The following is a 226,563-nucleotide window of genomic DNA, read 5'->3' as shown; positions in this document are numbered from 1 at the left end:
GAGTGACATTCAGCCCATGGATGCCCACAGATAGGACAACCAGGTTTGTTGTCCTTGGAAAAGTGGCTCACCCAGGACAGCTGACCAGTAACCACCAGTACACAGCCCAACAGAACACCAGGGTTGCAACCCGCAGGCGGTAAAGGGCAGCTCCCCATCCATCTCCAACACAGCAGGCTGTGTTAGGGACCAGCAGCTGAGATGCTGCATCCAGTGGGTTCCCACACCACTGAGGCTATGAACGCATTGCAGGAGCAAGTTTGTGTTGGCACTGCTCTGAATGTTCCCCGCAGTCACCTTGTTCTGGAGCAGATGGCCAAGTTTCATCACCATCTCTGTTATTTCACTGCTGTATTTCCCACAGACTTCCCAAGCCTTATGCCTTTTAGAGAAGAATCCTGCTCCCTCAACCTGATGTCCATGAAGCAGAAAATGCCACAGCGAATGCAGTTACCACTAGGGTAACTTGAGAGATCCGCACAGAAAGAAGCTTATTCAGCATCCATCTGTAGAAACTTATTTAACTTACCAGAACTTGCAGAAATCACCCAACAAATATGAAAAACTACTGGGGCAAGGAAGTTAGGTCAGGCAGTTTCACAGGTTTTGAGCAGAATCCCAGTATGGTTGGGTTGGACAGGATGCCAAAGCCCCCCAGCTCCGCCCCTGCTGTGGGCTGCCTGCCCCCCAGCTCAGGCTGCCCAGGGCTCATCCATGGCCTGGGGCACCTGAAAGGATTGGGCACCCACAGCTCTGGGCAGCAGTGCCAGCACCTCACTGCCCTCCGAGTGAAGAATTTCTTCCTTTTAGGAAGAAAGAAAATAAAATAAAGGCCAGCTAGGATCATTTGCTGGGAGAGTGGCACAAGATGTAGCCTTGCTGGGTTTGCAGAGTGGGACCTACAAGGACAGCTGGGAATGGAACATGTGCCTTGTAGGGGTTGTGGTCTGGCACAGAGTCCTCACAGCATCCCAAGAGGGGTGGATGCAAACCAGATCACCTGCTGCAAGCAGGGATCCTGCAGACCTCATGCTCGGGAAGCACCCAGAAACCATCACCAACCATCAGCTAGGAGCTCACTAGCTGGAACTGTCATTCACTTTCCAAGTCCCCATTCCCCCCGGGTACATTGTCATCATCCTCCCCGGGTGCAGAGTTGTTCCCAGGTAACCAGATCCCAGCAGCTACAAAGCCCCTACTGTACTTACCCCGATGCTATCAGCTGGGGCTGGCCCAGCGCACACGGCCAGGCAGCACCTAAGCTCGGGTGGCCTGGGGCTGTGGGGTGAAACAGGACCCTTACCCTTGACACACAGTGGCTTTGAGGATGTGACAGGGAGGGTTAAAACCACAACATCCTTGCTGCTTACCAATAGGTTTGGGAAGATCTTTCTATCAGCTCCAGCCCTGTCCAATGGACTCTCCACTCCCATCGATCTGGCTGCAGAAGCCAGCACAGCCACAAGCATTTGTCAGCTCCTCCTGAGCTCCTGGCTGGAGGTGAGCTGGTTGTACCAACAGCAGATTTGTGTTTTGAGGAAAGGAGAAATTAAGCAAGTTGTGGAGACAGCTGTTAAACTGCAGGAATAATCAATTAAGAGGCAATTTCACCATCTTGATGAAGCTTGTTTGCACTTAAAAACCTTCTGAAGCAAGTGATTAGCCTCTAATTTATGGGACATGTAAAGCCCAGGGAAGAGACAAAGCAGCTCAGATTTTACAGCCATTTCTGGGGTGCCATAAGGGCACTGAGTCTCACCACTGCTGCCCTCGAGCACAGCTCCCACCTTTGGGCTTTGCAGGTCTAGCTCCTTGCCAGACCAATGCATTTCTCTGGATTCAGTGTCCCCTCCTGGCAGCACCGGGATGTCACCGCTCCTTCCTCACTCCCTCCACCTACTCCAGGAGGAGACCAAGCAGCCAGCAGGCAGTTATATCTTCTGGCACGTTCCAGCTGATCCTTTTGGAAGAGTTTCTCTGGTCTCCTCTCCCCACACTCCTCAGGGGCTCTCCAGTTACTTCCCACATACCTACATGTTCCTGACTGCACAGCCAAACCCTCCAACTCCCGGACACCAGCACTGAGTTGTCAGGACAACATAATCAGCCACCCAAGGCACAGGCGTTACGCTACATCTTCAGTTCCATGACCTCATGCTGTATTTTCCACACGATCCATGCCTCACTCAGCAAACAGTTGGGTTTTCAGTATTTTCCATATCCTCCTCCTGTGCACAGCCTCAGGACCCACCATGCTCACATGTTATTGAGCCTGTGTTGAGCACAGTCTTGTTTCCTAACAGATGCTCTTGGGAAAGCACTGAGAAACCGGTGGATACCTCCCTTCACAGCCCCTCCTCTCTGAAGCAGATACTATTGCAAGAAACAGAGCACAAGTAGAGTTAGAACTGATGGGGGCCAGGTTGTTTCATCCATCTGAGCTGCCAAAGCTTGGCTCTTCAGAGCACCGAGCCTGCCTGGACTCTCTCATAGTCCTAAAGAGGATTGGTCAGTATGGGGTCATAGGCTCTTCACTCACTTGAAGCCACCAAGCTGGTAAGGATGCAAGGATGTTGCCCACTGGGGTTTACCACCAGCTTCCCATCTGTGGCAGGGGGGCTTGCTGCCCATCCCTGTGCTCTGGCAGGGATTCACACCGCCCCAAGCCTGTGATCCAACCCACCAAGCATCCTCTGAATGAGCCCCCTGTTCTTGGGGTCAGGCCGAAACCTGAGCTTCCCTCTGAAGCAGCAGCACAGAGGGCCTGAGGCAGTGGGAATCTGCTGTTCTTCACCGAAAGTGCTGTCAGTATTTAATCAGTTGGAGTGTTTTGACATGGTTTGCAGTTGGATACGCTCGTCCTCAGCCTGTGAACTTATACATGTCAACCAGGCTAGTGCACGTCAGCCTCCACGTTGGTGTCTAGGAGGTCTACAGCTGACAGGATAACCTTTCCATGACCAACACGTTGCCACTTGGAGGAATGGAGACAAGAATTCAGTCTGATCTCCAACTAGATAAGAAACTACTATTCACCTTTTTACACCTAAAAAGCTCCTTGCCCTTTTCCTGCCTTTTCTTTGCAAGTCTTTGCCGTTTCACACAAGCTTCTTTAAGGGAACTTTCCTTGTGGCTAAGCAGTGGAAGAAAATGACTTTTAGCAAATGCAAGTCTCAGATCTGGACAGCTGGTGTTACCTAGGATCTTGCTCACAGACCTACCATAAGGCCAAGGCACTCGTCCTCAGTGGTTTGAGCCATATCATGTGTCACAAGACACAAGCATTTTCTAATGACGGGTGACATTTTATGCCCAGAACAGCACTGGTTTAGGTATCAGACATCTGGCAAATGATTTCACTCTGGAAAGGTGTCAGGAACAACCAGAGCCTTTTCTTTTCCCACCAGGAAAGCACCATTTGCCACCTCCCGTGTCTGATGGCAGGGAAAGACCTTGCCTGTGCCTTCCCTGGGCAGATTTCCGAGACAGCCTCTGCTACCAAGGTCACGCTCTTCCAGGAAGGCTGCTTGCTCCAGCTCCATGTCTGCACATACCTAGAAATGCCACCACAGTTAAAATCTCTGAATGCAAACGCAACCAGTACTGGCCAAGACTATTTTGAATTCCTTCCCAGCCTGCCTCTGCCCCAAGATCCTATACCATCCATTCACAAAGAGAGAGTTAATTAACATAGTATCACTCAGCTTGCTTTCGCCTATCGGTATCATCTAATCAGTGTCCTCAACTGAAAGGCAATCTCTGGCTTGATCTTGGCCACTGAGCAGTTCCTGAACAGAGAAGGCTTTGTTCACCAAGTCACTGGGGACGCGAAGGTCGGCTCCCAACCTCATGCTGCTGTTGCCCTTGCCTTGGAGAGTGAGGTAGAGCCTGTTTTCATGACCTTGTTCTTTTCTTCCTGGGCTTGACAAGTAGCTGCCATTCACCCCGGGGAGCTGCTCTGTGGGCTGGGAGCTGGCCCAGGCATGGAGCAGTGCATGGCAGCACAGCACCACAATAGTCCACCCAATGGGGCCAGCCCAAGGTGCAACAAACCCACCGCCCACCAACACCCCAGCAGCCCTGACCAGAAGTCATCTGTGACTCCTGCTTTCAACACTGTGACTAAATCTCCTCAGAAGATAAAGTCCAGATGGTTTTCCTTGTCAAGAGCAGTCCACATCCCAAAATAAAGCACACCAGAGCATCACATCCGGGTGGACAGGAGGATGCGTGCACTACTGGATTGTACCCTTACAAGACAGACTGTGTCAAGCACAAACCAATTGGCAGAAAAAGGGTAGGTTTAAGACCACAAACTCTGCCAGATGACATTCTAACCCCTTCCACAACACTGATCCTTCCCAAACAAATACATGTGCACACTACATATATAATAATTCTACCCACGTATATGCACATACCTTGAGATACTGTTATTATATTGCCACTACATTTTTGTAAGATTTTGAAAGAAGTAGGCAAGCTGTCTGTGTGACATGGATTTTATGGGGGGGTTATTTTGGGGGAAGTAATTTCATAAGTATAAATTGATAGTTGGGCTGACAGAAAGGCAGACTGATGTAGGTGAGCGTTTTTCAAATAGGAGATAGCTGTGGGTGGGGAAGGCAAACCTTTCATCTTTAAAGCATTTTTTTTTTCTTAAAAATTTGTAAAATGCAATGTCTTAAGAAACATCCAAGTGAGGCAATTTTTAAGGCAATTTTAATAATCAGGAGTGGAAACATCCATTTTTCTGCTGCAAGTCTGCGTGGTGTTAACCCAGCCGTTATCTACACCTGGATCCTGCAAATCAGGATCATGTTGGCTTCATGGCAGCTCCTCCATACCACACATCCTCCATCCTTCCTAAAAGGCCCTTTCCCACAAGCAGACAACATCTTCACTTTTATCCCACAGTGAATATCACCTCACCCAGACCCCCTCCACCCCTCCCAGCTCCAGACAGCATTCCCCCAAGACCACTAAGTCAAGTGGCAGAGGAATCCCAAGCAGTAGTTACCCATCCTGTTCATACCAAGAAATTCCAGCCATTTTCCTGTGCCTGGTTGATGGAGTAGCCCCCATCCCCATGGGTTGTGGTTGCTGATGAAAGATGCGTCACTTCTAGAGCCACTCACCTCTATTCCTTGGCTGCAGAGACCCTCAAGGTTCAGCACAGCCCCAGGACAGACGATATTTGATCATGGAACCATGGAATATCTCAAGTTGGAAGGGACCATAGGGATCATGGAGTCCAACTCCTGGCAAAACTCCACCCAAAACTCAGACCATATGATCAAGAACGTTGTCCAAACGCTCATTGAACTCTGGCAGCTCTGTGCCATGACGACTGCCCTGTCCCCATAGCCCTCTGGTGAAGAGCCTTTACTTGATATCCAAAATGACCCTCCCCTGATATTTAATACCCAATGAGAAGAAGCAATACCCAACTACTTGCTGACTTGGGAGATTATCCAAACCCTTCCCTCCTGAGTCAACAGGACACCCCACACAAGAAGAGACCAGGCATGGCTGTTGGGTTGTTTTTTTTCAGGATTTTGTTGTTTTTTAATTTCACTTTGCTACGTGATTCCCGACAGAATGTCCACATCTCCTGCCGGGTCAGCCACCTCCAGACCCTGCTACATTCAGTGTCAAATCAAGCTGTGCCAATGAACCAGTGTTCTGAGCCTCGCAGCCATTCCTTGCATGTCTTTACATCATTTGGGAACAGCAGCACAAAAGGACACAACGCATGAAAACGAGACGGGGATGAGGCGATGGTCGGCTGAAAGCTCGACCTGGAGAACTTGCAGAGATGGACCCATGCGTAGGGTGGGAGATGCAGGGCTCCTTTCTTCTGGCGTCATGGGCTGGTGCCTCACGAAGCCAGGACATCATTTCATACCACCCCATCACCCACCTCTGGGTATGGGATGGGTCTGTGCTGAAGGAGAGAGGCGGGGATGTCTCCAGCTCCAGCACCAAGCAGCAGCCAGGCTGAGTGATGAGGACAGGATGCCGTCACTTTGTTGTCCCCACTGCCCTTCTGGTGAGGAGCCTGCTGCAGAGTTCACCTCAAAACAAGTGGGGTAACCTGAGAGCACCAAAAAGAACCAACCTCAAAACCCAGACCTACCTCCTGAAACAAACAGATGTTCCTTCCCTGCCGCTGGGCTTTCGCAACCTAAACATAATGTTTATAAAAAGTAAATCATTTCATCTTATAACTTAAGTGCATTGAGTATTTCCTTAAATATGGTTCACGCTGAAAATAAAGTTACTTTCGCTGTACAGTAAATTTCTGATAGACTTAGAAATAAACTTTGTGGATACAATCTGGCGGGACATCCCTGCGCACAGCCGCATGGCTCTGCACACACGTGTGCCACACATGTACACCCAGCCCCACATCCTGGGGAGAAGTCTCCAGGCTTCTACATCTGCACGGCAACCTGAATCCAACCCGCCAGCTGCCCAACCTGGCCCTAACCCTAGGATCCTAAGAGAAACATGAAACTATGCAATGCAAAACTCGTTGGGTCCCTGGGCATCCCGAGCTACAATATGTCACAGGACAATGTCCCGTTGCAGGGCCCCGCCACGCTCAGGAGGTGAAGTAGGAGCTCTGCATGGAGTACAGGTGGTCGATGGGGTTCCCCGCCCGTGTTTGCAGTGGCCCCGTGTCTGCTGTGGTGAGGAAGCAGTCACCCAGGTTGCTCAGTGAGGTATCATCGCTGTCCATGTCATGGAAGAGGGGCTCAGCACCTTGGGGAGAAAGGAAGGAGCAGTGCTGGAGGGATGCTGCATGCTGCTGCAGCTTCCAACCCCTGCAGCCAGCTCCTATTGGGACACCGGAGCCTGCTGAGATGATCTGGGGGTGTTGTCCCATGCCAGGGTGCTAAACCTGTATGGGTTAGCATTGTCAGAGAGGTGCTGGCACTGTTGGAGATGCTGGGATGGCATCAGTAGAGAGATGGTGGAACTGTTACGAAGGAGGCAACACCACCAGGGAGCAGATGGCACTCATAAACTTCCTACCAGGGCTTCCTGCTTTCTGCTCCCCATGGCTTTGAGTCCAGCTGCTCAGTGGGGTGCCATGATGGTGCTGGCCACATTGGTGCCTCCTGTTTTGCACTGAGGTGGTTTAAGGCAGCAGAGATTGCTACCTTCCCATAACTTGCTTCACCCCTGTCATGCAGCTCACCCTTTGACACTGTGAGGACAAGCAAGAGTGCAAATCCAGGGGATTTGTGCCCCTCCACCCCACCCCACCCCACCAGCCTTACCATAGGGGTGCATATGGTCTCCAGGCATCTGCGGGGGGGTGAGCCCTTGCCGGAAGGGGTCGGAGCTGTAGACCTGCTCCATGCCCAGGAGTTGCTGTGGGGGTTGCAGAGCAGTGTAGGGGTTCATAAGCCCCTCCAGCCCCCCAGGGCCACTGCTGTTTGGCTGGGCTGCAAGGCAAGAGAGAGCTGCTGGTGTGGTGGGGATGTGGTTTTTTGGTGGGGAGGCTTGGAAGGCACTGAGAGGGCATTTTGGGGTGGGAAATGGGAAGGTCTGGGTACCTGAGCTCAAGCGTTGCGTGTTCTGCTGGTCCTGCTGCTGCTGCTGCTGCCTCCTGGCCAGCTTCTTCATCTGGGTAAAAAGAAGGGGAAAGAGCAGGGGGTCATGACATGGCTGCAAGGGAGGGCAGGAAGGGAGTCCTATACCCACCTTTGCTCTCTGGTTCTGGAACCAGACCTGCACCACACGCACACTCAGCCCTGTCTCAGCTGCCAGTGTCTCCCGCACCTGGAGGAGGAACATCTCAGTGGGACTCACACAAGGTTTGGGGGATCCAGGAGGGGGCAGAACTATTGCCCATCCCCTGGGACACCCCCAGTGTCCCCATACCTTCCTGCAGGGCTTGGAGGAGACCTCAAAGGATGCTTTGAAGGCCCTGCGCTGTTGTGTGGTCAGAATGGTGCGTGGGCGCTTGGGCCGCTTGTGGTCCTTCCCCTCCTCAGCTCCCTTTGCTGAGGCTGGGCCCATTTTGCAGACACTGTCTTCATCATCACTTTTACCTGGGAATGGATACAAAAAACAAAGAGGGACCAAGATTCAGGTCCCTCTGTGAGGTTGTATGGCTGTGCCATCCTCATCTTCACCCACTTTGACATCACTGTCTCCATGTCCTTGGCCCCAAGGTGCAACACAGGCTGGCCAACACATGCCCTTCCCCCTCGTGAGCTGTAAATCACTTGCAGCCTTTTCCAGCAAAGTCACTATTTGTTAATTCCTAACAAAGTTGGGTTTCTTGTTAGAAATCACACAGTGCTCAACAGGCTGCAAGGAGTTGCCTGGCCCAAGTCCCACTGTGGCACTGCGGTGTCTCTGGGATACATGGGGCATATGCAAGTCTGATGCCAACAGCAGGAGGACACAGGGTGAGGATGATCCCCACTCACTCCTGCTTTGTGGGATGCCTTCTGTGCTCGTTACCTTGGGACACCTTCCCCATGCAACACAGCACCAGTAGTCCTCAAAGGCACCAGAGCAGTGGTTCCCAGGAAGAGGGATGCTGTGCCCATGGCCAAACCAATCAACCAACTCCCAGTAGGTGTTTCAGTGTTTGTTTGGGAGCTGGATGTGAGGTTTCACCACTGAGTTTACTTTTGGTGGTGGGGAAGAGGTTTAACAAACACTGGGATTTGAGACCTGCACTGATGGAGACACTGAGATGCCTTTGCACCCAGCAAGGGGTGCCTGCCCCAGAGTCCCTAGTCTAGGAGGGGATGAGCTCAGCACGCAGTGCTCAGGCCCATGGTGCCGTGCTCTGGGAAGGGGAGAAACCCACTCCGATCCCTACCTCCCTTTCCATTCCCCCAGCACCTGCTCCCCAAATCCCTCCATGTGTCAAAGGAGAAGCGGAGCCGGATTTGGCTGGGTATTACTTTTAATTAACTCTCCCTTTCAAGCCTTTCCCCAACGAGGGGAGAAATTAATGACTGTCTGGGGCTGCCCCTGACGTCACCTGGGAAGGGGCCAGGGCGGGGGACATTGTGCATGCCCCCAGCCTGACTCGCCGGCACGGGGGGGCCAGTGTGGCCACAGCAGGGCCGGGACATTCCTCGCCTGGGAGGATTTAGGGAGAGGAGAACAGTTAGGACGCTTTTAATTGGAAACCAGGGTCCTCTTTCAGAGGGGCTTGTTTGCTTAGGCTCGGCCGGGGTGGGCTTGGAGGAGGCAGTAATTGAAGTGAGGGTTGGGGAGATTATGGGCAACATATGGCTCGCTTTTTATCTGCACTTTCTCATAAAGTGGCCTTTGCTGCACGGAAAATGGGGGGGCTGGAGGGGCTGGCAGCCCTGTGGGGACACTTAGCTGCATCCCTCGAGGAGGGATCTGGGGGTGCTGGGGGTTCAGGATGGGCATCCACCATCTGAGGGGTGCGTGGCACTGGTGTGCCCCACGCTGTCCCCCTGCATCCCTCCACTGGGACTTTTCCACTGAAAGTAGTGTGTTCCTGGGGAATTTCTGCAACGCAAAGCCCTCATCTTGGCCAGCAGCTGGGAGCGGGGCCTGCCACGGGCTGATGAGCCACGAGGGAGAAAAGCTCCCCAACCTTTCCCAAAGTGCCCTTTTCCCCCAGTCGGAACAAACCCAAACTGTTGTGGGATCAGCGGCTGATTCTGTTCTTTTCCTGCCTGACATTTCCTCCTCAGTTCCTATTTTAACCAAAGGCGTTTGCATCCCCCATAGAGCAGAACTCACTGTGCTGCAGCCATCAGGACATCCCCAGTGCACTTTCCCAGGATTCCAGCATAGTGGTCCACCCTTGCTACCCTCCTTCACTTTTTGTTACCATCGCTGCTATCTGAGTAGAGAGTTGTGGGTGGTTTTGGTTTGTTTTTTTTGGGGGGGTTGGGGTTGGGAGGTTGGGTGAGTTTAATGTTAAAGAGCTGTTGTAATTCTTGCTTAACCCCCCCCACACACTCATGTCTCATCCATGCAAAGGTAAATCTTTCCCTCCCACAAAGCAGATTTCCCTACAGTGATCTTATTTTAATGTGATTTGGGAAGCACCAATGCTTTTATGAGGGACACTATTAACTCAATGCATTCTGCTCACAGTTCATTTCCAATTTTGCTGGGTTTCTCCATAAATTTGTCATCCTGGGAATCACGCAGACATGAGTCCCATAAACTACATATTCAGGTCTAAATATTGATCTCAATATCCCCCCACTGGTGCCACCCCCTGCCCTATTCCTGCAGCATCCCACCTCAGCTCTGCAATGGAACTCTTCCCCCAGTGAAGTAACCACAGGGCAGGAGCAGTGGGTCAGGGCAATGCTGTGCCAGGCGGCCCCTTACCGGAATCCGAAAGAGCCGGGCTCACCAAGCTCAGCAGCTCGCGCTCCTTCTCGTAGTCGCCCTTACAGAGCAGCTGCCCTTCCTTCAGCACAAACTCGTCGCCCTTCTGCAGGCGCCGCTCGCAGACGCAGCAGCAGAAGCAGCGCAGGTGGTAGACGCTCTGCTGGGCACGCATCACCAGCTCGCTGGGCGCGATGCTCTCCAGGCACCCGGCGCACTTCACTGCAAACAACCTGTGGGAGCAAGGTGAGACCCCATGGGGTGCACCCCGGGGAGATGTGGTGGGGTTGGTGGGCATCAATACAACTGTAACCCATGGCTCAAGCTGGCAGCAGGGCTCTGCAATGGCCCCACCTTGGCTACTGGGTGCATTCGGGATGCCCAAAATTCTCCAGAGCAGTGAGGTTAGCAGCAGCAATTCTGAAGACTCAGAATCACAGAATCATGGAATCATTATCACTGGAAAAGACCACAGAGATCATCCAGTCCAACCATAGACCCATCCCCACCATGCCCACTCACCATGTCCCTCAGTGCCTCGTCTCCACCGTTCATGATGGTCTTGATGACTTGTTGACCAAAAGGCAAAGAAGCTCAGATTGTCCCTTGACATTGATTGTGACAGTAGTTGCAACACCCTTAAATGTACAGTCCCTAATAATAACAATGATAGCAATAACCTATAGTTTTAAGCAGAGCTCGTTGCCCTTCACTTTCAATGCCCTGATCAAGAAGCTCAGCAACACTATCAGTGATTTACAGCTGGGGAACATGAGCATGGAGCCAAACCTGGGCTGAGGGCTCAGTGCAAAATTTGGAGGTACCAAACCAGAACCTCCCCCCTACCCAAGTCATCTGTGCTTTTGGCTGGGATACCATAAAAAAAACTCTCACTGCTTACTCAGACTCATCTTAAATATCTGTGGGAACAGGACATCAGTATTCTCTGTTTGACTTTGACCCAGAAAGAGGCAGAAGTCAGCACGCATCCTGAGGTTATCTACGAGCGTCCCCGGTGCCCTGAATGTGTCCCCAGGCAGGACCTGCATGGGAACACCACTGCTTCTCCTCAGCTGTTCAGACCCCCAGTTCACTGCTGAATTACTAGTTTTTAACTTTAAAAGATCACTGAGCTCTGAACATTTCCAGCAGCACTGGGTTCTGGTTCCTCTGCCCATCTCCCTCGCCCCTGCGTGGTCCCTAGGAATGGAGCTGCCTGCCCAGAGCCACCAAGCACCATGTTTTTAGCCCTTATTTTGTGGGGGCACTTACAAAAAAAAACACCTCGGGAATGCAAAGTGCCGAGTCAGCCCTGTTGCTAACAGGAGAAGATTTTGATAAACCCATCAAAAAACTGGGGAAAAAAAAAAAAGAAAGGTCTTCCTCTCCCCTTCTCATTTCCTCACTCAACAGTGTCTCAGTATCTCTTGGCTGTGCAAGCCTGAGGGGACAAGCAGGCAGCAGCTGGTGGCACCTGTGCCCACCTTGATGACCAGCAGTGCCCCCTGGAACAAGCCCCAGGAAGGGACTGCCCCCCACCGCTAGCTGTGTGCACAGCTTGAAGGAGGGCTCCCACCCTTGTTGAGTGCTGAGGGCTCAAGGGATAGGGCACAGAGTCCCTAGAGGTACCTGTTGTGTTTTTCAGCTGTTCCAGCCCCGAGGAAGGCAGCCCAGTGTCAGCACTGCGCTCATTCTGTCTGTCATTACATCTCTCTTATGTCAAAGGGAGGCAATTTGTACCTGCAAGGTAATGCATCCTTGTCCTGTTTAAATGGAGTGCAAGCTGTACCTGTTGGGATTGCTGCTTTCTCAGTGATAAACTACTGATAAGTTGCTAAGATGGTGCTAGCAGATCTTCATGAATGAACCACAGAATGGTTTGGGCTGAAAGGGACCCTTAAAAGCCATCTGGTCCAACCCCCCTGCACTGAACAGGGTCACCTACAGCTCCATCAGGTGCTCAGAGACCCATTGAAAGCCTCAGCAAAACCCTGAAGGAGGGTATTTATTAATACTGCGTTCCTCATCCTCACAGCATCACTGAAATCTGCCAGCTTCTGCATGTGGCTGAAGCCCAAAGCTATCAATGCGGCAGCACATCCTGTGTCCTGCATCCCTCATCATACATCCCACATCATACATCCTACATCCCACATCCCTGACCCACACTTTCCCATGGGGCCGTCGCAGTGTACTCCTTTATGTACTCCTTTATGCAGAGGTGATGCTTTGAAAGGGGCTGTGATTGACAGGCGCTTTCCGGCTGCTGTCTGTCTCCAGCTGCCTGCATGCGCCGCATACAAACGGGAGCCCCTCCGGGTTGAGAACAGCAATATTCAATGCTGACAGACAAATCCCAAACACCACTGAGGTTGGTTTCAGTATTGCTCTGCTGGGTGGGTTCACACCCCCCTGGGATGTGCCTTACAGCATCCACGCTCCCTTCCCTGGTCAGCCCCAGCCACAGGGGCCATCCTTAGGGCAGGGAAAGTCATAGGGCATGGCTTCTTCCAGCAGGTATGATGGTTCATTCACCCCAAGAGGACAGATTCATGGGAACAGCGAGGGGCACGGGGAGGGGGGCTCAGTGCCACCGAATTGAGATGTCCTGGCACTCAGCCACCTCCTCACTTGTGGGACAGGGGACAGTGGCAGTGGGGCCGTGAAGAAACACTGATCGCTGTCAACCCCACACCCAGCACTGGGGTTGGGATGCGGCTCATTCCAGGCAACCCATCCCCATAAGTCCCCAAAGTGGGGAACCAGGGAGCAGCAGTGGTGCTCTCCCAGCCCATGCCCCGGGCTGTCCCCTGACCCCTCTGTCTCCCCGCTGCCCCCTCCTCCCCCCGAGGCGGACAAGTGTTCCCTTTACTGCCTGGCAACGGCGCCTGGGCTAAGCTTGCTAAAATATGAGTGGTTTTTGGCCGCAGTACCAGAAGGCTGCAGTCCTACAGAGAGAAAAAAATTGAGCACTCCATGCCATGGCTCCAGAAAGGGGGAGAATTAGATTTCACACCGAGCAGGCTGGACCATGGCATTCTTTAGTTAATGCTTAACAAACGCCCAAACAAAAGCAGCCAACTTAGCTGCATGTTTGTAAAATGTATTCTCAGCAGATTCAGGTTTATTGGGGAATTCACTCGCTTTGCAGCAAGTGCCGTTTCCCTTTTTTTGTTGTTGTTGTTGTTTAATTTCCCTTCTCCTCCCCCCCCAACCCAGCTCCATCCCACTGGCTGGATACATCCCAGAACCATGAGGGATGAAGCAACCGCTCTTCCCAATAATCCCCCCTTGCTGCTGGGCACGGGGACCCCAAGAAGCACTTTGCCAAACTCACACCCCAGTTCCTGCCCTGTAGTGCAAACCCCATCTCAGCTCCACACCCAGCCAAAAGCATGGGCAGAAAGCAAGCTCTTGGGCAAAGACAAAGAGCACTGTATTTTGGGGACCCCCATCCATAATATCCTGCACCACTGGGAAGTGCAACAGCTCCATGTAACACCACTGAGCACCTCCATTCAGGAAGGACATGGGGAGCACAGTGCATCTCAGCCACCTCCCATCACCACCACCACTGTGCCCCCAAGAAAAGAGGGATAATTGAAACCCCACAATATCACCGCTCCGATTTAATATCGAGAGGAGCGCACGGGAGCCAGAGGTCAGAATTAATTACACCCCACCATATTTCAGCGCTCGGCCGCCGCTCCGCATCCTTTCCTAGGGGAGAGGCGCTTCCACGGAGAGGTCGACAGCCATTATTAGAAAGGGCTGATTTCAACGGACCCCCAGGAGCTTTTCAGAGCCTTTGTTTGTGCCGAGATTAATGGGGAGGCAAACGATGGAACAGCAAAGCCACCACCAGCAGGAGGATGCGCTGTGGCCACCAGCAACCCAATGCGGCTCCGAGCAGGGCATCGGTGGAAAGAGAAATGTTGTTGGTGCCATTCATTTTTTGGCAGATTAAAAAGTGATTCTTTTAAAATCTTTTTTTTTTTCTTTTCTTTTTTCTTTTTTTCGTTTTTTTTTTTTTTTCTTTTTTTCTTTTCCCTTGCTTTCCAGAAAGCAGGAATGCTGGATGACCCCTCAGCGGGCTCATTTTCCTGCCCCATAGGGTGCTGGTGGCGCACTGGGTTGCTGGTGGGGGGGGAAGAAGAGTGATTTCCATACCCTTCCTCAGGCTGAAGAATGAAAACAAACTAACAAATAAATAAATGAAAAGTGAATTTCCCTGCAGAATTTCAAAAGGAAGATTAATAAAATAGAGAAGGAAAAGGAGGGGGGGGGGAAAAGGACTTCCAACCCTGCAGGGATTGTAGGCGCAGGCACAGTGTAGCCAATATCCTGCGGTGCTGCAGGGTGCTTCCTGGTGCTCCGGCGGCTGTAAAAACCACTGGGCTGGATGAAACCTAAACAGAGACAGAGCAGCCTGAAATAGAAGCCAGCTGCTCAGAACCAGCATGGCAAACTGCATCTCGTTGGGCTGTGTCCTGCATCTCCATGGGCTCAGCCTTGGGGCAGCTGCTGTTGGAACAGGGTTTTGCATGAGCTCTGAATGAATGGAAATATTCATCTGAAACAACACTGCATTTAAGCCGTCTTTCCCCCAGCTCAGGCTCATCTCACGTTGCAGCCCTCTCCCGTGTGTGCTCCCAAGGGTAACGAACCCTTGGCATCCCACAGCACTGAGCATCCTCAGGAGCGCAGCCCCACAGCTACCAGTAACCAGAAAAATGTGGTGCTGAGCCTTCAATACTCACACTCTGGTTGATGCCTGCGAGTGCAAAGCAGCCTCAGGCTCTGACACAAGTGTTAAGAGTCAGCGCCCATTGCAGGGACGACACTCAGGAATCCTACAAGTGCTCAGCACTGAGGCTCACTCTGCGCTTCCCCATGAACTCAGCTCCCTTCCTTTACTTGCACATGATACGCCATACAATATTTAATCACATATACAGATAATTATTATCTCTATAACGTATACTTGTATATATTTATATAATAGAATAAAATAATTACATTGGACTGGAAAAGCAAACACGCGTTCTCCAGGAGACAGGTTCCTACCTCCTGCTCACACGGGGTTATCACAGCCCTTCCCCACAGCCCCCGGCGAGGCAGGATATTACTTTGTTGCTTATTCATTTTATTGCTTCTCCTTTCTAAATATTTGCTTGGCAGGGGAAGGATTCCCTTTACACCGTATCTGTTTTTTACAGGTCAATTGGATTTCTGGCTCTTGCAATCCCTCTTCCCCTCCAATCGCGTTTGCAAAACAAATATTAGTTGTACCAATTAGCAGAGGCAGCTCAGCGCCATCGGCCCCACACCAGGAGGCTCTCCTGCCCCCAAAACAGTGTTGTGGAAGCTCATGAGGGGTTTTGAGGGCCCCCCGGGAGACATCAGCCAAAAGGACATCACACAGCACTGCAGAGAGGCAAAACCTTTGCAGGGCATCGACTCTGCTGGGGTGCCTGCTGTTCATTCAGAAACCTAATGACTGCAACCAACAACAGATACCACCGACAACACAAACTGACATGGCCAGGTAGATAGGATCCATCAACCCCAAAAGTCACCTACCCATATCAGAGCATCAGAATCCACATTTCTTTCACTGAAAGACTGGACACAGAGCTTGGCTGAGGCAGGCATGGGGTAGGCCACCACAGATCCCATTACTCAGCGCGGGCGGAGGTGACAGGGTGGCTGCGTGCATTGGGAGCACACTGCTAAATATGTCCATCCCATGCCAAAAGTCACAGCCCCAGGCAAAGGTTGGGGGGGGGGGGGGGAAGGGACAGAGGGCACATGCCTGGTACCCAGCACTGCATCCATGTAGGGCAGCAAGAGCTGCATCACCCCCCCTCACATCGAGAGCACCCCTTTCTCCCAGTGACATCCTGCCATGTCACCCCTGTCCCTCAGCCTACTAAAGGTCATCCCCAGCAGCATGCCCACCACATATGGTGATTGGTTTGCCATGGGTCCGGCCGTCCCTTCACTGCAGCTGGGCGAACAATTCACAGGGCATAAATTTATCCGGCAGATTTCAGCCCACGTGCTGTTTGCTAAGAGTCAGTGCAGAGGCTGTATTTTATCCCTTTGGGTTTCTTTGGCATGCAGTCAAGCTCCCGACCCTGATCTACTTGCAATCGGTCAAGAGCCACGTTTTACCCCCCTGCCTGCATCACATGGTCCCACATCATACTGCAGCCCCTGTGCCTCAGTTGTACCCCCAGACGTGGGCTCCCCGAGTTTCACTGTCTCTTTGCCCCCCTATTTATAGCTGTGTGTGTGGGGAGGTGACCGAGCTGCTGGGCGCGTGATGGCAAATGCTACTCCTGGACGTCACCGAGTCCTCCTGCCCGTGTTCTGCCCTTTGGGATCAACCAGAAAACCCCTCTAGGTGACACCAGCATTGCAGACCTGTCCCTGGAGGCTTTGTGAGCCACATCTGGGAGAGCCTTTACTGGAGGAGGAAAGAGGAGAGGATCCCGTTGTAAAGCAAGCACATAGAATAATGTCAGCAATGGGGAAAGAAGGCAGAGAAGAGCAATAGAGAAGGCAGAGAAAGAGCAAAGAGCAATATGAAGGATCGGGTCTAGCATCAGGCCTTTATCTGACATCTTCATTGGTGATCGCAACAAGGGACTTAATTAGCATGTTAATAACATTAGCAGGAGATAATAAGCTGGAGAAGATGGGAAGGAGGCCCTGGAGAGAGATCACAGAATAACAAAGGACAAGAAATGCCAAGTATGCTCCCATAAGCTGAGCACACAAGTTGGCTAAATACTACCTTGTCCCTAAAATACACCTGTGCCAGCCTTGTCACTGTGTGCCCACCATGACACCAATGTCACAGCATCCCAGGCCTTCCCCTGCTCCTCTGGAGGGTCTAACAGTGCAACCAAGCCAAGGAGAAGTCGATTCCTCCCACCGGAGCTAGGACCGGTGCTAGAGCAGACATAAATTTGGGAGGCTCTTGGCCATGCAGCAGCCGTGCATCAGGAAAGGGCAGGAGTTTTATCACCCAAATGGGGATTAGAAGTGGTTCCTCATGCACGAGTAGCTGGAAGCAGAAAGGGAGGAGGGAGATGTTCTGCAGTGATTTGTGGGTTGTTCCTGGGCTGTCCTCACTGCCAGGTCTTGGGCAATGGGATGACTTTTGTTGCAAACTGGAAGAACGGGAGACATATGTGAAGGAGGAAACTCGCATTCCTCTCTCATAAGAAATCCCTTCTCACTTTCCCCCAAATCGCTCGTACACCCAGAGCTCAGCCTCTACAGGCTGCCTTGGACACCGTCCCCCTCCCACGCCCAGATGACCTACTCGTCCAGAAATGGCTGGGGCGGGATGCTCTCCTCCTCCCTGCCCGCAGCTAGCAAGCCGAGAGGACTGTGCATCCTCATCTATGGAGTGGAGATATAGAAAGTATTGGATACATCCAGCTTATGAGGTCCTGAGACTCTGAAACTTGTTATTGGCTTCACTGGGGCTGTGGGTAGTGCGGACTCCTCCTGCAGGGATGGGATTTCTCTTGGTTGTGATGCTCTCCCCATTCCCCAGCCCAGCATCGTGCGGGGGAGATGCGGGTGCTCTCATGCAAAGTAAAAGCCTTCCCAAGAGCTTGGCAAATAAATACCTGAGAGCAAACAGTCTGAATCAAAGCACCATGGAGCCCCCCAGGCTTCGGAGCCCACCACTGTCACCCCCTGGGCAATCCTGCTGCCTCCCACAGAGTGTTAACTCTGAAACATACTGACTACTGCACAACCTGATGAACGCCTTCCAAGATAACACCACCTGGGCTGGGTAAGGAAAAGGGACCCCCACGTCACTGCACAAACTGATGCTGCACCCTCCCAGGGCACCCAGTCACCAGCTGGACTTGCTTTTTCAAGCCTCAGTTCCTCAGGCAAGCAGGAAGGCTGTTGTTAGGGCTCAAGGCAGACCGGTGGCTGCCTTTTCCACCCATCAGCACCGCCCCATCAAACAACGTGCAATTCCCAATACAGCACCTCTCACTGCATAGATATTGGATTTGGGAAATACTCTCTGCCACAGGTGGAGCACTTTTCCCCCTCCCCATGACACCCCTTTCAAATGACAGAAGCTGGAGGCAGCATCCCAGTGTGCGTTGGATATAATAGGACCCTTCATCTCTCCCCTCCAGCCTTCCTTACAGTGCTGTGTGAATCCAGCCCAGCAGCCACACCACTAATCTCGTTTTCCAGGTTGTAAAACCCCTCCTTGGTTGCTGGGACAGAGCCTAACCTCGCCATGCTCCTAATAGCCTCGAGGTCCTCAACGGGGAATCGCGCCCAGTTTCTGCAAACTATTATCTCACCTAATTCCCTCCATCCCATCACTTAAGGATTTACAACACAACCTCCTCTGAAATGGTTTCTGGTAAATTCTTTGAAAGCCCTTCTGGTGCTTGCATCATCGTCAGGGTCAGCAGTGCATTAATGGCAGAGCATTTACGCGCCGGGTAACTCATCCCCTGGCAAGTGCGTTTGTTTGTGCTTTTTAAATTCAGGAAGCAATTAATAGTTGCCACAAAAGCAACATGCTTCTCTTGGGCGAGGGCCATAAAGCCCTGCCTCACTCTGGGGAGTTCGGATGCTGCTGTGATCCTCCAGGAGGAGGTCATGGATAGGGCTTCTTCTTGGGCTTCTTACACACCTGTAACCCTGAGAGCTGGGACTCCTGAGCCAGTTTGAGGGGAGCGTTTTGGGAAACAGCACAGATGACACTGACATGAGATCTGAGCATCTTCCAGACCAGCCTGGAGCCAGAAATGCTCCCATTGAGAGACAGGGGAGGACTTTATTAAAGCTCCTTATTGCGGCACCTGGAGCTTTTAAAAACAACAGGACAACAAGGATAAGGCTATTTTGAAGCCAAGCTCCTGGCAGCACCTGTAGACTTGCTAGGCATCCTGCAGGAAGCTGAAATATTGCTCCCATGGAGCTCAGCTTGGTTGGCTCACCATAAAAACCCCATCACTGGAGCCCAACATCCTTTACTCACCCCCAAAAATCCTACCCCCTGGAGTCCAACTTGGTTGGCTCAGCCCAAGAACTCCCATATCTGGAGTCCTATTTTGTTGGCTCACCCTAAAAACGGCATCCCTGGAGATCAGCATCCCCTACTCACCCCCCAAGCCTAGCATCATTGGCTCACCTCTGAAGTCCCCATCCCTGGAGCCCAGCATTCCCAATTTAGCCCCCAGATCCCTACCAATGGAGCCCAGTTTGATTGGCTCAGCCCCAGATCCTCACCCCTGGAGTCCATCAACCTGCTCACAACAACAACAAAAAAAAAAAAGGCAGGACAAGGAAAGCAGAGGTAGAAGAATATTTCCAATAGAGCTTTCTCCTTTCTGACCAACACAGCCTCCCTACCAAAACCACCCTCTGGGTGCTGATCTCCCCAGCTTCCAGGAGACACCCTCCCTCCCCATGTCGGCCCCTCACAGCCATCAGCAAGCAATGATTTCCAGCTATACCCTTTGCACAAGACTTCCAGCAGCTGCAGCCCGACCCATGCACATCCTCTCCCTAATCCTTCCTGCTCCAGTCCCTGGCTTCTATTATTTTCTGGCAGGAGCGAGCACTGCATTAACCCTCCTGCACAGCTCAAGCATCTCTCAGCACATCCCAACCTGGATCAAAATTATAAATGAAACGTTCTTGTAAAAAGAGAACTTGTGAGGGCCAATTGTCCATTAGTATTATAAACCCACACTAATTCTTATTTAACAAGACACCCAAAGAGCACTTCATAATGGCTTTATACAACCTAAACCAGTTGTTACCAAGAGGGATTGCCTCTTCCCAGAGAAGAACCAGCAAATGCTGTCCAGCATGATTTCCTCAGCTTTTGGGGAAGTCCTGAAGTCAGGGAAAGTTTTCTGCGTGCCACATGTGATATACATATATGGGATCAGCACAGTGCAGGTACCCAACAGCACGAAACAGCCCTGGTCTTCAGGCTCCCAAAAAGGGGCCAGGAAGAGCCCCAGTACCTAAGCTCCCTGCTGACCTTGAAGCACAGGGCTGAGATGGTTGGCATCATATGACACGTCCCAATGCACAGCAGGCTCTGCTCAGCGAGGACATGCTGTCGGACGAATTTAACACCCGAGAGCATTCCCGATCCCACTGGAGGAATTCCTGGCAGGGGCTCAGGAATCACCCACCAGTGCAAGCAGCCGAGTGTGATTGCACCGGTTGGGCTCCAGATGACCAACTTGGCCCCTACTGGCTGGTGGGCTGGCAGTACATGTGACAAGAGGTTCCCATCAATGCTGCTCTCATATGCCATTATTTGTTTGAGAAAGGTCTTTTAAATAAGCCTACAGCTAATGGGTTGCATGGAAGGAGGTCCATGTGGACGCCCCATCTCTAGAGGTGCCCAAGGCCAGGCTGGTGGGGCCCTGGGCAGCCTGATCTGGCAGGGGACATCCTTGCCCATGGCAGGGGATGAAGCTGGGGAGGTTTGAGGCCCCTTCCAACCCAACCATTCTGTGATTCTTGAGGAGCACAGCATGCCAGCAGATACTGCAAGAACAACAATCTGGAATGGAGACATCCCCCAAGGAACAACACGGAAAGAGCTGATCCTCGGAGGCCAACTCCTTGGAGTTTCCCAAGCCATATGAGATGCTTGATGCTGGGAGCCTCCCTTCCCACTACACCCGAGGGCCTCCAGAGCCAGGCTGGCATTTTTGGAGAGGCCTGAAGAGCACCTCTATCACAGGGCTGGTCCCAGGACAGAGCAAGCCAGACCCTGCCCTTCCTCTTCTTCCTTTCATCCCTTTTTGCTGGCCCCAGGTTCTGGAGCACAAAGAATCAGATCTGCCCACACTACTGCAGGGCCATGAGCCAGCTCTGACCATAACCTCGAGATGAAAACATCGCCTCTGAAACACAGCAACAGGGAAAACAGACAGGACTCGTGTGCACAGCCAAGGACTCCCGTGATGGGCAGTGCTCCTACATCAGAAGTGGGACAATGGGTGATCTGGGACACCTGCTCTGACCTATGGGTTTCAGGGGATGCAGCACTAATTTGGGCAAGCTCCCAGCAAGTGGGGTGAGCAGGGGATTACCTTCTAGCCCCACAAACCCAAGAGGAGCTGTTGGTGGGATTTGACAGCACTGGTCCAACCACATCCCCTGTGATGCTGGTGGAAGTCAGGTGGGGACACCTGGAGGGGACACAGCAGGGTCATGCCATGGGTGTCCCAGCACCTGAAGCAAAGAAAAGAGCAGGTGAGGAGTGTGGAGGTAATGGGGCCAGACCAGAGCAGGCACGAGAAGCCAGAAAGCGTGGTCAGCTATTTTTATCTGCAGCGCCCAACACTTAATACTTTCCTATCTCCCACAAAATGTCACTCGAGTGCCGGACGAAAGTTTACACCGCTCACAGACAAGGGCTGAAACCTGAGCATCTAATCCCTGCCCCAGTCAGAAATTTTAGTGGGATTCACAGTGTCTAGATGGGAAAAGATGAGGGGAAAAAAAAGAGAAAAAGCTTTTTCCAACCTGAGGAATTGTAGCTGGGGCAAGGAAAGCTGGGACAGGCAGCACAACGGGTCACCTGTCCCATCTGCAGGACACGAGCATTTCTGCCCCTCAAACTGAGAACGTCTAATGACTCCAAATGCCACCTCCTCCTTCCCTCACAGGCTCCCTTGCCTCCATAAAGGCACAGCAGAGCCCGGCCATTGTTATGGTCACATCTTGCACCCTCTGCACCAATTGTCTGCAGCTCAACGTGAGCAAACAATGGGGAAAAGCCACTCTGTTGGATCCAGAAATCATCTCCTGCAGAAAGGAGCGGGGTGAGAGCCCCCGGGAACCCACGGCCGAGGCAGAAACCCGCATTCCTAGGATGGCCGAGAAATGACCACATCTATCTCTCTCCATCTCCGGTTTCTGAAGCATCGCCGTCCAAGAAACTCCGGTGGATTGGCTGCAGTTAAACAGAGGCACGCAAAAACCATAGTGCTGCAACTCCAACAACTCCACAAACATCTCACATTCTTTTAAGGATGTTTCCCCCCACACACTCCCCCCTTCCCCTTTTTGTGAATTTATTAAAAATAAAATAAAATAAATGCCTCGAGGGATAAAGTCATTTAGAACTACTTAAGGAACACAAAGCATTAAAAAAAAATAAAAAAATAAAAAGTCTGTAATTATTTCTCTGCCAAGGGCTTGTCAGTTTGAAAATCCCCGCTCTTGAACCACTAATCCTCATGGAAAAGAAAAAGCCACGCAGCTCCGGCAGGATGTGCTGGCGGTTGCCTTTCGCTGCCTTTTTCCAGGAGGCTGCAGGGGAAGGCGTGGGCTCGGCTCTCGTTTCGTTAGCACCTTTCACCCACAGCGCTTTCCCCGATGGATAGAGCTGGACATGACGCGCGAGGCTCCACCGGCGCCGGGATGGGGAGGGAAGGACCAGGGCTGGTGTTTTGGAGGCAGGAGTGCCTGAAACAGGCGAAATAAATCAGCTCGGGGTGGGGGCAGGTTGAGTCAAAAAGCCAAGGGTTCAGGGAGTTGCTGGGATTGTTATTGTGCCGTTGGAAATAGTAAAAAGAGACGTTATTGGCAGCAAAACTGTGCTTTCTCTGGAGGAAGGGGTGGGCCATCCCGGCAGAGCCGGGTGGATCTGGGCTCTCCACATTCATACTAGGCTCGCCGTGTGACTTCCTATGGGATGGGTGGCACCAATTCATCGTGCACCAATGTGCCATGGGGTCCTTTGGTGGCCATGGAGAAGCAGCCTCATGAAAACAGCCAAATCCCCAGCTGCATCGTACTCACAGTGTAGATGTTTCCTTCCCGCTTGCTTAAAGGACCTAAAAATCACCTCAAAGTTCATCCCTCACTCACACAGACCTACAATGACACCGTGAAGGGCCCTTCACCCATCTTGGATATCCTCTCCCATCACTCTCTCCCAACCCATCTCCTATCCGCATAGGTTTGCATATCCTCAAGGCATTGCATGCAGGAAACCTCTCTTCCCTTCAGTTTCACCTCACACCAAAGCTGAAGCACGCTCAGGCTCTAACCTGGAAGACTTTAAGCATCATTAAACTTTTAAGCCAGCCCACTGGGGCTCACTCTTTTGTAATTATGGATGCAAAAGGAAGGAGCAACATTCACCTGAGCAGGCATCAAGAAGATTCAAACACTTAATGGCTTTCCTAACCAAGCTCCTGTGCCCACAGTGCTGTTTAAGAGGATGATGCTCGATAGCACTCCAGTGCTCTGCCCGGTAGATATACATAATTAAGCACTGCACTTCTCCATTGCCAACCCGGTTGGCCATGAGTGAGTCAGAGCCATCCCATCACACCAGAGACCACCAGTGCCCAGCCATGAGGGCCTCCACCCATGTCTTTGGCCAAGAGACCATCAGTACTTCATACACTCTTTTGCAGAATTAAATACCTTTAACAGAGCTGACAAGCTGAGCAGAAATGTCAACAATCAGAACACCTCTATGTATTCAGGATAGGAGCATCTAGAAGGACAAAAATGACAACCCTGCCTCTCTGTAATAAAAATGTGCTGTGGCTGAGTGCTGTTGTCAAGCTATCCATCTCCTCTTTCCAAAATTTTCATCCCAAACACTTCCCTGAGCTTTCAATAGCAAAGACAACACTCCATCATCCCTATTCCTGCTCAGCTGCTCCAGGGTCAGGAGCTCTCAGTGTACACAGAGTCTGGCAGCCATGCCCAGAGGGGTTTGGGGCCAGGAGGCAGTGGTTCCCTGCAGGGATTTTCCATGGTGGTGGCGGAGGCGGAGGCTGGGAAGAGGACAATGGGCAGAGGAGAGATGGCCGCGTGAAAAAGCATTTGTTCCGCTGTCAAGGACAGAAAGCTCTCCCCAGGAGTGGTGCTCGGAAATGGAGCCCACGAGGGAAGGAGAGGGGAAGGAAGTGGCAAGAGATGGTGCAGCAGAGGATGGATGCAGTGGGACAGAAGCAGTGTTGGCTCTGTATGGCACAGAATACCTGCATGGATGGCACTGCCCTTACTGGGGGCTTTCCCAGTCCCTATCCATCCCCACGGTTCACTTACCTCAGAAGTTATAGTCTATACGACACCGCCCTGGGTCAACTTTGTGTAAAGGTAGAAAACCCATCAGCATGCACAACACAAAAACCAGGACAGCTCCAGAGAATGGCTGAAAAGCCATGCCTGAGGAAGGTACTCAAATAACTCCAACACTCACTGGATCTTTCCTAGATAAATTCACCTAAAAGTGCCTGGGAGACCTCTTTCATTTCCACATCCTTCCAGCCTCCTTTTCCTCAAGCATCCTCAGCACTAAGAGTGTCCGGAACGCATTCCCTTGGCACCCACCACAAGTGGACAACACTCATTCCAGACACCTAGTTCACAAAGATTGGAAGCAATTCTATCATCTATGGACACCCTATAGAGTTGCCACCGCTGCATGCGTTCCAGCAAAAAAGGAAGGGTGGTGAGGAGCTTTGGCATGTGAGGTTGTTGCTCCTTTCGGGGATTGTTAGACATGATGTTAATTGTAAGTCACAAACTGAAATATGGGCAAGGACGAGGTACCAAAGACATTCTTATGGGGCCAAGGCTGAATTCAAAGTGGGGTTTGCTGCAGAAGAAAGGGTAAGTGGGAACAGAAAGTAGCAAGGAAGGATGGGAAGGGTCAGAAGAGAGAATGGAGAGCAGTGAGAGTGCAGGCAGGACCCCAGCTTAGGATCTCACCCCTTCAGGCACCTGCAGCTGAGGAAAAGCCCTCCCACAGGCTGTGCACCCCAGCGCACCCTTCCCAAACAAATGCACTGGGCATGATTTTTCCAACACAGATTTACAGGTTTAATTTGCAGGCATTTTCTTTAACACGCATGGCCAGGAGGGGATTTTCTTTACCATCACGTTTCTACACATGGAGGCACCCACAAGACCCCAAGAGCAGAGGACCTGGGACTCGCACCTCTCCGCAGATGCTGGCAGCAGCACAGAGCCATCACGCGGTGCACAGACAGCCCCGGCGTCACACAACTGCCTGCCCCGGCCGGGGAGTGCAGTGCTGCAGCGGCGGGGACCCACATGCCAGCCTGCTCCGAGCCGTGCTGGCCATCTGCTCCCGCCCGCCGTGGCTGGGGATGTGCCAAGCCGGCACTCCGTCGCCACGCTCCCCAGCTGCACCCCTCGGCATGGCCGCTGCCGCTCATGAGCACAGGAGCTTCCAGAGCCCAACCTCACCTCCTGCATCACCCTGCAGTGGGGCTGTCCCCATGGCGTCACCCCCAGGGTGAAGCCTGAACCTCATCATCCTCAGATAGATCAGATTTGGCCAAGCGCCGGCATTCGAGATGTTCTGTAACAAATGTCCTCTGTCCCAGATTTGCATTGTCCTAAGCACATAGGTCAAGAAAACTCCCCCATAATAGCTCTGCACAGACTGTATAGAATGGGGGGCACTGGCCCCCAGCTCCCCGCAAGGCCACTCCAGCTCCTTGAGGAATGCCCCAAGGAGACACTGAGACCCGGCCAAGCGTCCCCAGTCTTTAATCCATCTCTCTGCAGGTCCTCGACCCCTTCACGAAAGATAAAGAAATGCAAAACATCTGGTTTAATAAATGATTCATCAATTTTGAGCGTCCAGCAAATCAGCCTCTTGCTTAAAACCGCTCTGCAACACTTTCCACGGGTGTATTTATAACTGAACACATAGCTCGGCAGTCCCATGCTTGGCCGTTAACCCTCCACAGCCTTGGAACGGATGGAATGAGGAGACGTAGGAAAATATCACACCTATTATTTTGGTACAATGCCCCAGTGTTGTGCAATACTGCATTTACTGCTATTCAGTAGAACATCCCAATGACAAAAAACACCGCATGTGTCCCTTTGATAAAACATCCCAATGTCAAAACGATTGCACCTATTGCTCTTCAGCAAAGCATCCCAACAGCCAACAACCCTGCTTTCAATTAAGTAATAACAAACCACAGCACATCCCAAGGGGGATCCTTGCACCCATGGCTGAAGCTGCACTAATTCCCAGCTTGCATGGAGCATTGGGTGCTGCTGCTGTTCATCAGCCCCAGCAGCTCTTCCAACACCATCGCCATCAATGCTCTGGCAATAAGGAAAGCCCAGCCAGAAGAGAACAGGCACTTCAGGCAAAAAACATATTATATAAACATAATATATACACAAGGCCACAGCACTCCATGGGGTTCTGCCCCATGTCCTTGATGTCCCCATCCTGCCCAGTAGGAGCAGCCACAATGCAGCCGGGAAGCACCCCGAGAAAGCACGACGCTACCCGAGCACATAAATAGTTATGATTGTTCCCTTTTCCACTCATTCTCATCCAACCCTATGGCACCAGGTGCTCTGCTGGGTGAGGGGCACAGAGAAAGGGAATTTCTTTCATGGCCGAAGAGATACAGGAGGAGGTTTTTGGGTTGCAGCCCCCAGCATAGGGACACGCGGCAGCAAAACATGAGCATGCTGTAAGCTGTAAGGTTTTTTTTGCAGCAGCATTTCACCCCTTTTCCCTCTACGTGCTCCAAGCCGAGGTACAGTTAGAGAAGAAAACGTAGTAAATTGCATTGGAAACCCAGGAGAACTGATAGCCGAATTTCTACAGCCAAGCAAGCAGCACACACAAGCTCTGCAAAATTTTTGCCTAAAACACAGCGCTCTCCTTTTCACCCCACGGCAGCTCGTTCTTCCGCTCCTCCATAAACACTCGAAAACAAGGCCGTGTGCACAAATTCTGCTTTCAATTTTCCTTGTATCCATAGCAATTAAATCTGCCCCGCAATACAGGACTGAGGGAACGGGAGGCAGGCACCGAGCAGGGCCGGTCCCAGCACTGAGCTGAAGAAGTTTTTCTCCTCCTGGAGTGAAATCACAGCACTCCAGTGTGTGCTGCCATAGTGAGGAGCCCAGCCCGCGTATGGCTGCCTCGGGAAACAACCAGTAACTAGCCCAGAGGCACATCCAGAAGCCCCAAAGCTGGCCAGGAGAACCAAGAGAGTAGAGAGGGATGCGTGGCCCAATGCTGAGTTCTGTTGGGCAAGCAGCCCCTGATCCCATGGCATGGATGTGGGGGGCTCCGGTGGGGCTCCCAGCAGAATATCGTGGAGCAGTTGTGACAGCAGGAGCAGGATGCGGGATAGAAAGCAGCTACAGGAGAGGGAATCTCAGCAGCCTTCTCCCTGTCCTCACTGGCTTTTCTTAATAAATATATATATATATTTTAATTAAAAAATTTAAATACGTATATTAAACAAAATTCCCATCCTCATTCCTCACGCACACAAAGCCCCCTCCAGCCCCACACTTTCCAAAGGAGAAGCTTTGGACGCCTACATCCAATTTCCTGCTCTGGTGCAGTGGAAGGCTGCAGCGCACAGCAGCGAGCACTGAGCCCAGCCCTGTGCCTCGGCGTCCCCATCCGAGCTGAGGGAGCCAGTGTGTCACCTCGCCTGGAGGGCGCTGGGGAAACCGCCTCACGAGGAACGGGGGTTGGAGAGATCGTAACATTCCTCCTCTGGACGCTCAGAGGAAAATAACATGAAGAAAGAGGATTTTTTTCCGCTTATTCAGTGTTTTTTGCTCCACGGCTTTGGTCTCACCAACACCCGACAAAAGGTTCCTAAATTACCAAAAGCAACGAAACTAGGGGACTAACCCCAAAGGAGGTGGGTGCTGCTGTGCTTTGAGGGAGAACCAAAACCAACCGCACGTCACAGCTATGCCAACACCTTTGGGACGCAGTGAGCAGGGATGGGAGCACGGGACCACTGGGCGCTTTCCAGGTGGGAACAGAATGGGGTCAAAGGGAAGAGGACAAGGGGACGACACTCACTTCTCGTAGTCCAGCTTGCAGTAGAGCTTCTTGTCTCGGTAGAAGCAGGTGGTGTGCAGGGGCTCCTTGCACGACGTGCACTGCACGCAGCGCTCGTGCCACAGGCTGTCGTTGAGGCGCAGGAGGAAGCGGTCGGCGATGACCCGCTGGCACCCCTCGCACACGGAGCGGGGCGTCGCGGCTCTGCCTGCGGGATGGGGCCGGTGGCAGCGCCGGGCGGACGGGAACGGACCGAAGGAGCCGCCGCCTCCGCGTCCCCGAGGGTCGGAGAGGGACTGGGGGTCCCAGGTGGGCCGCGAGGGGGAGAGGACAGTGCGAGGCGCTGCTCCCGGCTGCGGGGGTGGGCCCGTGCTTTAGGGGAGCTACGAGGGAGGGAATCGGCCCCGATTTCGTTCCGTTTGGAAAGGCGGCTGCGGAGCCGCGGCTCGGAGAGATGGCGGTTGTTTGGCAGCGGGGTGAAAACGAAAAAAAAATATAAAGCGAAGGGACGAAGGGAAAGCTTTCGTTTCGGTTGCAGAGGGGGGCACACGGCTTCGTGGAACCGCGAAACGAAGCGATCGCCGGGGGCTCTCCGCGGCCGAAGGCAGCGGCGCCGGGCCGGGGCGAACCGGGAGCGGAGCAGCTCCACGGACTCCCCTCTACCGGGGTCCTCCCACCGTGCTCCAGTCCCCAGGGCTCCCCGACTTACCCAGCAGCGAGGAGAAGGGGGCGGCGGGGTCCAGGGCGCTCTGCAAAGTCTCCTCCATCTTCAAGCCGTCCAGCATGGTGAGGAGCCGGGCCGGGCGAGGGGCCGCACCGCCCGCCTGCCGACACAGCCCGGACACGCGGCGCTCAGCTCCGGCAGCCCCAGGGCACCTCGTTTCCCCGAACCCTCCTCCCGCGTCCTCCCCACCATCGCCGGGTTTTGGGGTTCGGAGGACGCGGAACTGCCGTCGGGGGTTCGGCCGCTTACCTTGGGCGGCCCCGGTGGGGAGGCCTCGGGAACGGAGGAGAGGCAGCCTCTCGACTTCAACCACCGCCCCGGGGGGGCTCAGTCGCGGCCCCCGGCGGCCCCGCGTTCACCGCGGGTTGGGGCTGCGGACGGGGGGGAGACGCCGAGCCCCGGGCGGCTGTAGAGAGAAATGCGGCGACCTGCGGGGAAGCGCCCGTCCGACTGCTGCCAAGACACATTTCCCGGAGCTGATACCTCCCTGCCCGACCCCCACCCCCTGCCCTCCCCTCTCCACCCCACTCGAAAGAAGTTTCCTCCCCGCTCTCCTGCCCGCCCGCCCGCAGCAGCGGCGGCCCCGCCACGCCTCGAGGGGCCGGAGTGCTGCCCGGCTGCGGGGGGCACGAACGGGCTGCCCCGGCCCCTCCCCGGCTATGTGTGAGCTTTCGAAGAAAGCAACACACAAGGAAGAAAAGACAAAAAAAAAAAAAAAAAAAGCGATAATAATAATAGAGTGGAGGGCGGCGCGTCTCTGCCGGTAGTGAAAAAAGGCTGAAATCCTCTCCTCGTTGGAGGAGAAGCTCGAGATGAGGGTTTGGGAAAGCGGCCGGGGCAGTGCTTAAGGCGAAAGAACGATAGAAGAGAGGGAGAGAGGAATCCCACGGGCGGAGGGATGCCCCGGCACCGCACCGACTGCGCTCCGAGTTCGGAGAGGGGAACCCCCCTGGGGGTGGAGGACCCACCAGGAACGGGAAGCCGAAATTCGGAGCCTTCCCGCTGCTACGGCGCTGTCCCATCGCTGAGCCCGTCCCGGCCGCCTTCCCCCGTTCTGCCGCCCGGGGGAAGCTACGGAGCTGCTATGAGTTCGTGAAGGTTTTAGGGGACCCGCACCTCCCGTGGCCACCGATTAGCTTGGCAGTGGGACATCCTCGTCACCTCATGTGATGTGGGTAACAAAGTCACATCCTTGGGGAGCTGAAGACAAGGAGAGGCCACAGGTGAGCACGGGTGGCTCAGTGCCCTTCGGGTACCAGCACAAACCCAGTGTGTCCCAACACTACCACAGCACAAAGGCATTGGTACCCACAAACAAGTCAGCAGGAAGTAGTTGTGAGCTGAGCAGCAACAGAGCAGTGCTGGGCTCTGACACATCCATCTTTGTCTCTCCAGAAGGTCTCAGAGCATCTCCCACCAACTCTACAAGTAGCCATATGCCATCAGGCTCCAGGTGCCACTCCTCAGCCTGTGCAGCCACCCCACAGAGCTCAGCCCCTTGTGCTTCCATGTCAGAAAATAAAAAGGAAAGAAGCTGCCCTCCAAATATTGTCACCCTACAGATTTACCCTTCCCATCTCCAAGTGAAAAGAGCACTGGGTGCTGCTGTACCGTGCAGGTCCTGTACACAGTTGCTGGCTCAGTCCATGCAGGACCAGGAACATACCCAGTAAGTATCACCAAGGGTCTACAGCAGGGTCTTATGGTTTGCACCATCAGCAGCCTGATAGTCCCCTCCTCCTTTTCCAGGGCAAAAGCCCAGCACGGAGGCAGAGACATGCATGGACACAGCAAAACCAGCTTAGTTCTCCCACCCTCTCCCTTCAGGGAGCAGAAAGCCAAAGTGTAAGCACCCCATGTTGCAGATGGGCTCAGAGGACCCAAGCTGCCCCTATTCCAAGGGACCTGAAGGGTGTTGTTCTGGGGTCAGTGAAAGCAGCTCCCTCTACCATGCAAAGAGTGGTGAAGCAGTAAAAACATAAGATAAATGTTCCAGCTCTCCCCCTCCCCCCCCCCCACTGTTAGCATTCAAAGCGTCACCTGGCAATTCTCCTCCCACACACACCCTCACCTCCTGCAATGTCCCTATAGCAGATGGAGTACTTCAGCCTTCTCTCTACATCCCATAAGGGTCAGGGGGTTGGTGGCTGAAGTCACCTGGGATCTACAGGATGAGACCTTGGCCCTCCGCATTCAGCACAAAACCCAGAGCTGAACTGAATGCACATCAGCTCAGATCTTTATGGCTCGGGCTCTATTTACCTTTATTCACAAGGCAGAACTGCTGTTTCTCATTTTTGCTGACTTTTGGCAGTAAATGAAGAAGCTGCACCAGAACCCAAGCAGACAGGGCAGGAAAACCCTCAGGCTTCATTATTGGGTGAGAAACAAACCCAGCTTAGACAAAGCAATGGAGTTGAGGCATGGTTTGTTTTCCTTTCCGTGTGTCATCACTCTGAGCGGCTCAACCCACTATTTTTTTTAACTCCTCCTCCATGGAGCTCTACAGAGGGAACAGATGAGAGTCAATCAATGCTTTGAAATGTTTGGCACGTGGGCTAAAACAAAAGCTCACCCGTGGTGTGGGGGGGATGCTGCTAACTCTGAAAGCTCACGAGATGTGTTGTGCGGTGGGAAAGAGAATGCAACACTTTGCCTTGCACCTGCCATTACCAGAGCACGGCTCATTTGGGAAAGGGAAAATACACTAGAGCTTAATCAGAGGCCGCAGGGAAACAGTGATTGGAGGTTCAAAGTGGTGGCTGGGATTTGGGAAGAGTAAAATTTGCAGGAGATAGGAGTCAGGTGAGCAGGTAGGGAAGGCAGCTGGGCCTCGTTATGCTGGTTCCTTGTGCCTGGGCTTTGAGGGCACCACTGCCACACGTGTGCAAGGACAAACACTCACATTTAAGGGGCTCAAGTGTTGGTCTTCCTCTGTTTCTTGAGTTCTTTGACATGCTGCTTTAAAGCTACACAAGTTATAAAGCTACACAAGCTGTGCAAGGGAGGAAGTTTTATTTGACTTACCTGTGATGGTGTTTGTTGCTACTTTACATAGACTAGTTTTTTGCAGGGCTTCAGATTCAACAGACTCTAGCCATGCCACACTGATGTCCTCCTGCAGGAACTTGAGGTCCACCAGCCTCAATGCAGATTGCCAAGAGCACGGGTGCCCAGGAGTCACTCTGAGACTTTCTGCCCCAGCCTTAGCCATCATCCTCTATAAACTCCAGCTTCAAAAGGCACTGTTCGCACCACAGGCAGCAATCTGGATTTCCTCACAGACAGTGGACCCAGCTCAGCATGAGGCCAGCCAAGGTAAATAGCCCATAGGACTTGGCAAGCTATGAAGCCCTCTCTGGTACCACGTGCTGAGCCTCGCTGCAGCCTGAATTGCTTATTATAGAGGGGCTTATGTTGCAGGGGACCTTAAAGATCATCCAGCTTCAACCCCATACTGTGAGAAGGGTTGCCCTGCAGCAGCTCAGGCTGCCCGGGGCCCATCCATGGCCTGTGGCACCTGAAAGGATGGGACACCCATAGCTCTGGGCAGCAGTGCCAGCGCCTCACTGCTCCGAGCAAAGAATTTCTTCCTAACATCTTGTACTTTTCTCCTGTTCTTTCGGTTCTCTCTCCTCTTCCCAGCAAAACACCAGAGAACAAATCACACCCCTGTGTGGGAGCTTTATCAAACTGTTTGCTTTGCATCCCTCTTTCTTCCCCTCCATCCCTCCCTCCTTCCCCCGATGCTCCCCGTGCTGCAGCGTGGCAATCTGTCAGGCGGACAGACGCAGCCCGGCTGCAGCTCAGCGCACAGCGATGCAGGGGTCAGAGGGAGCAGATCACTTAACACTACACCTGTTTTATGAATAATAGTGCAAGGCAGCTTTGCTGGGTTCCTGGGAGGACGTTTTCCCATCAGGATAAACCCCACGTATCAAACAAATTCACATCTTTAACTCGTTTAGCTCTGGTGATGGGCAGCTCTGGCAGTGCCATGCAGGCTGGGGGAAGCATAGGTGGAGTTTGGGAGTGGTTTGTGCACTGTAAGCTTTGCTTAAGGATGAGTGTGATTATAGATTTGGGTTTGAATAGCAACTGTTAAGTACGAAAAGCAGGAAAACAAAAGAAACCAGGAAACAAAACTCTTGAGAACAGGATCCATCAAATCTCAGAAAATTAAAACCCAAGCTAATGTTGTAACTGCCTCCAAAACAGTTTGTAAACCAGCCTGGTGCTCTCTAAGAGCAGCCAAAGTTGAATTTATGAGCCTGTTTGAAATGTTGTCCACCTCTCCATCCCTGGGTTACTTCCCCCTTCAGCTGCACTGCTGCATCCCTGTGGGCTCTGCATCCCATGGGGCACTCAGCACTGCCTCCCCAGAAGCACGACCATAACAAAGCAGGACATCGCTCTGCGGGCTCCAACCAGCGTCTCTCACATATTATGTTTTTGTCAGCTTTTATTGAGAGTGAAAAAATAATTTAAAGCAATTATCTGTACAGGGAGGTGTGTGGTTAGATGGGCAGAGGGTCTGCAACCCCACCGGGGAGGGTTAGAGGGGATGATTTACAGCTGTACAAAGACACAACAATCCCACCAAGGAGGAGCAGAGGGTGGAGGGCAGCTCTTGCAGCCTGGAGAGGAGGGGTGGGAGCTGTGTGGGGATATGGTGGGGGGGACTGGACCCTCAAGTGACCTGCAGGGGTGTCTCCAGCATCTCCATGAGGAAGGTGTCGATGGGGGTGTCTCCGATCAGCTTGAAGAAGAAGAGGTGCTCCAGGCACTTCAGCCCGATGGACCGTAGTGCAGGCAGGCGCAGGAGGAGTTTGGCAAACCTGGAAGGGGGAGAGCAGGCAGAGGAGTGAGGGAGGCACTGGCTGCGCACTGCCAGCTGTGTCTGAGCCTGAGCTGGGGAGGGCAGAGCTCAGATCCTCCCGTTGCCTCGGGGAGTCACCCATCTTACAACTCAGGGCATGATAATGTGGGAGGGGAGGGAAAAAGAAAAGAGGAAAGGGGGGGAGGAATTTGGTTTCTATAAGTTTCAAAGATTAAAAAAATAATAATAATAAAGTAAAGCCCGGCTTCTCCCTAAAGCAAAGGCTCGAAACGATGACTTGCATCTCCTTTCTGCCATTGCAACCATTCATGGAACACCCCTCCCACTGGTTCAGGGCTGCCCTCTCGTCTCGCTTCGCATCTCCGAGGATGCTGCGGCTGCACCCGGCGGCCCCGGGTCCGGAGCGCGGCATTGCGGCACGGCAGCCAGCAGAGGGTGAGCTTGCACCGGGATGGGAGGGATCAGCCGCCATCCCAAAGGCAGCGGTCCGGCAGCGGGGTTTGCTTTTGGATTGCAGACCTTTCTCGCTGGGATGGACCCAGCCCCAGGAGGGGACACTCACCGCCCCGGCTGCTCGGGGTACTTCTGCTTCGTGTAGGCTTCCAGTGTGGCGTAGACCTTCTCCCGCAGCGACTCCACTTCGGAGGGGCTGGACAGGCCCTTGGCGTCTGGAAAAGAGTCACTGGCAGGCACCCAGCGGCATGCAGGGGAGAGGTGGTGATGCTGCGAGACAGCTCCGCAGCTTACCTGGGTTGAAGAGGACGATGGCTCGCAGGCAGCCCAGCTCCGACTTATCCATCTGCATGTCCTTCATTTTGGACACCAGCTCTGTCAAAACTCTGCTTGTGGGGGACACAAGTGGGCAGACAGTCAGAAATGGAGGCTGAAATCATCTGGGATGGGCACTGAGAATCCCCCCCAACTCCTCTTTGAAGGGAGAGGTGTCTGTAAGGGGCAGCCGTGCCACACGCTGCTTTTTTCTATGAGCACCAGCAGCACCCAGGGGCAGAAGCATTAAGTTTACTTCCATTCTTGCTCTGGTTTGCACAAGGGCTCTGTGCTCTGCTGGAATTGTGAAGAACAGTTTGTGTTTGAGGAAAACCACATGGGTGTTCCTCCACGCTGCACTCTGCATGCCCCTTCTGTAAGGGTGGCAACACCACATCCTGCTGGGCTGGGAGTAGACGTGGCACTGACAGTACAAATGTGGCTGTTGCATGAGCAGGAACTGCAAGCTGGGGCTTAAGGCTCTGCTAGCTAAAGCTCTGCTGATCAGTATTAGCTCTAGATCCAGTTATGGCAAAAGCTTCAAAGGGAGGGCAGAGAAGCAGCCTCCCCCTGTACAAACACCCACCCACAGAGATGCTTCTACAGCTACAAATCCCTTTCAAGGTGTTTTCATCACATGCTGTTGTGTTTTTCCTAAGCCAGTCAAACGTCACCTAATTTTGCCCCAAATTATCATGGGTTTGCTTTAGTTCCCAATACAACAATAGAATATCCCAAGCTGGAAGGGCTCGTTGATTCCCTTTCAGTGAGGACAGAGCTGCCCAGGCCCTGCTGCTGGGGATGACAAACTGGCCACATACCTGTCAAAGATGGAGCCCACGCCCGCACTGTGAGCACTGCTGCGGTGCACGTGCAAGCCTGTGGCCAGCAGAATGCCATCCTGCACTGACACAGAGCGATGGGAGAAGGACGCAATGAGCAGCTCGTTCCAACCTGTGAGTGGAAGGTGTGTGGGATAAAGAGGGCAGCCGGCAGCCAAGCATCATTCCCATACAGAGCAGGGAACTGATTCCTGCTCTCTGATTTGACATCAGATTCCCAGCATCCCATCTACACCCTCTGCCAAGCACTTGTCTTGGCTTGGGACAAACCAGCCCCAACAGCAGGGACGGACCAGCTCAGGGTGTCCTGTTCCCCACAAACACACAACCCAGAGAAGGGATGGGGATAGCAGAAAAAGGCCGCAGGTTGGGGACATTACCTGCCCGCAGGAGAATGACTTGGTCCTCCAGGGTCAGGTCGGAGAAGTGTGGGATGCGCTTGGCCCACTCAACAAGGGTGAAGAGCTGCTTGTCAGCAGCGTGGCAGATGTTGGTGACAGGGTCATTTGTCTATAGGAACAGCAATATTGGGTGGAACAGGGGAGAATTCATCAATGTAAAATCAATGATAGTCCCCACCCGCTCTGCACACAGCATCAAATCACATTAGCAGTACCCAGGGCCACAGACAAAGTGATCACACAGCCACTTATCTCAGCTGTGCATTTTTGGGAAGAGGAAATTTTTGTTATTATTACTATTTCTCCTCAGCCAAATTGGCCTTAAGTTGCACCAGAGGAGATGCAGATTGGATAAGAGGAGATGTGGCACTGAGGGATGTGGTGGGAGTGGGTTGGGGTTGGACTTGGTGATCTTACATCCCCACATCAGCTCTGGTTGCTATGGGGTGAACAATCTGTGCCTGGAGACGCGCAGCCCCAGCACACATAGGGTTTGCCCCTTCTAACCACATCTCGAACGCTCTCATCCCAAGCTGTGTGACATTACTGACACCACACAGAGCCCCTTACTGAGCTTTCTGTGTTCACATCACTGTATGCCTCAGTCTTGGGTTCGACTGCCAGCTCAGCTTCCAGGATCCTCTCCACAGGCATGTCCTCACTGCCACCACTCGTGGACTCAGCTTCATTCTCACTGCGCTCCCTGCTCCGCTGCCTCTCCTCCTGCACAGCTAAGAGACAAAGAAGCAGCTCTTTACACCCAGGCAGCACTCAGCTGCTTGCTGAGCATCTCCTTTCCTCTTGGTTGAGGAACTCTCTTGGTAGGGAGAAAATAAATAGACACTTCTGATGTAGGTCCAACCAAAGCGCAATCACCACCCTGCCCTCATCACTCTCCAATAACTTCGGGGTTGCTGCAGACTGGTGGTCTCCAAACTTGAGGAAAAGTGCTGACCTCCAAACTCCAGCAGAGAGGAAGGAGGAGGTAATGCCTCCAGGTGGCAGCCTGGGCTCGGTGGTCACCAGCTGCTAGAGAGACCACATCTCCCAGCCACAAAGGTTTGCTGCATACCTGATTCCTAAGCCAGTCTGGGGCCCCCACATCTATAATGGCATTGAATCGATGCAAGGAGCTCCTCCCGCTGCAAGCTTGGAGCTCTCCCACTCTTCTACCATTTCCCAAGATATCTGCTGATGGGTGAAATATCAGTTATTCAGCCCCAGGGCTGCTGGGTGTGTGGAGGACAGGTCAGTGTAGGATGTGTACGCACAGCATGCCAAGTCTTATGCCCATAGCAGGTCCTGGGTGCACAGTTTTGTATTGGCAATCCCATAAAGAAATCCTGCTTTAGGAGAAAGGTAAGGCAAGTGACCAGCAGGTGTCACATCAGTTTAGCTGGTTGCTGGGAGAAGAGTCCCAAAAGAGCAGAGCAGTCCTGCTAGCCAGCATCACTGCCCCAGTATGACCACATAGCATCATCTAGGGCACCAGAATGCAGAGTAAGCCCTGAAGGAAAGGTGGGGGGATGGGTTGTCATGGGAAGTGAGCTGTAGGCATTTATACACATGAAGTGAGAAAGGTTCACTGGGGAGAAGTTGGATGAAAAGCCGGCCCGTTATGCAAACATTGGGGTTTTTTGTTGAACAACTTAATGACTTCCCCCCCCTTGAGCAGTCAGCAGCTGGAGGAGTGGGGAAGGCATTTCCATGAAAACAAGGGCATTAAAGTCCCATGGGAGAAGGACAGAGGATGCTGAAGAAGGGACCAGCTCTGCAAGCCTCCAACAAGCCCTAAGGCTGCCCGAGAGCTCCATCCTCACTTTCTCAGTTAGATAACTGCTGCTGGGAGGAGGATGTTATACCCCCCCAGCACAGGTTTGTCCTCTCACTGCCCACCAGCAGCCTGGGGTTTGCATTTTCATGCTCCGTGAAGGGAAGCTGTACTGACTCCGTGGTCCTCCAAACCACTTTGCACCTGGCAGGAAGGGAGAGCTGTGCTTGAGATTGGGTTTTTTGAATCAAACCTGGTCTGACACAATGCCCAGAGCACACACATAAAGAAGTCTCCAAGCCCGTTGTGTACCTTCCCTCTTCATCCCCATGGCGAGGCACTTCTGATAGCGGCAGTACTGGCAGCGGTTGCGTTGGCGCTTGTCGATGAGGCAGTCCTTGTTGTCACGGCAGGTGTAGATCAGGTCCTTCCGGATGGTCCTCTTAAAGAAGCCCTTGCAGCCCTCACAGCTGTACACCCCGTAGTGCTTCCCTAGGGAGGTGAGGGCAGGCTGTCAGTGTGGGCGAGCTCAGACCAACCCCAGAGGTGAAGGAAGAGCCTGCAGGGAGTCACCTTAACAGGGCTGGCTTGTCAAGGAGGATAGGGTGCTGTTGTGCTACCACTTTCTCATTATAAGGAGGGAACATATCCGTCTGCATCCCAGCAGAGGGATGTGGAGCCATGATTGGGGTGGTGCACTGACATGATGGGGTTTGCCAGGCTTGGCGAGGTTGCAGGACTCTGGGTAGGAGCAATAACCTAGGCACAGCTACAGAGCAGCTAACACAGAGCACAGGTAAACATGGTGATTTTCATGTTTTCCCTTTGTTAAAGGGGGACAAGGTACAAAATGAGATGACACCTAGAGAAGAGTCTGCATGTAGGTAAGCCAGACCCAGCCATGAACCCCGTGATACTGACACAACCTCAGCCATAACATTCACTGCTGTGCAAGCCTTCAGGGCGTCAGGGCAGCTGTCATTGCACAAAGCCCTCTCTGAGGAAGGAAGCCTCCTACCTGAGGACCTGTCCCCACAGATGGCACAGATGTGTTTGGCTAAAGAACCTGGGCTTGTGGATGGATAATTCATGTTGCCGATCCCCGGCAGACCTGGCAAGGGCTTGATGTCCTCTGAGCTGCTGACATTGCTGAGAACATTGAGCTGCAGGAGGAGAAGACAAAGAGATGGCTTAGCTCTGTATTCCAGAGAAACCATCCCCAAATTGATTCGAGTGTTTCCTCATTGCCCAGACTGGACTCATTCCAAAGCTCACCCTTAGCCCATGGGCAGACCGACATCCTCTAGTGAATCCAGCTGGAGGGATTAAAGCAGAAGCTGGGTAGCAGAAATCAACCCCTATCCCACCCTGATGTTGTAAGCAAGAGGCAGGGCTAAGCAGAGCTGGAAAAGGGTGGGCAGCAAGCCTCAGCTGCTCAGTTACAGCCCCTGAACAAAAGCACTTGTGGGATCCTGCCTCCTTCACTGGGGAATGCTGGTCACCAGCTGCCTGTGGCTTACGAGGTACAAATCTGCATGAAAACATGGCAATCCCAGTCCCTCCCTGGGACTCAAGTTTCCAAACTCAGTCACAAGCTGGAGAATGGAGCAGATTTGGCGTTACCAGATTTGAGAAGGGAGCAAACAGGACATCTAAAACGAGCTGCACTGAGATGCAGTCCAACAGCTCAGAGCTCCCAGCTGAGATCCCCAGGAGCTGCTCTCGACTGCTGCAAGTTACAGGTTGCAAATTGACATAGATCAGAGACCAAAGGCTGACGCTGCCCAGGGCTTCCTTTGATAACTGTTTGCTTTAGAGCTGCTGTCAGCAGGGCACTGAGGATGAAGGGCCATTGAGCAGCTCTTGTCTCAAGCTGCCTGGACAGAACAACATCTCTCCAAAACCACCATCAGTTCACCCTTCCCACCACCAGCTCAGCTCCTTCCTTCCCTTCAAGCATGCAGCCTCCTTTGGTACTTCGCAAACTTCTTGCCAAGATGCTGAGCCAGGAGGAACTTTCTGTGGTTTAAAATGTTACCCAGAGCTCAGTTATCACCTTTCTTTTCTCTCTGCTGCACTTGCAGACAATAACAGCATACACACAGGCGGAGAAGTGGGACAGTTTTAGCCATCAGTGTCTAGGAGCTTTGGCTCCTGCAGGTTAAGTGCAATCATGTATGATATTTGGGACAACTGCTTGAACCCAAGTCCATTAGCAGCCTCCCTGCCAAATCCCCAAAGCCCAGCTGTCTCCTTGCATTAGAGACAAAGTGAGTAAAACACTCCTCAGAGCTGGTAACGTGGGGAAACTCCTGGACTAGGGAAAACTGCTTCCTGGAGCATCCCCAGACCCAAAGGAAAAGGTTTTCGTGCAGCCAGCACTGCCACCAGCTCCACCACCATCAAGCACCTGCCTGGCATGCCATGGACAACGGGAACTGTCTGGTCGATGGGAAACAGCTGGGTGGTGTGAGGGTCCTTGCCCTGCACAAGCACCCTAAGAGCCCCCAACCTACCCCTGGGGGGACATAGACTCCAGCCCCAGGGATTCCCCTTTGCCTGGATAGGAACCTCAGCCTTGAGTGAGCTCAGGCAGTAAGGATGGGAGCATTTCATTTTTCTTTAGGCAAAGTCTACATGCAGCACAGAGTATGTGGCTGGCATTTAGCATTAACATTTGTCTCCCTAGAAGGTCTGCATCCTTTCCATATAATGAAACATAGCAGATACCCTTTTACTGGAGGAATGGGAACGACTATTTCCTATTGTACTGTACATGTATTTCAATAATTACCCATATGGCCATAGATGCAGCAGAGGGGATTGCCTCTATAGTAAGATAAGATGTGGGAATCATCTCCTCCCCCCTCCCCACTGACAGGTATCTTCTGTGTCAAGCTGATTTAATCAGGAAGATTCACATGCTGGCAATTGTTCTTTACATCAAATCTACAAAACACACCAAGGCTCCCCACCAGCCAGCTCACACCCTTCAGTTTCAGTCTTCACCCAGCCTCTGAGCACCAGGAACTGGGGATGAAGCCAGCATGCCCATCTACCTACCTGTGGGCTGTGGGTCACAAAGTTCATGCCTGGGGCTGAGGAGGACAGAGCAACAGGATGCGAGCCAATGGAGGATGCAATGACCCTGTAGGGTGAGCCCAATGCGTTCACTGGAGACCCGATGGTGTTCATGGGGGATGGCAGCGCCCGGGAGGCGTTTGTGGGGGCCTCGAGGTAGTTGTGGTGTCCGTCCACTGTGCTCCCCACAGACAGGCTGGATGATGGGCTCACAGACGTGGAGCTGGCGTGAACAGGGGAATCTACAGGGAGAGATGAGATATAGTTGGATGCGCCTGCCTGTATAACGGGTCTGCTGCCCTGCCTTGTTTGTGTCAGCTTAGATGCTGGCCAAGCAAACATGCCTTATTGTATAAATGGAAAGAGCAAAACATTGTTTATGGTACAGGAAATAAGGTTACCTACAGCAACAAAACATATTATGAAGATAATGTTTAATAATCAAATCTTCTCGCGTTGCGTTGGTGCCTTAGCTGACTTGGAAGAAGACACTGCTGCTTGCCTGCCTCAGGCTGACTTTCTATTCCCTGAGGTCTCACATTTGCTGTTCAAACCAGCTGTGGAGACAGAGCATTTTTGAAGCCAAGAAATCCCCAACAGCCAGGCACCCCCTGCAATCTCTCTGTGCTTTGCAACAAGCTTTCGCTTCCCATGATGGCTCATCTTCCTCTCCCAGTTCCAATTCAAGATGTGTGAGTCAAGAAACTCAGCTCCACGAGATCCATCTTCCATCTTCAGAGATGGTTTTGACACCAAATACCAATCTCAAAGGGTCCAGCTGCATTTCAAGGATATACACACAACCTTTTTCCCTCTTTCCCTAGAATTTAGCAACCCTAGTAAGCAATAGCTTTCATTAACATTTCAATGAGCCATTGTTTCTCTACTGGCTTTTCAACACAGGAGACCATTCCCTAGAGCAGCAAAGGAAAGGTGTTGTGTGGCAATGTCACATAGTTGGTTTTCCATTGCTGGCAAAGAGGATGCTTGTTCCCATTGCAGCTGCAGTAAGGCAGAGGTTTGGTGTTGAGTTGCTGTTGGGTTTTTTTTTTCCTCCCCATCCTTTTTAACATTATTGCAAAGTTATTTACGTGACAGTGTTTGTTATTTTACCTGAAGTAACAATCAAATCTGATTCAAAGGGAAGATGCACAATAAAGACGGGAAAAGGTCAGCTTGCTGAATAACATTAAAGACATTTGTCAGAGTCAAGGAGGACTCGATCTGCTGTTATCAACCCACTTCAGACTTAATTCTGCAGAGGGTGGGGGAGAAAAGGTCTTTGTCAATTCTTGCTTTGACTTTTTGGATCAATTCTCCCAGTGGAAAGCAATGTGCAGCAAGAAGCAGCCAGCATGACAACAGCAGCATAAGCCCTCGAAGCAGTGCCCGGGCACAGGGCTCCATCTTACTGCTGGAGGGCCCTTCCCAGCATCGATATACAAGCTTATAAATAAATTGCTTTTCACATTGCTTTAAACAGCAAGATACTTTTCAGAACTCTTCAGCTTAGGAAATCAGACACTACAAGAGAGATGGGGCCGAGGTCTTCCACACCAGAATAGTTAAGGAGAAGAGGGACGATTCACCATCCTTTTTCATAACATGGAAAAGGGCATTTTCAAGGTATCATGTATAAAATGTAAGCCATTAAGAAAAGACTGACAGGAAAGATATTTTTACCTGTTCATGTTTACACCAGACCTAAGAGAAACACTGACCTTTATTAGAAAGGCTCCAAGCTGTAAGAAGATGGAAAGGAAGGCTTTCAGTTAAAGAAGAAGACTGCTTTCCAGAGCCAGCCCCATGGCATGCTTGTGTCCATGGCAAGAGTGCCATGGCCAGGGACACCCCCAAATGCAATGCATTTGTTCCCACACCGGCCACACTGTCCCACTGAAGCTGGGGCAAATACATTGGCCAGAACCATCAGTTTCCAGATACAAATATTTGCATCTGACCATAATACATTGCAATACAAATCCTACTCAAAAATCAAAGCAGTGGTCTGGGATTTTCTTTGACTTCCAGTTCTTCCACAGGACCCAGGCTGGCTTGGAGAGCATAAACAGGAATCACAGGCCTAGTTAATTTGGCCTGAATATGGTTTGGAAAGATTAAATGAAGTGATCCTGGGGAAAATACTATTTGTGTCACGCATCTCCCAGCTGAAACTAACTCAGAAGTCTTGCAAGGACCTCCCTTGAGATATTCTCTCCCAACACATGGGGGTGAACAGAAGTATCCATGCTGCAGTGGTTCTGGGGAGGTGCTGCTCCACAGGATGCAGCTGTGGGGCGACGCAGAGGGGGCCACAGAGCCAGGAGCTGGCCCAGAGTGCCAGTCATGGCTGCTTCCGTGGCAGCATCCAGCCCAGGTGACATTTACACAGGCCACGGTGGGCCTGCAGCCTGCCCATCAGGTAATGCAAGGTGACATGCAGTGCCAGGGACTCAGCTGGCTGTGGTGGGGCCCTGAGGAGCAGACAGCAGCCCTGCATCGGGGGAGAGAAGATAAGCAAGGACACTGCTCAGCTTTGATTCCTTACTTCTTCCACCACTGCAAAATCCTGGCTAGAGTGGATAGAGAACACAGACTAGAAACATCCAAGCCTTACACACTAGCTCGTAGTCACTGCAGCAGTTGTAAGTTTGCAGTGATTAAAGCCTCTTTAGCTCTAACGTCCAGCAAAGCTAGTAGAAAGGTGCCCATGTTAATTAGAGAAAGATCACTGTGTTTATGGTCTAGAATCATAGACTCCTCAAGACTGGAAAAGACCTCCAAGATTATCAAGTCCAATCACAGACCTACCAGTGCCATGCCTACTAAGCCATAAAAGGAAGGCAGCCTGGCAGGAGGATCGTCCTTGGGGACAACATTCACATACCTGCGAGAAATACTCCTGAAATGAAATGCAGATATGTAACAAGGACTCTCTGTTAGCGGGAATCGAAGCTTTGCTGCTACGATTGCCTATTTATTTAAAGTATGAAAGTTAATACAAAAAAATACTCCATTTCTGGTGATATTTATAACTGTCCAAGCATGTTTCCCCATGCTAATATCCTGCATAAAGGTTACTGGCTTTCTCTGGCTTTTAAGGTTCAGTAACCTTTGTGCTGCCATCTTTTCCTTCCGCTCTGCGAGTCAATAAATAATGCAGCCTTCCCCTGACAGCCAACATCACAGAGGTACACAGAGTTTTGGAGGTAGGTAGAGAGACCTGCAGCAGGGATGTGCAGAAGGCTGGAGAGGAACACGCAAGATTTTCCCTCTGCATGTTGGGTGGTGGAAAGAGCTGCCACCAACAGCCCTGGTTGTAAGCTGTATTGCTCCTCTGCTGCTTTGCAAGCCAAGGCCACCTAAAAACTGGCCTCCAAGGATCAGTTGGCTGGAAGCACACAAGGCTTGCACCCGGTTTGTTGGGTTGATAGTTGGACTAGATGATCTTCCAACCTCTATGATTCTATAGCTTGGCAGACTCCGCATCAGGTGCCACTTTAAGATCTTGGTCTGATTTGATTGAAATTGAACGGTGTGTTCACAGTTCAAGATGCCCAAGGACATTTAGACAACACACACCTGTGGTGTAATCACATGTTCTTCTTCTCCTCGAGAAACCAAGCCAGGGGAAGGAGGGAGCACAACCCACAGATGCCAACACAAGTTTTGCCATGACTTTGATGGGAACCTCTCATTGCAGGGTATCTCTATGCTATGGGGATCTTCCCAGCCAAAAAGAGCCCCTTAGCAACTGCTTGTCAGGTATTTCAAATAAAGATTGCAAGCCTCACTCACCCTAACAAGATATCACATCCCCCAGGTGACAATGGTAGTGCATGAGTGATATAAAAGTCTTCCATACCCAAAGAAATAGAAGTCATTGAATTTGAGGCTTGGAGTTCTTTATGTGATGGTCTGATCAGATTTCCCACCTGACCAAAGGGATCTCCAGCACAGATTCCACCAAGGAAAAAGTATGCACATGAATTCCTGCAGTGGTCCTTGAGCACCTGGAGAAGATGCAAGTCCCCATCAGAAAGCATCTCAAGGACTGCAGGGTCTGTGGCTCTGTGAAGGCAACTGAGGATGGGTTTTTCCCACTTTCACAACTAAAACCTCTGCATTGGGCTGCAGGAGTTTTCCCAATCACTGGATTTTCTCACACGTTTTCCCATTGGGTCAGAGACCCCTTTGCCACACTCACATAAGGTCTTGAAGGTTCAGACACGGCAAGCTGTGGCACCTAAAGGAAAAGCAGTCCAGAGGTCCCAAAACCTAGGTCTATCAAGGGTGTCAACCAAATGGGCAGCCCACAGCATGGGTTTTCCTCTACAGCTCTCCCAAGCCACCAAGCAACCCGGTCTAACCCTGCTTTGCCTGGGAGAGCTGACAAGATTGCAGCCAGAGGTGGTGTGGCTGCAGGCCAAGTTACATGAGTACTCATAAAAGAGACTTTGTGGAGGAGCCAAGTTAGTTCTTGTCCCTAACCAACTGTGCCAGAGTGCTCTGAGAGGGGACAAATCAGCACAGCATCTTTGCATGCCCTTGGAATGGGGCACCGGATGAAATGCATCTTTCTGGGGGGAAAGACCACATTTTGAAGCACTTTATATGTTCCTAAAACCCAGGTTGAGAAGGCAAACCCAACTGCTTAGTGCACTTCTCCCACTTCGGATGTGTGAGTGTGACTAACCCAAACTAGCACTGCTACTCTGCTCTCCTCTGCAGTACTACACAGTCAGAGTGTGCTCTTCCTCATCGCAAATTACATGCTTATGAGCAATGTGCGCACATCCATTCTCTGACTCAGATTTGGTCTTTCTAAAGCTAAAATATCAGTTAAATGCACTTTTAAATGAAAGGTAATGTCTTGGTATATCAAACTGCGGCTGCGATGCTGGCTTGGTGCCTTTTTCTCCATTGGTGGAGCAGAAACGCCTCTTACTCCCACGTTCCTCACCCAGCAGCCTCCCAAATGCTCTGCAGAGCACTGTGACCCCTATCCCTACAGGGATCTGTGCCTGATTCCTACAAAGAGCAGTTTGAATGTCTCCTCGTAAATTCGTAATACTCAAGGAATTAAGCACAAATAACACTCCCATTGTTTCACTCCTATTGCAGCAATAGGAGTTTGGCTTTGCTCTTCTTGTTCTTTAAGAACAACAGTGAGATCTCTCCAACAAGAAATCTGTTTCCTGCAGCAACGGGCTAAAAATGCACTTTAGGAGTCATCGTCCCAACAGGTATTTAAAAGGTGTGTAGATGTGGTGCTTAGAGACAGGACTTAGTGGTAGATTTGGCTATGCTACTATACCAGCAGTTAGGCAAGACAACCTTAGAGACCTTTTCCAACCTGAATGATTCTATACCTGTGACTTCTCAGCACATGGAGGTTAACTGGAGGTGAGCATGGCAGGACAGAGAACTATACATAGTGGGAACAACCCACGTGTAAACCAGCCCCTGCCCAAACCTCATCTTCAGCAGAGAAACATCACCCAGCAACACCCAACAGCCCTTCAAACTAATCCCTCTCCACTCCCCATAAGTTAGGATAAGGGAAATCACTTCAGATAAAGTTAATAAGTGAGCTCTGGGACTGCAGAGCCTTTTGCCTAAGAGCAGTTCTGGTTTCTGCAGTAGGGTCTCGCTGGTGTGGAGGGGATCAATGCTGCTTCCAGCCCTGCAGGTGGGCAGAGCCCTGTTGTGTTCGCAGCCTCATTTGGTTGACTTAACACAGCTCCATGAGGGTAGGGCAGCGAGCAGGCACTGGGCACAGAAAGAACCCTCTGTAGGTTGCCTTGGGCCAGGATAGGGGCTGTTTTATGTCTAAAAGAGCGTTGGGTGTTTCTTTTCCTCCAGTAACCCATGAATAAAAATGCAATTGGAAAGATGCTTCCTCAGTTAGATCCCGTCCTCTCAATCAATAGGTTCAGCTCATCACACAGACACATCCACTCCAGCGAACCACAGGACAACTTGAACCAGCAGCACGCAGGCTCTGGAGGTTACAGCCACACACAAGAGAGGTTAAACACATTTCTAAACTCCCTTTATCCCCGTGCTCCCACCGAGGGATCAGTTTCTCCATCTCATCCCGCAGGCACCGGTTGCAAACGCAAGGAAAATACTCACTGCCAAAGCCCGCAGGAAACTTAATGAAGTGAGGATAATTCCCATACATGTTTAATCTTCAGTTCATCTCTCGTCTTTCACAACACGACCGTCTCCTCTCACTTCAAAGCTGCCCGGAGCGCGGTGCTGCCCGTCCGGGTCGGGGCACGGCTCTGCGGGGGCTCTCGGAGGGCTGCGGGGCAGCTGCCTCCTCCCTCGGCCCCATCCTTGCTTTGCACAGCTGTCGGCCGGGATGAGACGCGCTCCGGTTCCCAGCAGCTCAGGGACGGCTCCTGCCTTCAGTTAGCAGAGCTCCCTGCGAATTCACGGCGGAGCGTCCCGGTAGCATAACCGCTCGGCTAAGACGCAATCGGATGCATGCTGGCTCTGGTACAGATCAGAAATTGGGAGGTGGAGGGGAGGTTAAGTTGTTTAGGGGAGGAGCATCGTGAAGAAGGAGGGGGCTGTTCTGCTTTCCCACCAGTGAAGGCTCGATGCAGACTATTAGTTATGCCGGCCCCAGCCATGTGGAGGTGTTTTCCTGCCACGCAACGAGGATGCTGTCCGAGTGCTTTGGGAACAGGGTTATGCAGGCACGGAGCATCGTGCTCCTGCCCCGTGTGAAGCTTCACTCCATCTGCACTCTCAGCATCCAGCTGCAGAGTGCTGGACTGCAGCCACCCCAGGAAACATAGGATGGAGATGGAAGGAACAAAATAACTAAAAAGAAAAGCTCATGTGCACTGCATAAAGCATCACATGCAATCATCAGCTTCCCTGCCACACCATTGCACAGGGCACTAACACAGGCAGTGCTGTGTCCTGCCCTGCAGGGATGCTCCCAGCCCTGTATGTGAGACCCAGAAAGCTGAGGAGCAGTGGGCTACAAGGTGGCTTCTTTCCATCTCCAGATGGAAAATTGGATTTCTCAGCAGGGAAATCTTTCCCCCACCACCCTGCAACAAGTCTGAGAAACATTTTTTCAATCAAAATAAAACCCACCAACAGTCTGCTTCATAAATGCATTCTTTTTTGTTTGCCCAGGGAAACCCAAGGGCTGTGCCCTCACTGCACAGGATGGATCTAGTTGCTCTGGGTCTGGGAGGTGTGAGCAACAAAGCTGCTTTGCACTTTAAGCACAACAGCGTGCTGAGTTTAGCTGCAGCAGTTCTTACCCACGGCACGGGATCTCAGCAGCTTTAATTCCGTGCTAATGACATTTTAGTAGGGAATTATTTTTATTGATCTGCCCAGAGCAAAGAGCCTGAGCGCAGCTCAGCTCAGCCAGCACCCCATCCCCTTTTCCTCCCTTTTTCCTTCCTTCCAGTCTATAAGAAATGAGAAAGAAGACAAAACAGCCCCGAGCTCCTTAAAAAGGCCGCAGTCCCAGGCTGTAAGTGGATTACCTTATTGATTTTTATCAGATCTGGGTTAGCGAGTGCTTAGTGCTGCAGAACACATGCACACAGAGCACCTCCAAAACAAAACCCTCCTCAAGATAAGCAAGCATCAAGCAATTCACTCTGGGGAAACGCATGGGTTTGGGGTAGGGTGAGGCTCCAGCCCCTGTACACAGCTCAGTCTATGACAGGCCCCAAGAACCAGCTCATCCTCTCCTGACAAAGGCAGTGGGATCTCAGCTTCTGCAAGACACAGCAGAAGTCACCATTCGTGCTCCTGAAGGTTTGCTGGTTTTCCCCACTTATTATGTAAAAGAATACATTACGATTGCCATGAAGGACTCAGCGCTCCCATTGCTCAGAGCAGGATTCCCAGCAGAGTACTGGTTCCTACCAGCTGAGATGTTACACGGCACCAGGACCTGCTTTGCTCAGATGCCCATCAGTTTCCTGCACCGTACTGCAGCATGTTGGGACAGCATCTAGAAGATTTAGCACAGCTCCACCCAGCCTTTGAGTCTCTGGAGGCAGCCCCTAAACAGTGGAGGTCCAAAGTGCAATAATCTTATCCCACTCTGTCTCAGAACCAGGAAAGAAGAGATTAAATATGATTACCATTCTCCAAACACTGGACTGAGACAGGAAACCCTCAGACATGACCAAGAATCCCATCACTCCCCCATCCCATTTCTGTTTAAAGGAGAAGACAAACCATGGTCACACTTACAGCAACAGCAGATGTAAATAAAAAGGCTGCAGCCCTACTAACTCTACAGCTGCACATGAAGCTCTCTCCCATCACAATGCTTTGGAGCTGTAGGCATTCAAAGAAAAGCCACTGCTCACAGATGTGGGTGGCAGAGGTGAGGGCTCCTCAGACAGCAGCCAATGTGCAGCAGGACTACAAGGCTGGGTGTCCCATGAGCCCTCCCCACACAACTCTTGGGGAGGATGCACAGATGCATCCCCCAGGCCAGAACAGGGACTTGAAGTAGAGTTTCTCTAGGCTTATCAATGGAGTGGCCCAGTCTCACCTCCCTGCACCATACTAGTTGGCACTGACACAGAGATAAAGGTTGGAAAGGATTGCTAAGACCATCTAGTCCAACCATCAACCCATCGCAGAGATATGCATAAGTCAATTCAACCAGGATAAACCTCAGAGAGGCAGGGAGCTTCTGCATCAGCCCTTCCTCTCCCAGCCCTGCCCTCTCACCGCTCCCTCTTGCAAAGCAATAACCGCAGACACCAAGCTAATGAAATTAGCCCTGGAGCCCCACCAGGCTAATGCAATTACCAGCAGCAGCACAGTCCAGCCACAGCACCACCTCACCTGCGGCCACACAGCCCGCCCTCTCCTCCTCCCCAGCTGCCTCCTGCCATGCATCCCCTGCCCACAGGCCAGCACCTGCTGCAGCACAGGGTCCAGAGCACAGCAGGCATCATCCTCAACACCATGCAGGGTACAGCCTACCTTGCAGGAAGCCGCGTCCCATACAGCATCCGAGGGCAGATAATTCCCAGTCTGTTTTAACCTCGAGAGTCATTCAATTACCAGCACCATAATGAGGCCCTCAATGCTAATCAGTGGTGTCACCGAATCCTCTTAGAGCTGCCTAAGCACCTCCAGCAGCTTTGTTGGTGTGGGTCCCAGCTGCCCACTCCTCCCAGGAATTACCTCCCCACATGGGTGCTGTTGGACACGGTTGCAGGTGAGATGATCTCAGACTTTGGTGCCAGAAGGCAGGGTGACAGAGGCACCTGAAGAAGGTTTTGCCCAACCCAGAGGGCACCCAGAGCTAAACCTGCACTGGAGTGGGGAAATGTACAGAAATCAGTTTTAAAAAGTGCAATAAACACACAGGTTTCCATCTAACCATCGAGCCAAAAAGCATTCCCTAAGATGCTCCAAGCAACATTTTGGCTCCTAAAAGCAGCTGGAGAGGACCCCACCATGCTCTGCTCCTCTGCCCTGGCTCTCCTTTGCAGGGTGACACGCAGCTCTCCGCACACATCCGCTCTGACTCAGGCCTTCTGCTCCAACAATGCACTTTTTAATATCATGCGAGGAGCAAAAACAACAGGTCCACTATAATGCCAAGATATCCTGAGGCAGAAAATCCATTCGGAGCCCAGCAAGAGAGAGTCGAGTCAATTAGACACTTTCTAGGGCGTCAAGCTGCCAACAATCCCAGCCTTTGTATGGGGAAGAATCACTGCCTATGTGCTTCCCAACTACCCCCCTTGCTGGAGCAGAAAGGTCAGTGGTGGAGCGTCATGGAAAAGCATGCAGCAAAATATTCCTAGGAAGGTGGATGCAAAGAAATCGCCACGTGGATTTTTGCTGTCAAAAGCATCCATTGCTCCAGGGTTGGGGTTGTGGGGGAATCAGTGAGTAAGCATTACATGAAGGGGAACTTCATACCTTTCTGACACTGCCCTGCAAGAAAACTTTGTTATCAGATTGCTACAGTACTTAGAAATCATTGTCTACATGCAAGCCCCGCTTTAGCCCTCCTCTACACTTGATGTGAAGTTGGGGAGGTTTTGAGGCACTCTTGCCCTGCATGAGGCCACGAAGGGTTCCCACCTGCATCCCCTGGGGCACACATCACAGCCCCAGTGCAGCCAGGGGCTTTGTTTGTTGTTCTCACTCCATGCATCCCCACATCCGTGCTTTTACATTTCCTCCTGCCTCAGCAAGTGCAAAACTCCAGAGACAACCTGTCAATCTCCATCACATCTGGCTGCCTCACATGGTCTATTTATACCAGCCAGGCAAACGTGGATCTTTGAGTTCAAGGTAACAGGGGTTATTTCTGCTCTGAGCAGCTACTTTCTCAGGGAAGGAAGGGTTGGAGGCAACCAAGAGGAACAGCATCATGTTAGGGGCTGGCAGCCATACCTCTCTGGCTGAGGGCACAGTAGCCATCACCCACCACAGCCTCATTCCCAAGGACCCAGCCACAACAGAGTGGTCTGAAGGTTAACAGAGTGGTCTGAAGGTTAACATCTATCATAGGACTCCCCGTCCCATGCCCTTACGCATCATGCCACAGAGAGGGGAGGCCAACACATCCCATTCTAACCCACACTCTCTCCAAGGCCACAGCACCAGGCTTGCTCACACAGGGTCTATATATTGAGCACCGCTCCTTAACTCTTCTCCAGCAGACCCAGCCTGTTCTTTGAGGAGAAAATCAAATACCACCAGCTTATAAATGAGCCTGCATGAAAGAAGGAAGAGGTTTCTCAGTACTTTACTGTCTTCCCTAGCGCATAAAGATCTCACTATTTCTATTATCTCACATTATTTCTTTGACAGGGTCTTCCTGGAGACGGTTTCCCTGAGCTTTGCTATATTTCAGGCAAACCTTGGAATGACTTTGCTGCAAGCACTCTGATCCAGCACTGCTGGCCCAGCACTACCAGTATGGCCATCTTGAACACTGCAAGCCCCTCAGGTTACCCTACAATGCCTTTGGGCCACCAAGAAAACAGAAGATAGCTGCAATTTTGCCCCACAGCACACCAGCCAACATCAGCCTGATCCCACCAGCCTGCTGTTTGATATTCAGAACACTGAGCTTTGCTTCGCCCTGGCAGATGCACACATCTCTTCTCTGCAGGCCCTTCCCCTGGGACCCCACATTCTGCGGCAGCCAGAGGGAGACAAGCACAGCACAGAGCTCAGCCAGAACAGCCCCATGAGATCTGCTCCCCTCAGCAATTCCCCGCTTGCACAGCCAAAGGGCAGGTAAGGAGCCAGCAGCACTGAGCATCCTTTTCCTTATCAACAGCCTCCATCACCTTTCAAACATAATTTTCCTCCTGAAAGCCACACGTTCCCCCTCAAATAGAAAATCCACTGCTGTTTAAAGACTGTAACTCCCCATGCCTCAAAGAAAGGAGCAGCCCTGGATCAAGGCGAGCACAGACCACGCCATGCAGAGAGCCCAGACAGCACAGCAGCAAAGAGCAAATGTGTGAAGAGTTGGCAGGGACGTGTGCTGATCTTTGCTGGCACCATCCAATAGCTTCTCTCTGCCCCAGTAGAAAAGGAGAGAAGGAAGCAGTGAGTGCCTGCCCACAGTCGCATGTTTTGGCCCCATCCATTTGAGCAGAAGGAGAAGAGAAGGGGAATGAGCTCCCACGGGCACAACCATGCACTCCTGGGTACTTGCACTGCATCCATGTGCACTGACTTTGTGAAACATCCAGCTTGAGTATTAAAGCAAGCTCTGAGGATGACAGAGCAGCTTCTCCAACACAGAGCCATCTCTGGTAGCCCAGCGCACCCCAGCTGCGAAAGCCAGAGATTTTCAACTTTGCAGAGAGTTTTGTTAGTGCCCTGGGTTCTTTGCCACAACTGTTTCCAGCAGATCTAAAGACTGCATCCCTACCAGTGAGCTCACTATCTACACAGCATGGGGTCTGTCCTGCTGGCAGAAAGCACAGACGTTCCGTCATGCCATTCCCAAGTGCAGGCTGGGAGTCAGCACTGGGCAAGAGCTGTTTTCACAAAGGAATTTTGACAGCTTTTAAGAGCCAAGCTGTGCCCACACAGAGCAGGCTGCCCTCACGGCCTACCCTGTTTTATTTCACCAGCAGAGCCCTTAAATCACAGCCATCTACACACGTAACCTCTAACCCAGGAAGACACAGCAGCAAGGGAGGATGTCGACAAACCCTTAGCCAGGTGAAATGGAAGATGGACGCAGCTCTCCTACAAACATATCTCCCATCAGCAGTAGCCCAGAGCTGCACTCATACCTCTTTCTGGATTAAAAAGCAGCAAAGGATGTTCTGGCTCCCAGGAATACAAGCAGAGCCCAAACTAGCTCCTTTGCCAGGGCTCCACACCCCTGCTTCTCCTCTAGGAAGCTGCACCTCTCTGTGCATCCCCATCACCTCCAGGCAAGTGATTCCCAAAGCCTTCTCCACCAGCTGCAGCCCACCTTGGGGGGTGGCTTTGCTCGCATCTCTGCTGAGTACCTCATGCAGCATTTTGGCCTGATGAGGACAGCAGTGAGGAGCAGAGACCTTTGCTTGACATGGAGATGCGATGTGACTGCTCCCTGCCCTCCCAGGCTCCAAAGGGCACCTGGCTCCCCATCCCTGGCTGAGCACGCACAGCTGCCCCAAGGCACCCACGGCCCTGTGCGTGCCGAGACAGCCGGCACATCACCCTCCATGAGATCACCCTGCCCAGCTCCTGCTCAAGCTGTCAGAGCAGGGATTGTGGCTTGGTACAGACACAGGGCTGAGCTTTTCCCAGCTGCCCCGCACCACTGAACAGCACACGCATGTTGCCAAGGCAAGGCTGCAGAGCTGAGTGGCCAAAGGGTGATACAGCTGTGGAAGAGCCCAGAACAGTTCCTCCAGCTGCATCTGCTTCTCCTTCAGCAGCTTCTCTTTTGCACCCCCAAGAGCACATGGAAGGGGACAAAGTCCCCTGCTCCAGGGTCACCCTTTGCTTCTGCGGCCTAAAGGGAGCTCATCGCAAAGGACGAGGTGGCCCAGTTTGTTTGCAGAACAATTTTCTCCCAACACAAAGCCAGCCAACTTCATTTGCAAACCCACCCCAAACACAGCACCAAGTGCCCTGCTTTCCTGGCTGCCGTCCCTCTTCACCCTGCATATGCCTGTAGCAGTTTGCTGAGTTACCCATTGCAGCTAAAGCAACAAAGCTGCAAAAGGAAAAAAACAAAAGCAAAAAAAAAAAAAAGGGCCAAACAAACATGATATTCTGCAGCAATTAGGGCTAAATAGGGAAAAGGGGTGTGGGGAATGAATGGACAATGAGGAGAGCAGGCACACAGCGGGCTGTGCACAAACTGTTCTTGGGCAGCCAGGTCCGAGCCAGGCAGCCAGGCTGCACGTAAGTGCAGGCAGATGAAAAGGGCTATTTCAAGAGGCGTAGGGCAGCTCCCACAGGGCCTCCCTGTCTGCTGGGCTCATCACAGAGCACCCAGCATGGAGCAGCTCCTGTGCACCTCCTCACTGAGTCCTTTTGGGTGGCAGGAGGATGCTGGCAAGCAGCAGTGGGGTCCACTCAGAAGGAAGGAATCCATTAATCTCCCTGGTAATTACTGCCACATATGGATTTGCACAATTACACTCTGTTAATTGGTTATTACAGGCAAGGCAGGCTGATTGGGCAGAACGACTGTGCTTTAACCCCTTCACTACTGTCAGCACTGCTCTATCCTCCTGTAACCTTGTTGGCTCCCATGACAAGGTACATACAGCCATAGTGAGATGACCTATACCAGGCAGTAAAGGTAAAGTCTGCATAAAACCCCAAGATTTCTGTTGCCATATCTCCCCCTCTGCCGGGGCTACCTCTCCACCCCTTCATAGGGCACCAGAAGCTGTGTGAAAGTCAGATATTGCTTAGCACAATCAAGAAACGTAGGGGAAAAGTAGAGCCAGGCATCACACAATGCACACAGTGACAACTTGCATCTCAGCCTTTAAACAGCCCCAGCTAGCAGCTGCAGTAGGAGCAAAGGCAGAAGCAAAGCAGGACCACAGCAAGGGAAACAGGAGTCCAAAACAACTTCTGGCCTTCTCTGAGTGAAAAAAGGACTTGAGAGACCTTTCTGAGTTATCATCTGGAATGGATTAAGAGGATACTCAAAACACCTGCAACAAACCCTCAGCAAGGCACACACCCCTTTCCATACCACGAGTATTGCGGTATCACACAAAGTGCAGCATAGGAGGAACCTCTTCCCATCAGAACATGATCTCCTGGCTCCCTGACTTCAGTGCAGAAATTTCTCCCTTGTGCAAAAGCCAACTCCAAGTTTCACCTGCTGGAGGACCACCCCATCCACCAAAAAGGCAGCATCCCTCACAGATGGTCACAAGCATGAGTGAGCTCAGCTCTGAGGAAGGGAAAGGCAGGTGAGCCCACAGCCATGGAATGCTGCTGATCCCTGCCATAAGCCAGTTTGTGCTGCAAAGTTCAGAGTGAGTCTTCAGAGCTGTCAAAGGGAAGATGGGGCAGAACCCAGAGCCACGCTGAAAAAGGTCAGCTGGGAAAAGTCAGCAAGGGAAAGCTGCTTGTGTTATTGACAGATGCGGAGAGGAAGGGGCGAACCCAGGAGTACCTGCCAGGTGGCTTTGGCAGCGCACGCTAGGCTTCAACTCTGGGCAGCTGCAGCCAGCAATGAGCCCTTTGTGGGTCACCTCCTGACAGGAGGCTGGGGACAAGGCCTGGAACTGGCACCAGGCAGCATTTCTTTGTCCCAGGGGATGAGAGCGGGCCAGTGGGATGGAAACCCTTCTGGATCTTGCAGCTCACATCAGCTCTTCAGGACTCCAAGCCTCAGATATCTTTCTCTGTCCTCCATGGCCGTGCATACCTATTTATGCAAGTTTCTTTAAGAAATGGAATTATCCCCATAATACTGGGCTGAAATGATGCATCCACTGACTGCTGCAGCCATAATTAACTGCCAGGAAAATCGATTCCAGCACTGGTTTACCTGATATACAGGAATCAGCCCAACAATGTATCATCAGATGCTAATCACATTTAATATTGATATAGGATGATTGAGGTTGGAAAAAGGCCACTAAGATCATCAAGTCCAACCATCAACCTATCACCAACGTGCCCAACATGTGACATATATTTACTGAGGAGGCAACAAGAGCAGTTGCCATCTTTAATCACGTGTGACTTATAAATATGGGTATGGGTCAGTTCAAAACCCAAACCAGGTTCAAACAGATCTGAGATGAATTGGATCGCTTCAGCAGTTTTCAGTGGAATTCTGTCCCACCACACACATGTACATGTAAGCACATGCATCTGTGCACGCACACAGTGAATGCTTGTGACAAGAAATCAATATTTATCCAGTAAGAACTTCAGATATGCCGCTCCATTAAAAGAATATATAGAAATATCTTGACTATGTGTAACCCAGTCATGAGCCAATCCCCAGAATTCCTTTAGTATGACCCATTGCATCGCTCACCCCTAAGCACAGTCCCCTTTCCAATCCCATGCCCATGGGGCTGAGCAACCACTACATCTCTTGGTGTCCCACCACCCCTCTGGTATATGTACCCAGTGCACCGTAGTCTCATGTGGGAACAAAACAAGGACTTACAGAAGTGTGGGAAGGAGCCCATCTCCAGGGAGTAAGGAGCCTGCATGCCCGGCTGCATTTCCAACCCACGTCCTGTCTCTTCGGAAGACTCAACCATGAAGGGAGCTTTGGGATCAGCACTCCCATCCACGCCAGGCTTCTGAAGAAGGAGAGGATCAGAGAGAAAGGAGTGCTTGTTCATTACACAGCAGCATCCTCACCATCTGCCCCAAGTTACAAATTTACTTCCCAGACCTTGACCAGGGCTGGGGTTTCCTGTGTTTGCTCTTTGGGCTCCTGTCCTTTCGAGGTGTTGCAATGCTGGGGGGAGGGCTGGCTGCATGGACTAGATGATTGTAGAGGTCTTTTACAACCTTAATGATTCTAACCCTGGCTCCTGATGGAACCAAACCACGCAAAACAGCAGTCACCCCGTCACAAACACCCTCAGCTCAGCTTTCCTGCTCCTCTCTTGCTTTCTCTCTGCTAGCTGGCCTTTTTCATCTTGTCTGTGAACATACCTGCTCTACAGCAACACTTGCCACTAGGAAGGACACAGTGTTAGCTATATCCTTGCTGGACTCCAATGGAGACCAAGCAGAGCTGGCTTTGGCCTCAGTGAAGCTGCCTTGGTGCCGCAGGGGCAGGTGACGAGGAGAAACATGCTTGTCTGTATATGGGTGACCTGGACAGACCCTTGTCTTCAGTAGGCTTTCAGAAGGCAGCCAGCCTGTGCTACAATCCATTTGTCTTGTGCTGCAGTCAGACCCCCTGGCTTTGTCCCTGTGCCTGCTTATCTCCATTACACTCAGACCATGCGTGGGTGTCCACTGGCATCTCCCCTCTGTGTTTGGATTTTGCCAGCCCCGATGGAGAGGAGCTACAAGCAAACAACATTCCTCTCCCTGTCTACACTGATAATCTCAGGAACTCATCTCCTTGCACTCCACTTCAGCCTGTGTCAACATCACTGGGGTTGGGGAGGGCAAGACTGCACTGCCTGCTGTCCCATCCTGTACTCCATGTGCTACCCAGCCCTGCACCAGCAGGGATCCTCTGGGGATGAGTCAGACCCACGAGGGGTTTCTGAACATCTCCTTCTCCTGAGTTGCTCCATGTTTAAGGCAACAAAACATGCAGGTCCTGGAGTGCAAAGTGATCTCAAGACTTATCCTGCTAGATGCCTTCGGGAACTGAAGCCTCTCCATCACTGCCAGGCCCTCAGATCATCAAATAGAACCTTGCTGGTTCAATGCACCTCAGATTTGATTCTCCATATCCCACAACCTGTGTGACTTCAGTGCCCTAAGCAGCAGTGCTCAGATCCCTCCCGCACTCCCTTCTCCCTTTCTCAGACCAAACTTATCACAGCAGATGCCAAGGCATGAAGCAGCTCCAGAAATTAGGCTGCACTGTTAGGTGGCACAGCTTTACTTACATGGTTGGAGACAGCAGAAAGGCTATGAAACACTGCTCCTCCAAAAACTGAAACCTTTGCTCCGAGAGCTCTGAGCAGAAGCAGCAGGACACGAACTCTGCCAGCTCACAAAGGAGCTGAATCGATGTCCTGTTGCTACAGCCCAGCGAAATAAGCTAATGATGGACAGGAGTGCAGGTTTTCATATGGGAGGGAAGGATTTACAGTGATACCAGAGGAATTATTTCAGCCCCACAGTGACAATACCCACCCGCTTCCTTATTATATTTTATTGATCTTGCCCTAAATACACGTGGCTGGAGGAAATGATGCATAAATTACTAACGAGTTAATTTCTTGCTCTGACACAGGCTCACGACAGCCCTTTGAAGGGGAACCAGGAAAGACAATGTGTGAAAGGATAAAGGCAATGAGACAAGCTTGGATGTAATAATCCCATGTGAATGATTATTGCTGCAACTAATGTAATCTAATAATGAAGAATTTATGCCAGATGTCCCCCGGAATATGCCAGGCAGACTCAGGATTCAGCAGTGGATCCATTTCTAAGGAAACCTTGTTAGGAGGAAAAAAAATGCTGTTGTTTGTTCGTCAACCGAGAGCCTGTAGACCTTAATAGACAGATTTGCAGTAAGAGTATGCCTTGCAAAGCTTCCTGAAAGCACATCCCCTAGGCTTGATTTCAAACTGGTCTTCAGGTGTAGTTTAGGATGTTGGGTTTGTGGTCAGCCCGTTTCAAATCCCAGCCCTTCTCCCAAGCCAGAGCCACCACCTGCACATCTCCCAAGGGTGCAGATGGAGGTGCTGGGAGGGCAGGTGAATGAAGAGAGGAAAATTGCCTCCCTCTGTTTATTTTCACTATGCACCCTTCCTGCTTCCACCAGGATACCAGACTGGAGCTCCATCCCCGTCCTGGGGCACAACACACCCCATACACTCCTTCCTTTGCACAAGCTACGGTACATGGGGACACTATAGCAAGCAAAACACTGGTTGCTACAACATAGGTACAAAAGACATGACCCGGACCAAAATTATTACCCATACTGTAGACTAGAGCTGGGAGGGTTTGCTATTTCAGATCAGCATCTAAAGGATGATCTTCTACACTGTGGATAGGCAGAGCTGGCATATCAAGATGTGAGGACAGCATTGCCAATGGGAACTGATTTCCAAGGCAGCATATGCTAAGCAATCACAGCCAGACCAGAGACCTGACATCAATGCTTCCTCTTCATTCAAAAATACACAGGTTAATGTAAAACAAACAAACAGGCACAAGCCACACTTTTCACACTCTCTCTTTCCTTGTCTTTGCTTATTCATCCACTTTTTGAAGATACTTCATACCATAATTCCAAGCACCTGTTCCAGTCACGTGTGGTTTGAGCTGTCCTTCATAGTTGTTCCTTTTAACTACTGTTTTTTAAGTAGCTTCAATAGGAAGGGAAGCTTCAGCAAGATCCAGATCCACTCAAACTCAAAACACTCCATCCAACTTTCAAAGATTTGTTTAAGCCCCATTAACTCAAATGGGACATCACATCTTGTTCATTGGTTGCTTTTGCAGGGAACCCAAAGGACTCCACAGCAAACCTGTCTGACTCCTGTACTGAGTCATAGCCCCATGTGAGCACGGTTGGATTGTGTCAACGTCGGTGCCTTGGTGCTTGTCCCGTGATCCTCCTTTGTCAGCCCATCTGATAGCACGGGCTGCTCATCTGTGTCGAAATCTGTTTGACAGGGGCTCTTTGATCTGCCCATACGCTGCTTTTTCATTCTCACAGGCCCACGGCAGCAGCCCCAAAGGACTCGGCAAACAATAACACAAACATAGCTGCACTTAGGACTTGCAAACTCTGATTTTAGCCCCTTTGTATGTCAGATGCCACCGGGCCCAGAGACAATTTACAAACAGGACCTAAGATCAGGCCTAATTTTAGTAAGCCCTTGGGCTCCAGGTCCCCTGACTGTGCTTGCTTTGATGAAACATGATCCTAGGATGAAAGAAAGCAAAAACCCAGCTGGCACCTGCTGGGAGGGCAGGGAGATGGAATCTGGCAGACAGGAGGTTCCTACAGAGATTGCCAACACTACTACATGTCTGTTTTGCTTTTTGAACAGCACGGCAATTCCAAAGGTGATAAACATTTGGCTTGGCTGGCCAGACAAGATGTGCCCACATCAGATATTGCATTCTCCCTCCTCTCTCGCTAGCATCTCTGCACCTCTCAGGCAGCCCCTTCTGCTGTGCTCCAGGTCTCCGAGTTGCAGAGATCATCCAGGCTCTGCTGGAGTGAAGCACATTGGTAGGAAGAGCTGCTCCCTTGCTAAGTGTGGGCTAGCTGGCTGGGCTGCATCTGGACAACTGATTTCAAATATCAGTCTGGAGCAAAATGCAAAGATTTTCACCACAGGACACGTCTGAACCCCAGGCAACCCTGACATTACTGTAGCCTTTTTAGGAAGGCAGCTTTTACAATTAATTGTTGTGAAAAGACAAATCTTTTCCATTAAGAGTGTTGGTTTCTTCCCCCCCCCCCCAGACAATTCCAATGTGGAAGAATGATTCTTTAAAGCAAGACTTGTTATTACCTGAGCAACAAAAGAGGTTAGGAAAGTCTATTGACACTCCTCAGTGTTCTGCAGTCCTGAGGAACCCCCTACAACCCAGTTATGCTCTTCAAGTGAAGAGCATTTAGAAAGTTCCCTGCAATCTCTTCCTATAAACCCCTATTGGCTTCACTCTGCTATCAAGTGTGCAGGTGAGCTGGCTCAACCCACTTATCAGCCAGCCACCTGCAGGCGGGTTGACTTGTTGTCCCCGCAGCAGCAATCAGCATCCTCTGATGCAGAGTGGGCAGGCAGATCAAAACACTCCTTTCCTACCTCATCTCTCACCCCTACCTCAGTCTCCTCAGAAAAGCCTACAGCATCTCTATGGCAGCACACCTTAGGCGTGAGCTACTGGCTAGGTTTTACGGAGGTGATCTGGGCAGCTGGTCACTTCTAGGAAGGAAGGGGCTGCTGATAGCATTACTGCATCTGCACTCTGTCACAGACCGTGCTTGCCTGCACCGGATACAACACGCAAGGCAAACATGCAGACCTTGGTGGAAGCTATAGCAATTAGGTTAATGAAGAGCTGGGGCTGTCCCATATGTTTTCTGATCTGTTGTTCTTCGAGTGCCATACTGCACCTGTTCCCACAGCATCCAAAGGCCTCAAAGGCACAGATTTGCCTGCACCAGACACAGGAGCAGAAGGACAACTGATACAGATTGCTGGCATAATGCAGAGGCAGAAGTTGCTCAGATTTAGCCATCAGTGATGCTGGGAAATAAAACTAGTGTTCATCCCTCCAAGCCAACGCAGCTAATAGCCCTAGCTTGGGATTTCTGAAGGAGCTGGAGTTTCAGGCACCAAACTGCTCAAGCCACCCAGGAGCCATGGATCCAGACCCCTGGAACTCCTTGGAGCATCCCTACAGCTGCCCAGGTCCCACACAGAAAGCCCCTGATTTTTGCACAGGGTTGCAATGCACAGTGTCTGCTTTCACCTGCAGCGCCATTACTCTCAGTCAGGGACGGGGCTTAGGAGTAGGTGACTTCTCAAAGCCTCTCAAATCTTATTTCTTAGGATGCTCTGGCAAGTTCTTTTCCCACTGCCAACCTTTGAATGAGGTCTGGGAAGGGGTAGATCCCGGCTCCAGCCCTTCTGGTCACTCATTGCATACCTGAGCTCCCCTGGGTTGGCCCTGCCTTCCCACCAGGTGCTCAACCACTGCTTCAAGCCCTGACTCAGCGTTGTGCTACACTGGGCATGGTGGGGATGTGTTGATGGTTGGACTAGGTGGTCTGTTCCACCTTCATGATTCTACAACTTCCCAGAGGCAGATCACTTTCTGGAGCTAGGCTTCAATGCTGACATGAAAGCAGAGAGTATCTGCCATTGGCAACCATTCCCACACGGATAAAGTCCTTTAAAAGTCACCAGTTTCCATGAACAAAAGGCTGACCCTCAAGGCAACACACAGGGAAGGATGCTGTGACGGGTTGTTCACCATTTAAAGAGCCAAAATCTGCGAGGAAACAGGAAGCAAAGGTGACAAAAGAGAAGCACGGGCCAGCCTGCCGTTCGTGTGCACACAGGAACATTTGCACGTTATGAGCTTCCTCTGGCAGCATCTGAAACACTCATCAGCACTGAAAGGAACCGCCCGTGGCCTCAGTGCAGCCAAACTGAGCCAACGCTGCCTGCAGTCTGGGTAAAGCAGTGCTCTCTGCACTCCAAGTGGCTTCCAGGAGCGAGGTGCTTGTTTCTTAGTGATTGCAGTTGCTGCACAAGAAACTTCTTACCTCCGGTGTGCTTTAAAATCTGGATTTTAAAGTCAGTGTCAGGGAAGACGTGGAGTTTTTAACCTTCTGGCATGTCAGGTGGGATTTTACACCACTCCGAGCAAAACTTACACCCTCTGCTCCAACTGGGCAACCAAGTGGTGCCGAATACTCGTGAAGAAAAGCTAACAGAGGGAAAAGAAAATGAAGCAGATTGATCCGTACTGACCCCAGCAGTGATGTCTACCTGCCCTAGCACAAAGGAGCAGCGTGATAAATGCATTCAGGTGAACAGCTGGCCTGGCTCTGGTGCGAATGAACCACCAACCTGAGTATACTCTGCATGAGGAGGATGTCTGAGCAGTGCATGCAAAATGCACTGTGGCTTTGCCAATTACCCGTGGAATGCAAACTGCTGCTGTCCCTCCAAAGGAACACAGTGAGGGTCTCAGCTCTGCTCAGGCCCTACCCCCACCAAACCTGCAGGCATTCTATAGGTTTGATAATGCGGCCTTTGCCCAGAGGTGAAAATGGTATCAATGTGTTCCCTCGGGTTGCTTCCAACAATTGTGCCTTGGTCAAAAGAGAGTCAATGTAAAGTGGCGAGGGTTTACTCTGTTCTCCCACTGCAGCCACCCTGGCACCAGCTGCAGCAAGGAATGGGAAAGGAGCACACTGAGGATGGGACAGGGCCGTGTCTATCTTAGGACAGGACTTTCTAGAACTACGCTTGCTGACATTTTGGCTAAAGCAGTATCATTTCCCCGTGGCACATTTCATTACCCAAGTGAACCCAGCATGTCACCATGTCTGATTTGTATGTCATCTGAGTTGTTTGCGCTGATATGAGATAAGATGAAGGGGGGGACGTCACTGTTTTGTGCAGCGTTGGCTGCGCTCTCTTTCCCTCTTGGTGTAGGTCAGGCTGGGCTCGATTTCCCAAGATCCCAAAGAGAAAACATCCTGCCTGATTGCAGCCCCTCCTTTCCCAGAAATCGAGCTGTGGAATAAGCCCTGAACGCAGCAGCGTTTCCTGCCTTCACTTTAACCCTTTACCTTCCACCCAAGTGCTCCATGACACAAGCCTGCTCCAGCAGGCATAGATTCAGTCTGCTCCCTCCTCCTGCCCACTCAAAGGCTGTCAGAAGCCCAAAATGACAGCACTGGAGTGCCAGAAGCAAGCAAGTCACCTGCAATTTCACACCTGCCTTCGCTGCCTTTGTGGCAGCTGGTGAGGCGAGAAGCTGATGAAGGTCCCACTTGGCCTAGGCTGAAAGTCAAAGCAACTGTTGGGCCTTTCAAGGAACGTCCTTTCCTGAAGTGGGAAGGCAGGTAGAAAACCTGCTGGCAGCTGCCTGGGGGCATCTGCTGCTTTGCTAAGGAGGCTTTTTTTTTGCCCTGTTCTTGGCAGTATTCCTGAGCTGGAGAAAGCATTGGCCATCATCAGCTGTGCAAGCACTTTCTGGGCAGTGGATTTCTTTCTCATCATTGCAGCCACAGCTCAACTGTGCTGGCCAGGTCTGCCTCTCTCCTAAGAAAGACTTAACAGCACCAGGTGAGCAGCAATAATGACCTACATATTTTGACTCCACTGGCCAAATTTAACCTGCAATTTTCATTGTTTCACCCTGGAGGCATGGATGTGAGAGGCCATAGACCGAGATAGGGAGACCCATAATATGACTGTGCAAATGTTAGAGGTTGGACTGTAATGCCTGTGTCTGTTCTACCCTCTGCTAAGCTTTTTTCTGCCTAATACTAACAGGAGGTTGGCCTGCCAGCCTGTGGATATGGCTCTCAAGGAACAATAGTCTTGTATCCTTGCCTGTCCCTAACCAACAGCTCCAGCAGTCACCATAGCACCCTACTCCTCTGGGCTGAAGACCCCTCACAGGGTACTCAGCAGCAGCTGCACATTAGCAGCGGGCTCAGGCCAGGAAGCAGCAGCCAGTCTCCCTGCAAGAACTGGGGGAATGCAAACAGGAGCAAGACTTGGGACAGAAAACAGACCCACAAAGGGCTCGAACACATCACATAGCACAGACATTGCATGTGGCAGTCTGGCATCCCGGTCCTAATACCCTGTGACAGCTCCCAGAGCAGGAGCTGGGCAGGTTAGTGATTTGATCATGACTCCAACTCCTGCAGGAGCTTCAGAGTTTCTGCTGCCAGTCCTCTGCAAAGCACGCGAGGAGCTGCAAAGACTGGCAGCCTCCAGAGCCTGTAGCAGTGACCTACCTTTGTGAGCTAAGAACTGCTGGCCAAATGCTGGGTCCAGTCCAGCCCTTGTAAACCGGAGCTGTGGAAGGCAGCTTCAGCCAGGTCCTAGTAAATGACTGCTTGTTTGATGGCTAATTGCTTATGAAAATACAAGGCACAATCCCAATGTGGGCAGGGATTATACTGCCATGGGCCCAACTGAGAACCGAGGAATTTAAGGGAAATAGAACAACAGGAGACAAGGAAAGTTCCTCCAGCAAAGAATACGTGGAGCTTTGGTGGTCTCATAGCGATATGAGCAATATAACAGAGGTATTTAGTGAGCATCTTAACAGCAAATATTCCCACAGCCTCTCTGGTCAGAGCAGGGTCCAAACAGACATCAAACAACAGAAGAGCTGCACTCATGGTCACCACGACACAGATGTGTTCATTACACTCTCTGAAGATCTTATAGGCCTGGACATGTCGTAACATCACAGTTGGTAATTTCATAGGATCATTCAGGTTGGAAAAGGCCACTAAGATCGTCTAGCCCTAACACCACGCCATCACCACCATGCCCACAAAACCACATCCCACTTGTGTCCTGAAGCAGGAGAAAACAGAACCAGTCCCAAAAGATCCCAGGAGAAGTGAAGAAAAGCTGTTAGCAGCACCAGCTCCAGTCAGCTCCCGGGAGAGAAGCTGGGCTGCCCTGATTGAATGGCAGGAGCCATACTGGCCTGAGCAGCTGCCTCCAGAGGATGCTACAGGACTGAGCATGTAGAGGACAACAACAAGGACAGGCTGGGAGACCCATGTGGTGGTTTAGCTCTCAAAACAGCTCCTGCAGGGATTCAGAGCAGGGCGTTTCGGGCTAATCTCTACATCCCCTCAGGGAACCTGAAGGATTACTGCTCTACATCTGCTCACACGGTTGGGCCCCACCTTGTCAAGGCGGGGGGGAAGCGCTGGCAGCCACTCTCAGCTTCTTAATCTGTTTGGGATAAACAGCAATGGACCCTGTTCATCTTGGTGCAGCAACTTCTGACTACCTTTGCTAGCTGGACTGATGGCTTCTCTTGAGCCTTGCCTAGGGCTGGAGCACACCTCAACAGAGGCAGCTGCTGCAGCCAAAGTGCAGCTTCCTTGGATGTGTCAAGGGCTGGGGAAGGGCAGCCACAGCGAAGGCAGTGTTTGTTATAGCCCAAGACAGAATGGGAGTGGAAGCCCCTGGAAATCAGTCACCACAGGTCCCCAGAGCTGTGCTTTCACCTGCTAGTCCATGCTCTCCCAGCCCTTTGCTAACTTCCCAGCAGAATAGGCTTCAAAAGGGCTGTATGAGCTAAGTGGCTTGTGCAGTTAACTGTGCACCAAGGTCACCCACTTGCTTTTCCTTCTGCTCTGCTCCCCCTCCTTAGCATGCACACCTCGAAGCTCACTGCTGGTCCAAGCACCTTCTTTATGGGATGCAATGCTGCGCCTTCTTCCTTTCGGGACCAGAAATGCTGGCTTTGAGTGCAGCTATGGCTGTGCTGGCCCTCAGGTAGTCAGTGCCATCTGCCGGCTGCTCTTTCCTTGACTGCTATGAAAACACGGAAAGCTAAGTGTAAGCTTCCAGCCTTACAATTTAACCATCTTCCCCCACACCCTGACTTTCTGCTGCTGAAGCCATATCCACAGGCACGTTTAAAAGATGGGAAGGGAGCATTCTGTTGGAAACATTTTATTAAATATTGCTACAAATAGGACAATACACATAGATTCTAAGTCTAGCAGAAATGATTGATTTATAACTTAAACATAATTTAAGACTCTCATTCGAGGTCCTTTAACAGTACAATAAGTCATACTTGTCACATATATAAAAATCTGAGGCTCCTATTGTATTTGTAAATTATGTTCATACGATTACATGCCTGCATATTTCTGACTTATATTAAAATGTCCTGGTCCCAGATCAGGAACAGGTGTTTTAAATATATTTGCCGTTAACAGCACAGAAACATCCTCAGTAAAAATTACACAACAAATTAAATATTTACATTCACACATCTGTATTACGGTGCACAATCCCATGGGGATGAGAACTTCCCATCTACTTGCTGCTGCATTCAGAAACCAGAGTACCTAGTTCAAGCACTACCATTCCCAGTGCCATCAACAAAAATAAAGTCCAAAGGCTTTCTTGAACATGCAGAAGAAACCCAGATAATTGCCTATATCATTTCAGGCATATGGGAACATCTTAAAATAAAATGACTTCAACAGCAAGCCAGATCAATGGCTTCAAAGCAATTCAGAGAATGTTTTTAACCCCAATTATTTTGTTTCTGCAAGCATAACCCATATGTCTCCAGAGGAGACATCTCCAGCAGTGTAATAAGTGATGTGAAATAATGCATGTCTTCACCTCACCTAGGTACCTCACCTAGTAGACCAGAGGAGAAACCAGCCTCCTCCTTAGGCAGCAGCTTACTATTTGCTCACCATCTGGCCAAGACATGGCAAGCTCCCAGTTATGATAACTACATGACTGAATGTAGACAGTGTTTTGCCAGAAGGCCAGAGTTTTGCTCTCTGCTTGTTAGTCTTCTATGGAAATACCAGACAGCTTGAGTTCAAAATTCGAGCAATACACGAGGTGAATCATCTTGTCAGCAAGAGGTAAAAACATCTGGTCAGCTGCTGATCTGCATGCAGTTTCATTTCCTGAAAATCTCTGAGACATGAGCAAAGATGGCTTCAATTCCTGCAGAGAGAAGAGCATTCCTCTATAAATTGGAAAAGTTGGCACAGATTTGTACTCGCTGTCACGTCAGAAGAATTTTGCATGCAGCAGGAAGCAAAAATGTACCAAAGCGTTCCTAATATTATATACAGCTAGACAGACAGCATAGCACAATAATCCCTTCGGAGCTGAAAGACCATTTCTAAATCAATAAATCTATCTGTTTCCTTAGGAACTTTGGTGCAATGGCAAAAAGCATGCTAGGTACCACAGAGCATAGATATTGCTATGTGTGCAAGTGCGTAGCAATTAGTAGGCTCTGATTACTTCTGTGATTAGAAGGAAGAGAATTTGAGAATGCAGCTATCTCGTGTGCTTACCTGAAACACCCGGAGTTAGACATTCTGGCATTCAGTAGTGAGGTACTGACAGCTGCTATAAGAACAGAAAAGTACTTTAGTGACAACTGTTCTATACCGAGTGGGTTTTAGCAAAGGGATTGCAACACTTTTCATGCTGCTTTTTGAGACACAACTTACATGGCAGGAGTGAATTTCTTTGCTGCAAGAAGAAGAAGAAAAAATAATGTTAGCATTTCAAGATGAAAGCCCACTCTTGAAAACTTATTTTCCTATTGAAAACTCTTATCTGAATACTTAATATAAAGCCATTCATCTAGCAACAGAAATCTCACAGCTAGTTATTACTGTATTGTCATCAGCCCCAGCTCAAACTCCCATTCACTATCCCTGGCAGGAATTACTGATGAATAACCATTGGCTTTTTCACCTCTTGTTTTAACTCTTTCAGATTTTTAAATGTTTATCCTAGAACCAAACATGTCACACATGCAGGTTTCCTGAAAGTAACGATGGAATTTGTTTAGATGAATATTTTCACTTTTTCAAAAGGAAAATGTTTGGGGTCTGGAGGTTTTTCCTCCCTACTAAACAAATTTCAGGAAGGTAAATAACATTAATGGAAACAGTCCAATTGCTCACCTTTTCTCCGTAACCGTTTTGCAAGCCAGAAGAGGAATGATGCTGTAGCAAGCAGAGAGGTAGCGGTGGCTGCTATGCCTACAGTGACATAGCCAACTTGTTCAGAAGCTGAAAAGAGAAAGACAGCTACAGTGAGATCAAGAGGCATGTGGTTTCCTTCTCTTTGAGAGTCCGACTGAAACCAATGAAATTATTCAAGGATCTGAATTCTGCCCAGATAGAATGGGGCTGAGCTCTTGAGATCTACTGCAAAGGCACATCAGGTGAGCCAATCATGCTCCTACTGTGGGTAGGGAAAGAGCTCTTACTGCCTTGGATGGAAAGGGAGATTTTCGCCCTGTAAGTTTACAGCCTTTCACAGAAAAGCTCAGAGAGGAGCTCACTCAACAAGCTGTCACATCAGATTTATAAACCTACAAACTTCTTTCACTGAGAAGCAGACTGATCAATGCAAATTTTTCTATAATCTTCTATCTCTTTAGAAAAACTTTTTTTTAGCATGGAAATAGCTCAGCATGAGAAATATTTTAGTTAAGATGACACAAAAAACAATCCCATCTAAAGTCAGGTTGAGGCTTCTGGTTTTGATAGGAAATCAAGGCTTCCCATCAAGACCCATCAGGAATGTTCCCTCTTGTTTTCAAGGATCGTTTTCAGAGATTTCATTAGGTTTCTTCCTTTGTGAGCTGCACCACAACTTCTAACTCACTGCTTGCTGTTATCCACTCCACCCTTCCATACCTCCTACTTTGGCCAGGAACCTACTGACATCTTTTTCTGGCTAGTGACAGATAGAATACCTTCACATGTGGGCAGACTGGCACTCCAGTTTCCTGAATGGCTGCAGTCAAGAATACGAGATCCAACGAGATTCCATCCTTCTAGGCAGCTGAAGTGGCAGGCTGTGCTATATGTGAAGTTCCCAGCAGCATGTATGCAATCCATAGAGCCTTTCTCAGGAGACGTCAGCGGTTCACACTGTACAACTGAAACACAGGAAAAAAAATGGTTGAGTCATAAAGGCCTTTCCTGTCTTTGACCCTAATGTTTGCACTAGGAAATGTACATTGTATGTTCAAAATCTTTTGGATTTGAGGTGAGAGGAGTTCAGAAAGCCATGAGCAGGCATTCAGAAAGCAGGGCAGGTCACAGCTGAAAGCATAACAGATAGCATAGACATTAACTTGGAGCAGGTCACAATAATATACTCCTCTTTTAGCTAACAAGAATGAATAGCTAACTATGAATCCTGCCAAGAGCTAACCTCTGTTGAGGCCATGATATTACCTTGTACACTGAATCAGTGCATATTGATTGACTTGAACCTGGACTCTCAGGAAAAGGATTTCAGAGTATTGCACAGTGACAAGAAAACATTTTCCAACCCAACAAATCTCACCTTTGCATTTTGGGAATGGCTCTGACCACTGCCCCTGTGCCATGCACTTAATGCTGGATGGGCCCTCCAGAACGTAGCCTTCTCGGCAATGGAAATCACAATGTGAGCCATAGGTGAGATCTGCAGAAGCACAGCTCACAGAACCTTCTTCTGGCCAGGTTACAGCTTCACACCTCACAGCTGCAACACACAGATCACAACAGAAGTCAGCACAGAGGTCTCAGGAATTCAACATGCCAATCAATGCTCATAGCCACAAGGGCTCAGGTGGGCATGGAAAAAACATACCTGCACAGGATGGCTGCTGCTTGTCCCAGGCCCCAGAAGATCCACACTGCAGCGTGGATGGTCCTGTCAGAGCAAATCCTTCCTCACAGGTGAACTCACAGGTGGTACCCCAGGTAAGCTCCCCAGAGGGATGGGAGCACTTCATAGAGCCATGAGCAGGCATTTCTAAGGCAGGGCAGGTCACAGCTGAAAGCATAAAAAACAGCACAGACATTAGCTTGGAGTAGGTCAGAATAAATTCTCCTCTTTCAGATGACAAGAGGATGTGTCCAGCCTGGAGCTTTCCCCTACAGGGCCATAGTACTGCCCTTCACCTCTAACAGTGTCTCAGGAAACAGGAATTACAGCATGCTGCACTGTGGAGCCAGAACTCTTAAATATATATTTAAAGCATACAAACTGTTCCTAATACTGGCTCCAGATTATGAGATCCATTTTTGGGGTGTAAACTCCCATCTGAAGATGAAGAGTTCCTGCCAGAACACTCCACTTCAACAGTCTGTTACCACTTCTGCTGGGAGTACAGCACTCAAGTGTAGTTTCTCAACATGCATTGCTATTTCCACTTTAATACAACAGGATATGTGAGCTTTGTCTAGAAACCACTTTAAGAGAAATATTATAAACGTATCAGGGATGATTGTTGATGTTTGACAATACTTGAATTATTCAGCCTTTTCAGACTATTTGAGCTAGTGTTAAACTTAACAGATGATTTCTAACCCAGTAAGTCTCACCTTTGCATTTTGGGAATGGCTCTGACCACTGCCCCTGTGCCATGCACTTAATGCTGGATGGGCCCTCCAGAACGTAGCCTTCTCGGCAATGGAAATCACAATGTGAGCCGTAGGTGAGATCTGCAGAAGCACAGCTCACAGAACCTTCTTCTGGCCAGGTTACAGCTTCACACCTCACAGCTGCAACACACAGATCACAACAGAAGTCAGCACAGAGGCCTCAGGAATTCAACATGCCAATCAATGCTCATAGCCACAAGGGCTCGGGTGGGCATAGAAAAACATACCTGCACAGGATGGCTGCTGCTTGTCCCAGGCCCCAGAAGATCCACACTGCAGCGTGGATGGTCCTGTCAGAGCAAATCCTTCCTCACAGGTGAACTCACAGGTGGTACCCCAGGTAAGCTCCCCAGAGGGTTGGGAGCACTTCATAGAGCCATGAGCAGGCATTTCTAAGGCAGGGCAGGTCACAGCTGAAAGCACAAAAAACAACACAGACATTAGCTTGGGATAAACTTAAAAAAAAACACTTTTTTTTTTCCCCCTGAAACTTAGAAACATATCTAATTCATGGAAACAGCTTTAGATTTAGGCCAGAATCTCAGTTTGTATTGATTAATAATGTTCCATAGACTTCAGTGCTGCTATGTATAATGCAGAAATCTCATTTACCATTGCTTGGCAAGCTTACCTTTGCATGATGCAAGTGTGCCAGACCAGTTTCCATCGGACATACAGCTTACTGACTCCATTCCATTCAGCTCATAGCCTTCTTCGCACTGAACTGTGCATGACGAGTTGTAGCTGAAGTCCTTCAATGGATGGTTGCACTCGAGGCTTCCATGATCAGGTTTCTCTAGTGGACCACAAGTCACAACTTCAAAGAAACACAAGAAGGCACACAGTCAGTCTCCTTGGTTAAGCAGGCAAATCAAGCCAAACAAACAGAACTAAGCTAGCGTGACCATCTCTGTGGTTGGAAAAAAGGAGGTAGTAACCTTACCAAATTCACAATCAGGCCCATAGAAACCAGGGTTACAATGGCAGGTGTGATTGTTAATAGTCTCTATGCATTCTCCATGGCCACTGCAGAGAGATGGGTTGCAAGAAGCTGTAAAAAAAAAAAGAGAAAGGAGTCCATCAAATAAAAGAATCAGCAATGGCAATTAAATCAGCTTTGTGCTTCATTTATCTTCCTGTCACTAAAGAAGCAGTTTGTGAAGCAAAAGGAATGCAGGAAATTTTGGTATATTAGTCTCAACTCTGCCATTTTACAGACGCATTTCAGAAACCAATGCCTTTGGCAGGCTAGCTCACAGTGAAAGGATTCCAAGGGAAACTCTACAACCACTTGTTCTCAGGTAGATATTAGTCGTATTTAAAATGCAAAAGGAACACTGTATGTGAGGTAGGTAGAAGATCTCAGCAGAGGGATTCTTCCTTACCTCAGCTCTGAATTGGAGGATATTTTACTTAGATTTTTATTATTTTTTTTTAAACCTAGCCTTAGTAATCTCTATGTAGAGCATATAATATATATACCTAGAGTGTTAGATTTAACCCAGCGCTCTATAGTCAGCAGAGACAGACACCCCCAAAAGGGCAATTCTTATCTAGCTCAGACTTCAGAGTGAGATGAAAGCCAACTTCTGAAAGAGCCATTTTCTGTCCAATGATTATAAAGACCTGATGGTTTGCTTAGAAAAGATGTATAATACTCTGTGGGCTAAAAGGTAAGTGAGATCAATCCAGCACTTAGAACAAGAGCAATCTCAGCCCCGTGAGTAAGGATAAGCGTAGGATGTTTACAGAGTCAGGTAGCCAGCATGTAAAACTAGGTTAAACAACCCATCCCACTATCCCATCTCCACAGGGGTTCACTGAAATGGACTTTATGATACTATACCTGTATAGCACAAGGCAACCTTTTTTTTCTCACACTTCTCATCATTCCATTTGCCGTCATCCTTCCCTCTTTTGATGTAGATTTCAACGCAGTCCTCATTGTTCCCTTTGCCATTTGGTTCACCTGAAGCCCAGTTTTCTGCTTCATCTGTCAGCACTTTGTTTGTTCCAACCCAGGTCCACGTACCATTAATTTTTCTGATTCCAATCCAGTAGTAACCCGGATTGAAGGGTAAGAAGGCATTAAGATGGTTGATTTCATCCTTATTTTGAATGGCAACCATGTTGGTATACCTCTCTTTGCACCATAACTCTGCCTCTTTGTAGGTCATGTTAGTGTCTGAATAATGGTATGTCCAACCATTCACCACCTCTAGTATTGTAAGCCCTAGAATGAAAAGATGGCAAAAAGTTGGCGTTGGATATTTCCCCCCACTCTTTCTCTAGAAAAGGATACATAAAACTTTATAAGCATTGCACATTTGTCAATATCTGAAATGGCACTAAAATTTAGTAGCAATAACTTTACGAGTAATTAACCAACAAGCTACAAAACAGGCAAATCACCATCAAGTATAGCAACTTCAGCCTGTCAAACTTTGTCCATTCATACAAAGATCTGCAGATTTCCTCTCACATCATAGCAGCCAATTACACTTTTGTCAGGCTATCAGGGTAAAGTGCCACTGCAGCTACAGCTTTTTCTCTATGTGAATCTAGCCTCCAGCTTATTAGGTCAGATTCAAAAAATATCTGTATGATTCCAGACTCAAAACTAAGCACACTAACTTTACTACTCAAATAGTTTTCTGCAGACTTACCATAAGCAAGAAGAGATAGGAACCACAGGCAATTCATTTCTCTCAGAGTTTTCTCTTCTCTTTATCGTTTAAGCAGATGGCTATGGAAGATCAAAGGAACATATTTATACAGAAAATACACCACGTTGTTTTTTTTTACTATCCAATATAAAATCCTGCCTGTGTAATCTTTTCTGCATACCTTTAAAGAATCATTCTAAAGAATTAAGTAAGATTTTCATGCTTGCAAGATCGATCATTTAAAACAGTTCTTAATGTCAAGATGGCTTTTAAATTTAAATAGCTCTTAAAAAAAATATATTAGCACAGAATTCTCTTCAGTTTTCCTCTCGCTGAGACATACAACATAATAAAACAGCCCATTTATACTCACAGGTTGCAGTTGTATTATTCAGGTGCTGTAGAAGTCCTCTGTAATATTTCTCAGCGACTGCTCTCTATTGCTGAGCTGCTGAGCACAGGCTTGAAGATAAAGCTCAGTTCAGAGAGTCTGGACTGTGTCTCCCCTGCCTTTACTACAGCCTTTTATTCTCTCAGCCAGCCCGTTATTCATAGTACGGGAAATTCCACGTGGAAAAAATTTCTTGGAAAACCCCAGGATCACATCCTCACACATGAAGCTTGATGCTTCCCCTGGCTAATCAGCCCTCCCATGCTGTGCTGCCAAGCTGCCAAGTGGTAGATTACAGCTTTACTGACGGAAGCACACAATTCCAGGATATCAGAAAGGAGTGAGAAAGTTTAAGAGTTTGTTGTATAAGTAGATTCCAACTTTTCTCCTAGGAGAATGCTTTGCACCAAGCTGCTACCGGTTCTTTTGGCATCTCAGTAAGAAAGGCATTGACCATTAAAAGCTGGTTAACTAGTTTATTGACTAAAAGATTAAAATTGCAGCATTGGTCAATCTCTTCCTTGTGGGACACAGCATATTGTGCGGAATGTGGACTTGGCTTTCACCTTGGACAATACATTCCAATATCCTCATCTCAATAGTTACAGTTCCTAACCAGGTACATACAACATTTCAGGTGGACAAAACTATACTAGTCGTAGACTGAGTACACACACATTGACTGAGTATACACTGATTAATTATACCACTGCTTAGTGCAGTCACACAGTGTCAATGGTATGAAGGCACGCACCTGAGTAATAATGGACACTGTGCTATAGATGGTAGGAGAGGGGTTATGGGATATCTATACATCTATGTATCCTTCTGGATACACAGTATGTACTGCTGAGGGCTGTATGTAGGCGAACATGCTTGGTTCTCCACCTGATGCAAAGGCATGAAACGTAAGACATGTTGCAAGGTCCACGTTACACATCAGTCCCAACCCTGGTCAACTGAAGGTGGCCTGACCAGTAGAATCACCTCAGCCCTTGTTCCACAGCCACTTAGGCAACAACCATGAAATCTCCAGCACACGGTTCAGTTGCTAAATTAGTATTCCAAGCACAAAGACTCACCATTACAGATAAGGTTTAGTGAGGCTCATCAATGAAAGGAGGACTTCAGCACTTTCAGATCTGTAGAACAGTTATAGTTCATACAGTACATGTTGAAAGACATATTTTGGAGGCTCAGCCTGTCCTTCCAGGACAGCTCTTGAATCCCAAGCTAAGATCTTAGTTGATGTCATTTCCCCAATAAGTACTAAGTGGAGGCTCATGTTGGCTATCAGGAACAGGTTCTTCACCAAAAGGGTGGTCAGGCACTGAAATAGGCTCCCCAGGGAAGGGGCTTGCAGAAGTTGAAGTGTTTGGACAATACCCTCAGTCATGTGGTCTGATATTTATTTGGGTGGTTCTGCATGGAGCCAGGAGTTGGGCTCAGTGGCCCTTATGGGTCCCTTCCAAATCGGGATATTTTATGATTCTATGTAGATCCATGCCCACGATCAACATCATCCTGGTACACACTGTATTGCACTTCATGATGCTGGCATCCTAGCAGCAATTGATAAGCAGTATGGAGTTTGAACATGGACTTTTTGTCCAGGACAGCAGCTGCATGGCTTCACATTGTAAATCAGTTTCTCAGCATGTCTGAGTGAAGGAGAACTTTCACTTGGTCTTTCAAAAGCATTACTCCTTTCTACTAACCCATCCCCTCAGGGATGGTGAGGGATATGACAGATCCAATGCACATCAGTCTTGACAGCACATTGCCACACCATATGATGCAGAAAATGGGATCCATTATCTGATGGATGCACGTAGGCTATCTATAGGGTATCTCTCCTAGGGTAGACACACGTAGGGTATACTCATAGTAGGCATAAGGAATATACTTACTTCAGCAGATTTTTTCCTCAAAACTGGGACAAGGCATAGTACACTCTCTTTGAATTCAGCATAACAAGTGCCTAAGAATGGAAATACATCAACCTATTTCTAAGCTAAGTTACTGTGTTAACATATTCCTTTCAATATCAGCTGACAGCTTGACAGCTTAAGCTATCACCATTCTATTCCACCTGGAGCTGCTGCTGATAAACATTACAGCAGAACAGGTAGACCGGGTAAAGGCATAAAGCAGTTTCAAGGACTACCTTTTACTTTATTCAAACAAGTAGAACATTTGTGAGAATCCGTAGCTTGATAAATCTCTATCTATTAAGGGAAGCCATCAAAGGAAAGAGAATACAGTAAGTAGTATACAGTAAGCTGGTACTATCAAAATCGACTTTCCTAGAAGCTGCAATGAAGTCCTTGAAAGCTTGTCAAAATCAGTTAATATTAAGAATGAGAATTAAAACCTTACACTGAATATTTGCAGGGAGGGGTGTACTTTCTAGCAGGTGTGATCCAGCAAAGCTAGACTCACAGACAAACCACTGTCTGCCAGTCTGTCTGTCAGTGCCTGTCTCCTAACAAAGTGGGACCTATAAGGTATTTGTATGGCCCATCACAGAGCAGGGCAAAATTTCATGGGGTTTGTTAAGCGTTGAACTAATACAAAAGATGCATTGAGAGGGTAGTCAGTTACTTTTCTTAAAATATCGATCAGCTGTTATAATTGTAGGCAGAGAGGAATTATAAGCAATTTCAGAACAGTTTATATCCTCTCCAGATCCAGGAGGAGAAAAAATCCTTCACGCATTCCTGGAGATTCACTGCTTCAAATTGTGTTATGAGCTTCCTACTGGTAAAAGCTCATTCTTCTCTCAGCAGAAGCTCTGAAGTTGAGTGGAGGAAACTATATCAGAATTGTTTTCACCAGCGGAATCTCCAGGGGAAGGAAGAGTGTGTTTCACAGTTTACAATAGCCTTCCTTTACAAGGACTGTTCGAGACCTCTTGTCTGCAGTAGATAAAAAAACCACATAAAAAAACCCTAAAAAACACCACTCAAGCCCCAGAGCAATATGTCTGTAAAGACTCTCACCTAAAATAGAATGCCTCTTTTTGTTGGCAGCATTCCCCTGTGCATCACCAACATGGGGCTCTTTTTTTTGTTGTTGTTTTTTCCCAGGGAATTGTTTAATCCAAGGATAATATTACCTCATTTTGATGTAATGGAATACAAATACAAATGTTAAAGTTTCACACACACATACACAAAAAATAATTAAAAAATCATGAGAAGTGTTTTTAAAAGCACAAACCTCAGAGGTTAAAGTCTCATTAAAGTTAAAGGCACTTAAAACCTTCAACTCCTGCGTTGTTCAGGAAGACTGGGATTCTCGTGAGTGAAAGCTCACGTTGAACTGTAAGCTTTATGGATATTATAGGAAAAAATGTATAGCTGATGCAGGTATGTCTTTTGAATTGCAGGTGCTCAAGCCAGAAATACCATCCAGCCTGCCTCTCATTTCATTGTTGTTTCCCATTTGCACTCTTTCTTCCTTGAGCAATTGATTTGGGGACATAACAAAGAACATCATTTCTTGCACTGCTCTGAGCTGAGTGCAGTTGTTTGCTCTCTACGTAAATGCAGACATATTCCATTAAACTAATCCAATTCCTCTGTCAAAAAAATAAAAATAAAATATAAAATGGGAGAGTATATCTAAATGAAGACAAGCTTTTAGAAATGTTCAACACTTTTTGCTCTTATGGGCACCAGGCCTTCATTTCTACCAGTTAAAACCTAGCTTTTTCCAAATGAATACTCCAAACTACCTCTTTTCCATTGCAGATATAGATGCCTATTAAGGATTACCTAATAGAAACTAATTTTCTATTTGGACAGTTCAACTGATAACACACTACATGAAATAACAGGCAAACAAAAGCTATATAAGCATACTAGGAGTAAGAATAAGTAAAACCACTCAGGTCCGCTATTCAGATAGGGACTGCCATTGACAGAGGACATGTCAAATGTAATTTCTTTCTGTATAAAGAAAAGTTAGCAGATACTCACTACAAGAGTGTTACGCACTGGGAAAAGAGGACAGGTCAGAGTATGGCAAGACTGAGGTAAAGGTTGCTCTGTTTGTTAAATATGATCAAATTAGCATTTAACGATCCAACCACATTATCTCCTGATAATTACTTTTCAGAGCATGTGTCAGAGGGCTGGTGAAAAGCAAGTACTGTCTCTCTACACCTAGAAAGAGTTAAGAGAAAGGTAATTAGAAGCCAAGTTCTCCACAGATGTACCTAGAACGATACTTGAGCTGTAAGGAAAAATACTAAGGAAAACAAGTGAAAAATCCACAGACAAATAGTAAGATCTGCCAGTAGTAAGTCAAGTTTTTGCCAGTTATGTCTTTGTCTGTAGTTCAAGGCTGAGTTGCAAAGACAGAATAGTGTGCTGCAGATTGCCATTATCAAAGCCTACCGTTCCATGAGACTTTCTTATAAGCAAACAAGTGAAACATGGGTAGTTGAAATTGTCTTAAAACGAACACATTTCACCAGTACTTGAAGAGCAGTTGTTTAAAGATCTGTCAGTCTCAGGACTGTACAAATGAGCCCAGTAAGGGTTTATACTGAACTGGCTTGAGCTAACTGAACTGCAAAACACCTAAAATGCTCAGAAAACATCCAGACACCAATTTTTGAGGAATAGCAAGGATTCCAAAAGAGCAATACGACATTTAGAATGGTTTTAACTAATTAGAGACAGAATCTGAAAGAAATGAAGAAACTTGGAAAACAGTGCAATGGCCTTCATCCAAACAAACAATCAACAAAAACATGGAAGCAAACCAGATAATATGCAATAAAATCCTGAGCGACACAGTCAATACATTATTGAGAGCTGGAGCAAAGTTCTATTTATTCTTTTTTGATTTTCGAAGAACTGGGGACCACCTCATACTCCTGACAACCTGAACTATTTTTAAATGAGAAATTAAAGTTTTATTTCTTACAGACACCCCCATTTTGTTTGCCCAACCTGCAAGCATATTGCAAGTTATCTAATCTTAACTACCAGTTCTTGATGCATTGCAGTTCCAGCAATGTGTGTCCAGAAAATAGAGCCTATGTACAAACAGCGAATATCTATAACTGTTTTAATGACTCCTCCAGCCAGAAAAGAATGACAGACAACAGAAATCTACTCGATCTTCTAAAATTTATAAGGTGTGTTAGAGTACTTAGGAGGACTTCAATGAATGTTTCTGTATGCCCACTTGGTGTATAATTAAAAGTGGTTGGATTGATAGGTCGTGATAGAATTGTAAAGGACATTTTTCTGGATGCTGAAGCCTTAGCATTGCTAGAACAGAAGTTCTTCATGGAGACTTTCCTTCTTCTGGAGATCTAAGTCTTGGCTTGGAAAAAATTAGTCAATGTCTTTATCAGGAGCTTATGGAAATAGGCAGATAAAATTATTTTAAATGATTGAAAGTCTTAATTGGATTTGCTATTACCACAAAAATAAGACAGATCCAAGATACTTTAGGTTCCCAGAAAACCTGAGTATATACATGTAAATACAGACATAAACTCAGACTTTTTTGGTCATGTCTTAAAAGAATGGCTCGTTGCCTGTAAGGTTTCACCTGCATTTAAATAATTTCTAAGTTAGCCTTCCTCTTAAAGCATGTTAACTATGCTTTTATGTCAAGACAAAATAGAGAATGAAATAACTGTGAGCAACACAGTTACACTACTTACATAGTAGGCATGTTTGTCATTCAAATAAGAAAATATTTCAAATGTATTTATGTCAAAATAGTTTGTATGGTAGACATTTCTCCCATGGCAATGAGCTGTAAAACTAGACAAAATTTTTAAGTCCTGGAAAAAAACTCCATTCTTCCTCTTCGTTCCATAGAAGAGGAAAGCTGTAGCCAGCCTTGAGGGGAAAAGGAGTTCTGGTGCCAGTAGTGAAGGTGTTTCCTGTTTAGACAGGAGCTTGAAACACTAATTATTTAGAAATTCAGAGACAAAGGGGAGAATGTACATGTTTTCCCTGAGGTCTTGATGGGAAGAAAAGATTATTTCTGAAGGCATACTCATCCCTCAGCCTCCATCTCATTAAGTGTGAATAGAGTAGGTAATACAACTGCTGCTACAAAAGAAGTTGGAATTCCTGAGGATGCCTAAGACAGTCTCCATTCTGTCTGGAGCAAATTCCCAGGAGACAAAAAGCTTATCTCTTCTTCTTATTTCGGGAACTCTCTGATGTGACTCATAATGCTCAATTTCCTCTGAGCCAGCCAAAATTCACATTCATTAATCTAACTAGAGGCCAATCATCACTTGCACTGGCAAGGTGTGATTCAGCCCATTGAAATAGAAAGCTGAGTGCAGGAGCAGAGGAAACAACTTGGTAAGTGACAGAGCACCTCACACCTTCAGTTAGGATAAAAGTGAGGCTGCCTTAACATCTAGATCTTTGCTGCTTGTGGCTACAGGTGGAGCTGAACACAATAATCTGCTGGATCCTATGGCTTGGAGCCTTCCCACCCTCCATACATAGGGCAATGTTAATTTTACTGCCTGGGTCCATTCCATACTCTCATGCTCTCAGTAGGGGAGATGCCTGAGCGTATGATAATGGAAGGGATAACGGTTGTGAGGAGAACAGCTAAACTTTTGGCAAATGACAAGAGTAAAAAAGTTGTTCCAGGATTAAGAGATCAAGTAGACAGCTGGTTCTTGTAAAAGTGGTCTTTGTGTGAAATGTTTTCTCTGCGTTTCTCCCAGAGAGATTGCAGGAATGGTCAGAAAAGTAATGAGTCTTTTCAAGCCTTCCGATTTCCTCAGTTCCCAGAAAATACCGTTTTATTAGATTGCAGATGAACTATCAACAGCACTGGAATATCGATGCAACTTTCCATTCTCAGTCTGCAGCATTATGAAGGAGAAACATCAAAAATGGATGAGAGCAGTGCCTTCACTTCCTCACTTAACACATCCCACCACTGATTTAAGATGCTCAAACTTCAGGTCTGTTCATTTCAGTGCTTATATCAGTTTTAGGTAAATTTCCATACACCTGTGGACACGATATTTAATGTGTTTCAGTCCATGGCTAAATCACTGTTAGATAATACTTCAATACCGTAACTTCTCAGGTTTCTCCAGATCTGAGTTCTACTGCTTTAGGAAGAAATATCTGCTAAATGAGCTTCAGATAGGGCCTGTACAGATACTTCAGATCTTCTTTCTTTTAATAGGAAACAAGCAGTAAATAAACTCAGCAATTGTTATCTGCAGAAAATTATAGCCAAATTTTTAAAGAAGTTTTGGATTCCATACCCTAAATATGCTTTGGGTGATGCTGGCCTCCATATTTAAAGCTCTACATTTTGACACTATCATTAAAATGCCGTTTATAAAACCAAGCAGCAGAAAGAACTGTCACCCAAGCTACAGACATACTGCCAAATGAGATCTTACCACTTAGTATCTGAAACCTTTGAAGCAGTGCTCTTTGCAGTTGCAAGGAACAACTGAGCAGCAACGAGAACCTGACCCAGGATCAGCTGGCAAAGGTAGACCATTCCTTGTAGTCATGACTTTCCTCAGATCACTAGATAAAAGAACACCTTGAGCTAAGTACTCATTCAGGAGCACTCTATCCACTTCACCACAAGGTTGCTGTCACTATAACATCTGTGTGTTATTTGAAGAAAGAAGCAGAGGTCCGCTAGCTAGATAAGTATATTAAACCAATGTTTAACATAAGGTGACTAGTGGAGGATAACTTGAAGCATATAGCCTTTGTTTCAAGAATAAAGAAGTTCACTGCTAACACTGAAAACAACGGTATTAAGTTCCATGCTCTTACTGTTTCCTGCACAAATAACAGTGCCACAAAGCTTTTTAAAGTTCCTGTTAGCTGGTATTAAGGTCACTCAAACATTGTTTATTTAGTGTGCCAGAAAACAATACTTCAACTTTCCAGAGAGGTGTTTGCTCTTCCACCACTTCTAGATTTCTTGACTCATCAGGAAACGTGGGTGTCATCTACCCTGAAGCTGTTCCACTTCATGGAAATGCAAAAGAGTATTGACTAGACTCAAGTTTTTGTTCTGCTTTTTATGCTCCAGTTTAAAGAGCAATGCACACAAAGACATTTTTCCTCAAATAAAAGCAAGAATGGATCCTCATTCCGTCATCCTCAATGTAAATTTAGCCTTCTTGGTGCAAGTTATTTGATGTTTTTTTTCCCTTTTGTGGTAAATGATATCAATAGGCATTTATTAATCTTTTATAATCACATATGATTGTGATTGGTAGCAGAGTCTGGTTCTTTATAATCAGCTTGGATTACTTTCATAATAGGTATTGGATCAACGGGAAGTGAAGGGATTATTACTTATCTATAAAATAACACCAGACCTGAAAGAAATGTTCTTACCTGAAGCAGGGATGAGTTCAGCTTAGTGGTACTTCTTCTAAGTGACACAATCTGTGTTAGACTGTATAAGCTACAGAAGTGAAGCTACCCTATTGTCAAAACAGAAGGTTTAAGTAAGTAAGTTGGGACTGCGGTTGCTCTGTGTTCTATAGAGTCAAAGACATAGGGTTATCTGAAGGTTAAGCCAAAGGAGATCTGTACTCTCTTCATTAATAAAAATGAGAGCAAACACACTGGCTTTTTCCCAATCAATCCATACCCAGAATTCTGCAAGTCAGTCTTCACACAATTACTTTCTCATTCATCTTCCTCATTCTCTTTTTTTATCTGTGATCTGGGAACTTGTATGCACAAGGCCATGACTACAAGGCCATTGACACTACTGTGTCTCCCTGCAGCAGTGTCTTTCCAGGTGCCTAGCAGATGATGGTGTTTAAGACCAGGGAAGCAGCAGCAGCTAGAAAAGCTCACAAAATATGATGGACTCTTTATAAGTGCCAGGTAAGCAAGGAGCTGATTGTAAGTCTTTTGTACACAAATGGATAAAGTTGGTACAAAGCCCACATGGATACAAACCATCTGTGAGCAAATGAAAATTGAACATTAGGGATGAAATTTCCAGCCAGCAGAGCAACGAGGTTAAAGAAAAGAGCAGAAACAAACAAACAAACAAACAAATAAATAAATAAAAAGGGATGGTTTTGATACAGATATCATTTAGTTTCTGAAAGGGATTGTATGAGAGCATTATCCAGAAAAGTCAAATATAAAGGATCCTGCAGACACCCTGTACAATCCTGCATCCAGGAGGTTGCCTTGCATTCTTCCATGAACAGACCAAGCCTCTGGCTTATGAACAGCCAACATATACACAGATCCAGATGATTATATGCAGACAGATAATGTTATTACCTTGTATTTGATCTGGCTTTCAGTGCTAATCTGAGGAGCTGGTAACCAACGGTTGTTGAAGAAAAATCTTCATTAAAAGCCTATTAAAATGAGTGGGCCACGCAGCAAAGCAGGCCTGTGGCCCTAGTTGTCTACAACATGTATAGGGTACAACAGTATTTCATTTGCATGAGATAAAGAATTTGTGAGAACAGCTGAAGGTTAACCCTCATTTTATTTTCTCTTGTATGAGAGTGATGGAAATCACCTACTTCAAAAATATGTTCTTAATGCTTTCCTGTAATACAAAAACAGATGAAACACGTACTTACATCGTGTGCACTACTGTCACGGAACTCAATAAAAGGAAAAATTTATAATGCTGAACTTCAAATAGATTGTTTCCCTTTTCCTGATTCTAATAACCTGGATAGGTCTAATGGCATGAGAGAATCCCATGATGAGCTCCTTAGCTGTGCTGCAACACAGTGTGCACTTTACACAGTTGTTTAACACTAACATTTATTTTCCAGTACTCTTGTAAAAGGAGATTTGGTGTCGGGTTAGTTTGGTTGTATTTTTTGTTTTGTTTTGTTGTTTTTTGGAGGGTGTTTTCTTTTTTTCCTGTTGAAATGAAATGTTACATTTGATATTAAAACACAAGTCAGCATCCTTCTTTTATGATGTTATGCAAGTTAACTAGGACGGTCTGAGCACTGAAAACAAGCTAGAAATAACAGGTTTGAGACCCACACCATAGAAAACAAATCTTCTTTATGGCAGGATAAACCAACTCAATGTTTCTGCAGGCAGGCAGGTACCTCAGCTTGTTCCATTACAACTGAAGAACAACCACATCTTCCCTTCCCCCATCCCTCATGGCAATCCACATAGACAAAGAAAGTGACAGTTGTCTACAAGTTAACAGCAGCCTCTCAAAAGCTCTACTGAAGGCCAGATTATCTTTCAATTACAGACATAATACCATAAATCTTCATGCACAAGTTACCCAGTTCAACTTTCTACCAAGGCTTTTGCAGTAAGCAAAATAGGTTACTCAAGAAAGGAAGCCAATGTGTTTTCTCTGTAATCAGCAGCTATTGGGTACTTAACTTTACGGCTTAGTAAGTTAGTCGAAGACTGAATAAACACAGAACAAAGAAATGCAAGAGAAGGCAGACATCTCAGACACTCAACCTCCGAATGGCGCAATCTGAGGCAAAATGAGATTTAGTCTCAGAGATGGACTCTTGACACTCAACCCCGGCCAAGAGTTGAAATGCTGCACATAGTGTTTTGCCTGAGCTTTAAAAGAACATTCATGTCTCTATTCCAACTGAAAAATGCTGCTGCTGACTATGCAGAATTGAACTGGACTAATAACAGCAGGAACTCTGAACCTTTTTTTTCTGTGGAGATGCTCTTTTATGAGCACCTAATCTTTGCATGCACAAGAACATTTAAATGGGAGGTCCATTTATGCAGCCACTGGAACACAAACCAAAAGTAAAAAACAAAAACCCAGCAACAAACAGATAGGCAAACAGTTATTTCTCAGTAATTCTGAGGCTTAAATTTGCCCTGCTTTGTACACATACTACTTTTTTTCAGTGACATTCAAGGGCAGGGTTAGTAAGAGATTCAACCCTTCTGCTTTTATAAATAAAAGTTTTAGGAATCCAGATAGCAGATCTTAAATAGCCATTTCATGTATCGTTATAGCAAAGGAAAAGAGAAGGTGCAAGCCAAACAAAGGAAAGGGATAGTGGGTTCCTATGCACTAGCTCAATCAGTAACTTGATTTGGATGTGGACTGTGCCAGTTTCAGTCTGATAACAGCTAACCACATAAGCTTTTACACTCAAACAGCATTAAGCCCAACAGCTCAATACGCTGAAAAATACACTGCAATACTGGCACAAACCAAGCCAATGTATGAATAGGGGAATTTTACAAGGCTTGTAGTGGATAGGAAATGCATACACTGTGACACTTTATAGCCATCTGGGTCCAATCCAAAGCCTGCAAATCATTATGGAAAGCAAGCCCAACGTGTAACACAGAAGAGGAAAAAAATGTATTGGAACATTTACTCTTATGGTCTGGATACAACTAAAACCGAAAAATATCCAGTACCTTCTTTCAATCATCACCCCATCCATCCTCTGCTATTTAGTTTAAGATATTTATTGTACTTTTCCTCAGAACAGTGGTTTTAGGACAACTCAGTAACGACACAATATGTCACCTGGCCAAACAAAGAAGAAAATTTTCATGTTTCAGAGAGTACTGCTGAAAACCTGCCACAATTAGATATGAGTAAGCCCATTACAAAAGGAAAGTCCCTTTCTGCAGGAGTCGTCGGCCTGTCTCTGGTTTGAGACCCCTGCTGCCCTATGCCATCCTCTTTGCACTCCTGAGGCCCACAAAGTGACGCAGTAGGAATTACCAACAGCGGGGGTTTTGTCTTTGACCTTGAATCCAGCAGGAAACTCCTATACCCCAACATGGCATAGGAAACTAATCTTGGCTAAGGTGTGTGCTTAAGAAGACAAAAGCATTAAGAGGAACATAATAAAGTACAGCTTTGCTTGTTTCTACTCAAACTCAACTCAGGTCAAGGCCAGACACCTGCTCCTGTTATTAAGCACAAATCGCTTTAAAGCTTAGCCTGTTCAAAGTGTGCCATACGGATTTCTACTGCCACCTCTACCCTTGCGTTACTATTGTTTGTTGCTAGCTCTTTCTGTGTATCACAACCAATGCAAGGCAACATGTTTTTCCAAAGCCAAGATTGCACAACACACTTCTATGCTCAAGGGAAGGAAATACCCCATTCCAGTTAAAAATAATGAGTTCTTTTTTCAAACAAGCAATTCTTACAAAGCCTTCTAAGCACTAACTTCAACAAGAGAAACATGAGATCATCAAATATCACATCAGATCAGTAGTCAAAACAACTAACAAACAAGCTACGTACACAGAAACTATCTAAATAAAAATATGCCCTTTAGATTGAATGACACAAACTCAAAAGGCTACCACTACCATAAGACAGCAAATCTTACTACTGGACTGGACAAATCTGAACAAAGCAAGCTTAAGCAGCCACCATCTCAGCTACATAATTTTCTCTCCCATTTCCCAGGGGAATAGTGATAGGATAAGAGGTAACGGGCTGCACCTGGGGAGGTTCACAGGTTTTTAAGACCACAGTGCTGGTGCAGACTGGTTTACATTCTGGTTCTTACTACAGTGTTTCTGTTGTCTCTGCATAAGTGCTGTATCTTGCAGGTGTCACACTACTGGTTTGTGTAATTTTGTTTTATGTCTGTGTGTCAAGTCCCCCCCTTTTCTTCCTACCCTAGCAAATTCCTTTGCTATACAATTCCATTCTGTTCTAGGGTCTTAGCAAAGTATTTACCTTCCTCCACTCAATGCCACGGTCAATGCCTATTCCATACTTCATAGCTATTCCCAGTTTGCCTGTGTGCTCACATAAGACATTTCAACACGAGGCAGACTATCAGACACACAAAAATCAGAGCCAAGAGGATCACGGACAGCTGTTTGATCCAGGCTGGGCTTGGCAACAAGGAAATTAGTTTCTCCTGTAGCTTGGAGAGCACATTACCCCAGGATGTGTCATCTTGAGTGAACAAATGTAGGATTTTCACATGAGCCCACATTTTTCTGATGTTAGCTACCACTTTCTTGTGCTCATCAATATAGGTGCAACAACTGGTATTGATTAGGCTGCAAGCTCCCTCCCCCTGTGTGAGTGGTTAATATGACTAATGCCACCCTATTCTGGAGGACTACTTCCTTTAATGAATTAAATAAGCCTGCAAGTGCTTCAGCCATTGCATTTGCAGTTATTTCCATTTCTGCCCAAAGATTTACAATAGGTCTCTCTGGCTGGGCTACCCCCAGAGTAGTGATCAAAGCCCTTATAAAACTATGATGTCCAGCATTATATCTTACCAAAGGGTTATCAACCCCTGAGGTGCTTTAAAAATCCCATCTTGCGGAGCCAGATAGTCTCCCATGCAATGGGAGGTAATGATCAGGTAAAGACTTTCTGTCCCTACCATCCCCACACAGCCACCAGTCTCCTGGTCCCAGTTTGCACTGACTGTGAAGCTATGGCAATTGGGATCTTTCCCTTCAAAAAGAGGACTGAAAAAGTTCCCTGATCAGAGGATACTGTTGCAGGAACCCTAACCATTGGAGTTACTTGCTGCAGCAACACCTTTGTTATTCCTTCGGCTTCACTGGTCCTGCAGGGGAATGCTTCTGGCCACCCTAAAAAGGTATCAGTTAGTACTAGCATATAATGAAAGCCCCATTTTCTTGGCATTTCCAAAAATCAACTGCCTGGAAGGTTCCCTTTCCCAATAGGCCCCACTTGTACCCTGTTTCTGGTACCAGAATCATACAATTGCTTTGTTTAAATATTTATGAGTGTCTGTTTCCCCAGTATGTTTTATTATGTCCCCTTAGAATCACTAATGGGTACAACAAGATGTCTATCTGGGTATGCACCCATCTGTCAGCTTGCTCCCTTCTCTTCTAAATCATTAATTAGATTCCTATCCTCTCCAGAATACTTTACAGGTTCTGACTCAGGTTAAGAGATTTAAAGTTTACTGTTCAAGCCAGTTCACCAATTTCTTCCCCTTCAGCTGCCTGTTTTGCCATCTGATCCACCATCTTATTTCCAGTTTCCTGTGTAGTGTTACCTTTCTGATGTCCTCTACAATGTACAATAGCCATGCTCTTTGGTAGATTTACATCATGCTGAATTTGTTTTCCATGTGTGTGAGCAATCCTTGCTCTTTCCAGATGGTACCATGAGTGTGTACCACCCCAAATGCATATTTAGCATCTGTCCACATATTTAAGGCTCTTGTCAAGGCAATTATTTCAGCCTTCTGAGCAGAAGTCCCCACAGGTAATGGTTTTGTCCTTGTCTCACAGAACTACTTCCATTAGTGAATCAAGGAATCATCAGCATTGTTCAGTGGTTCCTCCTGTAGGTCTGGTTGACTGGCACAGACAGTCTATGAGCAGCCATGCACTGCTGGCTCTGAAGTAGGTCCATGTTGGTGCTGTGGGCATTTGGCAAATTGATTCCTTTCTTGGAATCCATTTGCAGAAAGATGGCTTTCTGTTGAGGAACTTGGTAACCATTTAAGCCAAGAAAATCAGCAAACTCACAGTCCATTGTACACAGTCCTGGCCTCTGCTGGGGTTTTCCTACTCAAAGGCAAATAACTTTAAACTTTCCTTGACAAAACAAGGCAGAAAAAGGCATCCTTAAAACCCAGAAGGTAAACCCCACCTACTCATTCCTTAGTTTGGTAAATAAAGTGTAAGGATTTGCCACAACTAGTGCATATCTTCAACGATTCTATTAACTGACCTCAAATCTTGCACCAAATTAGAGCTCCTGCTGTCTGATTTTCACTGGCAAGACTAGGGTGTCATATTTGGATTCACATTCAATTAATAATCTGAACTCCAAAAAGTTTTCTATTACTTCTTTTATCCTTCTACAGTCTTGTATCCTCAAAGGGTCATTGCTTTACCCTGACTGGGCTGGCTCCCATTTTTAACTTCTATTGGGCATGCATTTTTGGCTCTGCTGGGTATACCTGATTCAAGATTTCTGTAACTTCTGTGAATACAACATTGTTTTTTGTTTTGTTTGTTTTTCCCAGTTTATGCTAAAGCCAGACTTAAAATGTTCAATCAATTGGTCTGCCCTAGCTGCAATTTAACCAGTTTAACTCTAGCAGTGGGTCTACTAGGGTCAACTTCCTGGGTCCCATCATTTAGCTTTTGTGATCAGAGATGGTTCCCTTCCCCCTCAGCCTGGAACAACTTTTCCACCAACATCCCATTTCCCTGTTATTCGCACACTGCTTTCAGTGCAGTGGAGGCAGAACCGTCCCTGGGTCCTTCCAGGCACCCCGTACCTCTTTCCAGAGGGAATCTCTGTGTTCTCAGGCCCTGATGTAGAGTAGCAACAGTAGCAGCTGCTATTGTTCTTCCCAGTCTCCTTCTTTCATTAGTATCCCTGTTCCTCATTCAGTTTTTCCAGATCCCTCACCTCCCTTCTCAGTCCTGACATCCCTGTTACACCTTGCTCATCTTTGCTTTCCACAACCTGTGGAAAATCCAAATTTTTTTTTCCTTTTATTATTATTTTTTCCTCTCCTTTTTTTCCCACTTTCCAAACTTAAATAATTACAAACACTACCAACATATTTCAGTTTCACCTTTATCCCCTTCCCATTTGCAAGTAACACAATGTCTACAGCAGGAGTCTTTTGCTGTAGCGATGTTCACATGCCGGCACCTACCTGCCTTGGCTTACTTTATTTACGTTCCTCATTTCTTACTCAATATTCCCTGTTCTTCTACACCTCCTGTAGGGCATCTCCTCATGACTTACAGGTTTCCCTCCAATCTAAACCTACCTGGTCCACTGATAGCTCTTGTCTGTCCCTACAGTAATCAGGTGAGGGGAGGGAGTACTTCTGAGGTATCTTGGGGTGCGCCAGTGGGGTCCCCTCCCTCCAGCTGGTCCCACAGCCAGAGTTCCTCCTGCCTGGCTCACTGAAGCATGGAATCAAACTCTATAACCCATGCAAGGACATAAAGCAGGTATGTTTATTACAGCACCAGGTGCTAGGGGGATGCTCCTCCTAACAGGCATACCAAACCCCTAATTAGTCACCTGTTTAATACACAAAATCATACACATACATAGGGTTACACAAAAGCTGGGTTGGGCTTAATTAAACAGTCCAAAGAACTCATCATAATATTTCAGTTAGTTCGGGGAAATCATTATACTATGTCCCACCTCTGTGCACATGCGTGCTGCTCTCTGGTCATCCTGAGTAGGGATCTCCTCCAAGTCTTCCTCATGAAGGCTTCCTGATGTACTTCTCATCTTTGGCTCTCTTGGTCGTTTTTAAGACCACAGTGCCAGTGCAGACTGGTTTACATTTGGTTCTTACTACAAGGTTCCTGTTGTCTCTGCATAAGTGCTATGATCTTGTAGGTGTTGGACCAATGCCCATGGATGGGCCCTGGGCAGCCTGAGCTGGGGGCAGCCAGCCCATGGCAGGGGTGTGTGTGTCCCTCCCAACCTGAGCCACTTTGTGGTTCTATGGTTCCCTCTACTTCGCTAATGGTTTTGTTTGCTTGTGATATGCGTCAAGTTTATAGATATGCCGCTATCGTGTCATTAAAGCACACCAGCTTCCGAAACTCATGTCAAGAATGACGCGCTGCATTAGAGGAGCCGCTGGGCGGTGCTATGCGCGGCCGCCCCGCCCGCCGGGGCCTGCTGCGTTAACTCCCGGGTTGTGGGGGTGCCGTGGCGGCCGTGCGGGACGTGGAGATCGATCCTGATGGCACATTTAAGTACATTCTGGTGCGGCTACAGCGGCCTGGCGGCGGGGAACAGCGTGACATCGTGCGCGGCACCAAAGCGGCCGAGTTCCACAGTGCGTGCCGGGCGGGAGCGGGGCTCTGAGGCGGGGAGCGCCGTGCGTCCCGCTCCTCTCACACCCGCCATTTCCAAGCCCCACAAACCGCTTTTAGCCCACAGCCTTAATCACTGCTCGTGCCCATCTCACGGAAGAAAACCCCCTTCGCCTTGGAGGGAAAATTGGTTGCAAATAGCTGTCAGCTGTAGAGTCCTGACGGCTGTGTTCTCTTTGTGCAGATCACATCTTTGAGAAAGTAAATCCTGAGATGGAGAAGCTGGGATACGAGTGCAAGTGCCTTGGAGGAGGGAAAATTGATCATAATAGCAAAGAGAAGAAAATTAGGGTGTTTGGGCTGTCTACAGTAAGTGCCTCTTGTATTCCTTTCCATCTATGCCATTCCGGGGGTTTTGTTTTATAATAAGTGTATGCTAACAAATGGGAGTGTAAATGATCCAGGCAAGCTTCCCAGGGAATCCTTGTGGAGGAAAACAGTGCTTTAAAAGGCAGGAGACCAAAGCAAAAGGATCAGATAACGTGTAATGGTAACTATGAAGAAGACTATAAGTGGAAATTAGCATTTCCTGGCTCTCAGTCTTAGTGCTGGAGCAGGAATAGCCTCTTTATAGCTGCAGGGTCACAATCCACCTGGAGTGAGATCTTTGAGTCTGATTTTGTGTTGCTCTGTGATGGAAGTACAGCTACTTCTGTAGTAATGCTGTCAGCAAAGGTTCTTCCTTTTAATGTAGACGAGAACAAAATAATTATCACTTTGCATTAAAAAGGATTCAGTTGATTTAATAGAAATATTTCAAACCTTAACCTAATGAGCAATAGGGACTAGGTCTTGAATGCGTTGAATTCAAAGCTTTGTGGTCCCTTCCAACACAAACGATTCCATGGTTCTCTGATTCTAGTATCTCTGGCTCTTCCATCCTAGCTGCTTCTATGACTCTTGCCACCTGGAGTCGCGTGAGAAAACCCACCACCTTAGGATTTGTGCTAGGGAGAGAAGACATTGGATAATGCTTGCTCTACTCAAGTCTCTTGATTGTGGATGCCCATTATAATTGCATTAGTAGATGAGGCTTTGGCACCTGTGTTAACTAATTTAGCTGCCAATTTAGTGTTAGAAGCAGCAGCCAGCTCCTGAAAAACAATGCCTATGAAAAATGCATTTTTTTTTTAATTCCTTTTGGTACCTTGAAACTTGCAGACGAGCACAAGGTGAAAGCAGAGTTTTACTGCCAGGAGGGCTTCTGTTGAGTAGAGACCTGGAGATCTGAAAGACTTCAGCTGTAGGTCAGAAGTTGGCATATAAATCATTTTGATGCTTTTCTTCACTTGGAGATTTGCTGTCAGACTCTAAAAGAAGATTGTATCCTTGTTGGTTTTTTTCTGAGGTTGTTTTATTTTAAATGAAAACCAGAGAAACAGATTTCTTTTGAAGTAGATGCTGTGCTGTTATTTGCAAAGCTGAATGGGGGGGTCTTCAAAGCAGCTGCCGAAGCAAGAGTGATCTGTAGAATCGTGATTTAAAATGAAAAGTATAAACCAGCAGTATTTTTTAGTATAGCTCCATTATCTGGTATTGAGTTTGATGCATTTCCTAATGCTTCAATTCCACCTGTGCAGCTTAAACACTAGTTTACTTAAGCTGTTCCTTCTGAGATAGAGCAAGTGATGAATTAATGTGATTGGTATTAATTGCTCAAGCGATCTTGAGCTTTTTTTTCAGTCTCCTGAGTTAACTCTGTTTTATTGAATGTTACTGGAAAAGGGCAGTAAGGTGGAAATAACGGGTTTTTATCAGTAGACTGAAGTCTTTGATAGGGGACAAACTTATAGTTCTGAAGTAAGAAATCAAGATAAGCGACTTCAGGCAGTCAGAACAGTGGAAGTGAACCTTATATCACAACTCTTAAATTTCAGGGAAAGACTGAAACTGTGATCAATGATTCAAGGAGAGTTAAAAATGAGATAAGTCATCTGATGGTGCTTTAATTTGGAGTTGTAGTGGCTGATGATTATTTGTGTATGAAATTATGCCAGAGAGACAGTGAATGAAGAGTGAGTTCTTTGGTGACTAGAATAGTACCCAGATGTTCACACATGGCTTCCTGTTCTGTTTTCCTTCAGCTGAGCTACGTCAGATGCTTGTATGCTCATACATTGATGTGGATCAATATAGAATATAGTCTTAAAAGAACATTCAGTACATACAGCAGCTGAGGGATTCAGGAGTGTTTTAAAATAAGCTTTTTGTTAGAGAAATTGTGGTGTATAAAATGCATCCTGTTACTGGAGATGGACTTGTTTATTTTCTGCAGATTGGGTTGGGGGAAATTGGAGATGATAATAGAAAAACAAAGAGCTATACTACGAGAACAACTCTCTTATTTAGAACGTGTGTTTATTTCTGATTTCTATTTGAACTACTTGCAGTATCAAACTGTAACTGGATAACTTGTGTTGACAACAGCAGTTAAATGGTCCTGTGGAGCTGCTTTCTGCACTTGTCTGATGAACTCTTGCTCTTTCTTGCAGGGCTATGGAAAAGCAGATCATTCGGTGACTGTGGAGATACTGAAAAAAGTGTACACAGATTATGAAATTACATGGTCAGATGACAAGAAATAAATTGGCTACTTATGAATGTGACAAGCAGTTCAAATCTGGAAACTTCCAGTGATTCGTGCTTCAATAAATATAATTGAGTGTATGCATGTTATCATGAACTCTGTACTGGACTCTGCTTTAATGTATAGTACAGTTAAGTAATTCTCAGGTATCTCTTACTCTGCTTATTGTTGCTTTGTGCAAAACTTTGACTTCAGAAAGTGGTTGTACGCCTGTACCTAGTAACCAAGAATAGCATGCAAGGCACTAATCTGCAGCTTGAGCACTTCCTACTTCTATTTTCCTCTGGGCTTTTTTTCCCCCCAACATTCAGTGCAATAACTGTAACGGATGCTATTTAGTTGGTGCCGGTATACAAAACTGATTTTCCTTTCTTATTTTTTGGCCTTGTCATTTCCCAAAACCATCAGATGGTCTTCAGGAGGAAGTCATCAGTTAAGGGCGGCGCATGTTATAATAAACAGGGCTTTTAATTTAATTTCCTGAAACACTCTATGACAGACTTTAATGTTTCTCTCTGCAGTACTTACGAGAAAGACGTAATTTATACAGGATTTCTTATTGCAGTGACTCTCAAAAAGTCAGGGCATGGGGCAGGGGGAGAAAAGGAGAGACTTGAAATGAGCTGCAAATTGAGTTGCCAGTTGACCTCTTTGTTTCATCATGAAGAAATTGGGCTTGATACAATGGTTTGTTATAAAAAGGGGACTTTGAGGGTTCTATAAATTCTATTATTTTCTAATGTAATTTAACTTGGAAAAATGCTGTTTGCCCTACCTATTAAATAAGATGTTGAAGTCTTTCAAGTAAATGGAAGATTTATTATTATTATTCCAGATCATAAATTAAAGCAGGAAACTTGTCACAAGGGCAGTGATGGTTGTCGCAAGTAGAGAAAGTCTTACTGGTTTTCCTAATCTAAGAATAACATTTTTACTAATGCTGTAACAGCAACAGAACAGTGAACTCACAAATTAGATGTTGAATTCTGCTTCCTCTCGAGGTGTGTCTGCTGACTTCTAGATGCAGAATAGAACTCATCTGAAGTTATGGAAATCTCAATGCTGATTATACCTGTGAAAAATATCCTACTTTGATTCTAATTCCAAAATGGGAACTTAATTACAACGTGTTGGGTTTTCTCTTTTGTAGGTGTGTGATCACTGTGTGATTGCGGCTCTAGCAGTCTTCACTTGAAAGTCCTAAGAGATCTGATTCTGTATTTGCATGAGCTGCTTGAGCAATCCATGAATAAAGTAAGGATGCTGAACGAAGCAGTATTATTAAACCTGAGACAGGGTGAGTTTGATCAAGGAGCATTTTCAAGAGGAAGCATTATAATTGAAGATTTTAAGTGCTGCCTTAGTTCATCATAAGTACGTGAGATTCTTGTTCATAACTGTATTTATCTTTATTAGGAAGCCAAGGCTTTATTTGTTCCTTCAGGTACCATTCTCTGAAACAGCAATAGACCTAGCAGGTGGTTCGTCAAATACGTGCCAGCAATGATTTGTCTTCGGGCTGAGGTATATAAAATAGCAAGTAGTAGTGGTGTTCCCTCTTCCCATTTTTGACAAAGAGCTGTTAACAGTGCTTCACTGAGACCTGTGCCAGAGCTGAATCTTCTTTTTGTTCCCCTGTTCATAGCCAGTATTTGTCCATCTTTGGCAGGTTTCAGTGCAGTCACAGCCGTAGCACAGCTGACTGCTTTTTTTCCTCTCTGCTATCAGAGAGCACTTCAGTAGTGTCCTAAGCATCCATTTAAGTAGTCTACTTATTTTTGTCTCGTAAACAATTCTAGTTAAGACTCTTCAGTAAAGTATGGGAAATCCTCGATGGCTATCTTAATAGAAGCACGCTCAAAATAGGAACCTTGCAGTTGGCTTTCATACGCAGAAATGACAGGAACTTACTTTACGTAATACTATGTGATTTAGGTCACTGTTATAATCATTCCTTTTCCACCTCAGATTGTCTTTTCTGCCTTGAGTTTATACAGTCTCCTCATACCCAGCTTACAGTGGTGGTTGATTGTCTATAAGGTTTTAGTTTTGCAAGGACACCCAAGGTATTAGTGCTGCAGCAAAGCATGCTGACAGGGAGTAAGACTGATGTACCTGGTGGAGCCATTGAATAGATTTCTGTGTAGTTTAGTTGGGAAGAACTAATACAGTGTTATTTTCTTTGTGAATTGTTGGTGATCCCAAACACTTGGGTCCAGATTTTGTAGTTCTTTTGTTTTGTTTGCAATTTTTTTATATAGTTTTTCCATCAGCAACATACAAACATACAGTCTCGCCCCACTGTGAGCATCTTCAGCCCAGGACGCAGAAGAGTAACAGACTTTTCTGTCAGTTTGCTGCCCTGCCCAGCTGTTTAGAAGGCTGAAGAGTTATGATGGAGTTCAGCAGTGCCCCCAGCAGCCTGAAATTACAGTCATGGAAGAAGGCAGGTTTGGAAGATGGACTATAGCATGTGGGCAGGTAGTACCTGAGACGGTCGTAAAGTCTTAGGAAAGAAAATGGCACAGATGGTTCGCAGAGTCCAAGCGATAAATACGATCACATCCCCCTCTGGTGGCAAAACAGCAGAGCACACAGGTATGCAGCCGATTCTAATTGTTACTGCTGTTAAATGGTAGCTGAGCTGGAAGCCTGACCCTTAATTGCACTATATTAGGGAGCTAAATGATCGCCCTCAGGCTGTGCTGGCACTGCCAAGGAATGTGAGAGAGAGAGACTGGGAACAGTGACTTGCTTTATTTTAAAACACCAATAACAAAATGGGCTGAGATGAGATGATACTTTACGCGGCACTACACTTTTCTGTGCAAAACTAGACTCAGAAGAGTCATTCACTTCCAGTCAAGCGTCAGAATAGCTAGAAAAGAACAGCATTAACTCATCTGTTTTGAATAACCCAGTACAACGTATTTATTTTTAACATATTTGAGGACTAAGACATTTTGTCTTTATTAAGATATTTTTGGAGCACCCCTGGAATTCATTTCAAGCGGAATCTTGAAAGGCTATTTCTAAGATATAGCGCTTCAGCCCGTCCTCAACTTCTTTCACCGTGCTGCTCCTAAACACCTTCCTCTCCTCAAGGTATTTTTCAAAGAGGTAAATGCCCCCACCGACCCCAAAATAATGCACTTTGCTTGCCAAATACACACGGCCATCTTTAGCCAACAGCTGAGCCAGCGTGTCATGCAGTGCACCGTAATAGTCGGGGTTATAGATGGTCTCGGATGTGAGAATTAGATCGTATTTTGAACAGGGCTTGCTGTCGAGCAGGAGCTGGCTGACTTCAGACCAGCCTCCAGAGAAAAACCTGCACCTGGTGAGTCCATCAGGCAGGGGCTCCAATTCCTTGCGCCTCTTTGAAGGAGGCTTAACGTTCTTTCTATCCTCTTTGCTGTCAGCCTCATTGCCACCACTGATACAGTTAGCCACCACGTTAGGCATGGTTATTTCCTCAATCACCGTGCTGTTGTAGTCCTGAAAGTGCACTTCTGCAGCGTTTCCCTTCAAGGCCACTATTCCCAGCAGCCCAGCCCCGCACCCAAGATCCAGCACCCTCTTGTTGGCAAACTGGATTTCGGCCTCTGCGAGGAACTCCATGAGGTCGTAGGTGCACTCCCAGATTTTCAGCCCTCCCTCGTAGACTCCAGGGATGAGATCAGAGTGCGAAGAAACGCTTTTTGACACGATATCTTCCCCGTGGGCTCCATCCCGGCACGTCAGCTCCACCACAGCCATGTTCACGTAGTACAGCCCCGATGCTGTTTGCAGCACCTTGTTGTGCAGCACCTCGCTGCCGTCCGCAGGGATGCGGTGCTCCTTGGCGGCTTTGATGCAGTCTCGTTTCACCGCCGGTCTCTCGTCTTGCCGTGTTGCAGAGCACGGCTGCGTCTCGCTGTGAGCGCTGGGCTCTTTGCTTTCATCTTCATCGGGGAAAAAATTAAATCGAAAATCCATCCTCATGAACAACAGGCGGGGAAGTCGCAGCGCATGCGCTGCCGGAAAGGAGGCGTGCAGCGCGTACGTAGCGACCCCGCGGAGGCTGCTGGGAGCGCGGCGCCGGGTTGAGTTTTCCCGCCAGCGCTGAGGGGAGCGGAGCCGTGTGCCATGTCTCAGACTGACCCCGAGCTGCTCCTGAGGGAGCTGGGCGGCTGGGACTGGGAGCTGTGCCGCAGGGAGCTGCCCGCCGTCCTGCCACGGCTCCTCATATCCTTCGTGAGGGGCGGGAGGAGGGCGGGGCTGCCGCTGGGGGCAATGGGAGGAACCGGGGGGGCCCACATGAGGTACCCCGAGATGGCGGGGCTGGGCCGCCTTGCACTGGTGAGGCGAGTAAGCCTGTGGGTGGGTGCTGAGCTTCACCAACATAAAAGTAGCATGTGTCTCCTGTAGCACCTTTACTAATTGCCTCTTCCTTCTCAACACCCCCCCACCCCATAAAATAAAAATACAACTCACGACAAACAAAGCACTCTCCCACATGATACAGAAGTGCTCTCATTTGTGGGTGCTGAGCAGCTGTGCTGGTTATGGAGCATCCCTTCAGTTTGTGGGGTGGGTGCAGCCCACACAGGGCAGAAGCCACAGCTGCTGATGCCTTAATCCAGTCTTACTGCAGACCCTGAGTTTCTTTAATGCTTTTACTCTATGTATCAAGAGTCTGAAGACTGGACTGAGCACATCCGTAAGTAGCAGCCAGTTGGTTGCCTTTATGCTAAGCCTTACTGTGTTGCATGTATGAGTTCTGCTCTCACCTGTGACTGTCACGGTCCTGAGCAATCCTGCACCTTGTGTGTTACATGAATCATGCACGTAATCAAGCATTTGCTTCCTAAAACCTCATAAGCTGTGCACGTAAGGCTGCTTTTTCTTTGCCTCTACTTGTGATTCTTAGGCTCCTGAAAGAGGGAGTGCATTGGCCATTATCTCAAAGGTGGCCAAACCCTATCAGCTACTCCTGTGATAGTTGAGAGTTGAGAGTGAGCTGCTGAGATGCAGCTGTTTAGGTTAACATTCACTGCTCAGCTGTGCATAAGTGTTAGCCAGCACATCAAACTATCTGAGATCAAGAATATGGAAATTTCCAGTAGCATCTAGGTGCCAGACTGTGGGTAAACAACTGCACTTGGCCTTCACCCAAGTATAGGCCAATGTGATGCTGTTACTGATGGTTTTGTGCATGTTGGAGCTGTTATTGGTACTGGTTTTTTAGCTAATGTGACATATGTGATAAGTGACATGGTAGGTTTCTTCTCTCAGAATCAGATATCTGATCTGTTCCATGCAGTTCTTTTTTCCCTCGGTTCAGTACCTACATGCTTCTGATAATTGCATGGTTTGCTTTGAAATGTTTTGCTTTGCAGGTGTTTTGAGGATCCTGACTGAAATGTTTTTGCCTCATATCAGCCTTGGAGATTTGGAACAAACATTTTTCTCTAAAGTATTACCTAAGGTATGCCACCTTCCATTGAATGTGACGTTTCCCATCAGTGCACTACTGAAAGCCTGCTTAGAATGCATTGTCTCTTCTTTTGAAGGCTCACCAGGGAATCAATACTTTGCATGCAAACTTGAAATAAATATTTAGCAGTTAAAAGTTTAACAGTATTGCTGGATTGCTTCTGTGATTTTTACCATTCTTTACAGTGGGGAGAGGATTGAACAGTGTCCTGTTTTCTATATGTAGTAATAGAATAGCTTTTTTTTCTTTCTTTTTGAGAAGTTTGGGCTGTTTATAAAACATCCACAGTGGGGAATGTCACCTGAGACCAGCTCTTACCATAAATAAGCTGAAGAACCCAACATTTGTTTATTACACATAATTTTTGTCACATTTGTGGGTAATATTTTGAATAAACCTTTAGGCGATACTGACCTATCATAGGTTCTGGTTTTTTGTGATTAAATGATATTTTGTGCTGTAGCTGCATTGAATTCTTCAGTGTGTGTATCTCAATGGTGTTAAAGTGGTGCTGAAATGCCAACTAAAGTTTCAGGCCTCATCTTGTGCATTTTAGCAAGCCTATAAAAATGCCCAGGTGATTTCCCTTTCCTTTCCCTTTCCTTTCCCTTTCCTTTCCCTTTCCTTTCCCTTTCCTTTCCCTTTCCTTTCCCTTTCCTTTCCCTTTCCTTTCCCTTTCCCTTTCCTTTCCCTTTCCTTTCCCTTTCCTTTCCCTTTCCTTTCCCTTTCCTTTCCCTTTCCCTTCCCTTTCCCTTCCCTTTCCCTTCCCTTTCCCTTCCCTTTCCCTTCCCTTTCCCTTCCCTTTCCCTTCCCTTTCCCTTCCCTTTCCCTTCCCTTTCCCTTCCCTTTCCCTTCCCTTTCCCTTCCCTTTCCCTTCCCTTTCCCTTCCCTTTCCCTTCCCTTTCCCTTCCCTTTCCCTTCCCTTTCCCTTCCCTTTCCCTTCCCTTTCCCTTCCCTTTCCCTTCCCTTTCCCTTCCCTTTCCCTTCCCTTTCCCTTCCCTTTCCCTTCCCTTTCCCTTCCCTTTCCCTTCCCTTTCCCTTCCCTTTCCCTTCCCTTTCCCTTCCCTTTCCCTTCCCTTTCCCTTCCCTTTCCCTTCCCTTTCCCTTCCCTTTCCCTTCCCTTTCCCTTCCCTTTCCCTTCCCTTTCCCTTCCCTTTCCCTTCCCTTTCCCTTCCCTTTCCCTTCCCTTTCCCTTCCCTTTCCCTTCCCTTTCCCTTCCCTTTCCCTTCCCTTTCCCTTCCCTTTCCCTTCCCTTTCCCTTCCCTTTCCCTTTCCCTTTCCCTTTCCCTTTCCCTTTCCTTTCCCTTTCCCTATGAATTATCTTGGTAGCCCATGACCCCAGTCTGAGGAAGCACACAGATATAGAAGGGTATTACAATTTATTTTGTGCCTGTTTATAAATAAAATATTTAAGCTGATTTTTTTTTTGTCTTTTCTCTTGATAGACTCTACAGTTATATGATAAATTGATGTATGAACTCTCCAGTGAGGCCAAAGGATTAACTGGCCAGAATACAGAGTTACGCAGTACTGTAAGGAATCTTTTACAGGCAAGTCCTTAGTGCTTAGATTTTACCGAAGAAATTAACTGATTCTTTTTGAGTGTTTTTGCTACTTTCTAACTGGCTGGTAAAGATGTAATCCAAACATCATTGCCATTGAAGTTCAGTTAAAAGTTTATGAATTATTTGATTAGCTTTAGCCTGTGATGGTAATCAGAATGTAAAGAAAATAGCTAATTCTGCATAGTTTCTAATGCAAATGGAGTGTGATTCTCTGTATTTACAGACCAAATGTGGCAATTATTATTGCAGCCAGTTAGGAGTTTTAAGATGTTTACTAAGTAGAGAACAGTAGCAAAGAGAAGTAGGAAGCTTTCAAAGAGCATTTGGTATCAGAAAAAGCATTTCATTTCTTGATATTCTATAGACCTTCATTGGTCTTTAATAAACTACTTACGGATGCAATTAATGGTGAACTTTGAATGTCATAAAATCTAGGAGCAATTCTGCTAAGAAAAGATGCTTCTGACATTCTTGCAGGAGTTGAGAAGCATTAATTATGGTTGTTTCTTCTTCATTTAAGACCATAGTGCAACTCTTGGAAACTCTGACCAGTTGTGTACGGTACATCTGCACACTGCAAGAGTGTGTGCCCTTGGAGAGTATCCGCACCCTTCCATCCTCTGTTCTTTATGTAATAAAGAACACATTTACACACTGCAAGGTAGGCCTGCATTAGAAGTAGAAATATTGTCTTACTGATTGTTTTCTTGGAAAGGATGCCTTTGTAAGAAGATCCTGTTTCAAAATATTACTGCTGTAGGATTTATTTCTATTGCTATTAAATCATTTACAGCATGTACAAGTAAGAAAGTTATTTTGCATCTGTCTGCTCACCAATTTGTACCCAGTAGTGGCAGGGAAAGGCTGTGCTGCTTCTGAAATTTGCATCAGTGTCATTTGAACACTCTGCTTATGAATGTAGACTGTGACATCTGTGCACTTCTAATAGCTGCAGGAGTATTCAGAGCTGCAAATGATGATGAAAATGGTGCTGCTTGCCTTATTTGTGTGTTCCAAAGTGGGTTGAAGGTTGAAACGAAGACCCTCTTATTAGTTACAAGCAGGAACATGTATCAGCATCAGATATGCACTTTTAGATGCAACAGTAATTCTCACTTAAACAGTGAAAATGAAACAAGGTTATTGTAAGGACACAACAGCTTTTGGTGAGCCTTCATTTTCACTGTTCGCTTTTTGCTTCTTACTGGAGCATTTACAGCCAGATTTGAACCTTTCATTTAACAATTCTAATTCTGAAGCTTTGGAAAATATTTGGAATTCTATTTCCTTTGGTCTACAGCTGTACTGTTTTGTTCAGAAAAACAATCTTAGCTTCATCTTAGCTTTCCCCTGTACTCAGCATTGGTGAGGCCTCACTTCGAGTACTGTGTCCAGTTTTGGGCACCTCAGCACAGGAAGGACATGGAGGTACTGGAGCAGGTCCAGAGAAGGGCAACGAGGCTCGTGAAGGGCTTGGAGAATCAGCCCTATGAGGAGAGACTAAGGAAGCTGGGGCTGTTTAGTCTGAGGAAGAGGAGGCTGAGGGGAGACCTTATCGCACTCTTCCAGTACCTGAAAGGTTCTTACAGTGAGAGTGGGGCAGGTCTCTTCTCACTAGTGACAAGTGACAGGACGAGGGGAAATGGCCTCAAGTTGTGCCAGGGCAAGTTTAGGTTGGATATTAGAAAGAACTTCTTTACAGAAAGGGTGGTTAGGTACTGGAATGGGCTCCCCAAGGAGGTGGTTGAATCGCCATCCCTGGATGTGTTTAAGAGCCGTTTGGATGTGGTACTCAGGGATATGATTTAGCAGAGGTTTGTTGTTGTGGTGTTGTTTTGTGGTTGTTTTTTTAAGAGATCGGCTACTGGTTAGGCTGCGGTTGGACTTGATGATCTTCAAGGTCTTTTCCAACCTGAGTAATTCTATGATTCTATGATTCATGAATCTAGTGCTAATACAAAGCCAACTAAACTCACTACAACCAGACGACTTCACTAGCTGTTGATTAAGCTGTGCAGGTGAATAGCATTTTATATTTAGCAAGCAGGTGTTGGTATCAGGAGCTGCAGATCTCAGCTGAGTATTGAGTAAAAGTGGGTATATTGATGTTTTGTTCTTTTTCAAAGGTCAGTCTGTGATTCCTGAACTTGTTTTTTAACGTCATCTTCCCTGTTTCTTACAGGATAGCGAATCAGTGTACTGTGGGCATCTGCACTTGATTTCTGACCTCCTGCAAGCCATGTTCAAGGAAACTTACTCTTTGCAGAAACAGCTGATGGAACTGTTTGATCAGATTTCTGTGGGGTCTGCATCTACTGAAGGTGACATCACAGATATGGTGTCAGGTACAAGTGGACCTAGAGTCTTTGTTAGTTTTGCTCAGTCTTTTTTGTTTCTTTTTTTCTATAGGAAGTGTGCTTGAATCTTTAAGCATGGTTCTGAGCATGTCCTGCTCAGTCCTGAGCAGCCCTTCAGAAGGCAGCGTTTTGCTGCTTGACACACTGTGTGTGAGATGGGGAACGTTGAATGTGTTTGCTTGTAAGCGGCATCTCTAAGCACCGAGCCATTCTCCTGATCCTGAGTCAATGTGGTGCTATTCCCTACTGTTTGTGATTGCTTTTGTTTTCCTAGCAGAGAACCCTGTTTGTGAAATTACGACTCTGCTTTAACTCAGCTGGTGCTATTCTTATTTCCTTCTTAGTAATTCACACTGTGCTGGAGATCTGCTCTGTCATTTCCAATATGGACCACGCTCTTCATGCCAATACGTGGAAGTTCATAATCAAGTATGTCTATAAACTCCTGAATTTTATTGCAGTACAAGCAGACCATAACTCCATGTTTCACTAGCCTTACGGTCAGAGTTTCAAATGAAATGGGAATTAGAGAACTCAATTTCTTGGAAAATTTAGCTAGGAAGTAGAATTAAATGCACTGTCAGTGAGAACAGGAGTCATGCATGAAGATGTGATAGAAGCTTGACTTGAGCATCTGAAATAGCTTTGTCTGAATAAATAGTCTTAAGAGGTCTGATGTGCAGTTTTGTAGATGTTTCTGACTTAAACTGTGCCATCTTGTGCTTTCACATTACCTATCCTCTGTGCTTCTGTCATGGCTATGAAGAGGGCAATTTTCTCTCAGTTTGTTTCCCTTATATGTGGATATTGCACAAATTAATGTGGTATAAATTGGCTCAAACAGAAGAATTAGTTGTTTGGATTTGTGCTACCTTAGTGCGTGATCACTTGTGATAATTAAACATCTGATTATAATCCTCTTTTAGACAAAGCCTGAAGCACCATTCTCTGCTGCAGTGCCATCTGAAACACAGTGACATCCTCAGCGGTCTGTGCAAAGATACTCTGCTTTCTTTTCACTCCAGTTTACAGCTAGCTGAGGAAATGAAGATGTCTGACATTCAGGTAAATTAAAAAGCTTCCAAAGCTGCCGCTGAGCTTCTGGAAGGTAAATTCACTGTGCTTATTTTTTTCTGTGTGGTGGGCAGAATACCTTGTTCTTTTGAAACTGTGTGAAAATCAGGCCCCTTGACTTCATTTGTATTGGGATGCAGAGGCACTGGGAACAAGTTCCCACCATTTTCTATGGGAGTTTTGTTTATTTCCTAAACTGACGATATCCCATAGTCAACCAAAAGACAGCATTTCAGTCATGAATACTGATGTGAAATTGTTGAGAGATAATGAAGATTTCTAAAGTTTGTCTCCCGTTGCTGCTGAGTCTGTAGAAAGTCAAGTGTGAAATGGGTTTCGAGCACTGCTGGACTCTGAATCCTATTAGTCTATAGTTGAAGTTTTAGAACTGTTCTTTTGGACAGGATGGCACTGACCTCAGGCTGTTCCAGAAGACTGTCAAACTGTGCAGATTCTTTGCCAATTCCCTGGTATACTACACCAAGGTAGGTTTTATTATTTGAATTCTATGGTGGTGTCAGACTGAAGCCAGCATACTTTAACATGCAGCACAGTCTAATGCGGTATTAATAGTAAGAAATGCCTCTGTACTGATACCAGCTCTGACACTAACTTCCTTCCCTCTTGGTTGCTATGTTTAAGTTTCCTCATTAGTAGAAAGGATGCTGTAGAACGACCCATTTTTACAAAGCATGTGAGATAATTTTGCTCTAGGAGAAGCAGTGAAGTAGTAAGAACAGAACTGTTCTTACTATTTTTGTAAAAATAAGTCTAGAAATGTCATTATTTTCAGTAAATTATATATACACACATGGTAATTAAACAATAAGCTATTCCTGGGATGGTTTTATACTTGTTTTGTGCTGTGGGTTGTTAGAACTTGATCTGTTTTTGCATGCATAGTACTTCACAAACTAATATAGCAGAACAGAAGGAAAACATATTTAATTGTGTCTTCTGTAATTAAAGTGCCTTTCAAAATTAATGACTTTTGCAGGAATTTCTTCCTTTCTTGTCTGATTTATGCTCGCAGTTGCATCAGCTGTTCCTTCAGATATACAGGTAAGTGAAATTCAGAACAACTCCAGTTCTCCCCAAAGCAAAAGCTTTTATTATTGTGATGCTCATAAGTATTTCCTTCCCTAATCTGTAAACAGCTTATTGTTTTTCTTTCAAAAGTTCTGTTTGTTACATTGTCTGTATCTCTAATATGTTACACATTTTAAAGCTCACAGAATGTAAAGTCTTCTGTGCAGTGTTTAGTACGGTGCTGAGATTTGAGCTGAAAGACTAAACACAGAGTTGTAACTCTCAGGCTATAGTAGATATTAAAAAATGAGGAGTCCTTTCTCTCATTTATTTAACAGTAAGAGGGAGAGCATGAGTTGGCCTTTTTGCGGTTGTTTTGAAATGCCACTGAGAATGTTTGGGTTTTTTTCTTCTTTCCTCAGCAAATTTCCTCCCAGTCTTTATGCTCCAGCAATCTCAGAGGTACATCAAGATGAAATATCACGGGTTTTTCTTGTGGCTCTAGATCCTCTCATCAGTCAGCTTCTTCCCTTTAGCCCTTTTATGGAGCAAGTGCTAAGGGACTCAGGTGTGTTTAAAACACAGCTACCACCAGTACAGTGCTATGCAACCATGTGTAAAGGGTTACATGGTTGGTATGGTTACTTTCTGGACCACATTCTGTACTGGCTTGCTTGCATTATTTCTTCTGTTGTTACTGTGTTATAGTCAGCTGAATGTTGATTCAGATGAATTGCATAGAACTTCATGTTGATGTTAAATGCTTGTTTTTCTAAGTGCTCACAATGACTATGCAATTTATTTGGTTAACAAATCCTATTAATTTTGCTGTTTTGCATGATTTCATTCCATGTTTGCCACTAACTTTTAAAGCAGAATAACTATTTTATGCTGTGGCGCTGACAGAGGCAGTTATTTTTCCTGATTTTATTTCTGTGAAAAACAGTATGTCTTCAGAAGGAAAGATGATTATTTTTCTGTCATAACTACCTTTAAAATGTCTGCACTGACCTGAATGTTATAACTCTAGGATAGCTGTGCAACACTGTGAGAGTTAGTGTGAGCATCAGTGGCTCCTTCTCCCTGTGTAGGCTGGGCTTGCTTCTCTCCTACACATGTGCTGTGATCTTGTGGTTATCACGATACACACAGAAGAAAACTTTGGGCATTTGGTGTTTGAAGCATCCAGTGCCATCAAGGGGATAGAAAGCACAATGCACATAGATTGTAACTCTTTGCAGCAATATTACTGTATTTTAGCTTTTAATGGATAAAGTATATTGTATTTATTTTCACTTCAAGCACAATTTAACATTGTTTTTATTCTGAGTGTGTCTAAAAGAGACTTAGGATTCTTTTACTGAAGACTTCTTTGCATTGCTGGCTCTTCATCTTCTGCCAGTTGCTTAAAAGCTAGTTTGAGCACCGTATATAATCATCAGGGTGACTAATAGCACACTTCAAAACATCTCCAGGTCTCCCTGCTGAGCAGCAGCTGCCCCAGTGTCTCCTTCTGATTACCATCATGGACAAGCTGTCTTCTCAGCCTGAAGAAGTGCAGACTCTCTGGAACACGGGAAAATGGTACCAGAAATGTTTCCACTGTAATTCTTCCCTAGAGCAATCAGTCTGTGCAGGCAGTGGGGCTCAGTCGTTAAGGTTTCCCTCACAGATTTGTAAAATTTGATGTCCTTATGCTGGGAAAAACAAGACCTGATGTTCTGCTTCAGGGGTGAAGGATACAGATCAGAAATATGATGATCGTTGTCCTTTTCAACCCAGGCCATTCCATGATTCTGTAAATATCTTTGTTATTTCAAGAAGGGGATGATACTTAGACTACGTTCAGGATAAAGAAAGAGAGAGGTATATAATGTTGACACTTTACTAAGTTAAAATCTTGCATTTTTATGCCTGAATGCTCTAATAGTCTTTGTAAATAGCGTTTGTGAAAGAGGAAGGCAGTCAGAAATACAAATCTAGCATATAAATAAAGCACTGAAGCTACTGCCGTAGTTTCTAGATGAAGACAAAGCTTCTGTAGTAGAGGTGGTGTTTGCAGGATTTGGGTCTTGGCTGTCTGTAACACAACTGATACCATTTTTCTTCCTTCCCCTTTTCCTCCTCACTCCCCCACCCCCCAGCCTGTCTTTTCTCTCAGCTCTTTTCCAGAGCTTCCAGCAATGTTCTGCCGAGCTTTCTCTCCCTGTTTGTTTGCCAGAAGTGATCAGTACAGGACAGCCAGAAGTCCCCATCACCCTGTACCACTATGTCTGTGTCCATCTGTGCTCCTTCATTGCTTCCACGCTCCCATCGCAATTTCCTCATCTGGTAAGACTGATGTTACTTATCATCTTTTCAACTGTTGTGATGTGTAGATAATATTTTTAAAATAATGAGTAATGAAGCTGAAGAAATGATTGAGTATGAAGAGTTTTGACTTACTCTTCAAAATGCAGGAGTTTGAGTAATTTAACCTGTGAGGAAAGGGGAAAGTCAAGCTGCATACAAGTCCTTGAGGAACCGTATTGTGTTGAGAATTCTTGTTCTCTTTCCATGAGGATACCAAGTTGCTAAGAAAACTTCAGTGCTTTCATTTATGAGGAAAGGTTCGGTTTGTATTTAAGTAAAATGCCAATGAAACTGGCAAAAAAATGGCATTGCAGTTGTTTAAATGTGAACATTATATACACACCCACGTAGCAGCTTGCAAAGAAGAGATGAAATATTTTTGAAAAGTGGGGCATCTTCAGCTCCTTGTAATGAATGTATGCGCATGTTCAAAGTATGCAAAACTTAAGGCGTAGCTGCTGGGTTAATCTTGTAGTTGAATAGAAAGCATGGCAATCAGCTGTTAGAGTATTTCAAATTGGATAAGCTGAAAATCCTACTGTGCTAGTTAATGGAGTAATAGTAGTAGTGGGGCTGCAATTTGTTTCTGCTTGAATTTAGATCTAGAGTGTTTTTCCTCAGGAATACGCTCTGCTGGATGCTGTGCTGGGCTCTAGTATGATCACATCTCTGCTAGCAATGGATTCGTGGTGCTTCCTTGCTCGGTAAGAGGTTCTCATTACAAATCAAGCAGGATTCCACAGATCCAGTTAGTTCTGTTGCATGAGAGACGTTGGCGAACTCATCTCCCTTTTTCACATTTCAGGTATGGAACAGCTGAACTGTGTGCTCACCACTGCATGGTGATTGCTCACTTGGTAAGAATCACAGTGATGTTTGGAATTCAGCACCGCTTCTAATCCTGGTTCTACTGCAAATTTCTAAATCAACAAAGATGAGAGTTTAATGGTTCTTATCCAAATCCAGAATGGAGATGACTTTATTTCCTCATATTGGGCTAACAATTAAGCAAAAGCAGTACTGTGAAAATACAAAGCCATTTAGCTAGTGTTTCTGACGTGTCCTGCATTGTTTGATGTAGTGTTACTTTTGTGATCTCACGTAGCAGTTCTTGGAACATTCAGTACAGATCTCATTTGCTGAGTGGTGATTTTTTTGCTTAATTTAATTAGATTCATTTCCTATTATCCTAATCCAGATAAAGTCGTGGCCCAATGAGTGTTATCAAGTCTCAGTCTTGGGTGTTCTGCTGAAACGTATGCTGTTCTTGATGGCTCCAGATCATCAGGCAAGTATAGCACCAGCATGTGTCTTTAATGAAGAGCTTTGAATCAGGGGCCTGTGTTCAAAATGTCTTCCTATTGTCCTTCAGGAATGTCAGGATGTTGAGTGCTCACTGGTGTATATTTGTTAGTGGATCTTAATTTGCCCAGATGTGCAAATGTACACTTCTCTAATAGTGGCGTACAGTAGTTGTCAGTGAAGTCCCTTTTTGGCTAAGAATGGAAAGAGCACATCTCCCTGATTAATGGAACTTCTGTCACTGAAATTGTACATGGTCATACAGTCTAATTTGTAGTCATCACTTGTATTCATTTAATAGAGATTATGATGAAGAATAATGCTGGAATACGTAACTAATGCCAAGGAAATCAACATAGTAAAAAGAGTATTAAAGTAATTTCAGTACTTGGGAATAGACGTCGAGCTTTTCTTTATATATATTTGTGTAGACAGATTGCATCAGCTGCATGGGGTGACAGTAGTGGCTGTTCATGTGTTCATTCACTGTGCTGCTTGTGAAAAGACAAGTAGGCTCAAATTTTATTGCCTGGTAATCTTAGTGTAAGAAGAACAGCCTGCTTCTGTAGGCTCTTAAGATTCATCATGGCAAATGTTCAGACTGTTCCTAATCCTTACATGGATGTTAGCAGGACTGATTTCTTCAAGCAAACCTATTGGTGTACTGCTCTTCAGGAATGAGAGTTTCTCAGGTTCTCTAATGTAGTCTGTTGGTATGATTTGGGGGTTGGTTTATCAAGGTGATGCACGTTTATGATCCTTCATTTCTTTCTTCTAATATCTGGGGCCACGGCTTCAAGTAGCTGAGAGCATAAATTGCTTAATCGTTCTGATGTCCTATTTCGGGCAGGGAGGTGGCAGTTCTGTAATTTGTTGTTGGGTTTTTTGTTTGTTTTCTGCTCATTTAAAAAATAGTTGGGTTTTCTTGAAACCATGTCATGTAAAACTTTCTAATAGAGTATTTCTAAAGCAATTAGGAAGTGTTTTGCTTGTTGGCTTCACAGCGTTTTGACTTATTCAATTCTCTTCTGGTCTCGTTCATTCATATTATTTTATGAACTAATGAATTTTGTATTTTTATTTACAGGCGGAATTTGCTCACAGATTTCTCCCGGAAGAAGCGGAGAACTTGGCTGTGTGGCAGCACGTGTCCCTCAGAGCCCTGAACCCTGATCTTGGGAAACGAGTGGTGCAGGGGCTCTGCATGGCAGCGCTGTCACAGTGCAGGCGGTGGCTGAACAGCAGGCGTGCTTGGGGAGAGCTCCAACCTGTGGTAAATGAGATTTGGTTCTCCTTGTGAAAGGGTATGAGCTCTGAATTACCCAACTATAAGGAAGATGTGGCTGTTGCTTCAGTTTTGTTCTTCTATCTGCTGGACAGCTTTTTTTCTGTACCTAATTAGCAAATGCATTATCAAGAACACTAATTGTGGTGTTTCTTACTGCATGCAATGCCTTAGGGGCTTTTACTCTGAGGGTGATAGCAGAGATCTTGTGGTTTATTTGTTGCTCTAGTTGCTGTTTGCTCTCTGGGCAAACAGCTGTGCTCTTCTTTACAATTTCCAGTTTATACTGTTATAAAACTACTTCTGAAGTCTGGATGATTTTACGTGGAATCAAATCTGAAAGATGCTTGCTGGTCTCCCTGGAAAAAGCAAGGATCAGAAGTTTCCACACAAAGTACCAGCTGCCAGCTTTCTCCTGGCAGTGCAGCTCACAGCGATAGCACCATCTGAGCTCCCACAGAAGTTCTGGATGGTTCTCCTCGCTTTGGAAGCTTTATTGGCTGTGGGGCTGGTGGGTTAGCTGTATTTTACAGCTGTGGCACAGCACATCAGGCTTCTTGCCATCTTGTATCGTTTTAGATACTTAATGTGAGCCTGGGGTTTTTGTTTTACTTATGCAACCTCTTTTTTTCCTACTAGAACATCGCCCTTTCTGGCTTGCTGGTTGCCTGCAGTTTTTCTGGTGGTGCTTTGGAGGCAGAACTTCAGGCATCTATTTTGGGAGTCCTCGGTCAGTTCTGGACTTTCCTTCAGGCTAAGCAGGTGAGAGGATTTACTGTTCTGACTGTGGGAGGCTGCTGCTGTTTCAGCATCTCTGTTACTAAGTTGTTTTACTTGGGTTGGGCCATTTCTATAAAGCACAATGTAACTGCTGCCCTTCTGTTGCCAGGTGGTTTGTCTGACAGACAGGCTCGTGCTCTAGGAAATGGAGTTTGAGTTTTCCCAAATGTATGGCTCCTCCCTACTGCATCTGTCACTCAGTGTCAGACTCGCTTAACAAGAAGTCTGAAATACCTCATTCTGATTCATCTCAATTACTTATTTGGCTTATGCTAATGTCTATTAGAAAGTGAACAAAACCCGTGGTGTGATATTGCTTAGCACAGGAAAGCCTACGGGAGCTAATAACTTGCCTCTTGTATTTGAGAACAGGGGGGTGAAGTGATCTCCCCCTTGTGGCTGCATACGTAACCATTCGTGTCTGCAGCTGGAGTTTAACAGAAAACGGATTTGTCACAGTTAGTACTCCAGGTTAGAAAAACAAGTTAAAAAAACTGAAAGAGAGGAGTTGAGAAGCGTCAGCAGTGTGCCCTTGAGAAAAGGAAGGCTGATAATAGCCCGGACTGCCTCTTGGGAGGACTGTTGCTAGCAGGCTGGGGGAGGTGATCCTTCTCCTCCTCTCAGCATTGGTGAGGCCACTCCTGAAGCTGCGCTCCCCAGTCCAAGAGAGACTCCTGGAGAGGGTCCAGTGAAGTGCCATAAAGGTGATCAAGGGAATGGTGTGCTCCCTAAGCTTAGGGAGCTGGAGCTGTTCAGCCTAGAGATGAAAAGTTTTGGGAAGATCTTATCAAGGTACACAAATGTCAGAAGGGAGGGTATGAGGAGCCACGCTCTGTTCTTTGCTTATGTTGGTGAGTGGAGGAAGAAAATAAAGACCATTAGTAAAAATCTGAGGAAAGGGTCTTGAAAAATACTACTGCTTAGCAAGAAATGGTATTGTATTTGTATTTCTATTTAATCTTCTCTCCTGCTGCTTATGATGTATTGTTTTAAGTGTGTAGTTAGACTAAGAATTTAAGAATGCTACTGCAAATTGTTGAGGCAGTTATTCCATGAACTAAAATATACTGATATTAGCAAATGCATTATCTTGTGATTTGTTGAAGGTCTCAGATGAGCCATGTCTCCAGCAAGCACTGTGTTTATTGCTTCATCTTCTGGAGTTTTTCATCCAAGCATTAGATGCTCAACTAATTAGCCAGGTAAAGAAAACAACAACAAATTATAAGCAATTTGCTTCATGAAAAGCTTGTTCTTTGTGATTTAATGACATCTCAAAGTTGTTGCATGGCTTGGTCTTTGTGCATGGAGATTCCTAACTTATTTATTCTTCCTTGATTGCTTTCCTGTTTTTTAATCCAAGTGTGCGTCACTTTGGTTAATACAGCTTTTAGGAGTAGCATCACTTCGTATGATAACAGCTTTATCCCCGCTGGTTTTCCTCAAGCAATAGCACACCTCCTTTTGTTTACAGCCCCAATTCATAAAATCAGCACCCTGAGATTCAAACTCATCTGTTATTCTGTTTGCTGGGCTTTGTTTTCTGCAGGTATTTTCTCTGCTGTCTTCCCTTCTCCGGTTGGATCCCCCTGATCACGTTCGTCTGGCAATGCTGGATTTTCTCTCTTCTGTAGGGAAGGTGTTTATACCACAAGAAGTACAGGTAATAATAATAGTGGTTTTACTTGGTCTTTAGACCAAGATTGTCGACTATTTAAATATAAAAGATTGAGTTAAATACATACAGATATGCCATGACTTAATCATCTTGGAGATTTACTTTTCATTGGCACTCTGAGTGCATGTAAGATACTTGCTTTATTTATTTGCTTGTTGCTTCTCACAGGTAATTAAGAAGGGACTGATGTCTGACACCCCAAGAAATCTGTTGCCAGACAGAGCAGTATTACTCTCACATCTCACTAACCCGTGCCTTGAGCTTAGACCAGTCCTTTAATAGATAAATCATGCTGGTAAGGTATAACTAACTCCTAGTAGTTGACAAATATTTGGTCCTTTTCCAGAGGCAAGTTGTACCCCAGCTGTCATGTTTGTTTGCTTCTCTGCTGGCTGACCAAACCTGGTTGGTTCATCAGCGCGCACTGGAGGCATTCAGACACTTTGCAGAGGTAAGCACAGCAGAACTGTGGTTGTACACAGCTTTGGTCATACAGGGATTATTCCATCTTAAATGTTTGCTGCTCTTCACTGAAAACACTGGATCTTAATTACAAACGCTATTGCACGTAAGTCAAACTCCTGATGCCGTTACCTGTGATTTCAGGAGCTAGAAGTGAATGAAAACAAAATGTTGGCTTTTTAGATTGGTTACAACAAGGTTGTTTAAAATACTTTGTCACCAGAGAATTCTGAGATTGTCACGGAAACATTTTTCTTTGTCTATTTCTTTGTTAATACAAAATGTACTAAAGATCTATTACCCAACGTTTCTGACAGGAAACAGTCCATGAAGATGTTGTTCCTCAGTGCCTTAATTCTGAAGAAATTAAGAATAAAGTTGTTGATTTTATGGCTAAGGTACGTTGTGGAACCAGTTTACTGTTTTCTTAGTATCCATGATTTACAAACCTGACTTCACTGCCACACTTGTGTAGGTTTTGGCTATGATTGTCCATGCCATCATCTACAGGCAGATGAAATAGCTGAGTTTAAATTAATAAGTTGTCCTGTTAAGATAGGATCTGGTTGAACTTTTCTATTTGCTTAAATCATTAGGATTAACAAATGTTATTTCTATGCACGGTGTTCTTCCAGCACTTCTCAATTTTGATTTCAAATGCTTTGCGTTTCCCTCAGGAAAAAATGGCAGAGCTGCACTTACTGTTGCAGGCAAATAGGGTGTCTATGAAAAAGACAGTGATTTCATCATACTGCATTGTTCCCTTCTTTCTTCTCTCTTGGATCAGCTTCTGTAAACTCACACATTCAGATTACTTCCCTAATTGTTCTGGTACTCATTAGAACTGCTGAAGGCTGGTAATGACTTCTGTTTTGTTCCCTCTCCTGTGACTTTCTCCCCAGGTAAGGCAAGGCGAAGAGACAACAGAAGCACGTATAGAACGTCTGAAAGAAGAAAGGATTACCTGTGGTGCACACTTCATGAAAATGGCTGGAGAACTGGAGTCAACAGGAGAGGTATGTGAGCTGCTTTCAACTGCTTCGGCTCTATTGTAGATTTCTGCAGTTTCTGGGAAGTATCTAAAGAGCTTCAAGTCAGCCTTTGCTGCCCTCCATGTTTTAGGAACAAAAGGCTGTGTGCAGTCAGAACTCACATGAGACAAAGAAGTCTCGTACAGCCTTCCACCCTCTGAGGGTTTCTTGCATTTGGGTGGGTATTGATCACCTCTATAAGGGATTAAGAATGTCTAATGCTTACTTAAATCTGCAGCCTCTGGCAAAACGAGCGTGCCACCCCCCATCTGAAGAGCAGTACAAGTCAGCACTAGGCACAATGGAGGGGGCAGTGGAAGCTGTGAAGTTGCTGCTGCAGAAAGGGTCACCCCCTGCATGGGTTGCAGTGAAACTGGAGGCTCTCCATACAGCTATAGCCATCCTCAGAGACAGCGTACGGTAAGGCGGTGATGGAGGTTGAGAGCTGCTGAAACATTTCAGCTCTGAGTTGTGAGGGAGCTGATGCCTTGTTTGTACCGTGGCTGCTGGAGAAGGAAAAAACTGTGATGGGAGGTGATGCTCTGCTGCACTGCTAAGTCTGGGTTAATATCCCCCAACGAACTGAGGCCCATCTTTCATAATAACTGTCTGGAATATGTGAGGAATATGTTTTAATGGGGACACAACTGTGCGTCTGAGCTGTACTTCTGTACACTGCCAATGTGTAGCTTACTCATCTTAAGCTCCTGTACGATGGTAAATGTTTCATGAAACTGTATGTTGAATTTTGATACGTTTGAATCCGCTGCGAAGGTAAGAGATACAGAGTTGTTCCTGTCACACAGGGGTGAGCAGTAGGTGTTTGTGTTCATTATAAAATACACTTAAAAATAACAAAGGCTCTATCCTGTTCTCTGAACGCTGCTGGTTCCACTCCAGACGAGGGTCATCTTTTAAAAATAATCTTTATTCATCACAGTTAAAAGCAGAATGAATATGGCGCTGAAATGGCTCGTGTTGAACAGTCCTTCCCCGTGCATTTCCTAGCACCTTTTATGCAATCCGTGGAAAGAGTTTTATAAACAGAAATAAATATGTTGTACAGATCCATTTTAAAATCATCTTACAGCTAAAACGTTACAAGGATCCATTTCTAAGGGCTTTCTTTCCAGGAAAAAAAAAGAAAAAAAGCAACAAAAATAACAAGCCCAATAAACAGGTAACTCAGAGTAATTCTCATTTATTGTCAGCAGTTTTTCAGAGCAGAGATGAGTTTTGCTTGCACCACCACTCAGCCTCCATCAGCATGTCAGCACCAACGCACCTATCCTGCTGTCCCTCTCTCCAGCAGCAGCGGCACACTCCACAGCTGGGCCTATTGCTCGAGTGCAGGCCTCACCCCCCTGCATTTTTTGGCACAGACTGGAAAGGAGCATCCATTAGATGGAATGGGGCCCCCTGGGATTTTGCTGGCTGCTGCAGCAAGTGCCTGCCTTTTCACAAAAGCAGTGCTGAGGTACTTATCCGTTATATTGTAGGAGCAGCAACTTCTCTTACAGATTCCAACACAGTATAAATGGCCGCTGTCTCTTTCAGTCCCATTACCAGTTAGCATCATCTTCCCAGTTTAACTCTTCTTCTTCACCCCAGCCTGCAGCTTCAGCCTAGAATCATGTAAAATGAACAATGTTAAGGCACACACGCTGTACTTCCATTCTTAATGCAGCTATAGGAGCCCAACAGTACCCAGGCCAACTTGTGATGGCACCCTCTTCTTGCCCCTTTGAGCACCTGAGCTTTATATACAAAAAGCCCCTTACAAAACCAAAAACAAAGCACTGGAAGTTGCAGCTTTTCAGCTTTGAGGACTTCTGACTGTAAAAGGAAACACTTTAAATACACGGAGTTTCTTTTGCTTTCCTTGTAAATTTAAATCAAGCTTTGTTTCTATCAAAACCACTTTTTATGAAGAACAGGATGCTATAAAACAGACTTCTTTCCCTTCCCTCCTAGGAAACAGCTGCTGTCCTGCTGTATTCTAGCACTCTGACTTTGATCTCACTCTCAGCTACTCCCAGAGCACTGTCTGCACTACTGGAAGTGGATCCCATAAGATTAGGTAGATATCACAACAGTGTGTCTAAAAAATCAAGTCTCTCATTTTCAAATGCTGTAAACAACCCCAAGTTTAGACAGAAGAGGCTCCTCTCCTCATGCTACCACTGTGCTAACTCTCCAGAGGTTAAATTAGCAAAACAACTTGAAGTCAAAATCAGTTCCCTAATGGGGCACGTGTTCAGGTGGAAGTGCTTACCTCCTTACCTCCCCCCTAGTGAACAGAAGCAGTCTGTATGCAGCCTTGCTGCTATAGTAGCCCATGTAATTACCCGGTGCCTGATAAGATGTATCATCCAGAACTCGGTATCTTGTATTCATAGGCAGAGACTCAACTGTACAGCATGTGCTGCTGGTATTTCCTCAGGCTATCAGCTATATGACTAAGGAGCCTGCTGCTGCCACAACACTATACTGTACAATGTGCATGCTTTAGAATCCTCTCAAATGTGCATTCATTTAAACCCCACTGTCTATAGACTCTTACCTCAATAACATCAACTGCTGCAAATTTGGATGAAAACAGCACATTCTGGGAGGCACCTTCTCTGCTGGATACTGCACCACAGTGACTGGAAACAACCGCCTCTGTCCTCGCTTCAGGTAAAATCAGGGCCGCTGCAGAAGGTTTAATGTCTGGTATCATGTCAGCAAACAAGTCCAGCTCAGGGTCTTGTGCTGGTTTCCTCTTCACTTTGATGGTGAATTCTTCTCCTAGGCCAGACTCCAATGAAGACTTCAATCTTTCCTCTAAGGTCTGTTTGGGCAGCACAGTTTTTCCTAGCTGTCCTTGGTGATCCCATTTGTCATTGTTCCAGCTGTTCCCAGGGGAGGACTTTGTTGAGGGAATCACTTTGAGGCTTTCCAATTCTTTGCTCTGTTGATGGGCACCCGGTAGAGTCCTCTGCACTTCAGCTGCATCAGCTTGTGTCACAGTGAGGCAGTTTCCTGAGGTCAGGTCAGCATGAGGGCTGCTGGGCTCCAAGTCATCCCAAGGCTTCTCATCTACATCACGTTCAACAAAATAAGGTCCCATGCTGCCCTGCGCCTTCTGGGGCTGAATTTGGATGTTAACAGTTTTCTCAGTGTCCGTCTCCTCCGGCTCACTCCAGTCTGGCCACTCCTCTGCTGGCTTTTCAGAGGTAGTCAAAGAGCTCCTGCTGCTCCCAAGCACATTCATGCTCCTAGGAACTCCATTCAGGGGGAGCTGAGCGGCTTGCTCACCTGTGGAGGATAAAGGTGTTATATATCCATTTCAAAAAGGCAAGTGTGGTGACCAAGTTGACAACACCAGTGGCCCCTGACCTGGACTTAAACCATTTGCCAGTTCAGAAAGTAATGGCTCAGTGCTGAGCTCCTCTCAAATTAGAAAGCACAGCTATCCTCCTGTTTGCAGTGTGGAGGGCATTAAAAACTGGCAGCTGGCACATCATTAAGTGACTGAGAAAAGGCCATGGAAGCAGAGTCAGCTTCTGAGGTCAGAGAATGAGCTGACCTACAAATGGTCACAGAGGCAACAGTCTGCAGGAGGGAATCTGCCATGTTGTGCTGAGGTGACAAAGCACAACAGGGATCCTGTGCTACAGAAACACATTCAAAGCTGGCCAAGCAGCAATGCGTGTAAATACCAGATTCCCAAATAACTATTGCCTAGGAAGCCAAAGGTTACGTGTGCTTTCCTTCACTGTTACCTTCCTTAGATCTCCAGATCTCTTTCAGAACAGCACATGGACGAGATCTACATTTCTCCAACAGCTTTTCACTCGTAGAACAACTTGGTTTCTAAAGAGGAAGAGAGGTATCAATGCTTTACCTGTCTGTAAAGCCAGTGGATTGCCTCGTTGCACGGAATGCTTCTTGACAACTGCATTTCCAGAGATAGGGAGCACACCGGAATTGTTCTTCAAGGGCTGAGAGGTTTGGTGTCTCTGGTTGCTCACAGTACGAGTGGGTGAGTCTGCAGGGATAGAAGGAAGGCCAATAAGTGTGCTGGCAGTCTCAGCTGAAGCTGCCCATGGCGTTGGAGATTTATTTACTACAGAGATGAGCAATACCAAAGACTGGCACTGCAAAAACTGCACCTCTTGATTTGTACATATCAATACTGCTCTTCCTGCAGCTCTCACCAGTGCAAAGTAACAAAGGCAACTGTAAATGGGTCAGTTCTTGCTGCTCTGTTCTTTCAAGATATACACAGTAAACAAACAGCGTGATCTGAAATAGATGCTTAAACTGGATCCAGCCAGATGCATGCATGGCAGCACCAATCTGCTGCTCTGCCTCATACAAAAGCACAGCAGTGACAGCCCCAATTCCAAGCATAATGCCACTGCACAAATTGTTCTGTATGCTTGGGAATGAGTCAAGCAGGAGCAAGAGGCTCTATCCCAAAGGCTGCGTTATGACAGCCTCACTTGTATGGTGCACCCAAAACGAGAGGTATGGTGGCAGGCAGTTAAAGGCTGCATGCTGAAGCTACGTGAGGCAGGCTTGTTTCCCTGGGCCAGTGGGAACAGTGTAGCAAGCACCTGGTTGCACTTCAATGGGGGAGCATACTGTCACTGATACACTAGCACTGGTAAGCCCTGCTGCCACCCCTTCAAGATGGAATAGAAGGGCTTGGGCCTGCTGCCTCCACCTGACTGTGCGTGATGCCAGGCAGCTGTGCCTGCTGAGGCAAGGCAGTGCCTGCACAGCTCACAGCACTGGAAAGGACTGCAGCCGATAACAAGGACCCTCCCCCGGGAGCCCTCCATCAAGGGTGCCTCCTTTCAGACAAACATCTCATTAAGCGTCATCTATCCAGCATCAACTACTCCTTATTGTACATTTCCACTCACTGTTAAGGACAAAGGGTTGGTTCTCAGCTCCTGCCCAACCCCCCCCCATCAACAGTTAAATGATTTTCAATATATCCTGAATATATTCTGATAAATACATCTGTTCTTAGCATGCAAGATGAAGGGTTTTATTTACTACGGTTTACTACAATAACATCAAACCAAACACCGCAATGAGCCATCCACAGATTTTAATGAGGAGTGGTAGTTATCAGTATACCCAGACAGGACAAGAACATTTACAATGAAAGCAAATTGATGTCTATCATGCATTTCTCTTGGTACCTATTGCTTTACATCTAAAATAGAGCAAAATGCTGATTCTTCCCTCCAGCTACAGGCATTCTTAGTTCAACATGCAGAAAAGTTTTCCCTTGGTTCCAAGTTATCTAGCAGGTGTAGGGACTACTTCATTCATTTGGATTAGGTGAAAAGCCTCCAGAGAGCTGAGAAAATAGGGAATTCTGTATTTCTTTTCCAATCTACAAACAGAAATTGGGGGAAGAGGATGAAATTTACTGCTTTTAAAACACAAAGGACAGAGGAAATATTAAACAACTCCTTGGATGTAAGTATGTAAAGTCCCCCAGGAGGACAGTACAGCTCTTCCACTAAAGGAAACCACACTTCAACGTAACTCCTTTGCACATCTTTCCTTGAAGTTTAGGGGCAGAAAAAGACTATTCAACTGAGAAATTGTACCTGTGTTGCATGGACAGAAGCAGCAGGAATCCCCAGAGCGCTCAAACCAACATCACTCACTCACTGTCTCACTCACCTTCTGGGGAGAGATCAGCAGTTTTCATGAAACTTGGAGCAGAGCTTTTGAAAATCTTTGTTCTTTCACCACCGACGACCACTTCGGGTCCAAGCAGGGAGACGAGAACCGCTAAGCTGTGTAGTGTTATTGCCACAATAGCGTCACTGGTGTCTCGAAGGCCCAGCAATACCTACAACAAGAACAGGACAACGTTCTCAAGAACTGAGAATTCTGTTTTCCCACTTTTTTTTTCTCCCCTCTATACGTGTTTGATTTGCAGCACTTTTCAATTCTAAGACCTCCTGAAGCTCTTAGTGGATTTTGGACATTATTCTATACCAGAATATCAGCCTTCCACTTTGTGTGGAAGCTAAGGAGGACACGATCATAGCATTTGGAGAGCTCAGACTGATCGCAGCCTGCTGACAGCTGTAGTGCTCTGTGAAACAGAAATGCCATCTCTTGCTGTGAGGCTGCAGTCCGAGCTGACAGGCACCAAGCAGCACAAGCAGCGGATGTGACAGAAGGCATAAGGTTTAACAGCAACAGCACTCCACATCAGGGTGGGATGTCACACTTAGGGTTATGTAAAAGGAAACTGCTGCCAGTGCTGTGAGAACTTAGTTTTGAGCTAAGAGCCAATACAGCAGCAGAACTCCCATGTACTCAGATATACACCGTGTATTACTTTCCCATCCTTAACCTGTGGCAATATGATGTTTTTCAACTCTTCCCGAGAGAATAGTTCTGCATAGGCATGAATGTGAGACAGCAGCACCATCCGCACGTGCTCCTCGTGGACCTCAAAGAGCTTCAGCAGCACAGGAATCACATGAGTCTGGAACAAGGCTGGCGACAGGAGGCAGCTGGTTTGGCTTTCTCCAGTTTGCTCTAGGGAAGAGATGGGAAAAGACTGCTTTGAAAAGCACAGACAACTCTTCCAAAAGCTATTCAGCAAGAGACTGTCACAGCTGAGATTTACAGTGTCACCCCAACACCAGCTCTGAGTGTTTGTCAGCTGCCAACACAGCTGGCTTAGGATATCAAAAACAGGGGGAGGAGAGACAGCACTGCCAGCATCTTTTGCCTGGAGGCAATGGCTCTGAAAGCTCAGCAGCAGTCACAAGAGACACTGCTTGCCTGAAATACTGGTCGTTATTTAGGTAAAACTGTGAGAGAGGGGAAGCAGGCAGCAGGGCCAGAGGTTGCTGGAGATCCAGGAAGCCATGCTGAACAGCCCCCTTAGAGATGACAGAAGAGAATCACTGTACACCCCAGGCTCTCAGTGGCTCACTGGGCAGGTGGGGTGACACTTAAACATGAGAAAAAGCCCAGGCAATCTGTAATTCTTACCCTGCATCAGCAAAGCAGTGGAAAAGCACTTCAAACAGGGAAGCTCACATAACTCTCCCCTCCAGTTCCGTATGTTAGAGAATTTGTTCTGGTTACACAAACAACACGACTTCCTGATTCAATGGAACGACCATTGGGTTAATCCCAAACCTGTCAGTAATCATTCTGAAGAAAGTATTTAAAGGTCACCTTTCTTTGGCCCCAGCAGATGAGGGAGAAAGCTCTTGACAGCTACAGGTTCTGCAAACACAAGCTGATTGAGCAGGAGAGGCACCAACCGCGATGCTATCAGCTCCTCTGACAAGCCAGCCACCCTGTCCAGCAGGAACCTGTGTTCCAGGAGAGAGCAATCAGTATCAAAGTGGCCTCTCCTGCATTTGCAACCCTTTATATTGCCTTCCTCTCTTTTTGGGGTCTGCTACCTTAGCTACTACATAAGTTTCCCTTGTAGAAAAAGGAATCCCATGTTGAAACCACATCCATCTAATGCATTTTAGATGCAGCCAGCAGAGCGCGAAAGAAGAATTCAGCTTCTCCCCTTCTCAGGCCAGGTAAGGCCATGATTGAATGGAGGCTTCTCAGAGATAAAAGAAGTATCTGGAGGATACGACAACAGCATTTCCTGCAGATGCTGCACTACTGCAGCCTGGACATCCATTACAGACAACAGCTTTGCCCACACAAGGCCAGGACCACAAGATTAATTCATTTGATAAGTCTTATCCAAAACTCTCATTATCATTTCACCAAGATCTGCCTAAATGAAAGAAAGCTTCAGCCTTCAACGCGCCTGGCGCTACATTTCACTGTTTAACAAAGCCATACTCAAAAGAAAGCTACTTCTAGTGATTCGTTGAGGGAAAAAAATCTTTTCTTCCTCTACAGTGAAACAAGTCTGATATTTCAGACTGTGAAACTGGGCAGACAGCCTCTGTGTAAAGCAGCAGGACCCCGGGGCAGCTCAGCAAGGAGCCAGAGGACAGGCTGATTGCCACTGCGAGCCAACAAGGTTGTTACACCACGCTACGTCCCCTTGTGGCACTACAGCAGATGAAAGCACTTTGCAAATGATTGCCGCCGTGCAGTGGGAGATGGGATAGTGCTGCTAAAGGGAGCGAAGGAAAATACAAACAGCATTACAGAGCAAACAATATCCTGCCAAAGCAATCCAAATCTGGCACACAAAGAGCCACTTCCCCGGCCGCCATTCTTCCCAGCCCTGCCTGATGCCCGTGTGAAGAAGCACTTCTGAAACAGGAAGCCTCCAGGTTACAGTTCCTTCACCTACTTGAAAAATTCCGTTTTCTCCTCCTCAGATTTTAGCGTCAACGTCTTCAGAAAGTTCACAACTTCCAGAAAGTCGTTCCTAAGCAAAAACAAGCGACGCAGGCTGTCACTAAGGTTAGATGGTGCTAACTCAGCACCTCAGCTGGAAGGCTGATAATGCTTTCTTCATGTAAGGACTCTTCAAGAAAGAGCCCTGTAACAGGTAGGGATCACGTCCCATCAACTAAGTAATATGCCTTCACTGAGTGAGTTCAATTGCAACACAGGAGAAAGCAGTACCAGGAGACAAGATACTTCTTTCCTTACCTGAAGAATTCATGAGACAGTAAGCTGGACAGTGGGGGACGACACTTTGGATCTGGATTCAGCAGCGTACAGTGCAGGGTTTGCTGAAAGCTGGAGAGAATATCTGCTGAAACTGAAAGCCAGAGCACCTGCCATTAGATTTCTTTCTCACCACTGGATAAGCCGTGCTCAGGAGTCCTCCACCGCTCCTGAAAGCTTACTTTTAGAATCTGTTTGATTGCAAAATGACTCATATTTGCTCCTGAAGGAAAAGAGAATAACATCTCCATCTTTCTCCCTGTGCTGCTGGTCTATCGAGGCACCAAGGAGTGTTACAGCCCCTGCTCAGCTGTGGAACACAGCACTGTGGCCTTAAACACCCAGTGAAGTTTCTGGTGGGAGCAGAGCTGTGCAAATCTCTGACTGCTACAGAACAATTTGGGAGCGCTTCTGTTGTCTGACCACGTTCAAACGCAGGTAAATGGGAACAAAGGAGTTGCTGAGGTTTGGATTTTAACCTTGCAAACACAAGAACAGTGACGGCCACTAAACCTGCAGCACACGTTGCAAATAAACACGGGTTGTTGCTCACCGTGATCATTGAGGGCTGTCAGGAGATTCTCAACCATGGCCCCAAAGGCGTACGCGTCCCTCGCATGCCCACAGCTGATGGGCAGAGTCTTGAAATCTGCAGACTGAAAACAAAAGACAAAACCAAAAACCAAGGTCAGCAAAGCAGGAGTTCACAGAACACTTGCCAGTGACCTCCATCCCCCCCACACGCTCTCCAGTGCTTTCTATAGCTCCAAAGCTCCACCAGGTACCCAACACGCAGAGCGTCTTGCACAAAAACACCTCCACCGGGGAGCTCAAAACCCAAAGGAGTGACAGCATCACGGTGTAACAATTCCCCCCTGAATGCATGCTGCAATTGCAAGTCAACAGCTTTCAGCATAACCAGGGATAGGAAAATAAACCTCAGATATTATCCAGCAGCCACTTCCTCCCATTCAGGCATAAGGAAACGAAGTATGTGAGTGAAAGCTACTTTCTGAATACGGCACTGTCATTTGTCCCCAGCAACAAGCTCCTCACGAAGGAAGGCCACTCACCATCTCCTCACATGGGATGCACGACTGGTCTCGCACTGATCTGACATGACAGAGGAACTGGAAAGGGAAGAGGGGAGATGTGAGCTGCCTTCGGGGCCCATCTGGGCCAAGCAGCAGGAGCGAGCTCTCCCCACAAGCCGGGACTAACGTGTAGCCCTGCTCCTTCAGCTGGCAGCCTGGGCAGGTTGCGCTGTGATCCAGGTGTGAAACACTAGGCCGACAGAAAGCAACTTCAAGGCATCACAGCCAGCCGATCCCTTTATGTCTTAGGTCCCAGTGTCCATGATCCATCTGGGCAGGGATAGGATTTCATGCCCTTTACCAGTCAGATTTTACTGCTGGGCTCTTTGCATCGCTGTGCACTACCACACACACACCGGCTGTGCCTCCGTCTGATCCCTTCTGAAAGGTGGAGGACACTGCACAGTTTGTGAAAGATTCGTGCACACTCTGGGACAAAAGGCAGCACACACACACAGTGCCAGGCTGCAGCAAGGACTGCGCAGCACGCAGCAGAAGTCAAACCAGGAATCTTTCTGCCAAGATCAGTAACAGCAATAGAGATGCCAACAGCAAAAGCTAAAGTCATTTCAATTATTCTTCTTGATTTCTTTCAACTTGGATCTTCCTATGCTGCTCTACGCTGCTTTATTTTTGGTCCCTTCCCAGGCACTGGAGGGGTGTGCTCTGCTCGGCTCTTACCTCTGGGGTAGCTTCATTAAAGTTACAGACTGTTTCCATTCCTCCCAGCTTCCAGTGCCCGTCCTCACTTACGAACACAGACGATAAACAGACGTTGTTATGCGTCAGGTTGCCCTAAAACATAAGAAAGATGCAAAATCTTCATCGGAGCTAACAGGGAACTGAAGAAAAGCTGCCGAGAAGCACATAATCCCACGTGCCCTCTGGGATGCTGCAGGTGACCAGCAAGTATCACAATGAAGTGCTGGGCCTTTAGAGCACACAGAGCTCCAACTGGGACAGCCCCTGCAGTGCAACTGTACATCCAAAGACAACCCCTACCTACAAACAAGCTCAGAAGCTCCAGTCTGAGCTGGAATTTACGCTCAGGCACAGACAAACACAACGCCAGAACAGGGGAGCAGTGACACAATCTCTGACACGTGGCAACAGCTGTAAATAAACACGTGGCTTAGCATTTCTGCTACGGCAGGTGAGTGTATTTGCGAGGAATGAGCCATGAGAGTCATCCATGCAAACCCGGTTACAACACTCTGCTGCCACAGTTCCTGCTCCCACCAAAGCGTGATGCTGCTGGTACCTACCCTGTCATGGAGGAAGGTGAGTGCCAGCAGCACGTCGTAGATCCCTGCGCAGATCTCTGCAGAAGAAAGTGTTTCCAGGACTGTCTCCAAAGGCTTCACACGCTCAGTAACCAGGTGGATCCCATTCGCTTCCACAGTGCAAGAGAGGAAGCGCAGAAGGCATGGGTGGCGCAAGGTTTTCAGGTGCTTCCAGAAACAGAAACATCTGTTACATCTCATCCCGTCATCTCCGCCAGCTGCAGAGCTCAGCCACGCTTTCTACTTCTAGACAGCCAACCCTGCTCCTCACCGAGCACTGAGCACAGCACTGAGCACATGGCTCATTGCAAAGCACGTTATAGCACACCTGGATGCTTACACAGCAGAATAAATACAGTGATGTCAGTCTGGCTAAGAAAAGTGGTTTTCAGATATGCAGGAAGAGACCAGCACCCTGAGAATGCCTGCAGGTGCTGCTATCTCTCACTGCTCGTCAGCACTGCGCGCTGCAGGAAGAGCTTTGCAGCTGCTGGCCCCATTCTTCCCTTCCAAATGGACAGGGATAGCCCTGACCGCTTCTTCCCTCCCCCCGCAGGCTTTGGCCCTTGTTAACTGCTTCCCAGCTCTCTCAGAAGGAGGCACAGCTCTGACTCGTCCGCACGCCCGCTACGGTACCTTGGCAGCTTTATTAACCATGTCCTCGTTCTCCTGCTTGTACACGAAGACGGAAGCAAGTTTGCCATCTTGCAGCACAGCCGGGTAAATGGTGTGTCCGGTTGGCAGCGTGAGCGGCGGCTCCTGCAGCGTGTAGCTCTTCAAAGCACTGTTCTCCGAGCCCATCACTCGCCGGGTTGGGCTGCTGGAGGTTCCCTCTTGGTGACAGACGGGTCTGTGGGCGGAGGGAGAGTCTTCCAGGTGGAGGCAGCACCGTCCACTTCGCTTTCAGAGCATCTTCTGCAAAGCACGAGACAGCATGAACAGCCCCATCCCGTCAGCTGCTTATCTCAGCCGACAGGCCTCCTACACTCAGCACGTTGTGACCTAATGTCTGTGTTACATGTGAACTGTACCGGCTGCACGGCCCGCTGGGCAGCAGCAGCGCTCACAGGAAGCAGAATGGGACTCCTTCATTGCGCTGTATGTGCAGGACGCTGCTCATAGCCCCGTGCTCACAGCTCACCTGGCTGACAGCTCCGCAGCCGGCACAGCAGGCAGCGCTCCCACCGGGCTGGGAGGAAGGAGCCACGGGGACACATGTGCTATAGGAGCAGAAAGCACTACAGCTGCCAGCTGATGTAACCAGCCGCACGGCACCGAGAGCGCGCACGGCACAGAACCGGTGCGGTAGGAGAGAGCGCCGAGATCACCTGGTGCGCTCCGATCCCTTCAGCGGCTGTTACGAGCTGCACCAACCCGGGTACGAGACCGCAACGCGGAAACACAACGCGCGTCTGGCGGGACAAAGTCCCACAGCCGCGGAGCCGGAACACGCCTCCGGTACGGCCGAGCCCGGCCCGCTGTGCCGGCGGCCTCACTCCCCGCAGTCAGTGCCGGGGCGGCACTGCGACACGGGCCTGCTCGGGATCGGGGCGACGGCCGCGCGGCCCGAAAAGGCAGCGCCGCACTGACCCGGCCGCGGCAGCGCTCGGCCCGCACCCCCGGCACACGATATCGGCAGCTCCGGGCCCACCGCGAGGTGCCCCCGCCCCGCATCCCGGCCGCACCTGCTGCCGCCCGGCCCGACGGAGCCTCCCCGCCCCGCCGGCCGCTCGCCGCCTCCCGCACGGCGCGGCTGTGCGCTCCGCTTCCGGCAGCGGCGCGAGGCGATGGAGGGCGGGAAGAGGGGCGGGAAGAGCGCCGACACGCGCCGCGAGCGCCCCCTGCCGGCCCGGAGGAGCCGCCGAGCGGACGGCCGCCATCTTGGGCGAGGGCACGGCGGCCATTTGGGTTGCGGGCGGGCGGGCTCCTCCTCCGCCGCGCCTGAGGCCGCGCGGAGCCGTGCGGGGTAACGGTGTCTCGGTGAGACCAAACAAGTGCAGGCAGACACCAAACGCAGGCTGCTATAGGGCAGCTTCATCGCCTTCTGTCGGTCTTAAGGTTGGAGCCGTTCTCAGCCTGCTGCCTTTCCCCGTGAAGAGAGCAGGGTTTAACTCACCGACGGTGTGTGAGAACCTGCCAGAGGGCCTGGAAATCTGCCATGTCTATAGAGAGCTTGTTCGGCGTGTGCCGGGATAAGATGCGTCTCGTTCCTTTAATCCAAGGTGCACTGAGAGCATCTGCCCCGCGTTGCCCCCAGAACCTCCTGGATTTCAAACGGGATCTTATGAGGACACCACAACGGCAGCCAGGGATCCCTGCCACAGGGGGAGGCAAAGGGAGCAAAGCAAAGTCAGGAAGAGAAATGAGGGACAGGAGGGCAGCGTAGAAGGAGGAAACATCCCTCCGTGCCCCGTTAGATGCGGGATGCACGGCTCAGCCCCTACACACAGATAGCTGCAGTCACCCTGCAGGTCAGACGCTCCATCTGACACTGCGATAGAGATTGACAAGTGTACACACTCGGATCTTTCCCCCTTTCTGGCTCAGGAACTGTAATTACAGAGAAAACAAGGCTCTGTCCCGCTGCAGAGAACGCGGTGGCACAGCTGGTTTCCATCTTGGTAGCAGGCTCTGTCCGCAGGCTACCGAGTAACTTGCCAAGCTCTGCCTGCAGAGAAATGCTGCCCTTTAGCTGCAGCCAGGCAGAGCTACGAGCACTTGATCTTTCATTCTTTCCCCATAAACTAACGTTGGATACTAAAAACGCAGCCAGACATTTTTCCACGGCTGTTTGCTCTCGGTGCGGTCGCAGCTGTATCACAATCACTGCTGCGTTTGCTGAGCCTCAGCTGCAGCTCCTCGTTAAGCTCGGAGCTTCCAATCAAAGGCTCCTTCAGCTCCATGCATGGTCTGAAGATGCTCTCAGCACTGGCTTTTACTCCCCTCCCCCTCCACTCCAAACACATCCCATGAAAACGGGATGGTGAAAATGGTGTTAGTGAATCTTGGCACGGCTGCTCTTCCACCCCCCTCCACTATAGGGGGCTTCTATGTACTTTGGGATAGAAAAGCTGGGGGGAAAGGCCGCACCTGGATTCTGAGCTATAGTGCTTTTTTCCCTTGCTAGACCTCAGGACACTGGGGGCTGTTTCCTCTCACCCTACAGGAGTGTTTCCACACTCACAAAGGTATTTTTGTGTGTTACGGCTTCTAATGTTAAGGTTTCAACCAGGCCGTAAATGCCTGAAGCCCAAAGGGAGTGAATCTGTGCCATCGTTCCGCTATTGAAGTCATCAGGCCAAGGAGCAGACTGCAGGAACTGCCCAGGAGATGCTGAAGAGCGTTCTGTGTTACTCAAGGGTTGGAGGGCAACAGCCCACGTCAAACACTGCACACGAAGCATCCCTCTGCATCGCTTTGCAAAGCAAACCAAAGACGGGCTGTTAATGCATTCGCCACATTCGACACTGAGCACACACGGGTTTTTGTATTTAATAGGAATTAAATTAGTAGCTTAATATACAGAATGTGACGCTTTCCAGTCCAGCAGCTTTTCCAATGCTTGTTTTTAAATCACAGAGCAAATCCTGTACAAAAAACGGTATTAAAGAGCAACCGAAGAGTAACGCCGGCACTACGGACCCCGAAAGGCTGGGTTTACCTGGAGCTACACACATCAAAGGATACGCAACGACAGACCCGTTGTGCTACAACCATGCACTACCAAGGGGCAGATCGACCACCTGCCATGCACACGCTGGTGCTTCACCGCGCTCCATAGCTGTAGTAGTAAGGCTCGTCGGGGCGGTAACCATATGCAGTCACTGGGCGGCCGGGAGCTCCTGGGGACTGACCGAAGCCATCGACTCCAACACTGTAAAAAGAAGGGGGAGGAACTGTAAGTCCAAGGCTGTTGTATGTGGGGAACACATCCAAGTAATCCCATTTTCTTCCTGAATGGCACATTTGTGAGGCCCTGCGGCACAGAATGGACAGAGATGAGAAAGTGACAATATAGCAGCGCAGTTCAGCAAAGGACAGTGCTGCTGGTAGTTACGACAGCCACATGGCAGCAAGAACTCATCAAACACCGGGCGGCTGTTTTCTAATGGGGCACAATGAGCCATCTGTCATACAGAAGAGCAGTTTTACACCTAAAAAAACCACAGCACGAGAACTGCATGGGGAAAAGTGGCGCATGTTTCACGCTCAACAATAACTCTCACGCAGGAGGTAGAGGGAAAACGAACACTGCTTCAGACACTGGATTAATGCCTGTTCTTAGCTGTGTCACTTCTAAACTTCCACGTCGGTTGGACAAATGGAAAAGGATTCTGATTTATTGTCTGACTAAAGATGCACTGAAAGGAGTTGAACTGCCCTTCAGAGGACTGTCAAAACACAAAGAACCAAAGTGCTTTTGGAGTGGGGAAAAGCTGAACCTCATTACCGCCAATTATACATATGGAACATGGGTTACGCAACAGCCAAGGCCTGGGAAAGAACGACCCATCCAGAAGATGTACAATGGGTGGCCCCCAGGCCCCGACTCACCAACAAGCTGGCACTGCCCAACTGGTTGTGCTGGAAGGGCTCAGCTGTAGCACTGGGGGATCCCGTCCAAGCACTCTGTCCTTGCTAATGTATGTTCCTCACGGTGCCCAGGAAAGGGCCCCACGTGCCCGGTTTCTCAGGAAACACATTCCCATATGGGACGCTCTGATCATCGTGCGAGGGTGGAAGGCCTGAGGCTAAGACTTGTCCTCTAAGAGGGATGGAGCAACCGAGAAGCACAACTGCAAAGCAAACCATTCTGTCTCACCTGAATGCTTCTGGAGGAACGCAGCGCCCCGAAAGCACGCTGCTATTTCCAGGCCTGCCTGTCTGTATTTGAATTGGCAAAGCCTCTGTCTCAGAACTTGGACACGAAGCCATCGGTCTGACCCCATGTCTGAGCAGTGTCTTCTGCAGAGAAGGGAAGCAGAGCAGCAGCGCTGGCAGCACAAAGCACTGTGCGCACATGGCTGCGGTTCTGCATCCTCCTCTGTCCTCCCATCCCTTCCTCCATAGTCCCATTCCTCTTTTCTCAGCCCATTCTGAAACAAGCTGCGAACACTGGCGGTGCCTTCCACAGCTCCTTCCTCCTTACCAGGCACACAACAGCTTTTCCTTAGCGAGACCCCAAGCTGTATAACACTCCTGGAAGAAGGGATTACAAGAAACCTCATTACTTCCTTGCTATCTACCTCCTGTCTCCAGGCACACCGCGCACTGCCTGCAGGCTCAGCCCCTCGGTCAGAGGACGGACGGTCCTTCCGCCACCCCGTTATTCGCTACAAATGCGGGTGCGATGCAGCGACACCGCCGAGCCACGGGGTGGCAGCGGGTCTCCATCCCTGCGGGCTGAGCTGCCCCAGCTATTTCCAGCTCAGCCATCCTCAAAGAACTTTTAAATACATTTAAATTGATAAAGAGGGCGAGGGAAATACGGTTTCAATTACATTCTCAGCAAATCATTTCTTTATATGTGTATATATATGCATATATATATATATACATATATATACTTCCTTTATAAATGTGTAAGTAATTAAATAAAAGATCCCCAGAGTTTAAACTTCGAGAAGTATCAGTTGTTTCCAAACGGTTTAGACATGTGTTGGTGTCCTGAAGGAAACTGGAAGAGATGGATCAGCCGATAACTGCTTCGGACAGCGAAAGAAACACTCAAAGAATAGAAAATCACATTAAGACACCCTGATCAAATCGCTGCTCTCTCTAAATATTTCCCATCGGTAAATGAACGCTTGTCTGTGCTTAAAAAGAAAAGTTGGCTTCATTTTCACATCTTCGTGCTCTTGAAACACACCAGCTTCGCCCTTTTGATTGTTTGGGCTGACAAACGTAGCCAAAACTTTGTCCTTGTGGGTGAACGAAGGAAAGACTGTTGGGCCCGGGCAACTAAACTGCAAACACGCGGCTCTGGACTGAGGTCTGGCTTTGGCACGAGGCTGGCAGGCCAAGGGCAGTGCGTCCATGAGCAGAACCCACGGAGCTGGACACAGGGCTGGAAAAGCAGGCCCTGCTGAACGCCTGCCACCCCTGCCAAGAACAGCAGAAGGGCACAGCCAGGAAAGATGGCAGCTTTCAGCCGCTGGGTAATGGCCGGCCTGAGATGGTGATTTGTGCCGTGTGCTCGCGGATTTATACCAGCAATCAACTTCCAGACCTGCTCCTCGGTGCAATGTGCTGCTGGCATCACTTACACAGCATCTACATGGAAACTCTGTGCTCAGCGCGTGGTTCAGCTGGGCGCCCAACAGCAGCATGTGCGATCCCTGCACTCGTATAATGGATGTGCATCACACAGCATCACAGCAGCCGTCTCAGATCAATTAATTACACAGCTGCCTTGATCTGCAAGTTATTTGCAGGAGCTTTTCCTCACATGTGTGCACAGAGGGATCCATTGCTCGCTAACCCAGCGTAACTGTCTGCGTGTGCAAAGTTTGCCACCACGCCTGGAGCTGATGGAGTTAAACAGTGAACAGCACAGCTAATTACCATGTACTGCTAACCTCAGTTGCTGGTTCATTTTGAGACCCTTTAAAATATGAACTGTGTATTTTACCCCTATGCACTCTCTTAATGATTTGTTTTTTTTAGACTGAAATCACTTCCAGCCATCAGTTCTACTCGCGGTCTCTACACATGCACTTCTCCAAGCACAAATATTTCTTTTTCCTATTGGTCTGCCAGCCCCTGTCAGAGCAAATTTCACTTTAAACTAAATGCTATGATACTTAAAACCTCTTGGATTACTCGGGCTGCTAGTGTGATCTATGACCTTCCCCAAACGACAGCTGAACTTTCCAATTTGCTCGTACTGCTGAGGAACTGAAGAACACATGCCGAAGAGGGAAACGTTCCTGATGTGCGCGAGTGAGGAGAGATTTCTTAACAGCTCTGCTTATTGATACTCACCTCCAATTCCTAACGTCCAAATTAACCCACCCATCTCGTATCCTGGGTGCCCTGATGTCACTGAAAACAGAGACCAACCAAGGGCAGGAAGCACCAGCCAGCATCCTGCAAAATCCTCCCTTCCCTTCCCACCCCCTCCCCGCTCCCAGAGCTGCTGAGACAAGACAGGCTTCATGGTTTGTCAGGTAGCCTCAGGCAGGGCACACGGTGCCAGCAGCCCCCATTGGCATCCCCACAGCAACCTGCAGATCACGGTGCAGGCAGGGAGGCTCTTGAGGTTGGCAGCACCTGGGTGCAGACTGACCACAGAGCAGAGCTGCTTTCTGGAAGTTTTCCTGCTGCAATAGACACCCGAGCCTGTCTGCACTAGCATTCACACTGTTAACGGTGCTGGTGTTGACAAGCTGCTCTAAAATGGGCACTAATTCCTCCGGCATAAGCAGGGCCTCAGAAAGGCAAGTCCTGAGTAAAAAGCAGCACCTTGACGTCCAACTGGAAACCCACACACAGAATTCATGTATCTTGGAGCAAACCCAGCAAGAAACACTGCTTGGGAAAGAGTCATGGAGCAGCACAGCAAGGACTGTGCCCAAAAGAAAGGGGGGTGGCTGCCTGAGCAGGTGAGCGTGGCCCAGGAAGGCAGCCTTGACCTCTGAGGGTCAGTTATCACTCCAGGAGCTTGTACTTTAGAGCCCAGATTTCTTTCAGCTTCGTGGTTGGAAGCCTACAATTAAAACACCCTGAAATCAACGACCACTGAAGATGAAATCAGAGGTAGATGTTACTTAGGGCACATAAAGCACTTCCACCTGCTCCACAGTTTCAGCTGTTTCTCTTTTCACCCTAACACTGCTCAAAAGCCCCTCCTGAGTCTGCATCAACAAGGCTTACACCAGGATCAAGCCCAAGAGGCTCTCAGCTGCTCAATAGGGATACAAGATTTAGAGTGAGCCCAGAGTCCACTCCTTCTGGTTGCAGAGGTGAATTGCTTCCACCTGCACTCCCAGGGCTGGCTATGCCCCTTCACCAGGTGCTCCATCGCTGGTTCAGGCCATGACCTAACAGCTCCCATAAGCAGCCTGCAAGCAGACTCATCACTGGCAAAAAAAGCAGAGCTAATGGTGGTGGCTGTATGGAAAAAAACAGTGTTTCATAGCTGAGAATTCAAACAGCGTTACTGTGCTCTTTGTACCTGCTGCTGTTTCCAGGAGAATAAATCAGAGGCATTACTTTTGGAGCGACCTACAGATACGCTGCCCAAAACAACTACTCTTCACTCAGCACAACCCAGGCAAAGCAGAAGGTTGGACGCCCAGACCTTACTAAGAACCAGCTGTAACTATCAGAACAGCCCCCGTGTGCCCCCCAGACAGGCATTCAGTGCAGAGCACCCCCAGACCTAATGTCTCAGTTCTGTGAGCCTACCAGTGTTTGACAGCGCTGCTGATAACATATGATACCGTTACCATCCTACATTCCCATATAAACTTCCATGCCATAAACCCATCATCTCTAATGCTGTATCAAATTCCTGCGTATAACAGAGTAAGCTACATCCAAACCAACACCGAAGGCTGGATTTTCTCCCTCGGGAGGTACCAGAGCCATAGGAATGGAGCACCAGTCCAGACTTAAGACAAGCACAGCACTATAACCTGCCCAGCTGAGATGCTGCTTAGAGACTGGAATACTCAGCAAGAACTGCAAAGTCTGTGGGTTTTCCTCTCCTCTCTGTTGATATTTGTTACCAACTAAAAAACACCCCATGAAACAGCAGAGGTTCCCTTTGCTCCGAGTGCAGAGATTGAGAAGATGATTCAGTTCTCTGTGCCAGCTACTACTTTGGTTTTGCTTCACTGGCCATAAATTTCCTGTCCTTCAGAGCAAGAACATAAACCATCAGTTACAGAGAAACAGCACACAACTGAAAAGCCTTAAAAACACACAGAAAAACCCGATGTTCTGTAACTGTAGATGCTCCCACTACTGGTAATGACGTTAAACTATAAACCACAAGTCTCTTAAATTCTGTCTCTCACGGCCCCGCTGTCTTTCTCCCCTATCTGTGAAGCTTTTTTTCCCTCCATGCTTTCTATCCCTCGAGCTCAAGTGGGAGGGGAGCTCTGTGGCAGGGACTCTGCCTATGCACACTGGATCTGCCTCCACGTTAGCATTTTAATACTAATCTTCATTTAACAACACTGCATCAGCTCGAAAGATAAGAAATGCCGAAAATGAACCTGTGCAGTGCTAGTTTAGCTCCTTTGTGCACGATGATGCAGCTGTTATGGATGTCACCGTGGCTCCCCTTTCCTGTGATCCTGTTTTATTTCTGGCCTTGGTGCCCAGCTGTATCTCAGCACAGTGCTGCTGCTTCTGCCATGCAAGTAGCAATGGAAATGCAAATCTGACAACTGTGTTTTCTGTGCCAGGATCCAGCGATGCATCAAGCGTGCTGAAATTCACAGGTTTAAAAGAGAGACTGAGAAATAAACTCCCAACTGAATGGCAAGGAAGCCCTGGGCTAAGAACAAATGACCTTGGTTAGGCAGGTTCAGAGCCTTGTGCTTGTGAGTTCAGGGCTTGCCATTCTAGCTCTGCAAAGGCAGCCTGGGAGCTGGGCTCAGTTTTTGCTCTGTCGGGTGCCTGCTGTGTGATCCCAGACACTTAGTGACCTTAGTTTCCCACATGGAATATTGACAAAGGAAAAAACTCCAAGCATTATAACACTTGGACACCAAGCGACCAATTACAATCATGGCTGTTTCACAAGGCCATCCCATTTCTTTACCATCCCGTTTCTTTACGAGGCATCAGAGTGACTCCAACACTCCCTCACCCAGCCTCACAGCTCCACCACAGGGCAGGGAGTTTCTCAGCTTTCTGTACAGGATTTGCTGAAAGGTCACGTGTGCGGTCAGAGCTGGAATGGAAAGCAAGAGTTCTGTCTTTGCACTGTAAGCCTGACCGTAACATCTCCTGTGCTGTTGGAACTGGCCAAACCCACTGATTCGATACAGCCATTTCTTAAAAGAAAATTAATTAAAAGCTAAAACAAATAGAAAAGCCCTGAGAAGCAGGTAATAAGTCAAGGAAGATGTCCTTTCTGTCTTTTCCTCCCCCTCTCTCCTTGGGCAGGCCAAAGTATGTGTGTCAGCTCCATAAACTGAAGATTACGTTGCCTTAACCTTAGCCTAGTATTACGCCTGGCTTGGGACGGTTTCAGGCCTCTCTCACTGAGCTCCAGTGACGTCAGTTGGGTACAGAAGTTTCAGCCAACAGCCTGACCAGAATGAATGAGTTCCTGAAGTAGCAGCTTCACAGAGGGGACTTCTCACTGACCTCATCAGCTCAGGATCGGTCCACATCTCCCACATGCTGCTGAACAGCCTTCCACTTTCCAGATGAAAGGTGTTTCTGTGCTGTGTAACAGAGGAGGCTGGCTGCAAACACGGGCTCCCAGATAAGCAGTCAGAGTAGAAACACAAGCCCTCGGTGCCCTGAAGCACTCCTAGCCAAATGATCACTCCTTGCATTGTCTACGCGAGCTCCTCAAGCCCAAGCGCTGTCACTTAGCTCTGCCCTTTGGTGCAAATGGGAAGAAGCAATCTCTCTTGGGCACAAACACCCCGAGCCAGCCAACAGGTTGCTGGCTGACAGGCGTGCTGCCTGCAGGGCTCAGCACCAAGAGCCAGGCACAGCAGGGACAGTAATCCAGATGGTGGAGAGAGGGGCAAAATATCTGCTCTGCTTTGATTTACAGCTGCAGGCAATAAGAGCTTTCAAAGTCTCTTCTGCAAGTTCACATTACTGGGAGATTTGCAGCGTTCATTAGAGCACACAATGCAAGGGGAGCGCTAGTACCCATGAATAAACATGCGATGTTTTTGCCACCATGGATGGTTATGCAGATTTGAATCAGTCCAAGGCTCCAGTGAAGCCTTGTCAAAATCCATCCCCGATCAGCCATCGTCTCGGTGCAAATCAAAAAGGAAGTCAATCTCAATGTCTCTTATGGCTTTTTTCCTCCCCTCTAGCATTGGCTGTGTGAGGGAACGAGCCAGACAGACACACATGTTGCACATTTTCTTAGAGATCTCTATCTTGGAGTAGCATTATTATGCACGAATTTTCAACGCGGAGCAGAAAGCAGATAAAACATATCCAGGCTAAAAGCTGGGTAAGGTGCCTTGGGAAAAACAGCGACGAAGCTTAAAGGACTCGAAAGCCAGAAGGCAAATAAGGGAACCAACATTTCTGTTTTAACCTCACGGTTGCAAGAAGTCCTTCAGTCCTCCATAGGGAAGAGAGGGGAAGGCTGGCTCTGTCTCCACACACGCAGGGCTGAGGCTGATAAAGAGATTTACAACCAACAGAATTTCAGCAGCTTGGCAAAAGAAACGGATACGTTACACTGCTTTGCATTGCAAGGCCTTGTCTGAACCGAACGTGCGCTGCAAACCACCGCCATTAGAAACATCCCACCGGTACATGGGACGTAAAACCGACTCGTCGCAGGTTTCATTGCGAACCCTGTGAGCGCGCTGAGGCACGGCACACAAAACACCCTTCACTTTATTGCAGTTTTAAATCTTTCTTCCAGGCCTGGCCCCGCAACCGCTCGCCTTGATAAAACAGGTCACTTGAAAAAGGAAAGCTCAATAAAACGAATTACAAAAACAACGAGATTAAACTGATTGCGCTGTTTTTGTACAGTGCAGCTGAATTCTGCAAATATGCTGCTGGCTGCGGTTTGGCATTTAACAGCATGCGATCAGTGAGAAGGAGGAAATTTTATTCTCATTAACTGTTGCAGATTTACTGCAGTGAAAAAGGGCTATGTAACCTGAGAAGTGACAGAATGGAAAGATCAAAGCGGCAGTCTGGAAACTAAATAAACCTCCTGGCTACTTCCTGCAAGGAAAATTCACTCTGGCAATGTAAAACAGAGTCCAGTTAAAAACTACTCTCAGTTTTATGAGCTGTCACAGCAGCTTGAGTGGTTTGGACCAGTCAAGTTTAGAACATTATATTTCCTTGTTTTTGTCTCAGATACTTCTGTAAGCAGTTTTATAGTTTCTTTTTCTTTTCGTTCTTACTTCTTTTTATTATTATTATTATTATTATTTTAAAAGAGAGAAAGAAAATTCTTCTCTTTTGGTTGAAATCGAGAAGGTCACAGCTAAACTCATTAAAAACAGGCAGGTCTTCATTTGCACATTCCATTCCCATTTACTGCGCTTTAATATTTTACTTTGAGATTTATAAGCAATGTACATTCGCTTTAATAACTCTTCCGCATTCTGTTCACTTATTGTTTAATATAAGTGCAAATCAGTTTACAGAGCCCAGATGGCTTGTAAGCAGGGAGCCAGTCTATTCCTAGCAGCACATCTGGAGGGACTGGAGTGGCAGACAGAACGTGGGAATTAATTAAGGTTACATTTCAGAAGAGACAGACTCAGGTTTGGGGCATTTCTTGGTAAGACATTCCAAAGGAGGTGAGCTAACTGCTGCTGCAGCTTGGCATTCTTCTAACATTCTTAATAGCCACCTAAAGCACGTTGGTTACATGAGGCTAACTGCAGGTGGAATATAATAAAACACAAAGCGACTAAAAAAATGTTAAAGACGACTGCGAGTGAAAGAGGCCCCAGCATCTGATATTGCAAAGGAGCTGGAGTGCATTAAAACCTCAATGCTAACTCCTCCCAAACGGCATCTGCGCCGTGCTGAAGGGAAAAAAAAGATGTCACACCTTTCAAATATTCCTAAGCTATTTCAGCTATTGGCATACTAGGGCAATTGTTCAGAGCAATTACACAGCCCTTACAGTAAATGAAAGGACTGCAACACGATCCTCCATGATTACAGACCACACAGCTCGGAGCAGTGGTGTGGTCCCGTCGTGGAGCAGTGAGTGGTGAGGAGAGCTCTGCTCTGCTGGAAGAAACGGCACCTGGTTTTGGATGAGCAACCTCTCCTTGCATTCAGGCCCCTGCTGCACACCTTGGGCTCTCTGTGGGCAGGGCACAGTGTGCTGCGATGCAGACATCAGCTGCGTGCTGGGAAGTTTGTCCTGGTACAGATTGAGAACACAGGAATAATAAAAACAAGCAAATAAGCAACCAAGCACGTTAAGAAGGTGCTGTGTAACAAATGCTGTTTCAGAAGAACGTTGTCCTTATTTGGATATTCCCAAATCAAGGTGGTGCTGCAGCCATTCCCTGGTTGGTTCCAGGCCTCTCTTTAAGGCCTTTTCAATTTGATTTCAGTGGGATTTACAATTTGCTAATACCGATGTGTGATAAACTAATAAAACTTGCCTGCAAAGTTATAGGCCCAATTTACTAGTAAAAACTAATTCGGTTCTCTTGGGAAATGCAAATGAAATGGCATCCAAATGGTAGAAGCTGAGGACAACATTTCCCCTGCGTTGCAAAGAAAACATGGGGCTTTTGTTATTGATTTGGTTTTTAGATACAGCTTGAGTATGGAAAGCAAAAAGAAACACAGAACTAAATAACATCAGTACAGCAAACATCTGCAAGTAGAATCATACTGTAATAACAACTTCCACTCTACTGGCTTCTAACTCCAGTAACTATAAGATTTTATACTTCTGTACAGTCGCCTCTAAGTCCAACCTCTAAGGTAGACAAGTATTCCAATAACAAGGAAAGGAAGATGCAGATATGATTATTCCAGCCTTTTGGGTTTTTTCCCCTCCTTAAAGACAACCAAAATCCAACAGAGCCAACTTTTACTGCCTACTCGCACACCAGTTTTCCCCAGACATCACTTGGAAGGCTGGGGAGGGAGAGCTCCGACTTCTAAACAAACTGCCTGATGCTGAAAAGCAGCGTTTCAAAAGGAGGATACAATGGATGAGAAATGCTCCATAGCACAGTCCCCACCTGCAGACATTTCCTTCAGAAGGTTCTTTCTATCTTGTAGGGCTTAGAAACTAAGCAAGAGATGAAAACCTAACTGCAGTGCTTAAGAATAACAACGTGGAATTGCTTTCTGTGGATCTAATTGAAGAAGATCTACATGGAAGACAGCTACAAATGCGGACAGAGGAGATCAATTGCACGTACAACAAATGTAAAAAGTTGATAAATGCTTATCAAGTGCCTATTTGCCACAATACGATGCAGCTGCTGGATCTGACTGGAATGTGAGCTATTCTGGTGTGACATGACTGAGAGGTTGCAGAGCATTGCATAAGTTGACAGCAATGGGGGGTACAGCCCCACCCAGGTCCCTCCCCTAATAACATTCACATCTGATATTCATCAGAGTACTCAAGCAAAAAAGCCTATGGATATGACTACTCTTGCCATTCAGGAGGGCTGCTACTACGTGCAGACATCACAATATTGTAGCTTAGCTAGAGAGAACTGCAGCCACAGTGACAGTGCCCCCCATGCTGCCATCAGCACCTATGGCCGTGTACTGGGCACAGTGAAGCCCACACCACCAGTTGACACCAACCCAAGACACATAAACCAAGTTTTGAACGTCCATACTTGCCAACTGAAGTTAATGCAGAGCAGTCTGCAAGGTCCTGGCTCCATGCAGTTAACTCACAACATACCACAGTGACCTACCATGGAGAAACAGCTACACATTTGGGTTGTGAATCCAGGCATGAACAAAGATGTCCCGTCAAGGACAGAAACAGAGCCATCCTATTAAGACAGAGGCTGGTGGACATGCCAAGCCTCACTGCTTCTTAGGAAGACATTTCAATCACTCTCTGCTGAGAGGACATACGAGTGCCCCACACCAGGACCTGCACACACACAGAAATGCCTCGTCTCAATGAGAACTAAGGCAGCACAATGGCAGCTCCGCCATGCTTCGTAATGGTGTTAAAGGATTCTGTATGGGAAAAAACTTCCTCTGGAAGAAAAAAGGGGTTTTGTCTAGCGTCAGCATTCCTAATAACCTTTCTACAGCTGCAGAAAGGCAGGACTTGAACTCCGATGAAGATTTTACAACAAATTGGCTTTTGCACTTCAAGTTTGTATCATTATCTAGTTACAGCTGGGAAAGGTTAAGAAGTTCTTTCCCCAGTGGGAAAGAAAAACACCATGGAAACCTCCCTTAGAAGACACCCAGGCCCTGCTATCATCATGCCTGTGTTTTAGGAAATAATTTCTAGAAAGTAATTAAAATGTGACAGATGACCAGAGGCTCCTGAAGCTCTTTCAGCCGGCCTCTCTCCCTTGCAGCTCAGACACCAAGCTGTCATCGCTTCAGCCAAAGGTGAGGGATTTTTTGTTTGCTACAACCATAAAGCTTTCACTCTGTATTAAGAGTTATCAGGACCAGGAGCCCTGAATACAGATTTCAGGAACAGATGAAAACTTCAAACCTATGCCTAAAGCACATTTGCTTCTGAAAGACAGTACGGCAATTCAAAGCTGATAATCTAATCACAGAAGCCAGTGGAAAAACCTGGACACAAGCTGCCAAAGCAGCCTCCTCGGCCACATTTGTTCTGCTGAATAGAAAACAACCTGATCATCTGTTTGCACTCTGCTCCAAAGCTTGGAGGAAAATGGGAGATGCTGTGTAAGTATTTGATCACTCCTGAGTACGCTGTATGCCCAAATAATCCTATTTATAGACATCTTACAGAACAGTACTGCTCTATTCAGAATATGGTTCAGAAAGAAAAGCTTTAATCCACAGCTGTGAAACTCACAGGATAGAAATGTTTGGTTGCTGGTAATACACTTGGATCCCTAAAGTGAGGTGTCTGATTCCACGTGCAACTTCCAGCTTCCTGCTGACAAACACCAGAGACAACAATTATCCTCATCTGCTTTATGATGTGGCCAGAACAGCATGCAAATGTACAAAACAAGTTCCGGGTTAGATACTCCTACAGCTCCTTCCAAAGTTGTTCTGTACTGCAGGAACTCAGTACAGGCAGCGTTTCTCAACTCTGACAGCAGTCAGTAGCCTAGCTTTCAAAGGAAGGTCCAAGCAGCCCTATAAAGGGAAAGTAATGCCTTTGAAAAATTCAACCCTTGGGATATTCCACCTGGTTCGACCAACCTGTAGATGGTCTTACTGCTAATACTGTTACTGCATGCTTCCTTGTGAAAAAATAATGGGGAAAAAAACCAACCCTGTGCTAGCCCAGGTGCATGTACGCAACTTTTTTAACCTCCTGCTTTATTCTTGCCTACATAAGACCGTGCAGCACGTCTGGGGATGGAGGTACTGTGTCTCTTAGGGCAGGGACTTCACAGGAGATGTCAGTGATGCCCACACTGGGTTACACAGGAGTCAGTAATTTCATTGATTACACGTCCATATACATCTGCCGTTCCAATTCCCCTGAACTCTCTTAAATACAACTTGGTGGGACTTCAAAAGGCAGCCCCTGGACTTCTGCTAGAGCTAACATCCTACAACCAAGGAAGCACATGGTTTTCACCATCTGCTCCATGTAGCATAACTGGTATAACAACCTGATACACGGCAGCTGGTGTGGGCTGACTTTCCTCATTCAGGTATTACTGAATATTGCTTATGTTGAAAACCTTTCAACTTGAGCTTGGTTGCGGTCCTTGAAAATTTTCCTTACAGATCCCTTTCTGGATCCAGAAAATCAGGTTGGTCACCAAACAGGCTTCAGTCCCAGTAATGCCTCCCTTATAAATGTACTGGGGACACCAACACTAGTTCAATACCAGCAGAGTTTCTCAATGATATGCAGGCACTAGAAAGGTCAAGTTTTATGGCTGACTTGTAAGTACATTTACGCAGGCTCTCCTGAAGACAAGGGGAAGTCCCGATCTGCTCCTAGCATGATGTGAGGCTAAGAAATCCCATCAGAGGAATTAAAGAGCTGATGTATCCTAACTCAGAACTGCAGGAAATAAATAAATAAATAAATAAATCAGAAAAATTACTCAAAGTTGAGTAGAAAAGTCTCCTCGTGGTCGCTACCTACCTCAAATTCCTCAGGGCACACTTAGACGATGGAAAAGACTCCTTACCAGCTCACCCCACTGCTTAGTAAACAGCTCTTTCTACTACAAAGCAATAAAGCCACATATATATTTATTTATATATATGTATATAAATCAAGACCAGAAGACACAAACAGCAACTAAACGCATAATAAAGTATAACAAATGAGAAGACTGAAGAACATGCATTTACTCATTATAAAGGCATCCCCCCTCAAACTCACAGAAAACATTACCATTAATTGACAATCATAACTCAGCTTTCTCTAAAAAAGGTTCTGAAAACATACCCAAATATTAATAATAGAAACACGAACCATTTTTATAACGAAAATCTAGATTTATTAAAAGCTGGAACTGGTTGAAAACAAATCCCTGACATAAGGTTCTAGTTAACTTTAAACTGTAAGCATAAAAATACCCTAGAATTATGTTTTGGTATGGATGAAATGTACACTATATAACACATAAAAAGAGCCTTGACTTGCTGCTATTATTTTTAATTAGGGTCTCTAGCACGTATGGTTTTACCTTCCAACACCAATTCAGATTTGGGAAAAGGGAGGGTCTGACTCTTCAAGCTCATGGGACTGGCAATTCCACGGCTCATGCCTCAGAGCAATAATGCATTTTACATTAGCTCTAAGCATCAGGAAATCCTGGCTTCTGGCGCCAAGAAGTTCAAAACAATAATGACACACATCTGAAAACTAGGATTCGCCGTCCGACTGCCAGTATCTATTCTATCAAACAATTCAGTCCTGCTCTGTTACAAAAGGGACAGAATGCTTGCAGCAGTGCACGCTGTTTCCAATTAGCCTGTGTCTGGACTGCAGATAAACCCACGGAGCAATCACACACACACACAAAAAGCTTTCCTAGAAAACAGAATTGTAATAAGACATCTGAATGTTTACAGGGGCTATCAACAGCAGGCAATTACTAAGACCACGGTTAGTCCAACTAAGTTTTTGTCTGTCCGCTGTTTTTGAGGCAAGCCTCCAAAACCCCTGGAGACATCACAGAGAAGTTGGACAACTGTTTATTTTAATGCAGGCTACACCAGGTATACTTTGCTACTCATTTTAGGTGGAAGACAATCAGATGAAAACGTGTCTTACTGATGTAACTCCCTGAAAAGGGCCTGAAATTTGAGGCTGACTGATCTACTTTAACTCTTATCCATGGACACTTCAGATCCTTCCCAGAAGACACAAGACTATCAAGAACACATAGACATACGGTGTTCTTGTTAATACAGAAACCTGTTGTCTCCTGAGTTGTATGTCTGTGATAAAGCTGAGAACTACAAGCCACATAATAAGCCTCCATATAGCTCACACTTATGTCATTTTCTTGATCATGCCCTGAGATGAAGGCTGCCCATTTGGAAGCAATCAGATGACATGGCGTATACCAATCTATCACTTCCATTAAAGCATTAATCGTGTTTCATAGATATGTTAACAATATCACCCTTACTGGAGGTTTAGCAACAAAATTACTTGGCAAGGAACTTCTCCTGGATTTTGTGCCAGTGTCCCATTCTCAAATGTAAGCTGCACAGAGAGGGTTGCACACTGATCTGAACTTGATCCTTTTTTAGTATAAACACCATTTTCCCTCCTCAAGGTAACTCATCTTTTTATTTTGTTTTCAACTTGATTTAGGATTTCAGTTATTTTAATTCGTTCCCAGAAATGCTGCCATCGTTGCAACCTCACTTAACATTCAGCTTTCTGGTGCACTACAGGTAGAAAGAAGAGATGGGTGCAACCCTCCCACTGCCCCTTTAAAACTACAAGAAGCCAAAGCAAGAGAAACAGCTTTTGCTTCAGCTACGCATAATGGAAATTGCTCATATTTTACAGTGACTTGAGTTGTAAGCATTAAAAACAGCGTTAACACTTTGAAAGGTAGCAACTCCAACCACAGTTCTGAGCACGTCCAAATAGCATCGAGTTAAACTGAATCCCGTGTTTGAATTATTTCCTACTAGACAGTACAGGTCAATGATGCTCTATAAAAGGAGTTTCACAATCTACAAAGAAAAGGACCCTCTTCTTGAAAATAGGTCTTTTCTACTTTGAGCCTGTGGAGAAGTCTACTTAGAAATGCAAACAGCAGGGAGGGAGAGGTCACTGACCAGTGGGATAACAAAAAAACACCTCCCAGAAATCAAGGCAAAACAGGGTATCTTTAGCTCATTTCCCCAATCTCCAGAATAAACACGATGAATAACAGAACAGAATACTATGGGAAGACTTAAGGCAAAGGGGAAAAGTGCAGAAGCAGTTCAATAACTGAGAAACTTATTTTCAACATTTTAAGATCACCGAAGAAAGCATTCTTCTATGTAATCAGCACCTCAAACATCTCTTTAAGTAGGCCTAAATAACACCGTCTGAATGCTACAGTAATTGTCACAATGTCGTTATGACAACGTGTTATAGTTTCACTTTCCTGTAGCTTCTAGAAAGCTATTATGGATTATAACACATACGTTAACATGCGATTCGAAGGCAGACCAAAATGGCATTTTCAGCATCAACGACTTCTGTTATGAGAGCAAGAACTGAACACAGAGCCCTGTAAGAAACCTGATCAGCCATTTTACAACCCTCAGGGTTTGGGTTCCCCCTTCCAGCTCAGGATATTCTAAGATTATACACATTCCTTACAAACAACAACTTACCTGCTAGAGAAGGGATGCTGCCCAACGAGGTCTCCATTTTGAAGATGATAGTCACTGAAGAAGTCTGGACTCACTGCTCCATCGGGTGCCATTAGACCATCTATAGAAACAAGGAAGATACAGAGACTGTAAGAAGGAGCACGATTTCAAAGCAAGTAGGCAACATACTCTGCACTGGTTTGTCTCAGAAATTGGTTAGCAACATGGAATATATCTGGGAGGAGCATCAAGCAACAATAATACTGAAGAAGAGAGACGGGCTACAACAGAAAACGCACCGGGACTCCACAACTAGCCTACTGCCCTAAGGGACAGCTGCACCTAAGGACAATTCTCTTACCTCTTCGTCTTATGGTCTGGAGAGACTATATCAAGAACCACACTGTCTGCCCCATCAATGAAAGTGAGCACAGAGGAAAAAGTAATGAGAAGGGTCAAACACAGGTCTACAGTAACAGCACAAAAGCAGAAGAGCAACAAAGGTTTTAATTCATCAAGACTCTGCCTCTCACCACAGTATCTTTTAAAACTGGCTAAAGAAAGCAAACGAGAAACAACAACAGGAGAACAGCTTCAAAATCAACTCTTTTCCCACATCCCCTGTTTCAGTGTCATTTTGCTACTTATCTCCTAAAAGAGCGGCCTCTTTACATGATGTACCCACAAAAACAAATACTACTGTTTCCTTTTGCTTCCTTTATATTGAAGGCATCAGCATACAAAGATGTAACCATCTGTAAGGCCAGTAGTACTCCTTAAAGGCTTTACAACCTCAGGGGCTGACATCTTCCCCCAGTTACATCAGCGTAAATCCAGAGCGTCTTTGAAGTGAAGTCAGTGAACTGACCCCAGCTGAATGAGAGCCCAGCTTAACTCTTTCCTGTTCCCAACCCCAAAGCTCACTCCTTGTTAATATTACGGGCACAGTTATTACCTGGTAATATCAGGCTCTCACTAGGTAAAACAATTTAATTAAAACAGAGCCTGTCTCGGTTTGTTTCCATTATTGTATGAAAATGATCCGAGCTTGACAGAGCAGGAAGCAGCCCAGTAAGAACCAGGCAGAAACAGGTACATTCTGATGGACAATTCAATAGTTTACCAGAGGAGAGAGATTCCTAATGACTAGGAAGTTAGAAATGCCATTCCACTTTAAAGTAAGAGAGATAAGACCCAGGGAATCACAGGCCACTTAGCTTAACCTCTGCGGTTTCAAATCTCCTAAAACTGCCTGTGCAGGAAGCAGTGGAAAGTTACTTACAGACACAGGGGCTTAAAGACGACAACTCAGGCATTCAAACAAATCTCCCTGTGCTTTATGAATTCACCTGATGGTTTTTTGAAGATAATATAGTGACAAATGATGAAAGGAATAGAATTGACACATCTAGATTTCCAACAGACGTTTGATGAGGTGCTACGGAGATTCATTGAGGAGATACTACCTCATGGGAAAGTGACCAAATACAATGCAACAGATTGTAAATGGAAAACGCTAGCCACAATCAGACTACGCTTTAGCAGCATAAGATAGCTGTAAATGGCTATATTCTAATTGTATACATGTGCATACAGTATGTGAAAGGGTATTACTTGACAAGCAAATATTGTGGCACAGATCTGTATTACTGTCTTTCAGCATGTCTGGATAGACACAAATGCTGTGATAGCGTAAGAACGTCAAAGGACCGTAGAAAAGGGAGGAAAGCTATTCATCCATGCCAAGGTTTCCTATCTGTGTATTTTTCTCATTAGCATTTCCACACTTGGAGCATTTCATAGGAAAAAAATCACGCTAAGTGACTGTGTTCTAAATGGGCGAGCTTAAAACTTAATAGGAAGTTTATCTGCTTTCAAATCCTTGCTTTTTTTCTATCAATAAAACAAGGGTTGTATTTTCACTCTGAGGCCAGAGTTAGCACTGCTTAAAATGTCTTCACTCAAGAGCGCTAAGATTCAAGCCACAGCGCTCAGCCTTATGGCTCCCATGAATTTAAATGGAAAAGGAAGCACATGGATACCATCAGCAGCATATAATGTGATTACAGTCAAAGAACCATCTGTTGTTATGTACATTTCAACACAAATTAGGGTTAAATACCTTCGAAGCAAAGGAGACACCGAACTCAAAGGTGATTCCAAAGATTCTACCAAGTTTTTGAGGAAGGATTTGATCACTTTTCAAGAGATATTCAACATTTTATTCCAATAGGAACCCACCTTGTCAACAGCAAGCTGATATTGCTACAGCCGAGAACAAATATGCACCGTGTGAGCTATCAGCACAGGTCACCAAAATACAAACATGTCACTTGTGACTGCAACAAGAGCTATTATTTTTCCTCATTTCTGATCAACTAATGCCCCATCTTTCACAAACCCAACTGCCTACTCCAACTGGTACAACCATCTGTAGCCTTTATAGAGAAAACTTACGTCCCTTCTGGCCCCATCTCAAAAGTATAAATCTGGCAGAGTTTAGAAGCACACCCTCACCGGCACTTGCTGGAAGGAACCTGAGAAGGGAATCTGCATTTTGAATCTATTCCCTTAGTTTTATACTTGCTAAAACAAAAGCATTTCTCAAACATCTGCAGAACGTATCACTGGAAATCTGCCCCTCCTGACTGGTCAAGTAGCGATTCCAACACAAAAATCTTTGTTCAGATAACATTAAGCATGTAATATAAATGGTTAAAAACCAGGGAACTCATTGCTTACAGTGACACTCCATTTCCAGCTCATACTGTTTGGAAATAAGTGGCCCTGTGAAATGAAATGCTGCCTGTAAAGCGGACGCCACAACAGGCACACTGTCACATCTCCAACTCAGGAAGCCTGAAGCAGACTTGGTGTAATCAGAGAGCCTGGTACCATACTACACATAGCTTATACCACTCATCTTGGAGGTCTAAGTACAGTGAAATAAAGCTGCAGGATTCAAAAAGGAGAAAAGAAAAAGCCTTACCAGGAGGCAAGTTGCTACAGCTGACATACATAACCACACAGATGAACAAGGATCCTTGAGTTCTGATCTATTTTGAGAATTATTTTAGAAATGCTATGGAGATATTGCATATTTATTTTCCCACAGTAACTGCAAATAATGCTGACTGATTTCAGTGGTTTTGTTTGTCTTATTAATACTCCTGCAAATCCATCCAGAGTCTGAGTTTTGTGACTCATGCTTCATAGCAAAGGACTGGACACTTGTATGGAAAATTCAAAAGCCACACGCACATACACAGCTATGCAGGAGTTTGAAAAGGAAATAAAACCACAAGCTTGAAAGCGTAAGCCAACCCCTAGTTGTTAAAGGTTACGAAGACATTAATCCAGTGGGCAAATTATTTCATGAGGTCTCCCTGCAGGCTGATACTGTACCTGAAAGGGCTGGCAAAAGCAGCCCCTGGAGAGAGGACACAAAGCCCCAGCAAATACACATCAGCACTGCTCCCACTGACACACAGAAGCAGCTGTACCACTGGTCTGAGCATTCCTCCTACAGCAACAGGCCAGATCCTGGTTTCAAGTACAAACAGAGGTAGCCATCCCAGCGCTGAATACCAACACGTGCTGCTTACCTGCGTTGTAGTAGAGATCAGGTCTTTCCAGAATATCTCCTTCGTGGATGTAGGGCTCAATAGGATCATCCCCATACAGATACTGCTCGCTGTCATCCATCTGCCGACTCTCCACCATCTCCAGCCACTGAGAGTTGTGCCATCGGAATTTCTCACTCTGGATTTTTTTCGCCCATTCCTCATCATATTCCTGTTAGTAAAGAAAAATAAAACTAAAAATGACCACACAAGAGGCTGTGATGAAGAATAGACAAAGACCTGCTTGGTTTAACAGGAAATAGCAGAGGAATTTAACATCAGCAAAAGATTCAAGTTTCAGCACTGACTTAAATCTTTTAAGTGTGTAGAATGCTTTGAGCAAAAAAGGCAATATTTTCCAAACACCAGCCCTCGTTCTGGTTTTGTACGTGCAGCAGCAGTACAATCTTCCCTTCACAGTCTGTAACTCTGCACTGCCCAGAAAATTCTCCTGCTTTGAGTTCCATCGTCACAGTCTCCCCACCTGAACCATCAGGAAGAGCCTATTACTGCCAATTTGCAGAGGGTCTGCAGGAATTAAACACTAACACTGGCCAAATACTCTGTTTGATCTCATTAGACAAACATTCATTACAGAATCATAGAATGATTTGGGTTGGAAGGGAGACCTTTAAGATCATGTAGTTCCAACCCTCCTGCTAGGCAGGGATACTTCCCACCAGACCAGGTTGCTCACAGCCCCATCTAGCCTCACCTTGAATGCTGCCAGGAGGGGACATCCACAGCCCCTCTGAGCAACCTGTTCCAATTACTCAAAAAAGAACAAAAAAAAGGCAGTGATAAAACCAGTTAAATCTTTGTTTCACGAGCACCTGAAAAACAGGATTTAGTTCTCAGCTTCCTGTCAAACTTCAAAACAAATTGCTACTTTTAATATCGAACACCCACAAAACTGGCACACAACGTTCATGAATAGGTTACAGCAAAGACAAAACTTAAGTCAGAGAAGAACTTCTCCAGAATGCTGAGGGAAGCAGGATATAGGTATAGGCTACTATGGAAACAAAAAGGAGTCAGGAAATTTTGGGCTGGAATAACTGCACTCTCTGATGATGTGAGATTCAGTGTAAAGGAATATCAGAAGGAAAAGACACAGCAGTCAGTGCAATCAGCTGTTTAGAAGGCTCCTCTAAGAAAACCAGACTGCCTGGGCTGTTGGTTATCACTGAGCAGTCACAGACCTCATAATACTCGTGTTTTCAGTACTGATGGAAAAATAGGATGCAACTGGCTATAGGCACGTGTGGACGTACTAAAGTTGCAGGTATTATCAGTGTAAGATGATTCATAAATAACGCACAGTGGCTATTACCTTTTTTAATCAAAGAATTGTGACCGAGAACAACATTCATAGCCAGCAAAGCGTTTCTATTTGTGGGAAGAAACACCCTGCAAGGCAGGTCTAAGCACATCCACCTCACTGCCTTCTAACTTAACTCCAAAAGAGGCAGAAACTGAAAACCATTTCTTACCTCAAGATAGTTAACATATGCTCTAGACGGGCTGCCCTCTGAGATCTAGCTGGAGCACTTTAAGGTTTTTAAAATCCATTTTACTTAGCCCAGAAGGGAAGGAAGATTGTTCATACAATTAACATCTTGGCTGCAGAAGTAGTAACTTCTTAAACAGCTCCAGCTAGACATGCAAAAGCAGATCCGTCTACAACCTGAGGTCAAAAAATAGCAGTGAAGACAGAATCAGTTGGCTTAGTAGCTTGGGGGTTAAACTTTTAAAACCCCTATGGACTGAATTTGAGCTTTTAAACTTACTTGTCAGGATACCTTGCCTTCACTGCCGTTAACCTGACGTGGGTACCACACTGTCTGTCTAGCCTTTGCCTTTTCCACCCTTCTGGCTGCTGGTAACAAAAAAACCAAGCTGGTTCAGTCCTTCTGGCAGAGGATACCCCAACTCTGCTACCCAGCCTATCTCAAGCCTCCAAGATTCCACACGGAATCACGTTGCATTGCACAACCACAAACCATTATGCTATGGCAGTGGGTTTTAAAACCGTTTTACTTGGAGGAACAAGAAGTTTGTTTCTCCTGGCTTACAGCAGGAGGTGAATTCCTTTTTGATGGGACATCCACGCACACTGCAAATCTGGGGCCCTGATCAGTCCGTGGTATCATTCCCTATTTCTTAGAATCCATGTCTGATCAGCAGCAGTTACGTGATCTTTTTAATTCCCCCCTGCAGCATCCTGGCACTCAAGCAGTTCTGTTCAACACCTGCTCTCATGCACAGTGTCCACGCACAGAACAAGCATCACCTTTGGGATCAATGGAGGTTCCCAGTCCCTGCTAGCCTCCAGTAAATTCCAAGCTCCTGTCAACCGTACAGTAATGCGGTATCCTTAGGGAGGAAAACAAAGCAACCAGCCTCACACCTCACACCGTTAGGAAAAAGAACACCTCATGCTGTTTCTGCTTCTTGATATTTCCCCACACACACACTTCAGCTCTCAATTAAATGGAAATCCCAGAGCGTTCCCTGGGAAAGGAAGGCTCAGCATCAATGTCTATAAAATGATCCAGGGAAAAAGAATGAAAGCAGGAGCTTCAGTGCCACCTGACCAGGTCCCTTCCAACTCGCACAATACTATGATACTATGATGATACAAGCCATCTTGGGAACATCTACTTTGCTGCATCTGCCAGAGCTAAAATGTAGACTATTATATCAGCCCCCAGAAGTTGTGAATTACTTACAAGCTTTAGAGAAACACCTTGTAACTGCCAGAGATCACACTGTAGTCTTAGCAAAACTATTCCCAGAAATCACAATTGCAAAGGGGTGGAAGAAAGAAAGAAAGAAACTGAACAAAGAGCAAATTAGATTAAGCCATGGGAAAGCTGAATTCCTTTCACATTACCTTGTTTACTCCTAAAAGTTCCCGAAAGCAGAAAGGCCAGTAGCTGCATCTCTACTTCACATACACTGTCAGTGCGCTTTGAAAACGGGTCAACCTCCCAGAAATTACAAAACAAAGGAATCCCATTGAGCCAACCCACTGCCCCATTCCACGCTATCATTCAAACTGGTTGGACGTTCCCCCACAAATAGACATTAATTCAAATCCTTCTGAAAACAAAACAGTTAACGCCCCTTTTTATTTAGAAAGCAACAAGATAGAACACTCCTATGCATTCTACATTCCTCTTCTTACACTAGGAGGCTTCAAACCTGCTGGTATTTCCCCCTCTAACATCTATAAGCTTTTGGAAAACAGGATGAGCAACTGACTGGCAGATTACTGGTTCTGAGATTGAACACAGTTACACATCCCTTGCAAATCCCAAGCTACCATTTCCAACAGATAGCCTGGTTTCTGGGTCTGTAACCTGCACTTTGCCACGAATGACCAAGAACAAAGAGATGGCCACGCCATCAATAGGATCACCGAGGAGCTGCATCAAGGGTTTCATTCTGGCAGCAATCCTAGAAAAGGTTGATTTGCAGCAATCTCGAATGATTTACATAACCTCGACACAACAAAGTTCATTTAAGTACTGCATGATCAAGGATCCGTCTGTAAATTTTCCACAGAATTGTGCAGAAACACCACTGGGTAAATGATTAATGGAATAACATCAGAATGGAAGAAAAGCTGTAAATGCAGGACTACGGCCAAAAGGCACAAAGAAACCAAATTAAAGAAACCAAATTAAAGAAATTTAGGACAAAACAATTCCCTAAAACACAGTAAGGCTTCCAGTAATTATATTTTCAGCTATTAAAAGTGCCTTCTTGAAACTAAGGAATGCCTGCAAAAATTAAACCAGAAAACTAAACACTATGGAGACAAACGCAGCTTTGTCCCCTCCAGTGCTTTTGAACACCAGTCCACCAGAAAAGCAGCGGATGGAATGTGCCCATTCCCCACCCCTCACCCCAAATACAGCACGGGCAGTAACATAAAAGGAGGAATCCTGAAGGTTGATTTTATTCTCTTTGGAGCTCCCTGACATCACTGTTTTGAACATTCGGTTTCCATAAATCCCAAAGTGACACGGGAGATGTATGGTTCGACTCCGCAAGGAATGTGCCATCCTTTTTGAAGTTCTGCTTCCAACTTTGTTTACTACTGAACCATTGAAATATTATGAAGCGTTAACTGGCCTATTATCAGAGCGTGTCTGTTCCCTATCAGGGGTCCCTTTTGTCACTGGCTTCCGTCACACCTTGTATCTGATTAACACACTATAGGATAACATAGAGCTACACAGATCTGCTTTGTGTTCACTCACAGCTGATGAAAAACAGATTTTCCTTTTCACTTTAATGTGGTTGCCCTTTAATTGGGTCTGTAATAGGGTTCATTTGATGCGATTCCTCATACTAAACTAAAACTGCTATACAGTAAGCTGAATGCACGTTACATTTAAGGCCGTAGTTGGTAAAGCGATATGTTACATTCTTCGTTATTTAAACATTCCTAAAACATACAGTTTACAAGAAAGGTCAAATTAACCACTTTTTTAGTTAAGGAAAGATTTATCTTGTCTAGCTAACCAAGATTTAGGCACGTAATTTAAAACTACACACCTCTATAAAGCAAGGATAGAAACAGATGGTATGGATCACCTTCTGCGGGCGTCTATGACGCCTACCTTGGGCCAAGTAGTACCAGAGGGCAATTCATTGACAGGTCAAAAACAATTCTTCTATAACTTCTGCAGGCACAACTCACAGCTACCTCTCTGCAAGTAGCTTCATCGCCAAATATGTGCTGATAGACCAGTAAAAACCTACAAAATGAAATTAATGGCCAAGTAGCAAAAAGAAGAAACATTCACGTCCCCTAAGTTTAGATGTTTATTAAAAACACTTTGCACAGGATTACTATACTGTCAATAACTGAAGATTTGAAGTCTCTTTTCCTTGAAGAAATTATAGGTATCTAATTGGCCAACTGTAACAGAAGGAAAAGAGACCACTGGTTCGGCTCACCTTCCTAGCTTTTGAATCCCAAAGAACAAGCACCAATGCTAGAAAGAAATCTGTACGGGCATACCTACGTGAATACAAAAGAATCAGAACCCACATGCCCTGTTTTACACTTCCTGTAGTGTGGTTATTTGTCTAGTCCATGTGGAGTCTTCCTGCTGGATGCTCTTCGCTACAAAAAGCTACTGGCACCCAAGTGGACTGATTTCACATTTCATAATGTAGAAGTTGAACGATGACGATACAAGTCAACTGTATGGCCAGCAGTCCCACATCCTACTTGCTTCTACCTCTCTGCATTCACGACTGTTAGAAGATAACAGAGGTACACAGCAGCATGGAAATAAGGAGCCTTGACAAATGAAGGTAGAAACTCCTTTCCTGGAGTGAGTACAGCATACACAGAAGGAAGACACCGGGCTGGAGTCAAAGGTTATCTGTTTTCAGAATACAGTGCCTACTTAAATAAAGCCCATGCCAAATCCCTGTGGTCTGCTCCTCCTTGATTTTCAGAGCACTGGTCAACATCTTGAACAGCTGGCCCCAAATCCCTGAGGATTCACAGCACATTCCTGCCTCTTATGTGAACTTCTAGCATCTGCAACATGGAGAACTTGGGTCACAGTGTCTGGTTAATAGACAAAGATGCAAACTATTCATTAACACAGCTTTCCACCTGAGAAACATCTCTTGGCTTTCATTACAAGTATTTTGGGAAAAACAATGAGAGCTGGAAAAAAAACAACAACCAAAATACCACACCTTAAGAATACCTTAAGCATACGAACATTAGATCACAGTGCTGTAGCTATATCTTTGTTTTTTTTTTTTTTTGGTTTTTACTTCTGCACAAAGGACAACAATTCACTCTACATCATAAAGGAAATAAGATGGTACAGTGGGCCTGGATTCAAAGCTGTAAAAATATATATAAATATATATATATTAAACAGGAAATCTGTCTGAAAACTGTGAGTGGGAAAGCTCATTTGACCGAAGTCTGAAGATCTGACTATGGCTAAATATCCTTTGAATAAACTAAGAAAAGCATTTAATAGCAATAAGGGAAAGCAAAGAACAGAAGACAAGAAAGCTGAGCCATTAATAATTTCATCAGCTCTTGATAATACTGTCGGATGTGAACAGAGTAAAACCTTCTTGAGTAAACTGACATTTATTTCACAAGCATCAAGAACAGATGTCCAGGACCAGAGGAATGGCAAACTTCATTCACTTGAGAAGCCCGCTGTTGATTCCAGGCTTTCAGTTGAGCCGTACAACCTGTCCAGCTTTAGGTGTACAGCTCCACTCAGCTAACTGCTCAGTGCTAAGGCTCAGCACGTGACACTGAACCAAAGCTTTTCTAAATTACCAACACAGGCTTTTTTTTTTTTAAACAAAAGCAGTATCTTGCTTGTACCAGCAAAAAGCCAAGGCTTCCCAGAACATATTATGCTAAAGCAACACATCTGTTTCACTTCATCAGTGGCAGAGTCCAGCCAAACTGTACTAAACAAATCATCACTAGTGTAACATTTCCATAATTTCTGTGACAATTACTTTACTATAGAAAGCACATCTCCCCTAAGGCTTATAAGGCATCTATTTTCTACAGTGTTATTTCAATCACACTACATAGAGCTTATTGATGAGTGAAAGCAGCCTTTATCTCCCTGCGAAGAAATTACTATCAAATCTCTCTTCTCCATCATTTACTTTCTGAATTCCAGTATCAGAAGAACGAACCCTGTCAGCATGTATGGAACAAGACTGCAAACTTAAGTTTCTCTTGTTGTGGACTTAGCACTGATAAGAAATTTCAACAGTCCTAGAAACTATGTCTGTTCAGACACTTCAGAAGGTACAGGCAGTGTAAGAACTCCACGCAGCTGAATAATTCAGTGTTCAGAGGCTACTTTATCATATAATAGAATCTACACTGCAGGATGTCTTTCAAGACCTGAGGGTTTTGAGACCTTACCGACTCACCATTTGCCATCTAGGATGAGTTACCTTTATAGCCTGTGGTTTTCTGGTACTGGAAAATGGAGTGCTGACTTCCAGAAAATAGGGTGTTATTGTGCTTCCTGGGCCCCACACAGGCACAGTGTTAGCTACAACTTATGCAACTTGTAACACAGCAACTAGATGACAAAGCTAAAAAGACCTTCACAGAAAGGTAATTCTCCTAATATGCCCATGAACCCTGCTACAAAGTAATCTCCCATCCTATGAAACACTCCGTGCTGAAGTACCTGATACTTTCTTCACCCATCGCCAGTATCAACAGAACCAGATCATTTTCTGCTTTTCTTCTTCCTCAGGGCCTGTGAGAAGCCTGCTTCTTCCAAGTTCAGAGAGGCTCTTCCCATTTATTACCATAGCAGCATGAAGATTACCTCTTCCCAGGAAGAAAAGAAGCCGAGTAGATTTTACTCTCAAGTTCATGCTGGATGTGAAGCTGTGTCTTTATGTACTTACTCTTCTGGATTCCACAAAACAAAGGTTGCTGAATAAAACTAACACAGCAGTATCTACTTACTGAAAAAATTAGTCCCACATTGCACAGCTTCCCTTAACAAACATAACAGCCCCTAAGACACCTGGAAACTGCCCTTGCCATAAGGAGGGGAAAGAAGAAAAAAACAAAAGGTGTTGGAAACACTGATAGATGTCCAGTTTCATCCAACGGATAAACTCGTTCTACCATTTCCCCAGGCGAGGTCTCTAGAAGTGACTGATCCTGGTAATACCCCTCACAAACAACTACTAATGCATCTTAGTTGAAATCCCGCTTTTAACGAATGTTAACAACTATTGATTAGTGAGAAACAATTGCCATCCTATACCTGTATGAAGTAAAGCAGAGAGACAAAAAGAACTCCAATACAGGGAGCGTTATGTTACTTTACTTCTTTCTTCAGAAGATTATTAAACCTTACAGAAAACAAGCTGCAATACGCATAACAATTCCATGGAGGAAGAAACTAAGCAGCTGATAGCAAAAGCATGAACGTAGTCCAATATTTTGATATCACTCTTGACTCAGAGTCAAGTTCTTTTCGTAAGATTTAATTTCACAGCAGCTGCTCTACATACAAAAGGCGTGTACAAAAGACATACCATTCTAAAAGACTACTAAATGCCAGAATTTCTTCTTGTCAATAGAAGTTAATTGGATTAAATGGGCCAGCACTTTTAATGATGAAATGCAACTTCGCTAAGGTAAAAGCACTGTGAAGAATGCCACAGGAAACGTGAAAGCTTCTAGAGACAGAGATACTCAGAAGTTCTATGAGCCAATAAAGCAATAGAGCTTTAATGCTAAATTCAATATTCTTTTTTCCCCCCTCTTAAATTAACAGCTTAAAATAAAACAGCTGTCCCCAAAGTTTCTTCCTATCAATGACTAAGCCATGAAGCTGAAATGAAACCTGTTGAAGAGCTGAGACAGTATTCAAAAGTTCACTATCATACTGCCTGCTCCCCCAGCAGAAAACAGCTTTAGAACTGCCTCCCATGTTTTCTTTATGGAAAAACATACTGGCATCAGGCATTGTAGAAAAAGCTGAATAGAAGCTGCTGGGTAACAGGAGCCATTTGTTTGGAGAACTAAGACATTCTGAAAGTTTGACATGCTTATGCACTGCGATTAATTCTATTTTTATTTAGGTTAAAAAAGCATTCCTTGAAAGAGCTCACAGTGTATAGTTTACTGTTATGAATTTTCAAATCATACGTGTGCATTCTGGAAGGCTGGTACACTGTCTTGAATAATGATTGTTATTACCCTGTGTAAAGTTAGCTTCTACTTATGTGATTGCACATGGAAAACATTCAGTTTATAAGTACGAACATATTGCTATCCTGTTATTACGTGTCACCTAAAGAGCAGCTCTTGAAGGAGTGATGAGAAAAATCAGACCTACCGCTATAATGTCCAGAGTGTTGTCACAAACTTTGCGTATCTCAGCATTTTTATCATGCATCAGGTCTATAAGATATGCTGGAGCCTCTGGAAACAAACTGTTAAGGATAAAAGCTGGGGTTTCTTTGCACAGTCCTATCTTCTTCCAATTGCAAATTTCTTTAAGCAGCACAGTGAGGAATTTTCTATCACATGTGAATTTCAGCAGCCTTCTCCCCTACCACCTTTTTTTTACATCACCTTTTAAGATACGCCAATAATCTCCAAAAGTCATGAAGAAATAATTAAGTACTTCTACAAAAAAATCTGCTACAAGGAAATCTGTATCTCTCTGATTTTTGGTCTAACACACGAGTCCAGCTCTGTGGAATGGTTTAATATTTCAAGAACATCACTCCTATAATCTTTCATGAGTTCTACCATCTAAAAAGCTTCCAATGTATTTGGTTCAAAGATAACAGAAGAGATAACAAAATGAGAGTATTATTATTAGAGTGAGAAACATTACTTGAATCTTAGCACTAAATCATAACAGATATAAAGGCAAATACAATATTCTTTAAAATCTAGACTCTCAGGAGGTAAAACAGGAGAACATCCCAAACAGCTTTTCAGATATTCCTCGGGGCTCAAGAGAAGTAAGAGGTAGTCCTTACGTTGTTTGCAAAATAATCATTAACCTGCTGTCCCTACAAGGGTCTCATTCAACCCACTCTGTTTCAGTACTTCACATGCATCTAATGCCTACAGAGATGCCTCTTTCCACAGCCTTTGGATCACCTGAATAAGCTCAAAATCAACATCAGAAGTGACTGAAAAAATAAGTGACTGAAGAGAAGTTACAAGTCCTGTATCAAAAGCTGATACGCCAAAGTTTTAATAAAAAAAGTGGATGAAAAATGCAAAGCAGGCATTACTTATGGTATCTAGTTTGATGTAAGAAAACACTAACATAATTCTATTTACTTAACTTCAGACTATGCAGCATATAAACATAATATGCAAGCTTCTTGGGCTGCACCATGTTTCAATTAAGTTATCCCACAGACTATCATTAACAAGTCATAGAATAATTCAGATGGAAACAAAGGCTCATCTAGCCCAATGTCACCCACCCCCACCCATTTCAAAGCAAATGAAATCTGAATCTGTACTATTCATCCTGCACTCCACTCTACATTTTTTCCTTCAGCTGAAATAAACCATTTACAAAGACCTCTAAAACCAAGAGATTTATGGGCCAAATATCAGCAATGGCAAATTAATGACAGTAATTCTGTATGTTAGATCATTAAAAAGATACGAGTTTCCTTGATAATGACATCTCTGGTGGCTTGGTGGAAGACCATCTGATAAAAAACATAGATGATCTGGCAGACAAACTCATCATCTTCCTGCTGAGCTGCGAGGGAAAAAGAAAATACATAATTTAAGATCTCACATTTAGATGCTCTTGATGCTTAGAGAAAGCCCAGCTCTTACACTATCAGTAAGACAGTTCAGCAGTACGCAGAAAATCCAACTCCTGACAATAAAATAGAAGAGCGTTTCCTTCCCTGTTGCAGTCAAGTAGAAAGATCAGATTGCAGCACTAACTGTGAAGGTATAAAAACCTCAAATATATCAAACCACTAGTTCACTATTCCTTTATCAGCGTTAGAGTAATTGCTCCTCCTTTCATATACAAAAGCCATAGCCTTATCTTGAAAGAGAACAGGAACAGAGCATTTGGTTACAAAACAGCTATTGTAGCTAAATGTCTATGAAAGACAAGGCAAAATACCATTTAAAAGCTCAATGAGGGCAGGAATGATTCCAGATTTGGCCAGCAAAGCAGCACAAGAGTCGTCCATAGAAACAGTTCCAATCATTATCACCACTTCTAAAACAAGGTCATCTTCTGCAGAACCTGGAAGTCAGAAGACACAAAGCACTGCCTCTTAGAAATTCTTGATCCTTTGTCAGTTGTATTTTTATTTGCAGATACAATTCTGCTTTTCAGTGTTCCGTCTCCCCAAACCACCACTAGTTAGAGGTACACAGACTCTACTCTGAAAGAACATGCTTCAAGTACTCTGAAAGACACCACTTTGAAAGACTAACCAACCTTTGTACAGACCTGGTTTCAGCTTATCCTTGAGGTATGGAACAAGTTTGTACTCTTTCAGCACAAGCTCCCAATCCAGATCTGGTAGGGTCAAGTTTGCAAGTGTTCCCAAGCATTCAATCACAAATTCTTCCTCTTCATCATTTGATATTTGAGCTGCCAAATCACCAACATAATCCTAACAAAAACACATCAGAAGGATAATAAGCATTGGAGGCAAACAATCTGGGGTTCTGAAGGACTCAAAAACTCAGTCAAATCAAAACTAGTTCTCAAATGCTAAAGAGACTCTTCCCCTCAAACTGAGGCCAATAATAAGGCAGTTTCGCTTGCAGTTCAAAAATGACTCAAGCATTTCAGGATTCCTCCTCTCAGTCTTCCACCTTTAAGGGATATGAATCATTTATTCCGATGTTCCATAAGAAGTTACTACTGTGCACACTAACAGTTTCAGAAAGCTTTATCAGAGCATAAGAGAACGAGGAAAGTGAATAGCACATTTTGTTAGTGACAGCAGCAACATCAACTTAAAGACTTCAGGAAATGCCTACAAGGTTTTCAAATATAGGAGAGTCAAGAATTTTACTTACTAATCCTGGACTGTTTTAAGACAAACAGATGTTAAATTCTTATTTTAATTACACATTTAATTTACACATTATGTCATTCCCCCACCCCTCCCTTTTTTTTTCCCCAGCATCCAGAATTATCAACCCAAACCAATTAACCAAGTGAAGGAAAAAACTACTTTGTTCACTAGCTATGAAAGCAGAGGCAGAGGATAACTTAATTGTTATGCACACTAACAATTGCTTTTGTTCTGCTTGTTGTTCATTTTGGAACAGAGTTTTATTGGATACAGCTTAAGATCTGTTTGTTTTCTCTATCGTGAGGGACCCACCTAAACCAGAATATAAATACCCACCAACCCATGACACCTGTATAGAAAAAGTACAGCAGCCAGGCTTTTCCATCAGGAAGAATCAGAGATCACATTAAGCTACAGACAGTACTTACAATAAACAGGTTTTTAGTAGGCCCATCATGTTGTGAAATATTCCTGATCATCTTCATTAACAATGGGTCCTTAAATTTCAGCGCTCTCTTCATGAGCATCTTCAAGCCATTCCCTGAAAAGTAAAAGACTCAGGAAGCCCTTCAAATTCAAGTGAGAAATATACTGGCCCAAAAGAAAAGAAGAGCAAAAAAACACTTCAAAATTCAAAAGGAAAAAGTGAAGAACCTGGACAGGAACTATTTCTTCTCCCAAGCTGAAAAGGTAGAACTGCTCTGCACAAGTTCTATAGGTTCTTTAAACCAACAAACAATATGTACAAACAAACGTACATACAATATGTATGTGAGACATATGACTTTCTGTCAGAAAAATAACTAAGTGCTTCAGGTGGTCTCAGTCACTTGTTCAGATCAAGAGAGGTTCTAGATTCAAATCATTATCCTATTGCAAGTGGAGGTGCAGCACAGCTCTTGGTACCAGTTCAGGAATCACTCTCTCCACCCTAAAATACGTCATTACTGTTCTACAAGACTATCTACCAGACACATAATATGGGAATATACATACAGACACAGATCTGATAACACAGGGCAAACTGCACTGTTATCATCACATTTCCAAAAGATCACCTTGCCTGTAACTGTTACTGGCTTAAATTAATGGCATTTTCCCCTTTTAAAGTCTAGAAACATATCACAGCAGCCCACAGTGAAAATTCTGAGCACAACTGAAAATCAGAGCTATTAAATAGCAGCGTGCCACTCAAAGCTGCTAGAATGCAAATAAAGAAACTCAAAGAGCAATTTAGAGAGCTACTGAACAAAATGCAGACATCCATAGCACTGAACAATATACTGGAATACCAGAGATACTCTACTAAAAGAACGGAAGATTGCAATTAAACAGCACTGTGCTATTAACTCTGTACTGGTCGGTGAAACTCTGGTTAGCTGAAGGTGGACTCTTGGGAATCAGGCTGAATAAAACCTCCATCTCCTCATACAACCATAGTTTCCAAAAGTAACGTCACCAGCGTATTTTATAGAACTGTATGAGAGATGTGGGCACGAGTGGCTACTCAGTGACATTGCCACTGAGACCAACAACCGCAGAGGATATCAGCACATATTTGCAACCTCACTCTAAGCAGGTGCATATATTTTAAACATGCACATAAGTAAACATAACTCGAATACTTATTTCCGTATATATTATGAGAATCTTGTCACCCCCCCAAAAAAAAAACAGTAAAATCTCAGTATGTTCACCTTCACAGATAAGTTGCACATTTCTTTTGTTAGCAGCAAGGTTAATACAGAAAGAAATAAGCTCCAGGTCAACTCTCTCATCAGGACACTCGAAGAGCATTTTCATCAGCTGCCAAGAGACACAAACACGTTTCAGTCATTCCTTTTTCCAAAGCAAAGAGCACTGTAATGTCAACTGTCATAGTTAAGAATTCAGCACTTCCATAGGCACAGTAAAGTTACAGGAGCCAAAGGCACAGGACGTCTGCTTCTGTGATCTGGGGACGACAGTTCTTATAGAGTGCCAAAGGCGGCAGTCACTCATCACCCTGTAACTAACCCAAGTTATTCTACTGCTACCACCAAACTCTCTGGTTTTGTGACATTTAAACTTGTGAGAGAATAAATGTTGTTTATTTATTTTAATATTCCGGTAAGTAAAATACAAAATACAAGTTAATTCCACCGAAAATAAAAATATCACCTGGACATTTAATCAAATTATGATTATGCAAACAGATTAACTGCAGAATAATCTACCGCTATTTTGCTTTCAGATTTCAGGAGGCACCAACCTGAGTTCATATAAAGAGATATATAACCCTATATATCTATATAGACTATAACCCTGTTCAGACTGAAACTCCCAGATTCCTCAGGCAAATGACCTCTACAGTAGCAGTTTTGTTATTTTAAGTGGCACACTGAATACATGAGCATGACTCAAATACAACTCAAATACATCTGTTTCCCTTCTTTGTTTCCAGTTGCAGCACAAGTTGCACTGCTTCCCCACCACAGGGCTGCAGGACATCACCCTACTTGCTACTAAAGCCTGCTCTGTTATAAGACATCGAAGCTGGCAATGCACAGCAGTGTGATGACAACACTGAGATTACTGCAAGTAGAAACAACTGAACCTAAAGATAAGTGGGACAGAAAATACCATATATTGAGCTCAACCTATCTCAAATAGGCACAGGAAGAAAAAAAGGCTACAAGTAAACATTTCATATTTGTGCGCTTGCCCCCTGGTGGCAACACAGTTTGTCATACATTGAACACTAAAGAAAGTGAGTAAACAACTCATTTAGAGCGAAAAAAGGGGAAAATATATATATATGTATATAAATCTGGGAACAAAAGGATTGTATGAATTTCACTTCGAGATATTTTAATGCAGCACATCATAGGTTTTTCTCTTAGCAGACAGCATGCTGTCATCCCAAACGGACCCCAAGCAAAGCCATACATAGTTATGTTTCAACAATTCCTAATCTCTTTTTCCTGGGACTTTCATGTACTGATTTAAAAGCCATCGCTGATTTCTTCCTCCGTCTCTTAAAAGAAGTTGACTCAGATTTCCCCAGGTTCCTTTAAGAACTTATAAAACCTCTACTTTATTAAGTTTGTAAGCCTGACAGTCACACAAGAGCGAATTAACCAGAGAAGAAAGTTGCCACTTAACAAGTGGAACATGAGTATTCCAAAACCACCCCCTGCGACTATTCTGTTACAAAACCTTTAAAAAGAGATCTTTTTTTAAGAACCCTTCAAGTAATTTGAAGGGAAACATTGTCGTTACATACACAATGCAAAATCTGTGGAAATCAGATGTTTAACAAGAAGGAATTACGCCGTTAATTACTGAGCTACTTCTCCATAAAGAGGAAAAATATATCCAGTTTCAATTAAAGTCGTTCAAATTTTAAAATAATAGTTTAGTACGAGCTCCATGTTTCCCATTATGTCTTCATTTAATTTGATTGCTTCTTGTGCCACTTCAAAAGGAAGAGTAATTGCTGCCAAATAGGAAATATTAAAATTAAATTTGTTCTGCTTTTACTATGTCCATTGTCATCTTTTACTGATTTAACAGGAAGGCAGTAAAAAGACTGCAGCATGTGCAATGAAGAGGCAGTAGTGTTCAATCAGACAAGTCCCATATTGAGTATCAGATACCACAGACCAGGACTGAAATCACTGTGTCTAGACTCTCTGGCACCTGCCTTCACTTATTTACCAGTGACCAGAGGCCAACCCCCACAGCTCTCTGCTCACATACACCTCTGTCCAACCCCCTCCCCGAGCCCAGCTCAAACATCTTTGAATGATTATGCCAGAACTGCATGCCTCAGGAATCTTTTCTGACCGGCTACTCCCTAACTCTGCTGTTTGAAGTGATGCTCTGGTTTCTGAACTTCAGCAGATAATGGCGGACAGGAGCAAAGGGTGCTGTCAAGAGAGGACGTTTACCAGCATTAAGCTGAAAAGAAGCTTATAGATCAAAGAGGGGCCAAACAGGACAACCGCGGTGGAAAACATGTGGGTAGCTGCAGAGAACCTTGCGCACCGCTCTGCGGTACAATATTAAATATCGCCATGACATCACTGCCTAACCATGCCCTTTGATTGGCCAGGTTATTACCAATAAATGCTTTTATAAGCATCTGGATGGCATTTGCACCTATTTAAACAAAACACGCATTGCTGAGGTCTAAACAAGAATGAACTGTTAATACTCACTTTTAACTGTTACTAGAATAGCACCCACTAACTCCTACAGTCTGCATGGATGTTTACCTGGGACAGCACATGCAAGCCCCTGTCAGGCACCTCACACGTACAGAATGACAACGGGGATGGATTTCCCAATTGCTTTCCACAACAGCTAAACATTTGGTATTGAGAAATCTTTCCAATTTTGCAGCTTTATCCAAAGACTAACGCAATCTGTGAGCTTGTTCCACTAGGCCCTGAATAACACCCTGCAGCACTACTTTGAGCAGCCACTGCCAGTCAGGACAATGAGGTTCACTAAAGCTCAGTATATGATATTACTGAAGTTTCCACAGCTTTACATTCAGAGTAGGGGATCTACGATGCAAGCCAAGATTTCCTGCAAGCATGAAACAAACAAACACTGAAACACAGCGCGAGAATTCATTCGGCAGGTGATCATTCAGAATAAAAATACAAACAGGTCCCTTGTATCATGCAGATGTCACAGCAAAGATACTTCTGGGGCAGAAAAAGAAATCAGGATGATGTTGGCAGGAGGATTTGGTAACATACACCAACATACGCTACTCCCACCAATTCTCCCTTTTCTCCAGTATCCTCCACTACTTGGAAAACATATCACAATTCTTGTCGTGCAATGATGACCAGAAACATCCTGAAAATTTGCCACGGCTACTTCCTATTGTAGATGAACTTGATGCTAAAAACATGCTTGACAGGAAAAAAGATATCATGGTACAATTCTGCAAAGGCTACCAGAGTGCTTTCTACATTTACGTAACACAAGCTTTCTCAGCTCCAAGCCTCACCAGGACTAGGAAAGAGGCTGGTAAGAGAGGATTCAGTGTTTAAAAACAACCACCACAAAACATACCACAACCCAAGAGCAAAAGAAACACACAAAAAAACCCCACAAAAACATGATATGATGCCTGTGTGTGGGTGAGGAAATACTGCTAAAAAGTTAAGAAAAAAAAACTCCAGCAGATAAGTGAAGAACCCTCTATGGCTTCTTATGCACGATTGCAGTTGGAAAGGAATTGTCATGCAGCAACGTAACATTGCTTGGCAGCTTTCCAGTTCATATCCTGTAACACTGAAGACATTGAAATTTTGATACCCGACGGGGTCAGAAAAGAATGCCTTCTAAAAAACATAAAGGAAATACTTTCCACGAGGTTCCCCTATGGATCTACTCTGTACAGCTTCTCATTTCTCTCAAGCGTTTCCAATCTTCCTTAGAAATTCATCAGGTTGTATGTATTATTTACTAATTAATCAGTGTAGCTCTATGGTCAGCAGTACTGACAAATAATGTCACCTATCCTTTTTCTGAGGACCATCAAAACACAGCGCGAATAGTCAGACTGCCCAACGAGTAGGATGCTCACCACTGACTCAGCAGCACCCTGCCTGTTCCCATTCTCACCTGTGGGTGTCAGTGTGAGCTCTGCTATCAGTGAGGAAAAGATAAGCACGTGGACAGGCACATCTTGCCACCTCATTGTATATAAATGTACATACCTGTGGGATACAGTCGGTATACGCAAACATCGACTTGAAACGATCATCCATGCTTATGTGATACAGAATACACATAGCTACTTGCTTGTAGTTTTCATTTGCTGAAAGAAAAAACAAAAATCCAAATGAACAAGGACGGTGTTTTAGGTATCGCTTGCATTTAAAAGAGGAAAAAATGAAAGCACAATGATTCAAGTTAAAGGGAGGAATATTTAAAATAGGAATGCAACATTAATGAAAGAGTCCTATCTGACACGTCAGAATGAACAACACATTTGTGTGAAGAGGGAATGAAGGCAACGCCAACTTTTACCCTTTTTGCCAGCACCTCAAACCGTTTCCTTAGATCCACTTTCTAAGGAACATACTTTCTGAAAGAATCACTTGAGAAGGATGCGCCATCTAGAGAAAGCCTCCATCAGATTCCAGCCAGGAAATAAGTTAACTAACTAAGCATAACACTAATGTAGCTGTGGATATTCCAGTTGAAACAAGGTTGTTCCAAAGCAAAATATCAAGGAGCGCAACACCAGAGAAACAAGAACTACTGCTCTAAAAAGTGTTGCAGAAGGAATCCAGTGCCTTTCAAGTAGATCATACACTGACTGTGTTAAACTGTGGGTATGCCAATGTTCCATACATTTAAGAGAAAATAGCAGATTGGCACATTAGCACTTCCCAAACAAAAGTTTAGAAGACAAACCATAGCAACTAGCACAAGTAGGTTGTGGACTATATAACAATTTAACAAAGATTCTATCAAAACAGTGTAGGCAAACCTAAGAATGCTTGTTAAGAACAAAGCTGATGTGTTTGCTCCTGACTGCCGAAAGCTGGACTGACTCTTGAGCTCCCCTCTAGCCCCACTTTAGCAGAACACTGGCTTCCTATGGGATAACACACTCAACTGAATGTTTATACTGGTTAGGCCAGTTTGCAATCAAGTCTTCAACTCAGAATTATTTCACAGTTCTGATGCAACTGGTCAGAACTACCTTCCCCCCCAGTTTACCTTAAGCTTAGTTAGAACACCTCCCTAATGCTTTGGCAAAGCACTGAGATCCCAAACAGCAACCAATCCTGTTAATCATTTTTCTTCTCCATACATCACTGGAAACTGCAATTTCCTTAAGCAGCAAGGACACGATGCCTTTATCCTGAGAATGCACATTTGTGTCTTTTTACAAAATTGAATTAGCAAGAAAAAAAAAGCCAGCACGAAACCCTTCCAGCAGTTGTTATACAACAGTGAAGTGATCTTTCTCAGGCCAAATCTAAAAGCACAGCTGACCTTCCAGCCCCTCCTGGCATATCACCTGCTTCAAAAAACACAAATCACCCAGACCTGACTTGTATCTCAACCTTCTAGGCGCTAACATCTAGAGAAAACATAAGGACCAACTCTGAAAGCTGCATTAAAAGATGATGAAGCATACAAATACTGCTTGAAGAGACCAGAACAAAGTGTTTACTGTTTGGTACTTCTCTGCTGGCTTGTCATCTTGCCTACCTGTTCATTTGCAGTGACATCATAAATCCAACAATTGCATGGAAAAAGAAACTCCAAACTTTATATGTACAGCTAAAGGCTTCTCATAGGCCAATACAGAAACGTAAAGAGTAAATTATGCCCACAAATTTCATAGGAAAAAAGCAAAGGAAAAATAGCTGTTTACACTGCTCTTAACACTTCTTTCCATGCCTCCACTTAAAACTCAAACATCACGCTTCAAATTTAAGACTTGGATTACAATTACACTTTGCTGGGTAATGCAGGAAACGCTGCATGAATAAAAGGCAAACTAGTAAAGAAGTCAGAAAATTGGCTACTCAGAACAGTAACGTGGAAAACAGAGGGACATTGAGACAGAGTTGTAGCAGGTACGAGCTGGCAAGGCAGGCAACAAGAATGTTTAACCTCTCTATTTGATGGCATTTTTTCCCCCACCCTATTTTTACCAATTGTGTTTGTGCTAAGATAAAGCCTTACATATGGTAGCATCCGTAGTTTAATTCCCAGTATTTGATAACACTGGAAGCTTGCTTTCAAACAAGACAGCTACTGTAACAGCCAAAGCCTTCCATTTTTTTTGAGGGAAGGACACACATTACATACTTCTTCCTCCCTTTCTCACAAGTCCAACATGTTGTACTACCATTTCTGATGCCCACAGAATACCCTTGGTATCGATGACACCACTGTCTTTATTTCTAGGCTTCCAAAAATAACGAAAAAGACCTACACACGCACCTGAAGTGTAGAAAAAAAACACCTAAAACTTAAATCATTTTATCCAAACAAACCCCCTCACCAGCACTCAAATCATTCTCTCGGAGTGGCTTCCACATGACAGATTTCATGACTCACAAAAGGCAGAGACGGTCATAATTTTAAAAAGTAGAGTTGAATTTAAATGAACTGACCCATCATCCCTGAATGCCCTTGTCCTACAGGCTGCTGCTGAAGGAATGGAGGGGGTTTGGGGGTTCTCAGGGGCACAGTAAGGAAGTACTTTTCAGTTGTGAATATGCAGGGGAAAAAAAAACTGGATTCTCCTAACTTGGGGATGAGAATAAACCTCAGATCTGAAGTGAAAAGAAAACAGGGTGCAGCTAAAGCAGCTTTTAAGGATTCAACGGCATCTGTATTTTCTTTAATTTTCCATTTCCCTTTTAATCTCTCAGAGCAGAATTTCAGACCAATTTCCAAGCTCTGGTCTCACTTTCCTTATGAAAGAACTTTGGTGGAGAAGCAGCAGCAGCACCTTCTCACTTTCATCAGCACTCTTGCAAAACTGTGGCAACTCCTGATCCAAACAATCAAATGCTTCAGGAAGATCAAGAGCAGATGAATGTTCGTTGGCACAACGAGCATGATTTAATGCAACTGTTAATCCCACAGTCAGCCAGGAAGCATACAGCCTACTGGAAAGTTGACTGGAAAATGTGCATAATTACTACATCCATCCTTCAATAGAGAAGAGATTCAACAGCTCCAGTGCTACGAACACTAAGTATCACCTTAGGAAGTAACAGTCTGAAACCAAATCCACCAATGAACCAGTGCCATCCTGTTACATAGAGACCTCACTCTCAAAAACGTGAACTTGCAGACACTGATTACTATTTGAATATGCCAGTACAAAAATCACCTTTTTGTTGTTGCTGTTTTGTTTCCTGTTTTGTTTTATATACATCTAAACGATGATAAATAAAGCTTTAAGTCAGTCACTGTTTAGAGACTTTAAAAACCTGCCCAGTTCCTGACCAAAGAATAGCCTTCCAAAGCATGGGGGCGATACCTCTTTACTTGTGATTGCTATGGAAGGCCACACATGACAAAGCAGACAACCTAAGAAAGACTTCCCTACGACTTGGGGCAGTAGGCACCAATTATTCTCCTAACCAGAAAAAGCAAGAGGGGGGGAAAAAAGGCTCTGCCAAATGCATTCATAAAAGTCACCAAAGTTTTAGTAGGGTGCCAGAAAGCTGGGGCCTACAAATGCAAGCAGTTCTGAGCATCAGGCATTTTAGCACTGAAGGTGGAATAGCCAAATGGCCTAAAGCACTGAGGGCAGCCCTGGAAAATAATGGTCTAGTCATTATGGATTCTTCAGGTATTCACGGCAATAAAACATGAATCATAATGAACTCATTGGATATAAAATGTAAGGGTCCCAAGCACTTTGATAGGATTTCCAAAAGAATTTACCATTAATTAACTAAATAAGTATTTGAAAGTGTTACTGAATTATCCTTAGTTCTTATACAGCCATTCCAGAGAAATTGGTCATTCCCAGCTGAGTGCAGTTAATGCCTTAACAAACCGGTCATTAACTGCAGTTACTGATTTTGTGGGAATTATTGTGTTATAAAATACATTCAACAGTTTATAGAAACAATACTTAAGATTTTTTTTTTTTGATTTTTTTTTTTGCAGCTGTAGTTCAGCTGGAGCAGCTGGGATGGAAAAATATCAGCTCCCTCGGGCTGTTTTCACAACTAGTTTTCTGCAAATTAGAGAGGGAAATAAATACACGATGGGTTCTCAGTTCAAAATGGCTTCAGATTTTTAGCCTTTGAACATTAATAAGAAGCCATGTGCCAGATCCACAGACCGGTGCCTGAATTCTACGTTTAGTTCTTAGTAAGGTTAAAGAAAGAATGGTACCAGTAGCTGAAGAAAAAGTGACTTTTTGATAACAAGATCTGGTCCCGTGTTGTAGTTGAGTATGTGAGCTTAAAATAAAAGATCCTCCATCAGCTCCACAATAACAGAAGAGAAACCCCGAAGCTGTAAAACTGAATCAACCGTTTGAGTTTCAGCAGCAGCATTCAACTTTCAAATGCTAACGTAACAATGAGAATATAAATTGTGGGCTAAATTATTCAAATGTAAGAGCATTAGTAATTCAAGTAGCCATCATTTCTAATGGACTCATCAATGTACCAACATTAGATGTGACATACGCCCTGTTCAACTCACATGCAAAACATTAACTACACTAAATCAAAACCAGAACTCAAAAGAAGGTAAGTATCTATTAAAACAGCAGAGTGAATCTTCATTTCAGTTTCAAACACTGATATTCTTAAGTCAAATCTGTTGCAACATTATACAGTTAAGAAATATAATCAGATGGGAATGTAGCAAACTGAACACAGTACCTACATACCATCTCACACTGCTATCAGAAGACTCTATTTGCATTTAAGAGGAGCTTATTCATGTGCATTAGAATTAGCAAGGAGGGAAAAAGACATAACAGAAAGGTATCACAGCTTTCCTCTGTCTAGCATTATTCCTTGCAAGCAGCACTGAAACAGTTGGAACAAGTCGCTCCACGTGTGGTTTAGACACATATTGGTTTGATCTACATATGTAAATATAAATCATATTGGATATATCAGTTTATTTTATCAAGAGAACCTTAAAGACTTTGGAAATCTGCTCGTACTCAGAAAGACCAGGCTATGTAAATAATGTTATTAATTACCAGCTAATAACCCTTCTTGTACCACCTTCATCTGGTTTGAAACTGGCTTCCTACCACAAGCCTAACTTAAAATCCACATTTCTCTCTGTTTTCCTGCCTCAAAGAGCTAAGCACATGCACACATCTGAAACATGGATATACTTATTCCTCCCTAGGAAACAAAGACTTCTAAAAGAAGACAACACGTAGCCACTGAGTGAGCAAAATACTGCTAAATTTGGCTATTATGTCATTTTCTGAGGTTTGCTCTTTTTACAGGAAAAGAAAGAAACACTTTTTTGTTACTTAGGACGTCCCCCAATCAATCACACAGCAGTACAGCCTTGAGCAGCAGTGGTTGGAAAGTTGCACAGTAGAAAAGAACCAGGGGTCCTTTCCTCAAATATGGGCCACTGGTGTGTCCAACAAGGCCAACATCACCCTGGCTTCTATCAGAAATAGCATGACTAGTAGGGCAAGGAAGTGACTGTCCTCTTGCACTAACACCACCGTTGAGACTGCACTTCAAGTACTGTGTTCAGTGTTTGACCCTCGCTACAAGAAGGACACTGAGGTGCTGGAGTGCCTTCAGAAAAGAGCAGCAAAGCTGTAAAGGGCAAGAAAGCAAAACTTATGAGGAGCAGCTGAGAGAACTCGAGTTGTTTATTTTGTAGAAAAGGATGCTGAGGGACAAGCACATAACTATCTACAACTACCTGCTAGGAGACTGCATCAAAGAGGGTGTCAGTCTCTTTGCTCAGAGGACAAGTGATTGGACACAAGGCAAGGGCCACAAGTTGTGCCCTTAGACTGAAAATCAGGAAGAACTTGAATAACTTTTTCATGAAAGAGCTGCTCAAGCATTGGAACGTGCTGTCCAGAGAAGTGGAGGCATCTCCAATCCTAGAAATGTGTGGCAGTGGCACATAGAGACATGGTCAAGTGGTGGGTGGGCTTGATGGTGCAAGTTAAATGGTTAAGGCTTAATGATCTTAAGGGTCTTTACCAATCTGAATGATTCTATGATTCTAAGAGTAAAACTGCCTTACCCTTACAGAGATTTTCCAAGAAACTAGAGCTGGTTAATTGAGCTGTGAAATGCTTTAGGCATCCAAGCAGTGTCCTTTAAAGCTTTCAGATGTAAGTAGCTTGTGTAGAAGACTAGGTTTAATTTGTACAGATAAGAACGAAACTGTTCTCACAATATGCAAAGAAACAACTAAAAGAATTCACTTAACTAAGCAGTCATTAATTGTGAGCTCCAGAGCAGAAATACAGACTCAGGGTGGGATCCTTTTTATTCCTTATATTTGTGGATTTCCAAAAAGCTCAGCTAAGCCTCATGTTCCCACCTCTCCACTGAGGACCTGTCATTGCTGCCACCATAAGCATTTCTCTTTTCAGTCAATGTTCACGAAGCTGGTTTCCCCTACGTGACTCTCAAAGTTATCTGCTTCAGTGAAACAAACAAACAACACAGCTATATGTGAGCAACATGGTGCAGTAAAGAGCCTTCACTCATCTAAGTCAGTCTTAGTATTTAGAGTAGCAATGTTTCACCTGTAATGGCTACAGAATGAAAATATACTTCACTTCTAAACCAACAGCACTAAATTAGAGGATTCAGAGAAGCTGAAAAGCTTAAAATCCCACAAGCAAATACAAATATTTTATGAACTTCAGTCATTCCTACTGATAACTTGCAATTTTCCAGTACTGTGAAGCAGGGATATGAGAAAGTTTTATGTTAAGTAGAAATCTAGCGTTATTTATGAATTTATTTCTGCTTCAAAGGCAATGTTAATGATACTGGAGCCTCCCTATTTTCAGTTTTATATTCCTCAGCATGAGAAGCCAGTTTTACTTTAGTAATACTAAAGTCATCCATCTAAATCCATTGTTAAAGTACCCAAGTAAGTGCTGAGTTCTCAAGCACGCTGTGTACCCAGCACTCTCCTAAAGCCAGACATGCTAGTTTTATTTGAATATCTAATATGAATTTAAAATTTGAATGCTAAAGAGAGTTGGATTGTTATTTATTTTAAACTTTTGGCCACACTCACCACGAATGATAAAAAAAAAAAGCTACCATTAAAAGAAATCCCTTAATAATTACTGCTTTCCAACAGACCAGTCCCTGTAGCTGAACTATTACTTAATGTGCTACAGCCAGCCTCTACTATAAAGGAATAGAGACACCCCAGGCAATATTCACACAACAAGTATTGGAACCAGCTGCTGCAGAGCCACCTTAGGAAAAAAAGGTTTCTCAATTTAATTGGGAAAACAGGAGGAAGCATAAATTTTACTGCCATTAATAACTTCAAGCAATCCTGATATGACTTCACCTCACCCTGATGGTTGGACATGTGCTTTCTGTTAGGGTCTTTGCCACATCTGACCCCCATTGTTTGCTCACTTGATCAGGTAAAAAAAGCCAACAAACAAAAACCTATGTTTCTTTATAGGATAAACGAGGCCTATTAAAATCAGAAAAAACACTGCAGTAGCCTATAAGAAGCTCCATTTTCCAACAGATGTGTGAAGCTCCATAATAAGTTCATTACAAAAAGGCCAAGCAAACTCATAAAGAGAACACATCTACTTTAAGCCTTCTTAAAAGAAACTTTCATAAAAGGAATAGAACATGAGAAAAAACAACCCACAGCACTCCATTAATTACAGAGCAAAGTACTTCTTGGGCTTTTAAACAGCAGTCAACATACAACACACCTTGGCTGCATACCATTATCAAGACCTGCTTGTTAAGACATTGAAAATACAACTGCTTGGCAATGCTGTGATCGCTCATTAAATTTAACTTGTAAGGAGTGGAAAAATATCAAACAAATTTCAGCAGCTTCTAGCAAGCAAAGAAGAAAAGCGGGTATTCTAACACAAAACTCAAGGGTTCTGTCAGTGGATCCAGTGAAGGCAGGCTCTTCAGTGAAGAATAAATCGCAGACTGACAAAGTAGCTCACCATCCCTATCTCCAGCTTAAATAAAGAGCTTGAATATAAATAAGAGCTTGAATGCAGAAAAAGTCTGACCTACTTTGGAGTTTGTAAGCTATTGCACAGCTCCCACACTTCCACCACAAATTAGGTGCCTGTTACCTCTCAGTACGCAGACAGTAAGTCTTGGAACACCAAGACATTTAGAACATAGATCAGGATGCTCATGTTAATAAAGTACATAGGCTCAGTATGCACTGTGCCCAAGAAAACTGTACTACTTGCTGCTTGGACTGATCACATGGCACTTCACTGCAATGTATAACAAACATTACTTGGCTAAATGGAACTTGAAACCCATAACAACAATTCTTTCAGTCACAGTAATTGGTACTGAAAAAAAATAACCTGCGATGTTCATCATTTTTGAGGTGGAACACCCTGGCACTGCGTAACACTTCCACAGACACATCCATAATAACCCTTCTGCACTCCATGTCCCATTTAGGCTGAAATTTTAACTGGCAGAATTCTGCAGCACTGTTTTTCAGCTCACAAATCTCCACGTTCAATGAGAGCTTCATTTTAAAAAGCAGCTCATAATTCTGAGCAACAATGATGAGATACTTTAGCCTGGCTTCCAAACATATTGAGTTCTTTAAACATGGCTTGCACTGGGAAGAGAATAAAAAACCAACAAAAACCTAATTTCAAGACAATACACATTCAATACCCCTAAGAACTGTCCAGCAGCTCAAAAGGATGAACGCACGAATCACAAACCATTTGCTCCCTGCAAGCAGTCAGAGTTACTCTTTCAAGGAACAGATCTTCCCTACCAATTTACCTTTGGGTAGCAATGTATTTCCCACTGCAAGAGCTCCCACACCATTCCCTAGCGTTTCTATCATTCTGTGAGAAATTACTAACTCATGGGAGGACACAAACCCCAGCACTGCTTGCCACATCCTCTATTGCCAGGAGCCTTTTCTGAACGGGAGTCCAAGAAGAGGAATATGCAGCCTGCCATCACACGCACAGCAGCACTCAGCTGGTTCTGCTGAGCAAGCTGCCTGCTGGTCTCGGAGAGAATGAAGAACTATTTGTTTCACTTCACAAAGAGCAAGAAACCGCTCAGACACAGCACAAAAGAGCACCCTTATTAGAATAATGTGAATCACAAGCTGTGCATGTATTTAAGATCTGTACCAAATTTTGCATTTGGTTTGGCCAGTTAACTGAAAAACAAAGTGGGTTTGTTCCAAACAAATAGTTATTTCACTCTTCCTTGCAGACAATGTTTTATTTTTCCTGTCTGCTGCCAGAGCATTTACTTTAGACACCAATCACACAGGGCATGGACTGTGAAAAAAGAAGGGTCACATTTCCCTTTTGTCTAACAGTAGAATGCTCACAGGGATTAAGAAAACAAATTCATATCCTTCCTTTAAAGTTTAGCTTTGTTTTACCCTCTCAATGAGAATGACCTCCACGAGCAAATTCACTAACCATCAAACTCCTCTATATTTGGAGCAAGTCATTATTACACTCCCTCTGCATTACGCCATGCAAAGCAAAACAAGAGCAAAGCAAACTTCCACACAATATCTTATGATGTACAACTTTGGCCTCTCATTCCAAGGTGATGATTAGAGGGCACTGAATCTGGGTTTTACACGTCCCAGGCAAGCAAGTATTTTAAACCACTTGGTGGATTCACAGATTCTCACTTAAATCCACTGAAACTTTATTGCTGGCAGATAAAGCACAAACATGGAGAATGCCTAAAAATAAGATCACTCTGTAAGTATAATTTCTAAGTATTTAAGCAAGGCCATCAGTACAAAACAGTTCTCACTGGTGACTAGCAATTACAAGGTTTCATCCAAGAACTGAAGGCAACAAAATCTCTTCCCACATTTCAAGTAGTTTGTGCATGGAAAAACTTGAACATGCAGGACTATAACCCCATAGGCCTCCACTGCTCTGCTCCAGCTCCAGATTGGCAAATCTGAAGCCGAGTTTCCCTCAACTGTACCCAGCCCTTTGAGAGTCACAATATAACAAAGATCAGCTGTAGTTGATTAACTTGGGTGCCTGAAGGGAACAAGAGGAGTCTTGTCACATACAATACATGAGACTTGTGAAGAGAAGCCACGAAAACTAGCAAGTGGTGTTGACTGGCAAAGCTACATGGGGAAGCAGGCATTGGCACTATTAAAAAGAAAAGGCTAATTAAATGGAAACCAAGGCTAAGCAGAATATCTCATGTCCTTTCTTTCAACAGCAGCCTCAACATGCTTGAGCAAAAGGCAAGAAGATGGCCCTTCTCCAATATATCCATGCCACACTTGGTCCATTCCTTTGCTAGCTTGAAGTCACCCTGTCCCCTCTGCTTCTAGTTTCAAGCTACATTTAGAGCCCTCCTGCTCCCAAGCCATCCAGAGTCCCTTAGGAAACCTGCATGTCATCCAGGACCCTACATGTTCAAAGAAAGCAATCTCAGTGCTCAAACTGCTGCCTTACAGATCTCATTCTTTCCTTCCTTACAATCTCAACTCCCCCCTTAAGCACCTACTACACTTAATTTATACTCATCTCAAACACAGAGCGAAAGACTGAAAGGCACAGCATGCACAAATGTTAAGTTTCAGTAGGCTGAGTCAACAAACCTGACCTCTTGGCATTAGGAGCTGTATGGTAACTTGTCAACAGCTGCTGAGATTTGTCAGCACTTTAAGGTGACCTGCAAATGTAAGCTGAGGGGTACTGACTTGAGTAATGTGTTTAATGCCCAAGCAACCTGTATAAAAGGGGGTATCTAGCCCATGATTATTATTAAGGTTGCAGGCTTCCTTGAGCTAGGATACACAAAGCAGTGTAATGGATCATGGATCACTCTATCAAGAAAAGTCTTATGAATCACATAGCTGACTTAAAAAAAAATTAGGCAGGAAAATTATGACTTTGTTTTCTAATCGGCACACCACAAAACAAGCATCAAACAAGTCTACAGGAGGGAAATAGGTTTAACAATACATGCTTCCAAGCACAAAAACAGGGCTACAAGCTTCCAATGCAAAGGAAGAAGAACCGTTCAAGGAGTCAAGCGCAGACAGTGAAGCTTGTAGAAGCATTAGCAGAACTTGCCATAGATTGCCTTAACAGGCACTTTGGGAACTGACTGTGATGTTAGCAGCCAGTTCTTCTGAGATAATCAGCCTTTCTTACACGTCTATATTCAAGCCCAAGAGAATGACATTTGAGAAACTCTCCACATTAAAATCAGAGACTAGAAAGTAGATATCTAACTGATGAGTTTAGTCTGACTCCAATATTAACTAAGAAATTTCTGTAAGCAGGGATTTCAGTGGTTTGCGTTGTGCCACTGTTGAGGTGAATTGTACCTAGAAGCCATAGCCCAAGATGAACCTGTCTACCTAACAAGACCCCATCAAATACACTTCCTGACCAGTTCCCACTTCTTGGGCACCTTTACTGTTAAAAAGCACGATCTCAAGAACATCTCAAGAACAGTAAAAATGCAAAAAAGATGGATTCTAAACTCCATTTTTCTTATTTTCCTAGCTCAGGCCAGAGAAGGATATTAAATGCAAACATGGTTGTGGGACAGAAAGTATTAAAAAAAACTGAGGAGCTTCAGGATATGTCAGATAGCCATCACAATAATCACTAACGCCAATCTCAAAGCATTAATTTTCTAAGTTTTCACGATGAGCACTAAAAAGAATAAGGCCATGCTGAGGTTTACTGTAGAACTGAGAAAGCAAATAATCTTAAACAACTTCACAAAGGTAGAGGAGAAAGCTCACTACTGCATTCCACTCCATCTGTCACATTCAGATCCACCAGCTGCATTGGCTTGAGGATAGCCCAAATCCAACAAATCACAGAAAACTCACTGCTTTGAGTCAGTGTTTCATGCATATAAGGCTTCACGAGATCCTCAGCTCCCACTCAGAAATAAACACTCAGCAATCCTTACAGCCAAATATTGTGTATCTACTAGAGCAGTTTCTAGCTAGCATCAGCCAAATGAATACACAGGAAGTATTGAAGCCTCCTTCTCAAGAACTCCACTGCAAAACAAGAATCAAGTTAGACAACCCCCTGTTTCTCCCACACTCTTCATAGTATCTGTAGCTTTCTTCTATAGTGAAAGAAGTAAAACTTGTTTGTTGTCAGGTTCTCACGTGATCTTAACACATTAGAGACCGTCAAGCAGCAAAGTCTAAAAATAAAGTCACTGCTGTCCACAGCTGATGGTGAGAAAGCTGTGAAATTCCCAACCTCTACATGGACTGCTACGGTAACATGGAGCAGCACGTGCAGCTAGCTTCATAAAAAACATAGCTGGTATCTTCAGCAAGTAAGGTCCCTGAAATTGCAGGCTATTTCTCAAGGTGCTCCCCTAAGACTACAAGCATTGACCATGTGTCAGCACAAATGATTTTCACTTCAATAGCACAGCTATTTTTAAAAGACTCATTCAACAGTTTAAGAGAACCCAGCAGTAAAACTACTATGAGCTGCATTATTTTAGACTTCCATTTAAACCTGCATCTCAAAAGACTATCTAAACAATAAAAGTGGGAGCGATGAAGAAATCCCTTGGCAAAGAGAAGACTGATCCAGCAACTTTTTGTCATGCCATAGCATGATGTTGACAGCTTTGCTGCTGCCTGCTGAAATGTCCACACTGGAATAAAACATACCTAGGAGGGCAGTGAGTTTGGGCAGCAGACCAACTTGCACCATTTTATTTCTCAGGCTTGTGTCAAAGGAGAGATTCAGCAAGAGTCGGAGGGTGATGTTCAGTAGGTCTTCATGTTCACAAGGTACCATTTTCACAAGTTTTTCAACAATATCCATTTCTACCTGTATACAAAGAAAAATAAAAATCCATAATCCATCCAAACACAGCATTATTTTCAGTGTAAAAGCCCTCTGAATGCTATATATTCACAGGCAGGCATGCACACGTGCAGGTGAGATTTCTACACTTAACAGTAACTGTTGATGCATTTTCATCTGAAGCAGGTTCTCTTATGTCTTCATGGTTAAAGCCATGGAAAAAAAAATTGAAGCATTTCAGACACCTTAGAAATACACCTCACAAGTGGAATTCTGTAAGAATATGATCTAACTGGAGAAGGGGGGGGTGGTAAACCCATTTAAATGGGAAGAATCCTAGAGCAACTGATATTGAAGTAAGGGAGATGCCCAACCAAGAAAAACAATCTGCATTCAAAATGAATCTGAGATCTTTAATTGTGAATTTAACATGAAGCCCTAGACAGAAGTTAATTTGAAAGTGATACATGTGAGAGAAAGAATTGGAATCCAGGAGCTAAGAAGTGTTATCCGCTCCAGAGATCCTGTCCACTGCACCAGTCAGAAAGGACATCTGAGCACTGAATGGCAAGACTTCACAAAGCTGTTTCTTTTTATTGTTTTTAAACACCATCTATCTGCTTCTGGTTGACATAATCTTTTGACAGCATTCATTCTCTCCTAGAATCTCTCTTGGCCAGAAGGAGGAACATAAACTTTTGCAGGGATGTAATTAGCAATCCAGTTATAAATACACAGAGGATTCATTCTAAGAAAAGAAACTACAGCTCTCCTCACATGGCAAAGTGCAACAATCAAACAACTGGATCCTTTCGATCAGAAACCATCAGATACCATGAACTCCTACTTCACTGCTTTGAATTTAATACTGCACTTGGACACCAAATGAAGGAACGTGCTATAAATAAGGGGATTATTTAGCTTTACTTAGAGTCAGACACTGCACAATTGCCTTTGCTTGTTTTGCCTTCAGTATTTGTCTATTACAGACCAACGAAAGTATTAGAATGTCTCCTTTGTAGCTACTCTTCCTTAATAATACTCAAGGGGAAAAAAGCATGCATCTTTTATCAGAAGGACACTCATACATTAAAAAAAACCCTTAAAAAGATTAGCATGCTATATTTCAAACACTCTGCAATTAAATAAACCCAACAATTTTGTTTCATTTGTCTTTCTGCTGAATCAAATGGAATGTTCAAAGCACACCAGCAATAAGCAGGGCTGCAATCCTTATTTTCCTAATAAAGTCCCTCAGGGCACCAGACAGCTATAAAATAAAAGATAGATCACCTGATAAATAGTCTACGTTTCTCTATCTCATTTTTGTTAAGAAATAGGATAGTTCTATATAAATATAGGAGATGCATGCTGTCGACAGCATTTAGTGCTTAGGCAAGAGTATAATAGAGTTCCAGCAACAAAGATGCAATTAATTTGCTATCACACAGATCTTTTCATCTGACACTAATCTCAGATTACCTCTTGGATAAGAAAAATTTATCATTTTTATTTCAACAACTGTATAAAAGCACAGACACAAAGGCAGGCATCTACTGAAATCCACTGGGAATTCAGTAAACCAGATACTTGCCTAAAGCTTATGGAAGCTTTCTTCAGGAAGTGAAAAATCCTACAACTTTGGAAGTTTCAGACTTCGGAAGTTAAACAGCCCTCCTTCAAATTCTTGTGAGGTACTGGCAGCATAAAGAAACAGTTCTGAGGTGCCCTTGAAGGCCAAAGCAGTCTAGCAAACTGTAAAAAGATAACTCTCCTTCTAAGACAATCCTTGGGATCAATATCTGATCATACAAGACTAATTCAGGGGAAGGATCAGGGACATCTCCCAAGAGCACAGGTATGAGAAACTCTGGAATGATAACTTAAAAATGTGGATAACTTAAAAATGTGGAATTCCGTGTATTTAGTTTCACTCTGTTTGGAATGAAAGTGCAGCAGATTTTTTTTTTGTAGCACAATGCAGCTTAATATTTTGTTTCCTCTCTTACTCATAATGAAACAGGATAACCAGGGCTAATTAGGGCAGCAACAGAGATTTCCCTTCCTTCCAGCCATACAGAGTTTTCCAACATTGCAGTGGAGTGTTGTGAGCCTTACCATATCATTTTTGTTCTCCATGAAAATGCTAAGTTTCTTCAAGAAAGACACAACCAGGATAAGCAGCTCAAAATTATCACGGTCCAGGGCTTTCACTAACATGTGGACAATGTTCTTGTTCCTCATCTTCAGCTCAGTGCGAGTATCCTCCGCAAGATTCAGGAGCAGGTAAAGTGCAACTAACAAATTCAATACAAATCATACCAACAGGTCAGAGACAATGGAATTACATGAGTCTCTACATACACATTAGGTATTTAAGACAAGACTTTTAGAAGCATTCCACTCCCTTTCCAATGGATTTTAAACAAAACTGACCATAGATGCTTTTTATTCTTATTTAGAAAGCAAAACTATCTTTTTTTAAACAGTAAATTTATAAAAATTAAAATAATAAAATTTATGACCACTAGAAGATCTTTAGTTTTGTTTTTCCTTTTAATAACAGTGGAAGTAACTAAAAAGCCTTCCCAGGATAGCTTTGCTACTCAAGTCCATCTCAGTCTGACGTTAAGTATATTTGAATTCAGAAACTGAGAGAGGGTGAGAGCTATTCAACATGATTCAGACACAGGCCAACTTAGAAATAAACAGACAAATAGGTTCATTAAAATGTGGGGGAAAAAAGTTACCACCAGTAAAAGCAGCAAAAAAGTTGAACACTTTCTGTTTTCTTCAAGACTGACAGATCACTGCAGCATTTTTAACATCCTGTCACACATGCTGATTAAGTACTAGTTTTCTCTCTGTTCTTTTGTCAAGCTCTTCCACATTCATCTACACATTCAGTATGTTTAAGCTGTCATGGCTATAAAAATCATTCCAGAAAACCCTCTACCCACATTAAGCAATAATTTGCTGTTTGGTTTCTATACCTCTGAGTAGCTGCTCCTGCTTGACAACCAGCCCTTGGTATTTCTTGTAAGTTTTCTCATAGTCCTTCTTCAAGGTTTGATTTTCAGGATCTTCATCAAGTAAACTGCAGAAGTTAAGGAGCTCAGACAGAAGTTACATGGTCTCCATGACCACTGTCCTCAGAGAGATTATTCCATCAGTGGAAAGACATTATCTCACCAACAACTCACTGTCAACTGCAGCGCCTTTCCCACCCGCCTTCCCTTTTCCTGGATATATTCTATACTCAGTACACAGCAAAAACATTCCCAGGACATACTGCTCATATAATAATACACTTGTGGTGTTTAATAACTTTAGAATGATTTCTCCCATAGCCCAAACTTCTCACTTTCAGATTTTTCCGTATCTACGATTATTGTTGCAAATCCAATATTTTTTTACTGCTTCCACAGTAATTGCTGTATGCTAATCAAGTGTAACTCAACAACAGCTACAACAAGGCAAGAACCATCAAGCTGCCTCAGCCCATCCAAAGGATATCAGCTTTCTTCTTTTTAGCGAGTTCTTCCTGCCAAAGCTCATGTCTCTTCAGCTCATGGTCTATGATATTCATACACAGAGCTCCAATTTTGTAGTGTGTGATTATGCCATGAAATTGAGAAAAGCTACATTGAAGAAAGAAGGGAAAAAAGTAAATGCAAATAACCTTAAAAGTGTTCTGATGCCTAGGATAGCAAGATTCCAATGCTACACCACCTGATTATCATTAAAAACATAGTTACTTTCTGCAATATTATAGTGTTTCTTTTGTGATAATTACTTCAGAACAATGATCCAAAACATGGATAATTATTCCAAGTTTTCAAAAGCACAGGAAAACATTTTGCACAGTCAAGCTGACACAGCAAAACAGTTCAGAGGAAACAGTGAATATAGCAGTAAATGCTTCAAGATATGAACTTAAGATGTAAAAATCAAAATACAGGTCCTATATTTTTGATTTGAAATTATGGTCCCAAAGAGAAATTCTTTCTTCTTATGGGATGAAAACCCAAGACATCTCCACATTGTTCCAAGTCAGAATAATAAAGCATTCTAATTGCCATGCGTACAGGAGAACGTTTTCCAGTTAACTCCACTTCTCATGCTAAAGAGCTACAGAGAATCCTCCACTCATGAGAACTATAACAGAGGCCTAAAATCAAGTTGCATTGCAAACCATACCCAGGGTATGCTGAAATGCTGGCATATCCCAATAAGAAAAAGCACTCACTTTGGTTTTTAATACCATTTTTTCCCTGTGAGACATGCTGAAGGAAACAGAAGATTGTAGCACAGCATCTTACCTACAGGTCAAAAGCCTTACTTGCTTCTTCCCATCTCTACTACACAGTACCTTACCAAGGGGATTCCTTCTGTGCCTCAACTTTGTCATTTAACAAGTGTGCTATTAACTCAGTAATATTATGCCCCTGTTTCAGTAATGTTTTGTAGTTTAGTGCAAAGAACAAATGAAAAGCAACTAAGCAGAGAAAAGAAAAAGTTCCTTATGTTGCTATACACAGAGACCCTGGACTTACCTTGAGAAGCAGAAGAAAATATATATTATATTAGTAGCAAGTTCCACACTTTGTTTCCAGTCCTCTCGCAGCACTCTAGCCAGCGCACCCAGGGCAGTTTCTAAAGCAGAACAAGAGTTAGATGGGCACCGGCACCTCATATCCCTCCTTTTGTCTTGAAAGACAAAGTCTGAATGCACTTCATTCTGCACGTCTTGTTTGTTTAGACAGAAGCTTTTCAGAGCTATCTCACTTTATCACATAATACTGCTCAAAAAATTCTGCTTTCAAACCATCCACTGTCTTGATCTTCAGGGTACAACTCTTTTTTATCTGCAATACCAATGCCAACTTAATAAGATGTGAAAGAAAACAAACAGCTGAAATTGAACCTGGAGGATTTCTGGGACACAACATAGGCTGCCCGTCGGTGGACAACTATAGCAAGATCTAACTTGACAGCCAGTTTATAATGAACTGAGAAGCACAGCCTTGCATATTATTGAGGGCAAGCATAACATTTAACTATAGCATAATGCAGACCACAGAAAATCTCAAATGAAAGACAAAGTGCTTTTTCATCAAGAAAGTGCCACAAAAGCAGCATAATATTAAGAGAAGTTTCAAACCCTTGTTACCATTAATGAGCAGTTCTTCCAGGTTATCGGGATTCCGAGCCAGCTGCAAGATGAGGGCAGAGCCGCGCACCTTGTCGGGAATGTCCTCATACAGTAATTCAATGTACTCATCCATGTCATTGATATTGGCAACTTCATCAATCTGAAAACAGACATAAGCAACAGTTTCACAGATGAAGAGATGTCAGCTTAACACAACTGATCACAGTGTTTCTCAGTCACAAGATGAAAGAAAGCAGAGCTTCGAGTTAAGTTAATTGGAAAGGATAAAACACTCAAAAACAATCCCACACCAGAATCAGGGCCAACGAGCACCAGGAAATCTGAGAAGATTTAATTACAAAAAACAAAAGGATGCTCAGACATGACTCCCGGCATCCTGTCCTATGTTACAGGCCTCTCATGCTGTCCTGCTGTGTGCTACAGATGAGCAGGAAGTATGAAAGTCACATATTTTACCCTTTATGGAGATGATTTTGTTTTTTCCTATTGTACAATATATCTAAACCAAGTTCTTTGTCTAAAAAGCTGTCTCCCACAGCTGACCCAACACTTGCCTCAGCTGATTAATCAGAGGTTCAGACTCTGATTACCAATTTCCCATACACTCATCTAACACCAATATTTACCTCCATGCCTTCAAATGGCGGTGGATCTTTTGGCTTACTGGATTTCTCTTTCTTTTCTATAATTAAAAGACACAGTTGTGGTTAACTTACAGATATTCATAGACAAAAACACATTTATTGTACCAGAATGCATACTGTGGGAAAGAAGCTCAAAGTCCTCTTGCATTCAGCTGACCTGTTAGACTAACACAGCTACTGTGTGTCATGTTTCTGAAGCTAACCAGAGCAGGGGCAGCAAGAAGAACCCTCAGCCTGACTCCTTAGTCTAAACAACCAGTTACAGTCCAGTAACTGGGAAGATAGCAAGTTATAAGCTTTAGTGCAAGTCAAAAGCAAAAAAGTCACTTCCACAGTAAGACATCTTAATCACTTTGAATCTGCATGCACACTGTAGCATGGCTGCTCTGCGACAGGCCAAGACACATATATTTTGATAGTTAAAATGACAAGTTTTAGCTTCCACCCACCCCTATCCCCCTCCAGACATTACTTCATGATTGTCATCTTTTTTTCCCCAGTGTGGTTTAACTACACATCTCCCCCATTTTCAACTCAGGAGCTTGTACACCAAGCAAGTTAGGACCTCAGCTAAAGAAAACCTCACACAGCAGTTTTTCTAACACTGGAGGACCCCAGCCTCAAGCTCCCCTGCTCTTGTACTACTTACCTTTCCCTGCTGACGCATCTCTGCGATTCTGTAGATAGTATAACAGCTGTTCCACTTCTGCAAGTTTGGAGGGGTGAATGAGCTTGCATTCTTCAACCACCTTTCGAGCCAGGGAAGCAATGTCTGTGTTCGCATTGAGACTCTTTAGCCGAATGCTGCAACAGAGTTAGAAAGGTCTCTTCTCATATTTTAGATCCTTGTATCTTGAGTCTTTTGACTTTACACACAGCTAAGAGCTACACAAGGAAGTTTTTTCCACAGTGCCTGCAAATGCAGTGTCAGGAGTATCTCACAGTTCTGACAGACCTACAACAAAACTCCCACAAGCAACGATCGATAAGAAATCTCTGTGGATTCTGTGGAACGATAGGATGAAGCAAAAATGAATTCCAACAAACTGCAAATGCAAGTTATGCCAATTCATCTGAAACAGATGAACACGTCCGGTACCCTACAAAACAGTTCAAGGATTCTTTTCATCTATTACTTTTCTTACACGCGCACACACACGGACAGTCACATCTGCTCAAGTTTTCAAAAATAACTCATGACAGAGATGAAAAGAAACCTAGACCTTACATTTTCTGACACTCTTTGCGCTCCCCCAGCATAGGGTCTCCTGTCTCCCCCAGAATTGTTGCTTCCACTTCATAGTGAACAATGAGGGCTTTCTCCGATGGATGCACATCTATGTTGCCTCCTTTTACCTTTCTGAAGAGAAAAAACAAATTACTGATGAATTGAAAGGCTCAAATACCATGCAAGAACATAGATCATTAACAACAACCTGTTTCCAGTTCTATCTCCTCACTCCAAGCACTGTCCTCCTTCCACACCACATTTCTCCATTTCAGACAGCTTATTCTTAAGTATTGCCTCTATTATGTACAGCAACACACAAGTCATTGGCTGTTCTTGGTTGAAAGAAAACTAATCTTTGAGACACACAGCTCTCTTATGGAATTACAACAAAGATACACTTCATGAAGGTGAATTTCCCAAATGATTCCTTAATTAGTACAGCAGAATCTTCTGCTAATTGATCTCGTGGTACAAGTACTGCCACTTACACATGAGACTTTTTGCTCTAAGACTAACGTAGCAGGCTTATCTAAACCCTGACAGTTCAAACTATTTGTAATTCACTCGTGGTAGACTTTTAGCCTCAAATTCACTATACTCTCCTGAAACATAAACCCATTCACTACCATTCCTCACCTCACAGTGTTTGTTGCCAGGTATAGGGGAACACCAGACCAACAGCTGCCATCCACAGGTATAAGTCAAGCATGTCTCCCTGCTTTATTACAGCCACTGGTATTTAGTATTTAGGTATTAGTATTCTCCAAGAAAGAACTGAGGGTTTGTCACAGACAGAAGTGTCTGACTTGCAGTAACACCACGGCCATGTTGAGCTCTGAAGGCCATGTCCTCAAGTGACAACAAAACCACATCCATAGAATACATTTAACACATCTGTCTTCAGTGGTAAAGCTGACACTTATCTTTTCTTCCTTAGTACTGCCAGAAGACTATGTACAGCTATATCACTAACCAAGCTGCTAAAAGAGTGCAGGTGAAAAAGCCACTTGTACCATGATTGGTTGTGATGTTTTTGCTGTTATGTTTTTTGATATAACTTATTTTTTTATATTTACAGATGACTTCACAAGCACCGTAAGTGAGGTGACAGCTAGTGGTGGCACAGGGTCAATTAGATAAAGGAATATTTGCTATGCCTCTCACAGAGCTAAATGCATTAGTAAATCTGAATGTAGCCTTCAGTGAAACCATTCAATAGAAGAAGCTTGGAAAGCATACTTTCTTTCATTCAGCAGTTATGGTGTCTGCTTTTCCTCCCGCAGAGATGGAACTGCAATAAGTACCCGCTTCTTGAGATACACACAGCCACCCAAATAACCCTGCAAAGGACCACTGTGAGAAGGAAAACACAGTTCAACCACAAGCTTTACAAGGACTTAAAACTACAGGGCAAACAAATAGAGCTCACTGCTATAAAACAACATCCTCCTTGAGGAGACTGGAAGATCAAAATATCTTTTGAAGATATTTGTGCTTTCCTTCAACAGTATTTTGGAGCAAATGCTCCATATCAGGCTGTTCTCATATAGAAGCCTCAGGAGGTTCAGTCTTCTGAAGCAAAAAAGCTTGTGGGAATCTATTACAAAAAAAAAAATCAACACCCTATCTTTACTTCTAGATGTATTTCCCCCATATTTACACATACCAGAAGATCCTAACCACAAATGCTCCTCCTGACAGTCAAACCCCTATTAAGCGTTGCTAGGTCACTTACAGACATAAAGAAAAGGTTGGGTGGTGGATAAGCAGGCCTGAAGGAGCAGTGCATGCAAGAACTAATCTGAACTAACAACTTCTCACTGCAAAAAGAGTTTGATCTTCCCACGTTTTCCCTGCTCCCAGCAGTCATTTTGTTTCAACACAAGCAAACCCCTTCACAGCCACTTCCAGCAAGTCAACAGCAAACTCGTAATGTTTTGGACAGCAGCAGATTTTTCACGAGTTACTGAATTAAAGTGCTATGTAAAAAGGGAATAACAATTTCTAGCTACGAGCAGGGATAAAAATGAAGGCAGGAGATCTCTTTTTGGCAGCAGTAAGCCACTGATGAGCTTAGTTACCAGCAGAATCTCAGCCTAAGACTGCTTAAACAGTTTTAACATTTCCTGTTGTTGTTTTTTACCCTTCCTTAGGAGGGACAGATGGGTAAGCTAAAGAACATACAGCTGCAGGGATTTTGTCCTCTCATCCTGATAACCACCCTCACTGAGCCACTTCCTGGCCATGTGATTCACAAATCAATTCACATTCAATCTCTTCCTCTGAAATGCATCACACAGACACTAAACTTGCACACTGTTTGGAGACCGCTGTATTCAGAGAGCCAGCACCACAAAAAGAATATTGATGTAAAGGCCCCGTCTTCCATCCCTAATGAACAAACATATGCTTTATTGATTTTTCTATCCATCATGAGCTTGCAAGCACCTAATAACTTCACCAACCATCTGAGCACACAGATGTTCTGTTAGAAGCAGAGTGTCTGTGCACATCGGCCTGTCCTCCCCTTCACTGCCTGCTCTGTCAACCAGAATCCTACTCTATTCAAGTTCTGAAAGGAGGAAGGCCTTTTCTACAAAGGCAGTGCCAGCTGAGCTCACACAGCCAAAGCTGGTGCGAGAATACCCTTTATGGACCGACTCCTTGAGGGGGAAAAAGCAAAATTAAACTACGCTAATTAAAAGTGGCACAAACCACACAGGTGGATAAGGCTGAAAATACAGTAACAAATCCCAGCATGCCTGACACGGTGGGAGGGGGACTACGCAAACAGGATGACAAAGGGAAACAGACGAGAGAAACGCTGGACTTGCACACAAGCCTTGTCATGTTAAACAGCACAGCAGCTGTTTCTTGGTTCGTGTTCCCTAAAACAATAGAACGATGCTTATTACAGCGATTAACTGCAAAAGAAGATTTCTGCAAGGTCATATAAGGTGGCACAAAAGCTAGAAATGGGCACAGCTATGAAATCACCTTACAGGCAGCCCGTCCATTTGTACCTGTTCCCCCCATTCCCAATTAAGAGTCTCAGTATGTGACATACCAGGGTAAAAAACCAAAACCCAGACAGCCTAACAGCAAGATCTGCAAATGCTGCTGAATAGCACAGAACAGAAAGGGAAAAAAGGACAAGGCACTCCATCAAATTCCAGATGAGCTGGATAACATCACCCACACAGTGGAAGAAAGCAACACTGTTCACGAATCAAGCCTAAGGGAGGCCTTGGTGCTGTGACATCTGAGGGACTGTCAGCCAGTGCTTCTGCTCTACAGCAACGTTGATCCTACAGTTCCTTAACTGGACCTTATACTGCAGTCTGACTGGCCTGACCGCCACACAGATAATCCCTTAGGATCACTTTATCCACCTGCTACCTTTCTCAGCCATTCCATTCACACCCAGCTTTCATTCAGCCCTCACCATCCACTACCTCAGCGCTCCATCCCACACAGACACCCCAAAATGCCACCAGTTACCCCCAAATCGGGGCACTCCTCCAAACCTCCCTCCCCCGGTTACCACCAGCACGCCACCCACCCCATTCACCCCCAGCAAAACCTGCCTGGGTGCGTGTGGGGGGTCCCACAGCTGCCCTACAACCACCACTCGACCCCCTTCCTACCCACGTACAAAGCGACCTCCCCCACCATCTCCACAGCTTCAGCCTCACCACAGCTCCCCCACCCCCACATCTCCCCCCCCCCCCCACCGCAGATCGCTGCCTCCACCCGCTCCCCGAGCTCTCCAGCCGGTTGCCCCGATTACCTCTTGAGGTACCGGGCGTCCTCGCCCTGCATGGCGGCAGGGACGGCTCGGGCAGGGCGCGGCCCCGCAGCGGTGCTGTTACCAGGGTGAACGCCAGCCCCGCCCCGCGGCCCCTCAGTGCGCAGGCGCCGCCGCCGCCACTGCCCGCAAAGGGCGGGTGAGCGCGCATGCGCAGTGCTGCAGCCCAGCTGCGTGTGGCGAGGCAGCCCCTGAGGCGTGAGGCCGCCCGCTCATCCCTTATTTGCTCTTTTAAAGTAGAAACGCGTTCTTGTGTCGCTGAGAACACCCACCTTTATGCAAAAAAGCATCATTCAGATTATTTTTTCCCTTCAAAATACGGCTGGGTGCCCTTAACCAGAACACACAAGCACCGTGCCGCCAAGCAGCTCTTTCTGTGGGAGCAACACCCGCCATTTGCCGCGGTAACTTTTATTTCTTCCTATTTGTTCTCTCGGTTTAAGCCAAGCGATCATAGCGGTAAAGCGGGCTGATGCTCAGCCTCATTGTGAAGTTGTTTCCGTGGTCTGTGATGAGCTCTGTGTGGCCTTTGGTGTATCATAGATGTATAGTTTAAATGCCTTGGGGTTGCTTGAAAATTTCATTGAATTCCAGCATCATCGTGCAAAAAAATCAGCAAAATTGCTTTCCTATAGAAAATGTATTAAAATACATGAGGTTTTTCCCCCATTAAAAAGCCCGCCCTGAGGTTTGTGATCTCTCCTTCAAAGATTGCATCTGCCTCTTAGATAGAAGAATGTGTGTGTTTCAAGGGGAAAAAAAACAAACAAATAGTGAATTTGGGGTCATCGTCTCACATCCCCTAAAAATGAACTGTGTAAATCTCAATAATGCCTTTTATTAGCTGAAATAAATGATAGAAATCTAAAGGATGACTTTCGGGGTAAGTAATTATGCTGTGCCACCAATGGGGGACAAAGATGATGTTGGTCTCCCATAGGAAGCGGTTGATGCATGGAGGTAATAAACATTGGGCTGTAAGCTTGCATTCAAAGTGGGATGAGGAAAAGCAAAGCCTGATGTGCCATGGGAATATCTGGTGCAGCTTTTCTTGGTGAAATGGATTTTGGGACACGGATCAAGAGGATTCTGGAATGCCCCTTTGGTCAGCAGTGACAAGCTCATTTAAACCAGTGGGGAGAATTAGCAATAGGTTTTCATTTGGTTTGGGATGTTAAAAAAAATACGCTTAAACATGTGAAAAAAGGCCTCTTCATAGAAGAGCAATTTTTACTTTTAACTAGACACTATAGAGCAAAGTTCCATCTCTTGCCTTATTCAAATCAGATTGCTCAATCCCATGAAAGCGACCTCGTTTGATGGCCTTGTACTCTTGTTCACTGGGCTGAGTGATTGTATTGAGTTGATGGTAGAGTGACCTCTGCCACCTCGTGCCCCAGTGCTCCTCAGCAGGAGAGTCACACTCCGTGGTTTCACCCCTGCACAAGCCTGCAAAGCAGGAATACAGTCCCCACGTTCAGCCAGAGTTGGTGATGTGGAAAGCAGGCGCTGAAAGTCTACAAGATAGTTAATGCGAGTTGCTACCACTTAAGTCACATCCTAAGCAAGGCTAATCTAAAAAGCATTGGAATTCATAAGATTCACCACAACTGTGCTAATTACCGTTTTTCCCCCTAAAAGGTCAACACTTTAAGAGAGAATTTTGCTGCGAGGCACGCACAGCTGAACAATAGATTGTGTGTTTTCAGTATGTTCTCTATATTTAGAACTTTGGTATCTGATTTCTGCTTGTTTTCTGATGCACAACCTGAAACGCCATCCTTGTCCAAAGAGCCAGTTACGTGCTTTCAGTTTTTGTCACTTTAATTGCACTAAGGAAAACAGCTTAAACATAAAACAGCATACAATAGCAGATTGTTTCTCTCAGTATCATCTCGTGGGCCACTGTGACAGTGTTGCAGATTTCTTACATAAAATCCCGCTTCCATTAACATCAATGAGAATTTTACCATTGACCCCAATGGGGACAGAATTATACCTCTTAACATTTATTAGATGCAGCGGGCAGAAAGCAGGCTCATGGCTATAAAGGCCATGGCATTTTATGGTTCTGACTCTGCAACCACTCAAGCACATGCTTAATTTTGCCACAGTAATAAAGTTAAAGTGCCAGCTTAAGAGTTTGCAAGGAGGAGTCTCCTTTACTCTTGAACAAGCCTGCATTTGGTCATAAACCAGGAATTCCTCCCCTTCCTCATCTCCCCCTCCTTAAGGAATTGGTTTTTGATATGATCGTCAAATTCTTTGCTCCCTAAAATGCTATTATTTTCAGGTTTTGTCAAAAAGGAAGAGTAAGGAATGGGTACCTTAGCAGAAATGCTGTCAGTTTACTTGAAGCAAGCTACTCATTCAAATACTTTCAAAAGGGAAAAGTTCAGCTTCCAGTAATTTACTATGGATTTCAGACCATGACTTTTGTCTTTAAAATAAAGCAACAATTTTACAGAACACTCTATAAGAAAATCTTTTCCATTATCTTTTCAATCAAAGCAATTAGATACACAGGGATCTCCAGCAAAAAAACCTCCACTGGGGCCAACCCAGGGTAACTCAGGTGTATGCAGTGTACCTGAGTGACCAGAAGGGCTGGAGCCAGGATTCACCTCTTCCCAGACCTCAGTTAAAGGTTGGCAGTGGAGGTGAGGATTTCTTGCTGGAGATCCCTGTGTATCTGAGGCTTTATAAAAGTAAGTGGATTCTTTTTTTGGTTTCTGTGTTTATAACTGCTGGTTTGGGGCTTGTTTACTTTTGCTTCAGCCTTGGACTTGTCTATTCTGCTGTTTTTGCTGTGCATTCTGTTGTATTACAGTATTAAAGAGGTACAGAGGATGACTTCGTGTTTTTACGAGGATGAAGTAAACTGCTCTGAGCTGATGTTGGCAGACAGTGACCAAGGTGTTTTTTCCCAAGAGCTTCCTAGAATGCCTCTGACTGGGGTAATTATGGTTTGCTGGCAGCCTGAGCTCTGCAGTCTTGTGTGTCCTGGTGCTGCCCTTAGCAGTTCAGTATAGAAGCAGGCAAAGAGCTTGCTGGCTGGGAGAGTGTATGAGGAGCCTGGAAGAGAGCTTATCAGCAGGAAAGAATGGTGATTATGTTCAAAACAAGTTGTATGGGGGGCAGCAGAAGGCAGGAGAGGAAGAAGGGAACACGAGGTCAAGAATATTTGTTCATCATCCCAGCTGTAGTTTCCCAGAGTCTTGAAAGCACTGGAGGGAGGGAGGATCAGGCCCTGGTCTGGACAGCCACAGTTAAGAAAATATAGGAGCCAAGGAGTTTAGCTCTGGTAATGACTATTTCTCTTGAGCTTCTGGGTTATAATAATGGAACTTTTACAGTGCTATTGAGCTGTGTGTTGAAAAAACAATCTTTCAGCTTTCAAGTAATTTACTTACCATCTGCGAGCTGTTTAGGCAATTTGCTTGTCTAGCTTTTTAGCTTTCACCATTTAATTCTGCTATATGTGCCTTTTCTTTATTACACCTCCTACATGTGCATCTGTACAGGCAAAGAGTAGTGCATGGGTGTGTAACTCAGATCTTCCAATGCATAGAAAACACAATCCTCACCAATGTGCTTTGAGGGCAGGAAGGGATAATGCTGGCTTGCTGTAACCCATGCATGGACTGTAGTCATTTTGCTGCAGTGACCCACAAGCTGTTCTTCCCAGCAAGGGATTTTAGACAGACACCAAGTGCAAAATGCAAAGAGCTTTGTCCAATGAAACACCAACTTTGGCATTTGTACAGCTGCCTGGGTTTCATTTTGTGCTTTATGTACCACACTCAGTTTGCTGTCGCATTTCAGATTTCGAAGTTAACGTATGAAGTTGTCCTTAGATCACCTAGCTCAGGGTAAGCATTCTATCTCATATGATTTGTAAGACTTCCCTGGAACCCAAGGGTGTATCAGTTGTCATGGCAAGGCACTGTGAGTTGAGTTAATTAATAGCATTCCAACATGTCCCAGCCTTTATTGGCTAATACTGAAGAATCCCAGAAGAAGGAAAGCACTGTAATTTTGCCAGATCCATCCTGCATTTCCTATAGTTTGGTTCTTGAATTAGTTTCGTATATATAATATTGTCTCGATGCCAGTGCTTATAGTCTCTTAAATTAGGAGCATTCCCATGAAGGGGATTACAGGATTAAAAATATTACTCATAAAGAACACATTGATCCTCACTGGGAGGAGGATAGACTTAGAAACATCGCATTACTGATGTCACTAAATAAAATTAATTTAGGAAATAACAGTGCATTTTTGAAGCAAAAGTAGGGATGTGTTAGATTTACAAACTGCAAGAGCTTCCCTTCCCAGTAAGCTCGTTCTTCATTTATCATTTTACAATAAGAAAACCCCTTGCACTTAAAGTTAGTCTCATACAGATGTCACTTGCTAGCCTTCTTGCTAATCCAGAGGAAATATTATCCTAGTGGTCCCTGAGGACCAATGTCTAGGTGTTGGATACATGATAAACTTACTTGAAGTGTTCTTGGTGAGATATAGTACTCTGGAGACAGCTGTGGATTTAATTTTTCAAGCTTTAGTACAACCTAACCCTTTAAAAGTAAGATTTAAGTTTCCCTTGTCAGATCACTTAAGAGTTTCTTCTTTTATTTTAGTCTTTTTGTTTTTTTCTCTCCTCTGCTACTTGCCCAGACTTCTAATCCCCAGCCTCTGGAGGAAAACATTAACCATCTCAAGCTTTTCATGTTGTGATTGTTTTTCAGTTCCAAAGGACAGCACACGCTCGTTTGGTTTTTGAGCAGTTTTAGTCTGCCAGCTCAGATAGAAAGTGTTCGTGCAAAGGAGAGAATTTCTGGTCTTCCCCTGTTTGGTTTCTATTTTCTATGCTGGACAAAGGTGGTGGTTGCAAATTTTTGAAGCACACCTCTGTGCAGGAGCTGTGTTTCACAAGGTGTGTGTTAATAGCCCCCACAGTTCATAGTATTTATGCTGTCGAGGAGTAGGGCTCAGTCTAGGTTTTTTTTTATTACCCCTTTATATGTATCACTTAGTCATCCAGAAACTGAGTTTAGTGTTCCTAGGTGTGCACAAGATATAACTGCATAGTTCCTGCTATTGTGAAATCACACCCAACTCAGAGATAGTTTAAGAACGAAGGCCATTCAAGCAGCAGTGCTGCAGATGCACTGCAGTGCTGGGTTCAGTATACTCATGATACTTCTGCTGCTGTAGTAAAAATGCTGCTTACAGCTGCTGCTGCTCTCTAATCTCTAGTTCTGTGTGTCTGTGCTCCCTGATTTCTGCCAGACATACCTTAGGAACTGAAGATGGAAGAGATGGTCAGATTTGTTCCCTGCTGTCAACGTTTTCTTTTCCCTTTCAGCTTGTCTTCCTTTGGCTTTCTCAGGAAATGAATTTTATCCTGTCTTTCCTATCCCTGCATTCATCAGGTCTCTTCTTCCTCCTGCTAATAACTTCTTGGCATACTGGCCAAGTGCAGTCACCACTGAAAGATGTGTGTAGAGGCTGAAGGTTAATTGAGTTTCTCGAGGTTTGTGCATTCTGGCTGCCAGGTAGATGGGAGTGACCCATGATAGGGACTTCACTGAGGGAGAGTGAAGCAGAGTTCAGTTGTTTGGCAGCAGTAAGAGGTCAGTCGCTCTTTGCATAATAGCTAGACAGCACAAATGAATGGACTGGCCAGGCTGTCCCAGAGCAGCTCCAGGATGGCTGCAGCACAGGCAGTTTCATGTCCAGGATGTATCTTTCAGAATGGATGGCCAGTGGGAGCCACTATGGGGGTTAGTTCTGGTAGAAGCAATGAGACACAGACATCACGTGGCTCTACAGCTTGTAGAAGAACACATTTTCCAGTCCAGCTTTAACAAGGATGTTCACCACCACTGCTGTGAAACATGCTGCTCTACCAGATCACGGAAATGCCAGTCTAATGTTTATGATCCTAGCCAACAGCAGAGTGGGGTCCACAAAGCTCCAGATCTGAAAGCCTGGGCCTTTATGCTTCTGTAATAAGCCATGTCCATCACTAGCAAATAGCAAAAAATTAAATGATCTCTCTGAAGCATGGCCTGGCCATATCACTTACTTCTGAGCATCTATTGTTATCCATTATACCCTTACCCTTTGGAGTTCCTGTATTTTCATGCTGTTCACACAGGGCTGTGTCTCCCTGTGGCATCACCATCCTTATGTCACATCACGGCACTGTAATGTGTTGTGTGCTCTGGTATTCCCACAACAGGAGCCTTTGTGCCTGGGCTTCTAAGAGTTTAGGGAAGTGCTTGGTCTGGCCGTGAGGAAGCAGCATGTAGATGCTAAGGTCAGACACCATATTTCTCAGCTAAGGGGTTTAGGCTGCTTTTCCTAGGCATTGCTGCCATTTGTTGTTAGGGCTGAGATAACCAGGCAGGCTGCTTTTTGGTCTGAGCAGATGGGTCAGTCTTATGCCTTAGGTAGGAAGGATCCAACTGAGAGGAAGTGGGAGAGGCTTTTTTTTCTGGCAGCGCTGTGTGCAGAAGGAGCTTTGATGGGGTGGTGGGACTTGAAATAAAGCCTCTGGGAGTCTTTTTAGTGAAGCGTTTCTGGCCGTTACGTGCCAGAGCTGCAAGAGACTCTGTAGTCCCACTTTCCCTGCCCTCCCACAGGTTTTCTGTGTTGCTTTTCATACTGTTTTGTGAGTGTGCAACATCCTCTTTATCCCAGTTCACCACTGTGCCCTCCGGTCGCTCCTTAAAACTCTCTCCTTATGTGCAGTTCACAGTGGCAGAGCCAGCCAGTCTCCAGACCTCTTTCCTCCCTGCTTGAAGAGCTGTGCCTGCATTCTGAAAGGCAGAGCTCTGGGGGAACTGAGCTATGCACACACACGCAAGGCTGCAGCTAACTTGAGCCTGCATTTTCCAAAACCCACAAGCTGTGCCACTCAGGCAGAAGAAGGTTTTTGTTAGCTTTTACCTAGAGAAAGAGCTTTATCTTGCACTCGAGCCAACAGAGGGCAATGTACACAAAATACAACATCAAGAAGAAATGCTTTTATAAGATGACTGTAAGCAGCCCAGCCCTTACTGTATCTGGAGTCACATATCACAGTGAAAGGCGGCATTCCATGCTGGACCTAAAACCTTCTCAGGCTCCATCAATTAAACCACCACATATGGGGTGGAAGAGACTCAGCAAGGGACTCTCACTAGGGTTCAATGAAAACCAGATGTTGTGGGCATAGCTGTCATGCTTATCAAGAACAACAGAGCAGCCCCTGCTGAAGTTTCATCAGGAACTCTGCCCTTCCTTTCCTCTAGCCCCAGCATTACTGAGAGTCCCTAACCAGAACCAAATAAAATCCTCACAACCAAAGCATGCAGAAGTCCCCCCCCAGATATTACTATTTATCTTAGCATACTGTTTATATCTTCAGATCAGGGCCCCACTGTGGCTGTTGCCATGCTTGAGACAGGGTGAGGCAGGCTTCATGCCCACCTAAGAGCAACTTCTGCTCTCTTAAAAACATAATTTAGTGTTGGCTCCAGAGCTGAAAGGATTTGAAGGGAAGAACTGTATTCCCTCCATAGGGATAAATCTCTGGCCAGTTTCATTTACATGCATTATAATGCATTTACCCATAGGGCTCACATGCTATGTTTTGTTGCTTTAGATGGAAGTCCAGATTGCTGAATTCCAATTGTATAAATGATAACAGATTGCTGCTGTCAGTGTACCCATGAAAGGGCACGGGAATTGTGCAGGATATGCCCTGAAGGGCATGAGTCATCCTGACCTATAGTCAGTGAACTTTGCTTTGGAAATGTGATTCAAAGAGGATTTTTCTTGGGAGAACACAAGTCCTACCCTAGGAATTGGCTCTTTGCCCAAGGACCTGTTTTGCTCTTCATTTCCTTGGGTCCTTTTGCTATAGAATGACTTTCTGAGATTGACTGGTCTGCTGAAGTCCACAGTTGCCTGTAACGTCAGACAGTTGGCTCATTCATTGTTAGAGTCCCGTTTCTCAGCTCTGTACCCCGATGCTGACATACACCATTGCTCTGAATAAGCCACCGGAGCTGCAGTCAGAACAGCTTTTCTGGCTGCAGCCAAGTCATTTGTAAAGGTTACCACCTGCAGTCCAACGTGCAGCTGTTTTTCACTGCCCTCATAACTGCACGTGTGCTCTCTGCCTGTGCCTCCTCTGTCAACATGATCCTGTGGTTTTCAGGAACTTTTAAAAACTTGTTGTTGGAGATAAAACAAAAATTACTTGCTTTAACCACATTTATTCCTGACATCATATGCCAGCTGTGAGCATGAGGGAGAAGAATTAATATAAAGGCCTTTTTAAGATAAAGAGACATCCTACAACAATCCCGATGGCTTGTCTGTGTGGAAATCACATTGCACACCAGGTGTTCTCTGAGCAGAACACAGTAATTTAAAGGCCAAATTGACCCTTTGTGACCTGTGTGATAAGTAGTGCTGGTGCACATGTTCTTCTGTGCAGCTGATGTGTTTCAGAAGGAAGCAAATACAGTTCAGATCTGCAGAGACTGCTACCTACTAATATAGAAGTCCAGCTTCTCCCTGATGCTCCAACAAACAGATCTGCTTTGAATCATAAAGCATCTGATGACTGGTTTTAAACCCACTACCCTCAGGCAGAGACCATTTGCTGGTATTGTAACTGATTCTTCCTTTTCAACTGTGAAGAACTTGATGTCCTTGAACTGCTTGATCTTACGGGGAGGAGGAAGATGACAGATGGAGAATTATTTGTTTACTCTCTTAAATACCAACACATTCTTATTTTAGACCAGAAGCTGTTCAAGACAATGACAGTTATGCATTACGGCAGCCTCTAATGTTATTTTAGTGTAGGGCTTCAGTTTACCCAAAGCTTTGGACTCTTAGTTGTCTCTGCTATTGACAGAAAGGTTGACTTTCTGCCTCAGAAAACTTCAGAAAGAGTCAAATGGTGATAAAGGAAGCCAAAATGGAAAGGGATGTCTCATATTCCAGCAGTGACACTAGAAGCAGTGTGGGTGCCACTGTGCTTATATTAAACCTCCACTCTTCTTGTTAGCAGAGTTGTAGGCTATATAATAATGCATTACATGTCTGCAGCTCCTAGGTGGATCAGTATTGCTGCTTATCAAAGCAAGGAGTTAGGAGGTAACATAAAGCAATCAGCTGTGAGTGGTTCTTTGCAGTTGATATTGAAATGCCGCTGCTTTCAAATATGCTGAAAATATAGCATCCACTTTCTGGGGATAGAAAAAGATGCAATTGATGTGGCTTTCTTCAGGAGATAAATCTGCTTCTGTCTAACCTTCAACAGCAGAAGGAAGTGCTTTGAAAATGACTGAAGAGGCTTCATGCTGTTGTGATTCACCTTAATCAGCATCTGAGGATGCAGTGTGCCTCTCTTAGATTTCAGAGCTATTCAGAACAGGAATTTAGTCCTGTTTACATGTGAACAGAATGAATGCAATGAGTTTTTATACAGCCTTCCATGGATAGTCACTCTTCTTGAGTGGGACAAATGCAGTTACAACCAACAGTCAGCCTAAAAAAGAACTGTTGTTTCTGACAGATTTGTGTTGGATGATTGAGAATGCTGCCTTGGAAAGAGGTGCAGCTGTGCCCATGCCCTCCCCTCTTACAAATCTTGTGCTGTCCCTGAGTGACATCTTTGGATGAAACCTCTGTCTACTCCTCCTACTGTTTTGTTGTGTGATAACTGTGGGATTTATTTGAAGTAGTTGAGCTGGTTCAAATGTTGTTTCAAAGCGGAGTAATAGGGGAAACTCAAAGGTATAGCCATTAGCAAAAAGAATGTATCTCTTTTTCTTAAGGAAATTAGGCTAAGAGTTACAAGAAGGTCTGTTGCACTGTGTTAAAAAGGAGTTGTCCTGAAATACGCCCAGTTTCCCTTGTGTATGTTTTGGCTAGATTCTTAGGCGGGTTTAAATCCAGAGATCTTCAGTGTAGACACAGTTGCTGGAGCATTCTTTAGAGGGGAATTCAAATGTGTGGACCCAAAGGGAGAGTTAAGCCCTGTTTGTGCACAGAAGGCAGGAGAAGCAATGCCCTTCTCTGCTTTTGTACCTCACCTCCTCTTAGCAGATGTAAATGGACCTCATGACTGTCAAATCTATGGGGAGCCCTAAGCCTGAAATCTCAGTGTGCTCAACTGTGCTGTCCTAGCACTTGATTTCCCCTAGGACACACCAAGGCTTAGGTATCATGCTTGGAGTCTCTGCAGTCTCTAAGCAGAGAGGTCACTTTGCTACACAATGGGTATTGCCAAAATGGCAGCCATGCCAAATGTGAAGCGTGATGTCAAATGTGGAGCAGGTGGGCTGGGCATTCGTAGGGCTGTCTTTCATCAGTGACAACATGTGAGCTCTTTCCAGCGCTTTCATGTGTTGTCTTGACACATCCAATACTGTTGCATTATATGAATGTGGCTGAAAATAGACAAGCTAAAAGAAAGGGCCAGGTTTGTGAGAGAACCAAGAGAGATACCAGGATTTTGTCAGGGGCCATTTATTTCAAAATGGGTTGGAAGAGGACCATATACTTCACTGATAGAATTCAGGAAGAATAGAGTTTCCAGTATAGAAGATAGTTCAGGGGAGGTCTGTGCTCTGCTGCACTACTGGCATCAGAGTGGACCTAATTTCTGCCATGATCTCACTCTCCCTACTCCATCCTCAGCTGCTTGTTTCTGCCTTTAGTTTTGTTGTTTTTTTTCTTTCTATTTTTTAATGTTTCTGGTAACTATAATCTCTGCACCGAGCTTATTCACAGTGCTGACCAAACAGAAAAGGTAAGCTAATATAGCAAGCTGAAATGGCACAGAAGAGACCCCAACAGAGGAAATTTAAGAGCGGGGAGGAATCAGACCATAGAAATGCATCTTCCAGTACTTTGATTACATTTGGCTTTCAGACAACCAGATCCAGCACTCATCTGACAGGATACAAGGAGGAGAGCTGCATTATTGCAAAGGTTGCTGTGTATTGTGACTCTTCTGCCACTGCCATCACATAAGTGTTCCAGCCTCACGTTGTAGCGTATGACAAATTCCCTTGTGTCAGCTGAGGGCTGGAATGGGGAATTGATGTCACTTGAAAGAAAAGTACATTTTTCTGAATTAGTTTTCATTATATCTATTCACTGACCTGTTCACCAACATGGTTGCGTGATCAAATAGACTAGATCAAATGGCAGAGCAATGTGCCAATGCATGTAGGTGAGAATGGGTGTTGGGAATGCTAACTAAAGAAATAAAACAGGCAGTAGTACCCAGTGATTAATTGATGCTTTGCTAGATGCTGCTTAGCATCATCTCATAAAGGCAGAGTCCCTTTAAAAAATACACTGGTGCAGCCAAATACTAGAGATTTTTCTTGGCAGAAGCTCCTTGCTCAGAAGCTCGATCAGACATTTGTTGGTAATTGCAGTACTGCTTAGGACATATGGTAGGAAGATTTTTGTGTTGAAAACATCCAGCTTTCTCACCATGCCTTGCTGTGCTGTAGTGTGCTTACACTGCGGAAACTGGAAGAAAAAGCTTGAAAGAGGAGACCCTCACAAACGTAATGCCTGCAGGTCAGTGCCATCAGCACAGAATCTTCATCCCCTTGGCAAACAGCTTTTGAAGCAGTGCATCCCTCCTTGTTGAGGGGCTGATCCTCCTCTGGGATGTAATGCACCTAGAGGATACAGCTCCCTTGTGTTGTGTTCCGTTCTCCATCCTAAAAGCATTTCAGCCTTCGCCTCTACTCCCTTTCATCTTACAGTTTTGCTGTTGTAATAGCCTGAACGATCCCTCTTTTTACTTTATACACTCGTCTAAGTTTATTAATGGCCAGTTTATCTCTTTTTGTTGTTCTGTGTGTTTTGATAGCTAAAACAAAATTCTCGTACCATTCCTCTGCTCCCAGACAGCAGATTCTTGAAGCTAGCCTCTGTGGATGACAGTTGCTCTGACCATTTAATGAGATTACATGAACTTGGGCAGCCTGTAGTGCTAGAGAGTGGTTTGCCCTGCTGTATACAATGGCAAAGTATGATGTTGAACCTTGTACAAATGTTGAATCATGGCCTGAACCACTTGTTGAGCACCTGGGCAAAGGACCTGGTCAGCCCTGGGAGCACAGGTGAACGCAATTCAGCTGAGTTACTGCAAGGGGTGAGGCCTGGCTGTGCCATTCTGAGACTTCATTTAAGGGCTGAATGCCGTTGGAGATCCCTCCGTTGTGGAGTTTTTCCTGTGAGCCTCGATCTTCAGAGGTGGGTGAGCACTTTTCCTTTATAGCTCCTTTCCCTTTGCACCAGTCCCTTTGTTATTACACCTCCTGTATCACCATTCCACTACACTGATCTTACTGATTGTTACAAGCTACTGTTTTCTTGTTGCATGCAGTCATTGCAGCTTATTAGGGCACCAAACTTGTACGGAGACATATGTCTCATTCTGATCTTTTGGCCTTCCTCTTGGTTTTCCCTGGACTGTAGAATACTGAGGGAGAGGCAGAGAAACAAAATTGCCTTGTGAGATTAAAGAGAGATGGGAGACCCTGGATAATATCTGAATTTCTTTGAAGTGAAGGCTGCACAGATTAAGAAAAGTGTAATTGAACTAAAGGCGCTCTTTTTTGAAGTCCATATACTTTTACCCTGGCTAAGCAATTTCCTGGTCGTGGTTTTTATCACTTTCCAGCACCTGCTTGCTTCAGAGGGCGACACTCCAGGGATTACTCGGAGGGAAGTGCCAAGAGCCAGTGTTTCTCACTGCCCTCTCGCCCGCCTCCGCCCCCTGCACTGCTGCACACACACCCCAATATAGAATGACAGCACACTGCCACAGTTTAAATGACTCTGCCTCTTCGGAAGGACAGGCCCTTCAGACAGCACCAACCACAACCTTGCAAAAAACATCATGGCATATAAAGCAGCACATCTGGCTTTTAAGTCCCGCTGGCACAAGACAGATGAAGAACTCTGTCGCCACAGCATGTCATTTGACTTACATAAGGCAATCCAGAATGACTTCTTTCAGTGTTACCTTTATCTGCTGGAAACGCTTCCCCTGGGTGAGTAACTGGTGGGCAGGAGTGTTTGTGTGTGCGTTACCATGATCTGGAAGGACATGTCATATTAGATAGCTGGGTGCAGCACTCGTGACAATAAGTAGTGGTTTTGAGAAGCCCTGCTTGAGAGATTACAGTCTAGTTTAAACCATTTGTTACTCTCTCAGCTCCCTCTAATTCAGTATCCTGTTTTACTTTTTTACCTAAATACTCCATAGACTGGGGGGGGGGGGGAAGGGGAATGAGAAAGACCTCAAGAGCTTTAGATTTGATTTTGGGGTGAGGATACTTCTTTCACCTTTAAATAAGACAGGAATTGACCTACTCGGAACTTGGAAGGAACAAACTGAAAGCAGCAGAGCTGTCAGGCCTTACTTTCTGTTGCCCGATATTCGTCCTCAGCTTTGTATTATGCACTGCTGTGGATAAAGGCTTGAAAAGTAATGACTGTTATTATTTTCTTAACCAAAAGTCTCTGTGATCCAGATCTCTGCCGCACGCTGTCCAGACCGGTGTTTGTTATCTGGGAGGAAAGTGCTTCCAAAATATTTCTTTACAGCCAAATATGTGTGAAAGATACAGGATGCCAAAATATTTCATGTGCAGGGCTCCTTCCTGACTGGAATATCCACGTGGGTAGGTGGGTTATCTTACCTGATGCTGTGAGATTGTACAGAGCCCAGTGAGTACCCTGCTCAGGATGCTAGAATTCATGAGTCTGTAGAGAGAGAAAGTATTTCCATGTTTTCTTAGTATTCTGATGTGGCTTTTCACATACGGTGATATCTGCAGCTATCTAAAATGAAACATGCAAGGTAAATACTCCTGTCCCTAGTGGTAGGTAGCCAGGAACGATGGAAAGAAAGGAAAAATGGAAAGGAAGGGAAGTTAATTATAGGTCAGTGTAATCTCAAGAAGTCTATGACAATGTTATTCTTTCATTTATTTTGAAAATAAACACAACATATTAGGAACTGAGCAGGATTTCCTACAATGTAACTGTTAGTGTAAGTACTGGTAGGATACTTTATGGCTAGAAGGTACTGTTACGAATATCTAGCTTAAAATTTCACATAAAAGTTTCTGGATCGTGCCTGTAATTTATGAGTGAGTCACAGTATATATTTATGAAGACAAAAATAACTTGGCTTAAAGGCTGCAAATGACTGAGAACTCATCAGTATGTAATTAAGCTGTTTCCAGGTCTAATTGCTTCACTCTCTTAAACCCGTATTTTATTTCTGGTCTGAATTTTATTTGAATTTCCATTCTCGGCCAACAAGCTCTCTAAAATGTTTACCTGTCAGACTGATGTGTCCCTTTGCCAAATGTTTAATGCTCTGAGTCATTATTACGACTTCTCTCAAGTTTTCCATTTGGTTGCCAGTGTATCCAAATCAGTAAGAGCCCAAGGAAAAGGTACCGTGGGTCTGGCCTCCATGTGAACATGGAGTTGATGCATACTGCCACGGAGTAAAAGGGTGCATAAGGACAGACACCAAGAGGTAGCCTGTATGCTGTGAAGGCACATCTGAGAATCCTCTCAGTGTGGTGCGGATGGGTGGATAACCAGATGGGTAACGACAGTTTGGTCATTGGGCTTAGAAAGTCAGGGTTAATGCATTGTACTTGGTCTCGAGATCACTGGTGTTCACAGGCAGCTGTCCTGTTTAACATCTTTATCAGTGATCTGAAGAGCCAAGCTCTTCAACTGTGGTCAGATGACAAGAGCTGGTGGACTGTAAGGAAAAGCTTTCTGTTTGTGGATTGTCAGGGCACTGGAAAAGGTTGCCCAGGGAGGCTGTACAGTTCTGCGTTGCTGCAGGCTTTCAGAACTGACTTAAATAAAGTCCAAAGGAACCTCAGTTTTGTCCCTGCTGCAAGCAGAAGTTTGAACCAGCAACCTCCCTAGGTGCCTTCCGGTCTGGACTATCCTGCGTTCCTGTGCTCTCTGTGATGCAGAGCTGAACATGGCAAGTCTAAACATACCTGCAGAATGCCATTTTGAAGTTCAGCTCAGAGTGGAACCCAGCAGAAATTAACTGTATTTCAAGATGAGATCCAGAGACTTCTTACACAGAGTTAACAGTGTTAAGCTGCTAAAACAACACTGAGGCTGTGACCTAGCAGAGCGCTTTACAGGGTGCTTAACCCTAAGTGTGATTAACACTGAAATCGGGCCTCGCATTGAAACTTGCTGCAATCCAGCATCAGCAAGGTACAAAATTTACTTCAGTGTGCTAACTCCGCAGTCCTCTCACCCTCCTTTCCTAGCGTTCAGTGGTGGAAAACTTAGGCAAGTTTAGCTATGAGCTGAGCATATCTGGTATCACAGCCTGTTAAGAGAATCAGGTAATTTTAACAGACTGGGGTGACGTTTATAAAGAAAAGGCATTTTATTTAGGCCCAGATTCAACAGTGTACTCAAATGTGTATGAAAGCCTCTAAGCCCAGTGGACTTTAACAGAACTACTCAGATACTGGAAATTATGCATGTGGTTCCAGGGGCTGAGGGACTTGGTGCCAGGAGGGTGAGATCTGCAGTGGAAGACTCAGATGATTAGTCCAAAGAGCCAAATATTTCAATATGTGAGGCACATGTCTGTAAGTAAAGCCTGCTTTGGGGGTGTGCTGATGTTCAGCCTCTATAAAACAGTTCTCAGACCATAGCAGAGAGGTGGATCTTGCTCTGCACCCAGATAACCATTTTTCAACTGATGCACGAAGCAGATGTTGCATTTAAAAGGGATGCTTAGCCAAAATGGAATTAGTTCAGTATCTTGCAGAAAGCAGTTGGAGCCACAAAATAATGTTCACAAATAAAAAGTTCAAAAAAATTATTCGCAACATTTGTTTCTGCCAGGGAGATTTAGCTGAGCAAGCTGTGCAACCAAGAGCTGTAAAACAGCCTGCTGCAGGTTGGGACTGTGCCTGATCCAGTGCATGAAGGGATCCCATTGCCCCAGAGATTTAGTCCAGATGCAGCAAAACAACATTTTGAGCTGGTCCATTAAAAAAAAAAGAAAGATAAGGTTTTGGACTCTGGGGAGAAGAAGGGCCAAGGTGGATGTTGTGTGTCTAGTCTAGGGGATGGCATTCAGCTCTGTTTGGCATTCAGACTGTTTGCTGCGACTGAAAATTTCTAACACCTCCTGACTGGGGGTGACCTTTAGGGAGGCGGTGTCTGCGCTCAGCATGCTTTGCCAGTGGGCTCACTTTAGCCTTTGCTGCTTGGGGGTCTTGCCAGCAAATTCAGCTGAGAGACAAAGCGCACCATGATAGAAGGTTTCTGCTTGCTTTGCTTGAGACACATTTCTAACCTATCTTAACACTGAAAATCTTGTCTGTGGAAGCTGCTCCCTGTGAGAGACTTACACCTCCATCATCCTGTCCTGTCTATGCCCTACTTTGCAAAGTACATTGAAATCGGGCTGTGTATCAGTAACAGATCTCACAAGTATTTCATTTCCTGATGCAGGACATAGTCCCACATGGATCGTGGATTGGGAAGATGCCTCTGGCTAGACAGGTCCTGTGATGAGGGGCAGGCACACTGGAGCAGAGCTGCAACACTAACTGCCACCAAGGACGTGCGTCTCCTCACACTTTGCTTTTTGCGGTAGATTCCTGCAAGCTGGCAAACCTCCTGCTCCCTCTGGTCCTGCTGCTGGAGCCTGCATGCCAGGCACAGCTGCGAGGCAGATCAGAGGTGAGCTTGATTGGTTGTGTCTGGAAAATTGGGTTGTGGGTTGGGAGAGTTGGCAGCGTTGCAAATTCAGGAGAGGGAGGAGAAATACTTGAGGAAGCAAGAAGTGGAAGTCTATAGATCACGTACATTGTGCATGAGACTGTCACTGTGACAGGCTTTGGGTACAGGTCCTGTGTCCTTGCATGCCCTCAGGTGAGGCACTTGCACAAAAAGATCTTTGCACGTTTTGATGGGTACAGAAAATGCTCTGTGTTCAGAGTGGAGCTGGTTTCAAATGCCAGCATGTCAGGCAGGGCTGTGGGGCCCCAGCTGGCCAGGGAGGAGCTGAAGTCAGCTGGTGTGTGCATGCAAATCCCTGCAGGCATCCTGTGAGTCTGATCCAGGTTCTGAGTGAGAAATCTGAGAGCACACACCACAGATCTGATATCCTGAACAGCAGCATATCGTCTCCATGTGTTGTCTTAGGTTCAGCTCATGTATTGAGTAGAAGGACCCTGAATATTTGTTGTTTGTGCTGCCAGCTGCCTGCAACACCCTGGCCTAGTGTGCAGACAGCCTGTAAGTGCCTCTCTTTTCAATCAAGTGGAAAAGATAAATCTCTGTCCCCTGGTAGTTCCGTTAAACAAACCCTAGTAATGATCACTGGGGTCTCATAAAGAAGAGCTTGTAAAGCAAGCATCCAGAGGTTCAGTTCTTTTCACCAGACAGACTGGCATCTGAAAGGGAGAAAAAAGAGACCTGGAGAAAATAAGCTGGTGCCACTCCCAGGGGAGGATGGAGATCGTTTACTGGAAGAATCTCCACTGCCAATGGAGTCTTTATTTCCCAAGCTCTGGGAGCCTCCCTGGCCAAGTTGCGCAGTGGATTGGCTGCTGCCCCCTTCATATTAATTTCTTCAGCTAAATGGTTTCTTCTGAGTATGTGAATATAATCAGTGGAGTGTGTAAAACTCCCAGGTTTTGACCCTTGCTGGGCTCAGTGCTTCTTGTGGTATAAATTTCTCAGGCATAACATAAATGTGTAATGGATTAAAGCTTTAATAGTATCCGTTCGGCAGTTGACTTAAGCAGGTGATGACAAGAGGGGCTGGTAATGCTGCTTTTGTTGGATGAAGGATATGCCGGGCATGCTGCTGATGTGTAACCCAATAGCACTATTCTGTTCTGAGTGGTCCTTGGTGGTAATTATTCCTCATCCTACTTCCTTTGTCCCCCCTCATTTGCCGCCAAAATGTCATTCTCCTGCTGGGGATGGGCAGGCATATACTTATCATTCCCTGCTGAGCTTGCTTGCCTTCCATAAATACATTCCAGGCTTGTGTTCAGGTCTCTGGCCTAACTCTCATCCTGTGCACGGAGGGCATAATTCCTTTTCTGCAGGCAGTGTGAGCAAGGCATGGCTTTGTCAGACCCTTGCCAGCAGTGCGTCTGGGCAGGTTTGGAAGCTGAAAGGTGCAGTCCACAGAAGGTAGATGCTGAATGGCACCTGGGTGCAGCTCTCTGTCTGCACAGCCCACAGAGACATCTCCCTCTCCTCTACTAACCAGAAAGCTGTTTGCTGCGTTCTTGTTTTCAATTCCTTGAGCGTGCTGAACATCTGCAGTGGAGGTGTTCTCTCAATGCAGAATGGTGCTTGCAGACTCATTCCCATTGTGACTCCCTCCTTACTGCTCAGCTTTCACACATGGGCTTGTAGTTGTGTTTTTGCTGGAAGGCCTGGCTGGGAATAACTGCATGTGTGGGGAAGCACCTGTATGCTTGTATGTGCATGAGACAGCAGGGTAGCTTGTTTCCAAACAAACAGTTTCTTGTCTCTCTGAATCTGAACTTTGAGATACAACACATAACTACTTTTGATATGCCAATGCATTTCAAATATGGAAAAACTTACGTGCAGTTCATAGATCTCAGTTCTTCAAAGACTGGGGAGAAATCATCTTTAACCATACAAAACATGTTGTGATTGAATCCAATGGTCTCAGACTTATGATTGCTATGTATTACCAGCAAAACAGCAGAGCGATGAAAGGAAAGACCCAACCCCTGGCACTCAGGAGCTTTCAGATATGACACCCACTGATTATTTTGACCCGTGACAGAAGAATAGTTAGGACTGTTTCTAAATGGTCTCCCCACTGTACAGCCACTTAGGCCTGAGATTGCCATCTGCTCCTTGGTTCAACTTACTTACAGTGCCCCAGACTTTACAGTGTCACTAAAAATAAACCAAAGCGAGTGCCTCATTCATTCAGACTCCTCTTGGTGCGCTCTCTGTGCAGCTGTTGATGGCTAGAAAGCATATATGGCAATCTGCAGGCTGTAAGGAGCTGTTAGGTTTGTGACAGCGGAAGTGGTGACTGCGAACAGCAATAAACACTGCCCACAGCTTTTCTGCGGGTAAACTAATCCCACTGCTCTCTTTGGTATTAATGTTCATCTTCAAACCTGGAATGATTTTGCACTGATGTGAAAGCGTTCTGGGTAATGACAAATGAGTTCTGAGTGTGGCAGGCACAGAGTATACTCCGGGGTGCTGTGCCCCTTCAGAGCCTTGCAGGATTAAATCTAACACCTTTCCTTCCACCTCAGCTTTGGAAGCAGAGGTTTGTTAATTTCAAACCTCAGCTTCGATTCACTGATTTTCATCACCATGCCTCCAGAACAATAAACTAACCCAGAAATGTGTCATTAACAGGAAAATAATGATTTGTCTGCTTGCAGTGAAACTTTACGCCTTAACAAGCCAAGTTATCAATGGGGAGATGCAGTTCTACGCCAGGGCCAAACACTTCTACCAGGAGGTACCAGCCACAGAAGAGGGCATGATGGGAGACTACATTGAGCTCTCCAATATAGACATTGAATCCTCCAGGGAGTTTCTCAGGAAGTTTGTTGGGGTGAGTCATTTAATCCCATCTTCGGCAAGAGATAGCGGTGATGTGTCATAAATGACACGCAGCGTGCCCAGTCACGTGTATTTTAAATGGCACTGCATGTCATATTTCATATGCGTGAAGCTCATGATGTAATTGACTGTGATAGGGCCCAGGAATATACTATTTACATGTGTTCTGCCAGCTCTCGCATCATCATGAATGCACGTTTTGCTTGGCTGTGTGGTGTTGTTCACATGTTTTGCATCCTTTTCTTACACTCTGAAGCTGCAAAGAGAATTGTGCAAGGATAGCACAATCTTAGCTTGGGTGGGAGATTAATTTGCACTGTGGGACTGAGACTTTTCATGATAAAATCCTTGCTAGTTTTCAGTGGGAAATACTTCTGTGCAAATTCCTGCATTCTGTTTGGGACAGTGGCTGAGACAAGATGCCAAGATCCTGTTTTGTCTGTTTATAAATGTCCTTTTTAATGAGAATGCTGCAAGAAAATCCAATCCTCCTTCCCCTCTCATTGTTAGCAGCGTGCAGAATAAATAAAAATATGTGTAAAAATATGATTTCCTGATCACTGCAGTATTACTGTTGACCTTTGAAGGCAGATCTAAAGGTCTGTAAGGATCTTCAAAGGTTTGCTTTGACTTGAGATGCAAAGTGGGATTTTAGCAGCGATTAAAATAGCAGTTTCACTTTGGCTTTTGGGTTTCTGAAAAACCCATTGATGCCTAAATGTGTTGTTAGGAATCTAATTTATTTTAAAGTTTGGCCGAATGATTTTCCAACTGCCTCTTTCCCTTCCTGTGGGGATGAGAAGCCTGCTAAATTAGCTCAACAAGTATATTAGATGCTGAGGAACCCACAAAGTTACAGGGAACTGAATTTCATCAGTTTTCCTACTCACAAAATTACAAGTTCTACATAACGCTACCCTACAGCTTTCATTTTCTACTCAAATGTACAAATTCTGCTTAACTAGATGACTTTTTTTTTTTAGCCTTAATGACCTATTGTGGAAAAAAGCTCAATAAGTTAATGAGACGTTGGGCGCAGTTTAAATGGATTTGGATGAAAAATAAGTGTGGTTTAAGAACAGATAGAAATCCTGTCTAGCAGCAAAGAGCAACTGATGGCAAAGTTCACTGCATGTGACAGACTCTTGGGACAGCGTGCCAGCAACACACAGTTACCTAAGTGAACAGCTACTTTATTTCTATTAACAGTCTTTTGTATTAATGGCTTCACAGCATTTTAAGGCCTCACTGAGTCTGTGGGATTTTTGTAAAGCGGCTTCACTGCATTTCAAAGCCTCACTGTATTCAGTTGTTTACAAAATAAGAAAACAGAAAGGAAATTCAGAAGATGAACGATAGTAAAGTGGTACTTTCAGTAAAAACTAAACGTAACTTGTAAACTTAGAGCCAGCCCCAGGCATATCCCTTACATTTGACATGTCTTATTTTAAGGATATTTGGAATTCACGTGGTGGACAAGCCTGTCCTCAGGGAAAGATTTCACACTTCCTAGACATCATACAGATTCAGTTTCCTGAACAGCGAGTTTATATCACACAGTTAAGCTTTCTCATCTCCAAGACCCAAAAAGGAAAGAAGTGCAGTCTGTAGCAGAGTTTCACATGCCAAAGAGAAATCATACCCAATGCATCAGGTGTGATGACAGATACAAAATACTCCAGAGCAGAGCTTCTGCTCCTATTACTAGCCAGGGATAGAAGGGATATTCTGAATGGCCAAGATCAAACAAGGAAAAAAATAAGAGAGAAAGGAATCTGCGTGTTTTGCTAATTCTGATTTAGTTTATTAGAGCATGTCCTCTCTCAAGATCCAATCAATTAGTTGCATTACTTATGGTTTATTTCCCTTCCTTGCTACTGCAGTTTGAATCTGACTTGATCAGATATTTACAGGCTTTCTGTAGTAGTGACCTTGTTGTACACCTAATCTGAGACACATCTTCCCAGGTTTACATATCTGAAGATTATTTTTTTTACCAATAAGGCAATCAAAGTAGAAGAAAACAATTTGTTGACCCAAATGTAAGCTATGCTTGTAAACACAGCTTAACAAAATCAGAAAAGAAAATTAGTCTCAGATCAACCGAACATATTGAATTGAGGTTTTTGATTGTTTCGCCCTCTGATCTTTTTTTCCTGTTTTCTTAAGATAATGTCAGTTCCAAGCTGAAAAATGCTGTTTAGAAATGAGAAGTTGACAAGTTATTTTCTTTCCTCGAATGCAGTCAAAAAGAAATATCTTGACATTTTCAACATTCTTTCCCATGTTTCTTGGCTAAAATTGCTCTCTAGATTTGAGGTTTTGATATCACAGGTTTTTTTTTTCTTCCAAAACCCTTTTTTTTTTTCCTCTGGCAAAAGTAGTGCTCCTTAAAAAACAGCTGCCTGGTTCCACTCAAATTACCCCTCAGTTAGTTTGGCTGGTGTGGAAATGCCACACAGTGACATTTCCCTTCCTTGACTGATGTTGCATACCTTCTTGTATGGCATTTCTTAACATGTTTTTTAGCACCACTGTAAACTGAGCTACGGATTTCCTTACCAGGGGAGAGTTTATCTTGCCTGGGTACATGGAAGGAATTACAGAAAGGCAGTAGAAAACTAAGGACTTCACATATATATTAGCGTGTCTCCTGCCCAGGTGAGTCAAACTGAGTTAAAAGTGCCACTGTGCTCAAGTTAAGAGGTTTTACGTGTGTGTGGGCAGAACTCGAACCAAGAGCAACATTTGAGTTAGAACATGAGCCAGCAGTGCTATATAGACAAGCTATAGGTTGTCTTCAGTGCAGTCGTACTTGAAGGGTTATCAGCAGAGCTATACCATTGCATATTTATGGCACTGTATTCATGCCAGTTCAAGCTTTGATGTCCTTACAGACACCGTTGTTTTCAAGTGCCTAATCCAGAGGTAATCTCTGGAAAGAGAAAGACAAGAATATTCCTGAATTAATGGTTCATGATCTATAGGTGGGTGAAATAGTACAGATGGGGATTGTATTGTCCTTACAGCTCCCTTTCTACCCCCAAAAACCTGTCTTCCTTTCTGCGCTGTCTTGCCTTTGGTTCAGCCTTCTAAATGGGGACCTGCTGAATGAAAAGCTTCTGGAAAGTGATTTTTCTTCTGTTTGGTCAGGGAGATGGAAGAGATTTTGTTCAAAGCCTGATATTTATATAAATTTAGAAAGAAAATTACTGTTTTTTTTTAAACTATGTATTGAACTGTGATTTCGTTGTTTTCCCTTCATATCCATATTGCCTTCCTCCTTTCCAAGACCTGAAGTAGCAGCATCAAAAACATGCCACAGACCTTTTATACCTAAAGAACTTTCATGAGTGCCCTATTGAGTTCTACAGCAGAGCACACGGGTGTGTACATGTCCTCAATGACAGTGATTCAGAGCAACAGGAAGCATGTAAGCAGAGAAGCAGTCAATCTTAAATTCTGAAGCCTGCTCTGGCTTAAAATTTTCACTTACACTATTTCTTTAAATAAGAAGTCCAGTTTTCAACTCAATTAGGCTTTTGGGAAAATGATTGCCTTCCAAAGAAAATGTTCATACCCTGTCAAAGCTCTGAGCACTCCCAAACTGAAAATATATTAGCTGAACATGGAATTATGTCAACATTTCATTGCAGACAGAGCTGTGGTGCTTTGCAGGGCTTCTTGTCTGACTGCCTGGTACTCTCGCTCCCTGTCAGTGAAGTGTGGGATTGAGCCTTAACTCCCATGGTTGTTTCCTTTCCTTCTTGATGGCAAATGGAGATGTGTCATCACAGGTCCTTGCTGTGACTCATCTCATGGGTGATGAATTCACAGTTTTTGGTACGGTACTGTGATGGTAGGTTCTCTGAAACACTGGTATCAAAGTCAGACAAGTCATCTGGCTTTTAGGCTAATTTTTCTAGCTTTTTTGCTAAACAATTCCTGCTTTCTCACCAGCGGCTCTCTTGAAGTGTTTTACCTAATCACGTCAGCTTTGGCCTATATGTACCTGCCATCAAACACTATGGAAATTGACCTCGTAAAGGTCTGAGACAAAGTTCCTTCCCTTTTCACGGACTCTGTTACAGCTTAGTCTGGTCCTCAGTAAAAGCCACATGCTCCTAAGTGCAGCCTGTGAATGAAGAATAGCTCACGTTTTCTGGCTAACTACAAACAGGTCATCTCCAGAGTCCAATAAGGTTGAAGGCTTGTGGACTCTTGCACATATCAGGAGATTAATCTTCCTAGGTATACAAATTGGGACCAGCAGCTCCAGAGGCTGGTGAGAGCCTTTCGGGTCCTTGTGCTCTTTCTACTGTTACTCCATGTAACTGTAGATGTTCAGCTGAGCTATTCATAGTCATGTCATTGACAGTACTGTCCTTTGACCTTAATAATTTACTGAATTACCCACTGAAGCAAGGCCAAAAAAGCAGTGAGTTATGTGATTTATGCTTAATCATTACATGGGGGGGGAGGGTGGTCTACCAGTAAGCAGAAAGAGCTAGGCTCTTCCTGGACTTATTTCATTTAAAAGCAGTGGAGTTGCAGCAGGGGCTTTGGCCCATAGGTTTTGCTTCAGCTCTCACTTCCAGGGACAGGGAAAAGCTGTTTACATTCACTTTTAATATATTTGTTTAACAGATAACTTTGGCCAGGGGAGCTCCAATTCCACAGCCACTGCCTGTACAGACTTATAATTTCAGTTTTACACAACAGCAGCACGCTCTTAAGAGCCTTTTTATAGCTAGAATGGAAGCTTTAGGAGTGAAATACAGCTTTCATTATGAAGATCCTTTTACAGTAACTCATTATTTTCTCACAGGCATATCCTTTGTGCCACAATTCTTCTTGTCTGATCTCTATCCAGAGATGATATTTAGGAATAAAAAGAGCAGTTAGGCAAAATCTACTCAGTCATCTTGCTTGTTTCTATGTTTAAAGAAGAAATTCTGAATATGCTCCACGCCAAACTTTTGTGTTGTCCTAAGTCAGCTAAATCTCCAAGATCTTTGTTCAAACACAACTTGTTCTGAAAACTGCACTCAGATCACAAGGACGCTGTCTCTGCAGATATGTCCATGGATACCTTAGATATTCGGTGCTCTGTAGTGTTAGTATGTGCTTATTCTTTTGTTTGGTTTTGGTTCAGAATTTAATAAGACTGACCTAGTCGTGCAGTTGGCTGTGAGATATGAATACATGACTAATGGAGTTGTAAGGACTTTATAAAGACCAGCAGTGGTTTTGAGAGAGCTGGGAATTTGTGAAATATTCTCTCTTCTTACATCAAGCAAAAGCAGCAATAAATGCAGGGCTGCAATGAAGAAATCCCATCAACTTTTTAGACTGTGTTTTGCAGCTCCAAATGCGTGGTGTCTACTGGAGATCTGGGGTGCAGGGTGTTGAGAAGGAGAACTTGGTGCAGACAGTGTCAAGTCATAGGGGTGGGAAAAAGTGTGCCAGCTGGAGCACGAGGGGAGGTTTGTCTTCACTCCTCTTACTGGCTTGGACACTTGGTGTGAGGTTCTGCAGGTCACTGGATTCCACTCCCAGCTGGGGAAAGTAATTATGGACGAAAAAATGCATCTAGATATTATCTGGCAGTGCAGCATAGCTGCTTAATAGCTATCCAGAGGTGTACTGATAGCGTCCAAAGTTCTCACCAGTCTTGTAACTGCTCTGACCAAGTAAAGAGACAAGGTACTAGGCTTGGTGGACAGAAGGCCATAGCTGGTAACACAGTTGCTGTGATCTTTCAGGGAGTATTTTTCAGATTTCAAATGATTTTCTTGTGTTTCACAGGGGGTGGGGAAAGCTGGCACCAACCGCGCCCTGGACTGTGGCTCTGGGATAGGTCGGATCAGCAAGCATGTCCTGTTACCAATTTTCAAGAGTGTGGAACTGGTGGATATGATGGAAAATTTCCTGGCTGAGGTCCCGAACTACCTGCAGGGCGAGGAGGACAGAGTAGAAATGTATTATTGCAAAAGCCTCCAGGAATTCACTCCAGCCCCACAAAGATATGATGTCATCTGGATTCAGTGGGTTTCAGGTTAGTTCAGCACTGTTCATCCAGCCCAGCGCCTCAGAACTACGCAGCCTGTGCTGAAATGACTATTAAAAGGATGGTGCAGATGTAAAAAGAGATTCTCAAGTTTTTGATGACGCCAGGCCAAGACTGACAAGTGCTGGAAGCACAAAGTGCTGCCTTCATTCAGTTCCAGTGCCTGATCCCACAGCAGCCAGGACAAACAAGTAGAAAACAAAACACTCCTGCAGTACTGTAGCTTTACTGTGGAGTCAGGCAGTCCCCACAGTCCATATCTTCTCAAATTTGTCACATTTCCCTGTCAGCCTGGGGGGAAAAGAAGGTCCTGCAGTGGACTGCTGAGAGTTCTCCCAGCCACGTGCACAGTGGGTACAGATCAGCTTACTTTTTTTTTTTTAAGGCCATGTTCTGAAGGAAAGTACATGTACCAGGAGCAGCTTGCATGCTATGGGGCAACTGGGCAGTAGGTCATATATGTGGGTCTTATATATTGAGCAGGAATCCTCCCTCCCTCATAGCTACCAATATTGCAGACAGATAGGATTGGTTGACCGTCTGTGTGCAGTGATCTGTCAACACCTCTGCATCTGGCATGTGGTGGGAGAAAGACTGTAACACTGTGGCAGTACCAATATGTGAGGATCAAGCTTGGCTACCAGAAAAAAAAGCATATGAGAGAATTGTATGACCCTCATTCTTGGCCTCTTGAATATTGGCCAGTTTTGGACACACCTTTGCCCATGTTTTTCATGAGCTATCAGGTATTCCAGCCAGCCACACAGTCTCACAAGGAGAAAGAGTGCTTTTGAGACAACTGTGCCCCTTTGCAGATAGGGCAGCCCCAGCATTTGGATACAGAATGAGTGGTAGAGTTTTTTGCTTACCAGATTGACAGTACCTACATTTAAGGATAGTTTCCATAGCATGACATATACCCGTCACACACAGAACCCATTAGGCCAAGTGCCCCTTCCGGGATATCCCTTTAGTCCTTTCTTAGCCTCTGCCAGTGGATGTCCCTCCTTCATACTGATGCTCCCAGGTGCATTTCTGAATCCAGTAATCATTTATTGATACTTGGGAATGTTTTAGGAAGCAAGCTGTGAAAAAAAAAACCATGGTGAAATCACCAAAACCTATCTGCAGATGGCTGTGTCTCTTACATGCACTAATGCTTATCAAACAGGTTCGCTTTGCTGTGTCCCAAAGCAGCTCCTCCAGAAATAACAAATATCTGCTTCCTCTCCTGCAGTCACTCCAGTGAATGCACTGCAGCAGTAAGAGCAGCAGACAGGCAATTAGACAATGTGGGTTCTTTTCTTTGTTCCATTTCCCTCCCCACCCCCCCCTAAAGCAGTGGTATGAGAATTAATTACTTCTGTAAAGTGTGCAGTGATCCTTGCATGAAAAGCGTTGTAAGGCTGTAAGTGAACAGAATATTCATACAGCTACAGGAGAAGCGAATTGAAGGTGATCTGGAAAGTCAACTTTTCATTCTCCTGTCTCAATCAGTCAGAAATACCATTTTTAATAGATATTTTTCCACGCTGTTTTTTAAAAACCTCTACTGCTGCAAAATGTCCTTTGTGCAGTTCCAGTGGGCAGGACTCATTATTCTAAGGCAGAAAGATTACTACAGGAGATCTTAAGAGCTCTCACTTTCTATGTAGTCTTAAAAAGTAATGAGATTGGTTTTAGAATAGGCAATTCCTCTACAGCTATACAAGTAAGTTGCTTCAGAACAGTATCATTTTCCTTTGTACTTTGGTTCTTTTTGAATAGCCAACCATTGCTCCCACCTCATCGCATGAACCCATGGCAACACGAGACAGAATTAATGAAGACGTGTCTGGAGCTGTGCTTATTACTTGTGTGTTATCAATGACAAAAGCAGCACATGCCTTTTGGCTAGCAAATCTGGATCTCCTTCCACCTTTCAGCCATCAATTGCATGACCAGATAGTGGTCTTAAGTATCAACCAAGTTTCTACCACTACCTTGAATTTGGATAAAAATGCCAACAAGCTCAATGCTTTTTGGTGGAATGGAGCAGTTAGCAACGCAAGGAAGATCATCTCATTTATGGAGGGGGAAACTGGGCTAAAAACTAGGTTAAGAGCAGCAAAATGCTTCAAAGAATCTAGTCCATGCAATCTTGATTTGTCTTACATATACATAATGAATTCAGCTCAGGTTCTTTCTTTTTAAAGGAGTAAAAATGGAAGTTTAAATTGCAAACTGAAATTGCAAATTTGGAAGGTATTCAGTTTTTTGGTTCTGAGTCTTTTTCGTTAGTGAGAGGGAAGTAGTTAAAATAAAACAAAACCAACTGACAAGCTACATCAAAATGTGGTTTTGAAATGACAGCTTGCATTTATAAAAGTTTAGGTCTACCATGAAGAAAACTAAATATTTTGACTAGAAATTAGAAGCAACTTTTTGGAGTTTTTCATTCCGTTTTTGACCACCTGCCCTTGTTAATTCATTTTAAATAGCTTTCATATGTGAGAGTTCTCACTTGGCTCTTCTCTGAGCCCCCCTCTTCTGATGTTAACGGTATTATTGGTCTTTGAGAAGGAAGGGTACAAAACACAATCTCAATAACATATTAAAATTTACTGTATTTAAATATGTTAGATGCAGAAATCAGAATAGTATGGAGTAATATAGAGAGTTTATTTGGCAGTTTGGTTGTAATCCATGGCTGCATATAGAAATTTGTAGCATAAAAAGCCAGAAGTTACTGTAGGTTATCAAATTTGACCTATTCTGTATCACTTGCCATTGTTTTACCCTTGTACTGAATGGTTTGTGTTCAATTAAAACATTATCTTGAGAAAGTCAGCCACACTAGGTTTGAGGACTTCAAGAGGTGGTAAATCCACCGCTTGCGTTGCTAGTTTCCTATTGGTAGCTTCTTACGCTGTTAAAACAGTTGTCTCTTATTTCCAGTTTGAATTTGTTTGGTTCCAGCTTCCTGCCAGTGATTCTTATTATGACTCTAACCACCATATTAAAGAACCCTTCAGCACCCACTATTTTCTCTGCTATCCCCATTGACTTCTGTCTACATCTGTTGCTGCTGCTAGTATGGATCATAAATATCAATTTGAGTTTGTAACCGTTGATCTTATTGATTTGCTCAGGTTTTTGTTCTGAAGTCTGGCAGATCTATAACTATTCCAGCAATGAGAGGCCTGTGGAGAATCAAATCAAGGCACCGTTATGATATGTTCAGAGGAAGTCTGTGTGTGTGGTTAATAGTGATCTGTCTTCCATCTTTTCACCTGTAGGATATCTGACAGATAAAGATCTCCTGAAATTTCTCATCCGGTGCCAGAAAGGCTTGAAGGATAATGGTGTTATCATTCTCAAGGACAATGTAGCCAGGGAAGGCTGTATCCTGGATTGTCTGGACAGTAGTGTGATCCGAGACCTGAACATCCTCCGCAGCCTCATTGAAATGAGTGGACTCATCATCCTGCAAGAGGAGAGGCAGGAGGGATTCCCTGAGCAGTGTGTCCCTGTCTGGATGTTGGCCATGCAAAAACGTCCTGCCCATTCCTGATGGCGGTGGAGGCTGGACTACAGATGAATGACAGAGCTGGGGAGGACAAAGGGGAAGAAAAGCACCTGCTAGAATACTACTAGCTACGTACTGCTACCGCTGTAGTTCTAAGGCAGCAACTTCTGAAGGATCAAGAGAGAATTACAATTGAGCCAGCCTCTCCAGGCAATAGTCTGCTTCTAAATCCTGCCTGCATCACCATTTTTAAAAGACTTTCTGACTGCTCCTTGTCAGGTTTCTCTTTCATTCAAGAGCCAATATTATGATAAAACTCAACTAAGTAGAAAATAATTAGGTCTGAAGTTTCTATAGTGGCTTATATGTTTTAGGGCGCTCTGTATGAGGGGTTAACAAATAAGCCCTATTTTCACTGTGGCATCTATATTTTCCTGGAAGTTAAGAAGAATCTGTCAGATCACTGAAGCTGAATATTCAGATAACTTCTGGAACATCTAACCTACTTTGCTTATGTTTCTGCTGTAAAACAGTAGTGGTGCATAAGGATATTCATGCTCCAGGGAAAAGATTATATGACATATAAGCATGTTTGCATTGAAAATCTGTGAAAAGATTGCCCCACAATCCACTTTCTGGAAAATGTTTCTTCAAAATGTTCACAGTGGAAACCACTTGAAAGCATCTCTTTATTATTCATACCACTGTAAATTTCTTTCTTTCCCACATTCAGAGCAAATCTGGAACCATATGCAGAGCTAATGGGATTTCATGGGGTGTTAATCGTAAGACTGCAAGAAGAACTAATACAGTATTGTATTAATTAACAACTGTACTAACTACTGCAGAGGGTGTTAGTAACCCTAAAGCATCTATGATTTATATTCAAGAAGCAGCTGTATAAGCCTGGATTTGACAATACTAACACACATACCGGCTACTTAGAGCTCACAGAAATTACACGTTGAGCTTCTTGTCCCTTTCATACAGACACAGAAAGCACTTTGAGAGGAGGCAGTTTTGAAATTCTCTGTAAACAAAGAACAGTCGTAGTCCTAACGAGAAATGTGGATGGAATCAAACGTTTCCTTTGAATTAAAATAATTTGCATTTTAAATATTTGTTATTATAATGCAGCAAAAAATGTAAATGAGATACGGCTTGTTCGAAATGTAAGAATGGACCGCTCCGACTCGTTCAGGATTTTTGTCTTGTTATATTCACCTGCTGTTCTGGAACAACTCAGTGGGCTTTTAGGAGAGTTGCCTTATGACAGATGTCCGTGTTCAGATGGAAAAGGTTCTATGAAACATCCTCCACATGGCTGTATGCACAATTGTCTTTGTCAAATATTGTCATCTGTGTTAGATTAACTCGCATAGAAGCCCAACGATAACAAGATCGGGGAACTTCTCAGTTGGGTTTTAGTTCTCTTTGACATCCTTTGATAACAAATCTCCAGTTTTGTTTTAATTTCGTAGCCCATCTTCTCTGGCAATGTGATAGCACATGTTGAGAACTCCCAATTTATGGCATAGGGCTTCCTGCCATCAAATCTTACCCAGTAATTGTTTCTTTTTTAATGTGCCGTTACTAATTGTAGCATTAAGGAAAACAGCTCTGGTGATTTGGTGAATATCCTGTCATGTCATGTAACATAGGAACCTATGGTTCCCATGACACAAATGCGTCTGGAATGTCTTGGTTAATTCTTCTGTTTGAATCAGCTGGTAATGACTGTAAATGTAGCATGCAGTGCTAAAAACACTTGGTGAAAATTTCTGTTCCGGAATTGTCCCTTGGAATAAGGGCTTTTAATTCCCATTCAACTACTAGAATTCTTTCATTCCATTTTAGCACCAATTAAAAGCTGGTGCTATGATTGAGTGAACATGTGCAGAAATTCGAAGGAAAACCATACATTTGTTGTACAGGAAAGAGCCATCAGTCCCATAGTTAGCTACACTCATTAGCAATAAGACAAATACTTAAAAGATCTAGGCATGCATTACAAATTAATTAGTTCTAAATCATTTTTTCTTCCAGCCAGAAACTTCTGTCATGGCGCAGAATACCTGGGGACTACTGGAAATCCTCATGTCTGTGCCAGGCTTATCTGAATGATGTTGGTCACTTCAATGGCAAGAGAACAGCACTGTGGAAATAGGGAGGTAAATAATCTTATACGACTCTTAAGTTGTAGCTGCCAGCTGTTACTGTATAGAGTACATCAGCTCTTCACTTACACACTGGAGAGGTGCTGTCCCAAGGTGGACTTTTCATGAGGACTACCTCATGAGAAGTGGTTAGAACGAAAGGTAGAATATAAATGTCTGGTATCACTATCAGTGAAATAGACTTTTCAAAGTAAAAAGGTTCTTTCTGTATTTTGTATATCTTTCTTATTTTAATTTCTAGACTATATGTGTGTAAACGTGTAATGAAAATTAGTTATTTTAACTATGTTAATAGCTAATAGAGAATGGAGCCAAGTCAAGTCTTAATTTAGTAGAAAAACGCATATTTCATGGTTACCACATTCCTGAAAATTAATGTTTCATGGCTATGTTGCTTCCACAGTAAAATATTAAAGCTTTTCTGGTGACATAATGAACCTCAAGAGTAAAGAAACACAAGCCCCCCAGGGGCACAGATGCATGGGATTGCTTATGACAGAATAATATTTTGTTTTCCTCCTTTTCCAAGTATATTTTAATTCAGAAAGTCACAGTTAACCACCGTAGGCAGTGCTACACTCTTATAAAAGTTCATGAATTTGGGTAAGGGCCATTCTTGCTTTAAAAGTTCTGGCCTCTCTGGACTTTACTGTAGAATGTAATAATAATAATAATGAATCACAAATTTCAAACAGAGGATCTTGCTTAGAAACCATCCATGCATCAGTTGCTCTTTGGTGTTCAAAGACTGAATAAGAACTCAGTTGCTCTGCCTCAGCTTCCAGATTATTTCAAACATGCATTTAAATCTTTAGCTTATCACTTTGCCAGTGGAATTTAATTCAATATCAGTACCCTAGCTGTTTCACAGAACAATTCAGGATCCTGCAAGCTTGAACCGTCATTTACCATTGACAGGTAATTAATGGATTAACAAATTAGTCCTTCAATCAGGTATTACTCCCAGGCAAACAGTACTCAAGCAGTCTCTTAGCTAGAGCTCACCTCTGCCGTGCCACTGCCAAAGCTCTTCATAATGTCTGGTTGTCCATTATCAGGTCTGATGCTTATTTTCTACACGAGTGAAGGCTGGTGTCATTTAATGTATGAATGAGGAATGTAACATAAGGAACAAGAGATTCCTTGCCAAAGAGGTCCCTTAGCCCTGGTAGTAGCTCCTATGTGCTACTGGAACCAAATAAAAATACAGAACCAATTGTAACAGCAATCTGAACAGCAGCCCCAACTGTGCAGCTCCTGCAACCATCGCAGCTCAGGCTATTCATGTTCAGAAAGCAACTCAGACATTACAGATTGGGAGAGCCGATATTTCAAAACATGTTGCTGAATGGATATTTTAAAACATTTTGTTTCAGAAATGATCATATCAAAATTGTTAGTTTGACTTCCATGTTTGGATATTTATATAATCTAAACTTAAAGGCTATGTGAGATGATATTTTAATTATTACATGATATAGTGTTGTAATAGTTAAGGTGAAGCATTAGTTTCCTACAAAATAATAAATTCCATACATTTCCTGGACCCGAATTTAGTGAAACAAGTCAGCAGTTTCCAGAGGAAAGTAATTTCAAGAACCGTGCTGTCAAGAAGTATTTGCACGAGCTGTTTGTCTTCAGATGTATTGCATCAGTTCAGGCATCTTCGCTGTGCCTGGCCTAGGGAAAAGCCACCTTGGGCTCTTTGACAGGCAGGAAAATTGGCATCTCCAGAGCAATTCAGACCACCTCAGAGTGAACTGGCTTGAAGTAAGAGAGTATCTTCTCTCCTCAGTTGCTGTAGGAATGAAAGCACATCCTTATAACTGATTTAGTAACTTCTGATTTATCATTGATAATGATAAGCAGAAGTGCAGTGTGACCTGAGGAGCTGTGCCTGTTGAAACCAGCCAAGAGTGTGGGCGTGGGTATTGAAACGCCCATTAAAAGACAGTCGTGGTACTGGAGCACAACAGTGAGGAATGTTATCATACTACTATAATCGGTTGACATAGTGGCAACTGATAAAAGATTTATCAGTTCCACTTCAAAGTGCTCTGAGCACCTTTATACCGTTTTCTTGTTTGTTTTCCATTCTCTTTATCCAGGTCTCCAGAGTGTTTAGGATGACATATCAGACAGTAGGCCTGTCCAGAGGAACTTGACTGTTACATCTGACTAAATGCAGTTGTCTTGCATCCCATTCTTCTTCTCTTCCTTTGATGTTTCTTCTAACTTGCCAAGGCATTCCTCCTCCACTTGTCAGAAGTGATTTGTTCTCTGTGGACATCGCCGCATCTCATTGAAATAAAATGGATTACCTTTGATTTTAAGAGGAGGTAATTCCGTTTATCTGGGAGCAATAACAATGCACTGTATTTCAAATATGGGTGTTAATACCCATCTTTTTCAGTTGATGCCAAGTAGGCATTCCCAGACCTTTGTACAAAGCTCACATTCTCATCATCACCATAAATAACAATATTTGGATGACACTGTACATCCCTAGACCTTGAAGCATATGTTGTCATTGTGACTTGGATGAGGAAACTGAGGTACAGAAAAGTGATCTGGGCTGCATCACAGTTCTCTGTAAGTGGGAGCTGTGAGTGATTAACACCTCCACGAATTAGGCCACTACAGGAACTACGGAGTGTTTTGCAGGCAGACATAACTTACTCTGTTTGTGCTCAGAGCAGATTGAAACAGCGTGTCTGTGGTTAGCCTGCTTACTGGGCCAACCTGGTATGTTCTGCAAAGAGAGGACTCAGGCTGAATATTGTGCTCATAAACATATACAGCTTCTGATCATGCTGAAGCATTAGTACAACCTGGTGTACACCTGCAGCAAAAATAAAGCCAGAAAATCAGTGGAGCATCTCTCTTCCATGTCTCTCCTTTCAAGAAACGTTGAATTTGCAGGATTTTTGAACCAGCCTGATATTTTCAAGCTCCTAAGATTAAGGTTTTTGGAGATATTTGAAGAAATCTTGCAAGTGCACTTAATGGACACTTGCTGGTCAGTGGATTCCTATAGGTCTCTGAAGATCTGGCTTCTAGGAACCTAAGCTTCATGCAAGACTAAGCTTACAGAATTATCTGGGAGACCAGATTTGGAAGCCCTTAAGTGATTAAGTGGAGGTAGGAAGATACGTATGTGTGTGTGCACACAGTTTACAGATGTGTTGCATACATGTTGAATATGTATACATGTTGAATATGCATACATGTTGAACATGTTGTATTTGTTAGGGTGACCTGTGGTCCTTGAAATATATGTGGCTTGTCAGCTTTTAATGGATCATCAGCTGCAGAAGGATGATGACTGTTGTGTAATCTGGCTCCTCCACCGCACAAATAAATAGTCCAGCAGGGTTTGCCAAGAATATTTCTAGATAAGCATTGGATGTCATTTGCTGAACTTGGCTCCATCCCAACACGCTGTGGCAGGATCTCCTGAGGGACACCTGGCATGTCTTACTTCCACACAGGGCTACCCTAGTCTCTCTGAAGTACAGTGCCCATATCTTACGCCTCTCAATCGTGAGGATTTGTGATGTGGTACGTAGGATCAGCTAAGATGACCTTATGGACTTGGGGCTCCCTTCTCCATGGCTGCAAGTAATCACAGGCACACACCAAGGGTGAGAGGCTTCCCCCCTAATTCAGACATCTAAGAGACAGTTTAAGGTAATTGTCAAAACTTCCCATTACAGTCACTGAGAAGAGATCAGTTCCTGTCAGAAACCCTCCTCATGATTATCCCATGCATTGAACCTTACCAGGAGCTCGTAGGCCTCTTAGGTACCGACAAGTCCATCTTAGAATGAGGTTAGATGAATTCCAGCTCAAGTGCAGGTCTATGAGACGACTGTGAGACCAGTTGTCAGTACCATCAAGTCTGCCCTTTCTGTAGCCCCCATAGTATAAATCTCAAAAGCCTCTACTGAGGACCAAAGTGAAGATTCTAGGTGGCATGCTGGTTTTATTTATGGATCAGTGCATGTGTGCATTGCTAAATAAACAAGTGGCTTCTCCTGAAATTAGGGTACCGTTGTAAACTCTTAAAAACACAACCCATAAAATAAACAGACTCCAGGAGTTACCTGTGATTCTTGCCACTGCAGTAACTTCAAGGTAACAAGAAGTCAATAAACCCCCATCAACAAAATCCCCACTGGGATCCAGCAGCAGAGAGTCTGAAGCAGCAGTCAAGAGAAACTAAGTGATTCAGTAAAACGTTTATGTTCCCAGAGGAACCATTTTGGGGCTGCCTTGATTTGGTGAGAGAGGCAACTCTGACCAGTTATCAAAGGCAAAACCGGCCATTGGAAAGACTTCTCTTTGGGTGCTATCAGACTTGCCCCCTACTCTGGGATTAGGCTGTATGACCCACCTACCTTGCTGGATGCCAGGGTGGAGTGACTCTGAGCAAGGAAGCACTTTCTCACCCTCCAATAAGTTTTTTCACTGCTCAGGTAGGATTCAGTCCCCATCTTTCTGTCCTTAATCTTTGCAGGTCTCCAAAATGATGCCTGAAACAACCTTTAGTTCACAGCATGCAGTAATTATGATTCAGTGGGCAGAGCAAACCCTGCCTGTTCCCTAACGTAGCTGAGTTTAGTAACCGATTATTTCTTCTAGGCTTCTTCAACACAGGCAGTTTTGTCCTGTCATCCCCAGCAGACTTCATTCTCTATGCAAAATAGAAATAGTGTCTCACAGAAGATGTGTGAGCACATCATTCTGGTGATCTGAACCAGCCATGTAACAGGGAGTACAGGTACATGTACCAAACCATAAGGATTTAGGAATCAGTACACTCATTTCCTTGATTGCCTTCTTGAGTAGACAGATCTGCTAACAGTCAGGACTGTATGGCCTCCAGCATTTCAGCATCAGAGCATGTTGTAATAATTAGCACACGAATCCTTTCCATCCCCCACAGTCAGATAGGGAAGGACTAGTTAGCTTCATTGCCTGTTCAGGAAGCCCAGAAAGCAGACTTACATTCATCTCATTTTACTTCAGCTGCTTAGTCCAACTGGTTCTTACCGCTGCCTAGTAATCAGGGAAGTGAGGCCAGTACTGCTTGCACGGCTTTCCAGTCTATCTGATGCTGATGGACAAATCTGTCATTGGGAAGATCCTGTCTCTGTTAACCAGCGATTTGGCATACACCTCATGTTAACAAGTTGAATCTCACACTGAGGGGAGGAGAGCTCTGGAGCGTTCTGCACATTCAAGCAGAGAACAGAACCCAGCTCTCCTTAGTCACAGCCATGTGCTCACACCACTGAGCCATTTTCTCTCTTATTTATGTAAACTGAGGGAGTTCTGGTTTCCATCGTGGTAAACAAAGATTTAACTACTTCCTCTCTCCTCCCATATAACTTTCTCTGAATGAACATGGTAAATAGAACCCTGCTGCAGAAAAGCCTTTTTGCTTGGTGTTGTTTCTGCAACCAATTCTCCTCTGGAAAACAAACACATTGCTACTAAAAGCAATCTAAGGGAACGTCTCAACAAAAACATTACAAGCTGCCTCACATACCCCTCTCCACTAGGTCCTGTGGCAGACAAGTAGACAAGCACCTGCAGATGCGTTAATTATCCTGTGAGATACAGAAAATCTAGGACAGCTGGCAACATGAAGAGAGTGGACTCCAGCTTCATGCCATTTGTCAGACAAAGGCAGACAGTGCTGTGCATAGTGCCCAGTATTGCGGACTAGAAACAAACTGTGACCTTATGGTAGGCAAGGGTGAGTTGCAAAGGTAGTATCTATAGAGGAGAGAGATGTTTGGCATGTAAGGCAGGAGAGCTGACAGGCTAAAGTATTTTCTTCCTCACGGTCCCCACTGTGAGAATGACTTCCAGATAATGACATTTTAGGAAAATATAATCTTGTGTTTGTAGTTAACACCCATTAAGACTTAACTGAATTGTGAGAGGTTAGAAAAGTGGTTTGTTTTTGTTTTTGTTTCAAAGTGAAAGTTTTCACATCAATAGAGGATACAGGAGTGGGTCTAACCTGGCTTTGCAGATTGTGTCTTTCTTCTCTGTCCCATAATGAGTGCACACAAATACTCTAATGTAATTTTTTTGTTACTTTCAATCCATGGAATCGCAGTGGCAGAAATCTGGGATCAGGACAGAGATGAGGACTAAGGAGGTGTTGTCATAGAAAGGAGGAAAAAGAGAATGTGCTGCCACTCCCTTTGAATGGGGAACAGCAAGAAACTTGCTGCCCATCACAGTCTAGCAGGATGTATTGGGACTGCTCCTTCTAAATGCCTTTACTTGTGATTAGGCCTAAATATAGAAACCAGTTTACAGCATTTTCATTCCTAGGTCACAAAGGATTTGCTTTTCAGGGAAAAGTAAATGCTAATCTCTGCTGAAGAAGGGTAGCATTAGCCCAGAGCATTGTATCACCGAGTCAGGAAGTACATCTGTATCAGTCCTGTTTC

At 45.2% G+C, this 226,563-nt stretch overlaps 9 protein-coding genes across 14 annotated transcripts; 3 read left to right on the top strand and 6 right to left on the bottom strand.

Moving 5' to 3' along the window:
• Positions 1-5,551: 5,551 nt before the first annotated feature.
• On the bottom strand, positions 5,552-30,029 carry LMX1A (LIM homeobox transcription factor 1 alpha). Its single transcript, XM_072343479.1, has 10 exons — positions 29,927-30,029; positions 29,208-29,386; positions 28,944-29,058; positions 28,256-28,442; positions 10,360-10,592; positions 7,897-8,066; positions 7,717-7,794; positions 7,569-7,638; positions 7,290-7,457; positions 5,552-6,768 (listed from the first exon to the last, which is right to left on the bottom strand). The coding sequence occupies exons 3-10, from the start codon at positions 29,017-29,019 to the stop codon at positions 6,608-6,610; spliced, it is 1,143 nt and encodes a 380-aa protein (XP_072199580.1). The 5' UTR covers positions 29,020-29,058; positions 29,208-29,386; positions 29,927-30,029; the 3' UTR covers positions 5,552-6,607.
• Positions 30,030-33,412: 3,383 nt separating this feature from the next.
• RXRG (retinoid X receptor gamma) lies at positions 33,413-56,488 on the bottom strand. 2 transcript variants are annotated; one of them, XM_072343322.1, is made up of 10 exons: positions 46,800-47,177; positions 40,644-40,903; positions 38,599-38,743; positions 37,893-38,072; positions 36,380-36,540; positions 35,789-35,918; positions 35,388-35,520; positions 34,546-34,637; positions 34,361-34,466; positions 33,413-33,796 (listed from the first exon to the last, which is right to left on the bottom strand). In XM_072343322.1, the coding sequence occupies exons 1-10, from the start codon at positions 46,846-46,848 to the stop codon at positions 33,649-33,651; spliced, it is 1,404 nt and encodes a 467-aa protein (XP_072199423.1). In that variant the 5' UTR covers positions 46,849-47,177; the 3' UTR covers positions 33,413-33,648. The 2 variants fall into 2 exon arrangements, with proteins under 2 accessions (XP_072199423.1, XP_072199424.1); XM_072343323.1 differs by lacking the exon at positions 46,800-47,177 and adding an exon at positions 56,308-56,488 and having other exon boundaries at positions 33,629-33,796.
• Positions 56,489-66,915: 10,427 nt separating this feature from the next.
• SELE (selectin E) lies at positions 66,916-73,632 on the bottom strand. Its single transcript, XM_072343532.1, has 13 exons — positions 73,519-73,632; positions 73,146-73,225; positions 72,326-72,712; positions 71,423-71,530; positions 71,111-71,296; positions 70,420-70,599; positions 69,683-69,868; positions 69,395-69,574; positions 68,796-68,981; positions 67,996-68,103; positions 67,534-67,555; positions 67,375-67,429; positions 66,916-67,015 (listed from the first exon to the last, which is right to left on the bottom strand). The coding sequence occupies exons 2-12, from the start codon at positions 73,180-73,182 to the stop codon at positions 67,390-67,392; spliced, it is 1,620 nt and encodes a 539-aa protein (XP_072199633.1). The 5' UTR covers positions 73,183-73,225; positions 73,519-73,632; the 3' UTR covers positions 66,916-67,015; positions 67,375-67,389.
• A 16,551-nt stretch (positions 73,633-90,183) lies between these two features.
• On the top strand, positions 90,184-93,054 carry LOC140255599 (14 kDa phosphohistidine phosphatase-like; the record flags this gene model as incomplete). The annotated part of the gene is made up of 3 exons (XM_072343325.1): positions 90,184-90,334; positions 90,556-90,680; positions 92,864-93,054. Coding segments are annotated over 3 exons (369 nt in total), but the record flags the coding sequence as incomplete, so codon positions are not given.
• Positions 93,055-95,964: 2,910 nt separating this feature from the next.
• Positions 95,965-96,942, bottom strand: METTL18 (methyltransferase 18, RPL3 N3(tau)-histidine). The gene has a single exon (XM_072342869.1). It carries the CDS (start codon positions 96,940-96,942, stop codon positions 95,965-95,967), a length of 978 nt encoding a protein of 325 aa, XP_072198970.1.
• Positions 96,943-97,051: 109 nt separating this feature from the next.
• On the top strand, positions 97,052-114,268 carry FIRRM (FIGNL1 interacting regulator of recombination and mitosis). Its single transcript, XM_072342866.1, has 24 exons — positions 97,052-97,185; positions 97,621-97,660; positions 98,340-98,428; positions 99,883-99,987; positions 100,523-100,663; positions 102,185-102,347; positions 102,704-102,788; positions 103,286-103,424; positions 103,838-103,918; positions 104,431-104,495; positions 104,885-105,030; positions 105,938-106,046; positions 106,607-106,793; positions 107,436-107,518; positions 107,620-107,671; positions 108,013-108,102; positions 109,204-109,389; positions 110,041-110,163; positions 111,288-111,383; positions 111,731-111,844; positions 112,206-112,310; positions 112,639-112,719; positions 113,224-113,337; positions 113,591-114,268. Exons 1-24 carry the CDS (start codon positions 97,087-97,089, stop codon positions 113,774-113,776), a joined length of 2,679 nt encoding a protein of 892 aa, XP_072198967.1. The 5' UTR covers positions 97,052-97,086; the 3' UTR covers positions 113,777-114,268.
• A 190-nt stretch (positions 114,269-114,458) lies between these two features.
• On the bottom strand, positions 114,459-126,175 carry SCYL3 (SCY1 like pseudokinase 3). Its single transcript, XM_072342868.1, has 14 exons — positions 126,055-126,175; positions 125,006-125,284; positions 124,352-124,537; positions 123,768-123,881; positions 123,066-123,122; positions 122,546-122,648; positions 121,975-122,086; positions 121,670-121,747; positions 120,571-120,710; positions 119,732-119,919; positions 119,047-119,218; positions 117,242-117,385; positions 115,916-116,652; positions 114,459-114,977 (listed from the first exon to the last, which is right to left on the bottom strand). Exons 2-14 carry the CDS (start codon positions 125,168-125,170, stop codon positions 114,915-114,917), a joined length of 2,259 nt encoding a protein of 752 aa, XP_072198969.1. The 5' UTR covers positions 125,171-125,284; positions 126,055-126,175; the 3' UTR covers positions 114,459-114,914.
• A 1,672-nt stretch (positions 126,176-127,847) lies between these two features.
• KIFAP3 (kinesin associated protein 3) lies at positions 127,848-188,766 on the bottom strand. Of its 2 annotated transcripts, none has more exons than XM_072343136.1 (20): positions 188,611-188,766; positions 184,818-184,949; positions 184,239-184,393; positions 183,572-183,627; positions 182,943-183,084; positions 182,326-182,425; positions 181,286-181,410; positions 180,763-180,861; positions 179,888-180,066; positions 177,631-177,793; positions 164,964-165,064; positions 160,938-161,046; positions 159,669-159,781; positions 158,652-158,829; positions 158,328-158,453; positions 157,848-157,946; positions 156,546-156,631; positions 147,628-147,817; positions 144,044-144,143; positions 127,848-128,243 (listed from the first exon to the last, which is right to left on the bottom strand). In XM_072343136.1, the coding sequence occupies exons 1-20, from the start codon at positions 188,640-188,642 to the stop codon at positions 128,135-128,137; spliced, it is 2,394 nt and encodes a 797-aa protein (XP_072199237.1). In that variant the 5' UTR covers positions 188,643-188,766; the 3' UTR covers positions 127,848-128,134. The 2 variants fall into 2 exon arrangements, with proteins under 2 accessions (XP_072199237.1, XP_072199236.1); XM_072343135.1 differs by having other exon boundaries at positions 158,664-158,829; positions 188,611-188,757.
• Positions 188,767-188,771: 5 nt separating this feature from the next.
• NTMT2 (N-terminal Xaa-Pro-Lys N-methyltransferase 2) lies at positions 188,772-220,521 on the top strand. Of its 4 annotated transcripts, none has more exons than XM_072343139.1 (4): positions 188,772-189,032; positions 208,152-208,327; positions 214,144-214,393; positions 217,684-220,521. In XM_072343139.1, exons 2-4 carry the CDS (start codon positions 208,193-208,195, stop codon positions 217,956-217,958), a joined length of 660 nt encoding a protein of 219 aa, XP_072199240.1. In that variant the 5' UTR covers positions 188,772-189,032; positions 208,152-208,192; the 3' UTR covers positions 217,959-220,521. The 4 variants fall into 4 exon arrangements, with proteins under 4 accessions (XP_072199240.1, XP_072199238.1, XP_072199241.1 ...); XM_072343140.1 differs by lacking the exon at positions 188,772-189,032 and adding an exon at positions 200,873-200,922 and having other exon boundaries at positions 217,684-218,091; XM_072343138.1 differs by lacking the exon at positions 188,772-189,032 and adding an exon at positions 205,267-205,431 and having other exon boundaries at positions 217,684-218,091.
• Positions 220,522-226,563: the final 6,042 nt, after the last annotated feature.

Source organism: Excalfactoria chinensis, chromosome 8 (assembly GCF_039878825.1).
Source record: "Excalfactoria chinensis isolate bCotChi1 chromosome 8, bCotChi1.hap2, whole genome shotgun sequence".
NCBI lineage: Eukaryota > Metazoa > Chordata > Aves > Galliformes > Phasianidae > Excalfactoria > Excalfactoria chinensis.
Note: the sequence above shows the minus strand (reverse complement) of the source record. Positions and strands in the feature narration are given on the sequence as shown.

Coding starts and splice junctions, on each gene's coding strand:
- RXRG (XM_072343323.1), bottom strand. CDS start 56,488: ATGAACAAGCACTCCTTTCTCTCTGATCCTCTCCTTCTTCAGAAGCCT. Junction 38,073..38,598: donor CTGTGGGGACAGGTCCTCAG/GTAGGAGGCTTC, acceptor TCACCTCCCTAG/GGAAGCACTACGGGGTGTAC. Junction 34,467..34,545: donor CATCGTCCTCTTCAACCCAG/GTAAGCTGCGGA, acceptor ACTCTTTTCCAG/ACGCCAAGGGCCTGTCCAGC.
- SELE (XM_072343532.1), bottom strand. CDS start 73,182: ATGAATTGCCTGTGGTTCCTATCTCTTCTTGCTTATG. Junction 69,869..70,419: donor GCCATTCCCAAAATGCAAAG/GTGAGACTTACT, acceptor TTATGCTTTCAG/CTGTGACCTGCCCTGCCTTA. Junction 68,982..69,394: donor GCCATTCCCAAAATGCAAAG/GTGAGATTTGTT, acceptor CCTGTGTTTCAG/TTGTACAGTGTGAACCGCTG.
- FIRRM (XM_072342866.1), top strand. CDS start 97,087: ATGTCTCAGACTGACCCCGAGCTGCTCCTGAGGGAGCTGGGCGGCTGG. Junction 102,789..103,285: donor ACGTGGAAGTTCATAATCAA/GTATGTCTATAA, acceptor ATCCTCTTTTAG/ACAAAGCCTGAAGCACCATT. Junction 106,047..106,606: donor CTCTGGAACACGGGAAAATG/GTACCAGAAATG, acceptor CCCACCCCCCAG/CCTGTCTTTTCTCTCAGCTC.
- METTL18 (XM_072342869.1), bottom strand. CDS start 96,942: ATGAGGATGGATTTTCGATTTAATTTTTTCCCCGATGAAGATGAAAGC.
- NTMT2 (XM_072343137.1), top strand. CDS start 188,778: ATGCGCAGTGCTGCAGCCCAGCTGCGTGTGGCGAGGCAGCCCCTGAGG. Junction 189,033..214,143: donor AACACCCGCCATTTGCCGCG/GTAACTTTTATT, acceptor TGTGTTTCACAG/GGGGTGGGGAAAGCTGGCAC. Junction 214,394..217,683: donor CTGGATTCAGTGGGTTTCAG/GTTAGTTCAGCA, acceptor TTTCACCTGTAG/GATATCTGACAGATAAAGAT.
- SCYL3 (XM_072342868.1), bottom strand. CDS start 125,170: ATGGGCTCGGAGAACAGTGCTTTGAAGAGCTACACGCTGCAGGAGCCG. Junction 117,386..119,046: donor TGCTGATCTCTCCCCAGAAG/GTGAGTGAGACA, acceptor CTATCCCTGCAG/ACTCACCCACTCGTACTGTG. Junction 116,653..117,241: donor TCCACTGGCTTTACAGACAG/GTAAAGCATTGA, acceptor TATCCTCCACAG/GTGAGCAAGCCGCTCAGCTC.
- LMX1A (XM_072343479.1), bottom strand. CDS start 29,019: ATGCTGGACGGCTTGAAGATGGAGGAGACTTTGCAGAGCGCCCTGGAC. Junction 28,443..28,943: donor CCCCTTCTCCTCGCTGCTGG/GTAAGTCGGGGA, acceptor CCCATCCCGCAG/GCAGAGCCGCGACGCCCCGC. Junction 6,769..7,289: donor AGACCATATGCACCCCTATG/GTAAGGCTGGTG, acceptor TTTCTCCCCAAG/GTGCTGAGCCCCTCTTCCAT.
- KIFAP3 (XM_072343136.1), bottom strand. CDS start 188,642: ATGCAGGGCGAGGACGCCCGGTACCTCAAGAG. Junction 158,454..158,651: donor GAAACCAGGTCTGTACAAAG/GTTGGTTAGTCT, acceptor TCTGACTTCCAG/GTTCTGCAGAAGATGACCTT. Junction 147,818..156,545: donor ACACTCTGGACATTATAGCG/GTAGGTCTGATT, acceptor CTTTACTAACAG/GAATATGATGAGGAATGGGC.